A 244,050-nucleotide genomic window follows, 5' to 3' on the forward strand; every position below is an offset into this window, starting at 1 on the left:
CATTGCATTTTTATATTTTCTGAATTCATAGCATTAAGTGCAGATTTTTGATGAAAAGTACTTATAAACCATAAATGAGAAATCATTTTTGTATAAATCTTAATTATCTTTTTAAAACTCTCTTTAAAATTCTTTCTACATTTGAATGACAGGTAGGTTTCACCTAGCAGAGAACAAAATTGTGAGCCCAGTTTATGTAAGAGAACATTTCTCCTTTTTTCTCTTGGAAAACAGTAATATTCAATGTGTTGACACCATTAGCAGAGAGTAAATAAAGCTTGAATTATAATACTTTCAGTGAAATGGCTGTTTCAATGTCCCATTGATGATTGTTTAGAAGAGCAATCAAATTGCCTGAAGTCAGGGTTGGCCAATGTTCTTGAGGACTCTGTATTCTTTGGGAAAGGGTTGCCCTGTATGTCTAGCATCCCAGGCAAACTCACTGGCTCAACAAAGTGAAATGGGAACTTAACACTCTTTCTTTTTTGCTGCGTTCAGCCCCTTGTAAGAAATTCTATGTATACAGATATATGTACACATAGAGATTTAATTCCCTTCATGATTTGGGTTTTCTGGTTTTATTTCAATATGGGACTAGGGGTAGAGACTCACGTGGAGTAAATTCAATTTGAAATTGACTACAGCAGTTGGCTTTCAAAAGACAAGATACAGAGGGAGGGGATGTTTGAGAGGCTATGGAGCGGGGGGTAAGCTGTTAATACTAAGCCTGTACTGACCCTGCTGAACTATATGTACAACATACCACATGTATTTTGGGATCCGAGTTGGTCAGAACGCCAGACACTGGAATGTCAGCTGTAAGAGGGAGACTGTGTCATCCACCTACACTACGACTTCCCACTCAAGGGTAGACAATGTGAGCCATTCACAAAGTAGGGTGAAAGCTTGCCTCGGTTTGGGTTGGTATTAATTTACATGATTCCGGTACTTTCCTAACTAATCTCCCAGTTCTCCTCTTGCCCCAACTTCAGTCCATTCTCCATGGGCAGGAAAGAGTAATCTTTTTAAAAAACTTAATTGGATCACATCACATCTCTGTGTGCAACCTTTCAAAAGGTTTTATTGCTTCTTAGAATAAGACCCAAACTCCTTTCCTGCCTTGGTCAAATTTGGCTCCTAAATATTTCACTCTCCTCTTGAGCCATCTCCTTGGCCTAGTTGCACTGTGTTCTTTCAGTCTCTCAAATACTCCAATCGCTTTCCTGCCTCAAATTCCTACATATGCTCCTCTCTCCACCTGGTATGCTCCTCCCCCGCTTCACATGACTCACCCTTGGTCCCCCACATCTCAGCTTGAACATCAGTTCTTCAAAAGACCTCTTCCAATCATCTGACCTAAAGTAGGTTCACACCATCTCTCCCCCATCTCCCTCCCATTATTCCTAATTCTGCCTCTTCACTGGTTCCTTTAACGGTATTTGTCACATTTACATAATTTTATTTGTTTACCTGTTGGGTCTCCTTGCCTGAATTCTTCTTGAAGTTGGCACCTGAGGAAAAACTTCCCACCTTGTGCCCAAACCCACATGCCTATGCCTCTGCTCTCAGCCTCCTTGTTTCCAGTCTTCCTGCTCTTTTCTTTCCAGACCCCAAACAAGACAGCCAGGCCGTTGCTCACTGCCCAGGCATTTTCCCCATCTATTTATTTTATTACTTCACGTCATTTTTCCTTCCTCACTATTCACAGCTCCACTCTTTGGGAAGATTTCCTCTCTCTGGTGGCTTTCAAAACCAATGTCAAATGTGCTGGAAGGCAGCCACTTGTCCATTTGTGACTTTCGTCCACTTACCCAGTTCATAAATCATGTATTATCTCAAGAAAGAGAAAAGCAGCCCCTGACAGGAACTGATGGGGCATTAGCAGTCAAGCCTTGGAACTGCGAGAAGACGTCCTGAAACTCCCACCTGGGTCTTGGTATCCTCCTAATAAACGGTAACACAATTTCACAAAGCATCAACATTAGACAAGGCCGCCCATGACTTTGAAAGGTCAAGACAAAAGTAAGACCAGTCTGAAATCACTTATAAACACAATAAAAATGATGAACATTGTTCAAACCATGGACGTGACCACACAACCCCTTATCCCAGCTGATATGAACGAGTTGGCTTCTTTGCCCAATTATACTAAAGGTCTGAGGGATAAGACTGCTCAAGAAGGCCATTCATAGAATTGCTCCACTTCCTGACAGCATCCAGTACATACAAAGCCCCAGTGCCCTTGAACACTTCCCCAAGTAGGCCAACACAAACCTAAATTCTCTAGCAAGTTCTTTCTAACACTCTCTGGCTGAGACGTCCCATCGGTCCCCACGATGTACATCCTTCCTTACTACGGCAATTCGTCCTACTTGTTCAGCTACGGACATGGCTGGTTGTCTGTGGCTGGAGGGCACTGACAGTCTCTTCCACTTCCTTCATCTGGTCTCAGGCGCAAAGTAGATGAGGCTTGCTAGTACAACCACTGTAAGTGACAGCGATGCCTGACTTACCAAGCGCTGGTCCTCCCAGTCTGGGTGTACCATTTGCATCTTTTGCTTGACCAAGGCTGGGCCAAATTTATGGTTTAGAAGAAATGACTCAGCTAATGTGAAGTTACAGATACATGGCCATTTAGTGCCCCATGGTCAAGTATTCTGTTGCTATCAAGATCCAGTAACACACCAGGAGCTATTTTACCAAAAGACAAATTATTTTGTCTGCTGTAGGTGGTGTAAACTTACTCCAGAATGTCAGGGTTTGCATTGTGATTCTCTCACTGGGGTTTGCCATAAAATCCATGTTGCATCAGACACCTGAAGCCTCTCATGTTACCCTGTGTATGGGCCAGAGCACTATTCCTAGGCATGGGGTATGTTTCCTCCAAAATCCAGAAAGAACTATCAGGCTCTTCTGCTTCCTTCTTTGTGGCAGGGGATGCAAGATGCAGAGTTTTTTCTTTTTTCTTTTTTTTTTTTCCATTTTGGAAGGCATGTTTTGGCAAACTCCTGACCACTGGATCTCTAAATACATCACTGAAGTATCAGGACTCCGAATCTTTGTACAGCTTATCCCTCGAGCCCTGGAGTGCATGTGCCTCATCAAGGATTCTAGCAAGGCCATCTCTTGTTTTTCCTACCTGATCAGTGTAATGTTATTAATGTAATGCATCAGTGTGATGTTCTGTGGGTTGACTAAGCAGCCCAGATATCTTCATTCTACAATATTACAAAGAGCCGGAGAGTTAATATAGCCATGAGGCAAAACTATAAATGAATATTGTGGCATGTCACATGAATGTGACCTGCTTATGATCTTCTTTTATAAACAGAATAAACCAGAATGCATTTACCAAATCAAAAAGTGCATATCAAGTACCTGAGATCTTGTTAACTGCCCTAGCAGACATACCACCTTGGTGTAGCATTGCAATCAGGGATATTAACTGACTGAGCTTTTGAGAGTCTATGCTTAGTCTCCAGGACCCACCTGAGTTCTGCAGGAGCCATACTGAGAAATTAAACAGAGACTTGATCAGGATACTCCCTCCATCACTCTTCCACTCCTTTAGCTATTTAATGATGTCATTAATCACCATCCTTCCTGGAATGTGATATTATGTTTTATTTACACCTTCAGTCAAGTGAAGTAGAGGGCAGTTTCAGAGATTTTCACTTGAACCCACTCTGATAGTTCTCACTCCACAGGCCAAGTATATTAATTCCAGTTACTTCGTGATTGGAAAAAGGACCACTGGGTGGGTTTTGAGACACAGTGGACCCCATTGTGAGCTAGATTTGAACTAGATTTCACTTATTACCTGGTAACATGAGCTCCCCCTTCAACAGGGTACCATGCTTACTCTTAAGGTCTCTGGGTATCAATGTCAACTCAGACCTCTGTACCCAGGTCAATATCTGTAGGCAAGACTGGCCATAGATTTTGCAAGGTCCAGTACAAATGAAAATGTTTAAAATTATTAAGAATTTCAGGATGATGACAACACAGCATTAATTAAGTTAGGAACCCTTCTGGATACAGAGACCATCCCTGAATGGCCCCGACTATAGGTTTCTCAAGGGAATCCTGAAGGCACTGCCATGGCATGTATTTGCCATCATGTTAGAGGTTTCTGCTTCCCAGAAATCCAGCCAGCTCTTCAGTCAACGGATCATAGGTCTAAAAACTGACTCACGTCTACAAATTAAGCAAGAGTTTATGACTTTGTGTTGAGTGACCACTTTTAAATCTTCCATTCTTGCCTTTTTCTGGCTGTAGATTTAAGCAGAACCCTTGTTGGCAATCCATTTATTTCCCCCACTAGGTGTGTCGTGTTCTACTGACCATCCCCAAAGCTCCGTGAAGACCAAACCCACTTGGCTGCACCTCTGACTTTGCTGGTGATTATGGTAACTATGATTCCCTGGAATCTGGCAGGTAGGTGTTACCATCTGGTCTCTGTTACCTGGTGGTAAATGGACATCATTGCCATGAATATCACCGAGTCCAGTCCTGTGATCATCTCCACTACCCGCAGCCCTGGGCTGCAGAGGAGAGCCCGCACTGACCTTCTCAGTGATGCTGCTTCTCTTCTCCCTGGCACATTCCCGATGGCCTTGGAGACTCAGGCGTCCTCTCGGTCTGCCCACCTAATATATTCTCCTGGGAATCTTCTGGCCTCACATTGGCTTCTGGCCTCCATTCTAGCATGTCTACTTCTCTTAGCCTCTTTATTCCTTCTCTATCATTTGCCAGAAAAACTCAAGCAGTTCCTTTTTACTCATCATTGATCATCACTTTTTCCAGACTTACAAGAACCACTACAGCAGTGATCTTGCCCCATTTACATTTGTCCTTATGAGGATTTTAAATCCCATGCCATGAGAAAGTACACTGAGGTCAATACATTCTTTCTTCTGTGGTCATATATTCCAGCCCCCCCAATCAGGTATCCTCAAAAGCCAGGGATATTTCCTTGACATTTTTTAGTACATGCTAGATAATTCTGGTAACTCTTTTGATATATATTAATTTTTCCCGTAGTATGACCAGCTGGGTTGTGCTAGGATTTTGCCCTATTTAGGGCCCTTGCAGCCAACAGAGACGGTAAAGGCATTCCTGAGGTCGGATTCTCACTGCTTTTCTAGCAAAGGCCTCTGTAGCACCTTCCAGTGTGAAGGCAGCTCTTGCTAGGAAAGAGCTGTCCATTCTGCAGGCTCTGAGGGCTTAGGGGAGTGCTGTGGTCTGAATGTTTGTGTTCCCTCAAAATGCATATGTTGAAATCCTACTGTCCCGTGTGATGGTATTAGAAGGTGATTAAGTCACAAGGCTGGAGTACTCATTAGTGGGGCAGTGCTCTTATGAAAAAGACCCCACTGAGCTCCCTAGCCTCTTTCACCACGTGCAGACACAATGATGTCTGTAACTCAGACCAGGGCCCTTCCTTAACCAGGCTGGGACCCTGATCTCGGACTTCGAGCCTCTAGAACTCTGAGAAATAAATTTCTATTGTTTATAGTCCATCCAGTCCGTGGTACTTTGTTATAACAGCCTCAAATAAGACAGAAAGTCTACAGAACCAACTCATCAAAGGCATCCTCTTCACGTCCCCAGCCCACATTTCAGGGTCTTAGGGATTTCCAACCAGCCTTGGCTGAGCATTCGAGTGTCTCTTGAGTCCTGTGACGTGATCAGGTGCTCGATCTGCTGCTTAGCTGTGTTTGTTTTCACAGGGGCTCTCATCTTTTTGTAAGTGACCAAAGAGGCAATCTGGCTCCCACAATCAGCCATTAACTGCTTGTTAAGAGCACTCAGTTCCTCAGTATCCCTCTGCAGAGGGTCAGTACGACTTAGAAGTGGCCAACGCTACTTCCTTGTAGGCACCGTTCCTCCTTCATCTTCCTAAAAGCCTGAGTCTTAGAACCGGCAAGTCTGCCCCCATGGTGGACGTTTTCGCGGGTCAGCATTGGTGAAATCTATAGCAGTTGGGTCCTTAGCTTGGGCCAGAAAACCATCCATACTCCACATAGCTCTGGATGCCATCCTACTTGCTTGACAGGTAGAGAGGGAGTCGATCCTAAATATTCATCTTCTATCTGCATTCTTGAACCACTCTCAGGACCACTTGCATCACACTCTGGGTTCTCTGAGAAACAGACCCCAAGATGGAATTAGATGTGCAAGAGATGTACTAGGAAAATGCCTCTGGAGCATAAAGAAGAAGAAAACGGAAGAAAGGGGTTATGTCAGAGGGTAGTAAGTACTCTCTCTGGAAACCGAAAGGAAGAGAAGAAGAAGAATTCAGCAGAAAGAGTTTCAGGCTGAAATGCGGTTTCAAGAAAGGTTTAGTCAGGCCAGTGAGCTATTCTTGAGTCAAAATCACCCACCAGAGGTGTTCCATGTGCCGTCAGAATGGGTCTGGTTTAGTAGCCCCACAGGCTCAGTCCTTGTCTGCGAGGAGCCTGGATCTGCAGCAGCCTCAGGGAGAAGGCACCGTGGAGGGGAGGAGCAGCAGCTGGGACTGTCAGTCAGTCATGTGCTCCGCATTAGAAGAGCTGAGCTGTGTATTTCTATGGCTGCCACGCTCTGCATCACAGATGTCTCGTAAAAGTCATTTTTTTTCCCCTCTTGAGCCAATGTTTGGTAATGGAGAGAACTCAGTATGAAACACTGCACCCTGACCTGGTGATTCTGGGCCTCACAATTCTACCCTCCTCCAACCAACCCACGTAAATTCTCTGAGTTCCATTCAACCCCTAAAGCCACACTTCCAGCCATATTTCAAAACAGGGTGAGAATTTATTTCCCATTTCTGAGTAGAAATTATCCATGTAGAAACAAACCCGTCAGGGAATCAAGACACATTCTTTGACGTCCATTCATCCTGGCATATTATTAGGCACACCTTCCAGAGACAAATTCTACAGGAAAGTATTTTTAATGGTTATTTCTTGTGAGGCACTTTCAAGTATAAAAAGGAAGCATTTTCGCTATATAAAACTTGAAAATTACAAAAAGGTCTTAGCAAGAAAATGTTCTCTCCACTCCGTAACCCCATCCACCCAGAAATAAGAACTGTTAAGAGTGTATTAACGTCCCTTCCCTTGTTTTGCTTTTGTGCTAGTATCCATATGAATCTTCCCACACCATGAGAATATACTGTCCACATTGTTTTATTTCTTCCATTAGAACATTTTAAAAATTTATTTTTAGAATAATTTTGCCTTGATTTTTTTGCCTTGTTTACAAGGAGAAAACGAAGCAGTTTAGAGGAGAAAGTTATCTAGTAAGTATTTTTTGTATATAGATATTGTGTATACATACAAACATATACTTATTAGAAATATATTATATGTATAGAAGTATACATATATTATAGATAAGTATATACACATTTTATAGGCAGTATTTGTAAATATGCACATATATCTGTGTGTAAATATATATGTACATATTCACATACACATATCTATAGATCATCTCTATAGCTTCTCTCTCTCTTTTCTCTCTCCACATATTTCTTTTTATGACTGTGTAGTCAGAATCGCATGATCTGAGAAAGAAAGATGATTTTTACTTTGGAAATACATTTCTTGAACTCATTATCCTAACATAGATGGTCGCTCAGGTCCATGGGGAAAATGATCTCTTCTCTTCAGAAGTGTAACATAAGTACTACCGAATTGGGATCCAGATGTTTAAACAGATCTGTAACCGAGCGGCACAACAGTATGTTACCTGCCCAAAGGCTGCCAAGAGCAGCTGTGTTTTCGGACTGATGTTACCCCTCCAAGGTCGCACTTTAACTGTCCTCCTTAGAAACTTGGCACAGAGATGCTGCTGTCAACAAGATCCATTCAAGGGTCATCCCATGTGGATTCCCCTGTAAGGATGCCCTGAGAATCGCTCCCATCCCACAGACGCATTTGATCAGTGCCTCCACTCCCACATGCTCTGTGTGTACAATCCAGATTTCAAAATAAGCAGCGTTAACATTCTTGACTCCCGGCCCGAATGTGGGTGCTCGTCATGAGCTCATGCCTTCCTTTGGGGGTTGGCATTTGTGGCGCTCCTGTTATCACGGGCTGACTGGCCCAGGACAAAGGCACTGAGAGACGTGTGCTGAGACTGTCATAGGACTTCAAGACAGAACAATGTGCACAACGCATCCTTCTGGGGGAGGGGGCGTGTCGTAAGTGTAATGATAATTTCAGGGAAACTTGTTTCCCTGAGTTCCCATCAGGGTTCTATCACTGTCTAGCTGAATGATTAATGCAGGGCCACCAGCTGTCTCTTCCTCTGTACCATGGAGAGAATAACACCTAAGTTGATGGATTCCTAGGGGTTTTTAGTGGTAGATAGGTAGATAGATCTAGATAGATAATGGACATCAAATTTTTAGTAAATGCCAAATGCTATAAAAAAAAAAAGTCTGTGTTTGTAATGTAAGGAAGACAGGGACTGTGTTTTATTTACCTTTATTTTCGCAGAGCCCTGCACCACACCAGGAATACCATAGGCATTTAATTATTTCATTGAGGGAATGGACTGATGTCTGGGTAAAAAGAGCTGGGTCCAGGACAGGCCACTGTACTGATGGTGATGAGTGTGGGTTTGTTTCCTACACTGCCTGAGTCTTAGCTTCCTCGTGCATAAAGTGGAGGAAATGACACCACTCATGTGGGTATGTCTTCACGCCATTTGGGAGACTCCCATGAGATAATGCCTGTGACTGTGTTCTGTAAAATGTAAACCACTGTACCCAAGTCATTCTATTTGCTGGGATGTATTTCTAGGCAAATGACCTCTAAATTCCTTTTTAACTTGGAGTATAGCTAATTTTCAAAAAAAAAAAATTATAAGCATCTCTCAGTTCCTCTTTCGGGAGCTGTGCTGCATAGGTAAACAGGGTAGCTCAGGAAGCTGCACATCAGAAAAGCAGTTGGTGGTTTAGAAAAACATCGTGCCATAGTTTTCGGTAGTCTTTAGTGGACACAGATCAGGCCTGTTTTCTTAGCTCACACCCACTCCCCCACTTTCTTCCACAAATGATGACTTTTATGACTTCCTGATGATCAGTATTCAATAAGGCACAAATTTGTGAATGTGTGCCCAAGGCAAGGTTCAGCCACAGCTGTCCCTCTTGGGCTAAAACCACAGGAAAGTAAATAAGAGTGCTACATTCAGGGGTGGGAAGGGATACATTTGGGAGTTCGAGAGTTGCAAATGTTAACCATTATATACAAAAATGGATTTTAAAACTAAGTTTTTCTGTATAGCACAGGGAACTATATTCAGTATCTGGTGATAACCTTCAATGAAAAAGAATATGAAAACAAATATGTGTATGTGTGTGTGTATATATATGCATGACTAGGACTTTATGCTGTGCATCAGAAGTTGACACATTGTAACTGACTATACGTCAATTAAAAAAAAAGAACGTTACATTCTATCATCTTTCACCTACCCACGGGTTTCATGAATTCTAGCAAACATATTCTTATCTCATTAGCATCTACCAGGCACCAGATACCCCAGCGGGCAAGTTGATCATCAGCAACTCAGGGACACAGCTATGCAAGAGTCATTTTTTTCTCCATGAGGCTTAAAATACAAAAATGAAAAGAATGTCATTTTCAGCTCTACTGGGGGCTATTTGAGGGCAGAGACTAGATCGTATTGATCTACTTGTTGCCCACAGCACCCAGCAAGCTGACAGGCACACAGCAGAAGCCCTCAAGGAATATGTATGTTGAATCCATTAATCGACCGTCAAATCAGTTAGTACCAGAGAGTCCTGAAAGAGGGTTATACTGGAAACCACTAGAAATTCAGGTCTCACTACAACATCAGCTGTTGTCATTTATTTGTGATCAGCAACCAAACAAATGCATTAAATTTAGAAACCAGAAGGTTAATGTATTTTATATATTATCTTTTTTTCTATATTCTTTCAACAAATACACATTTTTTTTTTTTACCAACAGTGTGCTATTTGTAGCAAGAGTCTAAGCTATTATTGCAGATTTAAAAAATCGCATATAAGTCCTCCTTACATTGGCTGCTTAGAAGTTCGTGGTCAAATGGCCCTTCAGCACAGTGTAAAATATCATGAAATACATTTTGTGTGCAAATATTGTTCTTGGTTTCCTCTTATTTTTCTTACTCTTTATGTTGATACAGGTTACTGATTTTCTCATTTATCTACATATTTAATTTTTTTAAACTTTTAATTGTGGTTAAAAACAATCACATAACATAAAATTTACCAGCATAACCATTTCTAAATATACAGTTCAGTAGTGTTAAATTCAAATGATTATATTCAAATTGTTGACTCCCCTGAATATTTTTCCATCTTTCAAAACTGAAAGCCTGTCCCCATTAAACAACAACTCACCATTTCCTCCTCTCTGCCCCTGGTTACCTTGCATCTGTATTTTTAAATCTTCGTATAAGTCTATGGATTTTATAAGCTACCGCAAATTATTCTGGAAAAAGGAGACCACATAGATAGATAAATAGATAGATTAGATTAGATGTAAATGTAACCTACAAGTGTGTAGTCATCGAATCATGGAATCTCAGAGCTGAATCTTCACGTCATGTGTATAGCCCTGTCTACTACAGCCCTGTCCCCAGCAGCCCCAGTCTAAGGCAGACCAGACACACTTGCTGTTTGCAGCACTGCCACACATTCCTGTTCCTACACAGGAAAACAAGTATAAGGATAAATTCTATTTACTGCATCTCTACCATAAAAGATAAAATATTGTGTGAGGCATTTATCATTGAATGAGCTGAATACTGGAGAAAAGCTGGTTTTGATATTAACTCCTCTGCTGACAAGTTTGCACACCTGGTAACAGGAGGAAGAGGTTGGCAGAGTGGTTTCTGGCTCTGTGCAATTTGAACTCTGTTTCTCCTGCACTCATCACACATTTCGCCTGACAGTGACTGTCGGGGATACCCATAGTGTGATGTGAACCTCCAGCCTGGGTCTCCAGTGACACCGTGCCTAGTGCCATAGGCAGGAGGAGTATTCTTGGAAGCTATTCTTGTACTGGGATGAGTCGCGATAACGTAACTCTACACAAACCTAACTATGACTACGTGAACGTATACCCCCAAACTCAAACTAAAAGGATCCGCTATTCAACTTGCTCTTGGCTGGATCCTAAAAATCCCACGGCTTCTCTATCACCACTTTATTTGAGATGCATGGTGATGAAGGAGAAATTGGAGTAGAAAGAAACGGTAACATTAGAAGATTGTAGTTAAAATGTCTCATGTTTGTATATTTTACAGAAACATAATGACCATGTATACATAGTACTAAGATGGTTCTTAGGACCTCAGAAGGGACTGTATATGCGAATAAGAGGTCTTGACATTTAAACTGTATTAGATTCACAGTAAATCCTGCTCCTGAGATGAGGCCTGGGGAAAACCCTTTGGTGGGGTTTATAAACTGAGTAATTCCTGATATGATGCACTAAGATGGAGACAGGCTGGGACCGAATACAAAGAAACTAAAAGGGACTAAAAATAACTGTGTGCATGTGCAGTTGGGGCAAATTATGAACAAGACACAAAAAGGCCAAACTCCCAACCGCGGCTTCTGAAGCGTCAGGAACAGAAGCAGGGTGACGCACGTGATGCTGCCCAGAGCAGCACCAAGGGGGCGGGCAGACCACCCAAGCCACCCCACCAGCCCGACCCACGGATTCACTCCTATTCTCACCCCATTTACAGGACCAGCTACCCCAACCCCCCACAGGGAGTGAGTAAGGGCACCTGCTACTTGTTTTCACTCCCTTGTGCTGCAGCACGAGTCCCAGTAAAGCCTTGCCTGACTTCTCTCGTCTGGCCTCTTACCAATTTCTATTGATTATGGAGTCCAAGAACCCTGCCTGCTAACAAGAAGGACACAGTATCAATTTTGTGATGTTTCTGCCAGAAGTAAATAACTCAATCTAAGAATGAGGAAACATCAGTCAAAGCTCAACTAAGGTATATTCTACAAAATAACTGGCTTGCATGCTTCAAAACTATCCGTCATGTAACACAACGACAGAGGAACGGTTCCCAGTATAAAAAAGGGTAAAGAAACGGGACAGTGGAATGTGATGTAAGAGCCAGGATTTTCTCTTGCTATAAAAAAACATCACTGGGACAATTGGCAAAATCCGAATAAGGTATGTAGAGATGATGATAATATGTTATCAATGTTAATTTCATTTCTTTATTAAACTGTGATTATGTAAGCGATTGTCTCATACACACCCAGACATTTAGTGAGGGTACACTGGATCTGCAACTGACAAATGGTTCAGGGGAAAAAAAAAAATCTGGAAGGTGCCAAATAAGGACTTCCTGTGTCTCCTTATTTATCTCTCATTCACGTGGGCACGGAGCAAAGGAGGGGTGGGAGTGAGGAGCAGCCCCCTCACAGCTGTTCAGGGATGTCTGGACAAGAAGCCCACCCACATTGCGCTAGGACACTGGGTGTGACTCGCAGGGTATCGGGTTTGTCTGTTAGGGAAACTGCCAACCTCCTCCCTCCCCAGTCGGCCTCTGTGTTTCCTCGCCTGCCCTCTGAAGAGAATAGAGGTGTCCCTTTCCTCAGACACTTCCCTGAGGAATCTTTCTTCTCAGTGGACTGTGAGCCGTTAGCTTTATGCATTTTTTTCTACTGGATGAATTCCAGTGGCCAGTAAAGAGGTGGAAGTCAACTCAGAAGAAGCACGTGGCCAAGCTTGCATTGTGTTGGCTTCTCCACTGATGTAAAAAAGCATTTGACTCTAACCCACCACCTTCAATTCTAGGCCCAGCTTGACTCTGACTGGATGCCCTCTTCAGCAAGTATTAGATCCACAGTGCACAACATTGGAAGGCCTAGCAGGATCCTCTTCAAAACAGAACTTGGTTTCTACTTCCATAAATCAGAGATCGTGGGGTTGAACTGAAGTCATGTACAAAAAAGAGTCTTAAAACTAAAAATCGCCAAACTCCTCAGTCCTTTCACTTGTGGTGACATAGGATGAATTCATTACTGCAGCACCTCTGATGCTAGAAGATTCTCTCCTTATCCCTGTATTACAAAAGAGAGGAAGGCCAGGATGGAGAGGACTTGAGGTTCAGTTACCCCGACAAGAAATTCAGCTTCTCCAATCACAGAGCCACCGACAGCCAGAGCTCTAAGGAATGTGCGAGATCGTCTGCTTTGAGCCCCGCATGGTGGCATATGCTGTTTTCAATTGCCCTGAGCCGACTGCCCTTACCTTAGCTTAATAGAAACTGTTTTCTTTTGGAAACTCTCTCTGCCCCAGTCTTGGTGGAGCTGTCAATCAAGGTGTTCAGACCTCTGCTGGCCAAACCTGTCCTCTTCTTTCTGAGAATTTGACTCTTAAGGTAAATGACTCAAGTTCAAAAAAACAAAAAATAAAAAACCGTTGGGTCTGACGCACCCCTACGGTGGCACTATGAAGGGACTCTGTCCACACCTGTTGCTTAGGTCCCTGTAGCTATTCTGGTCCCAGCCCTTTCCCAAATCTTGTTTTTCATCTTTCTCTTCCAGTCTGTAGATTTTCCTATTTTTAAACTATTTTCAACCTATTTTCATATTTTTAGCTTTATTTAGCCGGAGTTAGTTTCTATTGCTAATAACAGAAGAATTCTCACTGGTACATCCTTCCTCTTAAAGATGAACAATGTAAGGCCCAAAGAGAACAGGCTGTTTGCTGTAGTCAGGGAGGAAGTTGGGACCAAGGCGCAGACTCGAGCCGGCTTAGTCAGTTTCTTTCTGTCACATCGCTGCCTTGTCTAGGACCACGGCAGCCTTGGAGGCAACGAGCTACCCCACGTCACTGTGGGACTCCGCGGGATGAGTTATGATTGAGCCCTTATGAACTCGTTAGCTTTCTGCTTCTGGCCATAATTGAAGATGTGAGACCATAATTTTTCCTTAATAATAAAAAATAAAAGGAGCAATCCACAAGTTCAACAGCGATAAAAAAAAAAAGAACAAGTTATTGACATACTTAACAACATGGGTATATCTCAAAAACAATATGTTGAGTGTAAAAAACCTACAAGACACAAAAGAACACCTGCTCAATTTATGCAACATTCTAGCACAGTGATGTCCAGCACAGTAGCCACTAGCCACATGGGCTATTTAAATGTAAGTTGACTAAAATTAAATAAAAATTAAAATGTAGTTTCTCAGACACATCAGCCATATGTGGCTAGTGGCTACCATGTTAGTATAAATAGAGAACATTTCCTTCATCACAGGAAGTTCTATTGGATAATGCTGTTCTAGGAAGACATCTAACACATAATGAAAAAAAAAGACTGTCTAGGGCCAGTGATGAGGAAGGACTAACTACAAAGGGGAGCATTTGGGGGTAATCAAAATGAGGGGTTTAGGAGGTAATGAAATATTCTCTATCTTGGTTGGGGTAGGGGCTACACAGTATATAATATGTCAAAATTCCTGAAATGGAACAGTTAGAATTAGTGAATTCCATTGCATGCAAATTATATCTTAATGACGTTGGTTCTAAGAAGTCAAGGGCTTTGTGGAAGTTCTTTTTTAACTGCTTATAATAATTAGTAGATGATCTTTACAAAGATAATACACATGTTATTTGTCCACCGGACCATATTTTGCTAGTCTCTGCAAATACAGAGATGAATCAGATAGCACACCCGCCCTCAAGTTGTTTACGATTCAGTACAGGAGATGGGTCTAATGCAAAAATAGTTCAAATCCAGGAAGAAAGAAGCAGGTGCCCTCATAGACTTGAAAATCAAATGACTTAAGACATCAGAGGTAGGGCAGCTTCCTTTTACCTGGAAGGATGAGAACGGCTTCCTGTTCTTTGACGTATTTGTGAGATGCAGATGTATGCTCACAGGGTTTAAAAACATTCTGGATGGAGGACAAAATGCAACGCAGGGCAGGGGGGCTACCAGAAAACTATGTAACCCAGAAAATAGACCACATGAAGGGGAGCAGTTAAGAAATAATTCACATGGATATACATGAGAAGGGTTTTGTGTTTTGAATACCTCAGTTTGGCAAAGTGTACACCTGCTAGGCGCTGGAAGGAGAAAGTGTCCTTTTATCTCACATTATGTCCAGAGTTCCAGGCCTTAAATGCCACTGTTTCCCTAAGCTTTTTATTTTCTCCTCCTCTTCATGCGAATCAAAAATCTTCACAAACAACACCATTCAAAGTTGTAAGTCATGGTCAGAAAGGCAATTGCTTTCTCCCAGGCTAATATGTACCTTATTCTATTACAATCTCTGCCTAAAAGACTTAAGGAAGGTGTTAGAAAAGCCTCTAATTTGCACACCAAAGAAATATTTTATACATTTTTACAGTAACCTGAGCCCCCCGGGTGAAGAGGGATGTAATATAAATATAAGTGGCAATTATGATGATTATGGGATAGTTGTCACTTACTTTCCCAGGCGCTGGATGGTTGTGTGCTATTGGTGGGTTGTTGAATCCTAAAGAGTTTGCTTTTGCCCTTGGTTAGGGTAGCTCTCTGCATTTATTTCCACAATGCAAGAGGAATCAGTATTTTTCATAATTATTTATATAAATTTTTGCCATTTAATACCTGTCCCCCTTAGCTAAGTAAATTTAGGGTTTTTTTTTTTTTTTAAAAAACAATGACTATTGATGTCAGGGCATACGGTTTAAATGGTCTTCTTTATAAATGGGGCTAGAAACCTTTTGAAATGAAAATGATGTAAGGAATATTTGCAAATTAATCCTGTATTTGAGAGTCTAAAGCCCCTGCTGGTGATTTGAAATATTTAGAAGAGCTCTGCTTATTTCCTAGCAGTAAATAAACAGCAGGCTTGTCCAGAGCACTAGGCCTTGCTACTCAAAGGGTATGCCAGACCAGCAGCCCGGGCATCGCCTGGGAGCTCACCCCCAGCTGACTGAACCAGACCCTGCATTAGCAAGAGTTCCAGGTGACTCACAGGTGCACCCACATTTGAGAAGCACCGCACTAGAGGTCATGATCTCACCTCTCGTGTCACCTCTCGTGGTACAAATGGGAAAAAGCAAGGCACTGAGTGATGGAGCAACTTGGCCGTGGTCGAAGGAAACGGAGCACTTTGAATTTAAGAACGCTGTATGCTCCGGTCATCCGTATTTGCCAATAGCAGGGAATAAAGCCAAACACTTTAACTCCAATTAACAAATCTATAATTAATTAGTAAAATGATCTTCCCTCAAGTTTCCCGTTTTGTAGAACAAGCTGTTTGAATTGGCTGGGGCTCAGGCCGGCGTGTTTGTGAATTTCACAATTCACAGATGTTAGACACTCTCAGGCTAAGTAAAGAAGAGAATGTCAGGTTTTAAATAGCTTCTCTCTTCTATCCTGGCTGAAGCAACAAATAAAATATTTTTATGAGATGCATTTTGAACCAAAATTTCTCAAAAGGAAATGTCAAATTCCTCTGAAAAGGACTTTAGATTATCTCACAACTTTGACAACTTCTGATGTCACCAGGTTACAGGTGACCTGCGATTGAGGGGTGAGTGGAGGATGTGAACTTGCCATGTTAGTGACACTTGGGCACACTTACTGGGTTTTTTTTTTTTCTGTTGGAGTCTATTTTAATTTAGCTTCTGAATCATATTTCATTCAATTTCCAAATCCACAAAACCAGGATAGGTTTACAGCTTGTATTCATAAAGGAAGTGAATTATTCTGTATGTAGACTTTTTTGATACTATATTAATTTTTAGATATACGAAAGACTTAGCAGTTTTCACTCCAGAGTAGCTTGAGCCAAAGCAAAACCAAAACAAGCAAAAACAATACGACATAAAGAAGAGGGTGAGAGGGACTGAGAGAGAGGAAAATGAAACGTTTTCAGTAACAGACAATTTGAAATAATTTTGTAAGCTTCAAAATAGTGTAAAATAGTATATTTTCCACTTTAATATTAGTTTAAGAAATAGTGTGTGTGTGTGTGTTTGAGGTAGAATATTTTAAAACCTCCATAAAGGTTATTCTTATTGTTTTTTAATTTAGGGGAGGCAAAACTTCTAAGGGGATGTGAATGGGTATCTCTTTTAGCTGAGATGAAGAGTGAGTTCTAGGTTAAATATAATCAAGGAATTTCCCTGTCTTTGCTATTTGAGATTGTGACCACAACAGGCGGTTGGCTGAAAGGGAGAATGAAGGGGGGAAAGGGGAGGGTGAAGGTGGAGATGAAAAAAAAAAAAAACAGCAAAACAAAACAACTTCCTAAGCAGCTCTGTGAGATATTTAGTTCCAGAAGCAGTTACAGAAGTCGTCAAATCAAATCAGCACGCAGATCCAAGGGAACATTAATTAGCTGGAGAGGGTGAACACTCATCTGCTCTGTTCTGTTCTGAAAGTCCAGGCTGCTGAAATTAAACTCTGATGCCATTCATGCCAGCATCCAATCACCAGAGAGACCAGAAGCTCAGAGATGACTCCAAGTTGCCAGCAAGTGTGGCCACTATACGTCAAGGACTCTAAAGCCGTCGTGGAAGGGGAAGAACAACGTTAGAGAGGATGCCCAGCTGGTAAGATTCAACCGTTTCTGATGTTTTAGTCACTTGATGAATCTCATTGGCTCAAATCAAGAAACGCTCCGCCTCTTGGCAAATGTGTGTGAAGGGGGGGAAGTGTCTACACTTCTATGTCTGATAGCATTTGACCCTATTGCTTTTAGCCTCCTGGCTTTATATCTACATATACACAGGTAGATGTGTATATGTTATAAAATTGTTCTCCACTTGTTGATATCAAAGAGAGTTGAAGGCAATGAATTTTGAAACTTCACGGTGTGCCACCCTACAGTACTGTCCCGACCCTTACATCCAGCGGTGAGTTTAAACATGACGTAACTTCTCTCAAAACTTAATTGGAGTGCCTTGTGTATGATGAGTGTTTCTGCCTGGTACAAAGAGCAACCTCTCCTTATTTATGAGCACGGTGATATTATTTTGGACTTTCTGTGGACTTAAAGTGGTCTGTGGGCATCTTTTCTAATGTTCTTTTCTAGTTCCTATCTGGATCTACCAAGTGACAAAGTTTGAAGACAGTCTTCCCATGGTTTCTTAAAAAACTTGTCATACCATTTTAAGATGTTTAAAATCTGTTACTTGCCTGGCTCAGCCCTCACCCACCCAAGAGAAGACGTTTCATTGGACAGGGGATGGATTAGCCTGTGGAGGGTCTTCCTGCCAAAATAAACACAATAATTTTGATGCATCCCTTAAAAAATAGATAAATAGCCATTGTTATACCAAACAGATTGTGGCTTGTCATTTTGGCTCTGTGGCATATTTTCTTCTTGATTTGTTTCACAACAAACATCATCTTTTGAGAAATCTGACTTTTAAAAACTTACGATGCTACTGAATTTTCTTTCTGTTTATAGGAAGAAACATTTGCCTAGCACTAAAAGGGGATATTAGGGAGCGTGCACGATGTGTGTGTGTGTGTGTGTGTTTCAAATTAGAGTTGGCTATTTTTAAACTGGTAAATGAAACGTGAAGAGTGTTTTCCAGTCATAAAGTTATGGGAGAAATTCAGGTCGTTATGTCACGGTGTGATGTTGTTAATTTAACAGCATGAGATCTGACGTTGGAATTTCATACTTTATTTTATAAGACTAATGAGGGAGGTCCTCTGAGTGTTGAAAATGGTGTGGTTCCAAAGGGGTTAACTTGTCATTCACCACGGGTGCTTGGTAGAGCCTCAGTCCCACAGTGGAGGGGGCTCCCTGGCCAGGGCTCACTGTGGAGTTGCCCAGGCAGTTAAGGAAGATGTGTGATTTTTTTTTTAGTGAATATGATTTGTCACCATGTAAACATTCATGTGAACTATGGAGACTTAGCTTCTTTTCCTGGGAGGTTTCTGGGGGGGCTGTGTGAGAGAGCGCAAGAGGAAGAGCGAGGTAGAAATGGAAATGGAATGGTGGAGAAAGTAAGACAAGAGAGGGAGAAAAAGGAAAGAAAGAGAGAGAGGAAGCATGATTGTGGTTTTCCAGGTTGAAATGCGATGATTTGATTCCTGCCTTGCTGTGTGCCACGGACAGCAATATTAGCAAAAATGAACGGCTCTGGGCTTGATGTCCTTAGATAACTCAAAAATTAGATTTCCTTGCAGTTGGGGAGTGGGTGGATGACGAGCGAAACACTGCAGATTTTCTAGTTCTCAACATCTTTTCCAGCCTCGAATTTGCCTATTCCAATAAAATCTTGGAAATAAGTATTTCTAAGAGGATAGTTCTGAGGAAACGTTCGCTGTGTGATGCTTCTCTGGAGGGCAGCTTTTTAAAAGTAGGTACTTGGATCTACCTCCGCTCCAGGAGAAACTTTATTCTATTGACTAGCAACCCACACGTCAATCATGTACACCTCTGTCCAGAGGTATTTCTAGTGATTGATGAGAGACGCCTGTAAATTGCTTTTCATAGTGTCTCAACAACCTGTTAATTCACGGAGCAAATATCATCTGTTTTTGAACAGATGGTAAAATTTAAAATCATACTAGTACTTTCAAAACACTTTAAATTTTGCTGAGTCCCTGAACTTTTATCATGGTGAGTGTCACTTTCGGGGAGAGGCAGGGAGCTGTGAGATTGTGGTGCAGGGGTCCTAGGGAACGTTTATTTGCCAAATAAATTGTTTTAGGCAAGATTATGCACTTTTCATTTGTCATAAAAACTGAACCGGCAAACAAATTAAAGCAAAATATTTGCTGCTTATCATCTACTCTGAGTGAGGCACTGGAAATACAAAAATGAATAAGGTGTGGCTGTAATGTTCATTTATATAACTCAATAGTCCTTATCTATTTACTAACATATATTTTCCTCATATACTTTAACTGTTTTGTCAGCTATTTCAAGGACTGAATTCTTGCTGCTTTTCGATTATGCCCCTCAGTGAATAAATGAATGAATGAATAAGTGAAACACCACGATAAGAAAGCGAAGATACTGTATCTTGTCAAAGCAAGAATTGAATGATATTCTCTTGTATGCCTAAGGAGTGAATGGGTTTGAGCTGGTTTTTCTAAGCAGACAACCCTTGCCGTTCTCAGTTTACAAAATCTATTTTAAGTAAGACCAAATTTAATCATTCCATAATCATAGTCATCTACATAGTTAAATCTGTCTTTTTCCTGACCTTGTCTTTAGAAAGAAGTCATGAAAGGGAGTTTTCAAAAAAAAAAAAAAAGAAAGAACAGGATTTCCTATTATTTTTAACTCTAAGCTACCTTAATGCATGAATTTCCATATATCACGGAATAGAATAAATGAGAGATGCTATTACCATTTATTACTGAATGTTAATGCCGTTCCCCAAAAGCCAATTTTAATACATATTTCAAAGTGCGAAGGTAATCACTCTCTCAGTTAAAATTGAGATTTCACCCTCTGTTTTTTTTTTTCCCCTTTGCACCTGAACATACTGGCATATTATGCATTTAGTGGTTCTTTGATATGAATGCTAATTTACTTTAGTATTTGCAAAAAACTTTTCTGAAAACCAACAGTCCTTAAACTATAAAGCTTAGATTTCCTCTTTAATGCTTTTGACCATTACAAGAAGACAAGGTGGGAAAAAAATCACAAGGTTTGTCATTTTACTGCTAGCTTAATTTTAACAAAAATAGATGAAAATATCCAAAATCAATAAAGAGCCCAAGGGTAAGATCATTTCCTTATAAATGAAAACTATATACAATGAGTTCTATGTATTTTTTATTAGTAAGTACTCAAAATAAATCTGAATTTTGGCATTTGAGAAGTTAAACTTTCATTAATTTATTGTTTGGGTTATAAATTGGGCCTTCTTGCATCCTTTCATTTTTTAGAATTGCCACCTAGTTTTTAACATACATTTCTTTAACCAAGTAATTCTAAAAGATTAAATTCTTCCAAGTATCATTTTGCAAATCAACTAGTTAAAATGATCAAGTTGAATCAAGATTAAATTTTGAAACACTGTGATAGCTGTACGCTAAAAGTAAGAGAAACTAAAACATATGACAATTTGAACCACTTGCAAAATGATTCTGAGTTATTTTTTCAGTCACCCTCTACTCAGAAGTTTAAACTGTTAAAGCACTGTATGGATGAGTAAGAAGTATTTCCTGTGTAAATTCCATATTGATTGTGAATGTTATGCTTTAGTAACTTAAAGGTCAACTTTATTAACTGTGTTTTCTAAATATATCCCCAAAGGACAGGGAGATGGTGACAGTGAAGGCACAGAGGAGATGATTTTATTCGTCAAATACAATCACATAAAGGCAGATGTAGTTCTGCGTCAAGTGTCCTCCTCTTACCCCTCCACACCCACCCTTCATCCTTCTAGTTCTGGACTCCAGGAAGCTGATTTCCAAAGATTGCCTTGACAGTTCCTTTCTCCTCCAGTTTCCTCTGGGGTTTAACCAGGGGGCACCTCCAGCAGCACATCGAAGGGCATGAGAAGAGGGAACATGGGTGTACTGCGTATGTTTCCCTGGCCTCCTCCGCTCGGTTTTCTGCTCAAGGGTCCGGTAGGGGCCCTTAGCCCAGGTCCGGGTGTCTTGTGTTCGAGTAACGGCTCTCTACTCTCCCTCTCCTTCAAGTTGAGGAACTGTAACTATTTCTAGCCACTGCTAGCTAGCTGCAAAAAGCCACACCGTGTCTCTTCTCCCTTGACAAATAGTCCCTTCACTCCAGCTCCTCTTTTTCCAACTGCTCTTTTTCCTCCCAGGATAAAAATGAAAAAGGTGCCCAGAGTGTTCTTTATGTGCATATCACAACTTTGGAAAGTGCTATAACACACAACAATAAAATTTCTGATGCCAGATAAAGGATGTGGCCATCCATTTCAATGAGCAAGCCAGTTTTTAATAAGGCTAATCCATGAACTTGAGCCAGCGCCATAATCACTAAGTTTGTCTGGCTGAAAGGAGGGAGCCGACACGCTGCATTCCCTGTAGGTTGTTTATATCAGCACTTGCGATGAAGCAAGGCAGAGGGCTGGAAGAATTGGTTCATAAAGAAATATAAAGGTACAATTTATCAACAGGGACTAATGTGGCCACCAGTTATAGTCAAGAAAAAAAACCCTGCCTCCAGCCCCTGTAATTTTTACAAGAGTACCTTTCGAAAGACCTTTATGACCAGCTGTAGTCAGCCCAAATCATGACATGCTGTAATTCCGTGTGCTGCTGCTAAGCTGTGACTGCATTTAAGTGGCAGAGAGGCAGGGAGTGTGTCAGCCGGGGGCCCATAGGACTTGTCAAAAGGTCTAGATAATGGTCTTAATGCTACCTCTCATTGATTATGTGACCTTTATGAAATCACTTAAGCTATCTAAATCAAAATTTCCTCATAAGCTAAGAAGGGATAACAGCTTCTGATCTACCGTTCAAAACTGACACTGAGAATTAAAAATTAACCCAACTGAACTCTGAAATCCATCCACTTATTGTTTTGCTCAGTTCTACTATTGTGTGCACAGCACACCGGAGGCCTGGAGGTCCCTTCCCAACAGCACTGTGTCCTCACACAGGCATGCCTTAAGTTCCATTTTGCTCTACATCACCTTTAAATTAAGAACAAAGGCCGTGATGAGTCTTGACCTGATCTTGACTTGTCTCTCTCAGTGCTTTTACTTTAGAATTGAGAAATCTAAATCACAGAGAGGTCAAGCGATTTGCCCCAAATCTCACACACACAAACACATTAGCAGAACCAGGTCTAAAATTCAAGTCTCTTCCCTGTTCAATGCCATTTCTGCCACAGAACGTAACACTTTGTTAGCTCTGTACAGAGCTTTACAGTGTACCCACCACATTACGTAGCCGATCCACTGGGGCAGGCTGTGGTAGGCAGCATAATGATCTCTAAAGGTAGCCGTGTGTTAATGACCCAAACTTGTGACAATGGTATCTTACACAGCAAAGGGGAATTAGGTTGCAGATGGAAATAAGGATGCTAATCAGCTGACCCTGAGATAGGTAGATTATTGTGGATTATCCATGTGGGTCCAGCGTAATGGCAAGAGTCCTTAAAAGTGGAAGTGGCAGGTAGAAAAAGAGTCAGAGTGATGTCATGTGAGAAAAGACTCAACAGATTTTGAAGATGGAAGGGGATCATGAGCTAGGGAAGGCTGGCAGCCTCTAGAGGCTGGAAAAGGCAAGGACACAGATTTTCCTTTCCAGCCTCTGGAAGGAACGCAGTCCTTCTAACACCTTGATTTCAGCCCAGTGAGATCTGTATCAGGCTTCTGACCTACAGAACTGTGAGATAATAATCTGGGTTTGTAAATGAGCAGGACTTGTGGGGACTTCCAGGGTCAGACCCCTCCCCTATATGCTCTGCTGTAGCTCCTCTCTGAAGTACTCAGATAATAGTATCTCATGTATATTTTCTGAGTTTTTCAGATGCTTAAACCACCACCAAAGGGAAGAAATTAACTACTTGACCTTCTAGCACCTGGTGGTTGATAGGGTTGACCTCCGTGTTAACTCAACATCAACCAATCAGAGAACTGTGCACAAGCTGGTCGTGTACCCTGCAACCTCCTCCCTCAGCTGGCCTTTAAATATGCTTTGCTGAAACACCCCGGGGAGGTCGAGGTTTTCCTGGGCATGAGCCACCCCATCTTCCTTGCTTGGCCCTGCAATAAAAGTTTCTCTGCTCCAAACTCTGACATTTCAGTTTGTTTGGCCTCATGGTGAGGCAGGCACATGAACTTGCCTTTGGTAACAGGTTGATTTAAGACACAAGTTTGGGGTAATTTGTTACAGCAGCAAAAGGAAGCTGATTTACCAGGTAAAGGATTTTTATCCTCAAATTGTAGATATGGAACCTAAAACCTTTTTTCTTGTTTTGATTTGTTCGTTTAACGTATTCCATGAGCTTATTTACTTTTTGGTGTTGAGTGGGAAAGACAAAGGCATGAGTAAGATGCAGTCCTAGACCTCAGGGAATCCAAAGAAGGACTACACTCATACAAATACTACAGTGAGCTGCAGGGAAGGCTGGAGGGCTCTGCACACGCAGGCTGGGGACTGCCTTGGAGGCAGCAAGCTGGAAGGGTGACTCTAGTTACTAGCATCTATTAAGTTTCCTCAGAATGCTCTATACAGAAATATATTTGACTCTTAGGAGGTAAATGAAACTGTGACACCCAAATTCAGATTCAGGAAAACACAGTAATGTACACATTCCTGATGTGAGGAATTCAGAGAGACGTTACGTCAATACCCTGAGATTATGATTTGGTAAGTCTAGATGGAGCCTCAGAATTGCATTGTGAACATTTTGATTCATGTACTTCTCATACCACCCTTGAAAAACAGCTCTCGGAGGCCTTTTGGTGCTATGAGTTTCCCAGTTAATTTTAGGTTTAGGATTACACTGATGCCTCCCTCTGAGAAATGGGGCAGGGGAGGGGAAGGAACGCAAACACAGCACTTTTATCAAGTACCCCAGATGATTTGTTTGCACACCCAATTTTGAGAACCAATATATACAGTGAGGCAAACTGGGACCCAATGTCCCAGTGGAAGCTCATAAAAAGGTACCCAGTGGTCTTAACAGCAGAGTCACATGCCTTCCCCAAGACAGACTCCATGTTCTCACTTTACTTAAAAGCCAAATGGATTGTGAGATTAAAGTGGCAATTTTCAATCTGTTTCAAGTCAAGAGAGCCAAGTTTTTGATTAGCTGTTTTGAAGCTCAAATTTGTCCTGACAGGGTTTCCATCTCCTTTAAAGAACTCACTGAGGAATAGTCCTCAAGCAACAAGTGATGGATGGATAAAGCACTATAATTATGATCAAAGTCCAAAGACTCCAGTCTATGTAATTATGCACTTCCCAGCCTCTGAAAGTCACTTTGTTCCATTTAAAATAGGATGAGAAATGGACATGGGGTGATGTGTACTTTTTGGTTAGTCAAGGTTTGGGAAATGACAGTTATTAACATTTCTGTTTTACTTTAAGCCATAATATTTGGGGGATAATTTAGATGGAGGGAATTGTCACTCCATTCTTATTGTTTGCCCTCCATTCTCCGCTTATATCTGACCCTCTTTTTATTACGAATTAGACTCTTTGAAGTTCAGAATGAAATCATTACACTTAGAAGAAATATAAGGGCTCAAAATCTCTGTGCCCCTTTCAAATCTCCAGTACCTTTTCCTTTCGTTTCAAATGAGCAAACTTAATTTGTCAAGTTGAACAGCAAACACCCATTCTCACTTTTCACTAACTCAGGCAGCTGTTTCATAATTGAGGGCAATACCAGCGTCATCATAATGTTAAGACTGATGAAGCGTTTTGAGTCAGGAAATACAAAATGGGAAGCTGGTGTGGTGATTTAATCAGCCACATGGTTCCCTAAAGTAGATTTTTAATGTAAGCTTTTTACAGATAGTGCTATAGATTGAAATAAATAATAGAATATATACAAATTCATAATAGGGGTAACCCTGTATTAGAGACTTTTGCTTTGAAAGTTAAGTATGTCTTCCGATTGTTGATTGCATTTAACTTATCCCCCAATCATATTCTGACATTTCATCAAGGTGGTCAATTTTTAAAGCTTCCTTAAAAATACCAAGCTTTAAATATTTTATTTGAAATTCAGCACTAGTTTTTCTTTTCTCTTTTTTTTTTCCTGACTCGGTGAACCTCCATGTTTGTGTTTGAACTTAGTAGTGTCATTTATTTAACTTCATAATTATATGAATTGAAGCTTTCAATGAGAAAACTCACTTTCTTCCAACTTTTTTGTTGCAACCTCCTCTAAACCAAAAGGGCTAATAAGATGTATGTTTCCATTTTATTTTTCTTCTTAATAGTTTTACCTCAGGCAATGAATGAAAAATTTTCCATTTGACGTGATTTTCAAACTAAATTAGGAGCAATTAACAAACTTCTAGTTAAAATGAATTTTTTTCCAGCATTTCAATTGATACTATTTAATGTGATAAATCTTTGCACCTACACAAGCTGTTTCATTGAGTGTCTGGTAGAGGCCCAAATGGCTTGAACATTTCAACTGTTAGTGAAGAGATCTCGGTGGGTGACAGCTACCTGGTAACGCCGGTGTAAATGCAAGCCATCTTAGATGACACATTTATAGAGTCTTATGCTGAATCACGTCTTCACTGAGCGGAAGCCTCGTTCATGAAAGCACGACTTGCCCTTCTGTCTGACGTTTGAGGACTAGCTTTATCTTCCTATATAAAAGGTATATAAAATTTTACCTGTTAAGTCTCGAGTCCTTCAAAGCAGTAAAGTGGAATCTTTTTCCTCTCTCCATTTCTCCTTCCTATTGTCTTTCATAGAAACTCTGTATAGCTTTGCTTCTTGGAAGGACAGAATATACAAAAAAGCTAAAAATATCACAAAGCACTTTCAAAAACACCAGTCCCACCTTTGCTCTGCAAAAGTGAAATTGGGGCATTTTTGTAAGTGAGAAAAAATTATGACAGCTATTTATCAAAAACAAAAATACAAATAAAACTGACAAAATACATAACTTTTGCATTTTATCAGAAAATTGTTTTTTAGTATCTAGTTTATCTGAGTTGCTAAGCACATTTTTAAAGGAGTTTTGTAAATTATCAAATATTTAAATAAATTGATAAATACTGTTAGTTGGGGTGACAAAGGAATAAAAAAGGGAAATGACAGAGGCTTAAATAATCCAACCTTATTGTAAACTACAAAATTATTCAGTGATGTCCGGTAAATATTACTGAGTGAATATATAAGAAATTTAAAATTCAAAGTTTTCAAGTACTGGTTTTACCATATCAAGTCTTCTAGCATCAGCTGTACTAAGTGTGAGGTGAAGGAACGTCTTTAAATCTCAGGTAGAAACACAAATGTCAGAGCACGGTAGGTTGTCTCAGATGAAACCCTTCAAATAAAAGTACTTGTAACTTGATATTAATGATATGAAAATCTATTAGACAAATGACATGTTCTCAACAACAGTGGAAGCCAACCAACCAAATCTAGTAGAACAGTTGTTTGCCATGTCATCTTTTAAGCCTACAATTTTTATACATACATAATAATCATAAAATAATTTCGATGTTTTATTATGTAAATTACTCAAGCCCTTTCCATTTGTCACACATTTTGCACTATCATAAGTAAGTGCATGAGAATCTCATCATAGCAATGCAACTTAATTCATTAATTTCCCTGATTGAACATTTAGTTTGGTTATTATAAATTAAAAATATTATATAGCCACTTTTGAGTTATTTTCTTGGGATCATTCCATGGAACAAATATTTAAGGAAAGCAAACTAATACATGTTCAATCTATACAAACTGCCATGTAATTTACCCGTGTTACTCACGCAATACATTTTTTCCACCTAAGCAGTATGCCCAGTTTGCAGATGAGAAAATGATCCTCAGGGGAATAACTAGCTTAACCAAGATGACTTCCCTAGTACGTGGAAGGAACTCCTGGTATTTTCATTTTCACCAGAGTCGTAATTTAAACCCAAGACTATCCGATCTAAAGAACTTTGCTGCTTCCCCGACAATATGCTGCCATCTAAGAAGTAAGAGGGTTGGTGAATAAAAGTGTATGTATCTTTTCAAGTTTCTGGAAAATATTACTCTTTAAAAGAGCATGCCAATGACTTTTGCCAAAGAGTTTCAGCTTTAGATATTATTTTGAAATTTTGCTAATTTAAGAGATGTGAAGTGACATGTGGTTTTAATTAGCACTTTTTAATAACTAGAGCAACTACAGAAACCACAATTACTAATTTTCTGAGATCTCAGCGTTTGAACTTGTATATTTAGAAAATGAGGATGAGTCAGAAACCGTTGAATGTCTAGTATTTATTGAATGTTCACTATGTGCTAGAAACTGTTCTGTGCACCTTACATATTCAATTCAATTTACATATTTAGTACTCAAATCGCCTTAAGAGGTATTTACTAGTATTATCTATTGCCAACCAAGAGACAGTGGTATAATGTCTGAGACTGAATTTTGTGACCAGGGTGACTTGGTTCAAATCCTCTCTGCCAGGTTAGCTCTCCCAACTTAATCTCTGTGTTTGTTTTCTCATGCAGAAATGAGCATGATAGTTTACCTACCTGACGGGGTCGCTCTGAGAAGTAAATTAGTTAATTGTATAAACGACTTAAAGACAGCAACTGGCACATAGTAAGCACTTTATATGTTATAACACTTATTATTCTTATTCTATAGATGAAGAAATTGAGGCACAGAGAGGCTGTGTAGCCTACCAGGTTAAAATAGTTAGACATTGGTGGAGATGAGTAGGATCTTGATTTCTACATTATTTTTTATTTGTGGTCTAACCTTAACTCTCAGTAAATTCTATGTAGGGATGATTTTTTGTCATAGATTTTTTTTTCATGCTTAGAGACCCTAAAAAAATGACTGTTTATCATTCTAGAAAAGCAGTTTGAATCTAAAGAGGGGACATGTTACCAAGGATCTTTTTTAACATTGAAACAACCCTGGAAATATTTTGAGAACAGTCTATTCTGTCTCTGGAGGTACATGAGTTCCAGCGATAGCAACGAGGACCTTGCACACAAGGATTCAACTTCGAAAGCTTGGCGTGGCCCAATTTGGAAACTTGAGACCTCTTCAAAAACTCTTTTTTAATTTTTGTTTGTTTGTTTGTTTGTTTTTAAATCACTGCTTTTGCTCCCCCACTGCTGTTAATAATTAACAAAGCCCTCATTCCCTAATTTCTGTTATGAAACTTGCTCACTTAATTAGAATCCCCTTCCACATACCTAAATTACTTCTGCTTTTTTTTTTTTTCCCATTTCCACTCTAGCAAAGTGATATTTTTTTTCAGAGTGGTATTTTGACTTGCTACACTTTTAGAACAGACTTTTCCCTCCATCTTTGACCTTTTCTTTTCTTTTACTCCTCTGATGGCTTGTCTTAACAGAAAGCTGTTCTTTCTCTGAAAACACCCATATTTCCCATGGTTCTTCAGCAAAAGAAAAGCCATCTACGTAGGTATACTCCTTTTTATTTAAGAGAAGAAACTAATGTATTTCACGCTTAACACTGCTGTTTTCAGGTCATTGTTTACCCACCACCACTCAACACTTTCATGTCTTCTGAGTCCTCTTCTATCAAAGTGACATACTGACTTCAGGACAATATGCTGACTTTAGGAGCTTCTCCTCTATAACCCAGCTCCATTTTCTTCTTTACTTCTGCCAGCTCTTTGGGAACTCCAGTATCCCTTTGATGACCTTAACATAATGTAGCCTCACATTTCCTTGGCTTCCTTAACTCAAAGAGCTACTATTTCTACTCTAGTCCAGTTACCAACCCACCTAACCTTGTCCTGGACTTCCTCATTACTCAAGTTTTTCCAGTCCCAACTCAAACCACCTCACACTTCCATTCTGGTCAAAATCTACTATCCTTTTACCCCTTTCACACCTCCAGCCTGTACTGAACCCATTCCCATCAGCACACTCTCACAATCTCCCCTGTGAAAACCCAATTCCTTGTTGAAGATTTGTCTTAATGTCTATTTATTTCTTTTGTGCATGTTTGACTACAAGTTTCTGTCCACCTACTAGCCCTTCACTACTCAAAGGGAAGTACTTGTAATAATACAGAATCTGGGGTCCTCTGTCAGTCCTGCTAAATGAAAATTTGCCTTTTAGTAAGAACTCAGGTGAATTTATGAACACTAAATTTAAGAAGCATCACTCTAGCCTAGGTGGTTTTCCAGGTATACTCCTGAGAAACAGAGTCATAGCAGCACCCAAGAGTGTGGCAGAAATGCAGATTCCCAGGCCCCATCTGAGCCCTACTGAGTCAAGAAACCTGGAGTTGTGGCCCAGCAATCTGTATTTTAACACACTCTTCAGGGGATTCCGATGCACACTGAACTTTGAGATCCTACTTATACAACTTTCAAGGGGAGGCACTGTCATTTATTTCGATATTCTTTGAGTATATATAGTAGGTAATTTACAAATGTATAATAAATGAACGAGTGAGTAGATGAATGGATGAGTGAATAAAGCTTTTGCTTAATCACAAATAATGTCGTACATTTCTTCTCTGATAATGCCATCAAACTTTATTCATATTTCTCTGAAGGTATTTATAATTACTTAAATAACCAAGCTTTTAATTATTTCTGAATATATGCTATGTCTAACATTGAGTCCTATACATAATAGGCATTCAACAACTGTTTAATTTAGTTAAAATATTTCTGTTCTACATTTTTATGTTTTTTATTCTTTCCCCCTCACTCCTTATCTACCTTTCCCTCATCTGATGCAGATCCCAGATCAGATCAAGTAAAGGACCAAATAGAAGACATAAGGCAGGCAGGAACCAGACCTGTTAGAATTCATACCCATATAACAACAGACATAAATCTTAGAAAAAAAAGTTGAAAAAAGTGAGAAAAACAAATAAATCAGGCTTGAGACTAGAGGTGGTGGCTGACCACACGCATAATCTATTCCCTGACAGAATGGCTTTGATTGTCATGTCAAACCATGTGAGAATGTGGGTAGTGCAAACACTCCTGGAAACCAGAGGCAGCTTGGGTCTGAAATAGGCTTCCCTAGTCACAGGGAATTTTCATTTCCTAAAGAATTCTGTTCAGCCTCAACCAGTGAGAACCCGGAAATGAAATTGTCTGGCTGGATAATGAATGCTGCTCTTGGCAGCAGTGGCCCATGGATCCTTTTCGTTGAACAGGGACAGACTATAAATAATAGCATTTCTTTAGCATTTTGTCACTTCCAAGAACTCCAGAAGTCCCAACAAATAGATACCGATGTTCTATGCCAGCTTGCAGGTGGATAGTTTTTAATACTCAAGAAAGAGGGTCGCTGTAACCAGATAGCAACCCAAATGCTGATGTGATTTTTCAGTTTAAGATTTGAGGCTAAAAATTACTGTTTTATCATTCTAGACTAGTTCTTAATTAGTCATACCCTAAAAATTAGGTCTTCACTGGACATTAACAATTTCTAAAAATGTAAATATCTGTGCTAAGACAATGACTGATAGGTATGTCTAACTTCTGTGATGAGCAGTTGACCAAAGTCATTAAATATGACTTACAATTTAATTTCAACAACCTCCCTCTTAGAGGGCCCAACTCAACAGGTCTTCTGGTAACTTCTTTAGTCACACTACGATTCAGAGGGCTGACGGAGAGGATCAATTGATTGTGTTTGCTTAGAAAGCCATTTCAAACTCTACGTGGATGTTCTCAGGAAGCCTAACGTCTCTTCTATCATTTTCCTGATTCTGCTTGGGACAGTTGCCTGGTTACTGTGCATGCAGCCCTCCTAGGAAGGCAAAGGTGGGACACTGTTAAAAAACAAAGTGTCTGCCTTTCCTCCACCTCCTTGCTTTAGCAGTTTCTAAGAACAGAAAAGTTAGCACTAAAAATCATGAGTTTCAAAATAGGTGGACTAAAGAATATGCATGAGTTTTAAAAATATTACTATTTATTTCATTTGCAATGTAAATACCACTTCTTTTAAAGAAATAAATATTAAGAAACCCAATGAGATGAACTGCATTTATAAGTAAGAAGCTTAGAGATTTCTACATGGAAAGATTAAAGAAGCTCATTTTAAAGGTGGTTTCACAATAGTATCTCTTCAAAGGTATATTATAATATGCTACCCGCTAGTAGGAATTCAATTTCTATAATTTTAAATAAAATATATAGTATCAAATTTTTGAGCAAAAAAAGTAGAAGGGAAAGAGGAGGAGGAGATAAAAAAATCTTTCAATGACAGTGTATGCTCAGATGTCATGGCCTCTTAATTGCAGTTTGACCCCTTCCCTTCTAACATTTTAAGTCCCCAGCTCCTTACTATGCTACTTTGTCCATATAATACACATCGCCTTCCAAAATACAATTTCATTTACTTATGCTTACTGTTTCTTATCTGTCTCTCCACAGTGGAAGGTAAGCTCCATGAGGGCTGGATATTTGTCGACTCCATGCTCTGATTTATCCCACTTAGAACAGAGCCTGGTATGTGTGGGTGCTCAGTGAATAGCTGTTCATTGAATGAATTATGGAGAAACAATTAATAAAAATTCCTTAGTCACTGTTGGTTTTCCTGATGACTAAGCTGCAACTTCTGTAAAATAATTTTTAAATCTTATTGAAAAATAAGTTATTTTTTCTTTCATCAGGAAAATGAGGCTTTTTTTTAGGGATAAATAACTGACCCAAAGTCACAGGGCTGCCAGGGGGAGAGTCAAGACTTACAGTCAGCATTTGACACTCAGTATTCAGTGTTCTTCTCACTAAACTTTGTCACCTATCCTGTTTGTAAGCCTGGATATGTTTGTCCAAACCCGTCATAATTGTTCAAGGTTTTATTATGTAAAGCCCTTTCACATCTAGTATTTGAGGCCCAGAGCTATTATTAATTCCATTTTTATAGATAAAGAACCTGAAGGTATAGAGCTAGTGACTTGCTGAACATCACACAGATGCTTCCTTGAGCAAAGGTAGGATTAAATCCCTATAATCGAATCAAATAGGATCTGTTCCTACACAATTCTCTTGCAACTGTTGATCTGAAAAATGTACTGGGTACCACCTACGTGCCAAGCCCTATTCTAGATGCTAGTGAGTGAAAACTCATCCCCGCTATCATGGGACTGGTATCTTCAGCCCACAAGTACTTGATGTGTTGGGCTTGTGGCAAGTCTCTGCATAAAAGTGAGGCAAGACAAGGGGTATGTAAAGAAAATGACAGGTTTGAAAAGAATGCTATATTAAATGAGATGGTCATCTAATAAGTCCTCTAGGGTTAGGACTTTGAGTAGAGATCCGAAGAGAATAAGGAAGAAATCTAGGGGAGAGAAAGAATTCCAGAGTGGGAGGAGATAGGAGTGGCTGGAACAGAGTGGGTAAGAATGAACAGATAAGAGATGAGATCATTTGTTAGGGAGCAGGGCTGCAGAGTGTAGATGTAAAGAAAAGGATTGACTTTTCTCTCATAAGAATTTTATTATCTTCTATTTTAAGGAATCGCTTTGGCTGTGTGCCATGTGGAGAACAGAGCATAGGGACCACGTCTAGGGACTACTGTTCTAGATGAGAATTGATGATGCTTTGTACTAAAGTGGTTAAGAGTGGTAATATCAAGGATATATTTCCAAAGGTGGCCGATAGAATTGTCGAAGTTTACAGAGAAGGACTGTACTCTGGGCTTAGGTGTCTTCCATAGAGGGCATCTGGTTTCCACAGCATGGCATCACCTTTGACAATACTTGTTAATTCCAAGCTAGCTCTCAAACTTGAAAGTTTAGAAGCCTGATGTTTCAGTACAGGATCAGTTTCTTGGTTAACACTCAGATTGATATACAAAAATGAGAAAGCCAGTATATCATCTCTTTTAATGAGAAATATGACGATCTTAAATAAGCTGCTGTTGGTTAACAAACATATTGTCCTCCTGTAGACATACTGTATGGGATAGCATATGAGATTCAGAATGTTGCTGGCTGAATGTGGCACTGGAGGGGCAGTGGATAGTTTGATGGCCTGATGTATCCATCTCCATATAGCTAACTCCAAAAAATCTATACAGACTGAAAGGACCTTATAGACACTCATGTCCTTGGGCCAGAATATACATGTGCCAGGACAGAGCTGGAGACCCAATAAAATACTCTTCTTTTCTTGTTCCTCAACCTTGGCTGAAGACCAGCAAATTCTCTACCCCACCTTGACTGCACATTTTTTCTTTAGAAATGTTAGTACATTTGATCAAATATCACTCTGGTTTTGACCTGAGATCATTTCTATCTCTTTTATGACTTTGCCAATGAGATTCATTATATTTTTGTTTTACTCACAAAAGGCAATTAATCTTAGTATAAGTTTTTGAATTGTCCCCATTATTATCACTGTTATAAACTTATATAGTTCTCCTGAAACTCTGCTCAGTAATTATCTGCTCAATTTAGACTGACTGAATCAAAATAAGTAATAGTTTTCTTTTCAAATCATGGTACTTGCTGCTGCTGCTGGTGGTGGTGTTTATATCATAATATTAAAGAAATCTAATTTCTAGATGTCTCAGTTGAGTCTACCAAAAACTAGACCTCTTTGGATGTATGCTATGCAAGCTTTTATGAGCTGTGATTGTTAAGTAAAAATTCTTTGAGTGTTTAATTTTCTTAAAGCTTTGCCCTAAACCATGTTTCATTTATAATAAGATACTTGTCTAGTTGTCTATAACCTTTATCTTTTTATGGGATTAAATCTATACAGATTCTTAAGTCTTTGTTTTTTTTAACACCAAAAGAGTGTGTTAGAGAGAAGCATCTCAAGTCTTTCATGTGGTTCTTTGTGCTTGGGGGAGAAATGGTTGAATTTCAGCCCACCCTCCACTAGGGCTGAAGAGATTAAAGAATGAAATGGTGATGAGATACTTTCTTTATGTGTGTTTGTTATTCATAGTAAATGATATGTGCATAATCTCCCATTTATTTGTGAAACAACTTTGTGCTCATTACCTAAATCTGGAAAAGCATGGGACCCATTTGCCAGCAATATTTCTTAAAGTACAAAACCGGTTGAAGCACCCCATTAAACATACGAAATATTTACTTAAGTAAAAGAACGTTAACACAAGGTTTTGATTTTGAAATTTTTTTCCCAAAGAAATGAATGACAAGAGATCTTTCATGACAAAGTGAAAATGTAGATTATTAAAATGGAAATGTATAGGAAAGAAGATAAGTTATGTTTTCTACATGCTGTAAGACAAGAAAATCGTTTTAATCTTAAAATCAATTCATGATTATTTTGCTTACTGCCTTTGATACTAGAACATAAAAGTACCTGAGGTTACTATTTAGAATATTTATTATAAGGTTAAAAAGTGTACACATTTGTGAAATATATATTATTCTTTTGAATAACATAATTTTAAGAAGTACTTTTCAGCTGAAACTTTGTGGGAAAGAGATGATATAACTAATGATGACCTTGCAAGAGACTAGAATTCTCAGCTATGCCAATGTTGTAATGGCTCTTTTCCAAAAATATCTATCTAAAAAAAGTCCTAAAGAAATGATCACTAGAGTAAGTTGGAAAATCTAGAAATCACAAAGCCCTTTCATATTTGCATTAATGACCTACGCATTTAGAAATCGCATACACTGAAATACCTCACACTCAGATTTCAACATAAAATGTCCCGGCCTCCAACTCTTTCGTGCCATGTCCTCTTATTTTCCATTGTCACATGTCCTCAACATAATTTTTTTGTTCTGCTTGATGAGCTGGAAGGGATCTTAATTGAGTTAGTGGAGAGAAGCCAAAAGTTTGCTTTTGCATTCCACTGAGAACACCTGAGTGGGAAGATCACAGGACAGCTCTTGAAATGTAGTGCCCTCCGATGAAATTTACAATGATTTCAAGCCTTGATCATCAGTTAGGAAGAAATGCATAGCTAACCTTCTTGTGGGCTCATGGTATTTGTGGAAGTAAAAAGAACATTTGTCATAATTTTCAAAGCTCCCTTTAGTCTATTGGAGCACAATTAAATGGAAATTGAGACATCTGTTTCCATAAAATTTAAAAATCAGGGAGACTTCTGGTTTAACTCCAGTGTGTAAAGAGCTCAGACACTGTCACTTCTCTTACAGCAAGAAAAACTTGGGCCAACTGAAAAATCAGTAACTTTTCTTGTACCCATTAAAGAAGTGAGGTTATAGGATAAATAGCTACCCCCAAATCTGAAGAGATAAGTTCATCCAGAGAGAGACACAGTAGAGATCTGCTTTGCTGCAGCAGAAGCCATAAAGTGGTGGGGACATTTAATTGATCAATGGCTGGAGGCTGTGTCAACTAACTTAACAAGGGAGACCCTTTGAACTGCAGTCTTGGAGGACACCCATACTTTCCTGAGCTTCTACCAGGAACACTGTCAGGTTCTTATCATCAGGATCTGTGAGAGATCCCCCATTGAAGGGAAGGAAAAGAGGAACCATTGTGAAATAAATGGTTTTCTTTATAATATCACAAAAAAACTAGTATCCAGCTCATCAGTTGGTAACCTTTCCTCTCAGGTCCCATTCAGGCTTAACATCTTAGTAAGGAGGAAAAATGATGTCATTGAAAAATTGATAGGGGTCAGGGTTTCACGGAAACAGACTGAAATACTAGAGTCAGAAAAGGGAGTAGAGGTCAGGAGCAGTAAAGCTTTGCAGTGAAGAAACTCTGGTGAGATAATACACCTGCGATACAGAACCACAAAAAGACCGAGATTTAATTAGAATCCCATAGAACCTTTTTCTGCCCCAACACCTTAACACTCCACCAAGTGGGCTCCAGTATAACAGTAGTTGAGTACAGACGAAAGAACTACAAGGTACAGATTTTCACAAAAGAATGCCCAAAATCAAAAGAAGAGCTAAAAATAAGGACAGTGGAGGAATCTGAAGCCTTTGACACCTATAACTACAGAAACCGTAATCAGTCTGATTTCTAGCAATATTAACATGAATGATTACACTAAAGGCAAAGGTACTTTTACATGGCAGCTTTTGACAAAAATGTCAAAGCATGTAGAAGCAGGAAAGTCAGAGTCTGAAGAACAAAACAGTCATAACCAGTCTCATATGTGACATAGGTGTTGAAATTATCCAAGAAGAGATTAGTATGTTAAAAGCCCTAATGGAAAAAAGTAAAAGACATGTAAGAGCAGATGGATAATAAAAGAGAAATGGAAAATTTAAGAATCAAAAGGAAATTATAGAACTCAAAAATACTATGAAGTTATGATTTATCCCAGATATGCAAGGTTAGTTCAATATTCAAAAATCAGTTAATGTTATCTGTCACATCAACAGTCGAAACAAGAAAAATCACATGATAATATCAATAGATGCATGATGAAAACTCTCAGCAAACGAGGAATTAATGGAACTTTCCGAAGCTGATTAAATATGTATTACACACACACACATACACATACACACACAACCTACAGCTAACATCATACTTCATGATGAGAAACTAGAAGCCTTCCTGCTAAGATCAGGAACAGGCAAGGATGTTCCTTTTCACATTGCTTTCCATATTACATTTGAAGTCCTAACGAATACAGTCAGTCCTAAAAAAAAAAAAAGAAAAGAAAAGAAAAGAAAAGAAAAATATAGATTGGGAAGGAAGAAATAAAACTCTCCTGTGTGCAGATGATATGATTATCTATGTGGGAAATCCAAAATAATCAACCAAAAATAAAAACCCTTTGGAATTAATAAGCAATTATAAGGAATGTTGCAAGACGTAAGTTTAACATACAAAAATAAATTGATTTTTTATATAACAGCAGTGAGCAAGTGGAATTTGAAATGAAAAAAATACTAAAAAGTATTTTTCTGTATAGCACAGGGAACTATGTTCGATATCTTATAATAACCTTTAATGAAAAAGAACATGAAAGTGAATATATGTATGTATATGCATGACTGGGACATTGTTCTGTATACCAGAAATTGACACATTGTAACTGACTGTACTTCAATACAAAAAAATTAAAAAAAAATATTACTGACATTAGCACACACAAAAAGGAACTAGTTAGGTATAAATCTAACAAAATAATACTAAGATCTATATGGCAAAGTCTACCAAACACTGATGAAGTAAATCAAAAAATAGATATTCTATGTTCACAGATAGAAAGACTCAATATTGTGTCCTTCCCAACCTGATCTATATACAACTGGGACTCCAACCCTCCACACAGTCAAAAATCTACATATAACTTTGCAGTTGGCCCTCCATATCCATGGCTTGAATCTGCAGATTCAATGAACTGTGGATTGTGTACTGTGGTATGTAGTTATTGGAAAAAAATCTGCATATAAATGGACCCAGGAAGTTCAGACCTGTGTTGTTCAGAGTCAACTGTACATTGAACACAATCTGTATCAAAATCCCAGGAAGTTACTTTGTTGATATTGACAAACTGATTTTCAGTATTATACGCAGAGGCAAAAGACTCAGAATAGTAAACAAGTTATTGAAGAACAAAGTTGGAGGACTTACATTACCCAAGCTCACAACTTAACATAAAGTGACTAAGACAGTGGTATTTGGTGAAACAACAGATAAATCAGTGGAACAGGATAGGGAGCCCGGTGATATAGTCAACTGATCTCTGACAAAGGAGAAAAGGTACTACAATAGGTAATACAATGGGGCAAAGACAGTCCTTCAACAAATGCTGCTAAAATAAGCAGACATTCACCTGCACAAGAAAACAAAATCTAGACACAGATCTTACACACTTCATAAAAATTAACTCAAACTTCATCATAGACCTAAATGTAAACCTCAAAAGCATAACACTCCTAGAAGATAACAGGAGGAAATCCAGATGGCCTTGGATATGGCAATGACTTTTTAAATATCATACCAAAAGCATGATCCATGAAATAATCGATAAGCTGGATTTCATAAACAACAAAATGAAAAGACAACCTACTAAATGGGAGAAGATATTTGCAAATAAGTCTGATAAGGGGTTAATATTCAAATTATATTTAGAAAACTCATACTACTCAATAAAAAAAATTCCAATTGATTAACAGGCCAAGGACCTGAATAGACATTTTTCCAAAGAAGAAATACAGATGGCCAACAGGTACATGAAAAAGTGCTTACTGCTAACCAGCAGGGAAATGCAAGTCAAAACCGCAATGCAATATCACTTTAAGCCAGTCAGAATGACTTTCACCAAAAAGACAAATAACAAGTGTTGGTAAGGATGTGGAGGGTACATTGCTGATGGGAATGTAAGTTGTTAAAACTACTATGTAAAACAGTATGGAGTTTCCTCTAAAATTAAAAATATAAATTTTATATTGATTGGTATTTATCTGAAGAAAAGACTTGTTTGAAAAGGTATATGCATCCCAATGTTCATTGTGGCATTATTTACAATAGACAAGATACTGACACAACCTAAATATATACCAACAGTGAATGGATAAAGAAGATATGGTGGATATAGACAGTGGAATATTACTCAGCCATAAAAAGAATGAAATCTTGCCATTTGTGACAACATAGGTGGATTGAGGGTATATTGTGTTAAGTCAGACAGAGAAAGACAAATACTGTATGTTTTTACTTACATGTGGAATCTAACAAAGCAAAACAAACAGATATAACATAACAGAAACAGACTCATAAAAAGCAAACTAATGGTACCAGAGGGATGGGGAGTCAGGGGATCAGCAAATAGGTGAAGGAGATTAATAGGTACCAACTATGTGTGTATATTTTAATAAAAGTGGAAGGGGGATGGCTGATGGGGAGACAGTGGTAAGCTAGGGCTTGCTGGTACCTGCTCAGAAAAGCTGGTTATTATTAAGTGTTCAGGAATTTTGCAAACCAGTTGTTAAACAAAGCCATTATTAAAAAATAAAATATATTAACTTATACCTAAGTAAATCATATTAAAAGTAAAGACAATTAATAATCAAAACTCATTACTTCTTATTTCACTACATTTTACTGTTATCTACATCCTTTGGCTTTACGTAAGTTGCATTTGGTGGCGAAACTGCTCCTTTTTAAGACTGTGCTGCTACTCATCTCTTCTCAACTCTGCATTCAGTGGCATCATTTTTACAGCTTAAAAAATTGGCCACAGTGGGAGTATTTACCCTATGGAAACTGACATATGCTACAAATCAGGGCTATTTTCCCCCAGAGAGCCAGCTGATACACAGGCACCAGCATGCCACAGGGAACAGGGGAATATCACAAATATTGATTAACCACTGCTAGCCACAAAGTCAAGTCTGCTTTGATATTATCATCTTGTATTTATATCTATGCAGCTGTTTTGGTACAGGATCAGCTCCCAGTTTGGTATGTTCTGTCTAAAACTTCCAAACAGATTGGAGTCTAAGCAACTTGAGGATGAGGTAAATGTGATACTCGCTGCCACTGCAAACTATGAGGGGCCATGTCTAGGGCACAGTCACCACATGCAGGGCAGCAGAGCAGGAAGGAGGGAGGAACCAGTCCTTGATGATGTTACTGACCCACTGAATTAATTCTGGAATCATACTTCAGCCATCTTGTTATGTGAAAAATTATTTTAAAGCCACTGTTACTTGGGGTGTCTATTACTTGCAGCAGAATGTAATCTAATTAATATATCAATTACCCTTTTATAGATAAAAGTCAGCTAATTTCTACAGCCAAGACAGGAAAGTTCACTTAAGGTCTTATTAGCACTTCTGTTTTAAGGGCTTGTCTTTTTTATTTTTAATTTTAAGTACAACTTTGACTTAATTATAGCCTCCAGTATATGAAAGTGTTATTTGAACCTAAGTACTTCCAGAAAGAAACTTTTAAAAGTGTGAACACTCCAAATATATACTCATATAATTATGAGTGCTAATGATGTGATGAATATCTGATATCTAACTTAAAATAAATATGATTTTCCTTAGGAAAGAAAGTCACAGCAGAACCCAGTTATTCAAACATTTACTAAGCCTTTCTTATTTTTGGAGGTTGTTTATAGCTATAACATGCTTGTTGAACGTATTATCAGTGAGCATTCACCCAATTATAAACTGATGAGTAACATCTAATTAAACATTATTCTTTCAATTCCTTGGAAATTCTAATAGTTATAGAAATAATGCCTAGTGATCTGATTTTATGCTATCTAAAATGTGACCCTTTAACAGAGGAATTTCATTTTGGTCGAATAAAGAAGCAAACACTTTGCTATAACCCCCAAACTCCTGAGGAGTGTTGCACAAAAGTAAGACCAACTAGTATTAAAAGACTAACCGCAGGAGGTCATTCTTTCTATGCATCTGTCTGTTTCTATACAAGGGAAAATATATAAAATCTACAATTAAAATACATAATAAGTGAATTTTTTAAAAACCCACCATATGAGCTTTACAGAAGGCTGGAGATGAGAGGAAAAAAGTGTTAGTGAACTTGAAGCAAAGATAGATTATCTAATATGAAGAAAGGAAAAAAAAATGAAGAAATATTAAGAGCACCTCATGGGCATATGGGACATTATCAATGGATATTGCAAATGTTTAATTAAAATCCTAAAAGGGAGAGAAAATGATAATGGATGAAAGACGTATTTAAATAAATAATGGCTGAAATTTCCCCAAATTTGGGGGAAAACATTGACTTTAAATCCTTAAGAAACTCAGAAAACACCAAACAGAACAATTACAAAGAAAACTACACCTAGACATACCACAAATACATTTACAAAAGGCAAAAATAAAGGGAAAAACCTTAAAAGCTACCAAAGAAAATGGAAAAAAATGTATGTAGTGAATAAACAATGCAAACGATGACTGGTTTCTCATTAGAAAAATGGCAGCCAAAAGACAACAGAATAATGGCATCTTGTAAACAGCAAAAGGAAAAACAAAACTGACTAAAAACAAAACAAAACCTTGTTAAACCAGGATTCTGTATCTACTGAAAATATCTTTGAAAAACAATGGTGAAATGAAGATATTTTCAACAAAACAAAATGTGGGGAATTTGTTGTTAGTAAGTCCAAACTATCAAAAAAAAAAAACAGTTAAAAAAAAATTCTTCAAGCCAAAAAAATTATACCAGATAGAAACTCAGATCTATAAGAAATAACAAAGAACCCCAGAAATGACAGATAATCAGAATGTAGTCAAAGTAGTTTAATTTCTCTCACAGAGAAATTATCTTTAAATATCTGTATTACAAAAAAAGATAGATTTAAAATAAATGACATAAAAGGTTTAAAATAAATGACTTAAGTGCTTACATTAAAATGATAGGAAAAAAAAAGAGCAAATTAAAGCCTAAGAAGAAAGAATTAAGATATAAGCAGAAATCTACAGTAGAAAATTAAATAAAATCAACAGCTGGTTCTTTGTAAAGTTAAGAAAAACTGTTAAATCATTAGCAAGACTAATCAAAAAAAAATCACAAAAGCTAGTATCAAAAGTAAAAGAAAGGATATCACAACAGAACCTAAAGATAGCAAAAGGATAGTATGGAATTATTATAAACACCTTATTCTGATAAATTCAACATAGATGAAATTGAAATATTCTTTGAAAAATATAATTTGCCAAAATTGCCTCCTAGAGAAATAAAATTTTTGAATAGCCTTAAATTTATTAAATACATTGAATTTATTATCAAAGAACTTCAAGCCACACAGAAAACTCTAGGTCCAGGTAGTGGTGAATCTAATAAACATTTAGCAAGAAAAAAAATACCACTCTATATAAATTATTTCAGAATACAGAGGAGGAAAGAACTTTCCTCAAATCACTATAAGAAGCCAGCAATGCGGTGCAAACCTTACAAAAGAAGAAAGAAGTTTTCATATCTGTATCTTTCATGAATATGGACCCTAACAAAAATATTAGTGAATAAAATCTCTCAATATATAAACTAACAACATATGATGACTAAGTTGTTTTATTCTAGAAATTCAAGGTTTGTCCAGAATTTGAAAGTCAATCAATTTAATCCACCACCTTATCAAAATAAAAGAAAAAAAAAGTCATCATCTAAATTGATGCAGAAAAAGTATTTGACAGAATTTAACATCGGTTTATGATAACAACCCAAGGAACTAAGAAGGAAGAGATCTTCCTCAGTCTGATAAAGGGCATCTACAAAAATCTTTCAGCCAACATTCTACTTAATAAAACATTGAGCCATCTTCTCTCCAGTGGTAAAAAAGAAAGTTTGCTCTCGCCAATTATATTCAATTATATTATTCTGGAGCCTCCAGTCAGGGCAATAAATCTTAACAGGCAAACAAGTTAGAGATTAGAAACATATAAAGTAAACCAAAGAAATCCCTAAGGAATTTACAAAAACAAGTAACTAATTAGAATTAATAAGTAAATTTAGCAAAGTCTCATAGGGTAAACACCAAAAAAGATCCATTTTATTTATGTATACCACTAATAAACAATTGGAAAACAATGGTATTTACAATATCATAAAAACGAAAGCACAAGATACTTAGAAATAAATTTAACAAAAGATGGACAAGATATCTATATTGAAACATTGATGAGGGGAATTCAATCGTGTTTTATTGTCTGACATTCCTGAGTAAAGAGGAAAAAAAAAGAAAAAAATCACCACAATTTCATCATCTACAGCTCTTTCACTCTTCCAAGTTTCTTAACTTAGGTTAAACTCGGCTTTACTGCTATAATCCCCTTTGAAGATGGGTTAAAAGAATTAGAAACGTAATATGTAAAGTAATTGGCCATCAGCCTGTACCTGACAGAAGCTCAGCAAATGGAAATAATTGTATTGCTATTATTATGGATAAAACAAAGGCAAACTGAAATGCTTGTGTTTATTATTTTAGTGGTAAAAAAATTACAGACAACACTGTAAATTAAGCCAACAATGTATAATTGATTTCATAAGCGAACATTAATTTTTCATAATGGTGAGAAAACCAGGTTTCTTGATCTATGTATTTACTAATAAATTCTGAAGATAAGAAAGAAGACATAAAACCGTGTTTGGATAGCTAATACACTAGTGTACCTGTTTTATCCCAGATTGGTACAGAAGTGGCCAGTGACCTGAGTATGTCAATATGACGGATTCTTTTCCTAAGATAACGAGAAAGCATGCTCCAAGACTTCTAATCAGGACTCGCTGGAACCTGGACCACACCACCTAAAACTGCTTATCTCCAAAAGACACAATTGCCATTATTGTTTGGAATGATGATCTCAAGTGTTTTCATTCAGGTTCTGTCAAAAGCAGAGACTGAGACGAGGACTCGAGGGCTGGTAGTTTATTTGGGTGATGATGCCAGGAAGCAAGAATGAAGAAGCAGAGGAAATCAAACAGGCAACAGAAAAGTCAATATGAAGTGATTTATCGAGGTTACTGCTATGAGCAGTGAGGGCTTGTTTCCAGCATACCTCGTGAGAAACAAACAAAATGCCTCCCCGAATTTTCTACTAAAAGAACAGAAATCTAGGGTATTCATTCAGGTTCCATTAACTGAAGATTATTTGGTGGGTACCAACTCTCCTAAAACTCTGCTTAGCCAGGCTGTGCTTGCACTAGCCTGAGCAGACTCTTGTAGCATCAGAGAAAGCCTTAAAGTCAAATGCAGATAGAGACAGATGAGTTTGAGAAGAGATTCCAGTAATGTGTGGTTTATCTGAACTGGCACAGAACTGCCCTCTGTCGCTGGGGCTGAAATTAGAGATGAGCTGAGGTGATAATGACGTCAAGTCGAAGAACCTATCTATGACACCAGCTTGAAAACACAGGTTAGGTTTTGTTTACTCTACTAATGCTGGGAAAGAGTATTCGCAGATTTTCATCAGGACAGATTTGCATCAAAGGACAATTATCAAATTAGAATATTTAATTGTTAAGCCATATAGTAAAATTACTATGTCCATAGTTCATTACTCAAAAGTGTATAAAAAGATAGGGGGCTTGAAAAAAAATGTAGAGATCAGAAATAGAATCTAACTTCGTCTATTTTTAAAGTCCAGACTGCTCGTGCTAGTTGACCCAGATTACGTAACTCATGTAGAGATAGAAACATTGCCCTTACTCTCGACCTATAGATTTTTCCAGTACACAGGCTGTATGCACATCACCTCCTGGTTGCCTGAATCAATTTTTTTTTGGAATTGAATTATAGTCAGTTTACAATGTTGTGTCAATTTCTGGTATACAGCATAATGTTTTAGTCACACATATACACACATATATTTGTTTTCATACGCTTTTTCATTATAGGTATTGATATTGAAATAGAGTTTCCTGTGCTGTACAGAAGAAACTTGTTGTATATCCATTTTATATGTAGTAGTTAGTATCTGCAAATCTTGAACTCCCAATATATCCCTTCCCACCTCTTCCCCCCATAACCATAAGTTTGTTTTGTACATCTCTGAGTTTGTGCCTGTTTTTGTTTACCTGAATCAATCTTGACCTGCAAACAGGTTAAATGGAAGGAGTCCTTCCTCTCCCTTCTCCCATCATTGGGCTGCTGGGCTGCATTCAAGGAAAGGCAACCAGTTACAGCCTGGGGATGCAACGCCGCTTCACTCTGTCTTCTGATTTGCTATGTGTTGCCTCACTTAAGGGACCAAATTCAGAGATTTAAGTTTTTGAGCGAAAAGCTCTTCTTGTTTATTAATTAGCTCTTCTGAAGAACACAATAGGTACGCATTCCCACACCCCTCCTCTCTCCAGTGGAGCCAGAAACCTTCCTGTGGCCACTAACACACTCACCAAAAAGAACTCTGTATACCTTGAAAACTATTTGTATAAATTTTAAAGTTTGTAATTAGGTAGGTTAAAGAGTAATATTCAAATGTTGAAATATTAACAGTTTTCCCACATACCAAGAAAGTCATGTGAAACTTTTAATGGCAAATATTTTCTTTAGAAAAACAGCAAAAACCTTAAAATGCTTGAAGATGACAACAAGAAAAGTGCCAGATACATGAGAAAGACCACAAAACTTCAATGAGAAATAAAGGCCTGAATAAAAATAGAAAAAACAGTATCTTGATGGAAATACTCGATAATGTCAAGATGTTACTTCCCTCCCACCAAACACATCAGAGTTCCAGTCAGTATCCTAGTGACTTTTATTTTGTGGTTAGAATCTGATAAAATGATCCAAAGAAGTAAATGGCCAAGAAATAATTGAAAAAAAGTCAGATTTTCATTACTGGATATCAAAACATATTCCAGCTTTATAATATTAAACCTGTATGGTAAGTAAGAGTGCTAGAGTAGACAATCAACCAAACAGATTAGAAATCCAAGGAGGGGATTCTGCTACTTGATGTTATAAATCAGATTAGTGCTCAGGTAAGTGAGACAAATAGAAACGTCAAACAGTTAAGTATCAAACCAACAAAAATGAGTCCCTATCGTGTGTTTATCAGAATTTGAAGATCTCTCTAAATGTAAAAGCAAGGGTAGAAACCCTAAAGGAAAAGACTAGTTTATTTTATTATATGAAATTCTAATTGTCTATGTGGAAATCATACTGCCATATATAAATTGAAAAGAGGAACTAGGGAAAATATTTCATCACATAGAAGACCGAGTGTTGATATTCTTAATACATATACTTGTATATCAATGCAAAATGGAAAATTCAAAAGAAAATTAGCACAGGGCATGACTAGGTAATCCCCCAAAGAAAAATGGCAAATGGCCAATATGTATGTGAAAAATGCTCAACTTTGCCAGAATCTAAAGAATGGCAAATCAAAGTTGAGCAGCCATCTTTCTTTGATGAATAAATTGGCACTTTTCCTTTTAAATTTAATACCCAGTGTCCTAGAGGCTTCTATGAAGTGGTTACCTTCCTATACTGCTAAAGTTGTTACATCATTATGAAGGAAAATAGGACAATATTTGTAAAAGCCTTAAGAATGGTCACCATTTGACCTAGCAGTTTCATTTTTGGGAATTGATCATAAAGTGAAAATCAGATATAGACTGTACACAAAGTTGTTCATTGAACTATTATTTTTTTCATTTATTCATATATGTATATATTCCTTTTTGTATTCTTTTGCATTATAGGCCATTACAAGGTATTGAATATAGTTCTCTATGCTCTACAGTAGGACTTTGTTGTTTATCTGTTTTATGCATAGTAGTGTGTATCTCCAAACCCCAAACTCTCAGTTTATCCCTCCCCACCCTGTTTCCCCTCTGTGAGTCTGTCTCTGTTTTGTAAATAAGTTCATTTGTGTCGTTTTTTTTTTCCTTAGATTCCACATATAAGTGATATCATATATTTTTCTTTCTCTTCAGTATTATTTATAATAGCAAAAAACAACCCAAAGAAAGTCAATGAGCTGTCCTCTGTGGCTTTCTCTAATTGGTTTTGCCTAGGAAGCCCTTCACCCTTGTTCTGCTCTGAAAACTCCTACTCAAAAGCAACACAGACATCACTCCTGCCTCTGTGACCTTATGGTCTTTCCTATATACTTCCAGGGTTCCCCTTACCCCGCTGCACCAAAACCATCCACCCACTTCCCACACTAGACTGGGATTCTTAGAGACAGTGGATCTTTGGATCCATAGTAAAGCCTCAGCTACTGAATGATGTGTAGAGAGTATGTACTAATGTTACTAATGAACATTCAGTTACACCAGGATCATACCAAGCACTTCCATATGCTATTTCATTTAATCTTCACAAAAAATCTTATCTTGTAGATGCTTTTCTCATTTCCATTGTACAGATGAGAAAACACAGGATTAGCAATTAATTAACTTGCCAAGTCCATGTAGCTAGTAAATGGTAAAGCTGAGACACAAGCCTACATTGATCATAATCCCCAGGGCTCTAACTCTTAAAGATTATAAAGACATTACCTAAAAGAACACTATATCTAACTTATAATAATAGATAACCATGTGCCAGGCATTGTATTAAATGCTTTATATGTATCTACTCATTTAAGCTTAACATCTTCATGAGGTAGATACTACTATTATCCCCGTTTCACAGATGGAAAAATCGGCACAGAACAATTGTATAATTTGCCAAACACCTGATGGCTAGTGAGTGGCAGAGCTAGAATGAAGCCACATCCATTACCATTGGCTGTCTTGTAAAGTTCTTACCATTTGTGTGATGCTTTGATAACAATTTATAACACATAGCCAACTCACTGGCTTCCTCTAGAGACAAATCTGTCTCTAAAAACTCAGTTGCTGAAATACAAGATGCCAGCGCGGCAGACACAGTGGGAAGCAGGAGAAATGCCATTTCTAAAACATTCATGGGGCTATCTTCCTTCCTTAGCATCCAGTGAATCGGTTCCATTCCCTATCGTATTTAGCACATTGAATATCCCACCATACAGTTGGACACCTTCAGCTCCCAAACACAGCCAAAAATGATGACTTCATCCTCTGTTCCTTCATTGGGAACATGGTCTCCTCTTTATACTTGAACATGAAGTCATCGCAGTAGCCTGCCAGTCAGAGCCCCAGCTCACTACTTCTGAATTTATAGAATCTCTGTTTTGCATGACCTGGAATAGCAACAACTCAGCACCTGCTCTCAAAGTGTTAAAGTGCCCAATGTTCTCACCAGAAGGAAATCTGCAGAATTCAGACATGTCACCTAGGATGAAAAATAGGTCCACTAAGGTTTTACATTCAAGGTTTTAGGGACTAACAAGATTTGATTACATCCTAGACATTACATCCTAGACAACTGCAGGAAAGCAGTTGTTGAAATATCATGACTGCAGCACGGGATGCGGGTGGGTGAAAGGGCTCACAGCGTGACGTGGTCCTCCTCTAGAACTGGGAGAACTTCTCAAGACTAAAGGGCCGTATTGCTCCAAAGAGATTCTTTCATTCTTTACCTTCCATTTAGGAATTCAACATTTATTTGGTACCTATGGTGTGCCAGATACTTTGCTAGATGCCAAGAATACCAAGCTAAGAAAGAAACACTCTCTTCAAAAACCTAACATCCTGTAGGGAAGAGAGATGGTCAATCAAGCAATTGCCCTGCAGGGGGCTTTGAAGGTAACGTGGACAGAGCGACAAACTCCACTTTAGGAAGTCAAACTGGTGGAAAAGGGAATTTCAGAAAGCAGGAAGTGCATGTAAGTAGGCATAAAAGTAAGAAGAAGGATGTATTTTGAAAACTGTGGGTAGTTTAGTATGTGCAAGACTGACAGCAGGAAATGGGAATAGACTAGGGCAGAGGGGATATGTGCCACCTTGTGGGTGATGTTAAGGAGTTTAGACTTAATCTGCACATCCTTAGAGCATGAAATAATTATTTACTCTCAGGAAATGGAAGTATATAGAAACATAGAGTAGAAGTAAAAGTAGAAAGTGTTAGTTAACAAAGCTAACCGAGGAGAGGAATGGTAGTGTGGGTAAGGTGGAGTCTGTCATCTTACTGTATAATCCTCTGTGTTATTTTAATTTCTGTGGTGGGTGTGCACTAATGTATTATGTATGAAATGAAGACAAACCAATAAATACAGGGGGAAAAAAGGAAGAGAATAAGAAAGACCCTTAGTATGACAGGCCCTCAGAAAACTAGAAATGAGGAGAGTCAAACAGAATGTAGGGGAAATGTTAAGAACTCCCTAAAAATCTATGAGATTATTTTCAATATAGCCAAGGATAGGAATCAGTGAGCAGACCGCCATAGCACTGAGGGGACCTCAGGAAGGGGAGGAGTCTGTGTGGGTGGGGGGGCGGGGTTAGTTGGGGGCGGGGGAGGAAAGGCAGGAAAGGGATGTTAAGGGACTTGGATGAGTTAGTTTGTAAAGACCAAGAAGCGAATAGACTAGATTTTTTTTTTTTTTGCTTTTTTTCCCTTGTGTAATGTTTATTCATTTATTACTAATTTTTTGAGATGTTGATTTTTGTCTTTTCTTCCGTTTGCTTTCCTACTTTTGTCCCCTGCCTGTGTTTCTGCCTCTGTCTCACTTTGTTTCGAATACTTCTAGCATTTTGTCTTCAGGGCTACTTCCTTTTCCTTTCTCCTGCCTTTGTTCTTCTCACCCGGCTTCTTCCATCCTCTAAAGCCCAGTCGAGATGATGCTTTCGAGAACCCACTTCCTACTTTTAGGTCTTCTTCATATGAACTCCTGTAGCGTTTTTGTTGAATTTCTCTGTAGTGCCTGGTTCCCTGTATACTCCTCAGAAATTTATTTCTAGGACTGGTTCATTGTTCATCTTCAGTGTGTGTTCAGTGGAGGAAAGAGGGAAAGACAGGAAAGAGGAAAGAAAGAAAAGCAAGCCCTCCCTCTCTCAACTGGTTTTTCTATACTATTAGAATTGTGATAACAGTATTTATTTAATGCATTTGTCTCTTCCCAGTGGTCTTAGCTTTAAAGGGTTGAGGGGTGAATTAGAAGTCATACATTTCTTCTTCAGAAAAACAATCTCCTTGAGACAATATGAACTCAAAAAAGAAAAATATATATATATATATATATATATGAATATATATATATGAGACTAACTGAAAAAACAAATGGCCAGAGAAAAGAATAAAAGGAGTAGTGAGATGAACCTTACTTTGGGAATCAGAAACTTCATGTTCTAGTCTTGACCTGGTTCCAGGTAGCTTTGCAGCCTAGAATATTGCACTTCACCTTTCTGAGTCACAGTTTTGTCCCTGTAAATTGAGTTTGACTATAGAGTCTCCAAATTGTTAGACTTTTCTTGGTAGAAGGATAGGGAGAGGGGGCGCAAAGTTGGGAGTCATTCTTGTTTCAAGAGAGGAAAGGAAGTCAGTAGGAATGTGTGCTCTCAGTGGCCAGGTCCAGATCCACCCTGGGCGCTGATTTCTGAGTTTATCCCTTGAACCAGTATTTGTGGCTTCTTCTCAACACAGGCTGGGAATGGAAGCTAATGAGTGAGTGAGAAGTGATCTTAACAACAGTGGCTGGGAAGGGAACTGTCTCAGAGGTCGGGTGGTAATGCCAGACAGAGAAACTGAGACACAGCTTAGCGGACTTTCCTCAGTTCTGCGACCATGGACCCTCACATCCTGGCTTTGAAAGAGTGAGTGGCAGGTGCCCTTGACTGTGACTCCCTGAGAAACAAATTCATGGATTGCTAGGACTGGGGAGGATCTTAGGGTCCACCTAATTGAAAAAGAATAAATCAAAACACATACGCACTAGAACTAAAAAATTAATTACAAAGCTCACTAACTTGCCAGGTAAGGGAGCACACCTCCAGTGAAAAAGTTCACTGGAAAGTTATTAGGAGGGGATTCAGGGGTTTTAAGTGCTAGAAAGAGATGTTTCATGGCAACTGGGCTCATGGAGTGAAAATGTGTACTCTGAATAAGGGAGAAGCAGGCTATAGGTCTGCACACAGTTGGGCATAATAAGCCATCATCCATTAGTCAGGAAAGAGTCTTCAGTCAGGTTAACAGAGTCTTGAGAACCAGGATGACTCAAAGCCCATGGTCCATTACTGGCTCACTGGGCTCAAATTAGTTGTGATGAAACACAACTGTTTTGATATTTCCAAACCTAGTGTTCATGTAACTACAAAGCTGTCCTTCTACACAACCCAGTCCCATCATTTTAGAGATGGGAAAACCAAGACAAGAAATGGGAAACCATCTGCCTGGTTTGAAGGAGCTCATCTCTGTGTCAGAAATCTGCTGTCCTTGACCTTGGATGCCAGCCTGGTGTAGGACTTTGATGGCCCTCCTTCCTACCGCTCTCATCCTTATTGTATTTGCTTCCTTTGTACATTGGGAGCCTAGTTTGTGTTATTTTTGTACAATTGCAAAGAAATTCGGTATTAGTCTGAAAATGAAATGGGCTACTTCAAGAAACAGTAAGACTACCAACGATCTGAATTGACCAGAGAATAGCAAGACAGTGGCAGGGCCACTGTAAAGAAATAGCAACCCTCAAATGAGTGGTTGTACTCAATGCCCCATAAGGTGCCTCAAATTCTAAAACTCTACATCAGCAGGACTGTGAGCATTGTGTTGTCATTGTCCCAGGAGCTTCTCCTCTACCATGAGCATACTGAGAGCAGAAACGGTGTCTTATTCCCAATGCTCTGGAATGTATCAGGTGTCCAGAAAATGCCCATTAGATAACTGAGTGGGCATGTAACCCGTGGAGCAAACAGTTGGAGATCTCTTTGGAAGGACATCGATAGGGACTAGCGTATGTTGTTGCTCTTTATATTCTTTTCATTTCAAAGAAAGCTCTGATGCTGTGTGATCTGAAAGTTGCAAGGTCTTCATCTATTACAGCCCTGCAATTTTATTAGAGGCGAAGTGAAGCAATGATTACATCCAAAAGTCCCACAATAAGATGCAGTGTCTGGTCCCTTACAAAGAACCGGGGGTTGAGAGCATTGAGTTTAAAGAAATATTTTCATTCTGAGAGAAATATACTAAAAATCTTCAAACTGTAAAATGCCTTAGAGGGAATCTTGTCTAACCCTCCCCATGTTCCTTACCCCTCTACCCCCTGCTACCGTAGGGATGAGCAACTAGAGAACTAGAAAAATGCGTAATTTAACTCATCTCCAAATCTCTAGGCCTCAAATATTCAGAAACGTTATCAGTGAACGTGAGTATAGGGGGGTGAACTTTCCTAAGATATGAAAGGTTTGTTCTGATTCTTCTGTGCCTGCGGGAAGCTTCTTGATTGCAAACACTTGGTTGCCTAACAGGATACAGTTTCCACTCACTTCTGACACTAAAAGTACTGGCTATAACACCCCTATGTCCAAGAAACAGCTGTTTCGTTTCCTCTTGCTCTGAAGTTACTTCCTGATCCATTCCCTCCCCAAACCCAACCGAGTCCTAATCACTGTGCTGTTAAACAAACGAAGATGTGGCTGCTGATAGGATTCAGTCCTCCAGGAGTTTATGGCCACCAAGTTTGGCAAGGGAGCTGATCAGAAAGCTGATACCCACTGCTTCAGCAACCCTGCTCCCCCGGGACACCCTAGGACCTAGTAGGAGCAAGTACCATGTCTGTATAAGCAGTGGCTTGAGAGGTCTGGCAGGGTTTCTGTTTAAGGAGGGTGAATGTAGCTCTAAATGCTTATTAGGGAGACAAAGCTGTTTCCTGCCCCACATTACTTTTCCCTGAATTAAGAATCTCAAAACATTAGAACTGAAAGGTACTTTACAGGTCATCTTGTCTTTAACTCCTCACCCTACAGCTGGCAGAGACGAAGCCTCAGAGAGAGGAAACAGGCTTCCGTGAATCACGCATCTGCAACGGCAGATGGAGTTTCCTGACTCCTGGAGTCCCTTCCACCGAACTCGGCTGTTTCCACCAGCAGCGGAGAATGACAGATTGACCAACGTGAAAATCTGTCTTCTTACAGGTGGAGGAATTGAGACACTGTATTACATTTAACTTGTTCAAGAACATACACCAAAACTTAGTGGCTGAGCTTCTTCTAAACCACAAATTCTTTATCTAAGGAATCTGAGGTCCACTGATGAGCTTCTGGAGATTCCATGAATTGTTTGCATGTGAAACTGTGGCAAAAGTGTGTGCAGATGTGTGCATTTTTCTGAGAGCATTGGTAAGTTTCATCAGATTTTCAAAAGGGTCATGATCCCAGAAAGGATAAGTAGGTCCTAGAGTACCTGCTCTTTGTGGCAATTAAGATTTTTTTTTTATGTCTTCAGGCCACACACAGGAGAAGTTTCTGTCTCAAATTTTCGGAAAACTCTTTCCAGTAGTTCATCTTCTTGTTAAAGAAATGTTTATACTGAATGGTTCCCTTGAGATAGTATCAACTACGTTATGGGATGGGGAATTGAAAAAGGAGAAAGTGGTGGATATCAAAAACAGATGAGGCTGGTTTCTTTTCTTAACTTTTATATATTGTGTCTTTGTGTTTTCATCAAGGTTTCATCCTTGGCTTTTTCATCTCCAACGTGTTGGTAATCCTTGTCTCCTTTCCTCTATCTCACCACTCCCCTTGCCACAGTGAGCAACCCAACAAGTTAGTGCCCTTAGAATGAGATGACGTGGGTTTAAATTCAGGCTCTGCCACTTGCTATTTCTGAGACCTTGGGAAATCTACCTTTTCTTTTCAGATTTCCAATCTCCTGGAAAACCTTTCAGTCAAATGAAATAAAATGCTTTCTATTATGTAGGTAAAATCAACTATACATACAGAATCCAACAAAGCTGGTGCTGAATAGGCAAAGTATGTGTTGACTTAATCTGCACATCTGCCATCAGTCTAATGAAGGTCAGGCTCTCCATGAGAATGGGGTTCTGGCTCTGCTATAACTTGTTGTTTATCATTGGACCAGTCACTCTCCTCCATCCCCCATCTCAGGACCTCTGTTTTTTTATCCGAAAGTTAGGGCCATTAAAGCAAGTAGTCTCACCTTTATTTCTAGCTCTAACATTCTGTGGTCTCTCCAGCTGTCAGTGAAGTCTCATTGGACCTGTGAAAATTGTTGTTCCCCCACAACATGGGGGAACAACATGATTCCCCCACAGCCACACCTTGAAGAACTTCCTATAGACATATTTCTTTGAATTGATCTTGGGTGATACCCTCACAGCCCAAGAACTGAGTTCCTCAAGAAGGAACCCAAACCTGGCTGGAATGACGGGGAGTGAGGAATGAGGTCTTAAGCCTGTTCCTGGCGTGCTTAACTGTTCTGCTCTGTCCTCCTTCTCCTGTGTCCAGATCCACTCACTGTACTATTTTTATTGAATCCCTCTATTAGTGTAGTTTCCAATAATTACAGAACTATTTTTAGAGGTTAATTCTGTATGATCCCTTGCTATTTTCAACTAGAATTGGAACATATTTCCACATGCTTTAAGTTTGTCCCGATGATGTTTGCTTGACCAGACTCTTGAACCCAGTGTGGTGTTTAATAGAAAGTTAACTGGAGTCGACAGTGTTACTAATGTTCAGTCTCTGCTTCATCATAACAAGCAAATTACAAAGTGATTTAAATCATTTCCAGTATATTAATTCATATAACCTTCTCCTTAACTACCAGACGCACAAAAGCTTAACTAGCTATCCACTTCACCATAAGAATGTATTTCTAACACTAGTATTTGACTGATAAACACCAGCTATGATTTGATACTGTGGTGACTCAGTATTTAAAAACTTACTGAGTTCATCTCTATATACTAGTACTATCTTTTTTCCAGTTTTATTAAGATACAATTGACATGTAATAATTTATATGTTTAAGGTGTACAATATAATAATTTGATATATGTATTTATTGCTAAATGATCACCACAATAAGTTTAGTTAACATTTATCATGTAACGTAATTAGAAAAAAAATTTTTCCTTGTGATGAGAAATATTAAGATCTACTCTCTTGGCCACTTTCAGATATACACAACAGTTTTGTTAGCTATAGTCATCATGTCGTTCATTACATCCCCAGAACTTACTTACTTTGTAACTGGATGTTTGTTCCTTTTGACCACTTTTACTCAACTCCCCACCTCCCACCCCCGACTCTGGCAACCACAAATCTGATCTCTTTTTCTATGAATTTGGGTTTTTTTTTAAGTTGTTTCCTTAGGGACTTGACATTCACTTCAACAAATATAAAGTACTTTTGAAAATGTGGAAGTATCCTTCCCATTTTGTATTGGGGTAGGAAAGGAGGCTGGAGACTGCATTCCAATGATTCTGAACTATTGAGTTGAAATTCAATTAATTACTCAGTTGTCTGTTTTTTTTTTTTTCCACAACAATGATGTAAAAAACTCCAGGATGACTAGATGTTAGTAGCTATACTTCATCAATATAGATTTGAGTGAAATCTTGAGTGAAAAAGAAAAAAAAAGTAGTGTTGTATATATAAAAAATTCTAGAGTTGGCAAAACTATAAATCTGGACATTTTGACACAGCTTTATGCATACCTGCATTGATTGTATTGAAAGTCACCTATTTAAAATTTTAATGTTAAGTGGCTAATTAAGCTTGAGTTATGACACCTTACAAAAATATTTACCAACGTGGATTTTAGCTACTAAAGGAATGTATTTTAAGTCACCCCAGCTTCAACAGTATCTGATTTTAGAAACAGAAGAGTTATGCGTGCTGATGCTGTTTGGTGACTAGGGAACACTTGTCTGATTGCAGGGCTGAGTAGATAAATCCCCTTGTACCTTTCAGAAGTCTTAGTTGCTTAATCTGCATGGACATTTGAAGTGTCTGGAGTGAGACTTGATAAAAGGTGGATCAACAGGTTGTGCGGTAACTCGAGGTTAAATGCCTGCCCAGAGGCTCCTAAAGATGATTCTTTTGATTCTACTAATTGAGGTTGTTAAACAGCAGCCGTAGGAGAAGCACTGTGATGAGCGAAGACTAGCAGGATGGTTTTCTGATACGTCTCCATCTTGAGTAATACGGTCTTGATGAATAAAGGTGCCGTCATTTCACAGATTCTGTTTCAGTTAGCATGTATTGAACACCTCATCCTGGGTTGGGCACAGTGTTTAGTGCTCCCCTGTGCTCTGTCTCATTTGGTTCTCACAACAGCACTGCTACTTAAGCTCTATTATTATCTCAAAATTACAGATGAGAAATGGAAGCCCCACATGGTGAAGACCAATATGTGACATGGTGATTTTGTAGTTGCAAATGCAGGAATGCCAGTGTGGGGTAATCAGATAGATATCCTGGCTCAAATGTGGTATCACCATGGAGGACCAGAGATTCATGGGTATTACTGACTGGGCAGCCATGACACAATAACGTGTCTTATGCCCCTGATGTGGTCAGGGTAGATCTTCCACATTCGTCTAATACTGATGTGCTCTACTGAAAAGAGCTGATCCACGGAGAACTGGAAGCAAGTCTGTCTAGGAGCACTGACTTCTCCACTTCTTAAAGTTAAGGTAGTGAGTTCTTTTACACCCTCTAAATCTTCCAAGGATCATCTTAGGAAGGATTATGGTGATGGTAATGATCACATTATTCCATTCTAGGATCATAAGAAGGCTTGGGTCATATGAATGCATTCCAAATCTTTTTGACAGTTAATATAGCACCAACGTGATGTTACCAAATTGTGCTTAAGCAGATTACCAAGGTCCATCCAAACCAGAAATCCTGTGATTTGTGATTTCATAAAGGGTAGTTAAGATTGGTTTCCAAGTTTTCTACAAAGAGAGAGAAACTTTGAAACTAGAGATTGGAACTATGTTTACAAATAGTGGGAAGATGAAGTATGGGGCTGTTATCTTCCCATGTCTTATGATAAAGTGAATTAAATAACAAAGGTTTTAAAGATGAGTCTAGTTTAAAACTACTTGCTCCCTCCTGATGTTAGCTTATTAGCTGCCTAGAGTACATTATTCAATCTCTCCAGGACTCAGTTTCTTTAACTGTGAAAAAAAAGAAATAAAGATAACATTGTACCTGTCTTATATGGTTAGTGTGAAGATTAAATGAGCAAATGTATATGAAAGTGTTTAGAGTCTAGCACAGAATAAGTCTCAGTAAATACAATCGATTACTAGTATTAGTATTGTATTGTACTTCAAGGAAGCCTTTGTGTTACAGGGAGATGACTCCAGTAGTTTCTTCTCAAGAGTTATGTGTGTCAAAAGGGAATGAAGAATTTGCCTATTTCTGTGAGGATCTGAGAGCTATGAAAATTCCTCTCTCGGGATTTCTACAAAGTTTGATAGATGAATGGCGAGTCTTTTAGAAAAGGGATAAAACAGAAATTTAAGTCAGGCATGTCCAACATGAATGAGAGCTCAGGGAGAAGGCAACTGATTATGGAAAACCATCTTTCAGGATGCCAGAGCTAAGGGTGTAAGACTGATCTGTAGTAACATGAGGATACACACACACACACACACACACATATATATATATATATAATTTTTAAGCAAAGCAGGGAATGCGGGAGAAATAAAAACAGTAATTATTTAGATAATATTTACTCCTATGGAGAATAAAAATAAAAACAAAACAAAACAAAAAAATCACAAATTCATACTGTCCAGTGGAAAAGCCTAGACTTATGCTTACTTACAGGGAGCCCAATCTCTGTTGTCATTTCCTAGATAATGAACTTGGTCGAACTGCTCACTGTCTCTACACTCATTTTCTTCTTCTGCCAAGTGGGGGTGATAATGCCTGGCCTACAGACACGGTTGTTCAGTCCTGTTAGTTGCCTGCATTCTTTGAGCCTGAACTCCCTGTCTTGATTTGGTGCTAGGATTTTTTTCTTCTTTTCTCATGCAGATCAACACCACATGCAGGATTTAGCCTTAATGATCTGAGTAAGTGGGCCCAATCCAAAGTTCTGTCTGTATGAAAACCTTCTTTGCAGGTTTGAAATTCCGGAGTGCAAGGGCATTGTTTTATGGGGCATCCCTAACAGTTTAGGGTTGGCTAAAGAAAGCTCCTCAAATTAGCCCTGGGGACTTTTGCTCGAGGATTAATCTTGCCATGTGGCCTTTGGGAGTTCCTTGGAACTGGAGCTGCATTAGTGGGTTGGTTGCTAAGCTTCCAATGGGCTTCTTGTTGTTTTAGTAGCTTCCCTGGAAGAATTAAAGGTTTTAACAGAATGTGAAACATCAGACAGAAACTGTAGGGAAGATTTATTGACAATGAATCTCAACTTTCTGAAAGTTCACTTGAAACCAACTTCCTTCTCAGTCAAAATGATTCAGATCTGAAACCCTCCAGGGGCCTCTCGGGGACTTTAGAGCATTAGGGAGCTTTTTAGTTGCTGTCGTAGATTATCTCTCCATTGTTTCTTGACTTGTTGAGGGGAGATTTGATTGGTACGTCGTCGGCTCTTCCCTAGGGCCTTAAATTCTTCTCCCATTCAGAAGATAAGTAGGACTCCAGGATGCATTCCACAAAGCCTTCTCCCCTGCGTGGATCCCAAGGCAACCAGCCTGTGCCGTGCCAAGGGTCTAATGAGCAGGGCAGATGTCACAGGGAAAGAGCCACAGGAAAAAGGCCAGGCTGAGTGGTGCTGGGCATTGCTGTGGCTGCCACTCTGTTTTTAGCTAAGAACAGAATCAAGACTGAGTGGAGAGGGCGAAACACACAGACTTGAATTTGAGTCTTCACTCTGTCACTGGAAATGTGATCTTGCGAAACTTAAACTTCTCTCGTGCTCCTTTGCCTCTTCCATAAAGTGCGCTGAGGAATTTCTGTCTTGAAATGTTATTGATATTATCAGAAATAATACAGGTATGAAGGAATAGTAGGAAGCGGACAAGTCACGTCATTACCACCAGGTGCGGAGCACTGACTCAGGCAGTGTGTGCCAGGCATCATCGCCGTGCTCCATGTGTATTTTCACATCTCAGCTTCTTGAAATCTACAAAGTGGGTGTCTCATTTTGCAGATGAGAAGCACTAGAATTGGTGAGGTTAAGTAACTTTTTTCCAACCGGCTGGTGAGTGGTGCCACCGGAACTGGCAACAGGACTGACTCACAAACCCCTCTCACTGCTGCTGCTTGCCTGGGGCTCAAACCAAAGTTCTGTCTCTATGACAAGGAAAAGAACAGGCGGGTGGCTGCCCATCTGAGCAGGGTTTGTGTGTGATGTGAAAGGAGGAATAGAGGGCCGGGCTGTTTAAGGGCTTTAAACCAAAGTCATTTTCAGAAAGCCAGTTCCTTACGTCTTGATGCCAGGAAGAGTCAGGAAGTGAACCAACACTGTCTAGTTTGGTCACACAGTGACCATGACTTATCCAGAGTCACATAGGTCAGTTGTTGGGAGTAACTATATACTTTAGGACTTTGAGACATGAAAAGTGGGGACCATGAAATCAAACAGATGTAGGTCACATGTCTCAATAAGTGTTAAGGACTTCCGTTCTAGTTAGTGTGCAATATATATGTCTTCAAATAATCAGTATTAAGTCAAAATGAATCATTCTGTAAAATGATTCCATATAGTGACATTCTAATTTGTAACAGGAATATCAAAACCACAGGAGTGGTATCACTGTTTCTAAGGGGTTGGATTTACGAATTTCTGCATATTTCCACTGAAGAAAAGAAGTAACTGCAAGGCACTGCTGGGGAGTTTAAAAAAAAACCCTATGCCTTGAGAATAAACAAACCATGAATTTGCTCTGATCTCAATCACTGCAGCCTTGAGCAAGGAAGTGTCCCTCTGTGGGGTCTCAGCTTTGTTACTGAAGAAAAGAGGGTTAGTTGGTCTATTTTTTATCTCCCTTCCTCCTTACTTCTGAACTTTTCTTTTTCAAATGAAATTTGACTGGAAAACAAAAAGACAACTTAAACAAAAACAAGCTGAAACGCTACTGTTGATGAGATGGGGGAGAGAAACACAGATGAGAAAGCACTGGACAAGATTATTACTAAGGCCTTTTGCCCTCTAACATTCTACAATCTGTTAACCTAGGAGGTTCCAATCCTGGCTACACATTAGAATTGCCTGGGGAATTTGTGAAAAATACTGATGCCCTGACCCAACCTCTAAGGATTCTGATATAATAATTTAATACACCTGGGGGGGAGCTTGTGCACTGGTTTATACACATTATATATGCGTGATATATATATTTGATTTAGATATATACACACAGACACATATACACATACACACATTTTTTCACAGCTTTCCCAATGATTCTAATATGCATACAGGGAGTTAAACAAACATATTAATTCTCAGACATACCAGTTCTGCACAATCTCCCCGTATGAATTTTGAAGATTAAATATTTAAGTACTTAGCATGTTTCAGTAAAATGACTGGAAACATTTCAACATTTGTATACTTTTGAAAGACATTCCTATAGGGCAAGTGACTGTCTTAATCTCCTAGAAACTTCTGCCACACACACACACACACACACACACATCTGTATTTATATATAAAAGAAAAAATATGTATGTATTTACTTCAGTGTTCTCTTCTTCATTCTTCCCTTGCTGTCGGGGTTACCTAACACGTGTCACCTCTATAATTGATGCTTCACCTGAGCACAGAACTGCTCTTCGCACCCAGAGGGGCCATGCCTCCCATCCTTGAGTTAAATCAGAACCTCTAGTGGGCTTGGAGAGCTTGTTGAGTTCATAAAAACAGATATAAGACAGAATTTTGTGTCTGGAAAATTGAAAAGGAGCCTACTGATTTCAAGACTGTGGGTAAAGGAAAATCTTCTTGGGGGCACTCGGATTCTCCAGGCATGTGGAAGATTTTTTGTATGCCAAAAGGTATAAAGGAACACTGGTTTAGATCTGAAAGGAGATCATTTGCCACTTTAAATTGCTCACATCAGGGAGCACATATTGGTCTGCTGTAGCTAACGTTATCCTGGCAAGAAAATAGACCCATTTGCCACTGTGACCTTAGCCCTCCTATCTTCTGCCTGTGGGCCCTCAGCTTCTTGTGACATCCAGCCACACATCTGATGCTGGTGTACTTCTCATCCATCCAACACCAATACATCAGATCCAGGATTACCTAGATCCTACACATCAGCCAGGTGAAAGGTAAAGCTAAGACCAAGGAACATAGGCTACCACTAGCTTTGATCAAACCGGTAAGATAGGGCCAGAGAGAGGGCTTGAAACATTGCCTAAAGCAGCAGCAGCCCTGATACCAGACCTCTGCTGCTAAAACGGGACCCCAAAGAGGTCCCCGGAAGGAATCACTCCCCACATACTGCGTAATGTCTTGTACACACAGAAAGATCCACAAACTGTATATAATGTCTCACTTCATTTTGTTTCCTTATGATTCCTTGAAAGTACTCTCTTGCTGGCCCACTTTCATAAGATTTTAGCGATATAGAAGTGGGCGAAGCATTTTAGCTTTGCTGATAATTGTTGTCAACACTGATCACATTTTAGAACCATACTGTGATCATTTTTAATAGCACAGTTTTATAATATCAGCTAAAAACAGATTTTTTAAAAAGCCTCTATGTTTTATCACTGCAGCAAATTAAACATTTCTATTTTCCAGTTCCCTTCCAATATCTAGCTAGATGCTTGCATAATATTTGAATAGCTGTAACCACAACACAGATAACACTGTATAACTTAAATGTATCATATATGCATTTTCCTGAATTTGCCACAGTGATCATTTTGAGGACTGAATATAATTTTACTGTGTAGATTTGCCAGCATATACACTAAATACCAGTCTTACATGTTGATTTTAGGTGAGATACATACTTTTTGCTAATATTAACAATTCTGTAGTCATGATCTATATACATTCATACATTCATGTATTTTCCTTGTTTTGAAAATTTTTCTTTGGAAATAACCTCAGGTGTAGGTTTGCTGTGTCAGAGGGTAAGGATGTATTTATGCTATAGCGTATGTAAATTTTTGCTCTTTTACATCTTTCATAGTACAACCTTGTTCGGCAAATGCCACTAATTTGAAATTTAAATTATTATCCTGGAAAATGATTACTCTTTAAAAGACATAATAGTGTTCTAAATACAAATACTAATATCGTAAGTATTATAAGTACTTAAAATTAAAAATCTGAAATGCAAATCAAAACCATGAGATATTACCCCACCTCTGATAGAATGGCTATTATATAAACAATAAGATGTAGTAAGTGTTGGCAAAGATGTGGAGAAAAGGGAACCCTTGTGCACTGTTGGTGGGAATGCAAATTGGTGCAGCCACAATGGAAAACAGTACGGAAGTTCCCCCCAAAATTAAAAATAGAATTACCATATGATCCAGCAATTCTACTCCTAGACATTTATCCAAAGAAAATGAAAACACTAACTTGAAAAGATGTATCACTCCCATGTTTATTGCAGCATTTTTTAAAATAGCCAAGATATGGAGCCAACCAAAGTGTCCATCAACAGGTGGATGAATGGAAAAAGAAAACACACACACCATGGAATATTACTCAGCCATAAAAAAGAATGGAATCTTGTTATTCATGACAACATGGATAGACCTTGAGCACATTATGCTATGTGAAATAAGTCAGACTGAGAAAGACAAATAGTGTAGGCTCTAAAAACAAAAACAAAAACAAATAAACAAAAGCTCTCAGACACAGAGAACAGATTTAGGGTTACCAGAGAAGAAGAGTAGGAGAGGGGAAAAGGATGAAGGGATTCAAAAGGTACAAACTTCCAGTTATAAAATAAATAAGCTATGGGGATGTAATGTATTGCATGGCAACTACAGTTAATAATACTGCATTACGTATTTGAAAGTTGGTAAGAGAGTAAACCTTAAAATTTTCATCACAAGGGAAAACAATCCTGTAACTATGTATGGTGATGGATAACTGTTGTGGTGGTCTCTTTGCAGGATACACCAATAGCAAATCATTATGTTGCACAGGTGAAACTAATTAATATATGCCAATTACACCTCATTAAAACATTTTTAAAAATAAGTAAAGCAAATTTAAAGCCTATATTTAAAACTTTCATGAGTTGTACTGTGCTTATATAAGTAGAAATTTATTGCTAATTAAAAATGGACCTTAACTATTCTTTAGAGTAGTCTTTCAATCTTTTTTATCACTAGCCCATAACAGAAATATGCTGTTTACATAGCGTGTTTGCACTGTGCACACACACACATACACACATAGACACATCAATATCCATAAGTTGAACCACAAAATTTCATGAAACAATCCTCACCCAGACTACATGCAGTGGGATCTGATGTACCTGTTCCATTGTGATTTATTTCATTCCAGAATCATCTACCACGTGCTTTCATTCCCTCTCTCCTTCTCTTGTTCTTTCCTTAAGTCAGCTGTAGCCCATTACATTGGTTTCATGCTCTCAATTAGCAGACCAATAAATACTCTTTGAAAGCTGCCTTGCCAATATGCATTATGTAGAACTTAAAAATGATCTACCAACATTGAATTCATATAACTACATGGACTGTGTTTTAACCACAATCTATCTTTCAGTTTCCTTTTTTGTTCATTTAGCTGGAATCCGATTTTTGATTCTGTCACCTGTACATTTTATACCAAAATCTAAACTCTGACTCATGGCATATAACAGCATTCCATGTGGCTGCTTAATTTCTTCCCTGGCTTGAATAAATTTAATCTGTGAGGAAACATTCAATGGCATATGCTTACTAAGGTATGTTGTGCCCAAGTAGCTAGTATGCCTGACATAAAGGAGACATTTAAAGCATGTTTGCTGACCACAAATGAACAGATTATAAAGGGGAGCATAAAGAATACTTACGATTTTTTTTCTTAGTGAAGTGGTGGATTGCATGCTTAGCATGCACAAGGTCCTGGGTTCAATCCCCAGTTCCTCCATTAAAAAAATAAATAAATAAATAAATAAGCCTAATTACCCCTCAAAACATAAACAAACAAACAAACAAACAAAATTACCTCACCTACCCACAAAAAAAAGAGTAAGAATATTTGGAGTAGGCTGGTGAAAGGCTTCAATCCCTAGACCACCTGGCACTCAGAGATGCAGATTTAGTCATTGACTCCTTCATTACCACTACTTTAGCAGACTACCGTGAGCATTGCTTAAACTCCGAGAAAGTAGCATACTATGCAAGAAATAATAGTCACTTATTAAAATATTCAAAAATATAATTACTACTTGTAGACTTCTTTTTACCCACAAATTGCTCTATGGCTCAGAGATACCGATAGAACAGTGGTTATGAACCTTTCCATTGCTCAAGAAATTGTAGAGTGCCAACCAATCTTTTTCACGTATTCTTACATAAAGCAATCTCTCACATATGCAGAATGTGTTACTACAGTATGTCTTACCACATATCCCCGTGGAGTCACATGTCCCCATGTAGTTATTTACTGTTCAGCTTTGTTTCTCCTTTCTTCCTTTATGTCCATTTTAACCCATGATGGTGTAGTGCATTATTTATCTTGTACATTATTTAAATTTAAAACTTAGCTGAAATATAGATTTTTTTTCCCCACGATTAAGTCGGTAATTATTATTTGGCTTTATTGAAAACAAGGAAGAAACAATATTATATAAACTACTACTTTCCTCTTTTTGGTAGGATTTACATGTGCTTTTGTAACAAATTATTGTGATATTTTCCTACTTTCAATCAAAGTAGCCTTTTTTAATTCCCAAAGAGTTGAATTCATAAGTTAGTTATAGCTTTGCTTTACAAGACTTTAGCAAACATCAAGATTATATTTCTATCTAAGCTTTTCATTATTCATTTGTCTTAATTTTTTTTTCTTTTTCCATTATAGGGACAAAATCTAAAACTGAAGTATAATGTTTAAACTTTAATTTGTTTTAATATTAAATCACTCTTTACTTAATGTAGCTTTATGTTATTTATTCTTAATGGAAAAGGTAGTGAACAGAACATTGATTTTTTTATTGTTGTTGATGTTTTATTTAAGAATTACAGTTGCTTTTTTGTTTGAGACGTCTTTAGTAAATATTTTTGTGGATCACTGACTTTGTCATTGATTTACAACTCGAAAGAGGATACTCTGAGGCCACATAATAAAGGGAAAGCTACAGTGAGAGGTCACATAACTCAAGGATTGTAGTTCTCCTTTAAAGGTTTGGGCCTTACAACTTAACCTCTGTTCTCATTTTCTTTATCCCCACGATGGATAAAGAAAATGTGACCTTGCTTATATTTTATAGGAATATTTTGGAAATGAATAAATATATATGTCAATAAGTGCTTTGAATTCTTGAAATAAAGGCACTTATCATATCATTAACTTAGTAACAGCAAGAAGAATGGGTTGAATGACACTTGGATATCAAGTACTTACTTGAGTCTACTATGTCTTAAAAAGTGTCTATATACTGTACTAACCTCATGGAGATCTGTGTGTGTGTTGAGGAAAAGTGGTGCAGGAGGAAAGTAAAAGAGAAAACATGCACCGAATCTCCCTATGTGCCAGACCTTGTAAATACACTTTCTCAGATAATTCTCCCAACCACCCCGCTGAGTATATACTATTATCCCCATGTCGTAGAGGATGAAAATGCTCCTATGCTCATGTCTCCCAATTGATGAGTTCCTAAGCTAGGATTTGAATCCAACTATAAACTTCAGCTCTGCAGGATATAAGATTTCTCAACTTTCTTTTCTTTCTTCCTTTTTCTTTTTAAAGCATTTTTAATGACTTTTTTTTTGAAACAGTCTAGTTTTATTTTATTTTGGAGGAGGGGAGAGGCAATTAGGTTTGTTTATTTATTTGTTTATTTATTTATTTATTGGTGGTACTGGGGATTGAATCCAGGACCTCATGCATGCTAGGCATGCACTCTGCCACTGAGCTATACTCTTCCCCCCAAGATTTCTCAACTTTCAAATTGCTTTGGAAACTTCTGTTTACAGCTAAAATAGGAAAGGGTAGGGCTAATTTAATTAAAAGAAATTCATAATATTACCCAAAGATATGTCCTTTTTAGCTTCCCTCAATGTTTCCATTACCATTTTAGCTGAAGATGTGGATCATGTCTTAATTTATCTTGCTGCTTTGCCCAACTCTTGTCCCTGGCCTTACAAAAATATACTTGCTAAACATGAGTTAAAGGGCAGGACTTCTACTGCGATTTCTCTGCTTGGTTATTTCTGTCATTAAAATGGTCATTTCAGAGAGGGACGGGAGGTTGAGCTAGAGGAGAGTGAGGGAAGGAGGGGCAGGTTGACGGAGTTAGGGAAATTCCAGATGACACAGATTGCCAGATTTCCTGCTGGCCCTCTATTGCCAAACTCTGTCTCCTGCTCTTCTTACACAGCTGTGTGCTTCATTAAATAGTGATGTCTACAAATCACAGCAGTGTTAAAATGCAGAGCAGGGGGAATTCCTGTACACTGGATGCTGCCAAGTTCCTAGAGTTTTAACAGCACTTCAGACTGCCTCCCTCCCCTCCAAAAACTATAAATAAGTTCAATATCAAGAGTGTATTCATCAATGATAGGGCCTCTCTGTTCTCTTGGAGACCTGGAAACATTACGTAGACACATCAGTAAAGGTGCCCACATTTAAGGCAACCTAGTATGGACCTTATGTTGTCAGGGATAAGACTCTTGACCTTGAGTTGCTGTTTGTCTTCTAGTTGAGTCAGGGACCATTGCCTTATCATTTGAAACAGATTCTCCCATCCACGGTTTGGGTGTAGTGTTTTCCAGAAACCTGCCTTATGGGATTTTGTGCCAAGAACCCAGTTGCCACTGCTCAGAGGAGGGATAAAAGGGACATGGGTTTAAGTCAGTACTATACATTGAGAGGTTACTTGTGCAAGGCACTATGCTATAGGAAGTCGAGGAGGACAGTGGAAGCAGGAAAAGGCTAATATACACTAAGAGGGCTAGTGCAAGGTAAGCTCTGATGAGTGGTATCCTAGAGATTTTAAAAAGACACAATGGGCATATTCGGGGAGAAATGCAAATTTCACCTGCATGGATTGGATAAGTTTCCAGGGAGAGGTAACGCTGGCTCCATCCAGGCTTTGAAAGATAAAGATGGAGGCACTTCCAAAGGAGAAAAAAAAATGTACACAAAGGTACAGAGAATGGAATTCAGTTGATTACGAGAATCACGTGTTGCCTTGTGTCTAAGTGGCAGCATTATAACTGCACTGCAATACACACAGGACTGTTGGTCTGGTGATGATGACAAATCACGTGGTTGCCTCATGCAGGCATACTGTCTCCAGTCAGGCCCACCTACGTCTTAGCTTACGTCAGCTGGATTCTTACATTGGTGTTATGTGCCTCGCACATGGGGATATTTGAATTTGTGACCCCTGGGGCTTGAATAAAGAATACGAGAGAGAGAGGTGGTTCAATGGAGCTTCAGTAATAGGAGGTTATTGCTGTGGCTGTTGGTGGATGGACAGAAGAAGAGAAGGAGTATGAAGGATCAAAGTGGAGAGGGTCTGGAGGCCCCTGGAAGAAAAGTAGTAGCTAGCCGGTAGGAAGAACTTAAGTCTACCCTTCTCTAGTGAGTTCAGTACCCCAACCAGACAAGGAAAACAGAACAATTCAAGGTAATTGTATTTACTGAGTACATACTTGCCCCAACACTATAATAAGCACAGTGGTGGATATGGAGACACAATAATACATTGCCCCTGTCTTCAACTACAAGGAGCAGAGATACGTAAGCAACTATGGCACAAGACAGAATTCATTAAGAGCTAGCAGTTTGCCATGGAAGTATGGAGGGAGACAGATCTATTTTGACTACAGAAGGACAAGAAACATTACCGAAGAATTATATTTGAGGTGAGATGTAAAGATTTGCTAGGTTGTTGATTAGTAAGCAAACGGGGGAAAGTATTTTTGATTGAAAGAAAGAGTAAGCAAAGAGAGAGGCTACAAAATGCAAGGGCTGTTTCAGAAATTAAGACTAGGACATGAATTATACTTTGTTATGAGATGAGAGAGTCAGATGTTCAAGCATCTTCAAAGCCATTCCACTGAGTTTGGACTTCCATTGATCAGGGGCCATTGAAGATATCTGAGATGGGACGTGACACAGGCAGGTCTTTGTATAAACTCGGGGGTGCTGGGGTGCTGTTATTGCCACATCTTATAGCTCCAAGTAAGAGCTGGGCTTGTCTGAGAATTTCCCAGACCACCATAGCATAAGGAGATAGGTCAGGATTGGAATGACTGATTATTTGGCTTGAGGGTCAGATATATATCGAGATGCACAAATCTAGCTGTTAATACAGGTTTAATGTCTGCTCCCTGTCCAACCACCCCTGCTTCTGTGGGCTCTCATAGCATTTGATTTATTCTCTTCTATTTCTGGCTCTTAACATACTGCCTGGTAATAGGTACTCAGTAAATGTTTGCTGAATGAACAAACTACTGACTTGTTTTAACAAGTGAGGAAGAACCTGGTTATCAGAGCTTGAGTAAACAATCTGTACACGAGCATCTGGTTTTGAGGAGAACAGAAGACGAGCCTTTGGTTCTTCTCCTTTTGGCCTTGAGTACTTAGATAAATCACTCATTTCCCGGGGTGAGTCTCCTTCATTGGAAACAAGTTGCTTGTATCCAAAATAACCAGGGAAGATTCTTACCCTCAGTGGACTGATCCAGTTACAGCTTCAGAAAGTCAAGCTCCACATCTCCCTGATTTGTTTCCCTTTTGAAAGGATCAGAGTTTGAAGGCTATCATAAAATGACTCAATATATTTTTTTTAGAATGCTCTTACAAATACCAAGTTTGAACAGTTAGAAATTACAATTTCATAGCTAGACCTAGTTGTCTGAGGCAACTATTAAATTCCTAATGTTATATTGGGCATATATTACCTGGAAAAATTTTATACCCTCTTTCCTAATTGCAATTGATGCTTTCATAACATTTGCATATTATGTTCATAAATAATTCAATAATAATATTAGAAGTGCAAATCAATTTCTAAGTCTTTTAAGAAATATTACAGAAAACAAATCTGGAAATATTTGATCAAGTGAAAAATTTTTGTCCACTATGGAAAGAGCAGTTACAGCCTAGGCTTCATTCTAGATAAATTATGTTTTTAATAGTTCCCATTTTTGCTTAGCACATCTGAAAAAGCAACGTGGGTAAAGTTGGGTTTCCAACTCTCTATGTGGGGCATTCATTGATGCTCAGTGTTATAATGTTGTTACCTGCAGGCACATTAAAAATACCACTTAAATGGAAGTGTGTGTGTGTGTGTGTATGAGAGAGAGAGAGAGAGACAGAGAGACAGACAGACATGACTTCATAAGTTGGAATATGGAAAAGTTGCTAAAAAATTTGTAAGTGTTCTCCCTTCAAGTTTCAGTCTCCTCTTTTCCCTGCTGTGTCATTGTGAAAGGTGGCCATGTTTCCAGTGTTCTCTCCCACACCTGGTGCTCTGCTTGTCCTGAAAGTTTGCAGAGACACATGCAAAGACTCGGCTCTGGTCCCTTCAAATACTGTAGGCTTTTTGCTCAAGCCCCAGAATATACCAGAGAAGAATGCAACATTCAAAGAATAGGCACAGAAAAAAAAAATCTTGCTTTGTCAGAGGTTTGATAAGGTTTGCATTTATAGTCAAGTGCCTGGAGATTCTGTACACGTTAGTCCTGGTTGAGTGACTTCTCTTGTGTCTCAGAGACCTCAGTTTTGAGATTTCTCTCTCTCCTTGGGATGTACCACCATCTTTGACAGATTCCCCTTGGTTGGGGATCCTCCTTGTATCTTTCCAAAGTACTCTCAGAAATGAGAGGCCATTTCATAGGAGAGAGCATGAGAGAAAAGGGTAAATCAATGTCAAAGATTCATTCAGCATGCTTCTCAGAATCAACGAATCAACTTTACACACAGCCACACACCCCCCTAAATTTATATAAAAGCATTTTTATGAAAGTGCTGTCTAAAAACCAAAACCAAAAAAAAAAAAAAAATCCAAGAAAGATTGTTTGGCGTGTGTTCACCAAACTGTTCTGTTTTCCTTTTGGGCACAGTTGAATGTGTGTTCCAGCTTTTCCTAAAGTTAGATGTGACCACGTGACTTGGTTCTACCAGTGCAACAGGGGCAGGGGTGCCGCATGTTACTTCTGCACTTCCTAAGGTGACAGGAAGATGCTGTGCTCGCTTTCTCCCCTCCCCTTCCCTCCCCTCCCCTCCCCTCTTCACTTCTAGGCTGGTTAGGGAGAACCCAGAGGGAGTATTTGAGCCCTAGAGGAAGCCTGGCTACTAGGTGGAAGAATGCTAGATCTCCGTCTAGAGCTGGCAGGAAAGCTGCACAGGAGAGTTTCCTGGAAGGAAATTCCCTCCTAAGACTGTGTAGTGAGAAAGTTTGATTGCAGCATTTGTTGTGAGATTATGGCATTTATTTTTCGCTGTAGTTAGTTTTTACCTTAGAACAAAGACCATGTAGGGAACATTCTGGTCAGCTAAAAGATGAAGTTCTCAGGGAGGTTACCTTTGGTCTCTCTGTGAATGTGCTACTTTTGTTCTTCTGGGGAATAGGCCTTAATTAATACAAAGACCTGCTATGTATGTACATGTCAGCAAAAGAGGGTTATAATTTCCTCCTGCCATTGATGGCAAATGATTCTACACCCTTAATAAGTCCACAAGGACTGAGTCTGACACCATCCCTGTGGTGGTTTGGGGTCCAGCCACCACTGTCTATAAATCTGGTGCTAAAAATTAGAGCAGTTAGCCATGTGAAGAATTTGGGTTCTGTACCTAAACCACAATTAGCCTTAATGGGGGATAGCAAAGATTTATCACTGTATAAATTTCTGTGCAGTGATTGGGTTTGTTTGTTTTCCTTTTGTTAAAAAAATCAAGAGACCATAAAATTGTCTGAGAAATAACTCTGTGTCTCTGTGAACACTGAGGCTCCCGGGAACTGAACTGTGCTTCTCAGTATAACCCCTGTGACTCATCACTCTCCGGAGGGTGAGGATTTAACGTTAGACCACAGTTTAGATCAGGGATAACCATCACCTACCTTTTATTGAGGACCAGCCAGTACCCTGCTAGACGTTTTACTCTGACAGCAATATAACACATTAGGTATCTGTATCCCTGTTCTCCAAATGAGGAAACTGAGGTTTAGAAAGCTTAAGTAACTTGCTCAAGGTCAACCATCTGTAGTGTGCTGAAATCAGGATTCTAAAATTCCTGTTCCTGATCAGGGCTCCAGTGTCCTGTTACAGACCTATGGACCTTTAGATTCTTTATCATTAATTGTATTGGATACCTCCCTTTTATGTATAATGCTCCTTTTCATGAATATATTTTTATTCCCTCTTTTCTTGCCTGAGGTCAAACCCCAAGGAATATTTGTTCAAGGCCATTTTGTTATAATGAGTTTACATCTTAAAGGATTTCTCAGATTCTCAGTCACTGCATTTTGAATACATTATGAAAACACTGTTATCATTTGCACATTTTCTGTTCTCCTTTACGTATTTGAATTTTGAAAGATCATAGAAATGTTAACTCCTGATAACTTCCCCTTTTAAGAGATGGAATTTACCACTCTTTTTCACTCAATACCTACCTACACAGGAATGGTCTCATTAGAAAAGGAACTTTTTGGCTTTCACTAAATACAGTGGTTGCAAGAAATCTATAGCTCTTCTTGTGACCAGACTGAGTAATTTTATGATAGCCTGGATTTTGCAGATAAACCTTTGAAAATGTTCCCAAAATAAAATAACAGTTATGTCATTCACATTTTTTTCCCATTGTGGCACTAATCTATTTTTCTGAAATTTTTCTTCAGTCCCTCTATCTACCATTCCACTTGTCTCCTCTGAGAAAATGTCAGATCCCCAAGTATCATCAGATCTAATTCACACCATGGATTGCAGTAACTCCCTGAAACATAATTGTACACAAGTACAAACTAAACAAATGTGGACACAAACACAGTGTTTTCTGCCCTAAAGCTGCTCCCATGTTCAGGCATCTCTGAAATTAAATAGTTACTGCAACTATTTGATAACCTTCTTAACACAACAAAATACGTAGTATTATTTGGATCGATTATGGAGATTATCATAATAAATAATAGACTAAATACCACCTTTCCCAGGGGACAAATTCTGTATTCATCTGAGACAGGGTGCCATGTAATACTTCTGACAAAGGTAATAACTTTGAAGAATAAATCGTTTTTTGATAACAAGATGTAAGGAACACAACTACAGATAGCAGTTGACTGCTCCCAGAAGGATCTGGATGGGAAGGGAAGTGAAAACAGATATACCATTTTCTATAGCTTTTTAAATACACATGTGCTGAATTTAAGTTTTTCTAAGCTCAATACTCTAGTAACATGGCCTCACAAGCCTGCAGGTCACAGGGAATATCTGAAACCAGGGTCACAAATATCCTGGTTAAACAAGGTTGATCTCACTAATCAAAAGGAATCCTGCGTGTCCAATTCCTAAGCTGTTTATTGCATCCATAAAATCTGGGAATTAGGCCTGAGGATATCTTCTCTGCACTGGATCAGCCCCTTGCTTTACAGCGGTTTTCTTCTTTCTTCTTTTTTTTTTTTTTTTTGTTAGCCTAAAATTGGCTAACAGATTGGATCCAGCCTCCAAAAATCAATCTCTATAGCTTAGAAAGGGAAGACAGAGAGTTAGCAGCAAAAGGGAACACATTATATGCAAGGGATAGAATTAAAGAATGTGTTAATGCGGAAAAGGAGAATGCTGTTTGTGATCTGCTGTTGCCCTGGGCTCCAGGAAGCTGATGTCAAAAATTGTTAAAGGCAGATAACAACATAGGGAATCATCTGATGGGCAGGGATGCATGTTGGAAACACAGGAAGTGCTCATCTGTAACAGAATAAAGTACAAGGATCTGTCTTAAGCATTTACTAGAGACGAATAAACTTCAAAACTGATTTCCAAGCATCTGGATGAGCTTTCCAGGAACAACCTGGCAGTGGCCAGAGAGCCAAGACTGAAGAAAAGGACACAAACTCCAGGAATGGGAGTGATCTTATGTTTATTTTAGAATAAAATGTTTACAGGGAAAAATAAACCTGAGAATACTGAGTCAATAACATTAAACAGGCTAAGAATGAAGACCCATGCCTTATCATTTAGAAATCTTGCAGATACTAACTACAGTATATAAAACAGATGAAAAGCAAGGTCCTACTGCATAGCACAGGGAACTATATCAAATACCTTGTGAAAGCCTTTAATGAAAAAGAATATGGAAAGGAATATATATATATATAATATATATATATATATATATATAACTAAATCACTATGCTGTACACCAGAAACCAATACAACATTGTAAACTGATTATAGTTTAATTTAAAAAAATTAAAAGCAAAAAATAAAATCTATGGTGACTAGAGAAGATAACCATATAGCTAAAGAAACATAACATTTTGAATGTAGCCAACTAATAGCGATTTGGTTTTCCATGGAAACAGAGAAACTATGAACGTGAGACTGAATGTGGAAATACTTCTGAAATTTACTTTGAATCATTTACATTAAAAAAAAAGATACCTTTGGAGAGGGATATATTTAACATAAATAGGAATATAGAGAGGATTTAGATGAATGAATATCTTTTATGGAAGTGTTCTAACGTGAGCAACTTGGATGTCTCTCAGCCACAGACATGATGGAGTGAGGAAGGGAAGATCTCTCCATTGCCAGAATGGAAGAGGATGGTCAGGAGAAGATATGGCAAAGACAGAATCTATAGACACAAGAGGGAGAGACCAGTGCGTAGAAAACAGCGTTTAGAATTGGTTTGGTGGCACGGAGGGGACTTCTTCCTAGGGAAGTCACGCTACTCCTGGTAATCACAACATTCTAAAAAAAATTTATTGAAGTGAAGTTGATTTACAATGTTAGCTTCAGGTGTACAGCAAAGTGATTCAGTTATACATATACATACATACATATTTTCTTTTGAGATTCTTTTCCATTATAGGTTATTACAAGAAATTGAATAGAGTGCCCTGTGCTGTACAGTAGGCCCTTATCTATTTTATATATATAGTAGTGTGTCTATTAATCCCCAACCCCTAGTGTATCTCTCCCTGCCCTTTCTCTTATACATGTTTGTACATCATCTAATTTAAAGCTAATATGTAGCTTTTGGAAGGGGAGATTAGCTTGTTCTGAGCTCTGCGCTTCCCATCTGTTCGTGCGCCTCCCTCAGGCCCGTCTGTTCTCCCTTGATTATGTGCCCAAACTTCACACTTTCGCGCGTGCTCCCTCACAGCTAATTTATCAGAAGCCTTGCTGTATTCCCGGATCATTTTTATACATGTTCCACCTAACTGACGCATTTACCCAGTCTCTCCTTTATAATTTGAAATATTCACGATTATGCAGTTGAAATTTCATTTCTTTTTTTAAGGTCAGGGTCAGCAAACTTTTCTAGTGAAAGTTCAGACAGCAAAGGTCTCCAGCTTTGCAGGTTATATACCTCCTGTCAACTTCTCAGCTCAGCCTCTGTGGCGTGACGGCTTCCGTAGACTGTTCCAATGCAGGGCCAAACTGGATTTACAGAAACAGGTAACAGGAGTTTTTGTGGAGAGTAGCTTGTAGACTCCTGCTGTAGATAAGAGTCTTCCATTTTTCTTGAGAAAAAAATTTCTTTTGCGAGTCTTCTTCTGTGAAATTATGGCCTCTCCTTTTCTTACTATTTTTGAAATATTTTCTGAAATGTAAATATCTTTAATATGATCAGTTTTCGTATACCTTTGAGTCTATGACCAGCCTGGGTTTGCTCTCTAAGTCGGATGGCATTTAAGCAGCACAGATCAAATAGGATTTAAAAGCATTGTGTTCATTTAATTTCAGTTTCAGTTTTTAAAATTCTTATTTAGTCTTTGTCTCTGGAAGGATCTTAAAGGAGACTCAATCCACAGCCTTGCATGACAAGTTCCTTTTTTCTTTACTCTTTCCCCTTGTTTCCACACACGTTACACTCTATTAATCTCTCCTCCACCAAACCCTGTCCCAAATCCCCCCACCCTAGCTAGCTCAGCCCACAGAGTTTTCATTTTGACCCTGTCGCCTCTGACTCAGAGCACTATTCTGCAGACTGACTAACCCACCCTTGCTAAATTGGCCGGTTCTCCCTTTTTCCCCTTCCTTCATTTCCAAATTCGGAAGTCAAGGAACCAGGGCAAAGGAGAGCAGTCTAGGTCAAAACTCATGAACATTCTTGATTTGATTTTATTTTTTTTTACCCTGTCAAACATTACCTTTATAATTTTCATCAGCATTATTAGCTTCAGTGTATTTCAATTACTTGTAAAACACAGACACACCCTACCTAGAATGAAGATCATTGGAAGTGGCCTTAGGCGCCATTCTACCTTCAACTCCTTTAGACAGTGGTCTCTTCGTTAATGGACCGGAAGCTGGCAGAGAGGGGAAATGGGGATACCCCTGGCAAACACGTCTCTGCTCCACAGTCATCAGCCAGCACCTCCTAATAGAGCTGACTATCTCACACTAAGACAAAGCAGGCAAAGAAAAAAAAAAGCTCCCAGAGCCCATACTGCCGCCACTCCGTTACCACCTTCTCAGCTCACTGGACAGCTTGGTGCAGGGCAGGGTAAGAGAAGAGATTCTGTCCATAAACCAGGTTGGTCTCTCTGAGCCACCTTCAAAGAGGCAGGCTGCCTGCAGGAGGTGGGAGGCCCAGAGATAAAGAAGGCAATTGGGCTGCTGTCAGAGGGCATTGAGAGGGAAGAGCTTTGTGGCGATTCAGAGGTCTGAGCTGAAGTCTGGGCAGCAGTCGTTGTTGGTATAGGTAGGGAATTTGAAAAAAGAAATCTTTGCAGCCCTGGTATTGGCTTGCAATGGGCATTCATCACCGGGGCTGAGGAATAGGTTTGCATAGATGCATTGTCTGGTGTCAGCTGAATGTAGAAAAACTGGGGCTGGTTGTGTAATAGCTGAAGAACAATAGGTTTGGGGCCTTAAAATAGTAGAATAATAAAATGGGAAAGAAGCTTAAGGAAGGAAGCTTAGTGATTATCTAGTAATCCTATAACCTTCTTTTACATAGAGGGGAAAATAAAGCCTCGAGAGGAAAAGGGGTTCCCCCCAGAGTTACCAAGCCAGTTAATCCACGGAGAAAAAGAATGTGCATCTTACCTTGAAGTGCTTTTTCCTCTGGATTGCTCTTCACAATGAAAAATATCCACTTGGTGTGGGATACAGTAGGAGCCTGGGGTTCTTCTGCGAAGGTGGGTACCAGGAAAGCTGAGTGATGCATCCTGCTTTAGAGGTTCAGCTAGAACTCTGGTTCCTAAAGAGATTTCTCCAAACTTCCTTGTTTGCTTCACACGCCCGGACTTCCCTCCCTGGGAGTCCGGCTTAGCCAGCAGCCCAGGTGATTTTCATTTGCTTGTTTTCCCCACTCAAGAATCGAGATTCACCGGAGCTAGATGCCAGTGGTTCCTTAACCATGCCTCACGTGAGCAACTCTCGTGGAACTTCTGACTTTTTAAATAATACTCCTGCCCAGATTCCACTCCTCAAAACACCGGTTAAATTGGTTTGTGGTAGTGCCCCTCGATTGATATTTTAAGCATCTCATGTCTTCTAATGTGTAATCAGGTTGGAGAAAATGCAAGACTAAAAGAAGCCTGACAGTCTAGGCCTGGGATGGATGAGAGAACACGGGTGGAGAGGGAGGAGGCCAGTTTGGAGGGATATTACTGAGGGTGAATTGGGCCAGAAGAGAGCCATTGCTGGAGAGGAGAGGAAGAAAGGAGGGGCAACAGCTGGGAGGCCCATTTGGGTGAGTAACGAGGTTCAAGTAGACTCAGGTGGAAGCCCTCTGGAAGCCTGATTAAACCAAGATGTCAGGGCTTGGAAGGAAACTGTGAAGACACACCTACCAGCTCTGGGCAAGTACGCTTGGTTTCCTCAGCAAGAAGAAACAACAAAGGACAGATAACTCAGAAGGAAGTTTTTTGAATTGGTAGGTAAAGAAAAGGTAATAAGGGGGCATTTCTAGACACGAGCGCGTTTTACTGTCAGCCATCCTAAGGACTTGGTCCATCAGATAACAAGGTCAAAAGACTCCTGTGAAATGAATAATAGAATTGTGGGACCAGAGGGCCTTAGAGATTATCGGAGTCAGCCCACTCACTGCACGGAGGGGGACTTGGTTGCGAGAAAAGGGCAGGGACTTGCCCAAGCTCACCTGTCAGGCCAGGCTCTGGCCTCCGTCCGTCCTGGGAGAGTCGGCACGGCAGGCCAGTTAACAGCACAGCCGCTGAGTTTGCCGCCCTCACTTACTGAGCGGGCCCCTTTGGAGAAGTTACTTACGCTCTCTGTGCCTCAGTTTCCTCATCTATAAAATGAGGATAATGATAGTCTAACTTTCTCATGGGTTGTTGGGTGGGTAAAAAGAACTGATATCCATAAAGCATGTAGAACGAGGCCGAGCTAGCGTGTGGTATGTGTTCTATGACAGTAACTAATTATCACACCATTCTGTTTTACTCAAGTAATTAAAAAGACATCTTAGTGAGCAAGACTGTGATAATACCTTGCCTATTTAAGGATAAATATCTGGAGAAAATGCAGATTTATCAAGGTGCTCTGTTATTGATAAAAAGCTCCAAAGTAATGAGATTTTAGGTGAGCCCCAAAGCCGTGTGTTTTCATATGCAGTTTTGTCAAAGTGTGGATTCCTGGGCCTCACTCCAGAGCATCTGAAACAGAATCTCCTGGAGGTGGGGTAGAGACTCTGTATTTCCTGATTGTGGGCCAGGTGATTCTGTTGAACTTTAAAGTGCGATACCTACTGCCCCTCGCTGGGCAAGTGGAATAACCTTCTGGGGCCAGGATCCAAGGCCTTCCCTCTCTGTGACAGGTAGGTTCTATCCTCTTCTCACTGTGACAGACATGGAAACAGAGGCTCAGAGAGGCTGAATAACTTGCCTAAAATAACTTTGTAAATAACAGACCAGAGACTGAAGCCAAATCCTTAAGACCTCAGAGTGAACATCCTCCCGGTTACCATGTGATCTTGAGGAAGTAAATTACCATTAGGCTTCAGTTTTCTTGTCTGTAAAATTGGGTGATATTGGTATTTACATCATAGCTGTTGTGAAAATTAATGCATGCCAGGCACTTTGCAAAGTACCTTGTTCATAGAAACAATCAAATATCAACTGTTATTTCTGCTATAGATATTGGCATTGTTACTTTTGCTCTAACTCTCCAAATGCGTCCTTCAATAAGCATTTACCTGATACGTCCTTGCTACCAGGTCCTGTGCTAGACTGTGAAGTCACAAAAGCCAGAAACTGAAATAAATGAGGTTCTTATCTCGAAGGACCAACCACTCAGAAACTGTAAATAAGAAACTGTACTGTAAGACAAGATGTGCTTCTGACCAGAAGGGAAACAGAAAGTGCCAAAATGATTTAGAAAAAGAAAGCTTATCTACCAGGATCCCTTAGGAAATATGTCAGTTTGTGTAGCTGAGTTTTCTAGATAAACATATGCTCTATAAATAGCATTTTATTTTTCATTTTAAATTGGGATGTATATAGATATTTCTGAAAATAAGTCATACTTTGCCATCTTTTTAAACCAAGAATAGTGTATGCCACAGAAATTCTTGACAACTCAGGATTACCACTGGAAACTTTATTCACTGGTCTATGTCATCACACCAAATTCTCTGAGGCTTTGGGGATTTACTGGTCCCTTTATTCTTGTTCTTTGTTTTAAATTGTTGTCTATGTCTTTCATTGCTGCCACTTCTCTCCATGAAGAGGTCACTGTGATCTGTTCAAATGAGTAAAGACTTGGGAGTCAACCCAACCTGAATTTCTATACTAACCATGCTAGTCTGTATGCACCAAGGCCATTTATTCATTCATCAAATGTTTATAAATGCCCTGTTATTATGTCTGGAATTCTGTTATTTATAAGGAGGCAAAGATATATTTGAGTAAGTTTCTATCCTCAAGAAGCTATAATGTGGAAGTTTCTTAATCACTCAAAGCTATAATTTCTTCACATCTCTCAAGTGGAGCTAAGGCAGTAGCTAACAATGAAGCGTTATGAATTTTTTGGGGAGGTGGGTAGTGGAGGGATACACAATGCCTACATTAGTAGGGTAAGGACATTTTTCTTGAAAGCAAAAGTCTTCAGATTTATTTAAGTTCATGAATTACAGATACTAAAGTAGTTCTTTAGTAGGAGTGACGTGGCAAAATAAGAACATTCCAAAAACAAGGGATGTGCTCAGCTTTATGCCATTTCGACTTAACCAAAGTTTTCACAGGGACGCTGCACTTTCAGATAGCAGGGGGAACCTGTGTTTCCTGGTGCTGCTCTAGGCCCTGGTGACGCAGCAGTGAACATGGCAATCTGCTCCCACTGACTGTACGTTCTGAAGGAGGAATGACAATAGATCAAAAAATAGATAATACTATTTCAGATAACTGATCTAAAAAGTGTACAGAAGAGGTGCACAGAGAATGGACCATTTTCTTGAGTTTATGTACTTATTTGTCTAAATTCAATCTAGAACACTCCTTAATCCTAACAAAACTCCTCTGTAGATTTCCTTTTCCCCATAGTCCTTCCAGAATCCTGTGCTCGTATATCTGAGCCACGGATGCTGCATGAACTTCCCATCAGGTCTTCACACAAGTGCAAAATCTAACTTATCCAAAACCTGATGTCACGGTGATTACAGCTATTCAAATATCTCCTAAATTTTAACTTGGGGGCAGTTTATAGGTAAATGCCTGTGTTTAAGCATGCATGTGTCTATATTTGCATGCTATCATGTTAAAAAATGACTTTGTAAATAAGATGGGCTCAAGTCACCCTTATCATTATCTTCTACCGGATGCCAGATTCTGGGTTGAAATGATGAGAGTATTAAGTGATAAATTTATTATAGGAGAGTGTTTTTTGACGATTACATTTTTTTAAATGTTTGTGGATTTAGAGAGACAGCTCAGCTTGTGAAAAGTTTTAGTTGTACATTTTCTTCCTGCAGAGCATTGCAGTGGGATCCAGGATGCCTGGGGTATGGCACTAGAGCTTTATGGACTTCCTGTGGGACTATGAACAAAATCCCTGTAAGTCTTCATTTATAGAAAGAAAGTATAGATGCTGAGACATAAAGTCCTTTCGGGTTATTCTTTGTTCTATAACTCAGTGTTGTAAAGAACTAGGAAATTAGTAACATGGTTCTTGACTTCTAGCTCTTCACTGAGCTGGGGCAATACCATTCCAACATGAATAAATTATAATAGAATTGACTAAGGACAAAAGTACTAAAAATGTGCCAGATTGATGATGTGAATTCAAACAAAAAACAAAAAAAAAATTGTAGCTGTCTGGATCCATTCGGGCTACTATAACCAAAGACCACCAACTGGGTGGCTTATAAACAACAGAAATTTATTTCTCACAGTTCTGGAAGCTGTGAAGTGCAAGATCAAGGCACCCGCAGATTCAGTGTCTGATGAGGTCTGACTTCCTAGTTTATAGATGGCTGTCTTCCCTCTGTGACTTCACACAGTGAAATGGCAAGAGAGCTCTCTGGAGTGCCTTTTATAATCCCCTTCATGAGGACTTTAACCTAATCACCTTCCAAAGACCCTACTTCCAAATACTAGCACGTTGGGGATTAAGTTGCAACGTATGAATGTTGGGAGGGACACAGACTTCCAGTCTATTGTAGTAACCTAGGTGTGCTGAATTTTGTACCGGACATTGGTAAATGTAAAGAATAAAATCTTGGGGGAAGAGTGGGGTAAAAAAGGTCATAATTTGAAAAGGCTCTTGGTTGAAAACAAACATGTAGGATACAACTGGCTGAGTAATTTGGAAAAGAGTTTCTACCCAAAGGAATAAAGGGGATGAAGGACAAGGTCCAGTTAGGTTTTTGTCCAAGGCACAAAGATGAGTGTAAATGCTGAGTCAGGAAAAAAGCAACCTGATGAAAATTCTGTTTGGGGAAGACTGCTGATCATGTACAGCTTAGGAAAAAAGAAATGAAGGCAGGAAGGAGGGTCAGTGGGAACTGGAAGTGTGAGAGACAGGGTCCATAGGTCAGAGAAACTTTACCTTTAAGGCAGCAAACGGTTAAGGTAAAGAGTGGGCACAACATATGAGACTTAGAGATTTAGTAGTTGAGAGAGGAAAAGATCACTTCAGAACTAACAACTTGGGGGGTGACCCCATATATACAGATTTTAAGAGAACTTGGGAGCTGGGTGCACAGTAAAGGGTTATAAGAGAATCAAGCTGTGGGCAATAAGATCTTAAGACAGGTAGAGATGGGAAGAGAAAAGGTTTCTGAAGGTTAAAGGGAAGTCAACTAACTCTGGGAGAACAGAGGAGAAATGAATGTTGAAAGATGTAAGAGAGTTCCTTAAGAATAAGTTAATCAGTTCAGTGATATTATATAAAAAGGAGTTCCTTGATTATGTCACTTTGTTGTCCAAATTGTGATAAATCAAAAGTATTAAGGCATAAGATATGCTGTAAATGCATTTTACCCATTTAAGTTTTGTTTGCCAAAAGTGGAGCTGGGATATGGGTTCAACTTTGGGGTGAATAGAACAGGAACAGACTGTTGATTTTTTAATCATGAAGTTGAAAAGGAAAGATCTCCATTTAACAAAAGAAAGTTGTTAATGGACCTGATTTATTAGATCATGTGAGTGATTTTCTGGAGGTGGATTTATCTCAAGCATTTGAGTAAAGTTTTTCCTCCAAGGTTCATGGGTACTGTCAGGTGCAATAAAGAGCGAGTTTACGAAAAGGCATCAAGCTGCTCTTTGGCATCCTTAAAAATCAGGCATGACAAGTCATAATGTTAATCATAATAATAACAGAATAAATGGAAAGCATGGAGATATTTCTGAACTAAAAATATAAAAGAAATGGTGTGATTTGAAATGCTCCTGAGGCCAATCAGGAGACTTGCTCTGGAAAAGATCCAGACAGGTTGGTGATAAAGGCTTGTGTGAGGTGAGAGATTGGATGGATGGATGGATGGAAGGAAGGAAGGAAGAAAGAATGAGAAGCCACGTTCAAAGTTTTGAAGCACATTTGTCTGAGAACTGAGGACACCCCCAGAGTCTGAGTGCTCCAGTCCCCTTGGAGGGCAATAGCGACCTCAGATGTCTTTACTTACACTAACTACCTTTGCGGGTCAACCAGTTCTGGTAAGACTGAAAATCTGCAGAAAGGCCAGATACTCTATAGTTGCCCAACTTTTATGATGAATGAAACTTAGAAGTCATATATGTAATTTAGTAGAACATGAGCATTTAAGTTCTGCAGTCCTAAATTTAAATGCCATCTGGATCGTTTATTAGCTAAGCGAACTTGAACAACTTCCTTATTGTTTCTGAACCTAAAGATTGTCACCTGTAAACTGGAAGGGCAGGGCCTAGGAGGTGAAATCCTGGCATAACCAATGGCAGGCTTTTCCTGCCAATCACCAGGCAGGTCAAGCATGAACCAAAACGAAGGACCCAGGCTGGCTTTCCTGTCCCTAAGAAGGTCACGGCCCAGGAGTCGGAGCATGAGGCTTTGACAAAAGGCAAAAATTAGACAAACATTGAAGGTGTTTTAGTTCCAGCAGTAAATTATGAAAGGCTTTCAAAAAAGGAACATGTCTCATTCATCACTAAATTCCCCATATAATACTCAGTATATACATCATTGAGTCATTTGCACATAGCCTTTAACTGAAATACATTATTAAAGAAGGGCAGCAATAGATTTATAGACAGATAATTTTATAATTTTTTTTTAAGTCTGAACAATTTCACTACTTTTTTTCACATTGTTTTCAGGAACCGAGGTAATGGTGAAATAGGACGTCTTGAGTATTTATTATCTGTGTTTTTAAATATAGTATAATTTAAGTTTAATGTTTTATAATACATTATCAATTATTGTGTTTATTGTGCTTGGAAATTTCCAGAAAATTTAAGTCTGCTTTCATTGGTCAATACTCCAGCACAACAATGTATTAGGGTAAGCTCTTCAGGTCTGGACCTCAGTTTCTTCACGAAATAAGGGAGCAAGTCTAAACAGACTGTAAGATCACAGCCAACATTGACATTGTATGAGGTCCTCAAAGATTCACACTCATGTGTGACCCCATCTTCCCACGGTTGGTGAGGGGGCCCCTCCAGGTCTGCTGTCATGGAAATTTCTGGTGCCAGATTCTTTCTCTAGCAGAACTGACACCCCATGAAGGGGGATTTTGAGTCAGGAATCTAGGAACAGCCAATGAGCTTCTTGTCTGCATTACTACTAACTGCTGTTTTATTTTGTTAAGTGTATTAGGGGATGTCTGTATAGAATCAAATATATTTCTAGGTTGTTTTTTAAACTATTTTTCTAGTTTTGCAATGTTAAGTTTGGATGATCTAAAGGGGAGTAAGAAGAGTTTAACTGTGGGAATAAATTTTCAGAAAACAAAAATTGGGGACTTACAGGTAAGAGGCCAAGAGGTAGGGAACTCATGATGAGAATTAGTGTCTGATGCACATATTTATTCTTACTGTACTGTGCGTGAAGACCTATGTTGAGTACAATACAGCAGAATGAACTGATTCTTTTTAGATTTCAGCTTTTCCCTCTGTGATATAAATATATATGTAGTATTATTCAATATGTTATATATGTATTGAGCTGGGTGGTCTCTGAAAATTATTAATTCTAAAATCTATCTATAAAACTTGTTTTGAACTTTAAAATTTTAGAGTTTTGGGGATTTTCCAGGAAAGCTGGAAGAATGCAAATATGAGACTGACTTGAGTGATGACTTTTGGGGCAGAACAGGAAAAGCAAGAGGAAATGCAGGCTGTTAGCAGATACCCTTTGGTGTTTTGGGGTACTTCTACAAAGAGCAAGTTTTTCTTCCTTCCTTCCTTCCTTTCCTTCTCTCTCTCTCTCTTTCCCTCTTTCTTTCCTTTTTTCTTTCCTTCCTCTGAGTTAATACAAAGAGTGTGGAATAGTTTCTAGGAAAAAACAAGCTGAAAAGAAAAAAAAATGACATAAAGCTTTCTATCTTTGGGTATAACTGTTTTGATCGAGCAATCATTCTTTGAGTGAATTGCTCCTGAGACTCAGCCAAAGGGAAAACTGTGGAAGATAGTTACGATCTACCTCATTCTTTCTGCTCTGTGACACCAGCTGATCATTTTCCTCCCTTTCTCTCAATAATGTTTTACATAGTTGTTCAGAGAATGGAAATCAATACTGGGTTTACAAAGGAGACACCTTGAAGATCCTCAAGCCTATACCATTGATTTTTTTTTTTTCTCAAACGGAAACCTTTCTTCAAGTGAAAGCTTGTCAGAGCTCTAATACACATAAAACAGACAAAAGCCAAATTTCAAGGTATTAAGAAGGAGAGAGGCATGTTTGGAGAGTTACCAGTATGGTCATTTCTTTACATGTGGCGAACACACTGAGACACTTACAATTTCATGCAACATAATTAGAAAACCACCAATCCACCCCAAACCCTATCCCATCTTTTATAACAAAGCTAGTGCCTGAGGTCCTGAGGGAAGAAGTTGCCCAATTTAATGAAACAAACCTGACAAAGGTGACCTAGAAGAAAGTGAGAGGTGATGGGGGCACTGTTTTGGTCTAAGAACACAGATAAGAGATGAATGGTTTGAACTGGATTGAAATGAAAGATAATTCTGGCTTAATGTAAGTACTTCTGTATGACACCTTTGCAGCTTTAACAAACCTTTCAAATACACTATTTAATTAGTTCAATTCAGTATTTCCTGGATCCAAATTATATAGGATTTGCTCTAGTGGAATCAAAGTATTGATTGTATAAATGTGAAAATGTGTAACATTTTCTGTAAGCAAGCCCTTCAAGTAAGGCTTTCAACCACTCTATGGAGGAAGGATAGTAGAGAAAAGTAAGATACAAAGAAGTTAAGTAATTTTGCCATGGCCCTACAGAATGTCAACAGTAAAACAGAGATTTGAACCTGAGTCTGTCTCACTCCAAAACCCATGTTCCTTTCACTTTAACCACAAGGAACTATCAAGACTGCGAGAAATCCAAAGATGAGGGACATGGTGTTAGCCCTCAATGACTTAAAATCACCTGAAGTACACTTATGTTACACCAGCAACAAGCTAGAGCTGATGAGATACAACAAAAGGCCAAGAAAATTTAAAGCAGCAGCCAGGACATACTTGTGAGAGGGAGGGCACTGAGGACTGGGTAGGCCCTTGAAAGGCAGCAAAGCAAAGATGATTATCCTTATGTCACCTTCAAGGAAACCGAAGCTCACGGAGCTGAGATGTGTTTCCAGGGTGTTACAGCTGGTTAGTGGTGACACAAGAGATGCAGGGAAGATCTCATAGTAGTCAGAGTGAGACTGGAGGGAAAATATGAAACAAAGGAATTACAGAGCAAGCACAAAGAGAAACTAGAACTTCCATGTAGAAACAGTGAAAGAAGTAGAAATACTAAGTGGTTGTGGAGCCAATGGCATTTTTCTCTCTTCTGCCTTAGAGAAAAATGAGAGTATCTAACTTCTGTCTAACCCTCCTTTCTTCTTTCTGAATCAGCCCCATACTGTTATTTCTTACATCTACATTTCTGCCAACTTTTTTTTTTTTAAAAAAAGGCTGCTTCTGTATTGAAAGTCACACACTGAGCATCGTTATCCCTGAGAATATTCTTCCTGTTGCTGTGTTTATCTTCTAGTGCTCGCCTGGCTGTCATCGTACCAATCACAGCGCTTAGGTCTTTGGATATTAGGGATGTGCTTGTGCCTCTGTGTACATGACCATCCACACGAGGTTTTATTTACACTTGGGGGTTTGAACAATTCATACATTTGTTCATCTCCACTTTTCTCACTGGCTAGGAACTGCTTTTACTTTTCTTTTCCCCACTTTCTTCCCCTTCTGTTTTATTTGAAGAAAAAATGCAATATAAATCAAACATACTCAAAAGTGTCATCCATGGGAAAATTCTTCATAACTCTCAGTCAGTATTACTAGGTCCGTTAAATCTCATTTCCTTTCTACTCACGAGTTGGGAGTATGTAAACCAAGTCTGGTATCCAAATCCAAAAAAGAAATGAATAAAATTAATGTACTCTTTCAATTTAAAAATATTGGGTTTTCAGATGCTCTTCTAATTACAGGCAGGTTTTGTAGATGTGCCCATCAGGGACGTCATCGCCCACTCTTACTTCCATTCTCCACCAGCTTAACTTTCTCACTCCTCATTGCTCCTCCTCTGCATAGGTCACTGTATCTGCTCTCATGGATTTATTTTTATCCTAGGGTGAGGATTTCTGTTTCTATACTTCTATACCCGTTCTGTTTCTATACGTTCTATACTTCTATACCCGTTTCTATCCCCAGAGTTTAAAGTTCATTTAACTGTCCGCTTTACTTTCTACATACCCCGTGGGTACTTCACACTTACCGTGCTAAGTTGGAACCCCTCATCTCTCCTTTCTTTCTAAGCTGGATCTTCCAACTGTATTTACTGACTTAGTCAGTGGAATCACCAACCACTCCATCCAAGAAGTAGAAACTTGAAGTCCTCCTTGACTCTCTTCTTCCTTCTGCTTCCATCAGTAACAGAAACGATATCTGATGTGACATTTTCACTAATAATTAAATCTATCTCCGTCTTCTCCATCCCTACTTCTGCTGTCATCCTATTGTCTTACCTGGTCTTGTGCAACAACCTCCTAAATAACTTCGCCCACAAACCAACAAGCTCTAAATGCTTCCTCCACACAACCTCCGGGTTTATCAATGTAAAATGTATTCTGTGTCAATCTCATGTTTCAGATCCTTTAACACTGTAGAGATGGATGTGCTAAAAAATTGTATAGAACTAAACACACACACACATACGCATATACACACAGTGAGTACAGTAAAGCTGGGAATTTCTAAATAAGATCAATAGATTATATCAATGTCAATATTCTGCTTATGATATTTTGTGATAGTTTCACAAGATGGTACTTCCCACTGGGGAAAAGTGAGTAATCAGCACATCGATACTCTTTATTTTTTATTACATGTGAATTTATAATTATTTCAAAAGAGAAACTTCATTTAAAAATGCCTTGCAAAAAAGAAAATCTTCAATACTCACTAGAAGTATTGAAGTATTTAAGCTTTTTATAAAAAACATATCACACAAGTTTATACTTTCTTCTCCAGCTTTATCTCCCAGCATTCTCTGCCCCCAATTTTTTCCACTGTACTAACAGTGCCATGACTGCTGTCTCTGTACCATTAGTCTTTATCTAGACTGGCTAATTTTCTTCGCATCATTTAAGGCTCTTTCCTTAGTCCATCTTATGAGATGATAATATTTCATTGTTGTGCCATTATAGTGTCACACACACTCTTACTACATTTATTAAAAACTTGTTTTCCTGTTTTACCTTCTATACCATGACTTTCTAGAGTGTGAGACAGTCTTATTCACTTTGCATTTCCAGTGCCTATTATCTTCCTGACAAATATTAGATGCTCTCTATATATCTGACTTGAGTAAATGAATGTGCATCTCCATATAGCTTGGAAATCACTACAATAAATCCAATGGTATTACCTTCTATTATGTACCTAGACTGGAGCATTCATTTGTAAATTTAAGATGATTGACTATCCTAGTACACTATTCGTTTAACTCTTTGTAATATTAACAGTAATGATTAAGAGCTTAGCTAATTTCTTCTTGGAGTAAAATTAGTCTGCTGATAATCACAATGAATCACACACTAAGATGAAACGTGCAGATAAAATGCAGACTTGGAGAAGGCATCCCCTGAGAAAGCTGATGTTTTCCTTCATATGCATAGGGATCAAGGTTAATTTTTTTTTTTAAGGAAAGACAAACTTGAGGACCCTCCAAAGAGATGAAGCAAACAGAAAGAGCATTCATTTGCAGGGTATTCAGATGTTTGCTTATCCCTTAGCCTAACACAGAATCCTATACTCCAATTAAAAACCACCCACCCACACATTAAGGTATGTAACTGGTGATTTAAAAAAAAAAACAAAAAACCAACTCTGGGTCCAGAGTTTTGAGTTTATTGTCCTTGGGCCTGATGTTAAGATAGTAGTTATGCGAGTGGGGTGATTATGCTGAAGGCGAAACTTAAGTTTTCTGAACTAATTTCTGTTTGCTGATTTTACTTCTTACCTGCTGGAGGCTAAATGGGAAGATAACCAGTTGAAAAATTTATAAAATGGGTGTAATAATAGGTCAGACTCATGGTCAGACCTAATGAGGAAATGTTTGTTTTCTTTATGAAAACTGCAGAACATAGATGTCGGATAATGGAGGTGCAAAGTTGCTAATTACTAGTTAAGAAAAAAGAGCTTTGATAGAAGACTTGATTGCCTGACTTTCTGGCAAAATGGGATCCCTACCACTGCCCAGAGAAATAACAATTTGTGTAACTTGTAAAATTTGCTGTGTATGCCTGCAGGATTTTGAAGATTCACTTGATTTTTTGATCAAGTATGCTTTAATTTTAATACTCAGAATCATAAATGCAGAAACTATAATCCTAGTTTCATTTTTGTCCTTTTAAGGTTCGTAGAAACCCCAGCCCATTTCTCTTGGAAAGAAAGTTATTACCGATCCACTATGTCCCAGAGCACACAGACAAGTGAATTCCTCAGTCCAGAGGTTTTCCAGCACATCTGGGATTTTCTGGAACAGTAAGTATCCAATAAGCCAAAAAAAGGAAAGAAAAAAGTTGAACTTGAATTAGTATAAATAGGTAAAGGTGGATAGTCAAAGTATTGCTTACTAGGTTATGTTTATAGAATCAATAAAAATCAGTTTATATTGTTGGGAAAAAATTACTCCCTCCAACAGTATCTCTGTGCTCAAAATTCAATGGAGGTTTATTAAATTTCCAACACCAAAAGATCATTATTATTCCAAGGTGGTATAATTTTGGAGGATCAGAAGTGCTCTCCAGCCTAGCCTGAAATAGCTTCCCCAAGGACTTGCTGATACTCAATTCATTGGGTTAAAGACTCTCATTTACTGTTATGTTGCAAATACCCTCTGGGAAAGTGGAACACTGAATTTTGTTGGTCTTTATGCCTTACTAGGAAAAGGACTATTATCTCCTTTCTTAAGATCAGGTTTGGATAAGTGAGTAAATTAAGCGAAAGGCAAAACAATGTCAGAACACTGGGGACCCAAAGGCAGAGGGTGTGAAAGATCCCTGATACTTTTCTACCCTGGGTTCCACCCAGCACTTCTTTGATGAGGGTAAGGATCGTGATTCTCATTTACAAATAGGGCTTAGAGTTGGAATGCCAGAGATTATACATCTGGTAAGTGGTTGAGCCAGGATTCAAACCTAGGGTTTCTGACTCCAACCAACAAGCTTTGCCAACTTTGAAGTAGAAAGAGCTCATTGTTACCAACTGGATGAGTGTGTCTTAGTCCCTTTCCACACCTAACACACCTTTGTTTTCCTTTATGGCAGGCCCATTTGTTCAGTTCAGCCCATTGACTTGAACTTTGTGGATGAACCATCAGAAAATGGTACAACAAACAAGATCGAGATTAGCATGGACTGTATTCGCATGCAGGACTCGGACCTGACTGACCCCATGTGGGTGAGTGGCGTGGACTTTCTCTTGAATCTGTGGGCCATGCTGTCCACTTCTCTATTACACTTGTCTCTTCCATGGCATGTGAAAAGGCAGGTGTCTCTGAATGGGCAAGGCCATTGGAAAGCCAGTCAATGTGGTCAGCAGAGAAAAAATTAGGAACTGTGGATTCTGGATCTGCCTTTAGGATGCATATGTTTCCACTCATGTGAGGAAGGGAGTTGGGAATAATGCCTTACACTCTGTCTGAATTGTCCCTCATGTCTATCCCGACTTCACAGTGAATGGTACCAGCCCAGTGCTTTACAGCTGATGGAGGCAGTCAGAACCAAAGTCAAGATCTGAATCCTATCCAAAGCATTTTCCACTATGGCAGACTATCTCTCTCATAGAATTATTCTTCTTTAATGAAGGAGGATAAAGTAAAATCTATGCAAACACTCAGATTTAAGTACTTGGTGATAGAGTAAGAGGAAAGAAACTAAATAATACATAAAACAGGGATTTGGTGTGAATGTGTGTGTATGGCATTACCACTGAGTCCCTCATGACTTTAGACCTCAGGTTTTCATCTGTAAAATGGCAAGAATTTAGGTGCTCACACCTCCCAGGTAGCTAAGGGGTGGATGGGTTAATGATAGCAAAGCGCTTTTCTGAGGTGTTCAGGTGAAATTTCCTGTATTTGTGCAGTGTATCATGCTGGCTAGTGGGTTCTCTTTTCTTTCCTTTTTTTTTTTTTAATCTTTCATTCACCACACAAGTCCTACTGCTTTTTTGTAGAAAGCAAGAAAACAAAAATTTAAAGGAAAATAGAAACAAAAAGAGCTATAAAGTATCAAATTACTTTATCTGAAGGACTGGTACAAATGAAAGATGTTTTGGTATGCCTTGACTTTTTTGTCTGATGTAAAATTTTATTGGAATTTTCACTATATGTTTTTTGATTATAAATTGTACTTTCTAAATTGGGAGAAGGTGAAGTGGGGAGAGAGGAGGGGAAACAACAAAAAAACAGAAAGTTGTAACTTTGCAAATACACTGATTTTGGTCACCAAATTGATAAGGGAAAAATACATTTCTTCTCTGGCCCCTTCCATTATAAGATGGATACAGTTCTCAATTATCCCGAACTAGTGAATGGAAACTGACAGATGAATCTGAGGGGCAGGTAATTCGAGGCCTTGGAATGTACTACAATTAAACATAAGTATTTATAATTACATAAATTTGAATTTGACAGTGATGTAGAAATTAGGATATCCCCAACTCATTTAATAATATCACCTCTTAGATTGATGGGTAGCACCAGCCTAGGAAAACCTTTTTTATACTCTCTCTGGAGATTTTCTGATCTGACTCTTGGATTCATAAAAGTGAGCAAAAGTTACATGGTTTGTGATGGAGAATCAAGCCTTTTCATTTGCAATTTCTGTTATGATTTTTATTTTCACATATGGAAGCAAGCGTTCTCTTAATGTGTCTTCTTCATTTTATTAGAAGTGCTCTCCTTGAGGACATTTCGTGTTTTTCCTCTCCTCTCTAGCCAATTCCTATCCATCCCTCAACAGCCAGTCTGTCCTGTCTTCTCCAGGAAAACATCCCATATCATTATTCTCTACCAATATGAATTAGAGACCATTCCTCTGAAGCAACATAGACACATTTCTAGTTGCATTGCTTATTACACAATATCATAATTGTTTCTTTGTCTGTTTCTAAACGGAAGAGGCACCATGTTTTGTCAAGCCCCGTGTTTGTTACCACGTTTGGCCCACAGCAGGCCCTCAGGAATTTTTGAAGTCATAAGAAATGAGACTTGGAAGTTATCTAAAAAGTCAAAACGTTCTCTTTAAAACAGCCCTGTCCAAAATAACTTTTTTCCAATGATGAAAATGTCCTATATTCCTGCTGTCCAACCCGGCAGCCGCATGTATCCTTTGGACACCTGAAATGTGGCTGGTACCCATGAGGAACTAAACTGTAACTTTAGTTAGTTTCAATTGTCACATGTGGCTAGTTGGTAGTGTATTAGGTGGCACAGTTCTAGAATCTCACCAGGCAGGGGGCCATTCTCGGAACATTCACAGCAACAAACCTTCCTGTCCTGCTGTTCACAGCAGCAAAACTTCCTCTTGTATTCCTTCCTTTTGCTTATGGTGTGTCAGGATAGAAAATGTTGTGCTTTTTCTTTCAGTACCTCTTTTTAATGAAATGTAGGTTTATCTGTGTGAGAAAACCTCCACTCTTCCCTCATGAGATAGTCATACTGTTGAGTCTCCACAATTTCCCTCCTCTGAAGAAGCACAGGGCACCACTGGTAACTAGGAATTCTACCATCACTTACTAGCACCCTGGAACTTGAAATTGTATGTCAGATGGAGGGTAATGAGAAATCAGGGAAGAAGACCGGGATAGAAACATTTGCAAGGAGTGATGGATGGAAGTGATTTAGGAAAACTGGAAAAAAAATGAAAAGGGGTTTTGCCAATGAGGAGACAAAATAGGTTACTTGGGAACACCTATATTGAAAGGAATATGTAAGTGGAGTGAGAATGAACTTGAGTAAATAAGCAGACTTGGCTATCTGTGGCTGCCCTGTTTTTATCTCCAAAGAATTGAAACACTGCTAATAAAATGCAGTTCTATATGAATCCTGAGTTTCCCCTTGTCGTGGGACCATGTCAACATCCATGTGTAGAGGCCACATAGATGAGACCAGAGGCCACTTAGATGGGACTAAATAACGATCATATTCCTCAGCAGTGGGAATGGCAAAATGGCGGAATGGCTCAGGATGCAATAACTGGGGTTCTGGTCTGGCAAGTGAGAACTAGGATCGTCTGGGCTTCCTGGTCCTTCTAAACTGAAAGCTGCAGCAAGTGGCGTGAGGCTCTTTCCTTCCATCACTCGGTAGCAGTACTTTCACTTTTCTGTGCATAGGTTAATAACTAAATAGTTCCAAAACTCTGCCCATAAATCACTTTCCTCTCACATATAATACTTAAAAAATTGGGATCTCTGCCAAACATTCTCTCACTATGCAAGAAATGTGAATCTGTGGACAAGAAATGACATGTCAGATTATTAAGGACAAAAATCTTAAAATCGAGAATGGCATCCCATTTTTATTGGTTTATGAAACAACCTTCACCTTAATAATTAGTCATGAAGTGGAATCATGTTTTGCTCTGATTATGAACAAAGGGAATTTGAATTGCAGACAGTGTGTGTGTTTTCTTCATTAGAATGATTTTAGTGTCATTGAAGAATGAACTACATTGGATGAGCAAATGGTGAATGAGATTTCTCAAAAAAAAAAGTATAATTTTGGCTGTTTCCAAGATCCTTATTGGCTCCTTCTTATGTTGCCTATAATATTACTTTATATCTCTGCTTTGTCTTATTTATAAACTGTCTAAGCATGCCTATCAAGTCCTCAAGCAGTGGATAATGATAACACGTAAATGTTCTCCTGGAATGATGGATGGAAACTACATAACACTTACTTTTGCATTTCTTTATTCTTTATACTTTGAAGGAAGCCCTGTTTAGTTGAATTGGGTTTTTCCCTGGGGCTTTTAGTAGTAATTATCTAAAACCAACCATTTTTGTAAGTTTTTATTGTAGCATCCAGTTATAAATGCAGTCCTCAGCTCCACATATCAAAAGAGCACATAGTGTGTTTGTATTTGGGAAGGCTTGGGCCACAGCACCTAGCATAACACCCTACATCTTCTATGACCCAATATTTATATAAGATTTCAGGTAGACTGTACAGACTAGATTGAGGCACAAGCATTTCTTTAGCGCTTACTGTATGCTGTGTTATTTGTGATACAGATGAACAAATCATGGTCCCCAGCCTTGAGAAGACCGTAATACAGCAGAAAACAAGTGTATATAAAATTACTTATGAAAAGTACTGAGACATACTTTTTTTTAACGCACATAGAAAAGGAATGATTTATTGTGCCAGAGAAAGACTGATAATATGTTACAGAGAAGATGATTTTTATTTAAGCTTTGAAATTTGAGTCAATCAAAATAGGCAAAGCAAAAAGTAGTTTGAAAAGATAAGACTGAAATGATTAGGTAAAGGGAAATGTATATAGAAAAGAAAGATAAAATATAGATTTAAAAAATTATAACGCATGAGAAAGATTTAATAGCCCAGATAAACTAAATACTTAAAAATTAAATAGGAGAAAGATGAATTTCTCCCTTTGTCAGAAAGTATAAGTGATTTGCAGACGTTTAACAAATATAAAATGTTTGTTTGTCTCTAATAACCAAAAAAAAAAGTGAAATAAAACAATGAGATAATATATCATCTATCTGATCAGCAAAGATTTAAATAATTGATAACATCCAGCCAGTGCTGGTGAGATTGTTGGGAAACAGACAATCTTTGCACTTGTGGTAGAAGTGTAAGTTGATAAATTTGGAGGGCAATTTGCTCATTCTCATTTATTTAATTTTAAAGACACACTTTTGACCGTAAGTGTCCCTTCTAGAATTTTTTTCCACAAAACAATTAAAAATATGTAAATAAGTACACACGCAAACACACACAGATAGACAGAAACAAAGGTTTCATTGCAGCATTGTTTTATAATATCCAAAATGGTAAGACCAGAAAGACTTCTATAGACTTTAAAATTTTGGACTGTGATAGACAGAAAAGAAACTACAGGTCAAAGCAAACTACGGTATTAATAATTATGACGTGTGGTCATTTTCATCTTGGCAATCCTATTGTTTATGAACGTCAGCGTGATTTCTGTATTTGTGCTCTGTGTGAAGCATCCTTTGTATTCTAAGAAAGATTATGTAGAATTGATAGTATTTCTTATTAAATTTTTGGTAGAATTTGCTAGTGAAATCACGTGGGCCTGAATATTTGGGGGGGGAGTTCTTTAATTACAAGTTCAGTGTGTTTAATAGTTACAGGACAACTGAGATGATCTGTTTTTGTAAATTGTGGGTTTTGAGGAATTGGTTAATTTTATCAAAGTTTTAAAGTTTATGCATGTAGAATTGTTTGGAGTTTTCCCTTATTACCCTTTTAATGTCTGGGGGATCCATAATATCCTCCTGTTTCATTTCTATTATTGGCAACTTGTGTCCTCTCTTTCTGCGTCAGCCTTCCTGGAGACTTGTCAGCTGTATTGCTCTTACAAAGAGCCAGCTCAGCTTTTTGGTTTTACAATCTTTCTGTTTTCAACTTCATTATTTCTGGTCTTACTTGATTCCTTTCTTCTGCTTCTTTGGGCTTACTTTGCTCTTCTTTATCAAGTTTCTTTCATTGGAAGTTTGTATTACTAAGCTGAGATCTTCTGTTCTAATGTTAGTATTTACTTTTATAAAATTTTCACTGAACACTGCTTTAGCTGAATTCTGTAAATTTAGATATGTTGTATTTTCATTTTCATTCAGTTTAAAATATTTTCTAATTTCTCTTAACACTTTTTCTTTGACCTATGTGTATTTACAAGCATGTCCTTTAGTTTCCAAGTGTTTAGATATTTTCTGTTCTCTCCATTACTGACTTCTAGTTTAATTTCATTTTGACTTCAAATTTTTTTAAATTTGTTATGCTTGGTTTCATGAGTCAAATGGTTTATCTTGGTACCTGTTCCATAGGCACTTGAAAAGACTGTGCATTCTGTTTTTGTTGGGTGCAGTGTTTCATAAAAGTCAATTATATCCTGTTGGTGTCTGGTATTATGCAGTTCTTCTGTATAGTTTATTTTCTGTCTATTAGTTCTATTGATTACTGAGAGAAGAATGTTAAAGTCTTCAATTCCGATTTTGGATTTGTCTCTTTCTCTTTTCAGATCTTCAGTTTTTTGCTTTATGTATATTGAGAACTCTGTTTTTAGGTGCATTATATTTGTTACATCTTCCTTTTATCATTATATAGTATTTTTCTTTATTCTTTATAGTGTACTTTGCTCTGAAGTCCACTTTATTTTTATATTAATATAGCCATTTTAACTTTTGATTTGGATGGTAAATTTTTTCTCTTTCTATTTTTAATCTATATTTATCATTATAATTGAACTGAGTTTCTTCTAGACAACATATTGTTGTATTTTTTATTCATTCTGACAATCTCTGTCTTTTAATTGGTTTTATTTACATCATTTACATTTAATGCAGTTATCAACATGGATTTTTTTTGACCTACAACTATTTTTTTGTTTCCTCCATTGTTCTCTTTTACTTTTTTTCTGCTGCCATCTAGATTATTTGACCTAATTTTAGTATTTGATTTTAATTGTTTTGGTTTTGGCTATATCTCTTTGGATGTTTTTAGTGATTGCTCTAGAGATTGCAGTAATTATAATTTTTTCAGTCTATTTTAAATTAATTTTACTACTTCAAATGGAATGCAGAAAACTTACCACAATATTGATTTCAAAACCCTTCCTTCCCATGATGTTGTAGTTGTCATCTATATTACATCTATGTGCACTGATCACTACATAAGATGGTATTATACTTTTTACTTTCAACTGACAAATGCATTTTAAAGAACTCAAGAGAATAGTCAATTTTATTGAACAGGATATTTATCATTGATATTGTTCTTCCTTTGTAACAAAGTTAGAGTTCTGACTAGATATTGTCATGAAGAATAGGGGATTCCACGCACCCGTTTGTTCCCCAGAATGAATTGTTTTCAAAGAAAAAATAAATGCTTGTATTTTCTAAGCAGGGCCATAAACCATGTCAAAGCTCTAATTTGCTGAATTTTTATTGATTAAAAGTTTATAACCATTCCCTCCATTGCCCCCTTCATCTTATCATCTCTCTCTCTCTGTCTCTACAAACACATACACACACACACACACACACACATTGACTCATGAATAACTCAATTTGAACAATACCTATTGGTATTTTCTAACATTATAGAGTTGTTACAAAACAGTTTTTGATACACCAATTGTTTAAAATCTTCACTTAATAAATTTATTCATATATATAAAGCACATATTCTGTGAACAAAGTGTTTTTAAGTAAGTCACTCCAGTCAGGCTGCAAAGGGCTGGTTAACAGCTTTGCTACATGAGTCACACAAACATTCTAAATCTTCCTCCCTGCATGCATTGTCCTAGCTCAAAAGGTGGAAAGGATATGATTCTTGATATGTCGTACAAGCAGCAATCATTTTCTGTGTCTTGGTCTCCCAGGCACCTGCGATGTACAGTGATAGTCTAAGTCTGACACTAATATCAAGAGCTCATTTCAAGCTCTCTATTTCCCTTCCCTGCTCTTTCTGCTTTGCCTCCAGAGCCACCCTCGCCACTGCTACCGTCCTCTTTTTGTTCCTCCTATACATCCCCTTGCTCCTTTCCAAGAGTCCTGCTTCTTCCTGTCTCTACCTCCCCCTTCTCTGGTCTTCCAGAAAACCACTAGAGTTCAGGGCAGGTGGATTTGATTAACAGCTTTTCTTTTTAACTTTGATGACTACCTAATATTTAATACAGGGCTTTGCAATGTATTACTTACTTTAGATTGACAGCATGAGGTTTTTAGTCAGACACACTAAAGGTGGAATTCTGTCTTTACAAATTTTAGCTGTGTGAACTTGATAATATTTGTGAATCTCTCCTTCCTTATTCATATGGATGGACATAATATCTATCATCAGCTTTGAGAATTGTGATTTTTTTCATTATCTGACTTGTTTTCATTCAAAGTTCCTGAAGTATACATATATAGTCAATTAAAAATTATTATTTTTGTTGTCACTTGTCTGTCTATGCTGATTTTCATAAAAACTCTGAGATAGGTGAATATGCATGACTTTTTATTATAAAATACAAATTAAAAATTGGTCTGATTATAAAATCAATGCATACTAATTAAAAATAATTTTAAGAGTGAGTCTCAAAAACACATATTGTCCTGACCTAATGATAATAATTTTGAAAATTTTAGTGTTTTTTCCCCATTTTTTCCCTAGAAGAAATAGATTTTATAAGACATATTTGGATCTTGTCACATGTAAATTTTGTAATCTGCTTCTTTTTCTTTGCATTTTGTGGTAAGCATTTTTCTCCTATTCACTAATCTTCAAAACAATGTTAATTGCTGTATTATTATTACATAGATATACAGTGACTTACTTAACTGTTCTGTTACTCATAGATTTTTAAGAATATTCACATAAAAACATTTTTTGTACTAGCTGTTTTGAAGTACAATTATTGAGTAAAATGTATGAACACGAGTGTAATGGACACTTATTACCAAATTTCTTTCCATGAATTTTTCCCCCAATTTACACTCACATCAACTGTGCAAAAATGTCTATGAAGTAGAATCCATTTTGATTATACAATCTCTTATTTAAAATATGCAAATATGTCTAAGTGACTCAAGGAATTTCTAGTCATTTGCAAATCAAGATGAAATTGCCCCTCACAGTACATTTTAAGTGAGATCTGTAGACGAGACGGTAGTTTTGCCTGGAGATGGTAAGATAGCTTAGAGAATGGAGCATCTGTGAACAGGGTGGGTAAACCTAATTGAAATGAGAAACCTTTGAGGAAAGAGGTAGTAAAAGAGGGATACACAGGGAATATTTCCAAGCTTTCCCCTAGAATTAGCACTGAACATGGGAACGGGAGATTTTCTCCTTTGCCATCCAACACTTCTTAACCCTTGCTTTTAGTATTCCTAAAATGTCACTCCTAGGCTAGTAATGATTTAAACAATCATTCAACATAGTTTGCCCCAAATAAGCTTTTATAATATTAGTTCCACAGGCACAAATGAAACAAGAACATATATATTCCGTATAGCAAAAACCCTCTGATTTTTGGAAAATGGGATTGTAGTTACTTATGTTGCATACGAGGTGGCTCAGTGTACACTCAGTTTAGACAGAGTTCAGGTGTCCCCAGAAGAGCAGACTGTTTCTCCCTTCTGCTCTTTGTACAGCTTAGCCAATCGGAAGGCACCACTTTGTTCATGAGCGCCAAGCCAGGGACTTCACCTTAAACCCAAGTATGCATTTCAAACCTTGAACAAACAGTCTGCTTAATAAAATAAGGGAAAGGGTTTTCTTTTTCTCTCTTCTCTAGAAATTCACAAACATCACTTGACAGCTGACAACTCCTCCCTTACAAAAGGGGCTGTTTGCTTTTTGCTTTGGTGTTTGGGTAAACTGCAGCACGCACTGGCAGAGAATTTATTGCCTAGGGGAAGGTGTTTGCAGTCCCTGTGTTTGATCTGAAAAGAAACCCTTTTCCTGCTATCCCCTCCCTTGGCTTGGGAGGGGGGGAGAGTTGGAAATGATAGCCCCGGGGGAAAAAGTTCCCCAACACCTGTCTTTGGTGCAGCCTCAGCAATGTTACTTAAGACACTGTGCTCAGTGTGTGTGCATTCAGGATGGCAAAGTTGAAGAGGGCAGATAAACAGAAAGGGATTTCAGCAGAAACACAGGAGCTGATTCTGACCTTGCATCCTCTTAAAAACCGATCAGGTTGAAATCCTAGGACGCTGGCTTAAAGAGAATGGGATGTGTTTGAAGTAATACTCGTGCTGTTAGTCACCTGTCTTTTCCTTTGGCAACCAGTTTACTTAATATAGTTTTAATCAACAGAACTTGAAACAATTCAGAATGTTAGACTTAGGAACTATAGACATGATCTAGTCCTAGTCCAGGCTCCCTTTAATAGATGGGAAAACTAAGATCCAAGTTGATTACTGTTGGCTCTTCCAACATTTCTAATAGAATCTGTGGGGGATTCAGGGCTAATGCAGCTTTCTAGTTTTCTACACCAGCCCCTCCATCTATTTGCAGTAGTATGAAGAGCTCACACTCTGGACGTAGGTGGCTGCCTGCATTTGAATCCAGTTCTGTCATTCACTATTTGGATGGTCTTGGCTAAATTCTGGTATGTTTCTGAGTCTCAGTTTCCCCACCTGCAAAATGAAGATGATGATATTGGTGGCGTATCACAGAAAAGCTGTTTAGAGGGTTGAGGGAGGGCATGTTAAGCAGTCATCCCCGTAACCTTGCATGTGGTCAGTTCTCAGCGATGATGGTTATTGCTGTTACTCTTTAGAATGAGATAATCTGGAAACAGGAAATTATTCACCTTAAGTAGAGCAATTACTGATGCAGGGAAAAAAATGAAATTTGCTTAGGTTTGTATTTTTGTGTTTCCATAAAAAGAAGATAATATTTGAAGCTGTGCTAGCATGCTGTAAAATCCGTCTAGCCCATCCTTTCCAGTTTGAAACTAGACGGAGCTGAGTTTTCTCCAATTTTAGACCAATTTTTGAAGCAGATTTCTTTTAAAAGCCAATACCCCCTTGTGTTTATTCAGGTCTTATAGAATTCAAAGAAAACACTTTCATTTTAATTATTACGTGTTATTTTATTTTAGTTATTTGGCTGTCCAGTAATCCTAAGGTAATAAAATATTCCCTTTTCCAGTCTGTTAATTAAGAGCACATACTTTGGATATACCTGGGTTTGAATCTCAGCATGATAATGAAGTCAGAGCTGCGTGGACTCCTAGACATTTTAATTCAGTGGGTCTCAAAGTGTGGTCAACAGCGTCAACATTACTTAAGAACTTGTTTTATGTTAAGAACCATTTATGTTAGTTAAGGAAAAGGCTTAAGTGTGTGAAGCATTCACTATGAGAGAACACAAACATGTGATGCTTTGAGAGAATGCTTGCCTCACCTAGCATAATGTAATTTTTTTTAATTCCCTGGGCCCACAGAACATATGTACTGGCTATCAGTTTGAGACCCCTTAGGTATTGACATGAATTTGGTACATTGTGTCATGGGAGGAGGGTCAGTTTGATTTGGGTAAAACCCAACATGAAGAGAAGAAGTAGAAAAACAGACGAATAGTTGAGTTGGGGGTCATTTCAAGGAAACCAGCAGTACATTCTAACCCGGGGGGCTTGCTGGACAGATTGCGGGGTGCAGTATGTGGCTAGAAGATGAGTGGCTGGAGGTGTGGTGGTGTCTGCATTCGCACGGGATCTCAAACTCTGCCATGTCATGTGTTTATTGCCAGGACAAGTGGGTGTGTTGGGATTACGATCAAGTCTCTCTGGAGGACTGTTCTTTTCAGATAAGGACCTGTCTGTTGTTTACTTTTTCTTCCCCAACATTTTTTTTAGAATAGACAAAGTGACAGTTCCTGGAGCAGGAACAGAGATGTGAATGAGAGTCCCTTCACTTTACAACCTAATGAGAGATAAAGGGGCCTGTCCTGCTATTTGAAAGACAGGAACCATGTTGATGACATGCTGGGTTAGAGATATAGAACAAGGCTGATAAAACCGTGGCTGAATTGATTATTTTTGATTAGAAGGATTATGGCCCTCCTTACCTGGTACAATGTAAAATATGTGTTTATGCATTGTGTGTGTGTGTGTTTGTGTGTGTGTGTGTCAGAGAAATAGACAAACTCTCAATTCGTGCAGTCTGAGCCTCTCGCCCCATTTGTGGATGGAGGCTAGCTGAGTGCGGCACTATCAGGGGCACACAGCAGTGATGTGAGCTGACTCTTGGTCTTTTGTCTCAGTTACTCTTTGTGTTTAGAAAAGACACATAATTCACCTATAGATTAAAAAAAAAAACAGTTCTTACTTCATTGGCCTCTGTATTTACTTATCATCCTCCCAAGAAGCTGAGAGCTCTTAATGGATATTATTCAAGCCATTTCTCACCACACCCTCTTAAAGAGGAAGGAAGAGAGCAGGTATTTTAACATCTCAATTTTGTAACCTCCGTCGCACAGGGTAGTGAATCAGAAACTAATTTAGAAATAAAACCCATATGATTTGTCTTGCAGTTGGGTATGTTTTGATCCAATGGATGTCACTACCTGCTTTCTTTCAAGTGGGAGCTAGCTGGCTCTATAAAATACGGCTATTAAAAATAGCCCTCTCTTAGATGGCTGAGCAGAATAGCAAAATGACTTTTCTATCACCTGAGATTTATTTAGTGGATGGATTTGGTGATGTTGGCGTCCCTAAGTGAAGGCAAGCAGCCCAAACCCTTTCTTCTATGGAATTACATACATGTAGCCTGCTTCCCATTTTACCAAGGTATTTTATTTGGTCTGTTTAGAAAAATAGTCTGTTTAGAAAAAGAGACAACTCAGCTGCTTGGAATTGATTGGATAGAAGGAAAACTAAGGAGGATATGAAAGAAGTTAAAAAAAAGTCCTATCTTGTGAATAATTGATACTGGAAAACAAATGTATTCCAGTATGTTGTCTCTTTCTCTTGAGATTCAAGGATTAGCACATTATTATATGTAAAATTAAGCTCTCTGGAGGTCCTCCGGCATGGGAAGGACATGTGGAATTCTAATTTGGGGCTTTATAAATTTACTCTGCCTTGTATGTTGAAAGGCACTCAAACTTAAAGCAGTCATGAGTTATAGCGAAAAGCCCTGCCTTGGAAATCGGCAGCCTTGGTTTCCAGTCCCCACGCTGCTCTGCTGTCATTAACTGGCTTGCTGCTGATGCACAAATAACTTCCCCCTCCCGGTCTTGGTTTTCTTATATGTAAAATTGTGGATTTGGACTAGGGATTACTCAATCTTCTCATCCTCTGTAATAGATAAAGCACCGATCCCCTGCTTCTGAATTCAGCCTTGCTAGGATGCCTCTTGTGTCTTCATGTGGGAACATAACACAGGCAAGCACATTTTCCAGAACCATCAGTGAAAGCTCATATAAACTCATGAGTTCTGTTTGGAACATAGAACAAAACCTGTTCTAAATAACAGCTCTGTTGCCTGGAATCTCAAGACTGTGTGACGGTCTTTCTTTTCTTTCCGTTCTCTAAGGGCAAGGGGGTTGGGGGGGGGTTGGGGGGACTTGCAAAAATCAGAACACAAAAGCAACACTTTTCTATCTGAGAAAATGAATGCTTCCTAACCATGGCTTTTTGTGGAGGCGAGGTGGGCGGTGAGGGATCGCACTCCGAAGATTAGGCATAAATGTGAATACTGTCTGGAGCTGGTGAAAGAAGTAAGTCCCTCCTTCGGTGCTGCCTCTGTCTTCCTGGTGAGTCCCGGAGGCAGTGTTCCTTCCAAACAACTACCGGCCTAACCAGTTCATTGGAATGTCTTTCTACAGACTGTCTCCTCATTCAGATTTCTTCTGAAAAGGAACCTCTCTAAAAGCATAAATCACATTTAAAAAAAAAAAAAAAGGTGGTAAATGTTGTGCACAAAAACTTCTCCTTTGGTTTGAAAAACATGCAAGCAAACTTACTTACTCTACCTGGAAACAGCAAAAACAAAAGAAATTAGGACACTAATTGCCTTGCTTTTTTTTAAGTAAGACAGTTTTCTCGGGGTTGCATTTGTCCTTTGGGGGTGACAGGAATTAAGCTCTTTTGATACAAGCTTTTGTCTTTATCACATGCATACCTCCTGATCCCTCATGCTGCAGCTGAGGGGTGATTCTATGAAAATATTAACTGTATGTTGTCTTTGCTGACATTTTTAAATTAACAAACAATAAGACGTGAAGCAAATGTTACAAACTATCAAGGGACACAAATCTTGCCTTGTAACAAATCTCACCTTCATACAAACATATAAAAAGGTCTTAATCTATGAGAGAAACTTAGTAATTATTGAGTATGTAGTTTAAAAATTTTCTTCGTTGTATAATAGCATCTCTTAGGCAATAACCAAGGTGTCCATGAGGTTTTTCTTTTTCCTTTTTTTTTTTCTGATCCAATTGCTTATCTAGTGCTACCAACAGCCTTGAGTGATAAGGAGTCACATAATATTTTCTTATTCTGATTGTGTACAATTCCTAACTAAATAGGGATATTTTGTGACTTGAATTCAGTTGGGGGTGGGGGGAGAGTAAAAGTGTGCCAGTCTCTCAATTTGTGCAGTGAAAATGGGATACTACACAGAGTCCTAGAAGCTGAATTCCTTACTGTGTCTGGTCTGAATGGTGGAGGATAAAACAGGCATTTTTTTTAATCCTGATTTTGTTTTGGAAGGAAATCTGAGAATCATTTGAGTTTTGGCAAATTTGAGGTAATTTTTCATTTCTGGTTTCCCTTTTGCAACAATATAATGAAATTATCCTTAATCATTTATCAAGAAGTTTAGCTAAAGAGTAACGCATGGTTAGAAAGCCATATGTCTTATTTTTCATCATGTAGAGTGTAGGATGAATTGTCTGATGGGAAATAGAAACAAGCTATTATCTTATGACTGAAGTATAAGAAGAAAGGGACTCTTGGTTCAAACATCCCTCTAGACTGTGAAAAAAAATAAAAAAGACTGTTGTCCAGAGAGGAGGATGCTACCTTAGAAGTTTGCAAATCTGAGTTCTGGTCATGGATTCTGTACCATTTTGCTGAGTGACCTCACACGTGTCACTAACCCTCTCTAGTTGCAGTTTCTTCACTTACAAATAATCTAGGTAAATGATACTCAAATCTAGATATCAAAGTTTTCCTAGAATAACCCATAAAAGTGAAATCTCATGCCAACACATAAAACAAATCAAGTAATATTTTATTATTAGAGACTTATTTCAAGGGCTAAGCACTTTGGGCTCCAGGTTCAAATACCCTGGCATATGAATAACTAACCCTCTCTAACTTGTTTTCTTTTATAATATGGAATTAATACAACTACTGTGAAAACTAAATGAGATAGTAAATATTAAAAGATTATCTCAATAGTATTGCTCAATAAATGTTAGCTTTTTAAAAGATTTACTTTTTAGTAGGTCAGTCATGGAACACAGAGGGTTGTTGTAAATAAGCACATTTAAGGAGTGGTTTGTCTAGAAGTTACAGTGTTTTATCAGCCTCAAGATCCAGTTTTTAGATTTTGGTAGAGGAGTTATTTCTATTATTATATAATTCTTTTTTTAAATTATTGAATCACAAATATTCTAAGTATTTGCAAGGTATTCTTTTAAACTCTCTTTAAAATCTCTGATAATTGTTCATCAAATTGCTCCAAAATCCTGAAAGATCAATAGCTTTATATATATACAACTATTATATAGTTAATATATATGCTATATATATGTTTTATATGTATATGCATGAAGTCAAAGCATTATTATCAAACAGTTGCTTTAATTCATTATCATAAGCAATAAGCAATTCTGGCCAAAAAATCCCAAACTTGCCATATGCACTGAAACTACCCATGCTGTAATAGCACCTACTGTGCAGTAAGGATTGACCTGTCATTGTAGAGTTGATTTAACATTAGCTTGTGACAAGGACACGTACTAAAAATTTATTTGGCAGTGGTTTATGGATGCCGTAGTGAGAGTTCATGTATAGATTCAAGAGCACAGGATGGATAAAGTGCATTTGATGGATCAAGTTCAGGCCTGAACACACACACACACACACACACACATGCACAACTTCCTAGCCGGCGACATTTACAGGAAGTACAGGTATGTGCACAGAGATACCCAGAGAAACCTCGTTCCGTGTTCAGCACACAAGCAAGTTAATTTGGCTGTTCAGATCCAATGCTTACTCCTTAAGTGGTTGTGTGATGGAGGGCAAGATATTTTATCTCCCTATGCTTCTTCCCTCATTTGATAGATGTGGATTTTAATGGTACTTCCTTTACAGGCTAATGTGAGTATTAAATCAGACCACATAAATAAAGCACTAAGAATCATGCCTCGCCTTAAGGAGTGCTTCACAAATGTTGGCTATTGTTTTCTGACTCTATTTGGGCATGTGTATATGTTTTTTTAATGTTTCATAGTAAAGGTACTATAATTTCTACCATTCTCCAAAATTTTGAACCTATGTAATGATCAAGTTGAATAACAGCATAGTGGGTAAAAAGAAAAGTAAATTTTTATTTCATTAAATGTCATCTCTATTTAGCCCCTTTGAGAAGACATGACATTGAACAACATTGTAGATGTTACGTATGCGTGTGTTTTTGTTGCAATTCACGTCTGAGAAACCAGTTCTGCCATCTATTTGGATGAGAGGTTGTGTGTCCAGTGGATGTAGGAGTTCTGATTATTTCTTGGGATTCTTCCCCTTGGTTGGTATTCCTTTGAATCACAATAATTTGTTCAGAATTAATCTAATAAATAAAATAATGTGGTCTTTGAGTAAAAATATGATTATAATAAATAAATACTGTAGATGATTTAGGGACCTAGTCTGGGATGCATCAAAAGAGAACTAAAACTCTTTAAATGACTGTGCCCATTTAGACACTCAAACACGCTACCCTTCAGAGTGGGCACCTTGGGCAATTCTGTTCCTGGACCTTCTCCTTGTCACTTGGCTTCAGTGAAAGCTTATCAGGAGCATAAGAAAATGTGTCTATATTTTAATGCTAGTTTTTTTCTGAATGAGAATCATCTTATCCAATTTGATCACTCATTTTATACACTAAATTTGGCTGAATATATTTTTGGTTCACTTTTTTTCTTTTAAGGCTAGAAATTTGTCACCATTGATTACATTCCAATAATGAGTCACAAACTGTTTCATAAATTACAACAGATTGTTCACCAGGCTCAAAGTTCCATGAAAGCAGGAACTGTTACTTTCTTCTCTATAAAATGCACTACAAAGTCTGGCACCGTTTCGTGTTCAACAAATGTTTGTTGAATGGTTTGGAGATACGCTGGGCTCACCTCTTTAAACTGTTAGCTCCTTCAGGCAGTGGTCCAATCCGAGTCTTCTAAGTGCCCTACAGAACCTGATGGAAACTCCTTAACAAGCAGCCTTCAATCTGTTAGGTTAAAATCAGGTCAGTCCTACTTCTTTGCTGTCTTGATGTAACTTTTGAAAACTAGATGCAGTTCCCCCCATCTATTTCTTGTCCATCCTTGTAGGACTTTTGTCATTCCCATCTGTTTTCTACTGCTTTTTTTGTTCATCTGGAATGTGAAAATATTAATTTAAAATGCTTCTCTGACATCAGTGAAGCAATTTGCAATAGCATTGAGCGACAGAAGTTTGGACACTTGGGGAATTATCAAAACGTATTGTGTCTAGAATGCTGTTCTCTTTTGCTTTGAAGAACATTTTTTTCTGACTTTATGCAAATATGAAGAGGCTACTCCAAGTCATCTCTGAAGACTGTTAGGACAAAACACTTAACGTGGCAAGTTTTCTCTTGAAATGAATCAGTCCCTTCCACCGTACACATCATGTTCTGTGTCAGAGGTTTTAGTTTGAATGAATCGAGGGTAATTGTACTACGGATTGAGAAAATGAGATGTATTAATTAAAAACAAATGAATAATTAAAATATCTGATGTTTGAATAACCTGCCATTTTTTAAAAGTTACTTCACATCCATTATCACTCCTGATCTTCACAACTATGTGAAGTGTGTATCTCATGCCATTCTAAGTACATTAGCTCTTTGGATTTGGGTATAATTAAATGTTATTAAAAACCATTTAACTCCATTAGTATGCAGGTTAGTATGTATGACTAAATGAAAAGCATCCGCTGTGTTTTATACTGTTAAACAACTGAAAATATAGACCTTGTTTGGACCTCCAAGTTAAAAAGAAAAGTATCTCAAAGATGTTTTCTTTAACAATGTTTTATATTCTACCTCCAGATGACATTTATTATATTTGTATAATATATATATAGTGTCATAATATTATATATAATATAACCATGAAAGATATTTTCAACACTGACCACCTGATTGGCCTTAAAGAAGCCATCACTTTTTAATTATTCATGATTTCCTTCTTTTCAATAACAAGCTCCTTTCAGACCTCCTGAGTTGAATATTTGGGCACACTCTATTGTATCAGTACTACTTTGAATTAAAGTTTGTTTGGTTGATTGCTAGTTATCAGAGAGTGAGATCTTGGCTCTCATTCAACTTAATCAAAACACGTCTGGGCAGCGTCTGCTAACGTCGATCAACCGGTCAGTTCTCACCAATGTTCGGCAAATTTATTGATTCGCTTCTTAAAATGCATTGAAACCTTTCTCTGGGCAAGACTCTGTTTAATATTTGTATGTCCAATCTAATGGTTTTAGACGGGATACTATCCTCAGGAGGTTTTGACAGAGTATCGAAAACCTTGTTTATTGGCTGCAGTGATGTGATAAATCGTTCTTCTGTTTACATGGCTCATTGTAAGGGTTTGGAAACACTCCTCTGATGTACTAAGAGCAGCTAATGAAGACAGTTAAATAAATAAACCTTTCTCATGAATCTAGGAGTTCATACAGACACAGTCTGCTAATTTGCTGCTTGAACCTGGTCCAGACTTTCGGGTATCACTTCCCAAGTGGAACACCTTATTATTTATTTATTTTTAATGGAGGTACTGAGAATTGAACCAAGTACCTTGCTGAGTACCACACTCAGCATGTGCTCCACTACCTGAGCTATACCCTGACTCCCTGAACACCTGTTTTGAATTTATGGAAAGCCAGCTTGTTCTTCTTCGTAACTGAACACTCCTTTGACACTTAGAGCGTCAGTGCCGGAACGGGCTTTAGAGGTCATCTACTAGTTCATGATTTTTCACCAATTAAGAAAGCAGAAGCTCAGAGGAGTGAAGTGACAAGCCTGAGATTACACTGCCAGCTGGTGAAGAAGTCAGCCTAGAATCCAGGTTTTCTGATTACTTCCGCTACACTGTGATGTGTTTAATTTTTTGATGATACATAATGTATCGTGAAACTGTATTTCACCATTCAGTGTATGCCAGCTGGAGATTATCAGGCTTTTTTTGGATGTTAAATAATTGTTCTGCCATTGTCATTTTGCCTAACTGCCACTCATATTTGCCTGGAGAAAGTATTGAGATATTTCCTCTAATGTGTTTGGTGTTCACTCAATGCCCAGTTCAGTGCCTCGACAATCATGTTTGATGGAAGGGGGAACTGAATTTCCGCCTGGTTTTCAGGAATTGTGCTGTAAGCGCATGCCACCCCCGTTCCGCAGATACTCTCGCCAGCAGCCTCAAGGGTGTAGCGAATTGGTCTTGTGTGAGAGTCTGCTGCTTCTGGATGGCTAAGCGAGAGATCAGACCTTCCCTTCGTAGTAAGACAAGCTGCCAGAGAAGTTATTGATACTGCAGACAGAAGTAGGACTTCAAGGAAGGAATAAGCAGATAAGTGGGGTAATAAGTAGATAATACCATTGCTTTGCACTTAGTGTCTTCTCTCCGAGCATCTGAAGGCAGCTGTATCCTCAAGCATCAAGTCCCCTCGGTGTAAAGAGAGAATGGGGTCTCTCTTTTCACTCGGTGGTCACCTCCACGATCAATAAATCAGAGAAAAGATTTCCAAAGGAAGACCAGTGATATTTTTTTTTTCTTTTTGGGAAGCGAAGCCACTAGGATATGAAGCAATCGCTCTAAAAGTTATCTTGATCTTGGTGCAGTGTTCTGTACGCACTCTCCCCTACAATGTTTGGATCTGAAAAAAGAAGCTTCTACTGTACCAGCTAAGACACTTACTATATTTTTTAATCCTTTCTGATCATGTCAGACTATACTCCCACCGAGTCTCATTCTTGCATTTCTTTTACTTCTGAAAAACGTCCCTTGTAAATCTTATTTTCAGGTCAAAGTCCCTAGAGAGTAAATCTTTCTGACAGCTTCAGCCCATTATGCCTCCAAGAAACCTTTGTGAAGTGAGGCTGTGTTTAAGGAGGCTGATGGACTCAGGGATCTCTTTGAATCTGCCTTCATTAACTTTGTACACATCTTGTTAATTCAGACGAAGAAGTTAAGCTGCCAAGCCAAAGTTGTTTCCTTTTAGCAGCCTATGACTCAAAATTCAGAAGCCTGTTCTCAGGAGAGTTGGAGACCAGTACTGGCTGCCATATGTTTTTGTAGGTGAGGTAACTTTGTTCCTTATTTAATAGAGACAAGAAAAATTTTCTAGGCAGTAAACTACTATATATGAATAAAGTGATATTGAAAATGTTGTTGCATCATCTTTTTCATCTAATTTTTTTTTGTTTTTTTGTTTCTGTTTTCTTTTGTTTGCTAGTTGACTATGTTGTGTGGAAAGGGCATTTTTATTGTTGTTGTTTTTATTTAATTATAGAAATCTCAAGGTTAGGGGCAATCTCAAAGGTTATCAGATCGACCACCCAAGTTGTCTGGCCTTCAGCTCCATAATTACATTATGTAAGTAACTGGCATAATCTTAGAAGGGAAAGAGGACACAGGTTCATCCAGGCTGTATCCCTGAAGATCAGAAAAAAATCACTGGATATGAGGGGAAAAAAACCCAAACAGCCACTTAATTCATAGCTAGATGTCTCATGTCCCATATCCTATCACTGGCTATGCGGAAAAAAACCCAAAACAACCTCTTAATTAATCGTGAAGACAAATTTGCTTTATTTGAACAAACAGCATTTCCTTTAAAATAGATTTCATTTGTGGCAGAAGATAAAAAAGAACCATGTATATTCAATGATGCCTCGACAGCCATCTTTCATTGTGACCGAATTCTGTCAGCTAATGATTCTCAAGCTGAGACAATGAAAGATAAAATGGGAAAGTTGTGTTCGTCTGTATGTTTGGGAGAAGGAGTGTGGTAAGGAGAACCCACAGGTAGTACACATCTCGGTCATCTGGCAATCTCAATCTGCTACTGGCAATTCTAATCTCCTTTTGTCCCCTTCCACTTGGTCTCATTTGACAGTTCTTATCATTACCTTGTAATTGAGGTGATGTAGGTGGTGGTATCCCCATTTAATAATTGTAAAAATGGAGTTTCGCATGTTTGCCAAACCTACAGATTTAGCTAGCATCAGAACCAGGACTTTAAGGCACACCTTTTGACTTAGACCTACTGCTCTCCCACCCAAATAAATGCAAATGCTCTCAAATATACCATCAGCCACAGTTGGTTTTCCTTATCTGCAGGTTCTACATCCTCAGATTCGACCAACCAGGGATGCAACCACCTATGCATCAAAAATATTTGGAAAAAAGATCCAGAAAGTTCCCAAAAGCAAACCTTGAATTTGCCATGCCAGCAACTATTTACATAGCATTTACTTTGTATTAGCTATTATTGCAAATCTAGAGATGATTTAAGGTATATGAGAGGATGTGTGAAGGTTATATGCAAATACTATGCCATTTTACATAAGGGACTTGAGGATCCATGGATTTCGGTATCCATGAGAGTTCCTGGAACCAGTACTCTGAGGATACCAAAGGCTGACTCTATAGCACATCAGTCTGTTGATACGGAGAGCTCTGCAAATGTTAGTAAATACTGTTATCAAAGACCCATGCCCTCAACTGGACATTTTGAGTGCAAGTTTTTCTACAGAAAGGAAAGAGAATTAAAAATTCTGTGCTAATAAGTCATTTGCCATGAGCTGAATTCACCTGATTTAGTTTAATAGGCGGATAAGCTTTTTACAACTCCAAATTCTATTCTCCCTGCTCTGTTTCCTTTACTTCCACTATAAAGTAAAAACAACCTTCTACATAACTACATGGATTCTAATGTCACTTTTTTCTTCTTGTTTCCACGTAGTTTTGTCTTTGTATTAGCTTGAGTGTACTCTTTTGTTCCAAGATTTTGTAATTTTCAGTATAAGTGGGAACCCATTATACTTCTTTGAGTATCTGGAGCATCTTGTTATCAGTTTTTACAGGTGTCTAACTTCTCCTTTATCACTTAATTCATATTTCTTTTAACTTTTAGAAGGCCAAAACTTAAAACTGGAAAACTTTTCATCATAGAGAAACAGAGAAACATTTACCGATTCCTTAATGTATTTATGAAAATCCATCATAGTGACTAGAACTTACCAGATTTCAAAGCAGAACTTGAAGCAGTTGAATGAGGCGCATGCATTGCAATTCTGGTACCTTTAGAATACAAGCCGTGGTGGCTTATGTAAACATGTATTTCTTTTAGTTAAATGAAATGGTTAATGTAATTCTCTCAAATCAGGATGCAGTTCTAAGAATCAGGTTGCAACACTAAGAATGAAGAGAGCCACCTCACATTCACAAAATAGTAGCAAAACTTTGGGGTGCTTATTTTCCATCTTTGAGTTTTACATTGTCTGTTTCTAAAATGAAAAGTTCTGGCTCTATGATTTCTAAAGTTTCTCAATGATATGATAGTCTCTAGTTCTATTTTTACCAGTGCTTAAAATTACTGTTCCTTTTACCATCACTATAAGTCAGGCATTCTCTTTAATCCCTTATCCTTGGAATACTATGTTTCCTTCCAAGGAAAGCGATGGAGCTCTTTCTCCTCTCCCTGAACTGCTTGCTGGGGCACAAGAAGAGAGTGCCTTCTTGGGGGAGTGTCTACTTACAATCCTAGGAAATAATGAGAAAAGGAATTATGAGCAGATTCTGAATTGATGGCTAACTAGTGAAACCCATAGCCTTATCAGTCAATAATGATGAAGAAATGGGTCCTTGTGTTTGAATCCCCAGGCCATCTTGAGGACACAGGCCAGCCCCTGATGAGTTAGAGTCCTCCACGGCTGTGGATCTGTCAGAGGACTGGTTTGCTTTGCAGTTCTAAATGTGTTAGCCCCAGGTAGGCAGAGCACTGAACTCTCTAATTAGCCTTGCAGGTCAGTCTTTAAAGAAATAAGGATGCAGCTTCTAGCAGTTTCAAATGGCATGCTATGCATTGTTTGCTGAAGGTCAGAGGGCAAACACTGTTGTGACAGTTGGGCAGACCTGGCAGGCACGCTTCTCTGGATGGGATGAGAGGAAGACGAGCAGTTGATGTTGACCTTTGGTGACAGTGCCTCATATTCTAGGGTCTTTTTGATGTTCTTTTAATGCACATGAAGATTTTCCATTTTTAATCCAAGGAGTTAGAAAGAGAGGCATAGGAAATAAGAGAGAAGCTAGCCTAGATCTTTATCTACAGCAAAGTTTTAAATCATAACTCACAAAGGCTCAGTTACCTTAGTTACCTTAGTATGAGAAAGATAAGGGTAACTGGAGTCTGCCGCAGTCTTATTCCAATGTATCTTTCCTGCTCCATCTTCCATCTCCCACATCCTCCCAAGCTCCCCTAACTCCATCATACTACTCTGCATACATAATTTCAGGTCTCTGTCTTTTGGTCCATGCTATTGTTTTCATTCAGGAATGTTTCCTTCCTCTTCTTCCCAAATCCTTCTTCAACCTTAAACATTCAACTCCTCATCTTCCCGTGGGGAATTAATCACTCCTCTAGTGTTTCCTCAGAACTGCCATTTGTAGCTTAGCACCTAGTATATATTTTAATTACTATTTTACATACATTTCGTTCTGACTTTGTAAACATATTCATGTTTTTAGATATGTCTCTTCCACTAGATTAGGAAGCCTGAGGACAGATACTGAGTTTTATTCTTCTTTGAGTCTTATTGCAAGACTGTACGATAAAGTATATTCAGTTAGTGTTAAAAATCAGAAGCGTATGATGCAGGTGTAGGGGGGTGTGCATGAGAAGAAATAAAATGGTCTCTAAATGATGGTCTCAGATGTCCCTTTTAGCATTAATGTACCCCAAATGGATCTATGATTTCAGCTTAAACTAAAATCAAATTAACAAATTTGTAAGCAGCTACTATTTATGTTAACCTTGACTTTCATTTTTCCATCTAGATTCCCTAGTTAGGAAAGGAGAGGGGGGAAAACTCAAATCTGACAATTTTCGCAGTGAGATGTGCCAACAAGCAGATTTGACCTACTCCTCTCAGAGTCACAGTGGAAATCAAAGGGGAGGTGACCTGATATTTGAGGATCATGCGTGAGTTTTCATTTGCCTTAGCAGTCTTCTAGCTATTGACCATGATTCAAACGTATCATGGTTGCTAAATAAAAATTGTAAGAATACGGACCATTTGAGGAGTGAGTTGGGAGAGAAGAAGGTGGATGTTATCTTTTAAAGAGATGCTCGGACTGAAGGCTCAGTGCCCCGGTTTGTCATAATCTTACTCACAGATTCAGGACACGCCACTGACAGTGTCATTGACTCGGCCCTTTGACACTGTAACTTAGATGCTCACCCATTACCTTGAGAGAGAATCTATCTGAATGACAAAACTTGGTGAATAAAAAAGAACAGTTAAACAAGAGAATATAAGTACTTAAGATGGGAGTAGTGTACACCCACTTCATTCACTCAGCAACTGAGTTACAAAGAATGCCTCCGTTTTATGTTTATTTTGTTGGGGCAGCTGCTCCATAGCTTCTGTGCGTGCATGTGCGCGTGCATGTGTGTGTTTGTGTGATTTAAGATTATGTGTGACATTTTGCCACATTTCTTTCCATGACTTGGACACAAAAACTGCACTGGGTTCCACTGGTGGAAATGATTTCCTCATTATTAGGAAGCTGTAATACTTAGTTTCTCTTTATTTTTAAGCAACATGTTGTTGAATCCTTAAGTCAGTGTCAGTCTCTGCTGGAAATTACCCAGAGTTTTTAGATGCAGCTCTCCTCTTGTGTTTTTCTTATTTTTTAATCTCTTTGTGACAACAGTTGCAGAATTGTCCAGTTAACAATCAATGCAGATAATGTCTCCTTACAAAATCAAACCGTTGGCCTCCCCGGGCCAGAAGATCTGGCCTAACCACTCGGGTCACAGAGGCACACCTACTTGGTTGCACCACTTTTTAATCGAGCTGGGAATCAGGCTTGGGAGGCTGGAAGTAAGTCAGTTCATTGCGTCTGTAACAGTAGGAAGCTCAGGAGATCAACACGAAGCGGGGAAAAAACTCCTCCAAGGGAAAGAATATCTTCGGGAGTCATTTGTGGCCACAGGCCCTCTCATTTTTCCCACTGAGCATGCAAACAAATTGATGGGTTCTGGGGCTGGATTCACCCTCACCATTGGCGCCGGCATGCGAGAGGGTAATCTCCTCTGTGACAGGCAACTTGTGTGGCACAGGAGCACGTGTGCAGCCTTAAGCATAGTTTGTGTGTGAACTTGAATATAACATTTAACCCCTCATTTAACCCCCTTATCTGAGAATTGAGAATAATGTGTCTTAGGGATCAAACCAGGTATCATCTGGCAAAGAGAATTTGAGTGCTTACTCTGCACGCTTTCCAAGCTGCAGGAAGTATAGAACTAAGGTGGGCATCACCTTGGTCCTCATATTTTAGTGTGGGACTCATGAAAAGAGAATTAAAAAGGAAAGAGATGAGGCTGTAATAACACAGGTATCCCTAGAATTGGGTAAAGAATTTAGAAGCTAAAGTAACTGGCTGCTTAGCGAAGATAAGAAATGATCCAGGGATGCTAGACTGTGGGTGCAGATGATGAGTAAAATAGAGGAAACAAGTTATACGGGACTGGAAGAATGCATTTGTATTTGTCTGTCTGAGAGAATGGAGGAGCCAGGGTGTGCAAAGCTGCAACATTGGGAAATATAAGATCTATTTGTTCTTAAGTGGTAATGTGTAATACACATCCTAATGCTCTTATTATACAATCCCCAAACTCTGCATCCGTCTTGGCCCATTAATAGGACTCTTTTAAATAGAAGCACTCAACTAAGACTGTCCTAGACAGAAACGGAGACGACTTCACAGCTAGAATTGCTCATGGGGAACAATACCACCACTTTGTCATGTATGTGTGTTTGGTTTTCCTTTCTGATAAGCAACCCCCAGAGTTCACCTCCAAACCTTCCTTAATGAGGTTTCTCATTCCACATTCACTTTACTTTCTTCTATACTCAGAGCCCCTGGGACAAAAATAACAATCGAGAAGCCACTTATTTTTATGTCTTTTTTATTTTTTCGGACCAAGACTCCTGGACCCTACGCTTAGAGCTGTTTGTACTTTCACTGCCATGGCCTTTTGCCACACAGTGAGGATTACAGCAGCCTGGTGACATCTGTGCCCGGGAGAGGAGCCAGTACATGCTGCCTTCCCAGTTCTGGAAAAACACCATGGCTTGTCATTTCTAAATTACCTCCTCCCCCCTGCTGGAGGTGATAGGGACGTCGGTTATACTGGGTCCGGCTAGGGCTTCAGTCTTTCTCTTCCCTGATCATTTCGACTTCTTTTTAGAATGTAGCTTTCTTCATTTTATGTGGTGTTTTTCTGCCCAAGCAGACGTTGTCACAGCAGTTCCGTGGTAAGAGTATAGTTAATTTCCTTTAAAAGTTATGGAGACCATAAATGCGTGGGTTTATTTCTGGACTCTCTTTCCTGTTCCATTGACTACTTGCCTGTTTTTGTGCCAGTACCATGCTCTTTTGATTACTGTAGCTTTGTAGTGTAGCCTGAAGTCAGGGAGAATGATTCCTTCCGTTCTGTTCTTGCTCAAGGTTGTTTTGGCTATTTGGGGTCTTTTGTGTTTCTATACAAATTTTAAAATTATTTGTTCTAGTTCTGTGAAAAATTCCATTGATATTTTGATAGCGATTGCATTGACAGGTGAATGGATAAAGATGTGATATGTATTCATACGTACTTACACACAATGGACTGCAACTCAGCCACAGAGAAGAATGAAATTTTGCAATTTGCAGCAGCATGGATGGACTTGGAGGGCATTATGCTAAGTGAAATAAGTCAGAACGAGAAAGAAAAATATCATGTGATATAACTTATATGTGGAATATAAAAAATACAACAAACTAGTGAATGAAACAGGAAAGAAGCAACCCCACAGATATAGAGAACAAACTTGTGGTTACCAGCGGGGAGAGGGAAGGGGGAGCAATACAGGGGTAGGGGAAAAATGGTTATTATAGGGTTATATGAAATCATATATGTGAAGCTGTTGAAAACTGTAAATCACCATAGAATTTTAAAACCTTTCATTCAATTGAAGAATATGTGTATGGAGTATTTGAGAATGTCAGGCCGAGACAGGACTTCAGAAATCCTTCAGGAACTGGCCAACCCTTTGCTGTACTTTTAGGGGACTGAGTAACAGAGAAGCTAGACAACTACTAGGAGGTCACATAGCAAGTCACAAGGTGCATAAACCGAACTTAAAAATACACACACACACACACGAACCATATTTACTATGTCATTTTTTCATACTTAGGATCTAGATGTAGTACAAGCATGCATCATGCAGCTAAGACTATGAGTATAAACAGGGCTCTAAGAATGCCTTGGTTCAACCCCAGTGGTCCCTGATGCAAAGGTAGGTGCATACTGGCATAGGAGGGATTCACACATAGGATCATTGGAGTCTTCCTGAAGTAACAAACCGGTGACTTCTCCGTTCTGTTTCCTGAAGCTGTACTGTGTTTCCCAGTGGGAGACATACCGTATGACTAAAGCGGAGTGCGGACCAGTGGGTTGAAACCAGAAAAGGACTCTAGAACTCTCTTTCTCCGAGTCTGAATTAAAAGAGACAAAACACGATTTTTTCCCCCTGGAGTTCATCCAGGACTCCAAGGTAAATACACCTCCTTTTTATTTTGCCTAGGGATTTTTTTTTTTTTTCCTGGAAAGGGTGGAGAGGATTTACGTAAGAAATAAAGCTGAGTTGCCTCAAAATACAGCCTCCAGGAAGAATGAGGCATCCCATGCCCAACCTATACTCCTGCTGAGGACAGAAAAAATGAGGAACTAAAAGTGAAGCCTGAACATCTGCAGCTTGAGAGAGAGATTGAAAGCTTGATAGAAATCAACTGGTCTATGAAAATCAACTGCCTTTAGTGGCTCTTTAGAGAGGAGATACCACAGGAAAAAGATGTGAGATATAAAGTTGATAGGGAAGTTTTCTGTCATCAACAATAGTAAAATTCAGGCCATAGTTAAACAGAAAAACATGCACACCAAGGAGACTAGGATCACAGAAGTATAAGATGTGAAATATCTAACAAAATGAAGTCCAATTAACAGATTTGAAAACTGCAAGATGGACAGGGAAGTGCCATGCTTCAGGTAATGCAATCAGTTTGCTGGCAGAGCCAGAATGTAACCCAGAGTGCATGACTCTTGGGACAATACCATTTATACATGATCCTTAAAGACAAGGTGGGTTGACTTCCCTATGGTTTTAGGCAGGGTGAATTATTTAAAAGCTGGTACCATACTGAAGTATGTCCCAGTATGGAAACAGAACGAAAGGTGATGTGTTAGCAATTAGCTTGAGCGATTATTTGTTGATTATCCATCCACTGAACAAAAAGGACTAACTCGAAATTAGAGTTGAGACCTGGACCCCAGATTTCTACTGTTGATTCTAGTGCTCTTTCACTCCTCCAAGCTGGCAGTTGACTGTGTGGTCTATGACCACTTACTGTGGCAGCAGCTGTTTGGAGGATATGAAAGTAAGTAAAAAGGAGAGGAATAAACATAGGTTTTTTTTTTTAACCTCACTATTTATTGATTGAATGATTGATTGATTGAAGTATATAATAGACTTACCATATGATCCAGCAATCCCACTCCTGGGCATATATCCAGAGAAAACTCTAATTTGAAAAGACACATGCACCCTAATGTTCATAGCAGAATTATCTACAATTGCCAAGACCTCAATGTCCACTGACAAATGATTGGCTAAAGAAGTTGTGTATACACACACACACACACACACACACACACACACACACACACACACATATATATATATAGTGGAATACTACTCAGTCATAAAAAAGAAAACTGCAGTTTGAAAGGACACATGCACCCTAATGTTCATAGCAGAATTATCTACAATTGCCAAGACCTAAATGTCCACTGACAAATGATTGGCTAAAGAAGTTGTGTATACACACACACACACACACACACACACACACACATATATATATATATAATGGAATACTACTCAGTCATAAAAAAGAAAACTGCAGTTTGAAAGGACACATGCACCCTAATGTTCATAGCAGAATTATCTACAATTGCCAAGACCTAAATGTCCACTGACAGATGATTGGCTAAAGAAGTTGTGTATATACACACACACACACACACACACACACACACACATATATATAATGGGATACCACTCAGTCATAAAAAAGAATGAAATATAGTTTTAATCAGACCATCTATTGAAATATTAGAAAACTGAGTGTTTAAAAAATAAGAATTTTAGAAGGTATCTAGTAGCATGTCCAGAACAACAGATAGGAGAAATAAAAGGATAAAAGTGTACTGAAATTACTGCTATAGGGTTGGTTAGGAAGTTAAATGTTATAACATAGGGTGATACTTTGCTTTTACAGATGAAGATTCAAAGAAGCTAAGTGAGCACACCAATATTCAAATGTAGGTTGGTTTGATTTAAAATATGCACTTTCCAAAGTAGACCAGTTAATGGGGATGGAGATGAGTATGTTCATTTTAATAAATCATGTATAATAGCAATAGGAGAAAGTTCATTTTGTTTGTATATTTTTACTCTAAAATACTAAAATATTTAAGATAATTGTAGCTGCTAATGATGTTGTGGTAGGGTGAGCTCTGTTTTACGTTGATGGTTTAAACATAAACTGGTATAATATCTGGAAATCACTTTAGTAGCATCTATTGGCCTTTAAAATATTTTAGTATCTTTTAATCAAATAATGCAGCTTCTAATAATGTATTTTAATAAAAAGTATGGTACTTTTTTGCTTTAAAATTATATTGTTAAAGAAAAATAGAAACAAATTGAATGCCAATTAATGGGGAGTGGCTAACTTAATTCAATAGGACTATATAGCAATTTAAAAACATAGGGTTTAATAAAAATACCTGAGTATAATGACCTGAGTATGTAATCATATTAACAGGTTATATTTAAAAAATAAGCATATGTATGTATTTATTACATATATACATATTTAATAAAATGTGGCCTTAATATATATTATCATATATTCAGTTTTAAAGCACACAGATGTATATGGAATACATATCTTTGGAAGAGAATATGCCAATATTTTAACAGTGGTTGACTCTAGGTTTGAGGATAAATGGCTAAGAAGTCATTTTTATGTAACAAACTAATCAGAATTTCTCTTTCAATATATATAATACTAAAAAATAAATAAACTTGGAAAATATATGACATATTTGTCAAAGGGGTAATATCTTTATTAATGAGGAAAATACTACTACTCCAACAGTGTAGGGATTGGAGGAGAAAGCAAAAGACATTAACAGGTGGTTCAAAGAAGAAATGCAAAGGGCTAATGAACACATTGAAATATGTTTAATTATGCTCTCAATCAAGAGGATTCGTATTAAAATAAGAAAAATTATTTTTCGCTTGTAAAGTTGGAAAACATTATTCTAACCCTGTGGTTCTTATCCTCACACAAATGCAATTTGATTCAGCCCTTTGGAAACTAACTTGATTCTGTACCTGTCAAGTAACTTGGTTCATAACCTTTGACCCAGTGCTTTTACTTGTAGGAATACTTAACATGGGAAAATGCTCTTAGTACTATGATAACTAAAAAATTATATATTGGATATAATCCAATTTTGCTTACAGAATACATACATAACCGTAGCAGAAAGACCATGGAAACTTTTAACAATAATGCTCTATGAGTGTTATGCTTACAGGTGATATTTATTTTTTAGTTTTTGTCTCTAAATATCACACTATTTTTGCACTCTAAAATTTTAAAATGCAAGTTAAAGACAATATTGGAAATGATCTTATCTTTTTCCATATGTATACATATTTGCTTTGGGCTGTTTTGGATCCCTTTATAAGTAAGGCACTATCTAAATCCAGGGAAGTGGTTAAAATGCTGTTATTATAATTATAGAGTGGGATGTCTGGTAAATGAGCTGTAGGACTGCTACAGACATGACAGCGGAGGAGGGATAAATATAAGGGAGGGAGATGAAAATGAAGACATAGTCTAACCCTACAGCACAGTGTCTGTGTGGATTGGGGGGTAGAAATATACAGGTTTGAATCTTGATTTCAACATTGAGCATCTCAGTGTCTTCATCTTCATCTGTAAGACAGGAGTAATAACAGTACACACATCATACATTTTTATGAGAATTAAATGAGTTTGATATATATAAAGTCCTTTGAAGAGTATCTGACTAGTAAAATATACAAAGAGAGAATCTGTCCACCATTTTACCTTCACTTGAAGGTTTACAAGAATAAATATATATATATATTTTGAGTAGCTTGAGTACATCTGTATGATTTAGGACAGAACTTGTCTCCCCTTCTGTACCTGTAAGGCTTAATCATCTTTTAGAGCCTGGCTAGTGACCCTAAAATGGATGTGACCTTTTATCTTGCTTGAGAATTTAGCTTTAGACTTAAGAGAGAATTGATTCAGTGAATTAATTTAGTGACCTTCAATAACTTCTACAAATGCTAATTCTTCTCACCTATCTGGAGCAAGAAAGGAAGGAAATCACTTAACTTGGGAAAGGTTAGTGCTGTGAAAGTCACCAGTGTGCCCTGCTGGTCTGGTCATCCTTTGATTTTTTTGGTGGCTGATATTAAAATGATCTAATTGATTTTGTGCTGTAGCAACTTGGAAAGTCCCAACATTTCTTGACTTTCACACATGCTCTATAAAACCCCAACCACTTTTGACTATTGCAGGCTTACCATGCTGACAAGTTTCCTTCTTGACAAATAATTATTGAAGTTTGGAAGTACTGTCCTTGGGTTAAAGTATCATTTTTCTCTCTCTTATGTTGTAATTAGGTGCTGTACACTGATTCCTACAGGAAAGGCATCCGTGTCATAATAAATACTTTGGGTAAAGAGTCCATAGTTCAAGTTTGTAGTTTTTTTCTTATAGAATTAAATTGTTTAATTGAACTTACATTCATCAAGCTTTTAGACATAAGATGTGATATGATGAACAAAAATGTATTCTGACCTCAAAAGTTCATAGCCCAGTGGCAGAGACAGACAAATATACAAATTTTTGCATTGTGAGGTAATGTTTTATTATTGTTTTTATATACATTCATGTAAAGTAGGATAAGATTGAACATGTAAGGAATTGGAGAACTCTTCATGAAGGAGGCATTTAAAGAATCTGAAAATGCTTCCATTTATCAAGTAAAGAGAATGAAGACCTTCCAACCTGAAGGACCAGACTGAGCAGAGGGGCAGAAATATCTGCTGGGGCCAGCAGGTAGCAAGCAGCATGGACTACAGGGGTGATAAGGCTGAGACGGTAGCCTGCGACCGGCCTGTGTTGAGGTGTAGAAGGGTGCCTATAGAAATAGTTGGTTCTGTCCCGTTGGCACTGATGCATTCTGAGGAGTGACATGATCATAGCTGTTCTTTAAGAAAAGATAAACTGATGGTAAGGGTCTGCAGAGGGAGTGGATAATGTGAAGATATTGCTAGATACTCATTTTTCTACCTCATTCAGGTAAATTTTTGGTTAAAGCATAGAGGGTTGAGACGTTTAGAACAAGCTATATACTCTCTCTTGGAATCTCAACTGCCATTATAAAAACAAGCCACCAGTCTTTGTTTACCTTAATAAATGATTACCTAATCCTACCAAATTTAGCCAAGCCTCTTCTAACTTCACTATTCTCTCAACTCAGTAGAACTAGGATCTTCATGAGGGAACCCACGAAAACACTTAACTCCATGTTATGGCTTCATGAAACAAACATTTCCCTATTCTCTATACTTACCCCAGCCACAGGAGGCAGACATGGATCTGGGAGATAAAATTGCTTCCATTTTTAACTTTCAAGATTTTTTTAGGTACCCTGTTATTCCCTAGCCAACCTTACATAGCATGGATTAAGAACTTCAAATACTGCCTGTGTGCCAAAGATGTATATAGTTGCTTGACTTTCTCACATAGAGATTTAAAATCAAGCCATTGATATTTGGTATATTATAAATTACATGTTAAATTAGAGAGTAAAAAATTATTCAATAAAATGATGAAGATGAATTATATATTTTGGGTAGGAGTGGCTCTTCATTTGATTCTCACCGTAATATAAATTCCAGAAAGTTAAAAGATTTGCATGTGAAAAAATTCGAAACCCCATAATAATATGAAATGATAATATGGCTGAAGGATTTTATAACGTTGGGCTGGCAAAGGCCTTTGAAACTATCTCTGGAAAGTAATAAATCATAAGAGAAAAATGATAAATTTGTCTATGAAAAAATTAGAATTCTTCTACACCAAAAAGCAAACCATAAAACCATATATGAGTTTGAAACACCAGAAACACATATTCACACACATACACACACACACAGTCAAACACACAGCAGAAAAATATTTTCAACACTTATGATATGGGATTAATATCTCTAATCTATAAAGAGCTTCTATGTAACTATTTTTTATATATTTTTATTGAAGTATAGTTAGTTTACAATGTTGTGTCAATTTTTGGTGTATAGCACAATGCTTTGGTCATATAGGAACATACATATATTCGTTTTCATATTCTTTTTCACCATAAGTTACTGCAAGATACTGAATATAGTTCCCTGTGCTATACAGTATGAACTTGTTGTTTATCTGTTTTATATATATTAGTATCTACAAATCTCAGTTAAGAAGAATATTCAACAAAATTTTGACAGTATTATTCCAGTAAAATATATGTGTTAAATCTTACATCCTGAATGGCTTCTGCTTCCAATGCACTGGAGTTACAACTGTGGCATTTTCATCCAGGAGACAGGGCTGACTCCTGATTCTGAGCCCATGAAGCTTTGAGGAATTTGAGGGAAATGGCTGAGAATGAAACATTAGGAGCTATAAGTAAAGTTAAATAAAGTTGTTCTGACTCCTGAGGACTTGGGAAACCCACGTAAGATCTTCAAGTTGGTTTCTTTATCTGCAAAATGGGGATAATAATACTTACGTACATCACTAGGTTGTTAGGAAAATTAATGCACATTAGTAAACCTTTGAGATCCAAGATAAGCATCGTTGCGTGGCAAGTACAGGGAACTGTTGCTTCTCTGTCACCTCCTGCTTAAATAAATACATGATATTTACACCAGATATTTACTCCTGTTCTCGAATCAAACATTATCAGATGTGTTTTAATTAGTTCTTTTATGGAAATGTTTGTGCTGAATTCAAATGTAAATGGATTAGTAGTTATTAGTAAATTTATTATGAGGATATCTCAAAGCAAAAAACACAGGTTTTCCCCTACTCCCAATGCATTGTTCCTTTTTCTTTATGTCATTTAAGCATCTTAGTATCTGTGCAACTCAACTGCTTAATTGTACAGTTCAGAGATGAGCAGATTGAGGTACAAATATCCAAGTAAAAGAAGAGAAATGCGAATAATCCTCTAAATCACTTTCACGAATTCTGGGCAGAGACTCTTACCTTTGTAATGGTCTTTAGAAATCATTTAGTTCTGCCTCTCATTTCACAGATGAGGAACTTGAATTCAGAGTGGTTAAGTTACTCGCCCTGAGGGCCCAGAGTTGGGAACAGTTGCTATATCTCATCGTTACTCCCGTAACCCCCAGTCCAGCGCTCCTTCCCCTCAAGTTGCCAAAACACACAAGGAGCCTTAGCAGACACAGCATATCTTATATGTAAGATATACACATCTCCCATTTCGTCTGGAATCTTGGTAGACATGTTACATAGAGAGCACAGTCAGTCTTGCACATGCTGAAGGCTAAAGAGGTAGATAGAAAGAAGTTGATTTTTTTAATCCATCAAATCCTGCTGGGAATCTTCTGACTTTGAGAAAGACTTTTGCTTACATTTTGATAGAATATCATCAACGTCTAAAACTGTGAGTCCTAGATTTAGTTCAAATGGTGACACTAATTTATTAGTGTGAAAAAGAATCCAGTAGTGACATTCTGGGCAGTTGTGCTAATAGCATTTACTCCAGACAGACTCCCAAACCTGACTCATTCGAAAATGCAGAGGTGGGGCCCATTACCCTGGAAAGTCTTATTCAGTAGATCTGAGGCCAGGTATAGAAGTCTGTTTTTAAAAGAATATGAAAAGGAATATATGTATGTGTATGTATGACTGAAACATTATGCTGTACACCAGAAATTGACACAACATTGTAAACTGACTATACTTCAATAACAAAAATTAAAAGATAAAATAAAATAAATGAGCTATTACCAAGGCTTACTCAGCCACCAAAAATACCCCAAAAAACAAACAAACAAAAAACAGGCACTTTGGATGATTCTCAGGGTCACCCAAATTTTTGAACCACTGGGCCAGAGCACAGCGTTAGGGAAACAGCTATCTGCTTTCTGCTATGGACTCGGAAGCTGTCAGTGGGTGTTGAATTTAAACACATAGCGTAATTAAATTGCGTTTTGCAAGTTATTTCTTTTTTTTCTTTTTTTTTTTTTTGGCCTTGTAGCCAGTGTTTATCTGGTTAATTACAGGTAGTAAGAGGCCATCTTCCCAATATTTCAGTGAAGAAATGAACATCACATCTGCTATAAATTTGTAGCACTACAGTGTTGTCATATTCCTGGACACTTGTGATCAAATGATATTACCGAATTTTTTTTTTGCAAAAAAAAAAGAAACATTCCTACCAGTAACTTAGGGGCTTTAAAATAAATATCACACCATAGTCATACCATCCTTTATGTGCATGCATATTTATGGATGCAAAAAGTGAAGTAAAGAGGAGGCACACCACAAGTCATGAATGTATTTGCACACTTTATTTTTAAAGTTGATATACTAATCTATCCTGGTTTCGAATTTTCTTCTAATCTTCCAAACTTTAGAAAAAATCTAAATATTCACTTAGAGGTATCTTGGCCAGTTGTAACTTTCAGGCAGGACAGTGGGAATTTGGCTTCCCAAATGTGGGTCGAGGAGTGGTGTTTAGATATAAATCTAACTGAATTACATAGAGTACTCAAGAGTAATGAGCATATTTTAGTGAATCACACAATCACCATCAGGGTACACTTCATCTTCTCTAAATCATGGCAAGCAAGGCCAGATTCAATATGAATGTTGCTATATATTTATGTAAATATATTTTTAAGGCAAAAGCTATTTGGTCTCTCACATTTTAAGATTTATTCTTTCCATTGGTAATTTATTACCTGCTTATAAAAAATATTATCTTTGAACATTAGTAAAAACTAGATACGGTAGAGGAAATAAATATTCAAATAGATAAGCTATGGTATTGATTCCACGTCTCAAGACATTATGATAGAAAGAAGCAGTTTTTTTTTGTTTTGTTTTTCCAAGGGCTTTAAAAAAAAAAATGGGCACTTTTCCCAGGATTTCTGTTTCCTGTACATAATATGGATGTTTGTTTGTTTTTACAAGTTAACGGGACCAATGTTTTAAATTGTTATTGAAACAGGCTCTAAACAATCAAGCAGTTTATATTGGCATAGCTTTGTATGAAACCACTGGCATTTCTCTGGGGAGAATAAGCTGAAAACGCTTCGCCTATCAGGCAGGGGATTTCAATTTTTACGTTCAGGACACAGAAGCATGGATTTGAGTATCTTCCCCAAATTTCTGACTTTGTGTAATCATTCTGGCAACTCCACAGCTAGGTTAAACACGAGACAACAAAAAAACAGTTTCCAAGAGCTTTCTCTAAAGTTTTACTTTTCAGTTGCAGAGCGTAAAATAACTTTCTGAAGTGCCTTCTGCAAGTCCTGGTGGTGGCACGGATTGTGGTTGGTTTGGGGAGATTTTGTTTTCAGGAGAGAGTGTACTTTTCTATGAAAGAGACAAGGGAAAGTTTTACCTGTCTGTCTCTCTCCTGCTTTTTTTTTTCCCCCTCTCTTTCTTTCTTTTTCTTTTAAAGATTGGTGATAAGGAATTCTAACTACTTAATGAGATGGGAGAGGCCTCACTCCATTGGAGTGGAGGAGTCCAGGTGGAAGTTGATGGATTGGACAGGTAAAGAGAAGAGTCCCGCCCCTCATGCCTATAGTTGGGTATATATCAGGGAACCTAAAATTATGTACAGGGACAGAAAGAGAGAGGGACTTGAGTTCTGTTATCTTCCTAGTAGACTCCTACTGTAAGGGTCTCAGAGGGGGTGGGGGGGTTGGCAAAATCCTGGAGCCAGAAGAGAGGACAGCGGCATTGATCAATTTTACAGCTAACATGTTGTACCTGGAAAACAATGCCCAGACTCAATTTAGTGAGGTAAGGCTTTCAGATTTTAGCACTCCATTTAGAGATGCTATTTCATTTCTATTTTTTTACATAAAAGCTTACATATTTGTGGTTCTCGGTCACCCAATGTAATGTTTTGGCAAAATGTGTATAGGAATCTCTTTTTCTTGGTTAATGTTTTCTGTGGTGACTATTAGATTTTTTTGTTTGTTTGTTTTTAATGAGTAGAAGATGAAACAGTAGGAGAAAAGGAAGGAGAAAAATTTCTGGGTGATGTTATGTATGTGAAGAGGCCTGATATTTAGGAGTTTGTAAAATCACTTTGTATAGAACAGATTGTGAGAGACAGATCACATTGTTAGATCCACTGAAATGACTCCTCTGTTGGGTATTCTTGTACCAGTAAGACAAATTAGTTGATTTTGTCTCAGTTAAGCTCTCAGTTCTTTCTCCAGACTTCATCCTAAAAGCAAATGAAGCTTTTTTTTGCAAAATAACCAGGTTTTTAAGATTTTTAAGCCAACTTCATTTTGAATTCTGTCAGAGACCCACGGAGATCCTGAGGGGACTTGACTAAGGTGTCTGTTATCTGGTGATTGATTTTGACTTTCCCTGTATAATGACAGAGTTATTCCAGGGTGATGCATTATTAAATATTCATGCATGCGTACATGTAAATGTGGATCCTAGCAGATAGGATTTTATTTAAGGAATTGGTGTTCGCCTCCCTGATCCCTCCTCGACAAGCTTGTCTCAGGGATTTAAATCTCTGGGCAGAGGGATAAGAAAAAAACATCCTGAAGAGACTGTAATGCTTTGAGGAAGTTTCCTAAGGTTGAGGGAGGTCTAACAACAATATTAGTTTACATTCCTCAGAATAGGGCAGCTGTGTTGACACTAATCAGATGGAGGGGGGGGGTGTGCAGTGTGGAGAGAGGCAGTTCAGCGTTTCTGTTGAAAATGCTAGCAGGTGAACGCTTGGAAAGTAGACTGTAGCACTGAAATCGAGCTCCTTACAAATCAAAACAAAGTGCGTAGGACTCTAGGCAGACGGCACAAGGAAGCGTCCCCAGCGGGCTGCAGAGCAGGGCCTGCTCTCCCATTGACCATGCTATTGCCCAGACACCTGAACTGTGTAAATATAGCAGGGGAAATATCGAGTTATCTACAGAAGGAAAAGGAAGTGCCTATTTTCCTTTAAAACATTCAAGCAGGCTGGCTTGTCCTCAGTGGAGAAACTTGAGTTTCTTGTTTGGCTTTAATATTGTGAGTTAGCTTAAAATGTTACCAAGCAGTTGTGTTTTTTTTTTTTTTTAAATGGAGGTAACTTTTATGATTATCTTGTTTCAACTTGAATCCAATGTCGTCCAGTTTTAAGCATTAAAAAAATGTTCTGTCGCTCAGAGTGTATGTGACTTTGTGTTTGTTCGGAAGCTCTTTCAGGCACGGCCACTTACAAGCAGGCTGGGATCTGTGTGTGTCTAAGTATAAAAGGGTAGAAGCCACAGTTGGGTTAGCGCTATCTGTAAGAAAAGTATGAAGCTGATATAAAGTGGAAAGAAATGGCAATTTCTCATGAAACAAAAAACAACGCACGAAAGCAGTGATTAGAAGGTGTTTGTAGGAGTGAGTGGCTTTTACAGAGGCAAAGGAGTCATGCTGTACATGGACGTATGGCCTCCTCATGGTTAAAGAAAATAGCTTTACATGAGTCTGTGTTCTCCAGAACTTCAGGTAACGCGTGGTCAGTGCTCGAGAGGTAGCAGCTGTCTGTGTTCTCTTAAAATGCTGCTCATGAACACAGAGGATGCCGATGAAAAAATATGGCGGAATTTCTCTACCCTCCTGCGTCTTTCTCCATCATGATTTTTATACCCTTCCGCTAGTGTGTGTCTCCTGAGTTATCTTCGTGGCTTCATTTCCGTTCAGTTGCTCAAGACTGGCTCTCTTTTGTGCAGGGATTGTGTTTTGAAATCTAGTCCTTTGTAGAAATGCAGGTCTATGTCTAGGTATATGCAATGCCTGGGACCGCAGGGTCCTGAAGAAGCCAGGAATTTCCTGCCAAAATTACAATGTTTTAGCATGCGCCTTCAGATAACGTTTATTGGTAACTAACTGTCAATGCAGAATCAGCCATTTATGATTAACATCCAAGAATTGTTAAAAAAAAAAAAAAGGGCAGATGAAGAATAAAAAGTTATGTTGCTCCTGGAGAGAGTGAAAACTGTCAGGAAACAAAAACCTGTTCTCTGATTTCAAATAATTTTAAAATTTATTTTGCTAGCAACTTCCTTGGACTGATAACTGAAAAACAACAGAAGAACACTGTTCCTCCTCTTTCTCCTTCTCCACAACTTTCCAGAGCTTTCCCCCAAGCAGAGCTGGAATTGAGGAAACTGTTAACTGAACAGGAAAGGGTCCGGAAGGGAGGAGAAAGGAGCGAGCAGGATGTAACAGGCACGGCTTAAGGTTCCACCCTTAGGTCACAATGAAGAGGCCTCAAGCAAGCACACACAGCCTCTGGGACTGGTCTCGGACATGGAGAGGAGAGTGAGGCGCCAAAGAAAGGAAATTCTTCACAGATCAAATTTTGGTTCAATTTTCTTGCCAGAAAACTGGGCTGTGTGTGTGTGTGTGTGTGTGTGTGTGTGTGTTACAGAGAGAGTCTCAGACTCCTCCCTAAAAGGATGACATTTTATTAAAAATCCCCATCTGGGCTTCTGCATGAAGATGAAAGGTACTTTGGTGAATGGGATATGCTGCTCTAGGGCTTCTGGGCTCATGTGCTGGAACGCCTCATTTTACACATCGAGGTTAAGGATTCCTCTTTCTGTAGCTGAGAGAGCTAAAGCTATAAAAATGAGTCCCATTTACTTAACCTTTTTCTCTTCAATACTAAAAGGGATGTAAGACACTCTTAAAAGGGCTATTGTGATTCATGGTAAGTGCTCCAAAGAAGTTTCCGGAAGGAACTGACGTGCAAATCGAGATGTGAGGGGGAAGAAAAGCGCTGAGGCAGCAGTTCCAGCTCTCGGAGTCCTGGTCATTGCCAATTAAGTGACCTCCTTGGCAAGGGAAATAGTCTTTTCCTCTCCCAGTACCGTTCCTAAGGGCTGAATCACAGGTTTCTCCCATGGGAGCGGTTTTTCTCTTTGTAGTGAATAAACGTAGCATGCTTAGCTCTCCCGTGCAGTGCTGCGTCTGAGATGCGTACCAGGGTAGGTGAAATCCGCTGTGGGTCAGGAGCAGAAGCTGCAGACGCAGCCGAGGTGTCAGCGGGGCTGCGCTCCCCGCTCCGCGCTGCGGCCGCAGATGGACTACGTGTTTTACGAGTGGTTGCCCTCAAGCCCAGAGGGGACTGGGAGAAAGAGATCTTAGATCACAGATCACAGATCATACTTTCCTTCACTACTATTGGAAAAATGAGTGGTGATAATAAATCACTTTTCCTTTACCTAGATAAGGAAAAAAGCATGTTTGGTTTATTTTGTTTTCTAGAAGAGCAGTGATCCCCTATGGGGGTGTGGAGAGTGCAGTAGGAAGGGTGAATGAATGGCTGGTTAAAAATATATATTGGTTGCTCTTTCATCAAACTACTTAGTATTTCCTGAATACAAAGTTTGCTAAAACTTTCCTAGACAATAGCATACAAGGAATTTAGAGTCTGTACTCTCCCTAGTACGAGAGTATGTATTTGAAGTCATGAGATTTTCTGTTTATCAAGGAAAGATATGGGTCAAACAATTGAGAAATATGTTACCATAAATGTACCCAAGCTTTCACTGAGGTGCGTTTAATTGCTTTGGGAGGGAATCTGTGCTGGCGGGGTTGGGGGGGATGGGTGAAAATCCTCCTCTTCCTAGTAACAGTATGAAATTAAACTTTTTCCTCCACTGACTGCATTCTCAATGCCTAATTGTTTTATGTCAGTCAGTAAGAAAGAGCAAACAGACACCCAAAAGACAGCTCAGTGGAAAATAACTTGGTTATTTCCGTAAAAGTCTTACTATCTTGAAGATGAAACTTCCTCCAAGGCCAATGGACTCAGAATTTTCTTTTGAATACGTGATGAGAAAAAAGTCAGATGACTAGATGACTGATACAGCAGTATTGTCCAGTGCCAATTTAGTGGAATGAGTTGCCTATGAAGGATATTCCATAGGAGAGTTGATTTGGGTTCTGAAAGAGAATGCATTGAAGTGTCAAGTTACAGCAGTTGATCTAAGGGTTAAGGGATAAATTTCATTCCAAATCTTCTCCTAAAAACACAATTTGGAGGCAGAAAGTAACAGGGAAGTGTGGCTTATTAGTGGGTTAACTCTATAAACATTTTATAATTTGCACTTATACCTTTTAAGTAAGTCGAAATGTATCAATATTCATGAAGAATAGTACTGAGGAGGAGAAACTTAGGTTAGAAAAAGGACTGACTTACTCTTTTTAAATAAATGCAACCAAGTAAGACACAGTTGTACAGTTTACAGTTCCTGGGGGAATGAATAGATACAGGACAGTTATAATAGAGGACAGATCTTTAGTGTCATATGAGAAGTGTGAGCAAACAGAAAGAACCCTGAAGCAGGAGGATCATGAAAGTCCACATGTATCTGTGTGATGCAGCTACTCTCAGAAGGACAGGTAGGACTTTCTAAAGCTTTAGAAATAGAAGAGAGAAGGAGGATCTCGGGTGAAGCAGCAAGCATCAGCAGAGGTGGGGTGACTACTGGTGTACTCAGAAATGCCAAATAGTTCTGATGGAACTGGAAGTATGAAAGAATTAGAAAATAGAAAATAAAGGCAGAAATGTAAGGTAGAGTGGCTCACGGAGTGCCATGACACGTTCTCTATAGTGGCAATGATAAACCCCAGAAGAATTTCAAATGGAGGAATGGTGTAGTTGGAGCACTTGGCGAAGGTAACTGCCTTTGTTCAGGACTGCCTACGAGTATAAAAATGCATTTCTCTGCATTGCACATTGGCTGCTTGCTTTGCAAGAACATCCGCCAAGTCTCTGGAGCCTTTGGAGGGGCAGAAATGGATCATTTCCAAAGTCTCATGCAACTTTTGTTTTCTCTGCCCATAGCTCTTTTTAACAGCTGTGGTTCCTGCCATAGATAAGTTGGGAACCATTGGTCTTTGTCCTTATTTATACATGCTGTTCAAATCTAATTATTAATAGCACCCCTTTTTCTTTCAAAAGTGTTCCGCTTAGAAGATAAAGTATATAGTCATCCTATAAATAAAGACCCACTGTTTATTTCAGTATTTTCCCCAACCTCCCTCCGCCCCAAAAAAGGTAGTGTATATTTGGCTGTAAACTAGTTACAGTGATTTTCCTATCCCAACCACAAATCATTTAGATTATTTCCCTTACAAAAAAAAGCATTTCCTTACAGCTCGACACTTACTGAGAGCTAGTTAAGTGCAGTCATGGTGCTGGTGCTGGGCACTGTAAGTAAAGCAAAAATAACAAAGTTGCAGCCACTGGCCTCTGAGAATTCACAATCCTAGTGTGTATATGAGGTATTCATAAGTGACTCTGGTATAAAATAGAATATGGTAAGAGGCACCAAAGGCTCTCCAAGACCGTGAAATGGGTCAAACTGCTCATGACAAAGGTAATATTTCACATAGTTTGAGAACCAGAATTTAGCCACAGGGGGAAGGAAGGAAGGTCATTCTGGGTCGAAGGCAGAAAATTAATTAAAAAATACAAAGAACAACTGCATAGGACCAAATGAAAGAAAGCACATGATATATTGACTTGCAAAGAGAATGTTGATTTAAATACTGATCTATATTTAATAGGTATGTCAAAGTGGAAAGCTAAAAAAAAAAAAAGAATGGTAAAGGCTTTTGTCTCACTACGAGCTACAACCCATGCGTATTTTGAACGTATGGGCAGTGTTCAGAACCTGAGATTCAAAACTTTATCTTCATGCTCTAGAAGGGACACGTGTCAATCCTGCAGGAAGGGAGAAAAATCACCCAAATGCTTGCTTGGTATGGGGAAAATTAAGTGTTTCCTGTTCCCATTCCTTAGACCTCTGTAGAGACAGATGCAGTGTCTCACTCTTGTAAAGACTTGGTAATTAATTACATTCTTAAACAAAACTGGGAACAAAATTCTCTGTTAATGAGGATGAACTTTATTTATTAAATAGTCATCTTAGATTCAGAATGAGAGAACTCTGCTCCAGTCACTGCTCTAAAAGCAGATAGTAATTCTGGAGCTAAATGTGACACAATATGCCAAGTGCGACATTTGTTCAAGATGAGAACCCAACTGGGAAATATCAGAGCAGAAGTGAATATGAATGTATCATTTAAGAACCAAACAGCCCCCTCCCCCAAATTTAGCCAAAATCACCAGCAATAAAAATTCAGTATCTTGGGGTATCAAATTAAAAGAATCGTTACCATAACTTTTTTTCAAATTACACTTTGGACAAGGATCTGCCTTTTAATTTAAGATTTGAACAGAAATATTGGGGGAAGACAAGTCTTTACTTAAATATTAGCATCGTCTCCTTCCACAACTTCCTGCATCACTTCCATCTCACCCAGGAAGAAAGAATGGCGAGGTCGGTGAGGGGAGCTTCAGGGGGCAGGAAGCTTAGTGGTTGATTTAAAGGCAAAGGGGGTGGGCAGGAGGGAGAAGGAATTTCTATGAGAAATGGGGGGATATCCAGGCTCGTATCTCATTCCTTTCTTGTCCCTACCACACTAACCCTCTACTAACAGAGTGAATTTTAAAAATATCCAATGTTGAAATGTGGTTTGTTCTGCTTTTAACTTGACAAAAATAGGGGAAACAGTGAAGTTTCACAAACTACCACACTGCTGTACAACCTCCTTTGCAGAAAAACAGTAGTTACCTGAAGTGTCTGAAGAGTCTTTGCAGAAGCAGTACTTCGTACATCCCTGCATTGGGTGTTTTTATTTGATCTGGTAGTAGAGCACACCTGTCCTGTCCCCAAAGCACTCCCTTCCATTTTCTGTTCCCTCAAAATCTTAGAAATTTCTTATTGCTAAGTTTATTGCTAAGTTTATTTCATGTTTGATAATGACTAACTTTATACATTCTGTTTTCGTTTCTTTTCCAAAGACAAAGTAGAATTTCACTGCCATGTACATTCTGTGAGAGCTTCTCCGGATAATAGCTATCTGTCAATTTAAAATTCGGTAACTAGTGTTAAGGTGTAGCACGCGTGGGTTCTAGGGAAGGGAATAACTGGCAACAATAAAACATTTTTGGAATATCAGTGCCTGTGTGTAGAGTGAACACCGGTATCTTATGCAAAACTGGGCATCTGAAGTCCATCTTGTCTGCAATGGAAAAAGAAGAGAAAAAAAAAAGATTTCTGTATAAAAGCTGAAAGAGGGGATTTTGAGTCAAGCTGTGGTGTGTTGCCAGAGGCGGAAATTTATGAAACACTCTCGTCAGCTCTTCTGGAAACACTACAAAAGAAATAGCTCTACTTTCTTATTGGTGCTAAAGCCACTAATAGGTGCAGTTTAGTGTAATACCCCTACGAGAATTACCACCCCCAAAGAGAGCCTGCCTTGGAAAGAACTCTGCACAGGCATTTGCTTTTTCCTTTCAAGCTTGCGCAAAACACCCAAAGGGGCCACTTCCAATCCAGGCAGTGATCTTTCTCAAGTTCATTCTTTCTCAGATCACAGAGACAATAGGGGACTATGCCCTGTTTACTCAAATCAGTCTGGATTAGTGTCACTCTCTTGATGGAATCAGAATTAAAAGGAAAACCATTACCCTCTCAAAGGGCAACATCAGATGTTTTGGGAATGGCTTGATTACTTTGCAATAGACCATGTGAGACTCTGTCACAGACTAAAGTTGAGGACACCGCAAGCTCTACACAGAGAGGAAGGGTAACACTGGATAAAGCAGAAAGCCCATAATCAGCCTTAGGCCTGGGAAATTATCTCAGTAGAGAATCCCAAAGTGCTTGGAAGCCTGAAAATCAGACTAGCGAGAATTCCGAGAAGTCACTTTCCCTGCCTTCCTTCTATGCTCCCAACATGCTGCCCCCCCTCCCCCAACCTATGTATCTCCAGGTCAAATCCCTTCCAGTTTTTAAGGCCTTGCTGGGGTGGGGGGGCTGCTTCACCCCTAAGAATGCCTTAGATCCCACCCCTTCCCCCATTCAGAATAACTCCTGCTTCCTCTGAACTCTTTCTCACTGCTTCCTTCATTGCTCTCTCAGACTCTAGGCTGGAAACTCTTGGAGGGTAGACAATCTGTGGTATTTATCTCTGTATCCTCCCTGAGGTCACCAAATAATGTTCTTGAATGCAGCGGAGGCATGTGTCTGTTGCTGCTGCTTGAAGGGGTATCTTCAGATAAAAATAGGGCATATTGTACATACCTGCAGAAATGGCTGTTGGTAACTGATCTGAGCAGGAAGCAACGCCATTACACACATTGTACAAGCCTGGTCTCCACCTGTATGTTCTGAATCATATGGTTTTTCCTGACATCTTGCAAGTCTTTTTTTTCTTTCTTTTTTTTTCTTTTTTTTTTTCAATGAGCTCAGGTATTTGTTTCCATTGTACTTCAAGTGGCAAGAAAGTTTTTAAAAGACAGGGCAGTTTCCTGAGTAAGGAATGACTTGTTCTCTTAACAGAGGTAAACAGTGTAGAGGGTGCTGCTTTCGCTTAATTGATTACCTGGGAGGACAGGGAATGTGTTTGATTTTTTTTACAAAACTGAACCGATTAGATTTTTATCTCACATTGCAGTCCCTTTGTAAAAGTGTTTACTTGCTTCCACACTGTTCCCTGGATTCATTTTGTCCCCTGATGTCTCTTGAGCATCACCAGGGATGTGAGTGGTTTGCTCTGGGGGAAAAGCCTGATGATTTGCAAACACTTTCACATTTATTTTCTATAGTGTTATTTCTAAAAGATGTCTGAGAAAACTTTAAGTCGTTTTGTTCTTAAAAATGGTGAACCATTTTTTTTTCTGTTTAAATAACACACTAATGAACTGTTGTAATTATTAAACTGATTGATTGTTACTTTCCTAATGGGGTAAATAGAACGAAATGAATAGATGAGAGTCTTTTCAAAGTAAGGCATGACTCTGGCATGGCTGGAAACTTTGGTTTTATCTTGCAGTTAAAAATGAAGCAAATGTTATAAAAGTCAAATATAATGAAAAATGTAGCAATCAGCAAAGAACTTGACAAGCAAAAGCAAGAATTTAGGAACCAGTGTTCCTCATTTGCATATGTATGGAATAGTACGACTGAGCAGTGTGGCCCTTATTTCATGCTTTAGTTTTCCATTTGCAAATAAAGGCTAGTGTTTCAACCTGTATTTTGGGGGTGGGGGGTTATAAACTCTGGGAAATGAAGTCATGAATTTAGACCATTTACAAGAAACCATTTGGAAGTCTGAAACTACCATCTCAGTTCCTCAAAACATGCATTTGTAAGCCCTTAATTACAGCATTTTTCTAAACTGAGTTCTAGCTAACTGGGCAGAAAATCATGAAAATTAGAGAGGGAGGGCCCGATTTTGTGGCCTGTGTACCAGAAACTAACATCTTCCTCTAAGCTCGTTTCTGGGTGTTTTTTTGTTTTGTTTTGTTTTTTTCAAAGCAACCTGTATTTGGCCATGAGCACTATCTGTAGGAAGTAAATAATTATATGACCACAAAGATTTGGATTCTTATTGCTGACCTAGATGCATCAGATACAAAATCTAGACCATCAGGTAAGAAACACTGCCTTGGCACAAAAATGCGTATGTGTTTGTTTTAAGGAAGTAGAAGCTCGTTAACAAACTTCCCAGCTAGGTGTGAGCTACCAAGGATTACTCATTGCCTTGTGAGTGACAGGACTGGCTATGCTGCTACTGGTTCCCATAAAAGCTGAAGCTAAGAGCACGATTCCCACCTACCAAAACAAATCAAAGCACAAAGTGAAGGTCATAGCGAGTAGTTGGAGAAGCACTGTGACATTCACCTGGCAGTAGTATGTAAAATTGTGACTCTGATTTGGAGACAGACTTAACTTCAGCAGATACAAAAGCAATGCTTAGTTGTGTTAGAATAAAAGAGAGACTTTCTGAAGGTGTTTGTATTTTGAAGTGTTTTGCATTTAATTCTTTAATATTTCCTGAACATCTACTATGTCCTAGATACTGTTTCAGATACAAGACAACAGCACTAAACCAGCCAGATATAATCACTCATAAATTTTTGGTCTAGCAGAGAAGACCAACATTACAAAGTATTTATACAGATAATTAGTTTCAATGATAATGTGTGTGATGCAAAGGGAAAAATTACTGTGCCATGACAATGTGAAACAAAGAAGAATAACCCTCTGGACAGTCAAGGAAGGCTTCTATTGGACATGGCATTGAAGCTAAAACTGAAAGATGAGATGGGAAACAGCTGGCGTGTGCAAAAGGCTTGAGGACAGAAGGAGGTTGCCTTTGAAAAACGGAAGCAATGCTGTTCTTCAGTGAGCAAAGAGGAGGGTTTCAAATAGTGTGACAGAGGCCACTTAAAGATTTGGGGCTTTTATTCTAAGAGATTAGGAATCAGGTCCAGGTGTTCAAGCATGAAGGTGATGTGGTCACATCTTCAGGGAGTTGCCGGTGTAGCTCCAAGGAGCTGAGTCTCTTAACTCTTGGCAAATAACACATTCTAAGAATGGTTAAAGTTTTATATCCTGTCTTTATTGAGTGGAAAATGTTTTCTTTAGATATAAAAGAAGCATACTTTCACTGAGTGTAACTCTTAGATAAAAATCCCAGGCAGAAGTCTGAGTGACTCTGAGTGAAGGATTCTTAAGAAAGTGGGTTCTTGAGCCAGATTTACTGGTTTCCCATTTAAGCTCTGTCACTTACTACCACGAGCACTTAATCTTGTGGAACTTCAGTCTCCTCGTCTATAAAATATGTATAAAACCTGGGATAATAATTCCACCTAGTTCAGGAGGATTAAGTGAGCACTTAAACACTATAAGGAACATAGTAAAGACTCAAAGAATTTTGTAGTAATAATAATAGCTAATATTCTTTTCAGAGAGGATTGAATATGGATGCTAAATATGGTTTAGATTTTTTAAACTCTTGATAGTCACCATTATTTTTAGTATGTCTTCAGTTTCATATCATGGGGAGCAAAGCTATCTCCTATGATAAAATGTTATCCACATTTAACCACCTCATAATTTCCGATATGGTCTAGACAGATACATTATCAAAGTTATTTTTAGATTTTAAACTCAATTTGAAAACCAACAAAACATTATTGGTGAGTTTCTAAAAATCACAGTTGCCTGCTTTTATAGATGGCATATCCTTCACTAAAGAGCTTCATTGCTGCGTACTTTATTCTCTTAACATTACCAAGTCTGCTTAAAAAGCTATTAAAACAGGGATTTGTTTTTTATAGATTAAAAATTTCCTGAAACATATTTTTGAGCCACTTTTAATAAATAATTCCTAGTTTGATTTAAGAACTGAAACTATATATACTTTTCCTATTATCTGGATCAGGAATTACTGAATATAAAATTATACCTTTCTGCTTTCTGCTAAGCCCAGTCCTTCCTTGGTGTGTGTAATGGTGATGTCAGTTTCTTTTAGAATTGAGATGCTTGTGATTATAATTTTGTTCATTTGTCACTATTACTAGAAAAGAGCACTTAATGAAATCATAGAAGTTAAAGTTTATTTTTTGCTTTTTTTTTTGCTTTTTTTGTTTGTTTTTGTTTTGGGGTAGGTAATTAGGTTTACTTATTATTTACCTTTAAATTATTATTGTTATTTTTTAATGGAGGTACTGGAGATTGAACCCAGGACTTTGTGCATGCTAAGCCAGCACTCTCCCACCAAGCTATTTTTCCTTAATTGAGCTCTACACAGCATAGCTGTATTTGGATTTGAGTTTTAGCTTCACTGCATTTCACACTTCCTGGCTTTGCAAGTGCTATGCCTAATATTTGTTGACACTATTGTCTACCTGATTAATCAACTTTGAATTTATTTGTCTCTCCTGCCCTTGTCAGTGTTGACTGGAGCTTTTAGGGAGATCTCTCCTAAATTATGGAATCTTGGACCTCAAAGGAATTTTGACACTTTGTATCAAAACATAAAACATTCTAGTAAACTCTTCGCAGGCTGTCTTTCTAGGTTTGTGCATTTAAATGCTTTAGTTTTACATTTTGTTCATTATAAGGTACAAATATATTTTACCTCCAAACACTCAATTTCCAGAATCCTTTGGAAGACAAAACAAATGAAATACCTCACAAAATCTGGTTGGGAGAAAAAATGTGATGCTCAATAAATTCTTAAGGTGGAAAGATGGTGCTTTAACTTGACATTATAATACAAATATTTTCTTGACCTCAAATGGAGCACTTCAAGTCAATTGTGTTTAATTTGAGCATAAACCAAACCAATCATTCTTTGAGGTGAGGCAGGTGGTAGAAGACTAAAAAATGACAAGCATTTCTCCCTAAGGCAGTGCTTGGTGAAAAGTCACTATCCTGCCAATATTTGGGGATAAAAATGTAGTACTGTCTGCTAGAGCATAATCGAATGAATGCTTTGCAAAGCCAGGGTCATGAAGAAAACTGTTTTCTTTTCCCGGGGCGAGGTGGTTAGAATGTTCAGAAAGCTCCTCCATGAAGTCTGAGGTGAAAGGTTATATTGGCTGAGGAAACTACATGCTCTGCCTGAAACATTTTGGATTTGTAGGCGCAGTCTGGCAAACCTATACAAAGGAAAAAAATAACCAGGTGCCTCATTTTTTGAAAGCACTCTCATGGCATTATTTTTAAACAGTATTGTACATGAGAATGGGCAACCCTAAGAATGTTAGAACTAATGCACCATTTCTGTTTTATCATCAGATTCAACCTCTTAAATTTTATACTGATTTTACTTTATAGGAGAATAAGGTCCAGGTTGTTTAAGTACCTTGCCCAGGGGTATATAGCACATTAGTGGCAGCTTTGGGACTTACACCCCATGTCACAAAGTCCAAGTTCAGAGTTCTGCATTACTAGAATTCATTCAGGAAGAAAAGGAGTGCTGAAGCCTGCTCAGTTCCCTAGCCTCCTCTAACAGTCAGTCAAGGATTAGCAATTTAATTTCTTTCAAATGAAATCTGGGCAAGTTACTGTTTCCTGTGACACGGGTCCATTTACATTGAGGTAAATAAATGGATTATATATCCCAAAAGTAACCTCTTCTCTGCCTAATATGGCCCTCATTCCCATATTATACTAATCTCTTGTCATATATTATTAGCTATTGTTGCCATAAATTAGCCATTACAGATAGTAATGTCCAGGAAAAAGAACTTACACAATTTCTCTGAGCCAGAAAAATTGGAGAGAGATTTTCAGAACTGCAAATTATATCTACTTTCCTGTTTCACTGCACTGGTCATACAGCTTGATTGGAATTCTTTTTGGATGTTTAGTTATTTTATAGGAAAGTAATTACATTACCAACTTTAAGAGGGTATAAACCCAGGTATTCAATATTGACTTTTGTTTACAGTGCTATATACTGATATACATTATTGCTGAGCAAGAAGAAGATTCAGGCCCATAATAGATTCAGAATTTAAGATCATCAACTAATGTAATCCAGAAAAGAAAAATATAATAAAACTAAAGAGGTCGCATTTATAGGACACTTTTAAAACGATGACCAGTCAGGAGAACTCTATCGTCTGTACTGCCATTTTAACTGTAAATGTGCAAATTGAAGTTGAGTGAAGAAATAAATCAGGGTCTGTAGATGCCTATGAGAATGCAAAAGAATTTATGGGAGGAGAACAACAAACAAACAAAAACAAGAAAACACTCCTTCTGTGCTTGGACATGGTAGTTATACCCTTGCTCTTTCCTAATGGTGGTGAAAGCAAGTGATTTGAGGTTCAGCCCCGGGGGATCCCCGCACTCACCAGACCAGCTCCTTGTTTCAGAACACCCTCAGGGGATTCTGTGATTACTTGGAGTATGGTAAGTCTCTGTGACCCAGGTGTGTTTCATCCTTTCTGTGGTCAGATCAGCAAATCTGTGATGAACGCGAATACATTCCAGCTACAGATGTTGGTAATTTTCCAGGGTCCAAGCGATGAGCCTTCTATTTCAAAGTTATTTTATAGGAAATGAAGCATTTGTCTGAATCCAGTCTTATATTCGTTCTCAGGCTTATAATAGCTATCAGACAAATTATGTTCATCTTTATCTTTTATATTTTGTGGAAAGAAGACCGTCTCTTTCAGACACGTTAGGGTTGGTATAAAACATTTTTCATCTATTCATCCATGGAGTGTCTATAAAGTGTGTTAAGGTTATTCCAGGATCAGGATACCTTGTGGTTAGAAAGGGACTATCTACTTCCTATTACATTTCAAATGTTCTAATAGCTTTTGTGACATAAGAAACACATGGGACATCTGGTACCCCAAAAAGTTCTTCTCAGGGTACTTTTTGTTACTTTTATGAGTGGTATGTTCTAACTTCTGAGACCCTATCTTACCTGTCACTATAAATAGGCATCTCATTAGCATCCCAGCACAACACAAAGTTCTCCCTTCTGTGTTTATGGATTAATTACTGATCGTAAACAAAGGGCACAAGTACTGCTTCCTTCACCTCACCAGCTTCATTTTGGTGGAAAATAAGAAATAAATGTTATTCACATTAACCTGGTACAGAGCTAGCTTCATAGGCATGCAAAGTGTGCGGTCAGGAAAGGGCCCCGTGCTTTGTTTAACGCTCTTCTGTCACCATGTTGAAACTCTTAATAATTTATGAACAAGAGGCCCTGCGTTTGCATCATTTTGCAATGAGCCATGTGAATAATTTCGCTCATCCTGCCTCTCTCACCCTTGTTCCTCTTGGCTAGGTTGGTCCGCCCTCGGCCTCCGATTGTACTTTGTCAACATGTCCACCCTCTTCAAATCAAAGAAATAAGCAAATAAGAACCTTTTGCCTTTGTTGTTACTGAAATGCTTTTTAAACTGACTTCAAAAGTACCGTTTCCTATGACAGGTTTCTGACATTGATTTTTGAATCAAGCTATGAAACGTATCCACGTAGATTTCCAGTCACACGATTCTGCCTTTGGTGGGGTCATTGTTGCCTGTGTTTTAGGTTAGTTAACTGCAAGGTGGTGTTGGTTTCATGCTCTCTTTTACAAAGACAATTGCGTCTACTGCTTAGATTTTGTTTCTTCAAAGTAAAATTTGAGAAAAGCTTAAATTGCAATATGTTTTCCTATTTTTGTCTTGAAGAGCAAGCAGCTTTTTGCCCAAACCTGAGAGCTCCAGCTTTACGTTATGTAAATTGAGATGTCAGCATTGGAGGCAAACCCTCATTGTTGTCCAGTAAAATATTTCACCCGAACTATGTGAGATTAAAAATTATGGCATTTAAAGGCATAGCCCTCAACTCCCATATTAATGTTATTAATGACTTGAAATAAAATTTCCACTTCTTTGGTACCACTCAATATGTCCAGTCTTACTGCTGTCCCAAGGGGTCATCTTTGTACCTCTGAGGTAAATAGAGTTCCCATTTCTCTCTTTTTTAAATTTTGTATTTTATTGAAGTGTATTTGATTTACAATGTTAGTTTCAGGTGTTCAGTGAAGTGGCTCAAAGTAGTTATACGTATACATACATATACATGCATATATATGTGTGTGTGTGTACGTGTATATATATATATATATATATATATATATATATATATATATATATTTCAGATTCTTTTCCATTACAGGTTATTATAAGATATCGACTATAGTTCCCTGTGCTCTACAGTAGGTGCTTGTTGTTTATCTGTTTTATCTATAGTAGCGTGTATCCATTAATCTCAAACTCCTAATTTATTCCTCTCCCTGTTTCCCTTTGGTAACCATAGTTTGTCCCATTTCTCTTCAGTCCTTCAAGAAGCACTGAATGTTTACTCACTGGGTTTTACAGCTGTGTCCCCAGACTTTTCTCTTGACATATATTGAAAAAAAAAAAAAAAGATTCAAAGGGCCATGGTTCTTTGTTCTCATCCAAGCCTACAATTAGCTGAAGTTCCATTCTGTGTAGCTAGAAGGAGGAGAGGGATGGCCCGACAGACAGGCTTTTTACTGCCTGTGAGAAAGTGCTGGGTGATTTTCTTTGTCCCTTTTGTCAGGGCCGGCTGCCTCCCTAATTGTACTGCTGTAGGGAAGCACGTGCCTCCGGGAGCATTATCTGATTCCTACAGGATGCTCAGGAGTGCTTGGTAGACTGACTCTTAACTTGCACACAAATAATAATTTCTTTTCAATCCCCTTCCTGGACTGTTGCCGCAGGCTTGGACACCTCAAAGCTTTCATTCAGCCAGGGCCTCGGGTTTTAGTTTTTTCTCTCCTAGTTGTCTCACCTGCAGTTTGCCTCACCTGTCAAGAGGGGAAGCTGAAGTTAGGGGGGAGGAGAGGAGTGGGAGCTGTATTAGTTAGAGGGGAGAGAAGGCCAGACTGACAGCTGCTCTTGTCAGCAGGGGGATAAATGTGAAGAGATTAATCGTTATTTGAAGAGCAAATGGGGACATGGCATTCAGCAGTGGAATTCGAATATATAAATGTAATGGAATGGGCATGCGACTGTTAACATTTAGACAGATGCTCCCTGGACTGAATGGAATGGAAGAGTCCTTTCTCCTCCCCATGTGGAATACTTAAAGTTTAGTAAAATAATTTTATTATGCTTAAAGTTCAATTAAAATTGTTTTCAAGCATCAATTCCTTTGTGAGTTTGCTCTTCACCATAGTTTGACTATATCTGGGACTCTCAGAGTTATATTTCTTTTTAAAATTTTTTATTATGATCTTTACTTTTCCCCTTAACGGAGGCACTGGGGATTGAATCCAGGACCCTGAGCACACCGAGCATGTGCTCTACCTCTGAGCTATACTACCCTCCCCCCAAGAGTTATATTTCAGTTGAAGAGCCAGACTCCTTATTTCCTTTATAAAATATGTACTAACAGGACTCCCTTCTTCTTCTTGCTTTTGATTTGTTTTCCCATCTCTAACTTGAAGAAACAATCAAGTTTCCTTGTGTCAGAAGGTTTTACAAAGGGAAAACGGTACCCCAGGCAGGTGGCCCCTTCTGGCAATGTGTCCAATTTGACTCAGGAATGGCTTGAATTATCTGATCAAGCTGACAGGTGTGATGGTGTGGGCAGGGCCCTAGATTCAGAATCAGAAAATTTGGTTTCAAAATCCCTACTCTTTACTCATTAGCTGATGCTTGAGCGAATCACTTCCCCTCTCCGAGAGTAATACAGTAAAGAGATTTTGGCTGATGAAATTAGGAGTTAAATCATTCGTTCCATAAACGTCTTACTGAGAACCTATTCTGCGTCTCTTCTACTAGAAGAAATAAAAGCATCTGACAGAGAATTTATATGAACTAATGTATTTCTGAATTATACCAAATACAGAATTTTAATCATAACCAGACAAAATTTCTCTTACACATATTCTACTTTAGAAAATAATAAACTGCTCCAAAGAAAATAGAACAGATGAAAAATTAGGCTGTGCCTGGATGATACATTAGCATGTTATCTTTTAAAATATATACTGCCTCTCCCTAACCCTGCTACCCATTCCCCTCCAGTCTTCATGAACCCGGTCCTTGAGGGGAAGATGGTAGCCTGGGACAGAATTTAGAATTGCAAGACTAAAAGGAAATTTGGAGAACAACCAATTTTGCTCTGTAAACAACAATTTGATGCTTAAATCCCCTTTAGAACATGTCTGTCCAGTGGTCTTCCTCATTCTGAATACCAGGACAGAAGGAAAAAAGAATAGCAGGTGGGATTTGTTTATTTGGAAGAATTCATAAGCAGCTACTGAGCGCTGGCTCTTTCTGCCCAGTTTGTGAAAATGCACATAATCTACTTTCAAATGCTCTGGAGGAGATCACAGCCTCTAAAAGCTGCATATGAAGCTGTGTGATGTGTGCAGGGCATCCCAAAACAGACACACGCGCCGCGGGCTTCTCTTGGTGTTTTGAAGTATGTACCGTAAATCAGTTGTTTGATCTTAAATGCAAATGTGAGCTCATGCACTCCATGATGCCTCTCTTGGAGCAATGATCTGCAGCTTAAATGGCTAACGTGGGGGTTTCTGGGTGTCCCGCAGCCACAGTACACGAACCTGGGGCTCCTGAACAGCATGGACCAGCAGATTCAGAACGGCTCCTCGTCCACCAGCCCCTACAACACAGAGCACGCGCAGAACAGCGTCACGGCGCCCTCGCCCTACGCGCAGCCCAGCTCCACCTTCGACGCCCTCTCGCCGTCGCCCGCCATCCCCTCCAACACCGACTACCCGGGCCCGCACAGCTTCGACGTGTCCTTCCAGCAGTCCAGCACCGCCAAGTCAGCCACCTGGACGGTAAGAGCACTGGGCGCCCACGAGCCATTGAACCCGACCCCCGCCTACAGGGGTCTTCTCCATCACCCCTCTGGCTTTCTCCCCTCATCAAAGCTTAGAGCTCCGTGTTGATGGCGGGAAATTTCTCCCTGTCCTCCAAGGGCATTTTGCTTTTGAATACCTAACACCGAACCAGAGACAGGAAAAGTGCCGTTCAGGAGGCACAGCCTGGTCTGGGAACCACAGGCCTGCGTTCCGGCGGGCTCCCAGCCGTTTCCGCTGATGCGTCCTTTCCCGCCTCACGCTGTGGGGAGGTCCTTCGTGTGAGCGTTTTTCAGAAAACACAGAGCATTACGTCGCTGGGAAATCACACAATCGTAGGATTTTGCAGTCTTTGTTTGCAGTCTGCAAGTGTAGGATAGTAACGAGTCATTATTTTGAAGAAAGATATGTCACATTAAGGTGTAAAAAGAAATTAAAATCTCGTTTATTAAGAAAGGGCTAAATTTGTTTATACATGAAGGTTCTATATCATGAATCATAATATATTGACACATATATGTTTATTACATTTACAAGCATTTTTCCCCCCAAAAGAAGCCTCTAAACCTACACATCAGAGCCCTGAATTAGTTCAAAGAGATTCTGATGAGAAAATGTTGACAACAAAAAAAGTATATATAGCTTTTCTGAGAAAACATGGAAATACTTTTTAAAATGAAAAAGGTACCAGAATGTTCATTCTGTTTCAGAGTTTATTTTGTAATGTGTTATAACATGGATAAAGCTGAAATATAAGGGAGGAGACCTCTGAGACTGGTTTTAAGTGGTTGATCAAAGAACGCCCAAGACCAAAGTGGCAGATAGATGTGTCCAACAATTTAATGTTTGTGTGAATTATAGAAATGCTTCTAGATATCATCAACTTGCCGAGAAGTGGCTTTAGAATTGTTTTAAGTTTTTTTCCCCCTCTTTGGCAAATAGATTTCCTTGGAAAGCAGTTCTCTTTGTATGTTATAGCATCTAGGCTTTACCTCTGTTAAGCAAGTTTCTAAAATAATCTGCATCAGTAACACGAAGTTCCAACGGAATTTCACACGTGTCTCCTCATTCTGACGTCACTTCTTTGTACGTGGGGGAGGGCACATTACACAACTCCCAGTTTACTAGTGAGAAAGGCTGGGGAATGTGGGGTTTGGTGACACCCTTCCAGTTACTGCGACTTTTGTGTAGCTGCCCCTGTTTCTGACTCGGCCACCCTCCCCCACCATTAGACTGTATGCTTGCTTTCTTTTTCTACCATTTCATATCAGGATATCCCAAAATTGTCTAAAAAATTATTTTAGTGCTTTTCTTTCACAGTTTGAGAAGCAGTGCTGTCATGGTTCGTATTTCAACCATATAGTAGAATTAGTAGCTCAAAACTTGATCTCTCTTCCATGTGTGTGTTTTTTTTTTTAATTTTAATCAATTGTGTCATCATTTTTAATCTTTTTTATGTTAATAATTGTGGCGGTAGACACCACAGGTGAGTACACTTAGAGTCCATAGGCCTTAAATAAATATTGGTTGATTGATCAAAGTAATATTTTGCTGAAGAACCACTAGAATAACCATTGTATAACTGGAGCACTGATGTGTTTTAGAATAGGAGTCACCAGTTGGATGTTTACAGTCGCTGATCTTTGAAGCTAACAGTTTCTCATCTGGCATGCTGATGCAGAGCACCACAGTATTACGAGTGACCCCATCTGAGGGATGATGGGCATACAGGGGCCACTAAATGTAAAATCACTTCCCTCCTAAAATGGCTTAAGGACTGTGGGGATGGAGCAGATGCAAGGACAACATTCCATCAGTCTTTCTTCCTCCTCTCTCCCTCCCCACTTCCTCAGACAGAAATTGTAAGGCTTTTTTTTTTTCCCCCTAGAGTTAGCACCATTCTGAACCATCTTCCATCAAAGCCCCTCTCTCAGAGAAGTACGTTGTCTCACAACATATGGTTGGGGATATTGATGTAAGTGGTAGGTTAAAAAGGCCAGAGAATGTTCTGCTGAGTACCCTGGTAAAAATTTCCTCATGTGGGACTACGGTGGGATCAGGACCCTGAGAAAGGGGCAGCCACCGTGGTGGTGGGAAAGATCACGTGCTGAGAGCCAGGAAACCTGGGTTCTTGTCAGAATCATCCTTGCGACCTTAGCCAAGTCACTTCATCTTTCTGGAATTCAGTCTTTGCTTCTAACGAGGAGGAGCAGGGTGAGATCTACTCCTTTTTCTTAAGGTGAGATGGTATTATTAATGAACATAGAAAGTTTCTAGAAGAATTTAGATTCTAATCAGGTATTTCGCCTGCCATTAATAAGTGACCTCGGTTAAGCTGGTTTGCCTTTCTTGAATTTCTGTGTAGTGGTCCACAGCCTGCGCTACAGAAATGACAGAATGAAATGACTGAATTAGATGTCCATCCCCTCCCACTGTAACATGGTATTTGTAATACCATGATATTTATAAATATATGGTATTTCATTAATGTTCTTTCTTGTTCACAATTAGTGTGTTTCAAGTTCCATAGAATTATGGTATTTATTTTAAATATCTTCCAATGAAATAAAGGGAAGAGTGATGACATTTTTCTGTATTCTCTGTTTCACACACACGCACACAGTCACGCTCAAACCAACGCTGAATTTAGGATTTAGTTTCAGACTTTCTTCTTGTTTTTACAGTGTAATTGGTACTCTTGATAGAGGCCTACCATTTCATATAATACAGTGCTGGTCTAGTATTATAGCTGGGAACCATCAGCCATAGGTCAGCTGACAGTATGGTAATATAGAAATGGCAGGAAACTTAGGTGCCGATTTCAACCCTGAAATTTACTAGCAGCATTTGGGACCTGCCCCCACCCCCAAACACATTCTCTTTAAACCTGACTTTTTCTATCTACAGATGAGGATGTTCAGACTTTCTTTCTCATGAGGACCACATGCGAGGTATAAGCGCACCTATCAGTACCTGGCTATCAGGGCACATGCATGTTTACTGAGTCTGAATTTGAATCCCTTGACTTCATGAATTTATTTCAGTTTTGTTGAGAGTTCAGTGGTGCAACGAGTAATAATTTGAGAGATGGCAAAGCAAAATGTCTCCTCCTTTTTTTTTTTCTATTGCTTTTGGGCTATTGACCTGCGTGCTCCAGCCCCCGGGAACTGTGATATCACCCACTGCTCAAACATACGAACGGATGGCGCAGGGCGGTAACGGGCTCCCCCGTACGCGGCCTTCGGCAGGCTGGCCACGCTGCTGCTTTCCTGAGCCTTTCCAAGCAGTTGTGGGTCCGCTCTGCCAGCACCAGGGCCTTTTTCAGCTTTGACTTCCAGCATTTATTGCTCACTTTTAATCTGTCACTTCATGTAGGGGTATGCCTTTTTTTATTCTCTGTGCTCAAAAAAGAATAACAGTGGGTTTGTGGTGGCAAAGTATTGGAGGCAACCTCCACACTCACCAGTGGTTCAGTAAATTGGGGCATATCCACGTGACAACATACTCTATGGCTATTCAGTAGACGCACTGATCTGGAAAGCTTTTGGACTTGCTGGTGAGGAAGAGCTAAGCCTTCTGTGACACCTGCTTGAGAATTGAGAGGACGGGTAAGGACACCACTTCTGGAGGGCAAAGTGCTTTCTCTTGCTGGACTCCAGGAACAGGGCTTTTTTTGTGAATATTGGTCAGTCTGTCTTGATCATTGGCCTCACGCACCTCTGTCAGTTTGAGAGATGTTTTACCCACAACCCCTGACACACAGTATTATCTGTGTGCAAACACTGGGAAAATCCTCAGGTCAGTGTTTCTCTGTTGTGCTCAGCCTGAGATAATGACCCTGGCCTTTGGACAGACATCACTTTTTGCTCTTGTGACTTTCTCCCTTCAGAGATGTCAGGGTCTTCTAGGGCAGGCACCTTGACCTAGTGCTCAGCCCCATGTCCAGCATATAGTAGGCTCATAAAAATATATTTTTTTAAAGTGTTTTCTCATGGCTAAAGGAAACAAGTACCCCTCCATTCTGACCCTGATTGTTAACTCTCCGTGAACTTGATGGCTTTTGCCTCCACCCATGATTTAGAGAGCCTTCTTCCTTTGCCTTTCCTAATCATGCCAGCCTCGTGTTGTGTTCAGAGCTTTGAAGAATCTGCCTTGAGCAAGTGGAGAGATTAGGGAGGTGGCATTTGAAAGGGGAACAGCCAGTTCCCCAGAGAGTTTCATTGATCCCAGCATCTCGGTCTTGCAAGCTTGCTTCCCTTGGCTTCACAGGCAAGCTGAGATGCATGCCTGTGGCCCACCCTCCCTGTCATCAGGTTACCTGTAATGTAAGACTTCCAGAATGAGGCTGCCAGCTCTGCAGAAATCTAATGCAAGCCAGCCCATTGCGTGGCCCTCTGGAATCTTGGGCCTCTTAAGAATAGCCCATCAAAGGACATGATGTACAGACAAACTTTTCCACGGTGAATATGATTTATCAGCTTCCTTGCACAAAGGAAACACGTCTCTCATTAGAGTTGGAGTCTTCCCTGGGGCTTGTCTTCAAACTGCGTGGCTGTGAGATTTCATTGCTGAGGGACAGCAGTCAGTGGACTTGGCTCTTGACAGCGATACATTTGTTAATCATAACAAGGTTATTTTCACTCTTCGGCATAGCTGTCCTATAAATCTCCGGAGGTACATCTGAGAGTGTCTTTTTTGCCCCTCCCACGGTAAAGAAAATAGTAACAGTGAGCATTTTTGCCTGTTATTAAAGCTAATTCTTCATTCTCAGAGAATGGAGAATGAATGTCCTAAATAAAGGACTTGGAGGTTTGGTGATGGTTCCTCTTACTTACTTAGCTCTAGGTTTTGGATTTAAAAGCAAATTTCCATCGTAACCTTTGCTGCAGGGGTTTGTTCCCATTCCAGAGCAGAATCAACTCAATCAGCATGTTTGCCCTAATTTGTTTAAATTAACTCTCAGTTAAAATATTTGTGATAAGCCAGTTTCGCCTAATCTAATGTTTAGGGTCCTCCCACACTATTCAGTGATTTGCTGAATGCACTGTAGTTTCTATTTTAAAAAAAATTTAGTATTTATTTATTTCATCTAATATTATGAGAAATCACCATTTATTAAGAAGAAATAAATAGCAGATTTAGATAAAGCTTGCCTTTTTTTTCCTCAAATGTATGTATGTATTTATAGAGAAGCTGCTTTATTATTTGTTTATTGAAGTATAGTCAGTTCACAATGTCGCCGATTTCTGGTGCACAGCACAGCGTTTCAGTAAGCTTGTGTTTCTTTTTCTGCTACAAAAAATAAATAAATAAATAACAGCACCACTGCCCCCTTTTTTTCTGTTTATTCTTTGTCCTGCTCTTCTGTCCCCGCTTCCCTCCTCCCCCTCCTCCCCCCACTTCCTCCTCCTCGCCCACCTCTGTCCCTTAGGTTATCATTCTTAGTGGTCACTTTGGTTTTGTAGGCATTACCAGCCACTCAGCATTTTGTGTCCTCACTGTAGCTTTGGTTTCCCAGAATGGCAGGTTATTATGAAGAGGACTGCGATATACATGAATTACCACGGGAACTTCCATCAAGAACAGGAATCAGATCGTTAGGCCCATTCCTCTCACAAATCACTTTGACCAATAATGGACTACCTTGGAGGTGGCAGACCCAAATATCTGTGGGACTAGGGAGGTAGCACAAATGAGTCAAATGCTGAGAATGGGAGGGATAAATTAGGAGTTTAGCATGAGTAGAAACAAACTACTGTACAGAACGTAGATAGACGACAAAGCCCTACTGTGGAACCCTGGGAACTATAGTCAATAGCTTGTAATAACCTATAATGTAAAAGAGTATGAAAAAAAATGTATATACATATGTGTGTGTGTGTGTGTGTATATATAACTGAATCACTATACTGTACACCAGAAATTAACACAACATTGTAAATAACTACGCTTCAGTTAAAAAAAAAAAAAGGTGAGAATGGGGACAGTGGCAAGATGAACTTACATACCTTATCTACAGGGGCAACTACTCGGCAACTCCAGCCTGGTGTCATGGGGGAAGGTAGGCCTGGAGTTAAAAGATTAATTTTTCAAGAACATCTGGAACCCTGGCTTTGCATGTAATATATCTCCAGATCTTCAAATGATAGTATCAGTTTTTTTTTTTTAAAGTTGTAAAAATCACAGACCAAACAAAACAGTAGCCAGACTGAATGACATCCTTGCAATATATTTACCAGTGACAGGGGACAATTACTTAAAGTTTAAATAAAACAACTGAAACTAGAGCAGGCATCTGAGGGAAAAGTTATTGGTAAATATATTTCATTCGAAAACAATAATTCTCTATTTCTTTCAAAAGTCTGTTAATAAAGTCATCCCCTCCTGCAGTGAACTAAACAACATACTGTCAAAGTAGATCTTTCTCAATTTGTTTTCTTGCAGTAAGTGACCTTTCTACCTTCACACCCCCATACAATTTTATTTAGTAAAACTATAATGCTACGCAGCGTTGGATCCGCGTAAAGAAAGAATCTTATTTGTTTGTTTTGTTTTAATCCGTAGAGAATTTATGGGGCCACGTAACCTACCTCTCTAAAATTGGCCAAAGCTGTGCTCAGAAAAGGACAGTGAGATTAAAGGGCTTTCAGTCAGTTTTCTCAGTTCACTCACTGATGGCTGATCTTAATTGGCACATAAAGAGAATGCCAGAAGAAAAATCGCCAGAAAATTGAGATATAAACGGAGAATAATGTCATAGCATTTGCTAATGACTTGAGAAAAAGACAGCATGTCATGAAATTGAGCAGAGGTTTCTTCACATCAGCCCTGAGGGATGTGCGCTCTCCATGTCTTCCCATACGTGGGCTTTACACCTTCTCCTGTTTGCATTCCCTGCTGTTAGCCGTTTCCATAGTGTGACCGAGTAACTGTCCCCACCCCCCCTGGTGGAGCAGGACAGATGTATTCTTCTCAGGGAAGATATTTGGCAATCAGCTGTCATGTCATGAGTTAAAGCGACTGCATATGAAATAAATCCTCATGGTTTTCTATCAGCAGCCATTAGTATGTCTATCAGGTCACTGTGGCCAGAAGGAGGCTTGAGGTAACATAGCTTTCTGCCCAACAACTTCTAATTTTTTGAGATTAAAGAAAAGTTTGTTGTAGGATAGAAAGGAAAATCTTAGATTCTTTGAAGCCCTGCAGATGTTTTGTAGACATGGGATTTTTTCTTTCTTTCTTTCTTTTTTTTTTTTTTTTTTTTGGACAACGGGTCCTGTAATTAGGCACACAGAGGCCTAAAGGTAGTGATCTTAGCAGCCATCTCTCCTGTGGCTTTTAATAAAGATTACGACCCCATCATGAGGCTCCCCTCAGCTGCAATTTAAGGGAAACTGAGAGTAGCCAGAGGCCCTGGATCTAATTTATTGTGAGGTAAGTTAGGGAGAGAGTCTCACTTTACGAATAGAATGAGCCTTCTCATTTTGGTTTGAATCTAATAATGAAGACTCTTGATGTCTTGGTGAAAACAGCAGAACAGTACAATCCGTCACCTTGTTACTGTATGAGAAAGGTCTGAAGAGTTGGAATGTAATTTCCAGTGGTTTTTACGGGGTATTAATTCTGAATCTGTAAGTTCACCCAACAGGTGTGCTTGTGTGGGGTACTTCATTTAGGTTGCACTTTTTGTTTTACTTTTTATGCTGTTTAACTAGTATCATCTGCACTAAATCTTGTGGAAAATACAACAAATAAGATGCGGACACCTTTTCAAAAGACTTTCCTCTTTCTTCGAGTGGTTTCCAAGTTGTACTAAATAGGACGAAGGATGATTGCTTAACTTGGGATTCGCATTTGAATTTGAGAAGTCATCTGACAGGGTCCTGAAGAGGGTGGCTGGTTAAGTAGAACGCAGAGCTTAGGAGGCCAGCTCATGGGTACTAACAAGCTACATGACCTGGGGCAGGTGACTCTGTCTCTGCCCGTCTGTTAGATGGGTATTGTAATATTTACTTGGTAGAATTGCTGGGGGGCTTAATTAAAGTTCACAAAGAACTTTGGGAGCCTGAGAGGTGAATCTCTGAAAACACGTGTTATTATCTTATCCTGCATTTTTATTTTTAGATTTCCCTGCGTGAATACTACATCATATCCATGCCTACAGTTCAGGCAGTTTTTCAAAGTTTTCTGTTTATAAGCAGACCCAAAATGAAACATCACAGATCTGTAAGTCCCTAGGAATCTGGGATGAAAATATATGCATACATATGTGTATTTTTTTTTCTAATGTAAAATCATTTCTTCTTAAAACAGGTTTGATTGGATCCTGTAACTATTAATCAGATACTTTTTTTCTTAGATCTTGGTATTTTATTGGTAACATTGCAGCAAACCAGTATGAGAGTTTTAAATTGTGATCATTTTGATTAGGTCATTAAAAGAAGCATTTAATCTTTTTCTTAAAAATGCAAAAGTAAATACACATATTTATATAAATACAAATATGTTATTCTTGTTGAGTAACAAAGGAATTGATTTATAATAATTATAATTTGGACTTCAATTTCCTTTTACTTTTTTCTTCTACCTTTTGTGTTTATTTGAGATTTTCATATTTATGAGTACAGAGCTGTTATGTTAAATGATATAAATTACCTCTACCTTTTTTTTTTACTGCTTTGTATTATTGGAAAAGCAAATTTCATTTTCCCATAAGAACAATGTTATAATTATGGATTACATTTCTGACCAAGGAATTGTCATCAAGTCAGTCATAGATATGATTAACTCTGTGTCATAAAAGCAAAGCTCTACTATAAGCTATAGCTATTGTTTAAAATAGCAAAATGATTCCCATATTCCTATAAAATTTGCTTAAATATCTTGTATGCCTTGATATGTAGATATTATTTACTTAAAAAAATCTTGTTATTTTTATAAGTGTGACTTGTCTAAAGCTGACATACTCTTATAATAAACATTTAACTTAACATTTGACATACCAGAATTTTGATGCATTTGATATGTGCTAATTTGAGAAGTCTATTTTCTCAAAATTTTCTCTAGAGGAATTAGAATTAATACTTACAAAATGTATTCCTTTTGCTGAGAATTATATCCAAATAAATTCTGTAGTGTAAACCATTATTCATTTTTAAGACATTGAATCCATTTTTAAAAGATATTGTGATGGATTTTGCTTGTAAGAAAAAAACAGAAAAACTGGATTTTTTTGAATATGAGAAGAGAGTTTTTGTGAGTGTTTACTAGCCCTGTCTGCCACCATATTCTCCAAAGTGGAGTAGTCTTGAGAGGCAAAAATGTCCCCCAGAGCAGCTGGTTACAAGAAGGGTGGGGAGTGTTAATGGAGAGAGGTCTGTTCTTTGCCTTAGCGGTCGATCGTGGAGGCCTTTGAGGACAAAGATTGTGTATGAGACCCAGGGTTTGGTGTTTGCCTTTCAACGTCGTCTATTCAAGTTTATCACTTGCACTCCATCTTCCAACCTTTCTGTACAAAACAATGGCATTAGTGGAAAAGACTTTTGGGAAATGGTGTTTAGTTGATAATTAGATAAGGCAGATTGGCCAACAGGTAAAATAAGAAGTATTTTCATAAAAGAAATTTGGAATACCTTTTTCTATACTTCTGCAGTTGGAATGGATGCATAGGAAGTGTATCCTGTTGTGATAATTAATAATTCCTTTTTTGAACTAACCCACATAGACCGGTAACCTCTTTTTCCTTTTCTCATTATCATGCCTAGAATGTGTTGAAGTTATGTATGTAAAAATAAATGCACACTCTTTTAAAACATTTCAGTCTAACTTTATTCCCTTTGAGTTTAAGAAGATACTCGGCAAATAACTGTTTTAATTAGTCTTTAAATAAAAATCATCAACCTCTTAAGAGTTATCATGGGTAACTCATTCTTTAAGCTTATATTTTTCTTTCATAATATGGTTATGGATTATAGTTTATCTGTCTTCAAAGACTGTAGCTTACACTTTCATGTATAATTGTAACAAAGGCATATTTTGCAGATACTTATATTTTATTGGTATAGAAATTGGAATGACAAGTGATGGGGAACTTGAGATGTAGAGAAGAGAAGAGATGTCTCACTCAGCAGCAGAACCAGAAGGAAATACAGATTTCTTTCTGTCTAGTTTCCTACTCAAAAAGCATACATAAATACATAGCTATTTGTATATGTTTCTATAATATGTTCATATTTCAGAATTGATTTCTTGCCTGGCACTCCACAGCTTTCAATTATAATGCTCTTCTTTGCATACACATTTTAGACATAGATGTTAAAAGGTATAAGAGTTGTGCTGGGAACAGTCTTTCCATTAAGCTTTTCTAGAATCTTCTCTCATTCCTCCATTCAAGTGTAATCATGCTCTTAGATACTCTGGAATTAGGAGTGGGACAAGGGAGACGATAAACAAAAGATCAGCAGGGAGAGGAAAGTGAAATGGAAATAGTGAGTGGGTCCTTCTACAAAGTATAACGTGTACACCTTAAATTTATGAGTGAGATGTTTTCTAAAATGCTTTTGTAGCTCTGACAGTATATTTTCATGATCTGGACTTCTACTTTGAGGAAAGAAGCCAAACCAATTCAATTGGAATGTTCCAATTCAGTCTAAAATCTTCACTTCCTCGAGTACCACATTCTGTAGTCTACTGGATGTTTTTGCTTTGATGTGTGAGAACATAGCTCTTCTTTCCTTCAGCTGTCTTTTTGGGAGAGCTGACGAAGCTAGTTCAGAAAAGGAGGGGAAACGGGCGACTTCTTTCTTTTTCCTCCCTTGCAAGTCTTATTCCTTTAGGAGAACTGTGCATTTACTTCAAAACACCCACAATACTAGACTATCCTAGTCAATGAATCTGGTAAATACATAATTCTATATACTTTTCTAAAATGCTTTAACATTGCAGGGAAGAATTTCTCTGTAATCATCTGCCTGTATTTTAGTGAAATCAAGTTAGGCAATAAAATTTTAAGTCCCTCTTCCCATATGTGGTCGTGATGGTTTTATTTTGAAAGATGTGAGTTGTCACTCTTTAGTTAATGGCATAATGTAATTACAATAGTATTTTCATGTAGAAGCATTTTTTTAATTTTATATGTTCTTTCCTCCTGTTAGAAATATTCTATTATAATTACATTTGAATCTAAGTTTTGTTCCCACTAACTCAGAACTCTGCCTAACTTCACAGAGCTTAGGTTTGACTCTGATGTCACACTGTTTGCCTTTGAGGAGCCTAGCGAGTATCCATGTAGATACAGAAATGACCAGAGCTACTTGTGTATCTTTTGCCTCTGGTCTGCATAGAGCGTCTGCCGTGTTCACCGTGGGGAGAGTGCCTCGAGATAAAGTTCATTAGAAGAGGAGGAATTAGCTTGAACATTTTATGTCTGGGTACTGCCCACACTGTTACGTGAACAGTTGGGAAAGGTAATAGCCTTCCGAGAGTTGCTCACAAGCATTCCCAAGCTCACAGGTTTTTCTTTTTTAAAATGGTATGAAAATTCATTTTGAAGGTGTCACTTGGGCATATGGTTGTGGGGCATGGATTAGCTCCTAACTCATTGCTTTCATGTTTTGTTTGACATCAAAATTCAGGCTTCAGAAACCAGAAAAATAATAATAATAATAATAATAATAATAATAATAATAATAATAATAATAATAATAATACTTTGAAACATTTCACCAGAATAGGAAATGACCTTTTTTATATAAATTCCTGATTGAAAATGACAGTATTCTTTCAACCGCTAAATTACATTGAGATGTGATATAAACTGTATAATCCTGTACAGCATGAGAGGCACTTAGCAGTGTATCTGTTTTAGGTACCTTGCGAGACTGAAAGTTACAGACTGTGACCCATCTCAGTGCTTGGCCATCCAGCACAGCCTTGCCTTTTCCTGAGAGCAGGGACTGTGGCTCTTTTGCTAAAGAATGAGCAGAAGTGCCTAAGGACGTGGAGCAGGGAGTTGAAAGAATTCAGGCTTGGCGGTCTGATAGACCTGGGGTTGAATTCCACCTGTATCTACGTGGCCGTGGGCAAGACTATCCCCAGGGCACTTCTTCGGCCCTGCTATGGGGATTATGTGTCTCTAGTAGCAGGGTTATTGGCAGGGTTAGATATAATAAATATAGACTGCCTAAAAGTGCCAGGTAGATGGTGATTTTTATTAGGATGGATCGTAAGTTTAGGATTAGAATTTAGACTAAACCTGCCCTTCTCACAGGTCTGCCAGGCACTGCAGTAGGGAATCCGGTCTGTGGAGTAACTCTGGCTTCAGGTGCCTTTCACGATTGATACATTGGAACAGTACTTTAAAACTTTTACCCCAGTTAGGAGCTGGGGAAAATGAATGCCTGCTTTGGACATCCTGAGGGTAAAATCTGAAGGGTTCTGTAGAAAAAATATAATTTCTGTAAAACACATTTCAACTTTTCATTTTAATATAAATATACACTTGACTAGAAATATTTCTTTTCCTCATTAAATGTTTAGAGTGAAAATTCCAGGAAGATGAGTAACATTTATCTGGTGGCTTTGAGTTACACTCGGGCACACTGCCATGTATATTTCTGAGGTACAAGTACCATAAACAACTATTTAAGGGGCACAATTTTGAGATAAAGTGATTGGCTCTGGGAAAAAGCACCAGGCGGTTATTTATTTTTACCACTTCAACCCAAAAAGAACGAGGACCCATGCTCTGAAAGGGTGATATTCTTTTTTTTTTCTATTTACATTTTCTGTTAATCATTTGTAGAATTGTTACCCACTTTACATTGTTTTTCCAGTTTTCTATCATGTCTATTCTGAAGGACTCTTACAATCAAATGTGTGTATGTGTGTGTGCATATATATGTACATACGTATGTCTTGTGTCTGTTCTATGTGTTGTGTGCATCCAGGTATCCTCGCCTGTTGTTTGATTCGTTTTTTCAAAGGGTGGTATTCTTAATCAGTCACACAGAGCTCCCCTTTTTATTGCTAGACTTTCTGAAACCAGCCACATCCTACCTTGTTCGGATGGCCCCAGAGGGCACAATTACCACGGAATACAGGAAGTCACAGGGTGGCAGATTCCAGCTCAGGAGGAAGAATGGTCAGGGTCCCGTGGGGCTGGAATGCACTGCCTCCAGTGGTGGCCAGCGCTCAGCCCCTGGAGGGTGTCAGAACAGAAATGAGACCCTTGCCTCATGTTTTGGATGACGGAATGAGCCAAGTGGCCTCTGAAGTGCTCTTTGAATTAAAACTTCTTTGCATCCAGAAGAGAAGACTTAATGTGGCTGGAAAGAGAGAGGAGGACAGCAGCTGGCCAGGTGGTTGGTTAAGTGGGGAAGAGAGTAGGCTTCCCAGACAGGCAGTGGGAGCCGCTGAGGGACAAACAAACACAGAGGCCAGCCTGCTCTGGGCTCCTGAAGAAAGGGACTCTGCCATTGTGCCTGAAGCGGTGGCCGTGGGTAGGAAAGAGCAGAAGGTGGCACAGGGCCAGCCTATGTAGATTAGGGCATTCGGGCTGTATCCCACGGGCAGTGTGCTGACCTGAATACTTCCTGAGCACAGGAATTATCATGCTCAGGACTGTAGATAAAACCCATTCAACTGCTAATATACGGAGGTTGGTTGGAGGGGGCCTGGAGGAAGGGAAGCAGTTTGGAAAATGCCACAGGAGGGCAGACACAGGATGGCGGGGCTGAGCGCTCGCTCTGCGATGCGGCGGTGCGCTGGCTGTGGGAAGGGCAGAAATGAGAGAGGGCAGAGGCAGCTGCTGACATCACTACTTCCAGAGGCTACGTGGGAAAGCAGGGAGGAGGAATGGAGAGCCAGGGAGGGAGCTGAAACGATGAACTGTCTTACTCCAGGAGAGCTGTCCCTAAGGGGTCAGTGCAGGCCGCCATTTTCTAGCTGAGACCTCTGCCGATCGCTTAACCCCTCTGGTGCCTCAGTTATCTTATCAGTCAAACCAGGATAATGACACCTACTCTCCAGGGTTGTTGTGAGGATCAGATGAGATAATGAGGTGAAAGCGGTCTGTAAGCTCAGAAGTCCATCCTCCAGCAAACTGCCGCCTCTGCCTGGAGGTGGGGCAGCAGGAACGGCTCCTGTCTTGCAGAGTGAACACTGGCATTTTTTTTTTTTTCATCTGAGCTCAGAGCTGAAGGTGTTGGTTGAATGAGGCGATTCTTATTCAGCTTATTTCAAAAGTTCCTAATAAGAACTGAAGACCTATTAGTTCCTGAACACTTGAGTCTTCTGCCTCTCTGCTCTCCCTGGGGAGAAACCCAAGTCATCTAGAGACCAGAACCCACACTCCTCTCCTGGACTGATGGAAAGAGCTGGGGGCGGGAGATAAGGACCTTTCTGTAAGGTTCTTCTCACTGACTGTGTGCGCAGGCTTCCCTCTGCAGACGGTCATTTTCTCAGTAGGGTGGCTGCTGTCACACAGGCAGCACTGCGCCTTTCTCCGCATGCTGGACAACAGACATGGTCACATCAGTGCCGAGGTCCTAAGCCATCCCTTCCAGGGACTGACTTCCCCCTGGAAGCACCAGGGACAGGAGGGGCCCTTGTCTCTCAGATTCCCATGACTGAATCATGGCCATGAGCTAATGTCTCCAGCTTTGTGAGTCAGTGCTGGCCCAGCCTCAGTTCTGCAGGTAAGAAAAATGAAGACACAGGTCAGACTCCCCTCCCATCTTTGGCCTGCATGGTGGGGGAAAGGCAAACTGAGCCATCGCCAGAAAGTGGTAGTTTGGAAATCAGATGTCTGGTTGCTCGCCTCTGTAAGGGTATGGAATAAGTGTGCACGTTTCTTTAAGAGTTAGCAGTGCTATTTTTACAGATCCCATGCTTTTTGTGTGTGCTTTGTTTTGCTTCAGGCAAAGTAGGTGAAATGATGTGCTTGGGAGATGAATGTTCTTGTAACAGGCAAGATGTAGCTTGCAGGAAAGCATCTGTAACCAACCCATTCTGCATGAGATAGGGCCAAGACTTGTTTGTGTTTTATTGCCTGTTCAAACATGTCCAATTTTTTTAAAAAAAGATGTATAAACTTTTAGAGGATTCCTCTTAAAACGTTATTCCTTCCTATAACAGAAGTAAATGTTAATAGCCTGGTGGTTTTACCCGCATGTTGTGTGGGCAGTCCCAACATTGAGCTATAAGTGTTATAAAAATTGTTGTCAATATGAAGTCGATTAAACATATTAGGAATGCCAGGAATAATTCATAAATCTACCTCGTAATCCAATAGGCACAAAGAAATTATGTTTTCTAAATTTTTTGATGTTCATGATAAAGATTTTATGCAAAGAATAATGAGAGGCACCTGGATTTGTTCTGCCAAACAGTCAGAGGTATTGCTCAAAATTTGATCAAAAAGAAAGTACCAGAAAGGAGGAAGAAATAAGTGAGGGGGGAATAAGCTAAGTGCTGTCAGTATTGATTAAACAACAGGATTTTTAGTTGTTTCTGTTGCTCTCTGTTCTTTGTCTTTCTCATATATATCATAAATATATGATATACATATATACCATATACATATATATCATATATATTATATGTATGATATGTATGCGTGCATATATATATAAAATAAACATAATAAAAATATTCCATGGGTTAGTGAGAAGCCTACTTATTTTCTTGCTTTAATAGGTCTTATGACAGTGATCTACATCCTGACACATCTTTTGGGAAGGAGGTTGGGGGTATGAGCTATAGTTTATAATGAGTCTTCAGAGTCCACAAGGCTGTCCCTCCCCACTACTTCTGCACCCTCTCCTGTTTTCCCTCCTCTTCCCCCTTCTTGCTTCCTTTTTCATTCTGGCAAAGACATGAGCTACAGTGGTGAAAAGGGCACAGAAAGCAAGAAAAGGATAGGGAATGGTGAGAAAAATAGTAAAGAAACTTCCAGAACTTCAAGTTTAGTGATTCTTTTTAGTAAAATGAATCCTTTGAGCTTCTAAAAGGGCAGAGCATGTAATGAAAATTTTCTTCCCCATAAAGCCAAATCTTTTCACATTTTCTGAGGCATCTATAGGTATTAATTTGCCACAAGGATACGTGTTGTTCTCTGGCTTAGCAAATTCCGAAGCATTTTGTCACTTAAAGTGAATCGGGGTTGATTATATTCTATCAGTTTCTTTTAAGAGGCATTATTTCATATTCAGAACCTTAATTTCTCTTTTGTTCATATATACTTTAAAAAATGATTTTTCTGGACCACAAAGTGTTAACAGTGGGTCTCTCTAGGAAATGAGATTACACGCATTTTTCATTTTAACTAGTTTTTGTTTTTCTGTTTTTAACTTTTCTTGGCATGTCAAGACATGTACAATTTTTATTCGAGAGAAATATTGATTAAATACAGTATGAAGGAACTATACAGAGGTAAGGATCTGAGTGAAATACCCCAATAAAAAGATAAAGAGGACTCTTTATTAGTAAGTTTCTGAAAATACCAGGCTATGTGGAAAGCTCGGTAATTGCGGGAAAACGATGGTGTTATATTTTTTTTTCTTGAAATATTTAAAACTTTACCTTCTCAGAGGCTTCAGAATTACTACCCAACCAAACTGGGGTGACCAAGTGTACCCTTATCATGGTCATCAGGGTTTTCCATTCGGTGCTTTGTATATTGTGTATCATTTGCATATGCACTTGTCCCCAGGTGCCTTTGTTGAAGCTAAGTTGAAGACATCATATCATTACGTCTCAGTTGTTAGAATTCACTGAACCATACCGTTAGTTTCAAAGTGAGTTTCTTGAGCACTGGAAGAGGCACTTTGAAGCAAAACAGACATAACTCCACAGTTTATGAGTAAGCAAGAGACCAGACCCCTCTGAGACTCAATTTCCCCCTCTTTCAGATGTAAATAATCTCCCTGGCAGGTTACTGAGAGTGAGTGTGGGAGCCCACAGTCCAGTGCAGGCCACTGAGCAGTCCCTTCGTAAATCATGCAGGTTACTGTTAGAGCTCGATGCTGGAGGGTAATCCTGTTCGTAGGTAAGTTAGCCCTTCTTCAGAAAGCTCACAGTCTATCAGGGCAAACTGATAAACTGAGCTGTAATTCAGTGTGACAGGTGCTATAATCTGTCTGGAATGTCCCCCTACCCACCACCTTCCCTTGTCTGCCAGGCAGACTCCTACTCAGCCTTTAAAACTCACTGAAAGCCTTAATTGTAAGTGAAGCCTTCCCTTGCCATCTGTCTTCACCTGCACCCCCTACACACCCACCACACACACACAAAGACTCACACTCAAGAGTTCCTTCTCTTGTGTTCGTTACACTTTGTACATGTATTCAGAATCACAATGTCTGTCTCACCGTTACCCTGCGAACTCAGAGGCAGTAGCTTTGTCTTTTCATCTGTGTATCTTAGTGCTGGCACATGTAATGGGTCTCAACAAATATTTGTCAGATAATATCCTTGTTGAACAAAGTGTGATACAGCACGGAAAACAGGCTGATTTGTTCAGCTTCACCAAGGACTTGACATTTAAAGTTGGCTCTCCAAAGAGGAGCAGGGTCTTGCAAGGGGGACAAAGAGAAAGGACATTCCAGGTAGAGGATCCAGGTAAATAAGGGCATGGAGATAAAAGCGTGTTGTGTAAGTCTGGAAGTAGGAAAGAGTCTGACACACCTGGACCACGCAGTGTTTGGAGGAATGGGAGAGGAGCAGAAAATGAGGCTGGAGAGAAGTTCACAGAGCCGGAAGTACAGGGCCTCTGAATCATCCTTAAGAGGTTGGCTTCAGTCTTACAGGCATTGAGGAGACATGGAAGGGCTTTGTGTAGGGGGATGACATCATACTCTACCAGAGGGAGATAACTGGCAGTAGGATGGAGGTGGGAGGACTGGATGCAGGGAGGCTGATTGGGAGGCTGTTGCAATAATTCAGGTAAAAGATAAAGCAAGGGGAGATGAAGGTGTGTCGGTGCTTTGGAGTGGATTGGCAGTGTGTATTTTTCTGAGACAGAAATCCACTCACATTTGGGGCCATTTGGACTCCTAACGTTGTAGCATTTCCTGCACCATTGTTTTAGAACTGCTTCTTATCAGGACTGCAGGCATGAACCAGTTAAGGGATATATTCCTCAAGTGTTTGGGGACTTTTTGGTGTTACGCTTTCACTTTCTTCTCTTAGGATTCATCTTGGCTGTTTAGCCTACTGCTTTGTGTGTGAGAGGACCCACATGTTTGTAGTTGGCCGGAGAAAGAAGCACCTTCTGTTCCCTCTGGTTTTGCCTTGCATTGGAAGTATCTGGGAAGAAATTTTATTGATGGAAGAAGGAGGAGATCTAGCCAGGGAGCCAGTGACTGACTTAATGGCTTTGGCCAGATCCTTTTGCTGCTTTGGACTACAATTTCCTTATCCATGAAAAAAAATATTGAGCTAAATCTTTAATCTATCTTCCTACTTCTTGTCCTAAATATAAGAATGAGCACTTTTGGCTTTTTATTGGGTAAAAATAATATCTCTAACACTAGCTCACGGAAAACGGAAGAATCTTTCACTTTACTTTGGGTCTAATGAAAAAGAAAGAAGCAAGCATGCTGTGAAAAAAACAACAATGCTAATTTACAATATCAGTAACTAGAAAAATGTACTTGTGTTTTGACCCAGGGCTGGCCCTCAGTTGAGTTCAGTGAATTGAATTATAAAATCTCTCCATTCCTTTTTGCTGAATGTTAGTGATGGATTTGTTACAACAGATGTTTACTGTTCAAAAAAAAAAAAAAAAGAAAACTACTTTTATTTTTACTAGTACCCAAAGAAAGGTTGAAAATTTTCTTAACAGACACTGTGTTCCTAAACCTAGCTATAGGAACTGGACCAAGAAAGAGACTTTGTAAATTACCTACCGAGAGAACCAAGCATCTCAAAAGAGGAAATGGGAAATCAGTTAAATCATTCTTCCTGCTTTAGTGCCTGGTACATGCTGTTTCTGAGAAGTAAACTACAGTGAGTGCTCTAATTGGTACTAAATAGAATATAATTAAAAGCTTTAAGCATTCATTCGGAAAACTGGATCCATACAAATACGTTAGAATCCGACCATTAATTTTTAGAGAATCCTCTTCCCCTTCTCATTCACCTAATTATTTGACCCAGATACTAAGGGACGGAATGGAAGAGCTAAAGAAGAATATTATTGCATGTATTGTTTTAAAGTTATCACTAGACAATGTTTGGAATAACTTCTTTGAAAATTAGTTCATTGCCTTTCTTAACTAAACTCACTGTCAATGATCTCTATAGTTTTCTTCAAATATTTGCCCCTTTAATCCTTTAATTAGCCAACCAAAATGTAGCCTTAAGTGTTTTCAACCAAGGTAAGCTATTTTTCTGGGATAAATTTGTACTCATTACACAGGCACATCTCACCTGATGTATAATAATCTCTCTGTACGCAATCTGGGATGCATTACTACTGATTAAATATTAGCTACACAGTCAACCTCCATCTCCCTGGACTCTGGAAGGAAAGGCTAGTGGCCACTTGCTGGGATTAGAATAGAATGAGAGAGTATTAAAGTATTGTTGACACAAAGACACTTCAGCACATCTGGAATTCAGATTTTAGATCTGACAAAGAGAATCTGGCCAGTGAATAACACTGGACCTTTGAAAATTGTAGTTAAGAGCTACCCTTTTTTCAGTCTGTCATAGTTCCTGATACCAAGGATAGATAATTTGTGGGTTTGAAAAAACAAAACAATTTTTTTTTAAATCCATTTGATTTGTTGTAACTCCCCCTTTCATGGCAAGGGTTAAAGATAAAGTTCATTTCATCAAATTAAAAAAAAAATTCTGAAACCATCTGGAAATTGGATGTCAATGTTAATTTTATTGGAGTGAAAAACTTCCAGTTTAGTGACAGGAGCTGAAATCACTAACATTTTTCCTTTCTTAATAGTGGGTTTCTATCACAGATCTCGGTGATGTATTTATTAATCTCAAATGTATTTTTCATTTGCCTGTTTTTGTGTAAGTGCCATCTCTCTTTACAAAGCATGCAAGATTGTTCTTGTTTTGTTATGCCTGCCACTTGTGTGAAAGATAGATAAGGTAGTTCTCCCTCTAGAATTTTTATTTTCTTCCCAGCCAAAAGACTATATAATAATTGGGAAGACAATTGAAGATCTGTAATTATAATAAAAGAACTGAATTAATATGTATCACAAGAGAAAAATTAAGTTTTTCTGGGCTTTGAAGGAGTAAGTGAGCAAGTACTGCACATTTAGTAAATACTGTTGGAATAAAGGAATGGATGTGTAAAAGTGGAGTGAACATCACTTGTAAGGTTTGGAGCAACTGAAACACAAAACAATCACGTGTAACTCTGCAAGATGTAAATCACTGTGTGCAACTGTCCGACTACAGTACTAGAGAAGTGGGGGAAACAGCGCAGGTTCCTGTAAAAGTTTTTTCTGGGTGAGACAGGCACGTAGTGCTAGCTCAGAGGGGCAGCCTGGCTTTCTGTGTTGCCCGTGAGGCTTCTCTTTCCAGTGCCAGTGCTGCCAACTTCCCCTGAAATGAAAACCGATAGGGATTCCGAGTCTGCTTAGGTGAAAAGAGGCTTGTTCTATCTCTGACAACAGCAAGAAAAGTCCTTGTAATTCTGACGTGAGATAGTGATTTAAATCTTCCGCTTGAGGTTCCTTGGCTCCTGAGGTCTTTCTATGCCTATTAAATATCTTTACTTGACGTGATTAGTTATCTTTATTATTAATTTTCTGCCCAGTTGATTGGCTACAATCTTAATCTATCGCCGAGGATAGTTTCAGTAGGCAGAAAGTTCTGCGGTTCTCTTTGAGGGTATTTTGTAAATTACTTTTTTAAGTCATGGCTTTATTTGTGCATTTATAATGTACAGGTGATTTTTCACTTCTGTGATGTGAGCTTCACAATAACACTCCAAGTTAAGTGTGTTATTCTCATCTTCCGGTGTAGCATGAGGACACGAAAGCTCATGGGTGAAATGAGGAGCCTGGGTCTTTAGGCTCCTAGGTGGTGTATTTAGGACTCTGTTTCCTGGTCATGGTGCTCATTTTGCAATAATGGTGCAAGTCCTTTCCTAATCAGCATTTTTTGAGCCCTCTCCCTCTTCCTAATTTTGTTCTTCTATCATAGGAGCACTATAATTGAATATGCAGGCATTTGGCTGATAAGTAGTAAGTAAAATTAATTTATAACCTGTAGGGCTTGCGTTGTAATTTTTGGCTTGGAACTTGGTGTACCATGAAAGCAATCATGTTCTCATTAGGAGAAACGAATCTGCAGACGGTATGATCATTCTCATTTCTGGGTTTTACTAAGTGACTGGCTAAGGGAAAACATGAACGTTAGCCTTGTGTTCTCTGCATGGGGCTTAGCGGGCTGTACTATTCTTATAATCAACCCCAGTGACTGTCAGATGGACAGCTGTTAGAGCCAAAGCCCCGAATCCAAGCAGGTTGCTCAGGACCAACTTCCCTGAGTAGAGAACTCAGGGACGGGAGCTCTGGTAGAACTCAGGTACAGATGGCTGGAGCAGGAAGGCAGTTTACCAGCTAAAACTCGATGTTACAATAATGACCTGGCAAGGAAGGGTAGAATAAAAATATATTTGCTTCTATCTTTTTCTAATAAAACATAATGTTTGACTTAAAATTTTGCCTCTGGCAGTGTAGTCAGTTACGCTTACTGTCCTGAATATGGTGTTACGGTGTCAGGAGTTGGCAACTGATGACCAACTCTAAAATTTAGGTGGCGGACATGAAATTGCTAGTTACTGTTTATTGAGCATCAATCCAAGAGCTCCAGAAAGCGATTAACATCACAGCAACTGATTTATAGAAGAATTCTGCCATGTAGGTGATTAATTTTCACATTTATAGATGCAGTTACTTACTTACCTCTCTAAAGTCGTCTAGCAGATAAAAAGCCATGCTCTGCTCTCAATCCAGGAGGGAGTGACCCTTGAATGAAGGGTCCCTCCTGTTATTGTCTTGGCTTTGACTATTTTGTCTGTTACTGATTCATAGCTGTCATTTTCGCCTACCCAAATTTAAATACTTCTAATGGGATACAGAGAGCAAGGGCAGAGGTGGACTAGGCCTCCCCTTATTCTCTACTGGAAAATTGTAAATGGGATTAGATTCCCTAAAGCCCTTCCCCGTCCATTCCTGGTCCCTTTACTTTGCTCCCACCTCCCTGCCCCTGGGGTTGGGAAATAATGAGAGCTTCCACTCAGTGTAAGCCCTGTGTCCTTATTTAGTTTCCTGTCCATTTCCTTGTTCTACATAAAGCAAAGTTAAGTGTGGTGGGAGAAAGCAGGTGTGATGACAGTGATGGCATCAAGACGAAACCAGGGTGAACGAACAGGAGCAAATAAGAGCTTCAGACAAGTATGCAAATAAGTTCATCGCTAAGTGTGGAAAAAAAATTGTGCCTTTGGCTTGAAAACTACCTTTCCAATTTGTGAGCATGTTTAGGATTATGTAAGTGCAGTGTCTTCATAACAAGCCCGACACCTCTCACCCAAAGAATGCAAAGTGCTTTGCAAATAGTGGGACTCACGGTACCCCTGTGATCTAAGGGCATTTTTTTTTTAATGCTCTATTTTATAGACTGGGAAGTCAACTCAAGATCTACTTACTGATTTGTCCACATAGACAAAACAGATCTCGGACTCAACTCTAATTCCAGCTTCCTATCTGCTTAGAAATAAACCACTCTAGAAGGTTAATTTGACCTCAAAGTTAGCATTGTTCTCTAATTTCTTTCTTTTCTTGCTTTCTTTCTTTTTCTTTCTTTCTTTCTTTCTTTCTTTCTTTCTTTCTTTCTTTCTTTCTTTCTTTCTTTCTTTTCTTTCTTTCTTTCTTTCTTTTAAAGAGGAAAACACTAACTACATAGTAGTATATTTGCATAAAATGTAGATCTTGAAAATGTTTGTTTGAGATAACAGTACCTGTTTCCCTAAAAAAAAAAAAAAAGAAAGAAAGAAATGAAGTTAGCTCTCTGTTCCACCTGATTCCAAAACCAGAGCCATTTTAACAATTAGAAAAGAATTATTCTTTGGCCCTCTGCCGTTTGTCTTCACGTGAAGAACCTATGAATTCATGTGGAAAGCATTTTATTCTGAGAGACACAGAGGATTTAAAGCATCATTGTGGAATTTTGTTCAGAATGTGTACATACATTAGTTACAGGTAAAAAGAAGAAAACGAGTAGGATGTGTGTGCGCATGTGTGTACGTATGTTGCAGATAAAACAGATTTTGAGGGTTGGGAGACATGACGATACTTGTAAGGAATGAGGGAGACAAGACCGGAGGCGCCGGGAAGCTTGACTACTGTGGAGTGCTCAGTTGAGACTTGTTCTTGCCCATGGCCTGCAGCGTTTATGTAGAAACTGGGGACGCCTTTACTCGTTCCAAAGCCTTACCTGATCAGACCTGCCCGGGTTTGAGTTTGGGAAAAAAAGTGTTTGAAGTAAACAGGAAAATTACTCACCTTAATGATGTGTTTTACTGGCACTGACAATGCTTTGATAGTCTGACAGATTCTTTTTTCTTTTCTTTTTCGAAGTTTTGGAGAGGAGACACTTGGGGAGGGGTTTATTAATATTCTATTTGGAAAACATAGCTTTACGCTTACCCACTGGCTACTAAGATCAGCGGGGGAGGGGAGCGGGCTTGGTGCCATTCAAATGCATGGGATTGCTCTGGCTCCTAAGAGTCTGAATCAGGGATTTTCCATTAGAGCTTCTACTGAAAAACAACAAAAATAAAAGACCACTTCTTCTGTGTCCTTTCTGTGCGTGGGTCTCCCCTACTGCGCTGCTGCTGTTCCCACAGAACAGAGTCTTCCAGCGCCTGGGCTGTGGGTTCCTAAACCTGATGGTTGCTTTCGTTTATGATAGTGACTAAGACCATAATCCAACTGGTTTGATGAGAGAGTTTGGTGCACCCAACAGAGCAAGCACACCCTTTTTTCCATTGGAAACACAATCCTTAAATCTCTGCACCTGAACCTCTGCTTCGGATGGATCATTTTTTGGAAGAAAATCACATATATTTTGATGTTTTGTACAAATAAGTAGATGTTGAATTCATACATTTGTTTTTCTGGTTTTGTTTTCTTCTTCTTCTTTTTTTTTTTTTTTTTTGGCTGAACCTGTTAAAGGATACACAGTTTTCAACTCTGAGAACTGAATCCTGCATTTTAAAATATTTTAATTTTGATTGGGATAGAGGTGGTGGTCTGGTCCCATGAAAGGAGTCCTGTCAGACAGAGAACCCGAGTTCTTCATCTGATACGTTCCTGATGCCCTGTGAGCTGAGTGGGGTCCTGTCTTGTGCCCAGACTGGGGTTCCACACATGAAGAGTTATAGGGTTTATGAGTTAAGTTGCTTTGAGCTTTGCATTCTCAGATTCTGAATAGTTTAGGAAGCTACATACCAGGTGATGTATATACTTTGAGAGAATACAGACGGATGGTTAGTTTTGATAAATTTCAACTCCTAATGCTAACAGCTCTCTCCCCTTAGTCCTCCGATTGAGAATAACTTGAACTTCTTTTTTTGGTCAAAGTCCTAACTGGAAATAAATCAGGTGGCCAGTAAGATAAAATAAGTGGATATGTTATGTACACCAGGCGCCTGGTGTCTCAGATACAATGAGCAGAGGGAAAGCGTTGTAGTATATTAATACTGAATGTTTACTTTCCATTCTGTTAGCAGCTGCTTGCTTGTAACCAGAGCAAATCTAGGTTCAAACCATTCTAAGATGTTTCATAGAAATGGATGAGGAGGAGTTTGGCTTGCTTGTCAGATGTGACTGTCAGCAGCTGTATCTTGGAAGGAGGTGCTCAGAATGCACGTTTCTTTGACTGATTGGATAACACTTTATTACCATGAGTATTTGCTGTTTTCAAGAGGTTTCACTCTTAGTTCTGTCCACATTTAAGAAAATGTCAATTTTGGAAGAAGAGTTTTTTTTTTTTTCTTTGTTCTTCTGAGGTGATAAATCAAATGTACATGTGCAGCTCAGAGTGTCAGGGATCCCTCTTTTAAGAGGAGATTCTCATATTTCTTTTGGCGTAGAATATGAAACTGAATGTGTCTGAAGTGTCAGAGGTTTGCAAGAGTCACCAACATTTATTAACAGCAGTTTCAACAAGGAGAAATGGAATTGTTTAGAAAATACCTTCTAGTACTGAGACTAGTCGGCGATTGGAAAGTATATTCCTTCTAGGGTTGGAGAAACCGAGCAATTTTCGCCCTGTGACCTGTAAAAATGACATCAGTTAGCCTATGGACATCACCACCCTGCTCTCACTCCCCCCAGAGTCATCAGCAATGGCATCTTGCTGATAATGGTTTTGGCAACATCCCTCATGCCTGTTCTCAGTGCCCCTGTCCCACAGCAAAACCACATGCCTTGGTTCAGCTAGTGTAGTTGGCCCCATCTCTGCTCCTCCCAACGCTTCCTCTTCAGAGTCAGACAGAAGGATCTTCCTAACACACAGCGCAGATCAAGGATTGCAGATGGCCCGTCGTTGGTGACTGCGCACTGACCTCTAAGCATGTCATGCTCTGATCAAAGTGTTCCTTTTTGGCCCATTCTCCCACTAATAACAGTAATCCCTTTGTGTTTATAAAATGCTTTATATTTTTCAACACACACATGTATACATTATCACATTTAATCCTTATAACAAACCTGTCAATTTGGGTTGGTGAGTATTACCCTCACTTCTCAATCAAAGAGTTATATAACTTTTCTTGAGATTACACACTGCTTTGCTACACAGGACAGCCAGCCATCTACCTTGCGGGGGGTTGTGTCCTTCCCCGCAGGCTGTGATTCCAAATGTAGACTCTGCCCTGCAGCGGAGCATCAGGTTTTTGTTTTGGCTTTCAACCCCCGCTGCCTGGTCTCCTTCTATTCCCTTCTGTTCAAGGTTTTCCTCTTTCTCTTCCCTCATTCCTGCCTGTCAGAATCCCCTCCATCCTGAAATGAGATTGGCAAAATATTAATAACTCTGGAAGGTAGGTGATGGGTAATGGGGTTCAATAAAGTTGAAAACTTAAGTAATAAAAATTTAAGAGAACTCCCAGCTAGGGTTGCCAGACTTAGCAAAACAAAATCAAAAAGCAAACAAACAGAAATCCAAGATGTCCAGTTAAATATGCATTTCAGATAAACAACAGTTTTTTTTTGTAGCATGAGTACATTTCATGCAATATTGGGGATGTACTTATGCTGAAAAATGATTTCTTGGTTTTGATATTAAATTCTTACTGAATATACTGTATTGTATCTGGCAAGCCTATGCCCAGCTCAAACAACAGCTCTTTAAGCAGAAGTGAAGTTTTCATCCCTCTTAACTAGACTGAGTTCAGCATTAGTGAGGTGACGAAAGTTTGCACATGAGTTTAAATACAAGCTAAGCTGTCACACTGTCCTCCACAGCCTCCTGTCCTGCTTTCCTCCCTCCTTCCCTCTCTTCACCCTCCCTTTCTGCCTCCCCCTTGCCCTCCCTCCCTGCCTTCCTTCCTTCCTTCTTTTTTCAAGTGTCATGTCTGTGTCCTTCCTCTCTTTTCCTTCCTGATTATGTTTCAGTTTGTTGGGCAAAGGCAGCTGCTCTTAACAGGATTGTTTTATTTTTGATTTTTTTGATTTTTTAATAACTTTAAAATAACATAAACAACATTTTAATAGAGATACTCTGCCAATCCAGGACATAGCCAAGTTATTTTGCATTCTCGCATATTAGCCCACTGGGGCTAATCAGAATATTAAGTCTATCAAGAATGCAGAAAAGGGGAGCAAGATGAAGCATGTTTCCATCTTAGACAAGTGAACTCTAAAGAAATAGGAAGTAACATTATGATAAGCTTTTAAAGAGATGTTGCAAGTAGGGGTAAAGGTTTGTTTAAATCTCTTCCCACTCACTACCTCCTACCCCCACCCCCAGCAAACACAGACACATAAATGTGTGTTAGTGCCTATATAGTCCCTCATTATCAGCCATGGAAACACAGGGTGTAGCTCAGTGGTAGAGCAAATGCTTAGCATCCATGAGGTCCTGGGTTCAATCCCCAATACCTCCATCAAAAAAAAAAAGAAAGAAAGAAAGAAAGAAAAATACAAGTTAATGAATAAAAAAAAAAGAACTAGACATCTCAAAATTAGTTTAGTTCTTATGGGTTTATTTAAAAAAGGGGAGGAGAGCAAACATTTAAGACTTGGATTAAAGGTATTAAAGAGCAAATCTGATCTAATTTATTAAGTTACACCTTTCCTTTTTGGCAGTATCTTAACAATACTCCTAGGCTCTCAGTATTTCAGCCTGTTGACTTCCTGTACTTATCTGGAAAAAAGAAACACAGCAATTCGCCTATAAGGTGGCGTAGCCTTGAGAGAAATTCATCTTATTATTGTTCAGTTGGAAACTCTGGGACAGTGGTAGTTGAAGGGGCCCTAGAGTCTCAAACTTTTTGCAGGTTCATTGTAGCACCTTAAAAAGTGTCACAAAAATACAGTGAGTCCAAGGAGATCAACAGGCAGAGCCTCTGTTTATGCTTTGAAATCCATGTGCTACTCATTTCCCTTATTTTTAAGTCCTATTATATTTATACCTGGGCATCCGCTTCTCTGAGGTGAAAGGGAGGAAGGATATAAAATATCAGAGTAACAGCGACTCCCAGCAGTCATTGCTGGTGCTCTTCCCTGGAGCGATTTAAAACCCTTTTCTAACCTGACTTAGTTCCTGTTGGAAGGACAGGACAGTAGGATTACAGTTTAAATACTGTTGGTAGAAGCATGAGACAAGGAACTGCTCCCTCCACACAGGAAAAGTAATCAAACATGATGCATCATTAGGCGCCTCAGAAGTCGAATGAAGAATCCAGCTTCATTGATTTCAGTCGTAGTGATAAAACCGGCCTTCCAATGTCTTTGTCTCTCCGCCTCTACTTTCTTTTCTTCATCTCTGGATTCACCCCAGAAAGGTATCTTCCTAGGCATCATCTCGGACTTGAGTCAAAGATTAACCTTTAGAAGTTTGTTTAGAAAACCCTTTTCACTAGAATACTTTTGCCAGTCGCTGGTCTAGCCGTAAAGCTGCGCAGTGGAAATAATGTCTGAGACTAAGCTCGGTGATAGGATGAGAGCTGCTGTTCATCAGGCGTCTTCCTGGGACCCTGCACTGGGCTGCAGATGCTGCAGGGATTCCCCCAGGCTCGGGCTTCACTTGGCCAACTACACAAGGGCTTGCAGGAGGTCAGATCAGTGCTTCCCTAGTGCTCTGAGCTATGGCCATGCAGGTTAGGAGCAAGGGCGCTGCCGTCAGGGGTCCTGGAGTTGAACCTGACCCTTCCACTCAGTAGCTCTGAAAGACTGGGCAACATATTTAACCTTTCTTTTTTTGTTGTTGAAGTACAGTCAGTTACGATGTGTCCATTTCTGGTGTACGGCACAATGTCCCAGTCATGCATATGCATGTATGTATATATTCATTTTCAAATTCTTTTTCATTAAAGTTACTGCAAGATATTGAATATAATTCCCTGTGCTATACAGAAGAAATTTGCTTTTTTTAATTTACTTTTATATACAGTGGCTAACATTTGCAAATCTCAAACTCCCAAATTTATCTCTTTCCACCCCCTTTCCCTGGTAACCGTAAGATTGTTTACTATGTCTGCAAGTCTGTTTCTGTTTCCTAGATGAGTTAATTAGTGTCTTCTTTTTCTTTCTTTCTTTCTTTCTTTTTTTTTTTTTTAAGATTCCACGTATGAGTGATGTCATGTGGTATTTTCCTTTCTCCTTCTGACTTACCTCACTTTGAATGACAATCTCCAGATCCATTCATGTTGTTGCAAATGGCATTATTTTATTCTTTTTAATGGCTGAGTAGTATTCCATTGTATAAATATACCACAGCTTCTTTACCCAGTCATCTGTTAATGAACATTAGGTTGCTTCCATCTCTTGGCTATGGTATAATGAGCACCATACATAAAGCAAATGCTAACAGACATAAAGAGAGAAATTGATGGGAACACAATCATCATAGGAGACCCTAACATCCAATTTAACCTTTCTGAGTCTCAGCTCACTTATCTGGCAAATGAGAGTAATTCTGTCCACTTCACAGGTCACTATGAAGCTAATATCAGACATCAAGAAGTTAGCAAAGTGCCTGGACTAAATCATGTTCAGTAGGTATTAGCTTGTTTTTTTTTAATATATATATCAAACATGGGTCCTGTTTCCCAAGGCCATATCCCCAGCCCTCAGTACTCAGAATATTTGAGCATTAGGGATGGCAAATGCTGCAATTCATTGAAAGGTGCAGGTTCTAGATTTTACTTTTTTGGACAGTAATCCTCAAAACTGGAGATGTCTAGTCATAATTCAGCCTACTAATTAAAACCTGAAATTGGAAGCTGTATAGTTATTTTAGTAATGAATTGAAGTGTGTGTTTTTAATTCCCAAAAGAAAAAAGCCATTAAACTCTTGATGTTCTAAAAACAGTTTAACTCTGTGTGTGTGTGTGTATGTGTGTCTGTGTGTATGTGAGAGAGAGAGAGAGAAATGAGGAATGGAAGCACACACAGTAAGGGTTTAGAGGGCATTTGTTGCAATGTTTATCAGCCTACCTCCTTGTAAGTAGAAAAAAAATTTTTTTTCAAGGCCTCTCAATAACCTTCTGGGATCTTGAAGCCAGAAAGCACTTCAGTATTTTTTGTTTCATTATATTTGTGTCTCGATTTTATATTCTGTTTATGCCAGCAATATTTATATATATATATGTATATGTATATATATATATATATATATACACATACACACACATACATATATATATGTATATTGACCTTTCCCAAGTGGTAGTTTCTGGAGGGTAGGGGCTTGGTCCCCGCCCCTCCTGTCCTTGCATGGAATACAGTAACCTGAATATAGCAAAGTCATTTGTATTTCGGGAGGTAGCATTCAGTGCACCATATGATGTGTGCACATGTACAGTAGGGGCCCTGGATCTGAAGTTAAAACCTAGGTTAGAAGCTTGACCTTGTCTTCTTCCCTGCTGTTGTTGTGAGCAAACTAGTTTACCCACTCGAGCCTCTGATTCTTCATTGATGAAAAGGGGATGAAGATGATTTTCTCATAGAATACTAGCTTAGAATTAAACAAAGAGTGTGTGTGAAAGTGTTCCATAATCTCTGAAGGACTCTGCAGATGGAGGTGTGACCGTGTCATCTGTGGAGATCAGCAGATGCTGTTCCCCTCCGTACTATCTAGACATATTCTCCCATCTCTTGTCACAAGACTGGCCTATCCAGCCTTCCAGGAAAAAGAGTATCTCACATCCAAATATATTCAAATGATTGGAATAGAGGGTTCACTTTGAGGGTTAATTTGCCAATGAAACTGCACAACGAGCAATGAATCTAACAAACAGAACAAATATGATTGGTATTGTCTTGCAGAGGGTGCCTGGGCTGTTCTGTGGGGATAGGGCTATAAGTGCATCCACCAGTCAGGAGGTTCTGAGTGTGCTTCTGTTCACTGGGAAGACACAGCCTTCATCAGGGACTAGGACTAGAGGTATAAGAACTGTGCACCTGTAGTCATTTGAAAAGAGAACACAAGAGTGTGTGTGGAGGTGTAGACAATCACCTTCAACTCTGGCATCCAGGGATTGAAGATGGGACAGACCCCAGGGGGGGATTCTCACTAGTTCAGGACCCACAGTGTGAGGCTTTGTCCTGGCCCAGGAGCTCTGACACCTTCCTGGTGGGCAGAGACCTGAGCTCTGGGCAGGAGTGGGGCCTTCGTGACCCAAGGCTGCCTTGTCGATATGCCAAGGTGGGAGCTGAGGAAGGAGAAGGGGAGGCCTCTGGTTTGGGCCCCGAGGGGAGAGAAGGACAGATGTAGAAGCCCAGGGCTTTGCAGGCTGTTGGGAACGGTGAGTCACCAGGAGCGGGAAGGAAGACACTTTCTCTCCCTTAAGGGCAAGTGAAGGTTGAAACCCAGAGCTGTGCCCCGGAGAGTGGTGTGGTCAACCAGACATGCCACTGCTGCTGTGGAAGGGAGCCTGGTGGCTGGCACTGTCCTCTCTTGCTGGCAGCGTGTATGTGCCCAGGAGGCTCTCCAACGTGCCCACCAACTGGCTGCCCGGCTCACACCCTTTAGGAGAGAAGAGGTGTAGGAAGGTTTTACCGTAAAAAGATCACCAGGTTAGAAGTGAGGAGCCACAGGCTCTAATTCTGTCCCCTTGCTGACTTCTGGTGTGACCTTTTCTCGGAGTCTCTTCCCTCATCTGTACCTTGGAGACTGAAACTAGGTTTGTCCAGTGGGGTAAGAATTCTCTGCCCACCATGGTTCCTGCTAGAAGGATTTTCACTCCACAGGTAATTCCATCTTCCTGTATCCCCGGGGGACATGCAGGTTTGGTTTTTTGAGGGACATGGTAGTCAGGAGGCTCATTTGCAGGTGTTTAAGCAGCACGGAGAAGAGAAACTCCTTGAAGTCCATTCTCGGTTCTGTCATTTACTGACGTGTCACTCTAAACGTTTGAGCCCCAGTTTCCACCCATGTGCAGCAGGAGTCATCTCACTACAGGAGTCTTCTCATGATGGTTGTGAATTCAGGAAACACGAAAGGTTAGCTCACGTTTGTTGAGTACCTGTTAGGTGCCAGTCCCTCTGACAGATGCCTTCCAGTGTCTGCTTCGCAAAGGTAACCGTGAATGCCGTTACTGGTCAGGCAGGGTTGGCAGGGGATAGCAGCAACACAAGACGCTAAACGAAAGGTCATTTTATCCTCCTGGGGAGAGAAAGTTGCAAAATTACCAATCGGGACTGTCACATCTTTTTCAACTGCCTTTCTAAAGCCATACCCGCAGGCAGCTAGGATGAGGCTGGCAGGCTTCACCCCCATCCCATCCCAAAGTCAGTGCCCGTGTGCTGTCCCCCAGCAGGGAGGCTGCAGCTGCCTCTGGGCCAGGCTGATGCGCAGGGCTGGCCACAGAGCTGCCTGTGGCCTCCCGGAGAGGTCCCAGGGCACATTCCTCTCTGCCAAGATCGTGCTGCTTTGTGGTGCAGTCTGAGGGCCCCCCGCCCCCGCCGCACCCCACTGACTCCCACCTGCTAGGCCCCTTGGGCTCCCGGCTGGTCTTCACCGTAAGCGGGTAGCAGACAGCCCACCTGCTGGATGTCAACATCTGTGGGCGCGGCCCCAGGAAGAATGTGCCGCTCCCAGCCTGGGCTCAGGTAATTAATCCCCACAACTGACAGGTGGCAACAGGCGGCCCTTTGGCTGGGGCCATCAAGAAAAGTGCTTGGAGGAAGGATTTTTTTTTAAACTATTAAGAACACAATTCATACATGTCTGGCAGCTAGACGACTGTGGCAGGAAGGGAGACGGGGAGGAGAAGTGAATACCAGGCCAGACGACTGTGGGGCCACTTTTGGGGCATCCTCCTGCCTGATCCAGAGGAGAGATCCAGTAGGGCCTGTGTACACACTCACTCCGCGGATTTCCCTTCCTTTGAAGCAGATTCAGTCCTAGGTGGAATGCCTTCGATGTGAATGAAGAAGTTGGAGCCCAAGAGGGGAAATGATTCGCCTAAGACGATGCAGGAAGTCATTATGCAGGTGGAAGACCAGAGCCCTGTCCTCTTGACTTCTTGTCCTCAATTCTCTAGGTGCATTATACACGTGCAATTTAGAAATGGGGTGATAAAACTGTGGTCCAGTCACAGGAAGGATAATTAGTTGGCTGTTGAATGAACTTTTGGTCGTCTGCCTGACCTTTTAAAGTTGACTTCTCACAAGAGCACCCGTATCCCACCCCCACACGCCTGCGTTCACTCCCTCTGTTCGTTTTTGATGTGCTGGTACGCCATACGTCAGAGCTGTCAGAGACTGTTAGCCTGATATTTGTTTAGAGCACATTGACTTCACTAAAACCTTTGAAGTGACCCCTTTTTAATGATCAAAAAAATTTGAAGAATTTTTTCCTAGATATGAAGTATATGAGGTTTCTCGAGTGGGTTTATTGGTAGAGAACAAATCCGGAATATAGCATGTAGTCAGCCTGTACAATTACATGTGATAAGATTATTCAATATATTTTGTTAAGCTCCTCGTACCAAAGCTGTGTCTAGTTCTTTCCATCTAAGACTCTTTTTGTATTTTAGGGAACTGGGTATTTCTCATTAATTTTCTAAAGCCTCTTGAACAAAAATTTTGTTTTGACACTTTTATTTTTATTTTCAGGTATCTCATTTACCCCCCTTAGTAATCTTTCCCCAACCAAGTCAGTTGCCAGAACTTAATTTTGCCCTCTTTGAATACCCCAACTGTTTTGTGTGACTTTCTTTCCTACCGATTCCAATTATTGATTTCATCACCCTTCTTGCCTTCAGAAAAGGGCCTTTTTAATTAGGCGTTTCCCAAGAATACAGTTTAGAATAGGGGAAAAAAAAAAAAAACCAAGTCCCTGAATAGCTTTGTCTCAATTAAGACAGGCTTTTTGTACGTGATGTTTGCTGAACGTGGGTGAGTGGAGCTGTGACAGCTTTTGAGCTTGCCCCCTTTTTTTCTTGTCTAATATTTTAGGTCATTTAAGTTAGTACAGACCTCAGCTTTCACCTCATGTATTCTTTGAACCCTTTGGAAAAAAAGAACTATTAACTAGAAGTACACCTAGAATTTTCTGATAGTAAGTAGTGGTTGTCTTTTAGATTATTTATAAATCTCTTTATTTTTTGCTTTTATTTTAATCAACCCAAATTCATGCAGAAGGCCAGAAGTGTCATTGATGTATTTAAGCATTGGCATAGGTTTTAACTCTTTTTTTTATGACCCAGCCGTCCTCGGAGTAGGTAATTTTCCCAAAGTCTTGGTGGGCCTCAGCTGCATCTGGTTGTATATTCTAAGGTTAATTCTGTAGTCTAAAGGCCAGTAGGTCATAATGTACATAGTATGATACTAGAAAAAATTGAGCACATTTCCTTTTAGCATGATAGCATGCCGGATGTGGATTTCTCTGGAAGCTGGTGTTGTAGCGTCAGTGACCATGACGCTGCCCTACACAGTTGCTTCCCTTGATGACGGATTGAGCCGTATTGTGGGTTATATAATTGTTGAGTTTTATAGTCCATGGAAGTTTATTCTGTCCATTTTCTTGGAGAATTGTGGGTTAAAGTAGCCTTGCGACTGGGATTTTTCACTCAGTCAGGCATTTCTTCTGGGGCAGGTTGAAGGTTGTTTTTTTTTCGTTTGTTTTGTTGTGTTTTGTTTGGTGGAGGTGGGAGGAAGGGTCTTTGCTGCACCTTTAGGAAAGAGAGCTGTTAAAAAATTATGCAGGTGTGGGCTGATATTAACTGGCATCTCTGCGCATTGTGATACTGAATTACCAGTCTGGCAGCCAAGAGCGTGTAGTATAGTATGTCAACTGAGGCAGGTGGTGACAGTGGGTCGTAGTTCCTGAAATGCCTTTTTTCCCCCTTCTCTTTGCAACATATTATTAGTAAAGGAGCTGAATTTACTCATGTTTTCCAAAATCCCCTGGAGTTATTTTATCTGAACATGATATTTGGCTTTGAGCGGCTCACTCTTCAATACGCCAAACCTCTTCCCCTCCCTTCCAAAACAAAACAAAACTAAGGCAAAGCTTGCTTTTGCATTTTTGTTAGGGACACTGTATGGCAAGAAAGAATTTAGTTCATTTGTTTGTTTTGAGGCGCTTTTGTTCCATACCACTGTAGACATACATAGTTTGTTCGTGTGGATGATCAAGACTGCATAAGAGGAAATTTGGCTGGGGCCCACCAAAAGTTGTGTCTCTCCATTCTTGCTTGTAAGCTAGTACTTGCCAGGAATAAACACATTCTTGAGTGTGCATCCATACATATAAGTACAAACATTGACTCCTGCTCTTTATACATTTCTGATCAGGAATCAGAAAGCTTGTCAACACTTTTGTTTTCCACATTCACATACCAGGTGAACCTGGTAATTGGTTTCTGTAACAGATTTGGACCTGATCAGGAAATACTCAAAAGAGAAGAGGCATCATAGATCATCTAATGGAGCATCCTCACTTCCCGCCCGTGGGTGATTGTCTCAGGGCTCAGGGAGATCACAGGAGTTGCCTGAAACCCGTCAGTGAGTGTCGGAAGTCCATGGTTTCTTTTGAGAGGTCAGTTACTTCCATCTTTGGGAGTAAATTATTTTACATTTGCTTTCTTTTCTTTTTTTTTTCTCTCTGTCACAGTATTTCATTTTCTAATATCACATTCAGATGTGCATAATTTAAAGAGCCACAAGTTCATTTGCAGTCTTACCTAAGTATGTAAAAAGGTTAGTACAGGCCACTGCTGACTTATCAAACCTAGGACCTAATGGAGTAGAATTGGCACAAAAAACAAACAAACAAACAAACAAAACTGGTGGGCATTTCATGGTTTTTGTTTTTTGCTTGTTTGTTTTTTGTTCAAGATCTTGTTCTGAGAATATGGTTACAAATTAGGGAAGAAAAATCTTAATTTCTAGACAAATGTATTTACTAAACTAAAAAGGATGTGATATTGGGTCAAAAAAGTAATATAGAATATCCTTATAATTCTGTAGGAAATTGGTGATCATATTTCATATTTTAAATGACCTCTAAACTTTATACTTATTTTTCTAATTGTGTTGTGTTTATATAAATTCGTACTGCTACCAAATACACACTGGCATCTGGCCTCTCCTTTGGCTCCACACAATGAGCACGAAGACCACACACTACACGGGGAGGAACACTGGTCTGTAGGTCAAGATGGTCCTTATTGTTGAGTGTTTTTGAACAAGTCTCGTTTCCTCTCTGAAATCAGTTCCTCTTGGATCCCTCCTCTCTAGCTGAAGTGGCTGAACCAACCGAGCTTTTTTAATCTAACTTTCTAAGAAAAGCTTTGTATCTTCTACCAAAAAACCTTCAAACAAGTGACTTAATAATAGAAGCGTAGAACCAAGTCCTTGGCTTAAAATGTCAGTTTGGTTTTCTTTGGAAACTCAGTCATTGGAGTAAAATAAAGTGATAAAAATATTCACTTTTCAGAAGGAAGGAAATCTGAATTTATCCCTACATTGCCTAGATTTAGTTGTGTAACCATTAGAAATCGTTTTTTTCAGGGATGCCCTCCTGACCCTCCAAACTAAATAGAACCCTATGTGCCCTGTTTCCCTCTGCCTTTTCTTTAGACCATATATCACAATTTTAGAAATACTTTATTCAATGTCAGTACTTCCTTTAAACCACCTCCTTTAGGATAAGGAATTCTTTCAAAAGATGTGGGACCTAGGACTGAACCTGGCATGAAGCAAGTGCTTGATAAATATTTGTTGAATTAATGGACCAACTTCACCTCGGTAAGCCCAAGTTTTGTATCTGAAAATTGAAGGGAGAGGAAGGCTTAGACAAGACATGCTTAATGTTCCTTCTGGGTTCTGATATCTTATTTCTATACTGTGTCTTCTAACATCATCTGTCTGCAACAATTTTATAGGTTGGTGCTGCCAGTGCTAAATTTATTTATGAAAACTTTTAATTAGGAAATATTTCAAGCATACAAAAAAGTAAGTAAATTTAGACACCTGACTTTCTACCAAAATATTAAAAATGTTTCCATATTCCCTCAAATCTTTTTTTTAAAACAAAATATAACAGGTAGAGCAAAAGATCTCCTTGCATTCTATTTCAGTCCCTTCTCTCCTTCCAGCTATTAAGATGAAGGAAATATTTCTATATGTAAGAACATGAATAGATCTTGAAAACATGGGAAGCAGAAATAGCAGACCACTGAGATTAAATTTTGAGCAGTGTAGTTTAAGTCAATATTAAGGACCCATAAAATTATGCAACATAGATTTCAATACATACTTCAATAAAAAAGAACATGAAAACAGATATATGTATGCACATGTATGACTGAAACATGAGGCTGTACACGAGAAATTGACACAACATTGTAAACGGGCTATACTTCAATTTAAAAAATGAAGCAAAAAAATGTGTGGAAGCAGGTAAACTAAATCCATTATTTTTTAAACAAATAACTCATAGTTTAGAACTTAGTGATTACCAGCAGATAAATATGAACTGTGTGATTCATTGTAAATGGTTAATCTTTTAGCAGACTTTTATTATCTGGCAACAACCACTTCCTGAGCAGGTTGAAATAAAAATGTTTTCACAGTGTTCCCCGGAATTGCTTAAGCTACATTAAGCACTTTATATGGAGAATCTTAGAAATAGGAGCAACTTTAGTAATAATCATAGCACGTGCCTTTTACATCGGTCTTTGCAGCTGATAAAGGCTTCTCACAGCCCTGACTTTTTCCTGCATTTGAAGAGCTGTATATTGTATGTTACTTGTGAGGGGTGAAGTAACTGCATAAAGACTCAGGAGAAAAATAGAAGAGGCAGAATTTAAATCTTGTCTTTTGACACCCCCAGTCCAGTAAATGTTGCTCCCCATTGTGGGTGTTGGATAAACGTCCTTTTCCAAGCTCTTGGCTTTGAGAATTAAGCCCTTTCCTTTCTCACAACAAAATAAGCCTATTAATTCCAGTGTTACCTCACATTATTTTATTTATTTTTTGCCCAAAATTAAGACCAATTACTTTTTTCTTTTCTCTACTTGTTGACGAGTCGGTTGACTAAGCCACATCTCATTTGGCTACTGAATATTGGGAGCCCTGTGTTAAAACTAACTCTTATTCATTCTGCTTTGATTTTAGAAAAGGGGTAAGAAAAATCACATATTTGTTTTTGCAAGCATCTTTTGTTCTAATGAGGAATAGTTCTTGATCAGTTTTGGTCCTTCCATGTGTATCTTTCGTGATGAAGCTAGAAGACGGAATTTTAGTAAGCTCAAGCTTTTTTCATTCATTCTTACTGCTCTAGTTTAGACCCTCCTCATTTCTCCCCTGAATAGGTCCTGATGGATCTCCCTTCTTCCTACTTGGCTCCAACCTTGCTTCTACCAGCTTCATTTTACTTAATACCTAGAAACTGGTTAGGTCTTTCCCCTGCTTTACAGTCCTCAGTGGCTCTGCTTTGCCTGCTGGTAGTCTGCCTGTTCCTGTGGCACCCAGGACCCCTCTGAATCTGGGAGCTGCCTCCCTTGCTTGGCCTCATTGCTTTCCTTTCTGCCTCTTCTCCTCCTTCCCCCCAGCCCATCTCTATTTCAACCATATTAACATCTCTTTGCTCATACTCATGGTGTTCTCTCTTCATAGTCCCTGCTCTCTGCTTCTTGGCTCTTCCTTCCTCCTATTCTTGAGGGCACCATCTAGTTGGTGAATAACTTGTCTTTTTAAGGCTGAGAGTCATGACCCCTGTGAAACCTTTCTTCTCTCCTTTAATGGAACACATTTACTTTTCTCTTTTTTTGTCTCCAACCAATCCATCAGCAAATCTGGTTAAAATACATCCAGAAACCTACTGCTTCTCACCAGTTCCCTGCTGGTCTAAGCCACTCCCGTATTTTTTTTTTTTTTTACATGGATTAGTTGCAGTAGCTTTCTTGCTGGTCTCCCTGCTTCCATCTTTGATCTATAGAGATTATTCTTCACAGAGCAGCCAGTATCTTATTAAAATGTCAGTCAGATCACACCATCTTCTCAGGCCTCTCCAGTGGCTTCCTATCTCACCTCACATCAAGGAAAACTGAAGTGTTTACTCTGGCCTAAAAACCTTGCATGATCTGGGCCCCAACTTCTCTCAAATTTCCAATCTCACCCCTACCACTGTAACTTATGTTCACTGCTCTCCAGTGACACTGGCCTTCGTGACAAACATAGTCACCCCAGGACCTTAGCACTCACTATCTCTAATAATTGAAGTATTATTTCCCCAGGTGTGCATGGCTAACACCAGTGCTTCCTTCAGGTCTTTCTTTAAATATCAACTTACCAAAATATCCTTTGCTGAAAACTCTAGATAAAATAATATACTCCTCACATAACACTCCCCAACTCCTGGCTCTTACTCTCTATCTCCTTTCAGTTTACCCTGATTTTCTTTTCTTTATAGCACTTTTCAGTATCTGACCTAGTATTCACTTGTTTATCCCAGAATGTTAGCACCTTTAGAGCTTGGCCTTTGCTTTTGTTCACTGCTGAATTTCCACACCAAAAGCAGTCTTGAATATAGCATTTTCTGAACAAATATCATATTTATTAACTAGTAGTTAGTTGCTCTATCCTCTGTAATCCCAACGCTTTGTATATACTCTGCCATACCCAGTATATTTATGCTGTTTGTGTTTCACTCTGCCTCTAAACTGTGATCACCTTGAGGGTAAGGAATGAGTAATTTTTTCATCCAATTTATTTTACATTTTAAGAGCTATCCTATGCAGTGAGGATACATAAGTTCCTGAATCTGAGGGTTTTTTAAATCTTATGTCTCTCTGTTCTTAGTACAGACTAGAGTACCTAGCATAATGTAGTATGTACTCAGTAAATGTTTGATAATTATTGAATGATGTGCAAATGAGGAGATAAATAGACCTCATTTCTAGTTTGCAATGAGAACTGATTAGCATATTCTAATATAGTCAACTTTTTTTATTTTCCACTAAAATATTACGAATTCCAGAAAAGTGCTTAAGTAATTGGACACTCAAGCTATTGACAAAATCCTGTAGCAAATGTGTTGCCTAAAAGGTATGAAAGTGAATTGAAAAATGTCAAAGAGACAAAAGTATGCAAATATTAGCTCTTGCTATATATTAACTATATTTGTGGAAAACAACAAAAGCAAATTAGGGGCTTTTATTAAAAAAAAAGGAAAACTAAGTATAAGGGAACATGATTTTTTAAAAAATTTTTATTGAATTATAGTCAGTTACAATGTGTCAATTTCTGGTGTACAGTATAATGTCTCAGTCATATATATATATATGTATATATACACACACACATATATTCATTTTCATATTCTTTTTCACTAAAGGTAATTACAAGATATTGAATATAGTTCCCTGTGCTATACTGAAGGAATTTACTTTTTATCTATTTTTTATATATAGTGGTTAATATTTGCAAATCTCAAACTCCCAAATTTATCCCTTCCTATCCCCGTTCCCCCAGTAACCATAAGATTGGTTACTATGTTGGGGAGTCTGTTTCTGATTTGTAGATGAGTTCATTAGTGCCTTCTTTTTCTCTTCTTTTCAGATTCCACATATAAGTAATATCATATGGTATTTTTCTTTCTCTTTCTAGCTTACTTCACTTAGAATGACAACCTCTCAGTCCATCCATGTTGCCACAAATGACATTATTTTAATCTTTTTATGGTTGAGTAGTATTCCATTGTATAATTATACCACAATTGCTTTATTCAGTCATCTGTCAGTGGACATTTAGGTTGCTTCCATGTGTTGGTTATTGTATGCAGTGCTGCTGTGAACATTGGGGTGCATATCTTTTCAAATTAGAGTTACCTCTGGGTAGATGCCCAGGAGTGGGATTGCTGGATCATATGGTAAGTCTATTTTTAGCTTTTTAAGGACTCTCCATACTGTTTTCCATAATGGCTGCCCCAAACTATGTTCCCACCAACAGTGTTGAAGGAGGAAACATTTTAAAGAACCAAAGGAAGAAAAAGCATCCCAAACAACTGAAAAGAATGTCTAAAAGTTTGCTTTAGTATAGAGCAATAAAACATAACCAGAAATGGACACATTGTAACTGACTACACTTCAATTAAAAAAATATATATAAGCACTATAAAGTTGGAGAAGAAAACAGTAAACCTAGAACAGCAGGTTCGGATGAAAAGATGACTGGATAAGGTAAAAAGGGAGATGAGATAAGGAAGGTCATTTGAAATGCAATAGAAGAATTTCAGTCATTTAATCAAATAGACCAGAGAATTAACTAAAAAGCAATATTCATAGTAAGGAAAACAAATCTGAGCTTTCACAGCAGGTAAATAATAGAAAAAGGTGTTAACAATTAGTGTTTGAGTATATAAGATGTATAGTGGATGGAGAAGGGATATCCAAAGCAAGACTTACATGTTCCTAAAAATTAATAAGAGAATAAGAATCTAAAATACAAGAAAAAAAAAAGAAAAGAGAAAATTTTTTGAGTTGAGGTCAAGCATGTAATTTGAAAGAGGTCACTAATTTCCAAGTTATTTCAAGAAGAAAAGAGGACACATTTCAAACAGTTCACTTAAAAAAAATAAAGAGGGAAATGAAATCCTGCAAGGATCTAGAGATAAATAAGAAGCTTACTTAATTTAAAGGAAGAAAATTCAAATCAACCTCAGTTTTCTCTACAACGCTAATATATGCATTAACTCAATTATCCAGTTTCAAGAGATTCAGCTAAGACAAATTTATATACTAAAGATTTGTATACTAAAATGTACTCTGCAGTGTTAACATTTTTACCCTGGAGTAAAATTTATACCATATAAGAAAGGCACGTTTAAATTAATCATGGTATATCCCTTTTTAATACTATAAATGCAACCATTTAAATTATATTTTTAAATTAGAAGATGCATATCATATGTTAAAAAAAAAGATATCAAATTTTTTGTGATATGCCCCAGTTTGTAGAAGTGTGTGTATGTGCGTGTGTGTGTAAGAAAAAGTTTAAAACGTCATGGAACTGTGTCTCTGGGAAGGGGGAATATGTATCTATTTTCTTTTTTCCATAATATTGGACACTGAAGACTAATAGAACCACCCCCCTCAAAGAAATGCTTCATATGTTCCTCAATATTAAGAATTAGATACATCAAAATGTTGCATATGTAGCTAAAGGAGTGCTTAAAGGGAACTTTGTGGAATTAAATGCCTATATTAGAAAAATTAAGTCTAAAATCCCCTGATCTAAGATACGAATGTAAAGAAGACTGTGAAGAAGAAAAAGAAAGCAGTAGCAAATTGAACCATAGTTCACTTCTTGTGGTTAGGCAAGAATAAAAATTAGAAGTCACGCATATTGGAAAAGAAGTAAAACTGGCTTTACTTGCAGTTGACATGATTATGTCGATATAGCAAATTATATCTACAAAAAACTACCAGAAGTAATAAGTTTAGCAAGATCATAGGATATGATCAATATATAAAAATCAATCATGTTATATGTACGAGAAGAATACAATTAGAAATGTATAATTTTAAAGTATCATTTACAAGGATGAAAAACACTGAAGGAGCAATCTAACAAATTTGTACAAGATTTGCACACTGAAAACTATAAAATATTCCTGAGAAAAGCTAAAGATGACCTAATTAAGTGGTGATATAAATCATGTTCATGGATTAGAAGAGACAGCATTACTAAGATATCAATTCTTTTCAGAATGACCTATATATTCAACAAAATCTCATCTGAGATTCTACCAGGCATTTTTGTGGAAACTGACAAATTGCTTGTAAATATTATATAGAAAGTCAAAGGACCTAGAATAGCTAAAACAATTTTGAAAAAGAAGAAGAAAATTAGGGGACTCAGACTACTTGATCTTAAGAATTGCTATAAAGTTAGAATAATCCAAACAGCGTGATACTGGTGTAGAAATGGATCAGTAGAAGAGAAGGCAGTGTCCAGATAAAAAGACTTGAACACATACAGTCAATTAATTTTCAAAAGAGTTGCCAAGGCAATTCAATAGAGGGAAATTATAAAGATACAACAAATGGTGCTGGAAGAATTGACTATCTGTTTAAAAAAAAAAAAAAGAGGAGAAAGAAGAGGAGGGAGAGAAACAAGAGAAAGGTGACTGAAAGTAAATTTAGGACTGAATGCAAGAGCTAAGATTATAAATCTTCTGCAAGAAAACATAGCAGGCCCCTTCTAACAGTGGGTTAGACCAAGATTTCTTAAGATACAAAAAGCATGAGTCTTAAAAGCAAAATATTGATACTTTTTTTAATTACCTGTTTTGAAAAATACAGAAAGTGGGGTAAAAAAGGCAAGCTATAGCCTGCGAGGAAATATATTTTTAAAATTTAGATAAAAGACTTGTATCCAAAATACATAAAGAACTCTTTTAACTCAAATTAGGAACAGAGGCAGCCCAGTTAAAAAATGAAAATTTTAAAAGTATGAAAGATTTGAACAGACACGTCAAAAAAGAATAGTAAATAAGCATATAAAAATAATATAAAATGCATATAAATCTCTTTATATTTTAACTTTTTATTATATAAAATATAAGTGAAGAATGTATGAATATGAAAAGATACTCAACGTCATTAATCATCAGGGAATGCTAATTTAAACCACAATGAGAACCACCATGTATCTGCTACCGTGTCATTGAAATTGAGAATACCAAGCGCTAGTGAGGATATGAAACCCTCATATATTGCTGGTGGGCCTGTAAAGCAGGGCAGCCTCTTTGTAAAACAGTTTGGTAGTTTCTTATGAAGTTAAGCATACCCCTACTCAGCAATCACACTTCCAGGTGCTTATCCAACATATGTCCTAAGATTCAACGAATGTTCATAATACAGTTGTCCCTCCATATCCATGGGGTACTGGTTCCAGGACCCCTGATGAATACCAAAATCCATAGATGCTCAAGTCCCTTATATAAAATGGTACAGTATTCGCATTTAACCTACATGCATCCTCTTTTATACTTTAAATCACTTCTAGATTACATACAATGCTTAATACAATGTAAATGCTATATAAATAGTTGCTGGCATGGCAAATCCTTGTGCTTTTTGGAACTTTTTGGAAAATTTTTTCCGTATATATTTTCAATCCATGCTTGGTTGAATCCGTCAATGTGGAACCCACAGATATGGAAAGCAACTGTAGTTTTATTTATAGGAAGTAAATATAACCTGGAAATAATTGATGAATTGATAAATAATGGAATTCCATGAAATAATAAAATGGAATGCTGACATGTGCAGAAACATAGGTGAATCTCAAAAGCGTTATGCTAAGTGAAAAAATCCAGACACATGACTGTACTGTATTATTCCCTTTCTGTAAAATTCTATAAAGGCAAAAGTGTAATGAGAGAAAGCAGGTACATGACTGCCTGAGAAGGGATTGGGGAGAGGGTTAACCGCAAAGGGGAAAAAGATATTTCTGAAGAGTGGTGGTGTCTCAGGGAAGGCCAAGGAGGGGATGGAAATAGTATGTATCGTACTTATGATAATAGTTAGACAACAGTATACATTTGTCAAAAGTCATCAATGTGTACACTTAAAAATTGGTGTATTTTGTAGTAAATTACGCTTCAAAGCTGATTAATGCAAAACAAAGCCTATATACCCAAAAGAAGAAATTAGTCTTTAGATTTACAGAATCTCAAGTCAGTGTTTGGGAGACAAATTTTAGAAATCCCAGAGAGAAAGAGGGAGCCATTAAAAGAAGCCCAGTGTATTCCAGTTTGCAGTCTCTGCTGAATTGAGTCACCAGGGTATTTTAAAATCTTGGCATAAATCAGATTCCCATTTTTGGTGATCTTGCAGAAGCATGGAAAATTGGTGAAGATAATAGGGGCTATTTAGTGGGGGATAAGGGAAGAGGGCAAGTCTCTAAGGAATTATGAATACGCTGTAGGCCAGGAAGAATGAATTTAGCACTAGGAAAATATTAAACGTCATCACAGAAACAGCTTGCAAACAATGAAGGAAACAGAATAGCAGAAGCTTGGCTTTGTAAAGAAGCAACCGCGCCAGACCACTTCAGCCCCCTAATGCACTGAACAGCAGGTCTGTCTGGCAGTTTAACCAGAAGCAACAATTGGAATGCATCTTGGCCCTGGACAGATATTTAGATTTAGTCAATAGTAAACCCTCATCACTAAAATTGGGAAATACAGTCTGCAGTCCTAGATGCACGCCTAGCTGAGGAATGATAGCTAAATTGCCCTGGAAAGGTGCAGAGAACAGAGGAAAACTATGTTTGAATCATGGGTGATGAGTGTACGGTGTGTTTGAGGCATTAAGAAGTTGGCATGGGCTGGGAAGCATGTGTGTTTGGAGAGCGAGGAGAGGGAATGAATCAAAGATGGAGCCAGAACACAAAGGGCCTTAACGAACCATGTGGAAGGGCAGGACCCCATTAATGAAGTCCCCGGAGGAATTGTTGATGGTAAGTAGGTCACTTTTGAGCTCCGTTTTCATATAGAGAAGATTGTATGTATATCTTTTAGTTGATTCATAAATAGCCATACAGCTGGGAGTTAGAAAAAAATTAAAAAGTACACAAATTTGCCCTGCTGAGCCAAGAGAATGGGAGAAGATGGACTATGGTTACAGGACGAGAATAACTATATTTGTTGCTAACCAGCTCTTCTCTGTGACCTTGGGCAAGTCCTCTCTCTGACTTTTTCTTATCTATAAAATGGGGATAATAATACTGATCCACTATCTGTTATCTGCAATTCTGAAATTCAAAGAACTCTGAAGACCGAAAGTTGCTTTGGTTTTGTTTGAATTTCATAAGTGGTGGCAAACTCAGGTGATGGTGAAACATGGCCTGAACACTGAGGCTTTCTAGCCCTTTCCCACTTGGTATGAATATTCATGAATTCTGAAGAAACAGTAAGGTTTGATTATGGAGCGCTCCCCTACATCCCGCTGGAGGGGTTTATAACAGAGGCTGCATGAACTCTGCTCCCTTTCTAAAATCTGAACAGTTCTGGATTCTGAAACATCTGGCCACAGGGGCTTTAGATAAGAGATTGTGTATCTGTAATCCCGTCCTCATAGGCTTCTGGGAAGATTAAATTTCTTACAACCGAACTCAGAAAACGGTGAAACTATTATTGATTATCATTATTTAAACTCGGAAATTAGACTCCCCACTCCCATCTCTGAGAATGAGTGAGGATTTAATACCTGATGACGCCTAAGATTGTTCTTTATATTTTTTACATTTTAGTCTGTCAAGTGTGATTTATGGTGTATCAGTTATTGAAACGGAATGTTCCTCTTCACCATCCTACTCTGAACACTTATCCTTCTTTTTTTTTTTTGCAGTCTTTACATACTTGGATGGGAGCCTTATTTGCCTTCAGGTGTTAACTGATAAACTTATTTTGCTGTCATCTTTCCTAAGGTGCAGTTTACGAAATGCGTGTTTAGATGATACATTTCCTAATTAAAACACAAGCAGACATGCTTATTTTCTGAGCGTTCTCAATGAAAGTGAGTTCATAACATGTTTTAAGACGAACATCTTTGTATAGTCCTTGGTTAAAAACACCAGAGCAAAAATATCCACCTAGATTTCATTCAGTGTTTCCCAAGTAGAATTTTATTTTTGTGGTTGATTTTTGGCATGCTTCCTGTTTCTTCAAGCTATGTAAAACCCTTTTGCCATGTTTAATCCTTGACCTATGGGCATGGAGAAATGATTGTGTAATACACATCTAGTACTGGGAAATTTTTAACTGAAAATCTCGTATCCTGAAATGCTTGGGAGAAGAAGAAAGATAGATTATTTAAGTAAATATTATATTTCAAAAGGAAGAGATAAAGCAATTATTTCTGAATGTGCTTTTCAGTGGGACATTTGCCTCTGTTCAGAGTTGGGTGGGAACATAGCAATAATGAATCCCTTTGCCACTCTGGCTCCTGCTCCCCAGTGTCTTTTCCTTGGAGGGATGTTGCTGCCAAATTAGGACAGCAACCTGTGTGTATGTGTGTGTGTTCACCTTTGTTTGGTAAGTGTTACTAGGTGCCCTGCTCTTGGCCAGCAGGTCCACTGCCTGGGTGGTTTCACTCAACATCAGAAAGAGGAGGAATGCAGTGATGAGGCACTGACCCAGAGAACAGGGATGATAAGGTTTAAGGTAGTATAAGGATTAGAGCCGAGACTCTCTATACTGGTTCACAGGTAAGAAGAAGAATAACACGGAATAGGACCTTTCTCCTTCAGTTTGTTCTAGGTCTCATGCTTTCTCCACCCTATTTTCCAGTTCTATGACCAACCAACCAACCAGTCCCTGGACTTCCTCTCCCTGCAGAAGGAGATGGGGGGAGGAAAAGTTTCAATCACTTATAAATGGAAAGATCTGCATTTTGATCCTCTTGCTGCCATGACTTGCTGTGTTACAGTAGGGCAGTCCTTCTTTCACGAAAGCAGAGGACCAAATGGCCCCTTCCAGATTCCTCATTCTTTTAAGCTATGACCTTAGAAGATAAGTACAGTTGTTTGGGGAAAATTTTGCTTTGCAGTTTTCTAATCGGTTGACTTTGGGTAAAATCTCTTCACTCTCTGCCTGATTTTGTCTTAAAAAAATTTTTTTTCCATAAACCCTAATTCCTATGAGTCTCTCTAGAGTATTGTAAGGATGGGATTAATTATAATCTGTTTAATATCACTCAGTACAAAAGAACATTGTTTTCCCATTTAGTTTCTGATCCTCAATAAAGCTGCTCATAGTATTAATCATTGAAGTCTTTCTAAAACTCAGTTTCTTCATATTAAAGAGAAGATAACAGGAAATAATGACATAACTGTGTTTTGGTAAATGTGAAATACTTTATAAACAGAAGACTTTATTTAAAGGAGGGAAAATGATCAATTTGATTAATGAACGTATCTCCCTCTAAGAAGATTGCTGGATGTCATGCATATAGTAGCCAGTGGTGAACATACAACAGAAAGTGAGTATATTTTCCTTGCTCAGATTTTGAATATAACAGTATCTCTGCTTGTTTCTTTCCTTCCCTCCACCATCGGCCCCTGTCTAAGCAGTATTCTACAGAACTGAAGAAACTGTATTGCCAGATAGCGAAGACATGCCCCATCCAGATCAAGGTGATGACCCCGCCTCCTCAGGGTGCTGTCATCCGTGCCATGCCAGTCTACAAGAAGGCTGAGCATGTCACCGAAGTGGTGAAACGCTGCCCCAACCACGAGCTAAGCCGTGAATTCAACGAGGGTAAGGAGAACTGGGATCAGTGGCTGTTCAAGTCATCTTCTTGAAGATAGAGCTCCTGTGAGATTTGGGGTCCACCTACCTGGTTCCAACCTCTGCAATCTGATGGCAGCTCAGTCTACCTTGTTGGTTGACAAGAGTGACTGAGAATAGTGATGAATAAATGATGAATACACTTGTGACTTTCACAATGATTGAACTGTTTATTTTAATATTGGTAATTGCTATACGACCTGGACTTGGCTCTTTGTTTTGCTTCCTCTTTTTATTTTTATTATAATTTTTTAGTGGGAGAATATAAGGAGAACAATGTGGCATCTGGTCTGTTCAGGCAAGGGTGTCCTTCAGCTTCAGGGCCTCTCCCAGGGTGACTGTCAAGGCTAGACCAATTGGGAGCTGAATGGATAAGAGAAAGGAACATAAAAGCTGAGAAATATTTTTAAAAATATGGAAGAGGAAAGTGGGAAATAAGAAAGAGAATTGAAGACAAATAATAGATAAGGGGAGCAAATGGAAGATCTGGAACATAAGCTGAGGGACAAGGTAGACAGCAAAATGAAGGACTGGGAGTCAGAGAGCAGGTTTACTGGGGCCACCGTTAAGCTCTGTAACCATGGATAAATCATACCCCAGGCTGTGAGCCTCAGATCCAGTAATGGTTTTACAGAAGAGCTTATTATTTCCAAAGGTCCCCTTACACCTGCTACTCTAAGGTTCTATGAAGGGAGCTAAGTCAAGAACACAGAAAAGTGGAAGGGAAAGACAGGAGAAAACATAAAGTTTTATCAGAGTGATGGGAGAGCAGAAGAGTTGGGAGTTACAATACTTCTTATAAAAAATATATGCAAAATAGAAAGATTAATAGCCAGAGGGTGTGAATGTAGAGACTATAAATTATGGTAGAGAAAAAAGTAATGACAAAGAGACTGTAGAAATTTAGACAGAGAATATAAAGTTAAAATCCTACCACCTCTAGTCCTTGTTGACGTGACCTCATTATCCATAGCTTTGCATCTTGCTTTTCACTTAGCAATATGCTCTGAGGGTTATTTCTCATAGCTAGGCTTCGTTATAGGTTTCCATAGCTGCCTTTGACCCATCAAAGTGACATACCCACTTTTTTTTTATCGTTTTTACTTATTGTTTGACATCGTAGTTGTTTTTAGTTTTTGCCATAATAGATGGCGCTTCAGAGAGCTTCTTGATACACTTAGCCTTTAACTTTCATTGAATATCAGTTTGTGTAGAGCAAGAATATGCAGTCAAAAGTGAAAAACACCTTTATGGCTTTAACCCTTGGAGAAGCATCTTTCTTTTAGAATTCTGACGAGTATCACATTTTGTGAAACTTTGCCTACGCTCTTTTTAAAACCTGTTTCCTTTCTCTTATCCTCTGTCCTGGGGCTCCTTCAGCACAACAAAAGCAGTAAGTTTTGAATCTTTATGAACAAAGCAAGATCTAAGGACAGAGACTTGATCATGAAGAAAAGAATAGGAAAAGTGAAAGTTATATCCTTGCCATCTGTAGCTTCTGATTTAGTATTTTTAATGGTTAATTTCGGGGCAGTGTTTTTCTCTCAAGATAATATATTTTTTTAATTAACTTGCTCCCTTTTCTTCCATTTTCCAGGGAACATGGCAAAATTCTTGTATGATCAGGTCAGAGATGTAGCCATAGAGTTCTCTACAACTTGAATTGTTGACCTTGAGCACCAGAAACATAGGACAGTTCCCTTAAATATAGATGAGCATTCCTGTGCTTTCTGTTGCTATAAAGGTTGTGATACCTTTGTGTATGAGATATCTGTCAACAGGATCTATTCCTTTATCCTAGTATGTGTATTTCCTCTATTACAAACCATTTCGTTGGCCACCACTTCTGTCTGTGCAGTTTCATTTTGTTCTCTTTGGTTTGAGAGTGAAGAACTATCTTTCCTTTCTCTGTTCTGCAGGACAGATTGCCCCTCCTAGTCATTTGATTCGAGTAGAAGGGAACAGCCATGCCCAGTACGTGGAAGACCCCATCACAGGAAGACAGAGTGTGCTGGTACCTTATGAGCCACCTCAGGTAAAGAGATAAGGACTGGGCAGACCTGAGCGAGATTAGTTTTGCTGATAGCAGGGTGTTTCAGGCATGTACTTTGGTCTTAGTTCTTGTCATTGAACAGGTTAACTTCTTTTTTTTTTTTTGTATTTCTTTCCCTCCTCTCCATAGGCCACTTTTCTATCCCCCTTTAAAACTCCTAAATCTGTACTAAATTTATACTTGGTAACATGGCTCTGCATTCATGTTCCCATCTTACAGGCAGATAATAATTGAATCTATAGTTAATACATGACATTATTATCCAGAGATTTTTAACTGGCAGTTCAGCTGGTAGTGAGTGTGCCCCTATACTAGATGCAAGTTTGCTCACACTGGCATGAAAATGGGAGACCCTAAGAAGGATCTCTTAGCTGAAGTTTGAATGATCAGGTTGGCAGATTAGAAAAGCAGAGTGGTGTGGCGGAAAGAACACTGGAGGAGTGGGCCAGAGTCTGTTAGTTTGCTGGCTTGCTCTGTGCACCTTTAGCTTGTAACTTCTCCATCTCTGGGCTTCAGATTGCCTGACTCATAATTATTAATTTTTTTGGACTAGATAATTTAATTCTGAGGCCCTTTTAAGCTCCAGAGTGTTCTTTATAGAAGTGTACCTTCACATACATGTTGTATGTTTTATCAACCTTGGTAAAATGTCCCTGGAGCATTGCTCCTATTGTTGGTAATTTTTTTTATCTTTTCCTTTTTATCTGTGTGATGAACTCTGTTTGAATCAGGAGATATTGCAGATGAATAGGGTCCAAGATTGTTATTTGTAAAAAGCCTGTCTCACCTTATGGAGGGCCCACTGTTGCGAACATTAGCTTGACATTTCCCAAAGAAGAATCTACCTTGGGTTGTAGAGCTTGCCTTCCTAGAAGAAAGCATATCTCTTCATCAGAGGTGTAGTTGTTTAAACAGAAGAACTAAGACAGAAGGACTAAGAAGGAAGAATGTCTGAATCCATTGTTAATACAGAATCTTTTCCCCTCTGTGTTCAGGTTGGCACTGAATTCACGACAGTCTTGTACAATTTCATGTGTAACAGCAGTTGTGTCGGAGGGATGAACCGCCGTCCAATTTTAATCATTGTTACTCTGGAAACCAGAGAGTAAGTGGCATATGCAGAATTGTCATTCTGTAGAAACTCTGGGCAGAGGGCAAAGTGAAATTGTGTTTGCTTTATCATTACCTTTGCACGTACAGCAGAGAGCTAGCCTTGATTTTACCTTTTGTGCTTTAAATCCTTGCTGCAAACACTTATATAAAAGATCTAAGAAAGTGAAGACAGAACTGGGTGGGTAAAGGTAGAAGAGAAAAAAAAAATAAAAGAATTGGGAAGGCGTTCAAGTCGCTTCATACCTGAATTCCTGACATTTGACGGGAATAGCTTCTGATTAGACAGTGTTTGTTTTCACATGGTCCCCGAGGCATTTAACAGTTTCTTTGAGTAAATCTGAGCTGCCTCGGGGGATTTTATCTGGAGACACCCACTGGCTTAACTCAAGTTTCCTTCAAAATATGTAGCTAAATACAGCTGTTCAGCTAATGGCTCGGAGGTTCTTTGCAGAACAAATGGGTGCTATTTACTAATATTGCTTATGGCAAGTAAGCACTTTTGTGTTCTGCCAAATGCTTCAGGGCCCATCCTCAAAGCCCGCACAGCCGCTCTGGTGGTGCTGGGTACCGGCAATGGCTAGCAGCATCGGAAGGAAGGAATAGAAACAGGAGAACTCCGGGGCCTTTTCAAATCCTTTTAACTTAACCCTTTCTTCTCCTCGTCTCTAATTTTTAGTGGGCAAGTGCTGGGCCGGCGCTGCTTTGAGGCCCGGATCTGTGCTTGCCCAGGGAGGGACAGGAAGGCGGATGAAGACAGCATCAGAAAGCAGCAGGTGTCGGACAGCACAAAGAACGGTGACGGTACGAAGCGCCGTAAGTAGCTGTAGTGGCCAAATGGGGTGGGGTGACGTCCTCTCCAGACGTAGGGGCCGGGGAGTGATATTTGAGAAGCTGCAGAATAAGACCTAAGGGCTTTAGAAGCAGCCTGACCCGAGGCCACCAGAGCCAGGGGGCGCAGCCATGGCTGAAATGGACTCCAGGTGTGCGCCACTGCTTTTCAAAGCAAATGATCATCATGAGGATTTCTTAGCCCAGCGTCCTCAGAATATGACTCCCACACCAGCAGCACCAGCATCATCTGCAAACTGGGTAGAAATGCAAAGTCTTAGTTCCTAGGCTTGGAATCTATGTTGTGAGTCCTCCAGGTGCCAAGCTCAAGTTGGAGAAGCAGTGTCTCAGCCTGTTGGTCTCCATTTATCCTTCTGCCATTGAGCATGAGGGTTGAAACTACCATCTTCCTACCTCACGAGTCTGGGGGAAGAGTGAGATTTAGGAACGCATTTCATGCAGCCCAGGCTGGGGAATCTGCAGGTCTGGGCTCACTGATACTAGATACGTAAGACCCTCCAAGGTCCCCAGGTATGCCATTTACTGTGAGGCTGACGATCCAAATCGGTTGTTTCAAACTTGGTTTTTTATCAGTAAAAGCTTTTTTTAAATGAAATATTTCAAGGAATGTGAAATAGGTAAGAGCAGAGCTGCTCTTGCTGAAGGAGCAGGAGTCGGGGGTGGGCTGTGGTTTCAAGCTCCACCCACCCCTTGCCCAGGAGGCACCCACCCCCAGAGGCCTCGTTCTTCTGGTAACAAAGCTTGAAAACCACTGACCCAGGTGAGCCACTCGCAGGTGAGATTTAATTCTGGAAGGTGGCTGGCATAAGCCTGATATTCCTAAAGCAAGAATTTTAAAGTATGTCACACTATGAATTATATCATGATCAAAGGTTTTCATCTTACTCCTAATTACTATCCAGAAGAAATAAAAATAGTATTGTGTTTTACAGAACAATAGAATATTCTAACAGCCAGCCTCCATCAACTTCTGGCTGTTCGGTGGGATTTGCTTTTCCAGTTAGTCTATTTTTCTCCCTGATTACTTCTCAAAACATCATATATATACTATTTATATTAAAATATAATAAATAATATATATAATATCAGCAGTTATATCCCCACCATAATTTTCCTCTTGAGTGTGTCTGGTGGTCCAGTTCCATATGCTTCCCTGAGCAATTCTGGTACCTATAAATCAGTAACTTTCAGAAGACCACTTATCTGAACTGTGCTAGAAGGATCATCTCTATACCCCAGCTCCTGGGTATAGTTTCTGAATTTTGGAAACCTTAGGGATTTATCAGATTAATTCACTCATTTTACCAAAGGGAAAAAGATGAGATCCCGGAAGGAGAGACTGCTTGCCAGAAGTGATGCGATGTCTGTACTAACACGGGAAGGGAACTCACAAGGCTGAATGCATTGGCAAGACAACCTCTACAACACGCGTGTATCTCCTGGGAAGATAAAGGATCTGAAAAATAAAACACAACAGCAGTTTATCTTCTTTTCCTTAATAGCTGTTCCCAGACACACACCAGAAGACACAGGGATTCCCGCAGCACTGCTTAAGCCAAAGGCCATTTCCCAGCCTCCCCCCACAGATTTTTCTTTCACTTGTTCTGCCTCACTCCCACCGCCTCATTATTACTAGGTTTACACTTAAGGTAAAAGCAATCGTCACCGAGTGGCTGCCTAGAACTAGAAATTCTAATCTCAGGTATTGCTGGTGCTACTGTCTGTTCAATAAATGCATTATTGCTTCAGAAATGTTCCCAGGATGAAACTCGCGTTTTTTTCCTTCGCCAGCTTTTCGTCAGAACACGCATGGCATCCAGATGACGTCCATCAAGAAACGGCGATCTCCAGATGACGAACTGTTATACTTACCAGTGAGTCCCCCTGGGGAGTCAGGACTGCTGCATTTTCACGTTCTTTGAATCAACTTTTACTCTAGGGTCATGTTTTTGATTATCTGTGACAGTGAGAGAAGGGTGATGGAAGCTAGTGACATAAAACAGAGAGAATCCATTTTTTGAAAAATTAGGAACTTACTCCTTCCCTCTACAATTCTGAACAGGTTAATAATGTGGCCTTCTTTACTTCCTCTTCACCTAATCAAAGCTACTCTCCTAATAGAATGTTTCTTACCCTAAGTTTTTAAATCAGTATATACTTCATGATTTAAGAGTGATAAGATTATCCTAGACAACATGGCCATGTCAATTTAGGACTCAGATTCTGTCAGAAGGCATTCACAAAGCTGATAATACAACAGTTACAAAGAATGGCCTGTGATTTATTTTAGGGAGTGCTATAAAGCAAGCCAGGCCTGCCAGGATCCTCAGTTACGTGTGAATGGCCAGAGACTTGGCCCAATTATTGTGTAAAAGCCTTGGACGTTCCTACAGGGAATATAAGCCTTCTCACGCCCACTGAGGCATCCCTTTTTTAGACTATGGTTGCAGTCCGTTGAATTCTTACCACCTTAGGTCTTTGCCATCCGGAGTGGCAGTGAAGTTTTGGTGACCAGGGTAGCCCTTGGTGCCATGTACACGGACAGGAGACACGGGCTAGCAAGGCCAGGAGATCCGACTGGGATTGAAATGAAAAACAGGTTTGGGTGTGCCGTGCCCACTGCCCTTCCTTCTCTGGGCCCTGAAGGTCAGGTCAGGGAATGAGACTGCTTACGGGTAGAACAGCCAGTGAGTCAGCTAAGATTCTCAGTGTCTTATTCCTCAGGCTACATATGGAAAGTGACATGTGGACGTTAAGCTAAACATTTCCCTGCTGTACTAGATGTTCCAGAAGACCTAATGTATTTTTAGCTGATGAGATAGGAACCACTGGAAAAACTGTTTTTTCATTAAATTTCAGTCTGTACTAATGGAAGAGACAGCCTGTAATCGGTTATACCTCATGTTTAATGAAGAATTAGCCAATCTGAAGTGTCTAAAGAAAAAAAAATCTTAAAAAAAATTATTTCCTTTTTTTTAAACTTTTTCTTTTCAGTGGAGTTCTTGGGATTGAACCCAGAACTTCATGCATGCTAAGCATGTGCTCTACCACTGAGCTATACTGTCCCCCACACCAAAAAAAAAAAAAAAAACCCTCTTAATTTAACCTGAATTTGGTTGGTATTTGTGGAGCAGCAGAAGTGCTAGACCCTGAGCACTTAGAGATCAGTAGGTTACAATTCCTACCTTCCAAGAGCGTGCCTTCTAGTGAGGAGACTTGACCAACACAATGAAATAAATGCTTCAGTAAAGCTGGGCGTGATGCTGCAGGAGCACCTAGGAAGGATGGAAGACTTGGCCTGAAAGACTGAGGTCAGGAGAAGCTTCTCAGAGAATGTGATCCCAGAGCTGGGATGAGAAGGAGTTTACCCAACAAAAGCTGGAGGAAGTTTTTCCATTTCTGGATTCTGACAAACTCTGCCTCTCCTACCCGGGCAGGAGGCAGGGCTGAGGAAGGTGCAGTGCTAGAGTGAGCAGTGTAAACAGGCCCTCACTCTCGAGGCACAGGCAGGTGCCCTCCTTCCTCCACTTGCCTCTCTCTAGTCCTGGTCTTGCTTGGACTTTTTAAAGCTTTTAAGAGACTGTCTTCAAGAGGGAAGCACATTTAACCCCTGCTGAAGACATGTGTCCTCCCAGAGACAGTTATTCTCATGATCTGTGGTACTTATGCTTTTTAAAGTCACAGTGAACCCTGTGCTAGCAAGTACAGCCTCCTTTGCTCCTAGGGGAAAGACCGGATTAGGTTGCTGTGAGCTTCTGGTCATGTTTTTAGCAACTGATCGATACATTACCTTGTTTCATGTGTGTTTCTGTTTAATGACACCTTATTTAATGTAGGCTGTGTTATCTAGACTGTGGATTCATTAACGTTGAACTCAAGCCAGTGACTCATGTCTGAACTGAGCTTATCTAGCACGTATTTTCTCCATAAGGCACATCACGGCCTTGTTGTGCTTAGGAACACTAGATAGCACCTCGGCTACCCTTGGGAACTACGTTAAACAGCAAATTCACCAACAAAAAAGGTGACAAGTATGGCATTAAGTAGACTACAAGAAGGACACTTGTTTCCCGCAGGAGAGCGGGAACGTGCTAGGAACACACACATTGGGTGACTCAGCTTTTTTTGTGACTCTGCACACGTCTGTGAGTGCCTGCAAGGCCGGCCAGTATTGGTTTTCATGATACTCATAAATGTGAACAAGTAGGTGAATTCATCCACTCACAATCCATGAATAATGAGGATTGACTGTACGTCTGATGGTTCTTCATTTTTTTCCTTCTCTTTCCTTCTGCTTTTTTATGTAGGTGAGGGGCCGTGAGACTTATGAAATGCTGTTGAAGATCAAAGAATCCCTGGAACTCATGCAGTACCTTCCTCAGCACACGATTGAAACCTACAGACAGCAGCAGCAACAGCAGCACCAGCATTTACTTCAGAAACAGTGAGTGTGTCCATGTGGCGTTTTAGGAGATGTGAGAACGAGGAGTGTTCATTCAGGTCAGCAACAGGGTAATTGATGGGTGATGGAGAAGAGGAGCTTGTGAGACGGCAGAACTGGGTAGGTTCAGGTGAGCTGGTGTGGGGCACCTTTTCCAGTTTCAACAACCTTCTGTGTTTCTTAGAACCTTCCCTTTGAGATGTTCTACCTGCATTCTGAAATATAGGGTATAGAATCCTAACCATTTTAAGTGAATTACAAAAAAGACTCACACTAACAGAATTGGTTCTCTTCTCTTTCCCCTTGATTCATGCAAATTCTATCAGTAATGGAATTCTGAGTGCGCACTCTACTCTAGTAATAATGTGTCTGTTTAAAAACATGTACCCTCCTCTCATCCCAATGGATTCTCTTGTACCTCTCCTGGGATGCACACAATACACTTTGGGGAAAACTGTTACAGACTAGGGATAGCACATAAGTTTTACTCCAAGTGACTTCTTTGAGTGCTGTGTTGAGAAGGATTCAGAGTCCTGGTTCATGCTTATTGAGAAAACATCTGGGTGCAGAAGGGCAAGGTGGCATCAGGCTGCCATGTTTTAATATCCCTGTTCTAGGTCTTTGTCTAGCAATGCATGTTTACATAAGTAAAGCCAGATTTTGCAACCATATTAGAATATACATAAACCTATTTATGTTAATTTGTACCTTCATTCTTAGATCTTTGATGATGTTAATTGTTTTATGACTAACCAGAATAGAATGGCTCTTATGAAAAGAAGAGAAGTGGGGCAATCAGGGCTCCATTTATACTTACCCTTCTATGGCTAAGAATATTTAGTTGTTTGCTTAAAAGCTGTTGGGTCTGTACTGGAAGTATTGCCCCAGTCTCTACAGATAAACATAAAATGTATACATTTGGGGCTCATTTGAGTAATTCAAGCATTTGACTTTACTCTTTAGGCAAAAAGAAATGAAGCCAAAACCATCTTGACTAAGGCCAAGATTGTCTTTTACAATAGAAATGTTAATGAACAATAAATAATGGATTTTTTTCTCACGTTATTAGCTACTATAGAGTGATAGCTATAAAAAGTGTAATAGAGCAGGTTTGCTACTCTCTTTTAAATCAAAATAAGTGCAGTTGAGGTTGGACCACATCTCTGATAGTCAGAAGGCATCTTCTGAGCACCTGCTGACTACAGGGTGTCAGGTAGGCAGCAGAGGGATAGAAAAGAAGTGTGCTCTGTCTATAAAGAACTTTAGGCTCTTTGAGCAGTTAAGATCCTTTGGCCTGGAGTGGATCTCACCATTTACTTCTGGCAGGAAAGTTTTGCAAATCATAATTATATGGTTTTATAGTAAGTCTGAGTGGAAAGTTTAATCACACAGGTTCCTTGGGGACACAGAGTACTCTGAAGGAGAATTAGAATTCAAGGTTAACAGAATTCCCATGGTCAATCCTATATATTTTTTAGGATATCAGATAGAGGTATATGAATATATTCTAGAGCAAACTGTGCAAACTGATTTAGGTCTTATAAACTAATATAACAGGAAACAAAGAAACAGACCTATAACATCATTTACAGACCCAGAGGGGATAAGTGCCTTCTCCAAGATACGCACATCATGCTATTAAGACATGCCCCCAGATCAATTCCAGTTCACTCTGGAAATGGTCAGCTTGGCCAAAATGACCTCAGAAGAACTACTCAGGAGCTTATACTAAACTAGTTGCTCCGTGATTTTCCGTCTTTTCTTCAGTTAACAGGAAAAGTGCTGTCAGTATTAAGTGATGTGGTTTGAAAGGTCTGACCCTCTAGCACAGGGGTTGGCAACCGTTTCTTCTGAGAAGCACCAGTGGTAAATGTCTTAGGCTTTCTGGTCCATATGGTCTCTTGCAACCACCCAGTTCTGCTGCCAAAACACAGAAGCAACCACAGACAATATGGAAACAAAGGAGAGAGGCTGTTACAATAAAGTTTTATTTTATGAACACTGAAATTTGAATTTCATATAATTTTCACATGGCATGAAATATTCTTCTTCTTTTGAATTTTTTCCCACCTTTTCTAAATGTAAAAAGCATTCCTAGCGTATGGGTCAGATTTGGTCCGTTCACTGTAGTTTGCCAATCCTTGTTCTAGATTAACAAGTGTCTCCATGTGTCTTGAGGCTCGTATTTTTTGATGGGAGTATTTGGAAATTAGTCTGTTTAAAGTAGAGAAGTATTAAAAGGTTTTGAGAAATCTTTTAAAGTGGCACTTCAGGGTCTAACAAAACAAAAGCAGATCCCTTCTGTCTGAGAAAGTTAGGCATGCCCATCCAGACACAAAGTATGGTTAAATCATCAGCTAAGACTGGAGTAGTTGACTTGATTCAGGTAACGAACTTTTACTGAAGGGCTGCTACACGAAAACATCAAAAACAGAGATGAAAAAGTTGCAGTTCCTGCCTTCCCATCGTTTACAATTTGGTGGTGAATCTGTAACCAGAACACATTTTGAATCTTAAGGAGGCTCTGGGAATTTATCCTCAGCATCATGGAAGTTAAAAGGACAATTTTAAACAGCTTCTCTAGATTGTACAATAAAAGGAATAGTTTTGTGTCACAGTTTTACAGACTTAACAAGCCAAGACATCTGCTGGTTGGGGTCATATGTATTTGCTTGTTTACATGCTTCTCTTGAGGATATGTAGTCCTGTGTTCCTAAATGATGTGGCATCCAGTGCTTATAACCTGTCTAGCCTAACCGGCTGGCATTGCTCTAAAGGGAAATTATTTTATTTATAATTCATATATCATAAAAGAATCTATTTCATTGAAGAAGAAGATGGATCTTAAAATTGTTTTTAAGATGCTCAAAAGATTTTAGAGACATATTTTCACTTTTTTGCATGTGTAGTCACAGAGAAACGGAGAGGAATTAGTAGCCACATAGTTCTCTGTGGTGTCCACTTATATGTATCATTGCATGGTTTTGAGTGGTTATCTCACAGTGTGTAAGAGCTAACTTAAGCTGTGATAACGTGCATGGGAATATAACAGACTGCAAAATACAGACATTTCGTCTAATTATGGCTTTGTTACATTATACATACATGGGTCTCCAATGATTGATATACATCTATATGAATCCTCCAGTTGCTGTATTCTTCAGCTGAGCTTTTTTCAGCTCTTTTATCATTATGCAAATCTCAAAAAAAAAAAGCATAATGACTAGACAAAAAAAAAAAAATGGAAGCCCAATTCCATGGCCATCATTTGAAAAGAATACGTCAGCTTGGAAAATGTCTGTGATAGCCTGTGATTTCCTTTCCAAAGACTTAGTACCAATTTTATGTTGGTGAGGAATCAGTTTTGTGCTTTTCTTCATAGTATAAGAGGGAAAATTATTGGGAAGGGAATCTACTTTGTACAAAGTTGCAATACAGTATTTTAAGTTCAGTTGCTTCTGTTAGTTCCCCACTATGAGTTTTCTCTGTTTGCTTTTTATTGGTGCATGATTTTCCTCTTTTAAAAATTCCTTCACAATTACCTTCATGATCATAGGCTTTATGGAGGCTAAATTTTACACTGAGTTTTTGTGAATCAAATTGTTATAGATGTGAATAGGCTTTATACCATTTATAAAGAAATTTGATTTTACTTAATTTGCTCACATTGGAATAAACAGAGAGAGTTGTGTCCATGGGAGCCAGAATCTAGTTGGGGACAGATTGGACCCATTCTTGTCACTACACACCTTACTGCCATATTTTCAAATGACATTAGCTCTTAAGACAGCTTTGCAGAAGCCACTTGAGACCTTTTTAGCAATGTTTTGACATGTGTACCTTAGACCAATACTATCTCTTTTTCATTTTTTTTCTAGAATTTATCCTTCTTGGCTTTCATCCTGATCTCAGGCCAACTGTTAAAATTTTGCTTACCCTAACTCTTGCTTTCCTCTGGAGAATTATTTTTGAGTTTCTACGGGATGGATTTATTTTAATTTTAATGCAAATATGTGACATCCTAAGGAACCTTTAGTGTTTCCTTCTTCTTTATAATCACTTGATGATTGTGGCTCATTAATAATATAGGTCAGAGAATATTGGAACAGAACATGGTCTTCAAGACCTTTGTTCCAACCTCTTCCTACCACAGCTGGGGAAATGGAGGCCCAATGAACTACACTTGTGATTTCATGGCCAGTTCATAATAAAGCCAAGACTAGAATTATAATTGGAAGGCACAGCTGTTTATAATATTCTGGTCTGCTTCATTAGTTAAGAAAGTTATAATAATAAAACCAAAGCAAGCATTTATTCCCATTTTTGGGATCTGTATCAATTAGTTGGTATCTACCTTTATAGTTTCAGTATAAAGTCTTGTCTTTTTAAGCTCATTTTCTTCAAGAATATTGATAATCTTTCCTCAGATTCATGTATCTGAGAGAGAAGCAAGAAATATGTAGGGGTTATCAAGGTAGGAGAAAGCAGAAAACAAATCTTTCTTTAGCTCATTGATAGACATAATAAATGTTGTATTTCTAAGTTTGACTTAAAAATCCTCCACACTTCCAGAATATTTGTTTGACATCACCAGTTTCATAGATAAAAAAACAGGTAAATATGAGCAACTTTATGAGATTCAGCCTTATAGGTCATGGCCCTGCACAGGCTTTTATAGTTTACACAGTGTTAGCATTGAACTTCACAGTGATGGCCGGAAGTTGTCAGGATAGAGATTTATTAGCTCTGGATTGGTATTGAGGAAATAAAACTCAGATTCATTAAATTCAGATAGATTAAATCACTCCTCTATGTCCTCACATCTCACTGCAGAATTTGTCTCAGTTCTGAGTCTCCCAAGCCCCCTGGTCCAGACACTTTTTATCATAACTGAAACGTGATTTCTGCACCTTGTCTCATTCAGCCCTTGCTCTGAGAGACGCCACAAGATGTAATATCCAAACAAGAAGTCAAGGCCATTGTTCTTTAGTTGACGATAAATTGCTTCCCTACTAATTTGTATTCTGGCATATTCTTCAAGATGATGCCACTTCTTGCTGGTGAGATGGTTTGCTTAATCCCAGCCCCGACCAAGTAAAAATGGCTTTGTTCCTTCGCAGGGAGTAACCAAGTGTAATTGATTCAAAAGCCACCTGGGAAACAATTCCCGAACAGTTTGTGGGGTTGTGCAACCCTTAGCAAAACAAAAGGATTTGTTCCTGGCATCCCTGTGGCATAATTGATTTATTAATTATGCAGACGTTGCTGTCATGAGTTTGATACGTGCCTTTGTAGGCCAAGTTTGTGACTGAAGGGATTAAGATATTTACCCATCTCAGTCTGGGCACATTCAAAATGTTCGTTAATGGTTCTTCACAAAGGCGTGATGGTGCAGCCCCCAGCCTGATAAGATCATATTTCTTCATCCTGCAGAGTTAGGCTAGACGGGAACAGTAATGAGGTATCATAATTGGGCAGATGACATTTTACAAACGATTGAAGTTAATTCTTGTCTCTGCATTCCTTTAGTCAATTAATTAAGTCCAACGTGCCAAACACTGTACTAAGAACCTTGACCTACCTTATTTCAGTAGTCCTCAACTGAATCAGTGTGGAACTTGTTAAAAAAAAATTAAACACACACACACACACACACACACACGTGTCTGGGTCCCAGTCTCAGAAAGGATCTGGGGAAATTTTTTTTTTTTTTTAAGTTCTGTAGGTGATTCTAATAGTTCTGGATGAACACCACTGCCTCATCTCATTTCTTCTTCATAAAGCTCTTGAGAGGTCATCTCTGAGTAGTTTTAAAGGAGGCTAGGGAGGAAAGAACACGAACAGCCCTGCAGGCATTCTGGTCTGTCTGCACTGTGATCATGAAGGTAGGGGGATGCGCTTCTGTCTTCAGTTGGTTTGGACATGCGAAGCCCTGAGCCTTCATCTTCTCTTTTCTCTGGCCCTCCCCCCCTGCAGTCTCCTTTCAGCCTGCTTCAGGAACGAGCTTGTGGCACCCCGGAGAGGAGCCCCGAAGCAATCCGACGTCTTCTTTAGACATTCCAGCCCCCCAGACCGATCGGTGTGCCCGTAGAGCCCCAGCTCTCCGTCTCTGTGTTTCCGGCGTGTGTGCTTGTAGTGTTTCTGTGTGTGTGTGTGTGTGTGCGTGCGTGCGTGCGTGCGCCTGAGTGCGTGCGTGTATCCAGCCCTCATAACCAGAACTTGAAGACGCTTTGGCTCAGAGACCCAACTGCTCAAAGGCACACAGCCACTAGTGGGAAAATCTTTGAAGGGACTCAAAACTACACAAGAAAGGACATTTTCTGCAGATTCTGTGTCCTGAGGTCTAACGTTGGTCAGTCAGGAACCCCTTTTGTTTGTCTGTGAGCTTTTATGTTGTTTCTCGGGAGGGAGGAGCTCAGGTTGGGAAGAGGGGCATTAAGGTGTTGATTGGAACCCTTTTCTGTTACCTTCTGTCGTGTTTCTAAAACTCATAGAGAAGCTTTTGAGCAGGTCTCAAACTTAAGATGCCTTTTTAAGAAAAGGAGAAAAAAGTTGTTACTGTCTGTGCAGAAGTAAATTGCAGGGGACTGAGAGACTCAGTCAGACCCTTTTAATGCTGGTCATGCAATGATGTTGCAAATAGTAATCAACTAAGGTGTCAAGTGTACTGCTGGGCAGAGAGGTGATAATTACCATGAGTAGCCACTGTGGGCGATGTGTTTTTCTTCATTTTGAGAACTTGCATTATCAGTATCCTCCCCTCAAATGTAGTAGGAAGTTCAGTAATGCTGAAGTTCAGGAAGTTCAGATCATGCCCCTGCCACCACATGTCAGCATGTGACATGATAGTCTTCCTTGCTCCTGGAAACCCTGGAGACCGACCCTCCCAAAAGTGCTATTTAGACCCCAAGGCAATTTTTGTCATTTTAATAGGAGGGTAGCACTACCCCGGTGATACTGTTCCAGGCAGTTGTACATCATTCTTCAATGCCCAAAACGGAGCTCGAAGTCCTCTTACCAGATCTATGATTAACTTGTTTGATTGGATCTCCTACTCCCAGTCCTCCCATACCATCAGCCGTGTTACTGACACTGCCCTAACTGCCTTGTCCAGGACACTTACATTTTATTTAAGTGATGTCCAAGCAGATACGTGTTCAAATCAACACTCCTGGCCTAAAACTTAATGATAGAAAGAGTAGATGACTTTTTTTGGCTCAGAGTTTAGAGAATCTACTTATTTCCATTTAAAAATCACATTTTAAAATAATAGTATAAAGACTTAAAACACACCTCCTCCCCGCCCCCAGCCCCCACACCAGATCACCACCTTGTTATTCTGTGTCCCCACAGCAATGATTTCTTGTTATTAAGGCTGTCGCTTTATGGATGTGTGATTTTAATTTTCAATAAACTTTTGCATCTTGGTTTATCTTGGAGTTTCTCTTTTCTGTCTCTTTTGCTTTTCAGAATTCCTTAGGTGTTAGAATAGTTTCATGCAGGTGCCTGAAACACCATGTGTAAGTCTGAAGAACAAGAATAATAGGTCACTTTGGTTCTGTCTACACTATTGTCAGTATTTGGGGTTTTTATTTAAGATACTCTATACCCAGGTCATCAGTCCTAGAAATAAATTTCAATGCCTACACAAACTTGCAAATATATTCTAGCCCTGTGCTTGTTTAATTTCATCAGGAAGCGCCAGGCACTATAGTATCGTTTGTCCAGGTCTCTGAACAAGTCTTGAGTTATGTCTTCAGTTGCCAAATCCACTAATAGAAATTTAACTCAAATCCAAATTTATCAAATAGTTTGGCTTCTGGGACATAGGCATTAGGAAATATCCGGAATTCTGTAGTGGGACCTATTATCATCCAGTGCTTTTATTTTTAATTTTTTTAATTGCAGTATGTTCTGATCTTTGGGTAATTGTTTTTAAACACTTAAAACAATTTCTCTAAATAGAAATACTATAGTAGCTTAGAAAAATACTTAAGAAAAAAACATGTTTATGTTTGAGATAAAAGTATAATAGTAAAATTAGATGATCTTGTTCCATTGATACAGTGTTTTCAATAATCTAATAGCTTTCTAATCCCTGTTTAAGAAATTTACAAATTTCTCAAATGGTTAGTTGAGTATGTTTAGTTTTTTAACATGTACTTTTTCTTTTGGAAGTTCTTCTTTTTTTTTCCTTTCACCCTATTCTTATGGACGTTTTTAACATCATTCTAGTGATGTTTATGGAAATGCATGTATTTCAACTGATAGAAAATATTTTCAATTACAGTTGATCTATCCAGAGAATAAATGCTACCTTTTGTCTTTGGAAGCAAGATTCACCAGCTAGAGAGAAAAGTTACAGGTGGGGCAGTACTGGGCAGAATTTAGAGGAGGAAACATTCCTTTTCTGGTGTTCCATGTCTTCTCTTTTTTTGACTTGCCTCATACTGGAGATGTTTTGCTCTACTCCAATATCCTTTTCCCCTCTTGGATTCTGCACTCCAGAATTGGTCTGGCAAAATAGATTTACCCTGAGCTATTGCCAGATTCTACTAAAGAGTTACTTTTTCACTAGCAATAGAAGATTTAAGGCAAAAGAAGGAATTCTTTGGTGGAATTCTAGGCCTCTCCAGCAAAATGGAAAAGACAACTTTGAGTTTGTATCTTCTCAAGAATTTTGACTCTCCACCATGTAGGTGATCACTCGCCTCGAAATCAGGAACCCTCTTTTTCAATCCTGGGTGATCCTAAAGAGCTCTTACAGCTCTGAGATCCTGAATTTTATTCTTAAGAATGTGTACAGAAGTCTACCTTATTAGAGTTAAGAACTGGGACTCGACTTTACCAGGATTTCTCCTCAAAACTAGAAATACATGAAGCATGCCTCTTCTGTCTCTGTGTATTGGATTCCTAGAAAAATCTAGAATGCCTCTAGAGAAAACAACCAGAGACTTAGCACCATGTCATTTACCTGGGGAGAACTATGGTCTTACTTTTTTTGGTGTGTATGTGTGTGTATATTTTTTATTATTATTATTATTTTTTTAGTGGGGGAAGATGAGAAAACCATAATGGCACAGGTCCTGTTGTCCTTGAACATTTTCCCATCTCTTCAGAATCCCCAGCAATCTTTGAGAGTGTCTGCTCAAACACTGTGACATTGTATTCATAAAGGAACAAAAAATGCTTATTCTTCAAGGCTTTAAAATTGGTCACAAACTGATTCAGCCTTGCTCCCTTTCCTGCAGCACATGGTGATGATCAGAACACCTTCTATTTCAGACATTTTATTCTTGTAATAAACAGACTACCCCAACCTTCCTCCTTGTGGCTTCTACTCTCAGCTTCTACGTTAGAGAGGTATTCGCCATTTCTGAACTTTTCAGATTCTTATTCCCATTCATCCACTCACCCTAATTTAGGTTTGCTCAACTAAGAATCCTTGCCACTTCCTCCTATTAATTCTTAAACTGACGCCTCTTATCCCCTTGACCACACTCTAGAGTAGTAAACATTTGGGGCTGGAGGGGAAGAATGAAAGGAACCACTGTTTCTTGAGCAGCTACAAATTACAGGAAAATGTCCAGGGCTCTTGCATAATCTAATTTAATTGCCATCTCAGGCCTTCTGGAATGAGTGTAATGCCCATTCTACAGACTAAGAAAATGAGATTCAACAGACTTGTATAATACCCAAAGTCATTTAATTGATTTGTGTCAGAGCTAGAATGGGAACCCAGATGTTTTGATTGGCTCCAAAATTCATGTCCCTTCTTTGTTCATCTGTGGTTTGTGACCTACCTTCCTCAAAAATAGTTTAGGTGGCTTATAACAAATGAACTAATAAAATGGTCAGAAATAAAGACCATGGAGGGAATGAGAGAAAGGGATTGTAACAGGATTTGGAAGAAGGCCTTTACTGTAACTGGGGATCCAGGAGAAATTCAAAGCTTATAAATGTAATTTTATTTCCCTAATGGTGGATATGAATGGTTCAAGCCATGCTTCTGGTAGCCCTTGCTGTATATTTGACTGATTTGGGAGCATGGGAGAGAAAGGTAGACACTTCTGTAGGATACAGAGGTTACCTGCTTCTGGAGTCTGCGCACCCTGGCATCTTAGTTACTTTGTGGTGGGCAGAGATAGAGGAAGAAACACCTGGCAACCCCGCTGTGCGTTCCTGTGCTTTGATAGGGACTTACAGATGTCCCTAAATATATTCAAATGTGCCAACCATTATGCGAGGCTTCTACAAAGGGATGAAATGGGTTTGAGGATAACCAGGGGCCTCCTTTACTATATCCTTTGCTTCCTGCTCTATCGTGGTCTCTCATGTCTCCCTCACCACTTCACTCATTTTTTGATTATGTAACCTGTCACACTCCACGGTCTTATTTCTAGGAAGGTAGCACAGAATGAAAGAGAAAACTCTTGAACTAGGAGCTAGGAGACCTATCAACTCATCATTTAGCAATGTGTGACTTGGGCACATTTTTTTCTTAGTCTTACATTTACCCATGTGTACAATAGACATACTAATTTCTGCCCGTCCCAACACTGCCATCCCATGTCCTCCTCCACAGGGATGTGAGACCCATTCAAGAAAAGGAATTAAGGAGAACTTGGTAACCTGAAATCTTAGAATTGGAAGAGTTTGTTATATATATATAAACACCTGTTTCTGCAACGTCGGTCTAAACCTGTCTTCTTGAGAAAGGCTAAAGGAAGAAATCAGCACCTTCCTGCTTTAAAGACAGTGATTGTAAAATGCAGCTGAATTGTCAATCGCACATTAATTGTCATGTTCACTTATGCAAATGTGTATACAGCATATTGTTTGAATGCCTCTGGCTGTGGCTCTGCAGTGATCCGGAACGGAGCCTTCCCTGTTTTGTGTAATTACAGAGAATGCAGAGGGGCAGCTTCAGAGACCACGCCTAGTACCACTGCAACACTCAGGTGTCAGACACTCTTTATTTTTTCAAACATTATTACACCATGTTTTTTTGGAACTTGAATTCATTTACAGAGCCTTCTAAATCTCGTACACATACACACACACACATAAAACTCAACGAAACATTTTTTTTTCCCCTCTCTACTCTAATATAAATTTGGCTGCAGCAGAGAAGAGACAAACAGGGGCAAAATAATACATTTTATTTGAGGAGTATTAAAGAGGAGCTTTTCCCCTTTTACATGCTCAGCCCAGTCTTCATTCTATGGTCATAATAATCACTTACTGTAAATACCAACAGTGTGTGTAGTTCTTTCTCCTCTTGTCTTTTTCAGTTCTCACCATAATCCTGCAAGGTAGGTTGCGTTATTATCCCTGTGTAACTCCTACTTTATGAGCTTCTCAAAAATGGGACCACTTCTTAGTTTTCTTACCTCTAGCATCTAACTCATGCAGTAAGTGTATATCTATTTAGTTTATGTAGTTTTCTGGTGATGGACATTTCCCGGCTTGCATATATGGCTTTCTAATATATCCTTGAGAAAGACCTAAACATTGATTTTTTTTGACTCTCTATCCTTCCCTGATTCTCGTACGCATCACTAGTTCTATATTCAAACAGAATTCAGGAACAGACGTCGATTGGAGAATACTGTATGTAATATAACACAGAATATGACAAAGCAACCCTAGTAAGTTTCCAAATTGAAGTTATGCTGAATGGAAGGCTAGTTTTTCCCTTTGTCTCCCAGGAGACTTGTGGAAACTCGGAAGAACAGTTCTTTGGGCTCTGGGCCTCCCTTCGTGTAGAGGGGCGGCTGGCATTCTGATGGGTTCCCTCACGGCCCACGAGCATCTAGGCTGAGAAAGCACGCATCCTGTGTGACGGCAGGGTGTGCTGCCGAATGCCCTGTTTGATTGGCTTTGCAGCTATTTTCTGCATATCCCAAATGGCTTAGGAAGCTACAGATGAAATGCCTCAGCTGCAGTTTTACCTTGGCATCTCCATGTCTTTCTTAAGCCTTTGGGTCTTTACTCTGTTCTTTTCCCTTATTGATTTTCAAATTTGTTTTGAGTTGAAGGGCACACAAGGGGAGAGGGATGGAGAAAACAACAGAGGGAAGAAGACGAAGCAGCGATTTTTCCTCTTACAAAGGAGGTGCTTTAGGAAGATGCTCAGCTTTGTCAGCTACACATGTAGGAAAAATATGGTTTGAGAATTGCCTGGTGATCCCTCCCAAGTCAGAAAAGATTCTTAGATGGGAACACAAATAACTTCTTCATATGGTTCTTGAGAAATGTTTTCACCAGTGTACAGTTAAGGCCATGTTTTACTCTGAGATCTGTTAGAAGTGAGCAGCCCCCACTCTTCAGTGTCCCGTGCTCACCATCATTCCCATGTTTGTGTTCCTAGGACTTCGATGCAATCTCAGTCTTCCTACGGTAACAGCTCCCCACCTCTGAACAAAATGAACAGCATGAACAAGCTGCCTTCCGTGAGCCAGCTTATCAACCCTCAGCAGCGCAACGCCCTCACTCCCACCACCATTCCCGATGGCATGGGAGCCAACAGTAAGAGCATCTCCCTGTAGCTGCAGCTGAAGGACCAGCAGGGCTAGTGTAGGGGAAGGCTGCTCTGGGAGGGGGGGAAGGCTCGCTCTGAAGCTAAGTGAGAGGCACAGTGGGACAGAAAAGATCAAAGCTAAGTGGCTTAAGTTTCTCACGGTGAACTTTTTTCCCACTTTTAAGATAGGTGATTCATCACAGGGCACATTGGTGGAGATGGAGAAGGCTGTTCCTTTAGGAGGGATAAGGATCTCTGTGAAAAGAACAGCCCACTTCCTGCCCACCTGGATGGGGATCCACTCCTGCATTCTCTCAGATAGTCAGAAGGAAATACATCCAACTTGTGGGAAGTAGAACAGTGCAGTGGACTTAAAATCTAGAGAAATAGGTTGTAGCCTGAAGTCTATTGCAATATTGTCTTCGTAGGTCTGGACAAGTCACCTCTCTGCTCTAATGCTCAGTTCTCCATTCATCAGATTATCACTCTGCATATTTAACCCTTTATGACTCTGTGTGCCTGCAATCTTGGCCTTCTCAACTCATCCACTCCATCCAGATACAGCCGTTAAAGAATTGACGTAGGGGAAGGATTCTCCCTTTTATTTATTCACACACAGATTCCTCACATCAACCAAGTGTAGCTATAAGAGACAATGTGGGAACTAGGCCTCCAAATGGATGATGAGCAGTAAGGTACATAGCTTTGCTGTAAAGATAATTAGCTTGTCCACTGACACTTACCTAGCAAAGTGGATACCTAAACTGGAAAGGAAAGGGAAAAAATAAAAGGGTGCTAAAAATGCAGAAGGGATACAGAAGCCTAAATTACCGTCTTTGTATCCTGTAATCACCCTCATAAAACAGTATCTCGAACTTGTCCTTTGAAATCCTTCATTATTTTGACCAAGCCTTTAAACTTGCATTTTACTGTTGCCTTGAAGAGATTGGGTTTTCTTAAAGAAGTTAAGGGAGGCTGGAATTGTGACTCTCTCTGGTTCTGATAGCAGATTTTAATGAGGTGAGAGGGATACAGGGTATAGTTCCTGGTGCGGCAACAAAGATGTTAGGGCAGACTACTCTGTCACCAGTGACAGGTGCACCTACTTTGACAGTAAAAGGAAAATATACCTTTTTTTTTTTAACTTTCTTCCTTGTGACATCTTAGAGTCCTCAACTTTTTCTTGAGATGCCAAAATAGTGGTAGTGGTAGCAGACCTTCACATCCTTTCTCTTATTTATACTTCATGACTTCCCTCCGATGGTGTCAGGAAAGCCATAGGGGAAAGTGGTGAGACACGATAGGCCTGTACTTTCTAGCTGGCTAGTGGCGGGCAGAGACCTTTCCCCTTTGGCACAATACTATTCACTAAAGTAGAAGCAAATTACTTTCATCTTTCTGTAGGTAAATTATTGGTATTGAGGTTTTCTTCTCTATAAGTGAGTGTTTACAGTGTACGGTTTAGTAAAAACACCAATGTTGGTGGTATTCCCAAATACAATCCCGCAATGAACCATAAGAAAGAGCTGGGGTCTTTGATTGCATCCTCCCTTATGAGGTATTTGGTTCCCTACAAATGTTGCAGTACCTCCTCCCATTCCCAAACCAATAGGCCACAGGTCCCTCGTTCATTCACAGATTTGTTTATTTGTCCACTTAACCTAAGCCTCCTGAGCATCAGCTCTGTGCCAGGCACTGCGCTGGGTTTGTGGGGACCCAGACGGGCATAAGGCTTAATCTCCATGCTGGAGGAGGTTAGTCTAGCAAGGGAGATAGGAATATAGCCCACGGGTGCAAATACAGGGAGGACTATATTAACGTCAGGAGCAACGAGCAACTGGGACAGAGCATTAGAAGTAGAGAACAGGGGAGGGTATAGCCCAGTGGCAGAGCGTGTGCTTAGCATGCATGAGGTCCTGGGTTCCTTCCCCTGTCCCTGCATTAAAATAAATAAATACATAAATGAACCTAATTACCCCTCCCAAAAATAGATAAAAAAATCAAAAATTAAAAAAGAAATGGAGAACAAAGTGGGAAGAGATTGTCCTAAGAGAATGTACCAAGGTCAAGGCAAGTGTGTATTTAGTTTGGAGTTTCATGACTGTTCTGCTCCATGAGATGAAGGATGCTTTGAAGGGGTGTAGTGAGTGATAAGACTGAAAAGGAAGGCTGGCAGATTAGGCCCTTGGTAGACTTAAGCCAGGCGAGATGGACCACTGGGATGCTGATACGTGATGACGGCAGTAACCCTCTCTGTTCCTCCTGCTTCTGTTCAGTTCCTATGATGAGCACCCACATGCCAATGGCTGGAGACATGAATGGACTCAGCCCCACCCAGGCCCTCCCTCCCCCACTCTCCATGCCATCCACCTCCCACTGCACCCCCCCACCTCCGTACCCCACAGATTGCAGCCTTGTCAGGTGAGTCCACAGCATGTGCCCCTGGGGGCCTGTCCTCAGCATCTCTGGGTGGTGGAGGGTGGACATTGTGAAGGTTAACAGCACAGTTGGAAAGCAAGAAAGTAGCCCTATGGTTGAAGTTCAGCCACTGTTATCTCTGATCTATGGAGTCATCAGCAGTATTTACTTAAAAAAAAAAACAAACTATAATTAGCATGGGAAAAAGTGAAAATGTGAATTTATGGGCATATAAATGTCATGCCTTTTTCCCGCATCTTCACTGATTCCCCTCCTCCTCCATCACATTTTTGCAGTCAGTTGTAGCCTTCAAATTGGTGCTCAGGGCTGGGGTTCCCAAAAGGGCAGTAAACTTGCTATCTCGCTCCCTTTCCTGCTCTCTAGGCCTCATAGCTCTCAGCCACCACAGGATCGTTATTTTGGAGTTGGATGTCCATAAAAAAATGTTAATGTTAGCAAAAGTGACAGGGACTTTCAAGAACCTGGTGGCCTCTTCTGCTTTGTCATATGGGAAATGGGTACACTCTAGGGAAGGGAGTTCGCACAGCCAGAAGGAAGAAGTGCATGAAGCCTGGAAAATTCTGTTTCCTACAGAGGCAAGAGTAGGTGCCCGAATCTCATACCTAGTGCCCATCATCTTGCTCCTGCTTCACGTGCAGAATGATTTTTTTCGTTTGGCTGCTGGAATATGTGTTGATTGCCGTGTGATTGCTGCAACAGTACTAGTAGCATCAATGAAAGATGTGACAAAATGCCAGGCGTGTCCCACCCAGCGTCTGGCTCTGTGGTGGCGCCATCCCTCTGAGACCCGAACCAGAAAGGAAGAGGTCTGTGTTCTGAGGAGGACGTTAATGACTTCACAGTCTAGTGGCCTCCAGTTTTTTCTTAGCCACGTAAACCATCCTCAGAAATGCCAAATACCCGCGATTAAAACGGAGTTGCTCTTTTTGAAGTGCAGAGCCAGGGGGCAAGAGGGCTGGAGAGCGGAGCACTGGACGCCTTCCTTTCACCCCCTGCAATGGCTCCTAAGGCACTTTTATGGAACCCCTAGAATTCCATCAATCACCATTTGAAAATCTCTGCCCTGCAGGCATCCTTAAACAGTTGATTTTAATTTCTATAGACCTTAAGTTCATGTCACTAATCATCCCCAAACCTCAAATCCAAGGCCCCACATATATTTTATCTGCCCCGAGTCTCTTCTGCAGGGCATCCCAGGGTACAATGTTGGGTTTTTCCTTTATCTTGCCAATGCAGTTGGGGTGAACTTTCTTTTTCTGTTTCCTCCTTCCTCCTCCCTCCTCCCTCTGCAGTTTCTTAGCGAGGTTGGGCTGTTCATCATGTCTGGACTATTTCACGACCCAGGGGCTGACCACCATCTATCAGATTGAGCATTACTCCATGGATGTAAGTAACTGTTAGACTTTTCTCTTGAGTTTTATTTCTTAATGTCCTCCCTCTGGTGACATCCACCTGGTAGTCCAATCCCCTCTGTTTTTCTCCTACTCCCAATCCTCAGTTTTGTTGGAACCCACAGCTGTATTAGAGAGGTGCCCAGCGCACAGTCTTCCCCGGCTTGTCCAATCAATCGGCAGTCATTTATTGCATGCCTACCATATGCAGACTGGGAAAGAGGAGATCTAATTCCACCTTCAAGGAATGTGTCATCTCTAAAGAATTTAGAGGACTTGTTGGATATTCTCATGAATTAGTATAAGATCCCAGGGAGGGTCATTAGCTAATGAGTTGATGACAGAACCAGGAATAGAACCCCAAGCTGTAAGCTTCTGGTCTTTAACTCTATTCATTGGCCTTTTCTGCCTTTCCTTAAAGTAGAACATTACAGGGGACTGAGCTGTGCCTCTCAGTTAGCACCATATGTTTACTCACGATCAGTTCTACTAGAATGGAGCCCAGCCATTCTTGATCATTGGGAAAGATCTCTGGTCATGGATTCAAGTCCCAACCATGCTTTTTAGTGGTAATGAGAACCTGAGGTTATCACTTTGCTTCTCTGGGCCTCAGTTAATCAAATTGGGTTCAAGATCACTCCTTTCTTGCTTTGTTAGTCTCTGGAGCAAGCTGGATGGGGGAGGGGCACTTTTTCTTGCTTCCTACGGCGACTGGAACTACTGCTCACGTGGGAGCTCGTCTTGTTCTGGTTTATGGCAATCTGGTTTCACTCCCCAGCTGCTCTTCATGCTGCTTTCTTCGGGGTTCACTATCCTCCCTCCCGGCTTCCAGAGGGCCCTTTGGGCTGGTGGAAGAAGACACTCTCTGCCTCTGCTGCTGCTTCTGTAGTTGGGACCCCTTTTCTCCCCCTCCTTGAGCACCGATGCTAGAGACATCCCTGCAAATGTGAGAACGCCCCAGCCCCATGGTGACAAATATGTGCTGTGCTGTCCCTATGCCCACCCCTCTCCACCCCCTAAATCACCCCTGGGCCTTGTGGAAGAAATTCCTAGTGAAAACTACAGAGAAAGCTTTAGGAGTAGGTTCTGCCAGGTTTCGGATAACTTTACAATGATGTCCATCCACTGAAGACAGTATGTTTGACACCAGACAGTGTGTTGCCCTGTGTTTGAGAGCCCTACATGATGGAGCAGGGAATTTGTCCTTCCCTGTGCTTTTTAAGTTTTACCATCCACTTGTTCACTTGTCCCCACTGGAAGGTGTGTCGGGGTGCCCCCTCGGCTGTTAGGCTCTGCCGATGCTCTCCACAAGTCCATCTCTACTGGTGCTGGCTGGGTCCTGTGCCAGGCTCTGGGCCACAGCTTTCTCACCTGTCATTATAAGTTAAAACCTACCCAGGGAGTCAGGCAGATTAATGGAGCCTAGTTTACAAAGAGTTTTGGACTTACTGGGAATTTCAGAAGCATAAAGAGCTATGCTCACTTATCTATTTGTAGATTACTTTCTTTATAATGTATTCTTTTGCTAGAATAGGAAATTGGAGTACCCATACTGCACGTCTCCAGACTGGGAAGTATTGGGAGGCTATCTGATTTCTGCATCCTCACCTCAGCTTCTTCCTGCTCATCACTGGAAATAGACCCCTCCTTTTCAGCTTGTCTCTCAACACGTCTCTGGGAAAGGAATGTGATTAAATTTTGGGAGCTCCCACTAGTACTCCCTCTAAGATGCAAGGAGGGGTTAATAATGGTATAACACAGTAATAATACAAATGGTTAAGATTCCTACAGTATGCTTTATAACTTGCAAAATACTTTCATATCCATATTTACATATGAATCCACGAGATGTGTTGACCTAAAAAGAAATTGTACCCATTTTACCAATGAAGAAACTGAGGCCAGTAGAAAATAACGGACTTTGATGAAGGTTTAGAATCATTCAAGTGAAAAAACAATAACTTTTGACGAGGTGCTCTGACTCCTAGCCTAGTGTTCTTACTGTGTTGCTCCATGAAAAATGTGAACTGTCACCAAAACAAGCTAGTGAAGAGCTAATGCAGACAGATACAGAGATGCCACCACAGTTAGTTAGATCAACCATCTTTGTAATGCCTTCTACCACCAACCACAGAACATGGACACATACTCTGCATTTTGATACCCTGATTTTTCCAAACACCAAGAAACTTCTTGGCTATTAGGGAAGTTTTAAGCTCAGAGGCTGTCCTGAGTTCCCCTGTTCATTCACTTAGTTGTGTAACTTTAGAATTATCAACCTCTTGGACCTTCAACTTCTCTGTCTATAAAATAGGTGTGATATGTACCACTAATCTTAGCATTAAATGAGATCATGAATAAAAAATAATTAATTCAATGCCTGGCATGTAGAATGTGTTCAGTATCTGTTAGTAATCTTTTTTTCCTATCTCCTCCTTTGAGAAGTGGTGGCATTCCATTAATATCTTTCTTCTAGTGACTAGAGCCAGGTAGATTTGAGAGTTGGAAAGCACCTTTACCTTATGTTTTTGTTTTGGGATTTTTGTTCTCTGATCTAAATATTATCTCTATTTGACCAATGAATAAACTGAGACCAGTAGAGAATACGTAAAATGTCATCTACGAGAAGAGAAGACACCCCAAGGCTGTACCCTTGTGCTTGGTTACATATAGTGCCAAAGATTATTAAAGAGATGGTTTTATTTTCCAGTTTAGAGTTGAATAAAATGCAGGTCAGTTAGAGCATTGGGGAATGACAAAATGGTGTGGATTAAAGGTCAATTTGTCTCTTTGTCCTAATTCTCCTGGATTCCCTTCCCTATTGCACAGGATTTGGCAAGTCTAAAAATCCCTGAGCAGTTCCGACATGCCATCTGGAAGGGCATCCTGGACCACCGGCAGCTCCACGACTTCTCCTCCCCTCCCCACCTCCTGCGGACCCCAAGTGGTGCCTCTACTGTCAGCGTGGGCTCCAGTGAGACCCGGGGTGAGCGCGTCATTGATGCTGTGCGCTTCACCCTCCGCCAGACCATCTCCTTCCCACCCCGCGATGAGTGGAACGACTTCAACTTCGACATGGATGCTCGGCGCAACAAGCAACAACGCATCAAAGAGGAGGGGGAGTGAGCATTCCTGTGCGAGCACTTCCCATCTTCCCGTCTGCCCACCCACCCCCCTACAAGGCACTACTGCTTGACCTGCCAAGCACTCTCCCTAGGTCCCCTCCTCCCTCTTCTCGATCTGGCTTCCTAAGGGAAGGAGAAGTAAGAGGCTAACGTTTTACCTAATGTCCGACCTGGCATCTGATTCTGATTCTGGCTTTAAGCCTTCAAATCTATTGCTTGCAGGATTGAAATTGTCATGGCTAGGTAGAAGTGAGCAAAAACGCTGTGGGTGTCTCCTTAAGCTGTAGAGAGCTCTCACTGACTTTTATAAAGCATTTTCACCCTTATAGTCTAAGACTATATATATAAATGTATAAATATACAGTATATATTTTCGGGTGGGGGCATTAACTATTGTTTAAAATGTAATTTAAAGGATGAAATGGAGTTGCACTTATCAACTTTTTTTTTTTAATTGTTTTGGATGACTTACCTGTAAACCTTCTCTCAAGGCCTGCTGTGTATGGTAATAGGTACCTAGATTTCAATGGTCCATGTGTATGATGAGGATATATTATATAGGTCCCTTCGGTTCTTTTGATGCTAAACACATGCCACATCAGACCTTTGATTAGACCCAGTACTCTTTGCCATTGCTTATTGCGTGAGGGAGACTTACACCCATGTACGTGAATCTCTGTGTTGGTGTGTTCTGTGTTATTGACATCCCTGCTACCGATGGTAGTTGACTTTGGGGTCATTTAGTCTAATGACAAGGAAAAGTCCATGTTCACCCTATCGCTCACCAGAGGAAAGGAAGTGTCCTCTCTTGCTTTTGATTGGGATTGCGGAATATGAGTCATGGCTAAAATTCTTAAAAAGTTCACGGCAGCCAGTTCAGTAACACCTGGTATCGTGTATCTGAGTATACTGGCAACCTCCTCAGAGTTAATACCAGACATCTTAACTCTTAGTATTTATTGGGAAAGCATCTGCTGCCAGTACTAAAATTCACTGCTAGATTGATTAACTCAATTACACATTTGTTACCCTCGTTAGAATTAAGGTTGATTTGATTGGGATGAATGCCGTCTGCCCAGTTCTTGGAGTAAAGCTGTAATGTCTGTTAAAAATAACCAGGAAAAACAGGAATCACACAGAGATGTTGAAGCTCCACTAAACAGTTAGACATCTCAGTAAGCCATGAATTAAAATACTTGGAAGACTTTTGGAAACATAAATAATATTTGATAAATGTTTCTTTTAATGACCCTCCTGTTCTATGAGATTCTGCATATAGAAGCTTGTTTATCTTTCTCTCTTAAAGGTTTAACATAGGAGTAGTGATCTGGAAAATACAGTCATATGAGGTCAGTTTTCCTGTAGCATTGGTCGCATCACTGTATCACTTTTCTTTTTGAACAACGATAGTTTCACTTTGTTGGAAAGTAACTGTGAGAACCCAATTTCCCGTCCATCTCTCTTTCAGACTGTGCATGCACATACAGATGTCCCAACAGATCAGGGAATAAGCCTTCCATTGGAGATGTTGCTTGAAGCACATAAACCAAGATTTGTCTTCAGACTTTGGAAAAACATGTAAATGGCAATATTCCTGTACATCTTTTAGAAACATACTTTGTAGCAGAACACTTTTTTTTCAAACTACAAAACAAGTATTTTGTATATATGCTAATGAGTTCAAACCTCTCCCATGCCATCTGGTAAAGGGCTATCATTGCACATAAGCTTCCATTTTTATTTTAAATTGCAAAAGGGCTACTGTGACTCAAAAATACATATGAGTTTCACCTGAAAAATGTATATATATTTTGCATGTTGAATTGCATACTTTATATTTTGATTATTTTTTTTTCTTCTTGGGATAGCAGGTTTTCCAGAACCACAGTTGAAACTTTTTTATTATTATTATTGTTTTTATATTTTCATGGAAACATCATTTAGTAAGACTACAATGTCAAATACAAAAAAAAAAAATGCCGTACATGTAAGATGGGGGGAAGGGAAAGTTGTTTTTTATTTTTTTTTTTTTAGTTTTGTATGTTAAAGAGAGTGAGTCCTTGATTTCAAAATTTTATTGTGATAAATGGCAGTAAGCACTGTTAACTGTGGAACACTGTTAGCTTTGGAAACCAATTAAGGGGAAGAATAAAACCATGCCTTGGCAGTACTAGGAGGGCCAGTGGCTTCCTCGACTGTCCTAAGTGTTTGAATAAACCAAAGACTTCTGAGGTATTGTGGTTAAATGGTAATAAGCACTGTTAACTGTGGAACAAGCATGCAGCTTTGGAAACCAATTAAGGGGAAGAATGGAAACCATGTCTTGGCGGTGCTAGGAGGGCCATTGGCTTCCTCCACTGTCCTGAGTGTTTGAATAAACCTAAGACTTCTTCTGAGCTATTTCGGCACTAATTCAGGTAGCGCTAGGGACTCCGAAATTCCTGTACTGTGTATCATGGGCTTGGCATTAGCCAAGGCTAAGCACAACTACTGGCCTCACATCCACTTACCATTTTTTGAGTGCATGAGTAGCTAGGATAAAGGGTGTAAAAATATTGAGCACAGACAAGTGGGAGTGGGCTTAATGGAGTTTTTGTGGCCTCAGCTCAATACAGGTAGCTGAAGAATGGTTAGACTTTTGTTCGGAGGTGATTGATTAGAAATGGAAATGGAGGAGAGAACTTTCTGTGTTAAATCCGTTTACCTTTTATTTTCTTGATAGTCCCCTAAAATACAGTATACGGGATATTGAATGTTAAAGGGTGTGTTTTTTTATTATTTTTATAATTGTAAAAAAATTAAGTAAATGCCAAATGTTTTATATGCTTTATTAATGTTTTTGAAAAGTTCTTTCTTATAGATATGATACTTTTTTTTTTTTTTAAGCTTCAGTTGCTTGTCTTTTGGTATTTTGTATACTGGGCTTTTGGTGAGCCAGAGGCCAATCTATAAGCCACTTATGTTTGCCAGGACATGCAATAAAATTAAAAAGAAATAAAAATGCATTGAGAAATGGTGTTGGTATATGGTGGGGGGGGTGTCTGTGTCTGTGGCCTTTGGCCTCATTTTCATTATCGAGGTAGAGGAAGAGATACTGAAAGAAACATTAGAGAGATTCAAATATTGATGCTTCTAATTATGAAGCAAATAATTATTATTTTCTTATTATGCCCAATCTAAAGGCCAGGAATATATACCTCATTTGGCACATAAGATACTCACAGATTTAAGATGTTGTTGAATTGAGGTCAGGATGAGTTTGCTTGGAAACAGGGACTAGACTGCAGATATTCCTAATGTTGAATTTAGTGAGCTTCCCACAATGCTTAGCAATGACCTCCTCAGCACCGAGGAGGATGCTAGTCACCCTGGGTGTACATGGGAACAGCACTGCTGATGGTGGGCTGTGGGCATGTTCCCCTTTAAACTCAGGGTTAAATATCACCTTTCAATGATATCCATTGATTCAACCAATAAAATATCTACTATCAAAATGGTTTAGTGATTTTTTTCAAAGAAGTAACTTGTTTTTTACAGACTAACATTAGATGGCATGAAAACAACTGAATACTTTAGATTTATAAATAACTTAAATTATAACATTATATATAATATATAGTATTTAAAGATATTAATGTGTTTTCCTGTTTACAGATGTAATCACATGATGAATAGATCCATTACCATAGGCAAGGCAGGTTCAGCTTAAACTTGGAGTACCAGAAAATTCCAATTCTTATCTCTTAAAATTTAAGTGCTCGATCCCCCCAAAATGATACAATGGGTGCCAGGAAAAAGAAGAATAAAAAGCAATGAAAATAGATAATCTTTGAAATATTAAGGCCCTTTGGACTCCATGGTCCTTTTTGTTTCAGCAGTTCTAAATATTTGTATGGCTGGGTGCTTTGTGACTTTCATTCTCTCTTAGAGGTCTTCTGAAGTGCATAGAAAAAAAAATTCAGCTTTAAGATTTTTTAAAGAGAAGTTTTAGGTTCATAGAAACACTAAGAGAAAAGTACAGAGATTTCCCAGATACCCTCTGACTCCACACGTGCACAGCCTCCCCCATTATCAACCTCCCCCACCAGAGTGGTACGGCTGTTACAACTGATGGCCCTACACTGACATGACGTCATCACCCCCAGTCCATAGTTTACATCAGGGTTCACTCTTGTGTTGTGCATTCTGTGGACCTGGACAAAAGCATAACGACCTGTGTCCACCATTATGGTGCCCTAAGGCGTAGTTTCACTGCCCTAAAAATTTTCTGTGTTCCACCTATTTAGCCCTCCCTGCCAAAAACTCCTGCCAGCAACTGTTACTGTCTGGCCATTTGTTCGCAATTGTCTCCGTAGTTTTGCCTTCTCCAGAATGTCAGCTAGCTAAAATCATACAGTATGAGTTCTTTCCAGGTGGAATGCTTTCACTTAGTTATATACACTTAAGTTTCCTCTGTGTCTTGTCATGGCTTACTAGGTCCTTTCTTTTCAGCATTGAATAACATTCTATGATCTGGACATACCAGTTTATTTGTTCATTACCTATTGAAGGACCTCTCGGTTGCTTCCAAGTTTTGGCAGTTGTGAATAAAGTTGCTATAAACATCTGTGTACAGGTTTTCACATGAACATACATTTCCAGCTCCTTTGGGTAAATACCAAGGAATGCAATGGCTGGATTGTATGATAAGAATATGTCTAGTTTGATAAGAAACTGCTCAACTATATTCCAGAGTGGCTGTGCCTTTCCATCAGCAATGAATGAGGGTTCCTGTTGTTCTCTGTTCTGGAATTTGACCATTCTAAAAGAAGTGTATTGGCATCTCAATGGTTTAATTTGCATTTCCCTAATGACACAAGTGGAGCATCTTTTCATATGTTTATTTTTCATCTGTGTACGTTATCTCTTTTGTGCAGCGTCTGTTAAGGTCTTTGGCCCATTTTTTAATCAGTTTGTTCTCTTAAGCTTGAACTCTTAAGAATTCCAAAACTACCTTAAAAAAATAAAAAAGGATTATATGTATTTCTTGTAATCATCAGAGGATTGTTATACCCTTTTATAAATCTAAAGTGCAGTATGGAAAGTTAGCTGTTTTTCTTTATCTTGAGACATTTTCTCTTTTTATCATCATAGGAATTACTTTAGCCCAATTTATCAATCAATTCAGTGATCTAAAAAACTAAAGACTAAAATTTTAAAAAAGGAAGAATGGTGGAATTGTCCAAAACTGTGCTAACGTGGTAGCCTTTAGCTATTTATGACTACAGAGCAATTGAAATGTGGCTACTCAAAATTAAGAAGTGCTAGCAATGCAAAATATAAATTATATTTCAGAGACTTAGAATAAAAGACTATAAAATAACTCATTGATAATTCTTCTGTTGATTGTGTTAACATACATTACAGGTTAAATAAATCTGTTACTAAAATAAATTTTACCTTTCTATTCATACTGTATCTGCCTACTAGAAAATTTAAATTTATGTAAATGGCTTTCATTACAGTTTTATTGGACAACTGGTTTAGAAAGATGATGCAATAAGAAGACAGGAGAGTGATGATTAAATGAATTTACTATTGTATAATTATCCAGTTTTCTGACTATGTTGCCCAAAATTCTTGCATCATCTTTCAAGAACATATAGAATGAGAGACACTTATCTTTATAGTCTGCTTTTAGATTTTTATAAGAATTCAGAATTTTTTTTTAAATTTTCTCCTCATAAAGCCAAAAAGATTAAAATTGACAGAGGAAGTTGTTTCAAAATTGTTAAATCAGAAGATGACCATAAAGAGACTGTCACTTTGGATTCAAATGATAATGGTGAAATGAATTGTGTAAGTTAAATTTCTGGCTGAGTTTTTCTGTGATGATATCTTAGATGAACTTTCTCAAACAAAAGGCTTAGTGGTTGAGCAACATGATTCTAAGGATGAAAAGGAGTTATGGTACTTATAGTTAATTATTAAACAGGTGAATTTCACCATGTAAATTTGAGAAACATCCTGACCATCCTATTTTGCTAAAACGACATGTGACAGTATTCTTTAGCTCTAATGATTCTCGTCACCAAAATTTACCCAATATACTTCACAAGTGGCAAAAACTGAAGGTAGGTATGTATCAAAGGTAATTGGAAGGAAATAGATAATGTAGAAATTTAACTCATGGACTTGATCATTCTAATTGGTGTTTATAAATGTAAAAATTAAAATATTTTTTACTTTTGGTGATTCTTTAATTTTTAAAAAAAAATTTTTAAAATTTATGGAGGAAGTAATTAGGTTCATGTATTTATTTTTAATGGAGGTACTGGGGATTGAACCCAGGACCTTGTGCATGTTAGGCACACACTCTACCACTAAACTATATCCTCCCCTCTATTTCACAGTTTTGGAGCAAAGACCATGGCCATTATCTCTTCAACAAAATCATAAGCCATCAAATGTTACAATTTTTTTTTTAAAGTATTGCAAACGTTGATGAAACACAGGATGCAAACATATCAGGGATGTATTTGAAATCAATACATACAGGATGGTTGTGTCCCAGATAGAACGATAGTTCATGAGCAGTTAATTGTATTCAGACCACTCATTTTGTGTATATGTATCTCTAAAATCATGAAAACAAGAACATTTTAGGTTTACCTAAAATTTTACAGTTGTTAAAATTTCTGATGCTGCTGTTTTTCTCTCTTTTCTTACTTTTGTATTTCATAAAGTTACTAAAATAATTTTAAAAGAAATTAGATACAGATGATAATAGATAATGACTTTTTTCCTATTATACTGTTAGTTATTAGAATAACTTAACTAATAATACAGAACACCAAAGGCTTAGTATTGAATAAACATGTTTGAGTTATCTAAAATTTGCATAGGATTTCTGAGGGCCAGGGATCATATTTCTGTTTTTTTGGTGCACTGTCTAAATTATCTAGCAGGTAACCCAGGGATTTTGTCAGTATACAAGACACTTCTGCCAGCAAAATAAAAGTATGAAACACAGGGTTGTATGTATGTGGTGGGGTATACACAGAGTTGTACGTGTGTGGCAGGGTACATGCTAGAGCCTTCCTGACAGGGAAGATACCCTTAATCTTGACTCAGGGCGCTCACAGGCTAGCAGGAGACAGATGGAAACAGTATTCATTCTTCTTCCAACAGTTCTTTCTCTTTTCACATTCCACAGTTCTCTTACAAGGTAAACTAGAACATAGGACACTTCCAACCTTGAATACAGACATCTCTTTGTAACCATAAAGGCCTTAGTGTTTATTATTATTTTTTGAACTCAACTGACACTTTTTTTTTTCCCAGATGCTTCAGACTCATTCCAAAAATGGTTATGTAGATGTATAGATTTTCATGGGAATACAAAGAGAGTGAAAAGAATTACTGAGCTGAAAAAAGTCTGATGCCTGGGGCCCGATGCTTAATTTTCTGCACCTCAGTTTCCACATCTGTAAAATGAGGAGTGTGAACCCCTGACTTAGCAGTATTTCAGTAAATATCCTTTAGGAGAGAGCTGAGGGGTGGCATAAAACAGCTCTGCCAAAATAGATGTGGGGCTATAGTTTTAAGACAAATTACAGTCTGAAAGCTAAAAAAAGTATATATGTGTGTGTGTGTGAGTAAGTATAATACTTTTTGTTTTTTCAGGTAGGAGTAGTTCATTAATTTAAAGTTGTGCTTTCAAAGTCAATGTTGGGTGTGTGCTTAAATTTTATGAGATTTGTAACTCCTCGCACTAATCCCGAATCTGTGTGCCAAGTAGGTGGCAAGTACCAGCAGGTGAATTTCTCTTTTGTGATTCAGATCAGAATTCTAGGCCTGGGACCTTGGAGGTACAGCATTTTGTAATTCGAGTAAAAGTTAGATAAGGAGGGCTAAGAGACAGGAAGAAATTTCTAGCAAAGAGAGCTTGGCTTAGAGAACAACATATTGGAAATTAAGAACTTTCAGGCACTGTAGTTCATCTGACATTTGCTCTATAATTTTGAGAGTAACTCAAATTTATCTATAAGAAATGATGATGATTATGTTCCTAAACTCTAGGTACTATCTTCTACACGTTGATCATTTGGCTCAGCCATTTTTTAGGTAAGTTTGCTTTAGCTGTACCCAATTTTTCTTCAACTTATCAATACCTTCCTAATACTACTCTGCTCCACTAATGAGTCAAAGTTAGAGAAGGCACTCGAAAGTACTCACAATACCTGGGGTGCAGAAAAACCGGGATTTTAAATGAGAGTGAACGGAGAAGGAACACAAAGATCAACCTATTTTCTGATTCTGAGCTGTGCAATTAATAGAAATTCTGCTTTGTCATTCCCCAGGGCCACCTGCCAAATACATTTTGGATGTGTTCAGAATGTCTGCTCTCAAGGATTCTGGAACTACAGTCGTATCAAGGTACCAACATGTTCGGTATATTTTAACAAATCTTGGTTTTCATAAATACTCAGCTGAAAGGTTATAAAAGAATGTTCTAGGAAATTCACCTTTGTGAATCTCACTCAGGCAGGAGAAGCCAAGCCCTAGGAAAAATATTTCTAACACCTGGTGTTCAAAATGATTCTTGGGCCACTGATAAGTGTGTAGGTACGTGGGTATGTAGGTGTGTGTATATGTGAGCTGTGTTTTTTTCTCTTTTACTTCTTTTACGAAAATTACACAGATTTTCTTTTTTAAGGAAAAAAATATATAGCCAGTTTCAAGATAGGGACATCTCAGTATCCTTTCCCCTTGCCTTTTGCTTTTTCAGAGAACTAGAGATGTTTTACCCTAAGTGGTTTACTTGTAAGCAGCATAAATTCTCAGCAAAATGATGTGCCAGTTGTTTGGGGAATATTCCCATTTCCCTGCCTATTTGCCTCTTGTCCTTTCTACTGAAGACACCCACATTGTGTTCCAGTCTCCACTCAAATTTGATGTTCCCAGGTGAGTGGTGAATCCTTCTGTGATGGAGAGGGCACAGAGGTTATTTGCCCATTGCCAGGAATTCCAAGCCGTTCCTTGGAGGTAGTAGTTGCCGGCCACTTCATTCTTGTTGACCCCTACCCTCAGGCCTGTGATACCTTCAAGAGTCACATGCAGGGCAGGAAGTCATGTCTAACTGTAGTCTCAGCCAGGCGCAGCAGAAGGCATCATGTTGTCCCATGGCTGGCTGGTATTCAATCAGGTTTCGGCAATCAATGGGAGTTCTGTCTTCTCAGATACTGCCTTTCTTCTTCCCTCTTATAATATCCTATTCATGAGAAGAGAACGTAGCTTGGCTGCGTCTCTGCTCCATCTTTCATCTCCTTTGCCTCATTACTTCTTGTCCTGGGTACAATCCCACAGTCTCTGCTCATCATCATGGCCTCTGCAACACTTTGACCTCCCTTGATGAGGGTGGTAGGAGGGTAAATGTCTGCCTCTCTCTCATGATTGTAATGCATTCTTTCCTTCCCTGAGGAAAAGAGCTCCCCTGTCTCTTGGCTGAAAGACTATTTTCTTGAACTATGAACTCCTCTCCAATTATTTTCACAGTACTCTTGTGTAATACCAGGCTCTCCTCCTTGTGTTGAATGGGTGAGTGCCCTCCCGGGGAGAAAACAGAGCTCAGCAAAGGTCTTGCACAGGGGTGGCACGTGGGCTTTGACTCTCTGAAGGTTCCCTTTGTGCTTCCTGTCCACAGGCTTGCTCAGCTCCCCTTGATACTTTCCGGCCTGTGCAAGGCACGGTGGGAAATTCATGGCTGAGAAAGACAGAGTTCTATGATCTTAGAAGCACAGTCCAAGAGAAACTTGGAAACCGTCTAGCCTAAGTTCCTCAATCTATGGAGTAGGGAGCTGAAGTCCAGGCAGAAAAGAAGATGGCCCAGCATCTCACAGCTAGGCTGCAAGCAACTAGTCAACAGCAAGGAAGAACCAGCTGGTCCCAACCTTCCTATCCCACTGTCGGTGCAACACAATCTCTGTTTCACACCACAGCAAGGCCCTTGTTCTTGTTCTTATTTTTTTTTCCTCACTCTCTCTTTCTCAGTGGAACATGACAATGAATACTTTTGGGTGCTGTTTACAAGTGGATCTTTCTCTACTTGCTTTACTGTTTCTCCACCCCCATGCTCTTGTTTAGCCATAAACACCAGTGACCTGGAGCACTCTCTGGAATTCGTGTAAAGGGGTCCTGGCACCAGTTATGACTTTTATGTTTTTAGTGCTATGCAAATCAGCTTTTGCTGCTTCTGCCACCTGGCTTGATATATATATTTTTTTAATTTACTATTGAATGCAAAAAGGAATGTTCATTGTGGTGCCTGGATTAAGAATTAACATGTCTGATTACACAGGTTTTCTTTTTTAAGGAAAAAAAATATATAGCCAGTTTCATTGCCTATCTATCAAAAATTCCTTTTGGACAACTTAGGTTCTCTTTGACCCAAGAAAGATATTGTATCTGCTTTAAGCCTAGCACCCCTTAGAGGGACTGGGACTAGTGTCCTTCCCAATTGGACAATCTCCTGAAGCCAGAGAATGCCTGGGCCTAATGATTTTATACCATATCTCCCACAGTATTGGAAAACCAGTGTTCTGCATTGAAGAGTGTGTATAGGAAATAGGTGTTGAATGAAAGGGTGAATGAGAGCTAGGTTCTGCAGTCTGATCCCCCCTGTATTCTCATCTTGACCTCACTACTCAGCAGTTGATGACTTTGGAAAAATCATTTAATTTCTCTGCCTAGTTTGCCTCATGTGTAAAATGGGGTAATTGTGGCACCTCATAACTTTGTTGTGACAACTAGCTGAGTTTATACCTGCCAAGTATTTTTTCTAAGTTTTACAGAAAGGCTTTCTCTGAGAAAGACCCTCCCACACTTTGGAAGAAACACACTAGGAGTTGTTTCCTCCGTTCCTGTTCAGAAGCATCAGGAAGCCCCATACTGGGATCAGGACGAGGTTACAGAGATTAGAAATTAGAGGGGCTGTCCTACAAGGAGGGGGAGTGACACACACAGGAGAGTCCAGGGCCTGGGCACTAACTGCCTCTCTGCTACAAACTCCCAGGAACCCTTGGACAGGACACGTGGGTCTCAGTTGTTCCCATCTCTAAGAAGCTAGAAGAGCTCCAAGTTTTCTTCTATCACTAGTATTCCAGAAACATATAGTTCTCCATGAGGCAGCTTGCCATTTGAAGAAGACAACGAGGACTTGACCACCTACTGGCGTTACTTAGCTGAAATTCAGGGGCCACAAGAGTTAATGTTGTTTAGGGAAAATCTGTGGGAGCTGCTAATGGGACTTGCTGGCATAAAAGCAAGATTTCTGTGAAAGCTGTAAGTATTTTCCATGAAAACTCTCCCTTCATGCCATGCCTTTATCAGCTGAGATACCCTCTTCTAATCTCTCAGGAAATAGAAGAGATAATGCAACATGAGAAAAGAAGTGGCAAAAGAAGTGCTCCAGATTATTCATACAAAAAAATTATACTACCAAGAAAAATAAAGCTAAAGGAAATCCAGTAAAAGACTTTATGATTTAGATTGATTGCATAAGTATTAAATTTTTCTATGTTTCATATATACTAATGCAAAGTTTTCTAAGAAATTTCATATAATTTATCTCCTTTGACTTCCGCAACCTCATGAAATAAGCAGAGCAAATATTATCAGCCATAGTTTACAGTTGAGAAAGCTGAGCCTCTGAGAAGTTATATGCATGGCCAGGTTCACAAAGCTTTTTAGTGGTAGAATCAGGAGCCACCCCAAGTCTGTCCATTCTAGTTCAAAGCTCTGTTCTAAATTTCCAAATTTGCAAATAATTTTTCAATGGATCACTTCCCTTGGGCTGAACGCATACACATCCCGGCAGCAGAAGCCTGTGGTTTCAGAATCTATCATCCTCAGATGACGTTCAGTGCACTCAGACCCCAACTGGAGGGATAGTCCTCCAGTGAACGGCTAGCCACTGCCAACAGGATAAAGCCCACGCACAGTCTGTCACTGGTTTACTCTTTAACATCACCCAACCAAGTTGGACTACTCAACATTGTCTGCTAGAACAAAATCTTCATTAAGCAGGGGTTTTGTGTTGTTCACTGATAAATCCCCACACAGGGACAAGTGTGAGACCTCCTCATTCTGTAGGTGGGGATACTGTTGCCCAGGTGATTTGAGTCAGTCTCCTAAGATCACACAACTAGCCAGTGAACATCTGGAGCGATTTCCCAGGTGTCGTCTTCACATCCACATCAGTACTGTTTCCGTCCCTCCATGGTAGAAACATTCCTAATTGCTTCTCTGATTTTCCAGCGCAAAGCATGCTCTCATTTGATTTGAGCTAAGCCATGGTAAACTAGCAAGATCCTGAGGGTGAAAATTACTTCCCAGGATATGAGGTGAGGGCAACCTACCCTCAGCGCTCAGGTCTTAGTTGGGAAAAAAAAAGTCAAGTCTGTTCCCTAAACCTCCCTACTGGTTGGGAGCCCCACCTGGGCCTCAGGGGAGAGGGCTGGTCCCAGTTATCTGATGAAGTTAGCTTGTACCACCACACCCATGTTCTGCTGTTCCTAGATTTCTATTGCAGAGACAGAGATGACACAGAGAAAAGTGACTTCTGTGGGTCTAATTGGAGAGACAGTCCCATCAGAGCTAGAAAATACCTGCATTCTTCAAAGGCTTTAGTATTCATGGTGCTTCAGTACTGCCAAAGGCCGGCCTTGGAAGGAGACCCAGAATGCTTTTTTTGCAACAAAGTTAATCCCACTGAAAGCTTCTTCAATTAAAGCAAGCTCTAGGGGCTGAGAAATAGACAAGTGAATTAAGCCTTAATGACTCAGCTCCTCTTTCCTCCTTGCCCTTGTTTATGAGCCAGGAATGTGGGGCGGAAATGAGTTAGGTCAAATCTGTGTTTGAGCTCTATGAAGCAAAAAACTAGGATCTATCCACACCCAAGGTGATTTTGTTACAAAATACTGTTTCTTTACAATAAGTCTTCCTTATCATTTGGCTCCAAGAAGTAGGAATCTCATGTTTACAAGTCTGGGAAGAAACGTACATGGAGAGGAAGGCAGAGATGCCTATCAAAAGGCCACTGAGATGTGATCAAAGCAGTCGCTTTTGCACTAAAAGGAACTGAGTGATTCACTATGTTAGGTTAGACTCCCTACCATCAGACCCAGAAACAAAAATTCATAATGGACCAGTGATTTTTTGACAAAGTGCTCTAAGGGAAAAATAGTAAGAGAGTCGGAGAAGGCAGGACAGGGAAGAAGAGAACGCCAACCAGGCAAGGGTACCATGTCAGGCAAAGTCCTGGACAGAGCAGCTTCAGCTTGAACTTGGAGGTGAACTCTAGAAAGTCTACTTGGCTCAAAGTGGTGCCAACCTGAGGCCAGGGAACTTGAACTTCACAATCCTGTACCTATCAGTCATTGGCAACGGGCTCTCCTAGGAGTATACAAACTTCCAGGCACTTCCAGCTATCTGTTTCCCAATAGAAGGCTCCGGTAACTCAGGAGCAGTCCTCTAACCCCAGCCACAATTTCAGGTTGTTGGAACTGAAACATATCAAAGATCAGAACACATATTTAAGAAAAAAATGTTTAATCTGCAAAGAAAAAAACAACAACAACAAACATTGCCTTGAAGGTATCTAGGCCTTAACCCAATGGAATCCTATCAGCTACATTCCCAAAAGTTTTCTTTTGGCTTGGAGATCTGTGTTTAAGAGGTTTACCTTCATTTATTAACTTGTAGTCACCGTGCTAATGCGTTTATGTAAACGCCATTGTGCCATGGTGTTTCCTACATATACTACGTGGTAGAGCAAGGCCATTGGAGCTTAGTTGTCTCAGGTTTAAATCTTAATTTATTCATTTATCTACTGAGTAATTTTGTGAAAGTTACTCCACCTCTGTGTGACTCAGGGAAGTGGCTGTGAGGAATAAAGAGAATAACCAAGTAGATATTCAATAGCCCATGTGGCATGTGGGCAAAGTCTCAGTAAATATTGGTTATTAACAATGTTGATGGTAGCAATAATAATATTGTACTTCATTTATTTGTTCATTTATGCAGCAAATATTTATCCAGCACCTACGAGGTATCAGAGCCTCTTCTAGGCCAAGAATTACGAAGGTGCTAGACAAAGATTATGCCCTGGCAGAACTTACATTCTGATGAGAAACAAATAATAAGCACACAAGCAAGTAACTAACACAGTATCAGTTACTGACAAACACAATAAAGAAAACAATAACTGTCTTTGTTTTACTCTTGGTAGTTTGAGATTTGCAAACATTAACTACTATATAAAATAGATGAAAAACAAATTTCTTCTGTATAGCACAGGGAGCTGTCTTTAATATCTTGTAGTAATCTATAATGAAAAAGAATATGAAAACAAATATATGTACGTATATGTATGGCTGAAACATTATGCTGTACACCAGAAACTGACACAACATTATAATTGACTATACTTTAATATTAAAAAAAAAATAAAAGAAAACTGAAGCAAGGCAAAAGTACAGAAGACTCGTAGGGCAGGAGATGGAGAGTATCATTAAATACGATGGTCAAGGAACACCCCTCTGGGAAGAATAATTGAGCAGAGACCTGAATCAGTTGAAGGGTGAGCCATGGAAAGACCTGAGGAGCAGTGTTGTGGGAAGAGGTCATAGTAAGAGCAAAGCTCCTGGATGGGAATATACTCGGCATGTTAAGGACATACGAAGAATCCAAGAGAATGAAGCAAGCCAAGAGTACTAGGAAATAAAATCAGAGACAGTGACAAGGACCAGACCAGATCCCATGAAGTCAAGTCACCCATGGTAAGGAGGGTGACTTTTACTTAATCTGACTGTGACAGGAAATCACAGTCACAGACAGTGACACAGACCGTGACAGATGTGAGTTATGCTTTTAAAAGATAACTTTCTTTCCTATATAAGGCCAAAAGGCTCAAGAGCATCTATGCAAATCACTTCCTAGTAACAGCCCTGGATCTCACACTCCGCAAGCTCAATGAGCAAACTAATCTTTGTAGCAAACATGAGCTACCAATGTATTTATGTCCTTACGTTGTCTTTCAGACAATAATAATAATGATCTCTAATATTTACAAAGAAAGTCTCCATAACTAATCTCCAATATAAAAATATGGCTGCATCAACAGATGGATGGGTAAAGAAGTTGTTGTGCATATAAACAATGTAATACATTTCAGCTATAAAAAAAAGAATGAAATATGCCATTTGCAACAATATGGATGGACCTAGAGATTATCATATTAAGTGAAGTAAGTCAGACAAAGACAAATATCATATGATATCACTTATATGTGGACTCTAAAAACATGATGTAAATGGACTTATTTGCAAAACAGAAATAGACTCACAAACATAAAAAACAAACTATGGTTACCAAAGAGGGAAGGGGGAGGGGGAGGAATAAATTAGGAGTTTGGTATTAACATAGACACACTACCGTATATAAAATAGATGGAGAGCAAGGACCTATTATATAGCACAGGGAACTATATTCAATATCTTATTATAACTTATAATGGAAAAGAATCTGAAAAATAATATATATACATATATGTGTATAACTGAATCACTATGCTGTATGCCAGAAGCTAGCACAACATTGGAAATCAACTACACTTCAATAAAAATTTTAAAATATTAAAAAAAATGACTGCAAAATCACCATTCAAGTATCTTTAATCTTTAGTTCCTCCTATTTTGCAGGTTTCTGGTTTATATCCTTAGTTTTTCTGCCTTTTTGGAGTGTGGTCTGTCCCATTAAACTAACTGCTTTAGGTTGAGTTTATGTAACAAGCTAGCCTGGTTTGCTAGAATGAAAATTGCACACCATTGGAAATTAATGTTTTGATGTATCCCATTTCACACAAAATTCCTCCATTTATACACTTCTGATGGCTCTTCACTGACTGCAGATTGAAGTTCAGTCCTTAGCTGAGTGTATCACTGCTTCTCTTCCTCGAGTGGGCAGACCTCCCCAGCGTGCCTTAGCTAACCACCTTCTTACGCAAGGGAATCACCTACCATAATACAGCTCTTCTCCGCTGTCTCTCAAAGACAGCATGCACAGTTGCACTGTGCATCATTGTTTGTTTTTCTCCTTTGCCTACATGTTATGTTTCTCTCGAGGCCGAGTTTTGGTCCCACCTCTGTGTGGGACTTCCCTGACAACGAAATCTTCACTGATTATTCCTCATTCTGAACTGCTTCTGCAGTTGATCATATGCTAAGTGTACTGATCTTTTACACTTGGATTTTGACTGATAAAGAACACATTGATCCCTCCAGGCCATCTACAGACTTATTGGAGGTTGGAATGACATCTTACCTGTCTTTGTACTCCAGGCACTCTGCTTATTGCACTTGACTTTCCCATCAAACTCATCCTTCTTCAGTCCTGCTAAATTCACACATCTGTCTGCCCCCAGTACTCCTACTTTTATCCTTTTTTTGTTCACTTTTGTAGCATGTATGAATGTCAGTCGACAAATTGGAATGTGCAATAAATTTATTTATCTTTATTTTTATGAAAACTTAATTTCTATTTCAAGCTCTGCTTTTGCCACAGCGAAAGAAGTCTCAGTCAGTTCAGGCTTTTTCCTTTCTTTGCCTGAAGTTTAGTTTCGGTTGTATTCAGTGGGGAGGGAGGCTCAAGTACATTCAGTCATTGGCCCACCCACATATCCACTAAGAATTCCATGATCCCATCTGATTCTTAGATGGGGTGTCATTTCTGAGAGGTTGCTTTCTGCCCTGCCAATTCCCACCCCAGGCCTGCAGCTCTCTCCCTGCCAGGCTTAGAAGCGTGGTAATTTCTCTGATGCTGTTTAGGATTCCAGCTGCCTAGACACACACACAAAGTCCATACTGAAATCTTATGCAGGGCTCTGTTCTTTTTTTTTAAGTTGAAGTATAGTCAGTTTACAATATTGTGTCAATTTCTGGTGTAAGCATAATGTTTCAGTCATACGTATACATACATATGTTCCTTTCATATTCTTTTTCATTACAGGTCACTACAAGATAGTGAATACAGTTCCCTGTGCTCTACAGTAGGACCTTTTGTTTATCTATTTTTTATACAGTAGTTAGTATCTGCAAATCTCGAACTCCCAATTTATCCCTTCCCACTCCCTTTCCCCCCAGCTAACCATGTTTGTTTCCTATGTCTGGGAGTCTGTTTCTGTTTTGTAAATAAGTTCATTGGTGTCTTTTGTTTAGATCCTACCAGGGCTCAGTTCTTACAGCAGGAAACATGGCTATTCTCTCCAGTGCCCACCAATGCCTACATTCTCATCTCTTTCATATCATTAGATGCAATGGTCAAGGAAGGTCTCTCAGGGAAGGACAATTGAAAAGAGACCTGAGTAAGCTGAAGGGGTGAGTCACGAAAAGATCCAGGAAGAGGCTACAGTAAGAGCAAAGGTCCTGGATGAGAATATATTCTTTCTCTCTGTGAGGAAAAACTTCTTTGGTCTGGAAGAAGCCAAGTCCCATCTTCTTTCTAATGTTGTTGTCTCTGCCGGAATCCTCTAAGTTACCCTTAGCAATATATAAATAACTGAAATCGAGGAAAACACTAGCAGATCATTTTCTAATTCTACCTTTAAACTTCTCTATCTTAAGGCAACAGAACAACTTTGTATTGATTGAGCAGGTGTGTGGATGTTAATAAATTGCCAGGAAAAATAATGATCATGGGTATCAAATGTTATCCTATCATAATTATTTTAAAGAAGCACAAACTTCTTTTCCACCTAATTCATCAGCTAGGGTGACAATTTAGAATCTTTCCTCTTACCCATCCATTGGTCTTTTTGTACATGAAACCAATACCAAAGATAACTTCTTGGCCTAAAATTGGGTCCAATAATAACCAGACTCAGAAGATTCTGCTTGGAAAAAAATAGAATGGATAAACAAGATAAAAATATTTAAAGTAGATAGGGGTAAACTATACACAAAGAAGAGACAATTCTAGATGTTCAGAAGAAGAAATCAATTCCACTAATTAGTCTCTTATCTTCCATAAGGTTCACCCAACTGACTACATATATGAGATATTCAGTGGGCCTCTGTGGTTAATGATGATAATGATCATGATCTCTATCTGAAGATCAACTATAATTTTCTTTATTTTCTTAAAACAGTAATTTGATGTTTTGTAATAGAGAGCATTTTGTCTTTCCAAAAGCGCATCGCATATAGTTATGCAGTGAACATGGGCACATCTAGAGTTGTGACCTTTATTATAGATAACATATGCTTGTATATGTGTGATGAGGACTGTAGAGAGCTGGGGAAAAAAGTGTTTTGTTCTAACAAAACCAGCATGCAAAGACAACTTCCCAACAGAAAGAAGTAAAGAGTTTTGAGAAAAGGGCAGAATTTTACAATTTACACAGTTGTCATATGGGTTACAGGCCCCTCTTAGTCCTAAATATCAAAATCTCTCTAATTTTCTCCTTAAAGGTTTCCTTTTAAAAAAAAAAAAAACACCTGAACCCTTGATTTCATTCACACCAGCAGGCTTTGGGAATACACCAAGGACCACCATGTAGTTAAAAAACAGCAACAACGGACAGCAGAGACCTCTGTAAGTAAGATTATAGAAACGTATCAGACTTAGTCATCATCTCAGGAAGCTCAGTCTCATTTATGAAATAACACAAAGACGAACAGTTGGGGTACAATATGATGAACGGTATTAACTAGTATGAAGTGTTGAGGAAGCACTAAGAAAGAAATAAGTTAACTCTGCCTTAGGGGGTAGGAGAAAGCTTCAGTGAGGAAGTCACATTTGACCTGAATATTGTGGAATTAGTGGGGACTTCCCAGGTAGAAAAGGGAGGGGATGCTTCCCAGAAAAAGGAAACAGCACATACCTGTTTCAGGGAAGTAAGTGATTCTGCTACAAAATATTACTGAGATTGGACCTCAGGGTACAAGGGGTGTGGAGAAGAGTGATGAAAGATGAATCTGGTAAAGCTGGTTGAAGGCTGCTAAGATCACGGAGGGCCCTGTCTGCCAGATCTTTGAATTTATGTAAATATGGAGCAAATTGCAACCCTGTAAAAAAAGAAACTTCAGAAGCTATTGCAAAGGGTGAGGCACTTTAGAAGCTGAGTTTTAGAAATGTCTGGCAGTAACCTTGAGATGGACTGAAGGGAAGCAAAGGACTACTGAGGTTTACTAGTATTAGGAACCTCTGGCATTGCAGGACACGATGGAAAAGGCCTAATTGTCTTAAGAACAAGAAAGTGACTGTGATACTTATTCTATTCCCAGCACCAAGCAGCTCATGGTGTCATAGGTGAGAGCAAATCTGATTCCACATTAGATCTGTCCATTTAGCTCTAACCCTGTGCTCTGTTTCCAGTGCTTAGTCATGCTGGTTTTGCACCATTTATAGAAGAATGTTGCCTATACCCTGAAATATACAGGGTAGCCCATTCTCAAGGCTCCCACCTTTAAGGGTGTAACACTTTCCCGTTCACATGAAGATAAAAAGTTGCAGAATAGAAAATAACATTTGTCTCATTGGAGGTTTACAGGGACATCATGACCTGACCTTCGTGGACAGCTGCAAGAACAAAGGATTCTTACAAATCAAGGAGTTTGCAACAACCAACCACACACTCTCCCCCTTATAAAAGGAACCTGAATTCTGACTTGGGTAAAATTGCTCTCTAGGACTTAGTCCCCCAACTCCTTGGTCTGCTTGGCTTTCTGAATAAAGCTGTTATTCCTTGTTCCAACACCTCATCCCCTGATTTCCTGGCTTACCGCATGACGAGCAGAACAAGTTTGGACCCTGTAATAATGGTACTAATTCCCTGTGGGCCATCTACTCCTGAGGTCCACAAAGAGTATAGGTATTTATTTGCAATCTCTTTATTATTTATTCTCGCAGAATTTTGCTTCTTTTTTAAGAGCAGTTTTCTTATATTTGGAATTATTCTTTCATATGTGTGATGATTTGACAATTGTCTGATGATCCTCACTAGACTCTGATCTCTGAAAGACCAGGAGTTGTGCCTGTATTTTGCTCATCACTGTCTCTGGAGGCTAGCAGAGAACCTGACATATAGTGGGTGCTCAACAAATGTTTGTTGAAAAATGTTGACTGATACATTGAGAAACAGTGGAGGTGATGGCATTCTGCTTGGGAAAATGTTTTGTTTTTCTTGTTTTTCAAAATGGCAAACAAAATTTTCAATCTACTATTTAATTACTACTTAATTTATTTTTTTGGCCATTTATATCAAATTTTATCTCCAACACTGTATGTGAATACTAACTCTGTAAGTTAAATGCCAGATGTGAAATTCACTTGAAATAGGAACCAAATTTGACCAAATTATTTTATTTTCTGGACTTTAAATTCCCAAAATAAAATAATATCAACTGCATAGCCTGGCTTTATTAGTATTTCCTTTCTCTCTCTTCTTTCTTTCTCCCTTCCTTCCTTCCTTCCTTCCTTCCTTCCTTCCTTTCTTTCTTTCTTTCTTTCTTTCTTTTCTTTTCTTTTCTTTTCTTTTCTTTTCTTTTCTTTTCTTTTCTTTTCTTTCTTTCTTTTCTTTCTTTCTCCCTTTCTCTCTCTCTTTTAAAATATTTTTTTCTTCCATAACCACAGAGGACTTTTTTAACCTAAGGCAAATAATTTTGCAAACATGACTTTAAATGTGATGAGGTTCCATTAAGAAACTCCATGCATGTCCTACTTCTAACAAGCATGCACATAAAGAGACAGTCAAAGCACTTCATTAAAGCCAGAAAGATTAAGGCAAAAGATTACACAATAAAACCACCCACATTCAGTTTTGCAAGTCTAACAGTCAGCCTGAATCACCGCCCTAGAGCAGCCTGCATTCCGTTCCAACTTGAGGTTTTAGCTTACCATTCAAGACCCAAGAAAATAAAATATTAGTATTGGTGACCAAAAAGGCAGATGTATTTCTCTTTCCTTGGTTACTCTTAGCCCTTGAGGCAGCAACTGTTTCTCGTTTTTCACTTAGTACCTCTTGGGAGGTAATTAAAGAACCAACACAAATCTTAAGATCACTAAAGAATAACAATTGGTTCTATTTCTAGCACCAGAATCGCTGCCTTAAGAATCTCAAAAACTAGTTTTTAAATCAGCCTTACCCATCCCTGAGTCACTGCCTCCACAGTATCCCTCATGTTATTCATCCCATCCTTTAACCCATTTTTTTCTCTTCTTATCCTTGTGTTCATGTTGTTACCTTCGCCTGAAGTAATGGCTCTCTCCTGTTAATCCCAGTCCTTCTTCAAGTGTCCACTCAAATGCTACCCTCACAATCTCCCTCATCCTTCTAGGCAAACTATAGTATTCCTTTATCTGCGTTCCTACAGCACGTGGTTTATGCACTGTTGGATAATTTTTCTACTCTCTACTATTCCAGTCATCTGGTTGTCTGTTATTTTTCTGTTATTAGATTGTAAGCCCCTTTAAGTCAGTAACTGTGGAATTAGTACCCATAGTCCTACTTAGAGCCCAGTTTGTGCCCCAAATAGTGGAGACTGGTGATAATAAATGATGAGTGAATGGATTCTAAAAAGTATTTGAGGCTCTTTACAATAATAGATACAGGTAGAGTAAGATAATTAAGTAACAAATAAAAGAAATACCTGTTATGGAAGAAAGAAAGAGAACTATAAAGCAATATCAATGGAGTCACTGTAGTTGAGAATAAAATTAACATTAACCTCCTGGCAAGCAATGGAAAAAGAGAGCTAAAGGACTACATTACTCACATGACTCAATTAGGAGTAAGTGGAAATGCAAAATTGACAAGTTCTCAAAAAGACTGAAACTGAATCTCAAAGTTTCACAACCCTTTATAGAATTGAGATGATCTACCTGTAATCTATTTGTGAGTTAAAAGGAAATAAAATACCTTTCAGAAGAAGAAAAAAAATACAGAGATGCATACATTTTTATGTATACTGTCAAGCATTCAATCCAAAATTACCAATTAGGCCAAGAGGAAGATAAAATGGTGAAGAGGAAAACTAACAAACAAAAAACTATAAATAGCCCAACAGGTGAAACACATATGTATTTTCCAAAACTGTCAAAAGAAATTAATCCACAGATTCAGAAAGCTCTATTTAGCTCAGTCAGGGTAAGTACAAACAAAACCACCATTAGACACATCAGGGGACAAAATACTAAAACAAAAAACAAAAGACAAAAAACAAAAAACCAAAAGCAGAAAGAATATTTTAAAAGGATTCAGAAAAACAGACACATTTCTTACAAGGAATTTCAAGACACATTTCCTTTATCAAAAGACTGATAAAATTATTCTTCAAAGGAACTTATGAAACCCATAAGAAAAGAAACTAATATTAAAAAATGAAAAATAAAACTCACAGTCTAAAATGATATACCAAGTGAAAATATCTTTCAAAAATAAACATAAAATAGATACATTTTCAAATAAATAGTGAGAAAAGTCATTGGAAAACATGTACAAAAAAATCTACTAAATGGTATAATTTGAGCAGAGGGAAAATGATCCTAAACAGAAATGCAAGAAGGAAATTATCTTATAGAAATGTAAATAGGAAACAGTAGTCACTGGAAAAGGTAACTATGTAGGTGAATAGAAATGAACATTGGTAGTATAAAGCAATACTGGTAATATAATGTGGGTTTAAAATATACATATAATTAAAACACTTGACAATAATACCAGAATAGGCTGAATGGGGAAAATGGAATTTAATTATCCTTAATTCCTTGCATTTTCTGAGAAATGGACAAAATATTAGAGTAAA

At 39.0% G+C, this 244,050-nt stretch overlaps 1 protein-coding gene, 1 long non-coding RNA gene and 1 other non-coding gene across 8 annotated transcripts; 2 read left to right on the forward strand and 1 right to left on the reverse strand.

The window, feature by feature from the left end:
- Nucleotides 1-126,631: 126,631 nt before the first annotated feature.
- TP63 (tumor protein p63) lies at nucleotides 126,632-223,753 on the forward strand. Of its 6 annotated transcripts, none has more exons than XM_006200966.4 (12): nucleotides 126,632-126,810; nucleotides 144,982-145,236; nucleotides 193,059-193,245; nucleotides 195,195-195,310; nucleotides 196,324-196,433; nucleotides 197,118-197,254; nucleotides 199,082-199,164; nucleotides 201,598-201,734; nucleotides 214,105-214,262; nucleotides 216,531-216,675; nucleotides 217,986-218,079; nucleotides 220,914-223,753. In XM_006200966.4, the coding sequence occupies exons 1-12, from the start codon at nucleotides 126,769-126,771 to the stop codon at nucleotides 221,208-221,210; spliced, it is 1,761 nt and encodes a 586-aa protein (XP_006201028.1). In that variant the 5' UTR covers nucleotides 126,632-126,768; the 3' UTR covers nucleotides 221,211-223,753. The 6 variants fall into 6 exon arrangements, with proteins under 6 accessions (XP_006201028.1, XP_072818823.1, XP_015092094.1 ...); XM_072962722.1 differs by having other exon boundaries at nucleotides 197,118-197,242; XM_015236608.3 differs by lacking the exon at nucleotides 217,986-218,079 and having other exon boundaries at nucleotides 220,914-221,080.
- Nucleotides 223,754-227,514: 3,761 nt separating this feature from the next.
- Nucleotides 227,515-227,587, reverse strand: TRNAV-AAC (transfer RNA valine (anticodon AAC)). Its single transcript has one exon. It is a non-coding gene; the product is annotated as a tRNA-Val (tRNA).
- A 1,595-nt stretch (nucleotides 227,588-229,182) lies between these two features.
- LOC140697335 (uncharacterized) lies at nucleotides 229,183-232,702 on the forward strand. Its single transcript, XR_012074282.1, has 4 exons — nucleotides 229,183-229,315; nucleotides 229,552-229,627; nucleotides 229,980-230,155; nucleotides 232,263-232,702. It is a non-coding gene; the product is annotated as an uncharacterized lncRNA (long non-coding RNA).
- Nucleotides 232,703-244,050: the final 11,348 nt, after the last annotated feature.

Source organism: Vicugna pacos, chromosome 1 (genome assembly GCF_048564905.1).
Source record: "Vicugna pacos chromosome 1, VicPac4, whole genome shotgun sequence".
In the NCBI taxonomy this organism is placed as follows: Eukaryota; Metazoa; Chordata; class Mammalia; order Artiodactyla; family Camelidae; genus Vicugna; species Vicugna pacos.

What these genes read in the sequence shown, in the direction of transcription:
- TP63 (XM_006200966.4), top strand. Translation starts at nt 126,769, where the DNA reads ATGTTGTACCTGGAAAACAATGCCCAGACTCAATTTAGTGAG. An exon ending in CCAAGTCAGCCACCTGGACG is followed by an intron (nt 145,237 to 193,058) that starts GTAAGAGCACTG and finishes CTGTCTAAGCAG; the next exon opens with TATTCTACAGAACTGAAGAA. An exon ending in TTGAGCATTACTCCATGGAT is followed by an intron (nt 218,080 to 220,913) that starts GTAAGTAACTGT and finishes CCTATTGCACAG; the next exon opens with GATTTGGCAAGTCTAAAAAT.